The 245,074-nt window shown below is 41.2% G+C and overlaps 1 protein-coding gene across 1 annotated transcript; it reads left to right on the forward strand.

Moving 5' to 3' along the window:
• The first annotated feature begins 122,177 nt into the window (after positions 1-122,177).
• Positions 122,178-239,292, forward strand: LOC136886786 (uncharacterized). The gene is made up of 7 exons (XM_068230551.1): positions 122,178-122,234; positions 199,081-199,157; positions 213,907-214,084; positions 231,226-231,359; positions 232,565-232,609; positions 236,725-236,829; positions 238,223-239,292. The coding sequence occupies exons 1-7, from the start codon at positions 122,191-122,193 to the stop codon at positions 238,360-238,362; spliced, it is 723 nt and encodes a 240-aa protein (XP_068086652.1). The 5' UTR covers positions 122,178-122,190; the 3' UTR covers positions 238,363-239,292.
• The last annotated feature ends 5,782 nt before the right edge of the window (positions 239,293-245,074 follow it).

Here is a 245,074-nt window from a genome sequence, read left to right on the forward strand (position 1 = left end):
GGGGGAGGATGACCCTGCCAAGTATCCAGGAAGGATATCTCCGCTCTGCTACTTCAAGTCTTGTAAAACAGTACTTTTTTTTTTATAATTCCAACATCCGAAACCAATATCAAGCACCACCGGTAAAAGAAACGTCCACATTTTTAAGTTCTTGCTAATACTGTCGACTGTCATCAATAATGCATTGGAAATCAATCAGTCACCAGTGATCTGCACTTAGGGCGATCGCCCAGGTGGCAGATTCCCTATCTGTTGTTTACCACGTATTTACATTTATTTACAATTGTTAACCTAGCTTTCTTAAATATTTTCAATGAACCTGGACATTTGAACACTTTCCTTGATAATTTATTCCAATCTCTGACGCCTCATCGTATAAATTAATATTTGCCCCAATCTGTCCTCTTGAATTCCAACTTTATGTTCATATTATGATTATTCCCACTTTTAAAAGTCCACCCAAGTTCATTCTTCTATTTATGTCATTTCACGCCAACTCACCACTGGCAGCTCAAAACATACCACATAGTCGAACAGCTCGTCTCCTTATTTCCAGCGCAAATTTTGCAATATTTTAGTAACACTACTCATTTTGTCGGAAATCATCCAGAAGAAATCGAGCTGCTATCCTTTGAAATTTTTCCAGTTCTTGTATTAAGTAGTCCTGGTGAGGGTCTCATACACTGGAGCCATACTGTAACTGCGGTCTTACCAGAGACTTATACGCCCTCTCCTTTACATCCTTACTACAACACCTCGCATAACCATGTGAAGAGATCTGTAATTTTTCTTAACTACCTCGTTAATATGATTACCCCAAGAAAGAGCATTCCTTATATGAACACCTAGGTTCTTACATTGTACCCCATGTCCGAGGAAGCGATTTAAAGATGTAATTAAGGTTAACATGAAGATGTGCCACATGCGGCACACTACTTTTTAAAGGAAACCGCAGGCGAATAGCGAACGATAAGAGGCAACGAAGGAAGGAAAAAAAGAACCTGGGACAATCTGCCATCTCTACGAACAATTCTGTACAATCACATACGGACTCACAGATGAAGAGGAGTTCTCTTTGGAAGACCAAGCTACTCGTGTTTGCTATTGTATTTCATTGTATTGTAATGTGCTGACATTGTTCCCCATGAAGTACTCTCACCCCATCAACACAATAATTAAAACGTAGAGGACTTTTCCTCTTAGTGAAACTTACAACTTGATTTTTCATCCCATTTACGTTCATACCATTGTCTGCTGTCCATCTCACTACATTGTTTAAGTCCCCCTGCAGTTGTTCACAGTCCTGCAATTCATGTGATACTCCATACAGTATAACGTCATCTGCGAGTATCCTATCACTGGTTCCACATCTTTACTCATACCATTTATATATAAGGAAACATAAAGGTCCAATGATACTCCCCTGCGGGACCCCCTCCCCCTCTTGATCATTACAAGATCAGATAACACTTCAATACTGTAATTCTCTGAGTTCTATTTTCTAGAACTGTAGCCACCAATTCAACCACTCCTTTGTCTAGTCCATTTGCCCTCATTTTCGTCAAAAATCTGGAAAGTTTTCCGGTGGCGAACGAAATTTTTACATATTCATTTTTGTGCCAATATGAATATCAATACACAATATTATATTACGTTATTTTATACAAAATAATAGGAACTGGAATTATGTATTTATATGCGCGTACAGTATGTCAAGAGCATACGCATATTCCGCAGATATGCATTTATATGGAAAAATTAAACGTAAGCCAATGAATTTCAAATGGTTTTTTATGTGGCTGTACGTCGCACCGACAAGGAAATCGTATGGCAACGGTGGGATAGGAAAGGGTTAGAAGTGTCGTAGCGTTAATCAAATGGTATGAATTGCTTTTATTTCCCATGGGTACAACATATTGAAACAAACAAAACAGTAGCTTTAATTTCAAATTAAAATACTACTACCTAATAAACAATTAATAAATTAAGGTCACGGCTTCTCACTTCTAGCCCTTTCCTGTCCTATCATCGCCTTAAGACCTCTCTGTGTCGGTGCGACATAATGTAACTTCTAAACAAAATCACTTTTAAAATGTATATAGAAGCCTCAGACAGCGGAAAGCGGTCAGTCATCTTATAGTCCTCCAGAAAGAATGTAAACACGGGAAAGGAAAAAAAAAAACATTTCAGATCAAGCCTACTTCCGAAAACAAGGATGAAATGGTTCATTTTCCAATTTTAAGCTGGTGCATTCGACGCACCATAACAACAAAGTATTTTCTCGATGATATTCCACGTTTGAAAGCATTCAGCAATCATCTTTCAAACTACGGGAACTAAACCAAAACAAGGACGTTTAGGGAGTCTATTGCCTCTCAAATACTTGATATTTTATGAAGTGTTTGTTATAGATTTATACTTTATTCACCGAGAGCATTGTATCAAAAGCAAGAGGCTAAGAAGACTAGATTACATATGGGATAAGTTTTTAACAATTACTGTTAAAGTTTGCACAAGTTTGTGTGAAGAGTAAAACTCTTAAAACTATATTTTAATGTGTTTAATGTGATTCTTAATAACAGTTGTAGGCCAAAATCAAAAGTGTTTACAGTGTAAAAATGAAACCTAAAAAGTTAGAACTGTAAATGTATAATACATATCTTTTAACATTGATATCATTCATAATGCTGCATAGTTTTTAAGGTAGCTGAGGATGGTCTTAAGTAAAAGACCGAAACTAGTACTACTGTAAAAATGAGAAAGAATAAAATTATACATAAATTTTAAAAGACCGAGCTCGATAGCTGCAGTCGCTTAAGTGCGGCCAGTATCCAGTAATCGGGAGATAGTGGGTTCGAGCCCCACTGTTGGCAGCCCTGGAGATGGTTTTCCGTGGTTTCCCATTTTCGCACCAGGCAAATGCCAGGGCTGTACCTTAATTAAGGCCACGGCCGCTTCCTTCCATTTCCTAGGCCTTTCCTATCCCATCGTCGCCGTAAGACATATCTGTGTCGGTGCGACGTAAAGCAAATAGCAAAAAAAAAAATTGAAGTGTTGATTAGGTGGAAGTGTCCTAATTTAAAATTAAAGCTATTGAAACTTGGAAATCAATATGGGATTTATGAAGATCAGAAGATCATAAATTCTGACAAACAAAAGATACAAGTATGCCAAAATCCACCCTCTGGTGCTGACTCTATAGCCCTTGAACACGAACGTGCAGTCGACGGAGAGCTAATCCTAATCTATCAGCAAGCTTTCTCAACATGAATTTCATATGTGAGGCGTTATTTTGAAGATTGCGACAGTCATGAGTGTGACCTTTGCTGTCAGAAACTCTAAGATGATTGTTGTTGCAAAATTTTACCGGTATCCTTATACAGTAATGTATGATCCTTTTTTAATGCACAGTTTTCAATTGCGACAAGAACAGTGGCTGGTTTAATGGCCAATCTTCAAGCAATACTGTACTAAGTTTATGCCGTTTTGCATAATCCAATTTGACATTAATCTCCGTATCCCCAAACTTTCAGCACTGGAATAAGAGATGAGGAACATCACAGAGATTACACGTTGATGATCTGGTTAAAAAGTTTTGCCGAACACTTTCCTTCTTATTACTGGTTCTTTGAATTTGTCCTTCATTCCCTAGTTTATTAGCACTGACTAGCTCCAAAGTCTGACGACTACTTTCAAGGAATCAGCTTAGATATTTCAGCCTAGGATAAGGTTGTCCTGAGGTTTCTATCTCCCATTATTTTTTAAGACTAACACTAATTCGTTCTAAAATGCAATACGACATTATAATTTCATGCAAAACTGTTTGGATCTGCATTACTTCGATGGCACTTAAATTACTGCACGTTTGGTTTATTAGTGGCAGTTTCTTTGGACGATCAGATTTGTCAGAGGGCAACGATAACAACTGTCTAACATGCATCTCCAGAATCAACCTAAGATTGTTGTATCGGTTACAGATCAATTCCCATGCTAATTTGAAGCCATTCCGTGTACCCAATAAATTCACTATCAAATTATGTGGCCCATCTTATAAGCACGACAATAAGTAGTGGTACCTCTGAACATCTGTCAGGGCATCGGTATTAATCACTAAACCTTTAAACATGACATGAAAATACATGAACTGTGACAGTGGGCCATTCAATTTAGGAAGAGAAATGGCAAACAATTTCAGATCACTATTATTGTTATTACTTTCACCAACAGATGACAGCAGTTTACTTCTAATAACGTTTCCACTTTTGAATGCAACTCGAACTAGAATTCTTCGAATTTCTCTGGATCCAAAATTATCGATCAGCTAATCACCACTGACTGATCTGCATTTAGGACAGTCGCCCAGGTGGCAGATTCCCTATCCGATGTTTACCCAGAATTTTCTTAAATAAATGCAAAGAATTTGAAAATTTATTGAACATCCCCCTTCGTAAATTAATTCAATCTCTAATTCCTCTTCCTATAACTAAATATTTGCCCCAACTTATCCCCTTGAATTCCAACTTTACCTTCATACTGCTGCTTTTAAAAACACACTCAAACTTATTCGTCTACTAATGTCGTTCCACGCTACATCTCCACTGACAACTTGGAACATACCACTTAGTCGATCAGCTCGTCTCCTTTCGGCAAAGTCTTCCCAGCCTAAGCTTTGCAACATTTTTCGTAACGCTGCTCTTTTGTCGGAAATCACCCAGAAATAATCGAGCTGCTTTTCTTCGGACTTTCTTCAGTTCCTGAATCATGTAATCTTGGTGAGGGTCTCATACACTGGAACCATGCTCCAGTTAGGGTCTTACCAGACACTTATATGCCCTCTCCTTTACATTCTTACAAAGAACCCTAAATATTCTCATTACCATGTGCAGAGATTTGTGACCTGTATTTACAATCCCGTTTATGTGATTACACCAATGGACATCTTTTCTTATATTAAGACCTCAGTACTGACAGGGTCAGGAACGTTAAACATCATTGGTTAATTTCGCTGGCACGGGGGCTGGGTGTATGTGGCGTCTTCATCATCATTTCATCCTCATCGCGACGCGCCGGTCACCTATGGGCGTCAAATCAAAAGACCCTCACCTGGCGAGCCGAACATGTCCTTGGACACTCCCGCCACTAAATCCATTTCATCGCTGTGGTGCACAGAGCGGAGTGTGTACCGCAGGGTGTTGCCATGACAGTCTAAGCAAGAGGCAGTTGCGTTCATACAGTACTATAGTCTCTGTAGTGGAAGGTTGTTGAATGACAGCGGTGAAACTCGGCAACGGGAGAATTTCAAGTTCTCACAAAAATTATGCAAATCCGCTAGCGACACAAACGAGACTATCAAGTTTAAATTACCTGGATCACCACGACTAGGAAAAGATACGAAAAGACTATGTGATCCTTGAACTGTTTGCGCCAGTCCACGAACATACTGACATATGTACATAGATGTACACTGTGTTGCCTACACTGTAGGCGCCAGTCCACGAACGTACTGACCGTAGTATGTACGTGGGTATACACTGTGTTGCCTACACAGCAGGCGCCAGTCCATGAACATATTGACTCTAGTACGTACATAGATGTACAATGTGTTGCCTACACTGTAGGCGACAGTCACGAACGTACTGACTGTAGTACGTACATAGTTGTTCACTGTGTTGCCTACACTGTAGGCGTCAGTCACGAACATACTGACTGTAGTACGTACATAGATGTACACTGTTTTGCCTACACTTCAGGCGCCAGTCCACGAAGATATTGATTGTAGTACGTACATATGTGTACACTGTGTTGCCTACGCTGCAAGCGCCAGTCCAGGAACATATTGACTGTAGGAATATAATGGGGTAAATAACATGTTAATGATTATATAAATCTATCTCCCTATCTAGTACTGCCAGAACTCAGCTAGGGGCCCGTCCTTGCCAACTCACACTCCTAAGTTGAGAGACCTTAGCGCCTTTTACGACAGACAGAGGATGTAATCTACCTCCCGTACACCCAGGGTGATTGAACAATTTAATGAAGAACCGGACTAAATGCGTAAAAAAATTGTGAAATAATTTATAATTATGTGAATATTTCCGTAACATCTCAATGTATTCATTTAAATAATCTGCAAGAATGCCGTGAAGGAAAACAAGCAACAATAATGAGTCAAACTGAATTGAACCTGAAGTTAGACGTAAGAGAGATTATGTACAGTACCAGGCAAAATTTTATAAATAATGAAATGTCATCTAGAACCTAAAATTATGCCCCTATACCTCTGTAATATTTTCGGAACGCTTACATCTAATAAGATATATGTCGCCTGATTTCCCTGAGTTAGGGCTAATATTGTAGAAGATAAGCATTTTTAAATGTTGTAGGGTCACATAAAAATATAAATGTTTCTGGAAATATAACGTACTGAATACTCTAATTGGTTTATAACTATTACCACCAACAAGTTTTTGGAGACTTAGCAATACGTAGAGGTCATTTTTGAGCAAATATAAACATTCCGAAATAATATGGTAACCTTATTATTGCGTATATTTTTTAGAAATCAGCTCCAAAATGGCCAATATTTCCTTGTTCTTGTCATAGGTCTCAGGGTGAGCTATACGTGTCAGAAATGTATTATTGGATGCCATCTGTAGAATGAAAGTGAAGCTATCAGGGCAGATAGGTCAGACGCTAAACTAGGGGATGGCAGAAATCTATTCTATTGTTATTAGTAAGCAAAGGAAGGCCTTGCTTAGGAGCATATTGATATAGGAATTAGAATGATGTTTTCGTACACTTTCGTCTCGAATGTGGTATTGTACGGAATTGAAACATGGACAAGAACGAGCTCAGAATAAAATAGATTAGAAGCTTTTGAAATCTGGGGTTAAAGACGAATACTGAAGGCGAGGTGAGTAGATCGAATCACGAACGAAGAAATTATGAATCGCGTTGCTGGGAAGAACGATTTGGCTAAATCTGACCAGAGAATAGAGAGAATTACAGGACACATCTGAAGATACCCAGAACTCCTTCAGTTAGATTTTGAGCGATATATAGGGGGAAAGAATGGTAAGAATGGGCAGATAAGAGTAGATGTAGGATGGAGTCGTTATGTAGATCGCAGAGCTATCAGCTTGAATTCTGGAGATAGTGGGTTCGAAGAAGTACTGAAGATGGTTTTACATGTTTTCCCATTTTCACACTGTGCAAATGCTAGGACTGTAGTTTAATTAACGCCACGGCTGCTTCTTTTCTACTCTTAACCCATCGTCGCCATAAGACTTATCTGTATCCGTGCGACGTAAATAAGAGATATGTGGAAATAAAAGTTATCTCAGCACAGGGTGGTGTGGGGCGGTACATAAAACCAGACTGTGGACTGATGACCCAAATAACAAAAATCTATTGTTAATAATCTTATAACTTCGAAGGTATTTTACATCTAAGCCTTAGAGGTTGCCTGAAGATGTTCTCTGGCTGTTATTCTATGGATTTAAGCCAACCCTCCTCCTTTCTTCGCGCTTAGGACCGGTAACAGGAACTACTGAGCTACTCAATCCACTCATCAGATACTATACGCCTCAGAAACGTTGATCATTGGAAACAGATTACTTATTAAAAACATAGGGAAACAAGGGAGGAAAATATTGAGGAAAATTTTTGGTCCAGTCTACTCTGAGGGAATCTGAATGAAACGGAAGTCTGGGGAGCTTTATCAGCATTCTGAAGAAATCACCGAGTAGAAGAGGAAAAGGCAATTAAATTTCTATGGCCACATTCTCAAAATGAACAATGACAGGCTCAACCTTGCTCTCTCGATGAAATTCAAGAGCACCTGACTTAGTGAAATATAAAAGACCTTTAGGAAATTAGCATCCTAAAACAAGGAATTCAAAAAACCAGTCAACAACCATCCTTTTGCTGAGAAAATGAATACCAGGTCAAATAAATCATGGACTGAAGAAAGGAGGAAAATGTTCAGTGCCCAGATGAAGAGATTTTGGGAGAAGAAAAAATCAACATCAGCAAAATAAATTCTATGGCACTCCACAGATGGGCATAAATCTGTAAACAATGTTATATCGTTATTTACAATAATATTCACCTGAAAATTGACTTACGACTAGAAGTTCCATACAGCAAGTGTTAGTGTTGATTTTCGTGAATAGCGCTACAGATATGCATGAAATACGAGTTCCGATAAGACCTCCCACACAGTGGCCGGAAGTTCAGTTTGTTTTCAGCAAGCTTAACTTATTGTTTCGTTGAAGATCCATTCATTCTCTGAAATGACTGTACGTCAAGTGCTAACCAACTGGTCGTTAAGGAAAGGTAAATTCCTCTAAGTTGTAAAGTGCACACAAGAAACAATACGAAACATGCAATCACGACTCCCACTTATGATACTCTTAAAGGACACCCATTGTTTTCACCCGCCACTGTCACGGCCAGGGCTTGACAAGGTTCACGCGTTGCCATCTGCCTAACGTAGACCGCTCCTTTCATGCTGCCTCTCAATCTTCTCAAACGGTTATGACTAGAGCCCGGAACCTCACTTAATTAGAGTATGGTTCCAGTGTATGGGACCCAACTTGATTCAGATATATTGCATATATATTTGGGTGCCGGCCCATCATAACCCCTGAAATTTATGTTACTCCCGCTACATTACGGAAAAGCGAGTAGACTACAGTTCATAAACATATATACTTTATCCGTAAAACAGATCTGCAATGAGATTTGCATATATATTAGGGTCCCGGCCTATAGGAACCCCTGAAATTTATGTTACTCTCGCTACACTGCGGAAGAACGGTTAGACTACACTTCCTACCAGGTAAGTTGGTTTGCATTCTAACCTGCGTAAACATCCAGCCTTTAGTTATGACAGTATTCAGGGGTTGTAATAAGGATGTAAAAGAGACGGCATACAAATCACTGGCAAAACCTCAATTAATTAGGATATGGTTCCAGTGTATGGGACCCAATTTGATTCGTAAACTGGAAAAAATTTATATATGAAAGCAGCATAATTTGTTCTGGGCGATTTCCGACAAAAGAGTAGTGTTAATAGTATGTTAGTAACTTTGGTCACGGAAAACTTGGGAGTAAGAAGACGAGCTGCTAGACTACGTGGTTTGTTCCGAACTGTGAGTGGAGAGATAACTTAGAATGACATTAGTAGAAGTTAAAGGCTGAGTGGAGTTTTCAAATGCAGGAAAGCTCACTAAATGAAGATAAATTTGGAATTCAAAATGGCAAATTGAGGGGAAAATTGATTTACAGGAAGAGGAGTTAGGGATCAGAATAATTTACCAAGGGGGTGTTCAACAGATGATTCAGTTATTATGTAAGGAAGATGCTTTGACCGGAAAAACTGACAAACTGGGTTTTAGCCAGACTGTACGTGGCGTCAACAAGTAGTCAACACAACAATAGACAGTCGGGGCTGTTTTTGCTGAGATATTATGGAACACCACTGATCACCTTCATTTCAGTGAGAAAGTGACTGAAAATACGTAAAATTAGGCAATTCTCACCACCGCTCCTCATCTGCTGCTCACTTGTGCCGTCACCTGGCTCCGCCCACTGCGCTCTCATTGGTCGACGGTCATACACTGTATTCTCAAGAATTCAAATTTTCCCTCCAAAACGTTCGAACATTCAAAATGGCGCCAGTGCAGCAAGACTGAAAACTCATATAATGTGCCCCCTTGAACTATAGGTTATTCAGCAGTGTCCTATTTTTTTGAAAGTACAAAATATCTCTAGAACGGTGAGTCCTAGAGGAAAACGGAAAATTTTCGACCCCCCCTAAACGTAAAGCTCCCCATCTCCTCTCACCACCTAGAATACTATACCTTAACTCAAACACTCAAAATTCGAAAATATCAAAATTCGAAAAATTTCAGGGAGAAAAATGTAGGTTGGCACTCCTGAAAAATGCAACATCGTCATCTGAATATGGCAGGACCAGTCACGTGATCTGTACTCTTGTAATTGCGCTCTGGCTGGCCAGATCATTACCTCCGGCCTTTTTTCTCTACTACAATTACGTCATTGATCTGCAGAAAAACTCCTGTATAGTAAGCGTTTTACCATCGAACAAACGGTTCCTTATACTGTGGAAGAGTGGTTCCACCAGTGCCCATCATTCTGGAGGATATAAGGAAACATTTCATCAATGGGACAGCTACTTGAGTGGTGTGGGTAGATTCATTCAAACTAACATTAGCATGCTATTGTTTGTCCAAGTCTATATTTAACACCCTTCATATTATCTGTAAATACTCTTAAATAAGTGTCTAACCTAATCTATTAGTTCCTCAAAATCTGGTGTCTAAAAATCGTATTTGAAGGGGAGAAAATATAAAATCTGAGATTAGCTGATTATATCATGAGTCTGCAAAAGATCTGGGGAAGTGGCTGAATGGTTCGAAGGAGTACAAGATGAAAGTAAATTCAAATCCAAAGAAAAGTATTGGAGTGCAGTCGAACGAAGTCAGGAAATACAGGAAGACCTGTCTTAAGAAAAGAAATTAGCTCGAAATACAGGAATACCTGTCTTAAGAAAAGAAATTAGCTCACTTCTAATATTGATTTAGGAATTCGATTTTTTTGAAGAAGCGTGGCAACGTGTGGATGCAGTACATGGTCAATAAATAGTTCAGGAAACAAGAGCATAAAAGTTTTTGAAATGTCGTATTACAGAAGAATGCTGAAGATGAGATGGATAGATCGAATCACGAATGAAGAGATACTGAATCGAATTGGTGAGAAGGAAACGATTTTGCGAAATTTGACGACAAGAGGGATGGAAAGATATGACACATCTTAAGACACCCAGAACTTATACAGTTGTGTTTTGAGGAAAGCAAGAACAGTAATAAGTATAGAGACCGGATATTTAGGCAGTAATAGGTTAGAATGTAAACTTATTGAAGCGAGTAAGCAGTATATTCTAATCTGCTCAACGATTATGGTATGATTTGTGCATAAACATTAGAGATTCATTCCATTAGACTGTGCACAATATTTGAGAAAACTGCTGAACGTTATGTATACAGGCGTGTAGAGCAAACACTGGCACAATGCTATTGCGAGGAGGTCACATGACCAAGAGAGTTCGCAGTATGTCCATCCCTGACTGTAATATTTCCATTGATATGACAGTCTCGGACAAGATCTCTTTCTAAATGATCCGTTTCAAACATTTTTACTGTCGTTCTGGACCATTAAACAATCACGATTTAAGTACTACACAACATCCCAATAAAAAAAGTCCGCCAAACTTGCTTTATTGACAACACATAGTTGAACATTTCCTTCCCATGCGGCAATTCCAGTGTCGTTGTTTAAACCCCGGCAGCTCCACGTACGGCTGCCTCATACATCGCTGACTCGAGTCCTTCTGAACAGGTAAGAATGCCACATCGATCTAATTGGCTCAACATCAGAGGAGTTACGCAAGACTCTAACTTAAGTCCTATATTAATCATAGTTTACAAATATCCTTGACTGAAAGACATAGAATTGTGGCTTGTCACAAGGCGTTAGGACAGATAAGACTGGGAACGTAGTGTCTCTTGCCTCAATAAAGGAGCAGCACTGGTGTGAGATTGGAGTCATCTTCAGCATTGTCGACAGTGGGGTTGTAATCCACTGTCCACCGAAGGCAAGTTTACAACATCACTACCCTTACTGTGTATCCAGTTCAAGTGATGATAGTGTTGTAGGGGAGTGAAGTCAGCAGTTTAGTTTAAGACAGTGGCTTGGTTCTAATTTCAGACAGTGTTTAACATTTCTCATCTTGGGCGTGTATTGTGTGTACGAAGGGGAGTGTGTTGGATCAAAGACAAACACCCAGTCCCCAAGTCACAATAGTATGATGGTCTTCTTTATCTCCTCAACCTTACATGGTTTGTTGTCATCCTCACGATAGATGTATTCTCTCCAGTCCTAATTTCTTTACTGTTGTGTTTGATCGTCATAAATTATTTTCTTGGTCACCCTCTTCTTATTTTGGCCTCCATCCTTCCCTCCATCAGATTTGTGCACAGTTTCGTCTCAGCTGATGATCTATGAATCTTCTGCTTTCTTTCTTATCAGCTGGTATTTTACATTCAAACTTTTTCGTCACTTCTTCATTATTTATGCTACTGGTCCAGGGCAGTTTTAGCCAGCGCCAGCTCCACATTTCGAAGGCCTGCATTTTCTCTTTATTCCTCTCCATGATAGTCCATCTTTCTGACCCATAGAGTCCTGCGAACATCTATGCCAGTTGCCTTAGTTGTCAGCAATGATGTTTTCTTATACAAGGCTAAAAAAATAAGGTTGTAGCTTTCACCAAGAGGAAAGGTTCTCACAGTTTGAAATACGTGGCTTGGCCAATTATAGATCACTTAGAACCTGAGACTATGATACAGTATTTTCTTCCCAGAACTTCATGGGTCGGCTCTGTTCCTCCGATAACACTCTCCGAGGCTGACGTCGAATTTTCAAAAGCAAAAAATCCACAGAAGTGATCTGTTGTCGGAAGTCCAGCATGTTAGTTATGATATAATGTGTGACCTTCAATCTTTGTAGATCCCATCGTATCTCTTCCAGCTAGCAGAGGTGTGTGTTTTAATTTGGAGATGTAATAAACATTCTTCTCACTTAGCATGTCGTTCATTCTGTGAAGGTGACTATAAAATTGCAGTCTTCGTTTTTAATTGTGTCTGTATATTTTTCTATATCACGTTAGAGGACTTCATTCTTTCTTTTCATCTAAATATCTTTATTCTTTTGAGGTCCCAAATTTTTTCTAGTTATTTTCCTTTCTTTCTTTTTCAATTTCTCTTGCTCACCTCGTTAGATATTCTGATCCATAATACTTGACAAAGATCTTCACTGGGGTGATCACATTAATTAGGTTATGAGGGTAATTAGTGGTTGTAGAAAGGATATACAGGAGAGAGCATGGAAGTTACTGGCAAGACCCGAAAAGATAACCGTTTTTGCAAAACTCAACAACTACAAAATTTCTGAAAATGAGTTGTATATGAGGTCGTGTTGTTTCATAAGAGAGGAATCAATTGCACTCATCAGAATTTAGCCAAAGTGAACATATACCTCGGTAACAGAGCATCAAATGTTACGAGTTTTTGCAAAACTCCACATGTACGAGAATAAAACCTTATCGAAACTCAACATCTACATACGATTCCGTATTGTATTTATATTTACAAGGTATTTCATTCTTTTGGCAACCATGTAAATTTTTGACAATACTGTTAACAACTGAGAAAAGGGAAAACTATATCAGCCCCATCTCATATCACAAAATACTGAACCAGCACGAGCGATGTCTTGTTCTTCGGAAGTGTATGACTTGAAATCAGTAATTAGACAGGTTTTGAAACACACGTTACCCTTCAACACGACAGAAGTGCGGGTTACAACGTATGTGAAATCAAAAAATCGAGTTCAGTGCAAAGTTCAAACAAATTATTTTGGTATTGCTATTGTTGTTCAGGTTTGAAAAAGTGGTTCAGCTAACTTGAGAAGTATGGACAAGACATTGCCTATCAAATTATCATGTCACTTCAATGTTAAGAAACTTATTAAATATTTCGATTCATCTTTCGAGGAGACAAAATTGTTCTATTCTGCAGTGTTGCGAGGTCCCTCAGAGGGAAGTGAGTACACTAACGCTGCAGAGTATCCACACAAGCCAATCTAATAATTTTTATGAGTACTTCTACATAATATTTGAACTGTGACTGTTGAAAATAATTGTGTGAAGTTGAGATGTTGAGTTTTGCATAAATCGCATAATCGTCAACCCCATTTTTCTAAAGTTTTTAATAAGTAGTTTGAAAAGTGCGTTATAGTAATAAATTTTGTTTTAATGCTCTATTATAAGTGAAATTTTAGTTTAATATATTTGATTTTTCTTTTGGAAGATCATTATTGAAATGTGTTTCCTGAAAATGTTACTTTTTGCAGTTGCTGACTTTTGCAAAAGCGGTCTTTAATTAGAGTATGGTTCCAGCGTATGGCATCCACAACAAGACTAATAGATATGAGAACCAGAAAAGATCCAAAGTAAGCAGCACAGTTTGTCGTTGGTGATTTCCGACAAAAGAATAGTTTTACGAAAATATTGCAAACTTTGCACTGGGAAGACTTAGGAGGCGAGATGCTCCATTAGGGGAATGTTCTGAGCTGTCAGTCGAGAGATGACTAGGAATGATATTAGCAGATGAACAAGACCGAGAGGAAAGGTCGTGCTCAAGACAATACATTGGAACAAATATTCATTTATAAGTAAATAAATAAATAAATAAATTAATTAATTAATTAATTAATTAAATAGGAACAGGAGTGGAGGCGTTGGCATGTAGAAGACAGTCAGTCACAAAATATAGGATTTTCGTTTCTTAAAGAATAATAAACTGCCAAGCCTATATCACTGAACGAACATTAAGGTAATCGGCAGAATGCTTTAATGCCTCCCAACAGCCCCGATCTGAATCCCTCTGAACATTTGTGGTTGGACTTGTAGAAGCAGGTTCGTGCTACCCAGCAGTGTACGCCAGGTGGAGGACCTGCTATTGTGCTTGAAATACCAGATACCCCAGGATACATTCAGCCACTTCTGAGTCGACGCCTCGCCGACTGGCCACACGGTTCTTCGGGCAAAGTGGAGGCACGCATTTGCTGTCTGCGCATGCGCGCGCTTACAGCGGTATCTCAACGGCGTACCAGCCACTAGCGTCTTGGAGAGACGATCCCACTACTTCAGAGGAGTGAATATAGTCCGGATGTTCAGGCAGTAATACAAACCAACTCACCTGGTAGGAACTGTCGTCTACTCGCTCTTCCGTAATGTAGCGAGAGTAACATAAGTTTTAGGGGTTCTCATAGGTCGGGACCCTACAGTTTATGCAAATCCCATAGCAGAACTGTTGTCAGGGTTGAATATACTTGTTGTTTGCTTCAGTAAGTGTACTGTCTAACCTATTACAGCCTAAACATCCCGAGTCTATTCATGATTCTGGAAAGACAAAAGATACTTTAAAATTCGAAATCGGTAAAATTAAATTCCGATATCCTTCTGGGAACTTATTTAATTTCTGTTTCTTTTTCTTTCTGCAGACATGCGGACCATGAGGAGGCTTCAACTGCTCATCCTATACAGCACCATCTTTATAACGTCGTCGCTGTCATCACCGACTGACGGTCCAATCGACGACGATTACCAAGACATCGATCGTAAGTAACATCCGATTGGAACCTTTGATTTCAAAACCTGAAATAGAAATTAGTAGAATATTTTATATATAGTGAATCCGCTGATTATTATTATTACAGCGGTCCATATGGGGTTCGAACCAACTCTCTCCTGGTAGCCTCAAGATCCAATTGCTCAGTACAGCGAGTATTTTATATCAGAAGTAACATACATCCGGAAGGATATCGACGTAAACATTACGGGTGAAAACTTAGTGAGATTTGCATGTTCCAGAGCGACAATGATTAAAATAGAAAATTACATATGTTTTCATGGATTTGAATGCAGATCAAACAAATATTGACCTAATCTTATTCTTTACGCATCCTTTTCCCACATTACGTAGGGTCAGCATTGCTTTGGTGGATTTTTCTCTTCCATAAATGTCTATCCAATGCTTCTTCCCTTTTCCAACCTGTTTCTTCTAGATCCCCTTCTACCTTGTGTTTTCATCTCATTTCTGGTCTTCCTCTCTTTCAATTTCCAGGTTTCCACTTCTTTTTCCCACGTAGTACACACCTCTTCTCTGCATATGCCCATGCCATCTTAGCCTACTTCCTTGAACCTTCTTTCTTATGATTCCCATTTTCACTGGTCCTCTGATGTAATCATTTCTTGTTCTCTCCCTCCTTGTAGCTCCGTTCATCCATCTTATCATTCTCATTTCTTACATTTCCATATTTCTAAGCTTTTGTGATCTGCACTGCACTATAAAGCATCACAGGTCTCACCACAGATTTGTCATCCTGCAGCTGGTCTTCTTATCACACAGCACTCCACACAACTTCTTCCACTTCATCCATCCATTATTTATCCCGCAATGTATTTCAGCCTCCGGTCCTCCATCACTTTGTGCCTATCGACCCTGACGAATGGCAGTCTTCTTGCAGGTCAAGAAGTGGTACGACCGAAATATTTGATTTTTGGACCAAAAACAGATTTTTTTGTTTTATTAGTAAAATATACATAGTCCATTCCTTCTTCTATCAGATAACGGTATCAATCAAGTCGCTCCGCCATTTGTACAGCCCTTCGCGGATCATTTAAAAGGAAGGTGCTATGTATTTAAAGGCCTACGACACGCCCTGAAGCAGCACAATACGTTATGAACTTGTGGCTCAGGGAAGAAAGAGAAGCCGAGAAGAAGATATCAGCAGTGGCAGAAAATATCCAAGGAAGAAAGAATTAGGAGGTCCGAAGGGGAGACATGTTGCAGGGAAGTACTGAAATGAGTAGATAATCTTATTCTTTCTTCTCGTAACAAAATGTTCTTTGCGGTGCATTTCTTATCAGAATTTGTTTTAACTTGCTGAGATTGTTCTGAAAGGTCAAAGTATTTAAATTTGTAATGGGTTTTAAATTTCAATATTAATTTTGATGTTCAGTTTGGATTAATATTGGTCTTGTTTTGAATTTAGAAACAAACTTTTAAACATTTCTGAACAGAATAGTATTTCTATGATATTACAACCCATTACTATTTCTACATAACATGCATTAGATAAATTCCAACAAAATTTCAGCTTGATAAAATAAAAAATGTTACGCAAGGGACTTTTGTACGGGACTACTTTTTTAAGAATAAAAAATTGAAATAAAATTTGAACCAGTACAGCTACATACCTCTAACTTAGTGAAAAATGTGTTTAATTGTACCTAAATGCAACAAGTAAATTAGGTAAAAATCGGGTAAAAATGTAGAATTTTCAAAATTCAGCCCCAACTCCCCTTCGTACACATACATTCCGTTTTCACCCTGTTGATCCTCACTCCTCTTTCTTCCAGAGCTTTCCTCCGCTCTTCAAGTTTATCTTGTAGTTTCTCTCGGGACGGTTCGCAGAATACAACGTCGTCAACAAACATCATCCCCCCATTCATCTTTAACTAGCACATCCATTACTGGTCAGAGAGATATGGATTGAGAGCAGATCCCTGAGGTAGCCCTACTCTCACTGGAAATTCCTTCATTGTACCTGATAATAAGCAAATTTCCATTCCTTCTTCCTCTTGTGCTTCCTTGTTGTGCACACTGACTGAGGATAAGGTGTTCTGCATTCTTGCTCAAACCTCACGTCTTGCACTCATTTGTGACGTCTTGCGACCCCTGGTTTACACCGTATGTGCTCTGTTTCAGCGGATGCCTGCTACGATGAGGCACGCAACGTCATCATGAAGAAGGGCGAGGCCATGCCACGCGAGGGGAATTGCAGTATGCTCATCTGCACGGGGTCCACCATCAACGATGGAGTAGTGGTCTCGAATTTCGTCAACCAAGAGTGAGCACTCTAATAGCATACTATCTTCTCTTCACTTCCTGCTAAGGCCTGCTAGGGACTATATGCCAATTTCAGTTCCCCAGTCTTTGATGCTTCCTCTTCCTTTTTTCCCAGTACTCCTTAGCATGTTCATGGCCGATGACGACACACGTGCGTTACATTCCGCACCAAAAATGAAAGCACTTATTTCCGCCATTACCTATGTAAACAAACGGACGTCTCATCTGTGCATTGTTAATCTGCTGTTAAACATATGCTCCAACTGGGCGTCACTTTAATTGTTAGTTACTATCTCTGTAGTCGTTATAATTCACATACTTTTCTGCGATGTCAACAGAGAACGGTGAGGTTGCAGGGCCTGTTCAAGGAAGAAACACCGTTCCGTAGGCTCGCAAAATCTATCACACAGCCTACGGGAACACATTAAATGTGTGGCTAAGGAGAATGGCGTTGAGTGCGGAAGCCGTGAAGACAGTGTTACAAAGTAGGAGGCGGCGTAGCAATATTTCATTGAATTCCGCAAAAGACAGAAAATGACTACAAACTATGCCATTATCTGCGTATGCTGCAGCACATTGTTAGAGGGTAGCCTACTGCATTGAGTAGGTACGTGGTACAGCGATTATTCACACAACAATATCGCGGAGTTTACCACGGGGGACTTTTGTCACAAAATGTTCGAAACCGTATTTATCTGTCGTAAGAGAGTTACTGAACATCTGCGACCACGCAAAAGATTTTTGCCCGATTCGACTTCATTAGCTGTCATGATACACATGCTACGTCAAACGGCACTGTGCACGAAAAGTTCATCGGTAGTATCGTTGCCGCACTCTGTGCGTCATGGCTCAAATGCACAGAACACTATTGAAAAATTCAAATTATAATCTAAAATTGATGAGGGCACAGAACTCCGTTAAGCAAAATAAGGTATTACGGTAGCGTTGTAACGGTTACCGATATCGCTGAGGATGCACTAATCCTTTCGGTGTGGCTCCTCTTTTTTACCAAACAATTTTTAAAAATCCCTTTCAAATCGTGCTATCAGTTTTGCCTTAAAACTCGAAATACCGTATTTAAAGCGTGGCGTCGCGGCGTACATAGAGCAACCCCAGGTCCCTTTCTATCACAACATTGGGTTCAGCGCTTTCTCGGACTACCATTTCGATAATCGCGCTTGTAGTAGGCCTACGCTGTGCGTAAGAGGAGAAACAAGTTTTGAGGGAGTAACTTAACAGTCCACAGCAGTTTTAAAGCAAATATATTTCTTAAAACTTCCAATTGCATTTTTCTCATCATCTATTTTTGGCTCCAGCAAGCCGCGTGCGGCTATTTACGAGTCTCTTGCTGTCCATCCACAGCAGATGTTCTATTTTTTGCTGCCAATTTACATCACGTTTGGCAAGGTCTTTGAAAAAATTGATTATCCCAACTATCACGAAGCCTCCCTCTGGACCTCTTACCAACAACATTCCTTTCTTTTCTTGGGGTCCTAATTGGAGTCATCCTTCTCATATGTCCATACCATCGTAATCTGCTTAATTCTAAGGTTTCCAACAGGCTCCTTTCCAGCCCAAGACTCAAGACAGAGAGACCCTAGTTGCTATGGAGTGACAGTTGCCAATACATTATTTGTTATGGCTCTGAAGACGAACCTGGTCGCAGGATCGAAACGCGTCAGCAGATTATAAACATTACGTGACCTACTATCTTCAAATTAAGTATTATTATATTTTTTGTAAATCTGTTTTCATCTATCCAAAATACATGCCTAAAAATAAGTCTAAATTATTATTATTTCTACGTTAGGATCCTGTAGGGACCACGTGACAATTTCAATGCTTCATCCTTTGCCGTTCCTTCTTCTTCCACCAATACTCCATCTGCTCACTATTCTTCCTTTTTCTCTCCTCGGACCATTTTGAGCTTTTCTATTTCTCTTCCGACCTTGGAATCCTTCCATTTTAACACTTTCTTTCGAAAATCTCTCTCCCTGTTGCTTCTTCTCCTCCTCCTATATTGTTTCTTTCCAAATTTTCCTTGACTTCATGAATCCAGATTGTTGTTGACTTCTTGTTCCAAAGATATTTGAAGCTCTGATTGGTTAACCTGTTGTCATTCATTCCATATAAATGTCCAAAAAATATCAATCACCTCTTACGTATAGTCTCTGCTATGTTATCCACGATCCCGTATCTTTCATCATTACTTCTTGATTTCCAGAGTTCTGTAGTTCTTAGTGGCCGAATATTTTCCGTATAATTTTTCCTTCCGGTTCTTCTATTTATTCAGCTTGTAATTCAGTACTAGACATTCACTCCCGCACAGGCATTTCGATTTGACTACTGTCCTGCAGTGTTGTATTTTGAGACTTCTAGATAAACATTTTTTTGAAGATATTCCTAGTTATACCGTATGTTCTTTACATCTTGTGTATCCTTTGCAGACTTTCCTAAACCCTTTTCTTGAATTGTTTATCCCAAACATGTGAATGTCTTTAGTTTCCTTATTCGACCAATTTCTGTTATGGACCCTGTGTTCCCTGACCAGACACGTAACACCTGCTGAATGACACTCCTTCCTAGCGACAGATCTTGGGCCCCCTGTCCTCACCTTCCGTTGACATAATACTGATGCTGTATGATGGAACTTGTCGAGAACAGATACCATTGTTCAGCTATTTGGTGCCCTCTTATTAAATCACTGCTCGCACTGTTCTTTAACGTGAAGCAAACTCCGTATGAGCGGGAACAATGTTCCGCCTTGTCCTCGGTTATGAGAACCAGAATTGCACAAATCAATGCTGCGCTCAATTTTCAATATGTCAAACTGTTATAAGTTGAACATAAGTTTTATTGCTGAACATAACAGGCTTCCACCCAAATACATGTTCCCATTCCAAACCAAACAATAAATTAAAATGAAATAAAATAAAATAAAGTTCTAAATCTACTATGTGGACCCTCACAAGGACGGAAAGCCGTGCCCAATGTGAGCTCCACCCCTATAACTCTAAATATCTTAATCTTGTGACCACTCATACAGGCGGTAACCAATCCACATGTGAGGCGCCACACCTATAGCTACTGACCGGGCGTGCTGTTCCACCCTGGTGAGGAAAAATGAAACCACCTTCCCTGGAACAACACGTCCGTCCCCCATACAGTCGACAGAATTGGACCCTCACCATTCCGTTTGGCGGCAGGTCCTCTCTCTCTCTCCCCTTTCTCAACCTCTATCTATTAACACTTGTCAACCACACTAGGGATAGGGACCGCCCTATCCCTCCCTCTTATGACGTTCCCTCTCCCCTTCCTTTCTTACAAACAACAATACATTTTTAATAAATGCAAAAACAATATAATAAATAGATATATACTGAGTATTAAATGACACCTCACACCGGCGGATAACCAGACGCCATGTGAGGTGCAATCCGTATAAATCGTAAGAGTACAGTTAAGACAAAATATAGTAAAAGAGCAAGATGGCGCAACCATGTAAGACCTACTTCTGCATCCTACCCTGTCTGCACGCCGACGTTATCATAACATTTAAAGTGCTGAGTGCCAATCGCATACTGGCTACTCCTCTGTTTACATTCCAGGTTATTACATCATATACTACTCGCACTTTCCTTTGACATTGTTTTTTAACTGCGCTTAAGAACTTATTCAGGCCGCTATCGTTTCTCCAATAGTTCGCAATCCATACAGTAATTTTTTGCTCGTCTTTTTGTCTACACATTTTTCTGCTTCACATTTAGAGACTTTGCCCTTAGTTTCTCTGTCCCTATACAATCACAAAGTGAATGTATATCATCATACTTAACCTCACATAGGATGCACTGTGAGCTCTCTTTGCTCCTGATCCATCCCCTATTTCTATGCAACACCATCAACCACCATAATATCCCACCCTTTAATCTTCCATCTCGGAATCTTATACTTAAGTTTGAGATCTGGTATACTTTACAGAATAGGCTGAGCGAAGGTCTTTCTCTACTTTCTTCATAACAATTCTGTATCTGAATGTCCTTAATTCTCATTGTCAGGGCCCTCTGCATTCTGCCATTATTCCCTTTCCATCCCTCCCGCCAAATGTGTCCCATACCCAAATTCTCAACATAACTTTTAATTTTTGCTAGCCAACACTCGTCACACATTCCTTTCAGTTCAAATTATATGCTGCCTGCAGCAAAATCCCACGTCCACCCCTTCTTAGTCTAGACCAATAATTTAATGCCCTCTTAACACAATCTATTTCCGTAAACTCTCCGCTTAGAATTAATGCCACCACATTGGCTGTACATTGCGGTAATGTCATAATAGCCTTACCGAATTTATATATTATTTGGTTTAGGCTCGCCCCTTTCTTTTCTAATCCCCATAATTCAACCCCATATAAAACTCTGCTTAGGACCACAGTTTTAGCACTAGCCTCAGTATTTTATAGCTTTTTGTTGTTGTTGTTGTTGTTGTTGTTGTTGTTGTTGTTGTTGCTTGAGTCATCAGTCCATAGATTGGTTTGATGCAGCACCCATGCCACCCTATCCTGTGCTAACCTTTTCATTTCTACGTAACTATTGCATCCTACATCTGCTCTAATCTGCTTGTCGTATTCGTACCTTGGTCTACCCCTACCGTTTTTACCACCTACACTTCCTTCAAAAACCAACTGAACAAGTCCTGGGTATCTTAAGATGTGTCCTATCATTCTATCTATTCTTCTCCTCAAATTTAGCCAAATTGATCTCCTCTCACCAATTCGATTCAGTATCTCCTCATTCGTGATTCGATCTATCCATCTCACCTTCAGCATTCTTCTGCAACACCACATTTCAAAAGCTTCTATTCTCTTTCTTTCTGAGCTAGTTATCGTCCATGTTTCACTTCCATACAATGCCACGCTCCACACGAAAGTCTTCAAAAACATCTTTCTAATTCCGATATCAATGTTTGAGGTGAGCAAATTTATTTTCATAAGAAAGTTCTTCCTTGCTTGTGCTAGTCTGCATCGTATATCCTCCTGACTTCTGCCATCGGTAGTTATTTTACTACCCAAGTAACAATATTCATCTACTTCCTTTAAGACTTCATTTCCTAATCTAATATTTCCTACATCACCTGCCTTCGTTCGACTGCACTCCATTATTTTTGTTTTGGACTAATTTATATTCATATTGTACTCCTTACCCAAGACTTCATCCATACCATTCAGCAACTTCTGGAGATCTTCTGCAGTCTCAGATAAAATAACAATATCATCGGCAAATCTCAAGGTTTTGATTTCCTCTCCTTAGACTGTGATTCCCTTTCCCAATTTCTCTTTGATTTCCTTTACTGCCTACTCTATGTAAACACTAAAAAGGAGAGGGGACAAACTGCAGCCTTGCCTCACTCCTTTCTGCATTGCTGCTTCTTTTTCAAAGCCCTCGATTCTGATTTTTATTCAGATTGTAGATAATCCTTCGTTCTCGGTATCTGATCCCTATTATCTTCAGAATCATAAATAGCTTGGTCCAATCAACATTATCGAATGCCTTTTTTAGATCTACGAATGCCATGTACGTGGGCTTGTCCTTCTTGATTCGATCCTCTAATATCAGACGTAAAGTCAGGATTGCTTCACGTGTTCCTACATTTCTTCTAAAGCCAACTCAGCTTCAACTTGTTTTTCCATTCTTCTGTAAATAATACGTGTTAAAATTTTGCAGGCATCAGATGCCAAACTAATGGTGCAGTAGTTTTCACACCTGTCAGCATCGGCTTTCCTGGGAATAGGTATAACAATATTCTGCAGAAAATCGGATGGGACTTCCCCTGTCTCATACATCTTGCACACTAAATGAAATAACCTTGCCATGCTGGTTTCTCCTAAGGCAGTCAGTAATTCAGAGGGAATGTCATCAATTCCAGGTGCCTTGTTCCTATTTAGGTCACTCATAGCTCTGTCAAACTCTGACCTCAAAATTGGATCTCCCATTTCATCAGCATCAACAACCTCTTCATGTTACAGAACCAAATTATCTACATCTTTACCTTGACACAACTGTTGGATATGCTCCTGCCATCTTTCTGCTTTGTCTTCTTTCCCTAGAAGTGGCTTTCCACCTGAGCTCATAATATTTATACAACTAGATTTCCTTTCTCCAAAGGTTTCCTTGGTTTTCCTGTATGCAGCATCTAACTTTCCCAGGACCACACAGCCTTCGACATCCTTGCACTTCTCCTTCAGCCATTCTTCCTTAGCTACCTTGCACTTTCTATCCACTTAATTCTTTAATCTGCCCTCTTCATTTCTAGCATTCTTGTATTTTCGTCGTTCATCAATCAGGTCTAGTATCCGCTGAGTTATCCACTGATTCTTACTTGATCTTTTCTTCCTCCTAACATTTCTTCAGCAGCTCTACTGACTTCATTTTTTCATGACTCTCCACTCTTTCTCTATAGTGTTTCCTTCAGCCTTTTCATTTAGTCCTTTTGCAACATGTTCCTTGAAACAATCCCTCACACTCTTTTCTTTCAACTTGTCTAGATCCTATCTTTTTGCATTGTTTCCTTTCTTCAGTTTCTTCAGCTTCAGATGGCATTTCATGACCAACAAGTTGTGATCAGAGTCCACGTCGGCTCCTGGGAAAGTTTTGCAATCCAACACCTGGTTTCTGAATCTCTGCCTAATCATAATGAAGTCTATATGATACCTTCCAGTGTCTCCAGGTCTCGTCCACGTATACAGCCGTCGTTTGTGGTGTTTGAACCAAGTATTGGAAAGGACTAAATTATGATCAGTGCAGAATTCAACCAGCCGACTTCCTCTTTCGTTCCTTTGTCCCAATCCAAATTCTCCTACTATATTACCTTCTCTTCCTTGGACTACCACTGCATTCCAGTCTCCCATCACAATTAGATTCTCGTCACCTTTTACATATTGTATTAAATCTTCTATCTCCTCATATATTCTTTCGATTTCTTCATCATCCGCTGAACTAGTAGGCATATAGACCTGCACTATTGTGGTGGGCATTGGTTTGGTGTCTATCTTGACAACAATAATTCTTTCACTATGCTGGTCGTAGTAGCTTACCCGCCGCCCTATTTTCTTATTCATTATTAAATCAACTCCTGCATTTCCCCTGTTTGATTTTGTGTTGATAATTCGGTAGTCGCCTGACCAAAATCTTGTTCTTCCTGCCAACGTAATTCACTTATACCAACTACATCTAACTTTAGCCTATCCATCTCCCTTTTCAGATTCTCTAACCTACCACAACGATTCAAACTTCTAACATTCCACGCTCCGACTCGCAGAATGTCAGTATCCATCTTCCTGATGATCGCCCCCTCTCGTGTAGTCCCCACCCGGAGATCCGAATGGGGGACTAGTATACCTCCAGAATATTTTACCCGGGGAGAAGCCATCGCCTGTACATCATTCATACAGAAAGAGCTCCATGTCCTCGGGAGGTAGTTACGGCTGTAGTTTCCCATTGCTTTCAGCCGTGTAGCAGTATCAACACAGCTAAGCCGTGTTGAGTATTATTACAAGGCCGTATAAGTCAATCATCTAGACTGCTGCCCTTGCAACTACCGAAAGGCTGCTACCCCCCCCCCTTTCGATGAACCATTCGTTAGTCTGGTCTCTCAACAGATACCCATCCGATATGGTTGCACCTGCGGCTTGGCTATCTGCATCATTGGGACACGCAAGCCTCCCCACCGCGGCAAGGTCACATGGTTCGCAGAGGAGGATTTTATAGCTTACCCCTGGGTATTTGGCGACTAGAATTTTTATTGCAACGAGAGTTGCAACCCTTCTCAATTTGCATCTCTTGATGTGGTCATCCCATCCTCCTTTGCTATTTAGTATCACTCCTATATGTTCTAATCTATCTACTTCCTCTATTATTGCCCCCTGGATCCCCCATTCCCTTACTTTTTTACCCTCTTCCTCTTACTTATAATCATCACCCTCGATTTGTTCAGTTAATTTTCAGCCACCACTTAATAGTGTAATCTGCTAATTTATCCAGGCTTCTCTGCAATCCACCCCTAGTCAGCGTCATTAGCACAATATCATCAGCGAATATCAGGCCTGGAATCTCCATGTTGCCCACCGCCGGTACAGCGCAGGTAGCCCCTCCGTGCACGTCCAGTATATCATTTATAAATAGTACAAATAATATGGGCGATAATTTTCAGCAGCCTTGCTTAAGACCCAGCTTGAATTATATCGGTTTCCTTATTACATTATCTTCTAGTATGACACTACTATATACTCTCTGATACAGCGAATTATCGCACGTAACATTTTCCTACAGACTCCCAGCCTCCTTAATTTTTCTATTAACGCTCTCCTACTCAGGGTGTTCAACGCTTTCTCAAAACCGACCGCTGCCAAAAATATGCTACCTCTTTCCCACACCATGTATTTTCCGTTATCAATTTCACAATCATGATATTATCTATTGTTTGCCTCCCCTTCCTGAATCCTCCTTGAAATTTGGAGATTATACCGCTATTTTCAGCCCAATCCCTTAGTCTGTTAGCTAAGACTCCTATGTAAATTTTGCTCAATGAATCTAAAAGAGTTATACCTCGGTAGTTTTCAGGTAAATTTCTATTCCCTTTCTTTGTATATATGGGCATATTATCCCATATTCCCATTCCTTCGATACCTTCACCCCACTGAAAATCCTGTTGAATAGCTTTACAATTCCTTCTCCCATCTGGCTGTATTTACTTATTTGTTACCAGCATACATTACTGATACCATTCCTCCCCACCCCCCGCTGATTTTATCTTAAATTTCCCAATCATCCCCTGTACTTCTTCTAGCGTGATGTCCCTATCTAGTTCGTGTATACTTACTTCCACATTAGACCGGAAGACCTGCTTTCTTTCCTTATACTCCCAATCGTCTCTTCTTCCTAATAGCTCGCTAAAGTATGCCACCCACTACACATAATCAATACTCATTTTCTTCAGTCCCTTCCCTCGTTTATTCATCATATTTTTCTCTCCCATATTTTTCAGTTCGATTCATTCTGCATTCCCTGTTTATTAGCTCTGATTGGTCCTTTAACCACTGCTTCTTCCTCTCCTAAGTTTTGCATTTGTACTCTTTCCTCAGCCTGCAAAATACTTCACGATCTTTGCTCCCTTCTTTTGCTCTATACTCTTTTAATGCCCTTAACGCTGCCTTCCTGCTGATCTCACATTCCCTCTCATACCAACAATCACCTTCTACTTTTTCCTTCTGCTGTGCTCGACTGCCCGGGCTACTCCCCTTACAGGGTATTCTAATAACTCCAGCGCTCTATCTATATTATTTTCCTCCAGCGCCCTTTCCCAGCCAATTCTAATTATCTCTCTTTATCCATGAGTGCATCTAGCTCTCCTTTTGAGTTCTCTGTCCATGTATATTTAATAAAACCACTACCCCACTCTACCGGACTTTTTCTCTCTTCCACTTTGCCTTCCTCTCTCCTTCTCACCAATCTAACCCATAACGGAGCGTGGTGCGATTCGGTCCAGTCCTCCACCCCTATGCTTTTTATGTTATCTAGCAAGTCCTCTGAACTCATTACTATGTCAGTAACTCCCCCCCCCCCCAAATTGTTCAGTAATATAGGTCATTTTGCCTTCTCTGTTCCCCTCCCAATAGCCTTTCAGAATGAAGAAATTCCCGACTTCAAATCATTCTAAAAGTTTTCTAGCGTAGTTATTAATTACCTTATCATTACTACTTCTTCCTGACCCTAATATCAACTCTCCTTCTTTACTGTACCTCGGACTTCGCTCGCCTATTCTGGCATTCCAGTCTCCGAGCAACAGTATTCCGTCCTCCTCGTACCTCCCTCTAATGATACTAGTTTCTAATAATAACTCCTCAAAGAACTTATCATTCGCATATGGGGACTCCTTGGGGTGACAGCAGGCAAAAGCCAAGCACACATGTTTCTCCCTGCCTCTCCCCCCACGTTAAATCTTATCCAAATAACCCCTTCAATGTCACTCTTAATATGCTCTATACGTTCATTCAGCACTTCTTTAGCTAGCACCGCTACTCCTCCGGGCGAGCGGCCCATTTTGCTTAATCTTTTTCTTGACATGTGCCTCACCGTGAATCCCCCCAAGTTATCTCCCGGCCTACTTCTAGCCCTATTTCCAAGAGTGCTATAATACCAAAACTTTCTATTAAAATTTTCACTTTTATATTACCTATTTCACTCAGTACACCTTCAATATTAACAAAACCTATCTTCCAGTCTAGTTACAGTCTTTCCCTACCTTCCAAAATGCCATCTTTATTCTTACTTCTCGTCACCCTCTGTCTCTCAGCTTCTACCTCCCTTCCATCATTCTTTGACGCTTTATTGTCATCCTTCCTCTCTTTATCTTCTAAGCCTTTATTTCTTTTCCCCCACAGGTGCGTCAGCCTCTTGCTTCTCCCCTTGGTCGTAAGGTCTCTCACTTTCTTCCCCACCCAGGTCGGCAATCACTGTAACCGCTTTTCCTTTAGGAACACTATCTGTTTACACTTCCTGAACCTGCACACTTGATTTTTCACTCACACTATCTTGCACTGCACTGTTTTCTTGCCTCGTCACTTCAGCCATCGTTACCACATTTCCTACCTTCTCTTGAACGTTCTCCTATTTATCTCTTGACCGCTTCGACCGTTCCTCTTTCTGTTTTAGCTCTTCCTCCATGCCTTTCAGTTTTGTTACAGACCAAACACGCCAAAAGACACACCGTTTGACACCACCAAACTTTGATCCTTAATAAATGCTTTAAGACCTTGGTGTCTAGCTCTACCTAAATGTTTTCTTAAGATTTTTATATTGTCAATCCCTTCTGTTCCCAAGTCTTTGTTTACCCAAATCCTTTCACCTTGTAAGTTCCTTGCGTTTTAACACTATTTTCGCCATTATAGTTGACATCAACTTCACTTTCACTGGCCTCATGCCTTTGACTTTTCCTACTCTTTCGACACCGTCCATATCAACTTCACTGAAGTTAAGTTTCAGCTTGTTTTGGTGGATGTCCACCATTTTATATATAAGCTTCACTTTATCTTCTCTACGCTCTTCCTGTAACCCATGGATATATATGCATTTCTTCTTCATTTCTTGGTTAACGAGACCCAACTTATTCTTCAGAGACGCCACTTCCTTTTCCAGATTGTTCACCTACCCTTAACACTCCCGTTGCTCTCTAATTCTCCTCTATTATTTTTCCGTGACTCCCCACTGCTCCTTGAACCATGCCTTCATATCTTCAAAACCCTTAGGTTGTTCCTTTCTCATTTCCTCATGTCGTCTCCTTCTGCCTTTGCTGCCAGCTCCCGATCGCCGCTCGATATTGCTCAATGTCAAACATGTTACACCGCACTCACAACACATCCACTCTGGTTGCTTGCTCAAGTTGTACGGGTCAAACTAGTATACAGAGTGTATCAGAACTATAGCGACAAAAACAAGTCAGGGATACTCTTCGTGTTAAGAACGATGGTGAAATCGGATTGGCGGAAATATATTTCTTTCGAGAAAATGTGGTTACTTTGATTCTTTCTGACGGTGATTCAAACTGACGAACTCACCGTATTCGCTATCCTAGAGCACAAGCCGCTGCTGCGCTTCAGGGAAGAGAAGGGCAGGCAGTGGAAAAAGGTGTATGGTGGAGACAGAGATAATGCTCCGCGCGTATGCACAAGCTTCCTCGTTCGATTCGCACAGGATCGTCCTTGTCTCTTACAGCCGTAACTGCACACACAGTACAAGGTGGTGGTGGTGGTGGTGATTATTGTTTTAAGAGGAAGTACAACTGGGCAACCATCCTCTATATAACACTAATCAGGGTGAAAAAATGGAAGGGGTCCGACACTTCGAAAAATGAAGGTATCGGCCAAAGGAAGACAAGGGCCACGAAGGGCGTGAAAATGAAAGACTCCCTAGCCCTCGCAAACCTAATAGCGTCGGGGTCGGAAAAGAACAAGAGTTGACCAAGGGAGGTCAGATAGGAAAGATAAAAGTGAGGAGCCTGGCGCAAGTAAGTGGAAGCAATGCCAGGACCCAGCTTAGGGCCTCGTGGTCGCCAACCCACGCTCCAAAGTTCAGAGCCCCTCAGCCCCCTTTTAGTCGCCTCTTACGACGGGCGGGGGATTCCGTGGGTGTTATTCTACCGCCCCCACCCACAGGGGGACACAGTACAAAGACATACTCTAATTAAGACACACTTCCCAATAAAAGAATTCACCTGATCGTTTTTCCCACTCGTTTGTTGGTCGCAGTAACAGTCTTTATTATTTAACATGATCGAAGATGCAACGCTACCGCCACGCGATTGTGTATTATTTGACCCATAACATTGTAAATGGTATGAAATACTGAACGAAGGAAACAATACACCCAATGATTTGATTACGGTAGATGCTCAATTTTCATCCTCCTACTTTCATGCACACTTAACAACGACGTAGTAGTGGCCTTTGAATGTTTGGGTGTTGCGAACGACCTGGAAATCTGCCTGTATTCCTCGTAGAGGTACTTCATCTCTTTCTACGGGGTTCGCATAGTAGTCAATTTGTGCAGAACAAACTGGCACTGCCTACTGGGGATGCGAAATGAACGATAAAAGTGAGCATTCGCACAGAACATTACTTCTGTCTTCTCCATCCTCCCCTTCACTTCCCTCGTCGGACGCACAGTGGCCGGCTCTCTGATGTATCAAATACAGTGAGTTCGTAAATTTGAATCGCTCTCCCCGAAATAACAAATTGACCCCATTTTCTCGACCCGATCGCACCATCATTCTTAACATAACACGAAGAACATGCAATTTCTCTTACATCCTATATACAATAAATATCATATTAGACCTTTATTTCCTTCTACAACACCACAAATTTCTCCATCAATTACGTGGAGGAATATATAATAAAAATAGTTGCTTTACGTCGTACCGACACAGATAGGTCTTATTGCGACGATGGGACAGGAAAGGGCTACGAGTGGGAAGGAAGCGGCCGTGGCCTTAATTAATGTACAGCCCCAGCACTTGCCTGGTGTAAAAATGGGAAACCACGGAAAACCATTTTTAGGGCTGCCGATAGTGGGGTTCGAACCTACTATCTCCCGAATACTGGATACTGGCCGCACTTAGAGACTGCAGCTATCAAGCTCGGTTAAACAAAAATAAACATAAAAATATTATACTTGTGGAGTCTGACAAAGAACTTAGTCGATAGGATAAGAATTAGCAGCAACATGGACAGATCGGTGAGAAGTGGTTTTGTATGCTGGTTGTTGGGCTTATATAAGAATAAAGAGTGGATAAGAAATAAAGATACAGTGGTGTGTATTTCGTGTGGTGGAGTGAGGTCGGATTACCATCTGATATTTTAGTGTAAAGAGACAAGAGGAGTGAGAGAAAAGTTATTGGGTAAGAACCAGACAAACAAGTTAAGTCAGACTGGCAATGAACACAAAATTATTTTATTCTCGATGATGTCGAAATATAAATATTATATGCCAGTAAACCGAATCTTAATGAGGCTCACTACAGTTCACGTTCCATTATGATACAGGTTCTCCACCAATCAGAGTTCAGATTTTCATTATGATACAACTGTTTGACCAGTTAGGTAAGGATAGTATTGCCAAACATGTCGAACACACATATTAACATCAGTGCACCTTCTGCTTCCAACCACACGGCACAGCCCCTCAAATTCACTTCACCAACTGCACAATAAAGAATCTGTATTTTAAATAAAGCTACGTTATGATAACCTTGTATCAAAGCTTTGAAAACATATGACATTGTCAAGGTCTCTGATCCACTCACGGAAAATCAATAACCCAGCTCCGTTCAGTAAACTCAATTGAGAAGCGTCATCACGACGGAAATTTATGAATATTAAAAAATAGAGTTATAATTATCGTCGAGCATAAACAGTCGTGTGCAACTCGCCTTCACTCATTAATTATTGCCATTAGGCCGGCCGCAAAATGAGACGCAGGTCCGTGAGGTGAGGCAGGGTGACTCACGGTGAGTTTTTGCGAACCATAGAACTGACTAGACCCACGCATGTTACGGCGCAGGGTGACGTGACGCAGTTGCTGCCCGTGGTGACCCTGCGGGCCGCAGTTTCTCTTCCGCAGTTTCCTGCAAGACTCACGGTGTTTTGGGTTGTTCATATCGTGTTTTGTAGTTCGAAATGGAAGAAAAACTAACTGAAGTTGTGGTAGTTTCTCCTCAGTCTCGGTAGCGTTGCATCCCTCTCTGTCAATTTCATTCTTGATGAGATCATGCATTTCTTTGATCTGATCACGGTTTAACCTAAAATAATACGTAAAGTTTTCATCAGAAAATTCCTTAGTTAAAGAGAATTCCCCATAGCTTAGTCTTTTTTTCATGTATGCACTTCTTCCTGCTGTTTTTTGTCTCACCAGAGCACTGTAACATACCGTGTCGAAGACAAACTCGGTGTCGGAATCCGATTCTGAACTCAAATCTATTAACATAGCAGCAGTATTCGCCATCTCTGCAAGATCTGAAGTTCCGTGGTAAACTGCGTATTGAAACTGCGATCCAAATTGCGACGATTGTCGCCGTGACTCACTGTGCCGTGAAGATTTCGACGTGAGTCACCCTGCGTCACCTCACGGACCTGCGTCTCATTTTGCGGCCGGCCTTATAGGCTTGTTGCATAAAGTTCTATTGTGGCTTGTAAAAGAATGGAAATGTGCGGGTAGTGTATTTACATATTTAAGTGCAGTAAGGAAATTGTGTATTAAGAAATTAAGAGTAGGGAATATTTATAGGAGCGAAAGGCTTAACAGGGGCAACGAGTGATGGGGTCTTTTTATGTCTGCTTCTTATTGTGATGTTAGGTAATAGTAAATACTCGGAGGCTTGTTGAGATGTTTGAATATATGAGAGGCAGAAGGACGGGTTGTGAATGTGCTTCGCAATAAATAAATAAATAAATAAATAAATAAATAAATAAATACTTCGTCGTTGGAATCCTATCTATGTTGTGAATCCAGAAGTGGAAAAGTTCCTAGTACCTGGATCGAGAATGGTTGCCTAGTTGTACTTCCTCTTAAAACAATAATAATCACCATCTATTACTAGGAGCCATTCTGTGCTCGTCCCAGTGTACCATCGCCTAGTTACCTCACTGTGTGTTCCAGGTGCCCCAAAAGAATCAAGGAGGGCTGTAGGGAGGTTCCAGGGAACATGGCAGAGCAATTCCCCAAGTGCTGTCCGCAACTCATATGTCGGAAGGAAGGTAAGTACCTCACAAAGTGAAAAGAACTTCCATACTTCAGGGTCAAACCTCGTCTAGGGAGTGGGAAGTGCAAAAATGCAAAATATTCACTTATACATTTCTGTTCCACAAAATGATTAAGGAGGGATCTTAATGAGATTCGGACCAAATATGGCTTTAAAAATCGAAAATTAGAATTTGGTACTGATTGGCTCTCCAAACTTTGGAACATATAGTAGTTAATACGTTTTCTGCATGTGCAGTAGAGCTTGCAAATCTGTCCCTTTTTACCGTCCTATCTTCCCGTTTCAAGCACTACAGGCTTCCCAGCCTAATCTGTACTGAAACACGAGCAGTCCTTTCCGTCCTGCATATCTTTATGGTGTAGAAATGATCGGATTTACCCGTCTCCGGTGCTTTAACAAATTTTGACACCCCAAAACAGATACTCGGTATACGACTGTGTATCTAATTTTTATATGCCTGAATAAAGCATTCCTACTGAAGTAGTTGTACCAAATCTCAATCAGATCGGAGACTTACAGATTAAATGTTTGTAAAGTTTAGCGGTCAATGTACCTATAACATCACGCCAGTCTCTTTATACTGTTTTAAGTGAAGGTTATTTGAAAACAGATATATCCACAGTCGTTATGAGCAGTGCTCGTACTTTTAGGCAGCAAACCGACCGAGTTGGCCATGTGGTTGATGCGCGCAGCTGCGAGCTTGCAGAGACTCCATTTCCTGATCTAATATTTCCTTCATCAACTGACTTGGTTCCACTGCTGTCCATTACTATTATTTTGGACTTATTTATGCTCATTTTGGACTCCTACCCCAAGTATTCACCCACCCCATTCAGCAATTTCTTCAGATCTTCTGCTTTCTCAGATAAAATAACAATATTATCGGCATATCCCGGGATTTTGATTTCCTCTCTTTGGATTGTGACTCCTTTACAAGTTCCTCTTTGATTTACAATGATTTATGAGATAAAGTTCATTCTTTCCGTTAGTAGTATTCTCATATCAATTATGGCTGCCTGTCATTGAATAGATTTGTTTCTCTAAAAATCATCATGATGTTTTTCGATGAGTATCTTTGTTCAAGATGTCACTTACGCTATCATTCTGATTTAAGTCACACAATTGTCTTTGTTGATCGCAAAGATGGCATTCTAGTAGAGCGTGGTCAACAGTACTTTTTGACAGGTGTCACATATAGGTGGAGGTTTCTCAGAGAAGACATGTGCATGAGTCAATGTGCTGTGGCCTGTACATATTCTAGTAATGAGCACTTGTTCTCGACGCTGGAGGAATGAAAAATCAAATTTATCTCTAGAACCACGCCTGATATCATGGAGTCTTCTGGGTTGTTTCCGTGTCCAGTCAGTTAACCATCGTTTTCGGATCTTTGTAGTAAGAAAAGGAGCTACATCTGTGTGTGGAATTAGAAAGTTTGGATCAAGTACAGGAAGACGAGTTGCTTCTTTAGCTGATGTGTCAGCTTGTTCATTGCCTTTTATTCCGTTATGTGAGGGAATCCATATTATGGTAACTTGTCGTCCTTTATTTTTCACAGTAATGTAAGTCTGCAATACGTCTTGGACGAGTGTATTTGAGGATGATATATTTTGAATGAGTTTTACTGTTGATAAAGAAACACTAAGGATTAAAAAAAGGTTCCTTTGGGGGGGAACTCTTTATAGATTCCATAGCTTTTAGGATAGCATACAGTTCACAAGTGAATATGCAGCATGAAGCTGGTAATGCATACTTCATTGTGTGATCGGGGTGAACAACAGCACAGCCGCTACCATATTCGGTTTTAGAACCATCAGTGTATATAGGAGGGTGTCTGGGCAGACTTTCACACTTTTCAAATAGTATTTGCTTAAATACAGCACTGTATGCTGTTTCTTTATTGAATACACTTAAATCTCATATTATTGGTGGTGGTTCACTTTTCCATGGAGGGAATGTGATGTCGTTTTTAGTTCTTGAAGCAATCGGTGGAACTGAAGAATTAATTTCCTGTAAGTATTGCGTAAACCAAATATAGACGGGTATATGTCTTTTTTGTTACGGGGAATAGCGTTGAGGCTGATAGCGTGGGAAAACATAAACATGGGCTCTGGAGTGTTGAGAGGCCGCTATCTTTACTGCGTAGTTGATAGTCAGTCGTTTTCTGCGAGTCCAAAGCGGGGGTTCACTAGCTTCCATTAATGAACTTTACATCGGGCTAGTTTTGAATGCTCCCAAGGCAATCCTAAGAGTTGTGTTTTGAATCGGGTCAAGGATTTTCAGTGAGAATGCTGTAGCTGACTTATTTATGATAGAACCATAATCCAGTTTGTTGCGAATTATAGATTTGTAAGTTCACATTATGCCTTTGCCGGCAGGACCTAGTGTTTACAGTGCACTATGTCTTCTGGTATAGGCTAGAGCAATTTTGTTACTTTCATAGATCTGTCTCTGTCTTATCCTTGGCTTTGACAATATGAAAGTGACTGAGGTATGAGCGATGCTAGTAATGCCAATCCTTATGCAGCCAGTCCCTGCAATGAATGGTGTAAAAATGTTGCTCATAGGGTCAGTTAGTGTATGCATTTCAGTGGGCTTGGCAGACTGATATGTAATAGCAACTCTGGATCGGTGAGGAAAGCAACGGGAAACTACCTTACTCCTCATTTCCCTAGTACGCCTCTTCAGTGATGCCTAGGCCATCTATGACAGCTGATGGCAGAGCTGATGAGGATCCCACCAGCGGAATCGCTGACGGACTGAACATACAAGTGCACATTAATACATGAAGATCCTCTCCCCAGTTGTTAGCTGCCAATGATTTGAGTATATTAATTCGATGTAGGCAATATTTTTTACAGTTTTTAAATGAGAGTTCCATGTTAATTTTATGGCAAAGGTTATTCCTAGAATTTTTATTTCATTTATTATCTCAATTTTATTCCCTTGAAGTACAATTCTGGGCAGTTACTATCGCTTTTTGTTTGGAAAATAAGATGCATTTAGTTTTGGTTGAACAAAAGGAAAAGCCTGTATATTTTCCCCCATTTAGCAATATCTTCAAGAGAAGTTTGTATAATTTCTTGGGTAGTTGACAGGTTGCGATCTCTGCAAAAAAAAAAAAAAAGTCATGTCATCAGCAAAGAGGCAACCCTTCTCTGGAGGGTTAATGCATGACGTAATGCATGAATAGTTTTACACTCAGAACTGAGCCTTGTGGGACACCATTTTCTAAAATGACTCCCTTGGATAGGACACCATTTGCTCGAACTTGAATGCGTCGGTCTTGCAGGAAGTTATAGATAAAACTGATCATATTTCCCTTAATATTATATTGCAGTAGAGTTAACGTGAGTTTTCCACACCACATCATACGTTTTATGAATATCTAGGCAGACTGCAAGTATATGTTGTCCGTAATGAAAGGCATCCAGGATTTCTGACTCTAATACTACTAAAGTGTCAGCTGTTGAGTGAAACTGTCGAAAGCCACACTGTTCTGCATTGAGAAAATTCTGTTGTTTTAGAACCCATTTTAGTCTTTTATTTATTATATTATCCATTAGTTTGCACATAGTGCATGTTATAGCTATTGGTCGATAGTTATCTGGTAACATGTGGTCGCAGCCAGGCTTAGGTATTGGAATTACCTATAGCTTTTATCCAAGCGACTGAAAAGACTTTCTGCGACCAAATGAAATTAAATATTTCAATGAGGAATGCTAGGCCTTCAGGAAGAAGTTCTTTCAAGAAGACATATATAATATCGCCAGAACCTGGGCTTGTACTTCGACAGGTACTGGGTCCAAGTAGTACATTAGTAATACTGATATTATCGTTGTAACATTGGTCAGCACTTAGATGGATGTGTGATTGTAAATCAGGACAATCTTCACGAGAAAATAAAATTCTTGTTCATAGTTGGAATCACTTGAAATTTTTGCAAATTTCTCTGCTAATGTACGGTATTTTCAATATCGTGATGTGTAGTTGTAAATGATCCAGTCGTTTAATTGAGGGCTATGATACATGAGGGTTTTTTAAGCCCCCTTATTTTTCGTAGGTGTTCCCAAATTCTGTTTTGTGGGATCTGATGAGGAGGAGAGGACACATACATCAGCCAAGATGCTCGTTTACTCTCTTTTATGACTTTTCGGGCAAGAGCGCGACTTTTTTTAAACAGTAATTTGATTTATAAAGTGAGATGGCTTTTGTACTTGTAGAATGCTTGGTTTTTCTTTTTAATTGCGTCTTTACAGGAATCATTCCACCAAGGAACTGATTTTCTCTAGGTTGTATTGTTCGTCCTTGGAACGTACAGAATTTACTGCGGCTTTAAATATGATATTGGTGAATTCTCTTACGATATTCAATGTTGTAATTTTTGAAATGCGTAGGTGGTGGTAATATTTAATATTTAATATTTTCTATTTATTCTTGCCAATTGGCACGTATAGTATTCCATTTATTTGGGCTTGCATTTGGGTGAGGCTTGTTGTTTCCACTTATTATGATAGGAAAATGATCACTTCAGAAAAGGGTTTTGCTAGATGATGATGTATATATCGTTGCTGCATCTGGAGTGCTCAGACACAGATCTATAGTACTAAAATATCCATGCTGGATATCGTAGCGAGTAGGACCATTCTAGTCTAATAGGATCAAATTTTCAGAATCTATCAACGATTCAATTATTCTTCCTCTTGTGTTAGTGTACAGACAGTTCCAAATGATGTTGTGGGAGTTGGAACTTCCTAAGAGGAGGAATGGTTTAGGAATTCGATTGATCAGCTCTACTAATTCATTTAAAATCGTGTTCTGGCTGCTGGACAAATAAACATTACAGATGCATAGGGAAAATGTTAGGAAGACTGTAACTGCTACTGCTTCCAAACTGCAAACCCCCGCACTTGCATGGATGGGATTGTTGCGGTTTTTGTGATATGCTGTGAAATGCCCCATATTAACTACGTAGTTATCTCGAAAGTTAGTTTTTTGTAAGCAAAATATTCCGGGTTGAGTTCATTAATAAGTTGTTGTAGATATTCGTATTGAGGGTATTATCAGTTAATATTCCACTGCAGTATCCAAGAATTCATGGGGGCTTTTAAGAGATTTATTTACTGGATTTTATCCTTATCAGTTATTGGGATTGTATGACCTGGGGCAGGCCAATTGCTTTCTCCGTTTATGGCAGTGAGTAGTTTCTTTACAATTCTGTTACTCTAGTTTTTAATTTTTTGTCTTGATAGTAGGGGTATAGTTTATTCAGGGTCTCGATGAGATCTGCAACTTGGGAAGCATAAGATAATGTAATGGGTAAGATATTTGTTGCTAATGTCCCTTTAGTATTTTCAAATGAACTTTTCAGTTGTATGAAATTAAGAATAAAATTTGAGAGATTAGCTTCTGTTATTTCCTTAACAGGAAGAAGTTGTTCTTCAAGACTGAGGGGATTTAATACTATTAGTTTCTTCTTAAACTGTTTAATGTCTTGGGTTTTATGTGATTCCAGAACAGGAAATTCATCTTCCGTTTTATCATCTCCCGAGATAGAAGAATTATCTAAGAAGGAGTTATTATCAGCCTTGGAAGTGTTATTTGAAGAGTCACTTGAAGGCAAGGGTCGTTTTATTCCTTGAGGTTTAGTTATTTTTTATTTGCTTCATATATTGGGACTGAAGTGTTCAAGTTCGAGGAGACGTCCTGTTGAGGGGGGTTTCTAGAGAAAGATGATGTGTCATTAGAATGTTCAATAATTTGCTGAAGGTCAGTAGTTGGCTGAGGATTCATAGTTTCGTTTGCTGGGTTGGAGATGTCCTCCTTGAAGAAAACTGAATGCTGATTAGGTAGCTGGTTCTTTTATTCTAGAGTCTCAGGTAGTGAGGGACATACTCGGACCAGGTGGCCTTCTTCTTTGCAAATAAAACAGGTGGGAACATCTGAGGAAGTGTAGATCCAATAACTGGTTCCTTCAAAACATATTTGCAGTGCATTCGGTAGTTTATTGCCATCGTCAGGTTAGCATATAGTTGTCGGCAGAATCTAAGAATGTGTGTGAATCCCTGAATATTAATTCCAGCCTTTAGGCTGGATATGGTTGACATTGGTTTGATACCCAGTTGTTGTACGTGTTCTTCAATGACTGTGCTGGATAAAAGAAGACATACATTGGATAATATCACTCTCTTGTTTGCGGCAATTAAGGGTCTGAGAGCGAGACCAATATTATTGATTCTTATTACAGGGTGATTGAGTGACAATTCCTGAACATTTTTTGTATTCGATAAGAATATGCAAATTCTTGAGTTTGAAAACCGAGATATATAACGTATGTTAGCTGGATCTGTTATTTTTCCTATAGCAAGGACATAGTCTCTTATTGGGATTGCGTCGTGAGCATCAATAATAATAGCCTGTTCTTGTTTTGGTGTTAACTGCATTACAGAAGCATAACTTATCTGAGACTGCTTAGGTACATTATGGGTAGAACTGTCGGTAAGGTTATGTACGGACTGCTTTCTTTGGTAAGAAGCCATTTCTTTGAGGGTGGAAGGCTTTGAAGCCTCCCTGAATAACGATGTTCAACTGTTGGCTATTGATGTCCTAACGTTTTCTACACGTAGAATATAAAATAATAAAACAAAATTATGTCGAGTCCAGTCCTCGAAGTTTGTACTGAGTCGTAATACTCACATTTAGTCCAGTATTTGTGTTGGAAAAAGAGCCCGCCATGATCGTTAAGGCGCTGAAGTCTAAAACGGTCTGACATCGAGGTTAGCCGGTTCGAGTCCCGTTGGTCGAAAAAAATTTCACCATCAGAATGTTGCTCGGCAGGGTAGGGGAGGAGGTGGTGTACAATTTCTAATCACTAGATTGCGTATCAAAAGCCTGGATTAAATTCCAAATCTCTCCGCAGTGCTCATATGGAGTGAGGGCATATAACGCTGTAGATGGTGATTCGTCCGTCGGATGGGGACGTTAAGCCTTGAGCAGACCCTTTAGTGCTATTCGACAGGAGTAGGCTATGTGCCGGCACCGGGTTTCACCCTCTCCCTACTAGCATATATCACGTCATTCATTTCCTCTCATTAACTCCTCTGATGAGGTTGACGTCAGGAAGAGCATCCGGTCATAAAACCCGCCTCGACAGATTCATCTCACCTCATACCCGACCCCGTAGGAAAACGGTACAAGGGTTGGACAAACAACATTTGTGTTGGAAAAGGTCTTGAAGTGGGTTTATTAATATAAAAACTAGCACACATCAATAACACGTCTGTATTCATTCACTGCCACCTCGATTCTCCATAAACAGAATTGTGCACGTGGTTATGAGGATATTCAGGGATTTGTAATAAAGAATGTAAGGATATATAATTCTCTGGTAAGACCCCAACTAGAGTAGTGTTACAGTGTACGGGACCCCCACCAAGCTTACTGGATTCGAGAACTGGAAGAAATCAACAACAACAAAAACAGCTCGATTTCTTCTGGGTGACTTTCGCCAAAAGAGTGGTGTTGCAAAGATTAGGAGACGAGCTGCTCGACTAAGTTGTATGTTCCGAGCTGTCATAGGGAAGATGGCGTGGAATGATATTAGTAGACGAATAAGTTTGAGTGTTGTTTTCAAAGTAGGAAAGATCACAATATGAAGACAAAGTTGGAATTCAAGAGGACAAATTGGTGAAATATTCGTTTATAGCAGGGTGCATTGCGTGGCGCAAGGGGCAAAAGACGACTTCGCTAGGTTGACCAGAGTACAAACACCCACTCCTCGATTTTAAGCAATAGTGCTGTCTCTCCCTTCCCCACTTTCTCTGCAGCGCTCCGCCATCAGAAGAGATTTCAGCCGAGCCTAGCCGAACCATTCTGAGGCAAAATGCTGGTCCGGCCGAGTTGGACCGAGCCACAGTGCACAGAACCCCTGCGCCTCAGTTTGGGCGTTTGAGGAGGCCTGTTTCATAGAAAGGGGAGTTAGGGATTGGAATAATTTACCGAGGGAGATGTTCAATTAATTTTCATATTCTTTGCAATTATTTAAGAAACGACTAGGTAAGCAACAGACAGGGAATCTGCCAGTTTCGTGACAACTCTCGATGTAGATCAGCGGTGACTGAATAAGCTGAAGTGGGCTACATTTGTTTTATTGCTGCCATGTGGTTCAGCAGTTTAATTTGTTTTGGTAACCACGTGTGGTCTTGGTAACGCTTTTTTGGTGAGTTTATGTTGAATTAGAGGTGAAAAACAGCCTTACGGTTGTACCATACTTCGTTTTCCTTCCTATTGGCCTTATGCTAGTAACTTCCCAGTAGTCAACCATGTACTGTATGCTGTTTCAGCTCCGCCACTGACTGACAAGTGCCTCGACCCTGTAACTAACAAGGAGCTGAAGATAGGAGACAAGGTAAAAGCTCCAGGGGAGTGCGCTGTGTACGAATGCGTGGAAGCAAAACTTAACTCTACCTCCAGGATGAACAGCTCTCGTCTGTTCAAACACACGTGAGTACAACGCCCCTTTTACAGTGATATTCTGTGTCTGCAGTCGGGTGTCGATGCATTCTACATGGGGGTTAGCACAGTTTGTGCCGTAACATAACATTCAAATAGGCAGAATTCAGATATACTATTGACTTAGTACCATATTTTATAATAAAGAGAAAATAAGAAGAAGAAGAAGAACCAATAAGCAGAGTTCGGGAGGCATGTAAAAACCCAAAGGATTCAAAATTAGGATGTGAAAAGAATCGATAACAAGATCAATAAAAATGGTATTTTGAATAAGTAAATTACAAACCACAAGTAAGAGGACCGACATACTAGCGTAGCAGCAACAACCTCAATTAAGACTTGCGAAAATTGTAAAATATCAATAACTTGAACTGGCCACAAAACATTGATTACGATAAAGACATTTCAGATAAAATGAGATACCCAAGTACACAATATAACGCACCTAGAAAGAACAAGAACCATATACTGAAAAAAGAAAGTTATAACATACTGTGAGAGTCTTGTGTACTTGTTAGTTAGAATCCGTTTCTGTTCTGTTTTCAATTTGATCTTTAGAAATTTTCAATTCATCTAAATCCATTTGTATTTCTTTAAACCATGTGTTTTTTTTTTAAGAAATCAAATGTTGTTTGAGGAGTTAGTATTTGGTAAGCGGTATATTTTTCCAAAGAATGCACTCCTCCGTTTTCGCATCGTGTCAATGATCGATTCACTTTCCCGAATTGGCAAAAGTCTCCACTAGCCATCAATCTGGTGTTTTTATTAATAATTGTCCGAAGAATTCTTCTATCAACTTTCTGAAGTATGTCTAATGTTGATTGGGTATTCATTTTAAATAATATTTCACTTGCATATATTGCTTCTGGCTTAACGACGGAGTAATGAAGTCGAAATTTAGCATTAATCGAAAGAGACTCGGCCAGGTAATTTGTTGTACTCGTCTCAGTTTTTTGTTCTACTTTCTATGGATGCCGTTTCGTTAGCATCCCAAGATATTCAAATTTGTCTACAGCCTTTTTTTTGTGAGTATTATTTAACATAATATGTGAAGTATATACTGTATTGTAGAATATTGCAATGGACTCACTAATGGAGCAATGTTAACCAGTTAATGTACCTCTCATCCAGACAATACCAATATCAACTGTGTATTATAAACTGTAAACAACTAAAGTCCTCCTCTGTGGTGTAGAGGTTAGTGTGTTTAGCTGCCATCCCCGGAGGGCCGGGTTCGATTCCCGGCTCTGCCATGAAACTCGAAAAGTGGTACGAGGGATGGAACGGGGTCCACTCAGCCTCGGAAGGTCAACTGAGTAGAGCGGGGTTCGATTCCCTCCCTAGCCATCCTCGAAGTGCTTTTCCGTGTTTTCCCACTTCTCCTCCATGCAAATACCGGGATGGTACCTAACTTAAGGCCACGACCGCTTCCTTCCCTCTTCCTTGTCTATCCCTTCCCATCATCCCATCCCCCGACAAGGCCCCTGTTCAGCAATGCAAGTGAAGCCACCTGGGCGAGGTACCGGTCATTCTCCCCAGTTGTATCCTAGACTCAAAGTCTCACGCTCCAGGACACTGCCCTTGAGGCGGTAAAGGTGGGATCCCTCGCTGAATCCGAGGGAAAATCAAACCTGGAGGGTAAACAGATTAAGTCAGTAAGTAAGTAAGTAAACAACTAAAGGAAATAAATAAATAAATAAATAAATAAATAAATAAATAAATAAATAAATAAATAAATAAATAAATGAGAGATAAAAAGCCCCGTTTCCTCCTCTAGTAAGTCAAACACCACCCATCACCCTACTACCACAACCCACCAACCCCACCGAATCTCCCGGCCAGAGACAAGGGGGCACCTTCTAAGTCCCCCACCCCCACCGGAGAGGGGAATGAAAACCCCTCAGTTGGAATTGGAGGCGAGAAGCGCCTGATCCAGAAAGGTTCTGGGAAACAAATATTTCCAACAAATAACAAAATGTCTTTGCTCACAAAATATCTCCAAATAAAACGTTCTGGATGCAGGATGATGATAAGGCGTGACCAGCACGTAGCATAGCGAGATGTTGAGCCCTCCACACACACACACCACATTCAAGACTGGTCTGAGGAAGGGAGGGAAATTCTCACAAGGGGAGGTCACGATGTCCGCATCACCGATTTTGTTCAAACTTTGTAGGTTGGTAGTACTACATCACAGAAACACACTGGCAAAGTAGTAGTGTGTAACTCTCAAAACCTTTCGGAAAAAACTATTTTGAAAATGTCGAAAAATGTTACGAGAGGTTTAAGATGCCAGGTACCATCAAGCGAGAGACTGTGACGCGGTGGTCGAGAGGTTAAGAATCTCCACTTCAGTTATGAAGATGGCCAGTTCGAGTGATGGCATCAACGCGTATAAGATGCGAATGGCGTCCAGGGGTACAGCCATCCATGCTGCATTCACCTGGTTCCACAGTTCATCTTTGGTGGTTGGCATTGGATCACAGCGTCGCATCCGTCGTTTCACGATATCCTACTCATTTTTGATTGGCGACAAGTCCGGTGATCAGGCGGACCATGGCAACAGTCTGACATCCTGTGACAACAAGAAGGCGCGTGTTCGTGCATCAACATGTGGTCGCGCATTGTCCGGCTGAAATATGTTGTCTGGAGTATCATGCAGAAAGGGTATGGCTACGGGTCGCAGAATGTCATTCACGCAGGTCAAACTGGTCACAGTGTCCTGGACACGCACCAACTGTGATTTGTGGTTGTACCCAATAGCACCCTACACCATAAAACCTTGAGTTGGCGCTGTAAGTCTTGGGCAAATGCAGTCAATGTGATGCCTCTCCTCCTCTCCCCCTGTCTGGGGCGAACCAAAATGCGGTCATCATTTTCAAACAAAGAGAACCTGGATTCGTCCGAAAACACTATCTGCTGCCATTCCTATCCGCAGTGATGTCGTTCCATACGCCATTGCAGTCTAGCATATTTATGCACATTAGTCAAAGATAGGTGGAGAAGTGGACGATGCGCCGGTAACCTAGACCGTAAGAAACGGCGACGGACCGCCACTCCTGATAATGTACCTTCAATGCCATTTGGATGAGGAGTCTATGTTCTCGGGGGTGGTCTGTGTGATGCTATCAGACCGATCTCGTCATGTTCTACGGCCTTCTGTGAACCATTCTGTACCCCTCCCCCCTCCCCCCGCAACACTGCCGACACACTTTGTCCCACACGAGCAGCAATTTACCGGATGGATGTATCACGTTCTCTCATATCAATAATGCACCCTCTTTCAAACTCATTCATTTGCCGGTACGGTTCTCACATACGTCTGCGTCCACTATCTTCGGTTTATAGCGATAAAGAGAGCCGCAGACACATTTTACCAGTCGGTAGTGGTGCGCGGAGATATCGATATGGAGCTTGAACCTGAGGGCCGACATGTTTCAAATGCTAATTATTTCTTCAGAACATACTAATACCCATGGCATGTGAATATGAACTCCCTACCTCTAGTATTTCAAGGTTACTGGTTTTCATGAACATGAGTGTATAAAAGTGACTATATCTGAAAATACAAGCAAGAGATGAAATATCTCAACACAAAATAAATACAATGTAGTGTATTCACTTCACAGCACACGCAGAAGAACCTTCGGCAATAAATATTTCACTCAGATCTTCAGATCAGCCACATGTAAAAACTGGGCAAGTAAATGTTGGTATCAGATCTTCTTAGTAAACATATTACATTGATAGGAAAAGGGACATGAAATAAGGGCCTGTTTTTCATATAAAAGACTTCGTGTCTTTCGATATTTACTGCAGTCGAGAATGATGCGGTTAAGATCGGCAATTTCCACTTGGTTCTTGTCAGGCATAGGAGAATCCGCTATTCTAATTCGATGAAGATGATTTGGGTAGCAGCCATGATCGAGGCGGGTGCGTATGATGGACGTAAGATGGCGCCTACTAAGTCGTAATTTGTCAAACCAAAGTCGTGTTGGTATGTGAGGCTGATGAGCGACGTAGTGTCGTCCTTTAATCTCCTGCGTTATGATCCACTTATTCGACCAGACATTGTGAGATTTGCTGCGCAGTATTGGTATGAAATCCGTATATGGACTTATAGGTTCCATCCAAGATGCTCTGGTTTACTAGTTGATCAGCTATTTCATAGTGCTATGCGCCAGCGTGTCCTTTCGGCCAAAGGAAATTTATGTGGATGCCAATGATGTTTGCTCGGTATACCATTTGCAAAATGTCAAAAAGGTAGTGATTACATTTTACGCTCCATTGCGGGTGTCGTAGTCGCTGTAGAACACACTGGGCGTATGTAAGAATTAATATTCCCTGTGTAAGCTGTGAAAGTCCAAAGATGATTGCAGCACGAACAGCGAGCAGTTCTGACGTTAATATGGATATCTCCTGGGGTAGTGAGTGCTTTTCTGAAGTATTCATAGCAGGACAGTAACCCAACACAGTCGATAGGTTTTCATATGTATGAAGAAACTTGGGCGATATCGAATGAATGAATGAAAGAATGAATAAATGCCGGTATGCTATTGGTCCTTTTACTGGAGTGGCATAGGTAGTCTGGGAGGTAGAATACTGCAGGTCGAAAAAGAGATATTTCATACGGTAACGGAAGCCTAGAATAGATATATCGCTTAACACAATGGGTATGATATATTTCAATTCCTTGTAGCCTTTGATTAGGGCTGGAATTCACTGAATACATCCTCCTGGTCTTAAATCCAAAGTGCCCGCTGTTAGTTTCACATTCGGCAAGAGACAAAGATTCTTGAGTGTAGCTCGCCGAAGTAGGAATATATTTCATAATAATTGTCGGCTGAGTTTGTTTGCTTCGATCAGAAAAGCGGCTGTTGGTGGTGATATCATAGCACCGATGTAGAGATGCGGAGATTCTGAACGAGTGATTCATAATGAACAAGAACGATTGAATCATGATTCAGTGAACGAAATGAATCGACTCGTTTGTGAATCGAAAGCTGAATCGAGAGATGGCAGCCGCAACTCGTTCCTCGGTTCCTCGTTCCTAGTTCGTTCTGATTCATATCGCCAAATCGGGTATCCACCATTTTTAAATCAATTACAACATGTGAAGAACGACTCTGTTACTTTTCTTTTTTTTTAACCTGAACTAAAAGTCCGGTTCACAAGTCAAACATTCCTAACCTAACCTAACCTTACAGGAGTTTCTTTTTAAATAAGAAATTATCAAATCGTTTCACGTCACACACTTCACGGAACTGTAATATACACTCAACTTCCAGCTCGTTGCGAAATGTTAGGTTAAGTTTACATGGAGGTTCCCATTCCCGTTCTCGTGAACTACTGTGAACTACTGTGAACTAACGCGTGTAACATGAAACCCTCCTCGTTCTCCTTCTGAGCCCGTAGTAAAAATCGATATTTTTTTTAAATATTGTCATGTCATAAAGTGTATGTGCAAGTGGAAGTGAACTAGCTAATCATGATTTATTTTCAGTATATAGGCAATACAAGATTACTTATAGGATTTTCATCATGATGACGAAGGGACCGATTAAAGCAAGGAATAAATCCTCCAAGTGATAGATTAATGTGAATGTGATATGTACGTACATACGTACACCAGTTACTATCTGACACATAAAGTCAATTATTTCTGTTACCGGATTTTTTTTTTGTGGATCACAGAGAGGCGAAAGAAGGTACGGGCTTCAATGGGTCTAACTACAATATCAAAAACTATTTTAAAACTTTAAAGTAAAGGTTATATTTCTTTTCAGAAAATCAAACTTAACAATATTCTTCACTTAGTGAAAAACAACAACGTATCGGGTACAATGACAATGTCGATATAAGAATAGACACCCCCAGAATAGGGAATTTAACACATTTGGGCTTCAAGCTCCAAATTTACAAATTTACAATGTCGCCAAATGTAGCGTTTACTTCTACATACAGTTCCAGAGCACTTTGCTTCAACCGTTACAATTTATAGCAATCTCAGAAAAGAGCTTACAAGCTCTACTTTTAAGTTTACATAAAGGATAGATTTACATTACTCTGCCTCTCTAGGAACAACATACAATACCTTGACACAGGGGTATCTAATACCCATACTACTGGGCCTACGTGAAAAAGAAGAACAGGTTATTATTACTGGCCCAAACTCAAAATATATGGAGACGTACACTTGCGCTCCTAGAAAACTCAGTTTAAAACTCTACTTGGGCCTATGGCCCGATGATGCAGAGGCTAATCCCAAGCTTCTGAGGTGACTAGAAAGAAAGTTAATTAATGCTTTACAGAAAGAGAAACAGTTACAAAATCGTAGTCACCTCAAGATAAACTGAAGGGGAACTCAAGAGGGTAACGCACTCTCTATCCCCGATTTACAGTTAAAGACTTTATGAAATTTTACATGAAAAGGAAGAATTTTACATTTCAGAAATTAAACGGTTACATAGGAAAGGTTTAGAGCCTTCCCCTCGGATAAGTTTGCGGAGATAGCTACAGAGATAGAAAACTGTAGGCCATTACCTGGGCTGATGTTTTGCCTGCCGAAGAATGAGGCACACACTCTCTCAGAAACTCGGCGATCTATAAGACAAGGTAGCTTGAAAAAGCCGCAGCTTATATACCCGAGGGGAGGTTTCGAGAAGGTTCTGGACTAAATCCGGACACATCCTCTCATTTTATTGGCCGAATAAAAAGGTACAAGAAGCCTGTAATAGGCTGAAAAATAAATACGAAACTTTCCAATTGGCTAGATTCAAAAGCTGGCGGGATGAGAAGGAAAAGTTGCAAACGTTGAAATATCAAAATACATGAACGTTGATTTAGTTATGAAAACCTAGAAACACAAAACTTCTTTAAATCACAAATTCTTCCACCTTGCACCAGAGTGAATGACCTCACTTTTTGTAAGGACATCCATGGAGAAAATTCAGACTACTTGCTGTACACCAAAACAAATAAATCCAGTCAGTTTAGGAAACTTTAAAATAACACAATACTCTGTTATTTATGAGTGACATATTCTGATTAATGTCCCAACTACATGCAGTAGCTGCTTCAGGTTTTGTTTGATAGATAGAGTTCCTTTAATGTGCGGGGTTAAGGTGTACCTCCCGGTACAATTTCTTAAGCATTTTCGTAAATTGTTCCTTACTTCTCCCTTTGACTTTCGCCTCTCTGGTTTCTATGGTTACTCTGAGGAGCGGCAGTATGTTATGTAAGACAACGAGCGAGTGGTTCATGTACCTATCAGCTTGCACTCGGGAGATAGTGAGTTTTAACTCCATTGTCGGCATCCCTGCTTCCTTACTACTCCTAGCCCTTTCCTATCGCATTGTCTTATTGGCGGCAATTCACTATTAAATATTAATAATAATAATGTTATTGCCTTTACGTCCCACTAACTACTTTTTCGGTTACGGAGACGCCGAGGTGCCGAAATTTTGTCCCGCAGGAGTTCCTTTACGAGACCGCAAGTCTACCGACACGAGGCTGATTTATTTGAAGCCCTCCAAATTCCACCGGTCTGAGCAGGATCGGGCCTTCCAAGTTGGGGTCAGAAGGCCAGCGTCTCAACCGTCTGAGCCACTCAGCCTAGCATAGTCTTCCGGTATTTACTGTTTATGAACCATTAACCTTGCCAAATTGACCATGATGCATTTGAGGATGACATCACATCCATAGTCTTACAAGTGGGCACAGATTTATTTCATATTATTTCATTGTCTACTACAGAGAGTGAGTGACCTGCCGAAAGTTGCTATCTAGTGTGAGTAGCTTGTGAAGAAAATAAATCGTAAGGAATGTTGTTAAGAACAATCGAAGTTCAAAAACAGTAATGTAGCAGCTGCTTTGTACTGGTTGATTATTTCACAGTCGGACGATCACGTTTGCATTTGGTTTCATACATTTTTTAAATATTTCTTCAGTAAAAGACAATTAAAAGTAAAGAACTGATGGTAAGCTGCTGTCAATATTCACTTTTGAATTGCCACAAAAATGTTTATATCTACTATAAATTTAAAATTCAATTGTCGTATAATTTCGAATGGTAGCGTCTTAAGTTTGGAAAGGATTAGTCGGACAGTGGTGTAGCATTTTTCGACTGTAACCTCTAAAAAGGATATTACTCTAGTTAAAATGCTAGCAATTATACCTACAACATATCACTTCTTGAAACTTGTAAAGCAGTAGCAGTTATAAATAACATAACGGAATAGTCCATGGTTTCGCTTTCGGCTCTCCGTCACGTGGCAATCGGATGAACGAATCAAATGAACGAATCATTTTGCTGAATCGATTCAAATTAACCGGTTTCTCTAAATGAATCAGATTCCCCATCTCTACACCGATGCATAACCTAAATGTTCAGGACCGCATTACGTCTAACTTACGAAGAGTGGTTTGCGATACATTTGCTGTGGCGATTAGTTACTTTAAATTCCATACATGGTATATAATAATAATCATCACTGTCGATAGAAAACTGAATGTTTCAAAGGCAATAGTAATGATACGTCGCCGATCCCTCTAACAAAGATAAGCACACCAACATCTTATGCAAGCAAAATTTTGAAACGAGCAGAGTGACAGGAATCTAGACTGGGAGGGAAAAGAATAAGTCCGTGATAGGTACACAACAAAGAAAAGTGAAGAATCTTAAGGAAAATTTTAGGACCACAGAAAAATGCTGATGGGGAGTGGAGGAATAGGAAAAATGATGACCTCTACAAATACACCGAAAAAATCACTGTCACCATGCGAAAGTGAAGGCTAAAGTTCTATGGGCATCTAGAAAGAATGGATGAGAAACGGCTAACTAAGAGAATATTCAAGTACATCACTGGACTAAAAGCTTCGACGAAGGGGGTGGAAGAGGTAAAAAGAGATGCAATATAAAGTGGACTTACAGTGGATATGGTTCACAACAGAAAAGAATTTAGAAGTCGAGTGGACAGAATCAAAACATTCCAGGAGAAACCACCAAAATGTAGACCCAAACTGGTCATATCTGAGAAAGAAAGGAAGATCAGAAGTGAAAGGATGAAGAGGTTCTGGGAGGAGAAGAAGAAGAAAAAGCCTTAAGTTCAATGCGGTCCATAGGCGGCCAAATTCGGAAACAAGAAGAAAAGTGACCACCTTTTGATAACGAGGATTAACAACTATATTAGCTAAGTATAATGACTTTGCGCAGTATGCACACATATAAAGGATCTGATATATTAGAGATAAACATAGACGAAGTGCATTTCTTTTCCTACTTTCTCCTTTTTATGGGAACACGAGTTACAATATTCACCTTGAAGGTGGAAAAACAACAGAAAGGACAGTGACAGAACAACTACCCAATGTAACAATTTTCATTTGTGCATACATTATCGCGTCTATTATATTCCTTTTTGGCCACGTATAAAATACATCATCTCCAAGGTGTTTTATAAAAGCCTAACAACTGAGCTAAAAACATCAAAGTGAAAAAAGTGGGGAGTAAAGGATAAAAGTGATAGCTGGGGATATGATAGGAGAGTAAAAGTTCGAATCCACTGCGTAACTTAATAAAAGTTCATCCACCCCTTACCGTCATTATTAAATGCATTGAACAATTATATCCACGATGGTCACTCACGGTCCACATTAAAGCGTTTCAAAACTCAAGTCGTGAAAATATAAGTAAGCTGGAGAAGGTAAATAAGAAATTCCAATAATGGAAGAACTGTTAAAGCACAGATAAGGGCCTCAAACACTTGAGATTATGAACAGCATGCCTGAGGGAAAATTTAGAGTTCCAGAGAATTGTATGCAGATTTTTAGCTCACCCGGATCCAATGTAGACGATATTAGAGTTCCAGTTGGACGGAAAAGATCTCGCATCGCACGGGCAAGCCGCACGAAGTCAATAGCCCCTCCACTCACACACACTGACCAGACGAGCGAGGCTGTCCGTTGTATATGCGAGAGGAAGCACAGAGACTAGTAAGTTCCAGAAGTTTTGATGACGTAACAGACGACGTAGGTAGTACAAGGTAGATCGCAGAGGAACAGTCAGTATACGATAAGTTACAAGAGTGGACGGAAAGACGAGAGATAGGTGAGCACACAATGTTCAGTAAATAACATCAAGTAATTAATACGTAGAGGCATAGATGGCAGAAGGAGGTAAGCAATTTAACGTAGAAAGTAGATGATCATGTAGAAACGTAGATGCGAAGATTATGGCAGGAGCACGTAGAAACGTAGATACGAAGATTATGGCAGGAGCACGTAGAAACGTAGATACGAAGATTATGGCAGGAATACGTAGAAACGTAGATACGAAGAATATCGCAGGAACACGTAGAAACGTAGATACGAAGATTATGACAGGAGCACGTAGAAACGTAGGTACGAAGATTATGGCAGGAGCACGTTACAGTGCTAGGAAGATACAGCCGCAGTCTAAAATTGTTCGTATTAGAGCTTTATACATTATTAGTAGTAAGATTGGATCCGCTCCCCAACAAGTGCGTGTGATAGCCCGAAAAATATCCATTGCAAAACTGGTCTTCTCTATGACATCCTCAATGCGTTTATTCCATGTAAACTTGCTGTCCAAAAATAGCCCCAAATATTTATCAAGTGATTTTAACAAGAATGAATAGGAACCGAGGAGTATAGTTGGTGTGGTAAGAGTCCTGCGTTTCCTTGTGAAAATCACTACTGATGACTTAGTGTGAGTCCTGTTCCTACAGTCCAAGTTGCCAATGTATTTGCTGCATCAGTCAGTCGGGAATAAGTGTATATACAGACATCGTCTGCATATTGTAGAACTTTTATAGCAGGATTGAACATGGTGTCTAAGTCCATTGTGTAAATGCTCTACAAAATTGGGCTCAGTATGACACATTGAGGAAGTCCCATCGACACTGTACGAGGGCCATATGAACTTTTGTCATGGCGGCCAATGTATATGGTACGGCAGCTCAGTAATCCGTAAATTCCATGCGGATAGATTTCAGGTAGACCATGTACATGCAGTTAGCAGATGAGTATAGGTGCAATCACGTTGTCGTAAGGTAACTTTGTGTTCCATATGTTTGTTCAACACCCATCGTCAATATACTAAGATTATATAAGGTGCCTCGCGATTTTCTGAAGCCATGATAAGAAGCTGGAAGTAGATTATTGTGTTCTAGTCGTAATTTCATAAATCGTTCAAATGTCTTACAAGCACAGGATGATAATACGACTGGCCTGTATGAAGCTGCTTCATTTGGGTCCTTTCCAGGTTTTTAAAATTGGAACTACTATGTGCGTAGTCCAATCCGAAGGATATGTGTAGCTTCTCCAGAATTCCTAGATTAGTGCACGCAATATAATTTTGACTGGAATTGGAGTTGTATTTGTATTTGTATTTGAAGAACACTTTAATACAAAATCCAATTCCTGCAGAGAAAACTGTTCTAAAATAGCGTGAGGTGGTGAATTTATAGCTGCAGTTAACTGGGGGATTGTATCCGATACTGTTTGTGGAGCAATATAGTCCGTGCGAAATCTTCATTCCAACTCCTAAGTGCTTGACGAGGGATAACTTTATTCTTAAAGTTTCTAATCATTGACCAAACGTTAGATAGCGGAGTGTCTAAATAGTTTCTGGCAGCATGTTTTCTAGCTACTTCTTCTTCTTCTCCTTCTTTTCTTTTTTCTTTTTTTCTTTCTTTTTTTTTTTTTTTTTGCTTGAGAAACGTCTTTAATTCAGCATCCTTCCTCTTGTAAGCTGCAAAATTGTCCCATGTTGAAAATCGCTTATAATTATTAAGAGCTTGTCATTTCGCAGCTACCATTAAAGAACACACGGGTGTCCTCCAATAAATAGGAGAGCTTTTCCGAAGAGTAAAAGAGTAAAAGCGCCTTTTCGATTAAGTGATGTAGAAGTCACTAAATTGATCACCTTCACTAGTGCACCATATTTTTTCAATTGGTGTTCCTGCATCTAATATTACATGACATTCAGATTCCATTACTTTTTATACTTATCCCAGTTGGCTCCTTTAAGATCAATTTTGTTGAAGGGTAACTCTTGTTCCTGGGGTGTGGTTGGAGAGTAGATATTACTATGGGATAATTATCATATTTCATAGTGAAAGGTAACGTTTTCCATAGAAAAATCCGTTAAGGTATAAGATGAATATAAAGTTAACTCAACGGCTGAAGGTCGCTGTCCCCGGCGGTGAACCCGAGTGGGATAGCCATTGCTTAAAATAAAAAGATTAAACTCTTCCATAATTTTCAAAATAGCTTCTGCGTAAGAGTCATTAAATGCGCATCCCCACAAAATACTAAGTCCGTTAAAATCTCCACCGAATGGGAACGGTGGTTCCAGTTGTTTGGTGAGTGAGTGTCATTCTCTGAGTGAAATAATAGTCCTGGGTGGACAATATATCGAGACAGTGGTGATTTCGTGAACTGTTATACGAATTATATCTGCAATTGCCTGAAAACTTTCTATGTCGGAGTGGTCGATGATCTTCACTGTGAAATTTAATTCCGAACTGATAAGTAAATCTACTCCACCTCCTGCGTCGACGTCTCTATCCTCACGTAAGACATAAAAACCTCTGTAGTATATATTTGAGTTATCTCGTAGCCATGTCTCTGATATTGCTGCAATAGAGATATTCTGGGTATTTAATTCCCGCTGAAGGGTTTCCCTATTGGCATTTACTGATCGAACGTTCCACCGTAAAATTTTTATCATCATTACTGCACGTAAATACCTATTGACGGGGTCTTGATTTGATTAACTATGACTGGAGCCCGGATTTTTATGCACTGATAGGTTAGAATGCCAACTTACTGAAGCTAGTAGCAAATATAGTCTACCTTCACATCGACTGTGTTACGGTGTTTGCATAAAGATTAGGGGTACGGTCCATCAGAACCCCTATAATTTATGTTACTCTTGCTATATTATGGAAGAGCGGGTGGCCGACACTTCTTACTAACCAAATTAGTTTGCATTCTAACCTGTTAACGCATACATATCCGGGCTTTAACTATGACCATGACGAGGTTGAAAATTTGTTCAATCAGTTGTTGGTTATTACGAACCAGGGGTTGAGGGGATTATGGATTATGTGTAATAGATGTGACTAGGAAATGTTGTGGAAAGTAAGTATGCTGTGAAATGAAAGGTACTGTGACAGTGAAGTGGATGTATTTGGTGGTTTAGGAGTACGGCGGAATTGCTGCGCTGGAGTAGAATTGGCACGTGGAACGGTTGGGGGAGAATGATAAGATGGTTCAGGTGAAATGGGAACTAGCTGGTTGGAGCACTTTTTGGAATACTGGGTGTATTGGCATTGTGGGTTAAGGGAGAGACGGTTTCACTTGAGCAGTGAGAGTATTTACGCTGTTCGGAAAGGGCGACGAACTTGCACTGAGCAGAGGAGGAAATTCCTCGTATCAATCAATCACTACTGATCTGCAGTCGCCCAGGTGGCAGATTCCCTATCTCTTGATTTCCTAGCCAAGTATTTCACTGTGTTAGACTTAAACCAAGCCTATTATCAAATTCCTCTCGCGGAAGAATCGCGCCATTTGACCACCTTTGCCACCGATTGGAATTTATACGAATTTTGCCGCCTGCCTTTCGGAATTTCCACTGGAGCCGCTGTGCTCACGAGGCTCCTGGATAAGCTCTTTTCGGACATCAAGTTCAAGTACCTTTATCACTATTTGGATGATGTAGTTGTGTACTCTGAGACATTTGAAGACCATCTCCTACATCTACGCGAAGTCTTGACTCGTCTTCGCCACGCCGGGTTGACCGTCAAGCTGTCTAAGGTTTCTTTCGCGAAACCGCAGATGTCCTTCCTTGGGCATATTGTGTCGGCTGAGGGCGTGTCTGTGGATCTGTCTCGTACGCAGGCGATTCGTGAGTTCCGTCCTCCGAACGATGTGAAAGGAGTTGCTCGCTTTGTGGGCATGATCAATTTCTTTCGGAAGTTTATCCCGGATCTGGCTAAGCGTGCGGCTCCGCTTAATTTGTTGCGTCGTAAAGGGGTAAAATTTGAGTGGGGTCCGTCCCAACAAGCGGCTTTCGACGACCTCAAGTTAGCCATTTCGAATGCCCCGGTCTTGGCGATGCCAGACTTTTCTAAAACCTTTATCGTGCAAACTGATGCCTCTTCATCTGCGGTAGCGGCTGTATTGTTGCAAGAGTCAGAGTTTGGGAGACGTCCGATTGCTTATGCGCCTAGGACGCTTTCGCCCCTTGAGTCTAAGTACTCGATTTATGAGCTGGAAGGGTTGGCTGTATTATTCGCTCTTGAAAAATTCCGAATGTACTTGGAGCATGTAAAATTCGAGCTCGAGACGGATAACCAGGCATTGAGCTGGGTGTTAGGTAGGCCAAGGAAAACTTGTCGATTAGCTCGGTGGGCGATTCGAATTTCGGCGTTCCAATTTGACGTCCGTCATATTCGAGGCACCGAAAATGTCTTGGCTGACTCCCTGAGTCGTATGTTTGGTCATCCCGAGGTTCAAGAAGACGACTCGTCCCTTCCCCTGCTTAATGGTTCACCGACCCTTACGGGCGCGATTTTGTCTGACACCCCGCTTTTGTACCATGATGTTGCCAAGTTTCAAAGCGAAGATCCGGTGTTAGGTCCTATTGTGCGAGATTTGGAGAGTGGGAAACACCTCCCTCCATATGTTCTGAGAAATGGGGTCCTCTGTTGTCCCGCTAGGCACGACCAAAAGATGAAGGTGGTGGTACCTGCTATATTAGTACCGATGATATTTAAATATTATCATGAGACTCCTCTTGCGGGGCATCTGGGAGTGTTCAAAACGAGGGAGAGAATCAGGGAAAATTTCATTTGGAAGGGTCTAGATGGTGAAGTACGGGAGTTGGTTAAGGCTTGTAAGATCTGTAGAGTTAGTAAGCCAGCGTTGAATACAAAGGTAGGATTTCTCTCCTCTACTCAAGCTACGCCCCCCATGCAGCGTCTTTTCATCGATTTCGTGGGACCCTTACCTAATCTAAGGGAGATGAGAACAGGTTCGTTTTAGTTTGTGTTGACGGGTTTACTCGTTTTACGTGGCTGTCCCCAACTAAACTCGCTACCGCTGAAACCACGCTCTGCTACCAGATTTTGTACTGGGTTTATACCCGGTAGCTTTTATGGTAAGAAGCGGTGGGCCAAGGGAATGGGGCGTAAAGGCACGATAAGTTTGCCAAACAACAATTTATTATATAAATGGAAAGCTTTGCGTTACTTCGGTATACAATATTTAACAACACCAGGGACATGTCCCAATTTAAAGCACCATTCTAAAACAATTTAAATACATGTGACCAGCACAATTTACTAATTAGTATAATATTCGTTAGAAACCGGGGCCCAGCCCTGTAAACAATACATCGTTTACTTTACAAACACCCAACTTAGGGTCTCCTGGTATCCCAGACTCCTCAATAGTACCAAAAGGTTCTAGATCATACCAGTATAATCTTTAACTTAGAAAACTTACGCAAAAGCGTATACCACAAAAGTATCGTACATAACAGCAAGAATTTTAAACACATAATACTTGCTCAATTCATCGTAACCTTCTGGTACCCTCTCGTACTCAGTAATTACACTCATTTACCGAAAACTTCTGAGACCGAAATGGTTTACGCAAATACAAATTTAAAGACATTGTTTAAATGTGATCTATCCCATACATAAAAACAACATAGCTAAAAGAAACACAGGTCTTAAGACCCTAAAGTACCTCTGTCATACATACTATATTTTTGAGTGAAAACATGCCCGGGGCGAGAACCTATTAAAACCTTACGTAAACTAGAGCTTTAACATGAGATTCTTTAAGATTGCGATCCGCTTCCTCAACTTTCATAACGTGCTACACAAGGGGGTAACTCTCTAAGGTCTTACCTCCACGTCTGGTGAGTTACCCAGGAGCAGACATTTATTCTGACCATATATTAGTTGTAGCAGAGGTACTAATTAAATTGTAAATAGCGTGGAAAGGAAAGAAGAGAGAAGAAATTAATGTTGAGAAACTGAAAGACAAGTGTAGAGAACTAGAGGATGAGTATTGTAACAATAGGAAATGAAACAGAAAATGTAGAAAGGAGATGGGGAACTTTCAAAAATGGGATAAAAGGAGCAGCTAAGAAAAGGTTAAATACGCAGTGCCTCAGAGTAGGGATTGAATAGCTCAAACGCTATGATGAACCAGTGTGTTACATACCAGTAGTATCAGAAAATTTATGAACCAGAGGAATGGCATGCTAAAAAAGAAAGTTATCTAACTCTTCAGCTACATCCCGCCAATATTCAAGCAGGTTGTTACACTCGGTACGAGTTGGCCATGTGGATTTGAACCCCACTGTCGGTAGCTCTGAAGACGGTATTCCGTGGTTTCCCATTTTCACACCCAGGGCGCTTCCTTCACACTCCTAGCCCTTTTCTCTCCCATCGTCGCCATAAGACCTATCTATTCGGTGCGGCGTAAAGCACATTAAAAAATCTCGGTTCGCAGCAGTAATCCTATCTGTCGGAGATAAGTGGCAACAGAAGACACAAAGTACATCACAACAAACAATGGTCAATGTAATGGTATTGTTGATCAATTTTATGAGCTTTCTGTATTGTAGGCCTTCACATTTACTTTTCTTTTGACTCTGTGATATTAGGGCGTCTTATAAAATTATTTATAGTGTAGACTGTAGTTCCTTATTCTCCGACTTTACATACCGATTTTCGTAACAATAATCCGAATTCATGAATAACTATGTGATCATAGCCGGTTCGGAAACAATGCATAATCCATAAATGATCGAAAATTTAATACTATATAACTTTAGTTATGTAGTATTTATCGATACGACCACTAATAACACAAATATTTGAGAATTAAATTTTAGGCCTTCTCCTAAACTACCATTTCACTGAGCGTAAATACAATTATTTATGGCCTAGATTATATAAACTTATTACCCCGACTTCGCTTACCGATTTTTATTAAGATACGACCGCTAATAACTTACATATTTGAGAATTAAATTTTAGACCTTCCCCTAAACTACCGTTTCACTCAGCGTGAACAAAATTATTTTTGGCCTAGATTGTAGCGACATATTCCCCGACTTTGCATACCGAGTTTCGTTAAATTCTCTTAGCCGTTTTCTCGTGATGCGTGTACAGACAGACAGACAGACAGACAGACAGACAGACAGACAGACAGACAGACAAACAGACAGACAGACAGACAGACATACATTACGGAAAATTAAAAAGTGCATTTCCTTGTTACTGTGGGCACGACTGATACAGAGATACCATCCTTTTTTAAATTCTTAGCAGTGTACAAACTCTTATATGTATAGATGATATGAGTAAAGAAGTGGAATCAGAGGTAAGGCTTTTTGCGGATGATGTTATTCTGTACAGAGTAATAAATAAGTTACAAGACTGTGAGCAACTGCAACGTGACCTCGATAATGTTGCTAGATGGACAGCAGGCAATGGTAGTTGTTAAGCGGGGTTAAAAGTCAGGTTGTGAGTTTCACAAATAGGAAAAGTCCTCTCAGTTTTAATTACTGCGTTGATGGGGATCATTGTAAGTATCTAGGTATTAAATATTAGGAAAGATCTTCATTGGAGTAATCACATAAATGGGATTGTAAATAAAGGGTACAGATCTCCGCACATGGTTATCAGGGTGTATAGGAGTTGTAGTAAGGATGTCATGGAGAGGGCATATAAGTCTCTGGAAAGACTCCAACTAGAGTATGGTTCCAGTGTATGGGAACCCCACCAGGATTACCTGTTTCAAGAACTGGAAAAAATCCAAAGAAGAGCAGCTCGATGTGTTCAGGGTGATTTCCGACAAAAGAGTAGCGTTACAAAAATGTTGCAAAGTTTGGGCTGGGAAGACTTGGGAGAAAGGAGACGAGCCGCTCGACCAAGTGGTATGTTCCGAGCTGTCAGCGGAGAGATGGCGTGGAATGACGTTAGTAGACGAATAAATTTGAGTGGCGTGTTAAAAGTAGAAAAGATCACAATATGAAGATAATGTTGGAATTAAAGTGTACAAATTGGGGCAAATATTCATTTATAGGAAGGGAAGTTAGGGATTGGAATAACTTACCAATGGAGGTGTTTAAAAAAATTTCCAATTTCTTTGAAATCATTTAAGAAATTCTATGATAAAATCTTCTGACATTTTATTTTTACCAGAAATATATTTCCGATTGCGTCTTTTTATTTCATTTCTAACAACCTCTCGAAGCTGCAGGTCATCGTATAAATTTATCAGATTTCTTAATGGTATATTTCTAACTAATTTTGCTATCGACTCTTCCATTTATTAAAAACAAACTTATTAAAATCCTGCAATTTTTTACCTCTTAATCAATCAATATCAATATTGATATCATCAATTATCAATATAATTTTCAATTTATGATGATAAAAAGTTTCATATATAAATGGAAGCTGAACTGAACCGAAAGGGAGTCTGAATTACAAAACATTTGTAAACAAAAGAAATACAAAGGTTCTTCTAAGTTGAGAAAGGATGAATTAATTAATCTAATATTACAAAATCTAATCAAACAGAAGAAATCTTAAGTGAAGTAGTGGACCCACGTTTCGTCGCCTGTGACGATTCGCCGCAGAAACCCGTTGCTGTCTGCGGCATAGCGTTGCAAAATTGCCAGGGAGGATTGTTCCTTGTGCTCATCGGTGAGAAGACGTGGAACCCATCTTTGACATAGCTTACGATATACAAGGTCTTCGTGAACAATGGTGAACACACTGCCATACGACATGTTCAGCTGCGTGGCGATTTCTCTCAGTTTAATGCACCGGTTCTGTATAACGATCGCATTCACACTGTTGACCTTTGCACGGGTCCTGGACGTTGCGGGCCTGCCTTCGCGATGGTTGTCCGTGATATCCGTGCGTCCGTGCTTCGAATTGCTGACATCACTTTACGATACCTTGCCGGGAAATGGCCCGTTCCCCATACACAGCACTAATTTCAGGATGAATGTCCGTGCAATTCTTCCTTTTGGCCCATAGGAATCGGATTATCGCACGCATCTCATATTTGGAGTGAACGTCCAGTTGACGCGCCATTGCATTTGGCCGCTATTCACACAATACTAGACGAGACACCACAGCGACCTGCCTAACAGACGTCCCTTTCTCTGCTGCGGCGCGTTAGTGCAACTAACCTTTTGATCCACCTACGTAGTTGTTATGCACCAAAAGCAAATCCTCATAACAAATATAACTACAGACAGAAACGTTGCCATAAATACTTGTTAGAATTAATAGATAATCCTTATGATAGAATTAAAATTGAAGAAGTATTTTAAATTATGCTTATAGAAAAAAGTTTTAGCTTATAAGTTTTATTTCAAAGATAGCTGATTTATTAGATATTGAGCATAATATTAATGTTATTTACTTTCAAAGAAGTATTGATTTAAGGAATTAATTTTTAGAGATGAAACCTCTAGAGATAATGAAAAGAAAAACCATCTTCAGGGCTGCCGACAGTGGGGTTCGAACCCACTATCTCCCGATTACTGGATACTGGCCGCACTTGAGCGACTGCAGCTATCGAGCTCGGTGGTTCCCCATTTTCACGCCAGGCAAATGCTGGGGCTGTACCTTAATTAAGGCCACGGCCACTTCCTTCAAATTCCTAGGCCTTTCCTATCGCATCGTCGCCATAAAACCTATCTGTGTCGGTGCGACGTAAAGCGACTAGCAAAAAAAGAAGGAAAATGCAATCTATTTTTAAATAATCTACTGAAGGAAATTTGCTTGCGTTAGAGAGCTGTTCTTCACATATGGTAACAAAATTATTGGAGATATAACCGGCGGTTTCTTACGTAACGGGGCATTTATGAACAAAAATGTGTTTTCGAATAAATTAAGTTTACAATAAAAACTTCCCACCTAAACTCATTTTATGCAGAATAAACATTCTAAATTCCTCCTGGATGGTAGTTCTCTACCTTGTTGACCCAACACTGCTCTTTTTCTCTTATATTAAAGTGTTTTGGTCATTTCCAGCTTTGTACAATACTTTCGCACTCCCAATGCTAGTGGTACTCCAAGACCAGCAGTCTTGAAGTTTAACCATCGTTAAATGCCGGAACAGCATCAAAGACACTAAGTCTAATGCTAATATACCAACAAATACATTTTTTGGAACTCTCGACCACACAATGTTGTCGAAACATTCCTTGGGATTTTGCGTTTTCTCTTCAACCATTCTGGACGGGCAAGATCCCTAAACACGGGTTTCGTCTTGAGCGTGAACGCTTCTAAGGTATCTCCTTTCTCCGCCTTCAGATATTTAAACCAAGTCTTAGAAGAAAAACTTGCCGGTATGCCATCATAATCGCAACGCCCGCATGGTTTCGAAGGTTTCGTAGACTTATTTATCTATATATTCAAATAGCTGTGGCACATCCGTCCGTCCGTTCTACTGAAGCGATGAGCTCCATTTCTGTTTTACGCTCTCCTGTATCACCTGCCGGTGAATTGTGAGACATTGATAAGTCTCTAAGTTAAACCAACTTCCAGTAACCATAAAATGAAATCATTAAATGATCACTACAATAATTGCAGGGGAAGGCTTACCCCAACCCGCAATACATTCTATACTTAGCAGGTTGCTAAGCGACCAACACTTTCTTATACATGTGATTTTCATCCTTAGTAATGTCTATCGTGTAAGGTCTCTCAGCGGATTGTACGCTACTTTGGACATATAATGCGCCGAGATGGTAGTCTTCAAAAGCTGATTGTTGAGGGCAAAGTCCAGGGAACCAGACAACGAGGACGAATACCAGCGCGATAGATTGACATGGTGAACGGCCCCCTACAGTGTTCTCTCAGAGCAACCACACTGAAAGCTTTAGGTAGGGAAAAATGGCGGAGTATGGTTCATCGGCTAGACAGCTGAATATTATGATAGTCACGACGCCTCAGTCATGAGGCAAAACGAAGAAGAAGAAGAAGAAGAAGAAGAAGAATGTCACTGCATGCAGTCATGTTTGTTTACTACCTATCAAGCCAGAGAGTATACACTTCCTCTCATCACGCAATAACACTATTCCTTGCTAGATACTCTGATTCTCTAACATTTCCGAGCTTCCAAACATATTCAACAGATGGCAGAGCGCTCCTAATAACTTACATGCTGGAAAGATAAAAAGTCTACGTACAAACATATCCCATCCCTTAGATATTATCTGGGAACACCTATCGCAGGACACATAACTACACTAGAAAGAGTGAAGGCCATGTATCTTTAAAAAGTTCTCTGCCTGGAAAAAACGCTCCTTCGAGACTAACCTATAAGCTCACAAGACAACCGTTCTATACAGAAGAACTGCGATTTAAAATACCATTGCCTTCTACGACACTACACCACCAAGCTTTGTACTTCAGGAACTGCAGTATAAAAAAGAAAATATATGGACAGATTTTTTTCCGAACAGACGACATGATGAGGTCAGAATGGATCAAGTTTGACTACAAACTGTGGCATATCATAAGGCGCTCGTTATTAAATATTCCTAACCACCGAAAAGGGGACTGCGACAGGTAGAAGAGTAATCTGATCTGTGGAGCAGCACGGGGGTCCACTAGTTAGAAATGTATAAAAAATATTATGTGAATAATAAATTTTATTCAGTGGAAGGTGGTGCACTTGGAATGTGGGTGATAACTAGAGCTAGAAATTTTAGGTGCAAAAGTTCGGTTAAAATGGTCGGAAAAAGGTGTTTTAATTTAGTCGAAAAGGTGCAAAAGAAAGGTGCAAATTTTAAATGTAAACAATCGTACAAACAACACCAAAACCAATTTGATACCATCTATAAGAACAAAAAGTTCACTCATGTTATTGTGTATTAAAAATCTGCCCAAAACAAGTCCCAGAACACAACTTTATTAAAAATCACACGTCCAGAAAACTGTCAAAACAGATAACATTTCAAACTTATTTTCAGCGAGGTCAATACAAATACACTAGTGTCCAAGACTTAAGCATAAGTTACGAGTAAGCAGGGCAACGGGAAATAGACAGCCATTGCCTGCGCCCCATATACCCTTAGTCGTGTTTGCCCTGTTATAGTGTGCGGAGTGTAGCCTCGTGGTGAACGTGACAACATAATGGCACAGCGACGCCATTTGGACCCCGTTTTGCAGGGTAGAATACTCGGCCGCCTGGAAGCTAACCAGACACAGATCGAAGTCGCTGTGTCCTTGAATGTGCCACAAAGTATCATTTCCAGGCTTTGGGGACGATTTCGAGACACAGGAGATGTTAGTCGTAGGCCAGGACCAGGTCGACCAAGAGGAACCACCCCACAGCAGGACCGATACCTGGCCTTAAGCGCCCGACAAAATCGGAGTGCACCTGCAAGACAATTGTCGGCGGAGCTTGCAGTCGTCTGAGGGGTTGCCGTTTCCCGACAAACTGTGTTCCGGGGGTTCAGAACAACAGGGCTGTTTGCCCGACGTCCAGCGGTGTGCGTTCCGCTCACTCCAGCTCAGAGACGGGCCCGTTTACTGTGGAGCCGTCAACCTCGAAACTGGACCATGAATGAATGGAAGCATGTGCTCTTCACAGATGAATCCCGCTTCAGTTTGCAGAACGATTCCCGCCGCACATTAATCTGGAGAGAACCGCGTAGCTGATACAACCACAGCAACATCGTGGAACGGGACCCGTATGGTGGTGGTGGCGTCATGGTGTGGAGCGACATTATGTTAAATGGTCGTGCGGACCTGCACATCTTTATGAGTGGTCCGACGAATACTGTTAACGCTCGGAGATACAGGGATGAGGTACTGAGACCACATGTTCGACTCTTCAGAGGTGCGTTTGGTCCAGAATTCCTCTTAATGGACGATAATGCCAGACCGCACAGCGCTGCTCTGGTGGACGAATTTCTGGCTGGGGAAGACATTCATCGCATGGACTGGCCAGCGAGGTCTTCGGATCTGAATCCTATAGAACATGCCTGGGCGTTGGGGAAGCGAATTGGATCCCGTCAGCCTTCACCAAGGACCTTCCAATGGATCGACAGCCACAAGAGCTCTTGGACCATCTGACAGAGAGCACGCCACGTCGCTGCGAAGCATGTGTGGCCGTTAGGGGTAACCATACACCCTATTAACAGCAATTTTGTTGTGGAAGATTTTGCCAAGTTTTTTTAGTTGTTGTCAAAGGTGTACCTTAGCTATCAGAACCTTTCTGACATTTTTTTTCGGACAAGTTGTGTGACATATGTTGTGTGAGACAGCTTCCGTTTGTTCAGCAATCCGTCTTATATACCTATCAGGCGCTATGGCCTCGTTTAGTGATTATGCTTAACTTTTGGACACTAGTGTAGAAAATAAATGTTCTACATGAACAGATACAATTGGTGCCTATTTTTCTTGCAGTCGATATTAAATGCCTGTTTGTTACAACATTGTTTTAGAATCTGCTAGAAAGTGCTTCCTTCACATCCATCACAATAGCCCATTGCTCCATGGCTGAATGGCATTTATCCAAGGAGTTCCAGGTTAGATTCCCGATGGGACCGGTGATTTTAACTTTAATTAGTTAATTTCTATGGATCGGGGCTGGGTCCCATCCTCACTAACGCACAGGTCGCCCATATGGCGTTAACTCAAAAGACTTACAGCTTTACAGACGAAACGTTCAGCAAAGGAGGTAAAAAAGTATCAAACAAGTGGGAAAACATGCTAACATTACGAAAAGTTGCAAAAAGGTGCTTGAATTGAGGAAAGGTGCAAAGAAAGTGTAACTAAACCACAGTTAGGGGGGAGGTCATTTCACGTTTTCTTTGCAGACAAGATAATTTTGGCATTTTAATAGCATAAAATAATTAAAAGTGCAGCACCTAAGATTCCTAGCTCTGGTAATAACTCAGCGTAGTATGGATCAGTGATGTGAAAAATAAGAGACATAATTTTTAACCACGTCGATTGCGCAGGGAAGTGTACAGTCGCTCAGAAAGTGTTTGAGGTATGTGCGTTTACCTTGTGCTTGTTGTTTAAAGGGGCCTAACATCGAAGGTCATCGGCCCTGTGCGTTTACCAACAAGGCATCAGTCACGAAGCATCTGCCTAATGCCTTCATATCGTCGCCACAAGACCTATATGTGTCGGTGCGACGTAAAGCAAATAGCAAAAAATGCCTTCACATATAAAACCCTTTAATATATCCAATAAGCAGATCATTGAACTCATCGGTCTATTCTTAGTTATTTTATTTTGGGAAATATTCCTGTTGTGCTTTATGTGCCCTTTAACACAATTGAGGGGTCCAGTGGAAAAGATGCACATACCGCCAGAGTATGTTCTGTCAGGAAAAGGGAATTTTCTTTTTCCTTTTTTTTTTGTTTTGCTATTTTGCTTTACGTCGCAACGACACAGATATTGTCTTACGGCGACGATGGGATAGGAAAGGCCTAGGAATTGGAAGGAAGCGGCCGTGGCCTTAATTAACGTACAGCCCTGGCATTTGCCTGGTGTGAAAATGGGAAACCATTACTGGATCCTGGCCGCACTTGAGAAAGGAATTAAGGAAATCTGATTTCGGATAGTAATTTGAACTCCTGCTATTCTAATAACAGTTGTTACAGTAAGTTGATGGTGTTTTGCAAACACCATTAAATATTAGGCAATTTTAATACAATATTAAAGTAAATAATGAAAAGAAATCCTGGACATTCCATAACACTTCATACAGAGTCAAACTCTTCATCAATGTTTTCCAGTTCAATTAGATCGTCACTATCATCACTTATAAATGACTAATAAAAATTTGAATATGTTGGAGGCACACATTTCGGTAAGCTTTAGAGGTCCTTAAAATTCGCTGCCTTAATTTGACGTCCATTTGGATAATTAGGAACTAACTGCCAAAACCAAGCCGACCAATGGGAAGCATCGACTCATAAGACATAAGGAAAATAATGGCATGGGGCCTCTTTTTCACTGGGAATATGTCAGTCATGAATAATAGCAAACACATAATGCTCTCTTTCAAAGAATGGGCACATGCCATTGTGAAACAAGTTCCTACTGATGATGTTAGATGGCATCAGCTGTCTTCCTGTACCAAAATCACACCAGCACTTCATAGGTGACATGTGCCCCTTTTCCCCTGCCCCACTCAATTTAAGAATTTGAAATCTGAATGTCTGATGAGAAGATATCTTGGCTGAATAATCCGGTATATTGTTTCTTCTTTAGTGCGGGCGAGGTTTGAAACTGAGAGATAAAGTCTAAAACCCATTGCATCCTGTTATATGTTCCAGGTGCAAAACTTACAAGCTGAAGCCGTTCTGCTTCTTCGAGCCTGGGATACACGGTGCTCCCTACCCTTTCTGTTGCCCGCGGGAACTCTGTCTCTCTGGTAAGTCCCATACTGTGTAATTTCCATTCTTATAGTTGGGGACAAAACACAACGGCCTCAGTTCCTAGAAGCGAGCTTTAAGCCAGTAGTCAATCACACCCTGCACCCTGCTGAGTTAACGAGTTGTAAGTGATCCTTGTTTGCTTTGAAGAGGTTGCCAAACCACTTTCTTCCTCACTCTCTGCAGTATTTACCCTTTCTTCGTGTAGAGTGCAGTAGCCGATTTGGCAACTCTGGCTGCAGTAGAGGTAGTAAATCCTCTAAGTCGCTAATAGACACCGAGCTGCCGCTGGAAAGTAGTGGTGTGAGGCGAGGTCGTCATGATTTGTCCCCAACTATAACCAAAAACCTAGTATAACTTCTTGATTACAAGAGTTTCCAATTTGTAAGGGCTCGAGGGCCATATTGGAAACCTTAGTCATGTTCGCGAGTCGCACTTGAATATGTAATAGGCCAATTTTCGTACAATTCTGCAAATAGTACAGAAGTACCATTATGAAATAATGTGCTTAGTTCAACTGAAATGAAGATTTGATCATTTTAATTGCTTAAAACATTATTTTACAATTCCATAAAAGAGTGAAATTTGGAGCCGTGGTGAGTGGCTGAGATGGTAGAGGTGCTGGCCTTCTGACCACAACTTGGCAGGTTCGATCCTGGCTCAGTCCGGTGGTATTTGAATGTGCACAAATACGAGAGCTTCGTGCCGGTAGATTTACTGCACGTAACATAACTCCTGCGGGACAAAATTCCTGCACCTGGATGTCTCCGGAAAGCATCAAACGTAGACAGTGGGACGTAAAGCAACAGTATTATCTGAAATTTGGATTTTAAATTTCTTAAAGTCAAAAATAATCTGTTCAGATCAAGTGAATACTTAAAAACAGGAAATAATATTTCAGAATTAATTACTGCTGATTTGGGTCTATAATAGGTATAAAAATTAATATTTGTTTGAACGAGCTATGAAACAATTTATTTTAAATTCTCTTAACGTATTTCTTAAAACGCTCTCGCGGGCCGCAAAATATTGCTTCACGGACCACATGCAGCTCAAGGGCCGCCATTTAAAAACCCTGTTATAGGAGGAGGTCATGGGTCGGAATAATATTATAGAACAATTTAGCTCTTCTCAGAAGACCATAGATAGGGGAAATATCACAAAATAATATGTCTGTTCTCAGAAGGCCATGGATGGGAACAATATCACAGAACAATGTATCTCCACTCAGGAGTCTATGATGGCAATGCTAGAGACGGCAATACAGTGGTGTTTTAAACAGTTCTAATTCCTTACACAGTCGTAAAGAAGGGTGGACAACTTTCATATCTATCAGAAGCTAGTCTAGTTAGAACACCTCACAATTTAGGCAGCTCTCCCTATAAAGAGTTCCGACAATTCCAAAGAAATACCTAACACCATCATCTGCGTTCAACAATATGGCAGATGTTTCAGCACACAACATTCCCATGTCATGTCACAAGATAGCCCCCGACCTATCAAGATCTACATCCAACAAATGGTTGATGATTTACCAGACAATTTTATGGCCATAAACATTCGCAAGATAAGTATTATGAGAAAAATTCTTCTGCCATTGGCGACGTTACCGTATGTAAGGGCTTTTGCTGTGACCTACATGAAACGCCCATCAAAGACAGTGGAAACTCGTTTAAAACACGGCACCATTCGTACCTACTGTATATACGTAGAAGGTAGAGTTCTGTTCAATGTGCGCCGCAGCGTGCCAGAAAGCTTTTGATACTGTCTGGCACGATAATTTCATTGTTCAACTTACTGAGACATACAAGGTCCCAAAATACGTTGTCAATATTATCCAGTCATATTTGACAAACAGGAAATTCTATGTTTCCTCTGAGGGAGAGAAAGGCTCTCATTGCCAGAGCCCCGCTCACCCTTTAGGCCTATAAGGACTGGAGGTCCAGCAATGATATTGCCATTTACATCTCTAAGCGGGGAAATGATTATGCTGTCTTCGCGCTGCAACAATAAATGCTACAAGAAACACAGGCTAAGCGTCGGCCTAAATTTGGTCATCTTAGTGCCATTGTCTTGGCCAAACAAAATTAGATGTATCTCGCCTTTGTTCTGGAGACACAATACAACAAGCTACGGCACGAGTGGCTGCTGTGACACCTCAGCTATGGAGTAAACATATCTCTTCAAGAGAAATATTTACCTAGCATGTGTTAAACCCATCTTGCTGTATCGTTGTGAGGCCTGGGGCTATATACGTAAATCACCTCTTTCAAAATGACACGTTATCCAGAACAAACACTAAGAATAATGATTAATGCGCCTAGACTGAAATACACTGACTGACAGAGCAAATGCAACACCAAGAAGGAGTGGTTAGAAAGGGATGAAAGTTGGGGAAAAAACAGAGACGGCACGGACGAATAATTGATGTTTATTTCAAACCGATATCCAGGTTACACAATGCGCACGGCATCGACTCAGTAGGATGTAGGACCACCGCGAGCGGCGATGCACGCAGAAACACGTCGAGGTACAGAGTCAATAAGAGTGCGGATGGTGTCCTGAGGGATGGTTCTCCATTCTCTGTCAACCATTTGCCACAGTTGGTCGTCCGTACGAGGCTGGGGCAGAGTTTGCAAACGGCGTCCAATGAGATCCCACACGTGTTCGATTGGTGAGAGATCCGGAGAGTACGCTGGCCACAGAAGCATCTGTACACCTCGTAGAGCCTGTTGGGAGATGCGAGCAGTGTGTGGGCGGGCATTATCCTGCTGAAACAGAGCATTGGGCAGCCCCTGGAGGTACGGGAGTGCCACCGGCCGCAGCACATGCTGCACGTAGCGGTGGGCATTTAACGTGCCTTGAATACGCACTAGAGGTGACGTGGAATCATACGCAATAGCGCCCCAAACCATGATGCCGCGTTGTCTAGCGGTAGGGCGCTCCACAGTTACTGCCGGATTTGACCTTTCTCCACGCCGACGCCACACTCGTCTGCGGTGACTATCACTGACAGAACAGAAGCGTGACTCATCGGAGAACACGACGTTCCGCCATTCCCGCATCCAAGTCGCTCTAGCCCGGCACCATGCCAGGCGTGCACGTCTATGCTGTGGAGTCAATGGTAGTCTTCTGAGCGGATGCCGGGAGTGCAGGCCTCCTTCAACCAATCGACGGGAAATTGTTCTGGTCGATATTGGAACAGCCAGGGTGTCTTGCACATGCTGAAGAATGGCGGTTGACGTGGCGTGCGGGGCTGCCACCGCTTGGCGGCGGATGCGCCGATCCTCGCGTGCTGACGTCACTCGGGCTGCGCCTGGACCCCTCGCACGTGCCACATGTCCCTGCGCCAACCATCTTCGCCACAGGCGCTGCACCGTGGACACATCCCTATGGGTATCGGCTGCGATTTGACGAAGCGACCAACCTGCCCTTCTCAGCCCGATCACCATACCCCTCGTAAAGTCGTCTGTCTGCTGGAAATGCTTCCGTTGACGGCGGCCTGGCATTCTTAGCTATGCACGTGTCCTGTGGCACACGACAACACGTTCTACAATGACTGTCGGCTGAGAAATCATGGTACGAAGTGGGCCATTCGCCAACGCCGTGTCCCATTTATCGTTCGCTACGTGCGCAGCACAGCGGCGCATTTCACATCATGAGCATACCTCAGTGACGTCCGTCTACCCTGCAATTGGCATAAAGTTCTGACCACTCCTTCTTGAACCTACTATCTCCCGGATGCAAGCTCACAGCCGCGCGCCTCTACACGCACGGCCAACTCGCCCGGTATTCCGTCTATTATATCTCAGATTAACATAATAGTAAAGGTCACTACAGCCAGAATCCTACTAAGCCACTCAACCCACCCTGGCATCCAACTATTAAAACAGGTCCTAAGAACCAAGGAACGGAACACACGTTTTAAACACCGCGGTCCTTGGCTCACTTACGACCTGTTTTAATATGAAATCCAAATTCCAACCACTCTCACCAAATTCACTCAAAATTAAAGCCCTGAAAGGGGCCGTTGGTTACGAAGGCAGGCCTCCCCGCTACACCCACTAAACCTCTCCATCTCAAAATTTTACTACAATGCGTTAGCGGAGATTCTTCTCTGACGGGAGGCCAAATACCACCTCTCAATCCCGCGCCAGTGCAAAATGATATATTTTTCTGGCTCATCGGTAATTCTAGGAAACAGACAAGTAAAAATGGCATAGTTTTCAATCAATCACTACTGATCTGCATTTAGGGCAGTCGCCCAGGTGGCAGATTCCCTATCTGTTGTTTTCGCAGCCTTTTCTTAAATGATTGCAAAAAAATTGGAAAATTATTGAACGTCTCCCTTGGTAAGTTATTCCAATCCCTAACTCCCCTTCCTATAAACGAATATTTGCACCTATTTGCCCTCTTGAATTCCAACTTTATCTTCATAATGTGATCTTTCTTACTTTTAAAGACACCACTCAAACTTATTCGTCTACTGATGTCCTCCCACGCCATCTCCCCACTGACAGCTCGGAACATACCACTTAATCGAGCAGCTCATCTTCTTTCTCCCAAGTCTTCCCAGCCAAAATTTGCAACATTTTTGTAACGCTACTCTTTTGTCGGAAATCACCCAGAACAAATCGAGCTGCTTTTCTTTGGATTTCCTCCAGTTCTTGAATCAAGTAGTCCTGGTGAGGGTCCCATACACTGGAACCATACTCTAGTTGGGGTCTTCCCAGAGACTTATACGCCCTCTCCTTTACATCCTTACTACAACCCCTAAATACCCTCATAATCATGTGCACAGACCTGTACCCTTTATTAACAATCATATTTATGCGATTACCACAATGAAGGTCTTTTCTTACATTAACACCTAGGTACTTACAATGTTCCCCAAAACGAACTTTCACCCCCTCAACGCAGTAATTAAAACTGAGAGGACTTTTCCTATTTGTGAAACTCACAACCTGACTTTTATCCCCGGTTATCATCATACCATTGCCTACTGTCCATCTCACAACACTATCGAGGTCACCCTGCAGACGCTCACAATCGTGTAACTTATATATTACTCCGTACTGGGACACTCTCTTACTCGCACTGGGACTCTCATTTAAAAAAGGCACAAGGTAATATCGTGAGGAAGGACACTTAGCACAGTATCGGTTTTCTGTCCTAATTCTACATACAACCTAGCCCAAACACATATTCACGTTAAAATACATCCTAATATACAGGCCGTATATAAAATCTACAGACAGATTTTCAGAGGTTCTTCAGGGATAATTGCTGAGTGTTATAATATCAGGAACCTATTTCTCCAACGGTCTGCTTTACATCGCAATGACACAGATAGTATTGTGGCGGCGATGCGATAGGAAAGAATTAGAAATGAGAAGGAAGCGAGCACGGCCTTATTAAGACACCACCTCAGCATTCACTGGTGTAAACAGGATAACGACGGGCTACGTGACCCGAAAAGCACACTCACTTGTTCGAAAGTAAACCCCGAAATTAGTCCCGTAGATTGTCCCCAAAACGCTGCAACAGATGCGCAGGCGTCACCTCAGCATGTGTGCATTTTGCAATCTTAAGTTTCGCAACGTGTCCCCACGCAATGTTTCAGTACTTCCAACCTGCCTTCGTAACAGTCCCTACTGCATGCGCTCAGGCATTGTTGAGGAGATTAGGGCCTTTGACACCAACGCCATGACGTAAATTCATCGACTAGAGAGCTCTGTAGCACATTCCTGTCACGTAATTTAGCTCAAGGATTTTTCTTTACATCCTACACATCTTAAAAATACTCTGCATGCTTCTTACATTCCACAGCACCATACGATCCCATCTGTATATTTTCATTCGTCTGGTAGATCCCACATCCGTGCGAAAAGTAACAGTTGCCATGATTTACGTGCCAAACCTCCTGCATGGATTGTGTTAAAGTGCCCGGGCTTGCTCGGTCCGTGGACAGCTGTCGTCTTCACAGGCCAGTCCTTACAACGCTCTTTGTCCCACAACCTCGCTTATAATCATATTCTTGTTTCAGACACGGCTCGAAAGACCACCCACTCGATCTACCGCAGAAGTCCAAGGATCAAGGCGAAATTATCTGAGAAAGGGAAAAGTTCTTCATCGTCTTCTTCCTCCGCCCACGAGTCAGTGACTATCAACGACGGAGACGTCGTGGTGAGCAACAACCTTTCATCCTCCTCAGTAACATCCCCCGGAGGTGCCAACAAGACAGTAATGGCTATAAAAGCGGCCCGCAAGTACAAGAAATTATCAAAACCTGACCTTGGCGACCTGACTGCCTCCTTCGATTCATCCAGTTCAGCAGCGTCTTCCTTTACCCCGGACGGTGGCAAGATAGAGAGACAGAAATCACCATCCTCATCGTTTTCCCCCAGTTCAGTGACAGCTACTTCAGTTCAGAACAAAAACAAAGACAAGAGCGCAGTGAACTCTGCAAACAAACCCGCAAGCAATTCCATGTCCACTTCGAAGCAGGGGAAGATTAATAGTGCATCCAGCGAGTCAGCTTCACCGAATATGGCAATTGCAGTGCGGTCTGCCTTTTCATCAGCCAGTTCATTCAACGGTGGCGGGGCTGCATCAGCCGGTGCATTCAACGGTGGCGGAGCTGCATCAGCCGGTTCATTCAACGGTGGCGGGGCTGCATCAGCCAGTGCATTCAACGGTGGCGGGGCTGCATCAGCCGGTTCATTCAACGGTGGAGGGGCTGCATCAGCCGGTGCATTCAACGGTGGCGGGGCTGCATCAGCCGGTTCATTCAACGGTGGCGGAGCTGCATCAGCCGGTGCATTCAACGGTGGCGGAGCTGCATCAGCCGGTGCATTCAACGGTGGCGGGGCTGCATCAGCCGGTTCATTCAACGGTGGCGGGGCTGCATCAGCCGGTGCATTCAACGGTGGCGGGGCTGCATCAGCCGGTGCATTCAACGGTGGCGGGGCTGCATCAGCCGGTGCATTCAACGGTGGCGGGGCTGCATCAGCCGGTGCATTCAACGGTGGCGGGGCTGCATCAGCCGGTTCATTCAACGGTGGCGGGGCTGCATCAGCCGGCGCATTCAACGGTGGCGGGGCTGCATCAGCCGGTGCATTCAACGGTGGCGGGGCTGCATCAGCCGGTGCATTCAACGGTGGCGGAGCTGCATCAGCCGGTTCATTCTACGGTGGCGGGGCTGCATCAGCCGGTGCATTCAACGGTGGCGGGGCTGCATCAGCCGGTGCATTCAACGGTGGCGGGGCTGCATCAGCCGGTGCTTTCAATGGTGGCGGGGCTGCATCAGCCGGTGCATTCAACGGTGGCGGGGCTGCATCAGCCGGTTCATTCAACGGTGGCGGGGCTGCATCAGCCGGTGCATTCAACGGTGGCGGAGCTGCATCAGCCGGTGCATTCAACGGTGGCGGGGCTGCATCAGCCGGTGCATTCAACGGTGGCGGGGCAGCATCAGCCAGTTCACTGCACGGTGGCGGGTCAGCATCAGCCGGTGCATTCAACGGTGGCGGGGCTGCATCAGCCAGTTCACTGCACGGTGGCGGGTCTGCATCAGCCGGTGCATTCAACGGTGGAGGGGCTGCATCAGCCAGTTCACTGCACGGTGGCGGGGCTGCATCAGCCGGTGCATTCAACGGTGGCGGGGCTGCATCAGCCGGTGCATTCAACGGTGGAGGGGCTGCATCAGCCAGTTCACTGCACGGTGGCGGGTCTGCATCAGCCGGTGCATTCAACGGTGGCGGGTCTGCATCAGCTGGTGCATTCAACGGTGGAGGGGCTGCATCAGCCAGTTCACTGCACGGTGGCGGGGCTGCATCAGCCGGTTCATCGAGCAGTGCATCTTCTCTAGCAGAAACAAGCAAACATGATGCTTCATCTAAAAAATTTCTTTCTTATGGCAATTCACTGAACAGTGCCGCGTCTTCATCAGCCAATTCACTGAACGGTGGCGGGGCTGCATCAGCCAGTTCATTGCACGGTGGCGGGTCTGCATCAGCCGGTGCATTCAACGGTGGCGGGGCTGCATCAGCCAGTTCACTGCACGGTGGCGGGTCTGCATCAGCCGGTGCATTCAACGGTGGCGGGGCTGCATCAGCCAGTTCACTGCACGGTGGCGGGTCTGCGTCAGCCGGTGCATTCAACGGCGGAGGGGCTGCATCAGCCAGTTCACTGCACGGTGGCGGGTCTGCGTCAGCCGGTGCATTCAACGGTGGAGGGGCTGCATCAGCCAGTTCACTGCACGGTGGCGGGTCTGCGTCAGCCGGTGCATTCAACGGTGGAGGGGCTGCATCAGCCAGTTCACTGCACGGTGGCGGGTCTGCATCAGCCGGTGCATTCAACGGTGGCGGGGCTGCATCAGCCAGTTCCCTGCACGGTGGCGGGTCTGCATCAGCCGGTGCATTCAACGGTGGCGGGGCTGCATCAGCCAGTTCACTGCACGGTGGCGGGTCTGCATCAGCCGGTGCATTCAACGGTGGCGGGGCTGCATCAGCCAGTTCACTGCACGGTGGCGGGTCTGCATCAGCCGGTGCATTCAACGGTGGCGGGGCTGCATCAGCCAGTTCACTGCACGGTGGCGGTTCTGCATCAGCCGGTGCATTCAACGGTGGCGGGGCTGCATCAGCCAGTTCACTGCACGGTGGCGGGTCTGCTGCAGCCGGTGCATTCAACGGCGGCGGGGCTGCATCAGCCAGTGCATTCAACGGTGGCGGGGCTGCATCAGCCGGTGCATTCAACGGTGGCGGGGCTGCATCAGCCAGTTCAATGAACAGTGCCTTGTCTTCATCAGCCAGTTCTGATAGCTCCGCCTCGTCTTCGAACAACTCAGCATCGATGATGAGTGCTGATGGGAGTTTCATGAACCAATCTTCGTCAGCAGGGTCGGCCGCCCACAACTCAGCCGCGGCTTCTAAAAACGAGTCTTACATGGCGGGTGGTATGATGGTACAGAGCAGCCAGTCATCTTCCTCGTCTTCCCAGAAGTCGGAATCGTCGCACAGTAGCTTCACGTCGATGAGGGCGTAAGGCAAATTCCAAGAAATTGCCAGTTTCCTTCCTCGAGGAAAACTCGGGTAAAAACCAACAGCAAAGCGCCACGGTACCACAACAACGGAATTCTGCAGCATCGTCTGGCACAAACCAGCTACACGACGAGCGTGAAGAACCTACAAAACAGATGTTCAGTTAGGTTTCGTAAGTGCGTGTTACAAACTCTATACAATGTTATCAAAATATTACAGTGATAGATTCATCAATTTGGTTGAATTTTTGAAAAGTCCAATATTCTGAACAATCTGATCAAGAAACCGAGGAAATTTTCGAATAGTCCTTTGCTCAACGTTTTACTGTATATATAAAATTACGTGGCAGATCAATAAAGAACCATAATATCTTTGTCATTTCTTTAATTTACGCTCTCCTACGCCGTGCTCTCAATAGCATTAAATTTATTCCTATCGTACGTGGCCAGCAAATCCGTCCAGTGACCAGGAAATAATTCGCCTCAACGAGATCTGATCAGAAGTTTCGTTTACTATAGTGAAATTTGAGTTAAGTATCCTTTATTTCATTTACATATTAATTTACTTATTTCTTCGTAGTTTTAGTTTACTTCCGTCTTTCCTTCTTTCTTCTGTTCGAAATTGCCATTATTACTTCATTCGTTTACGCCTTTGCTCCTTTATTTATTTCTTGTTTTGTCAATCCGGTTTCTTTGTTCATTTCATTTTTCTTATTTATTTCCTCCTGGGTTCTTTGCTTGTTTTTCTATTTGTTGTTTATTTGTTTGACTGCTTGTTTTTATTTTTTCCATCTCCTTTACGTTGCACCGACACAGATTGGCCTTAGAGACATTGGGACAGGAGGGGCTAGGAGTGGGGAGAAAGCGACCGTGGCCTTAATTAAGCTATAGCCTGGTGTGAAGATGGGAAACCAAGGAGAACATCTTCAGGGCTGCCGATTGTGAGGTTCGAACCCACTATCTGCAGAATGCAAGCTGATTGCTGCGTGACCCTACACGCACAGCCACTAGCTTAACAGTAACCCTTACGGCAATCCCTGAAATGATTCCCCTAGATTGTTCACAAAACTTTGCCATCAACGCTGGACACGACGGAAACCAGTCACCTCACCATGCGTGCATTCTCAAGTTTCACAACATGGGCAAAATCCTATCGTGTCCTAAACCACTCCCCACGCAATGGTTATTTCACTTTGGGGATGAGTTAAAATTCGCACGGAGATAGGCCCAACAGCCAGAGCTGAAGTAGCCTTCGTACAGTCTCTGCTGCAAGCGCTCTGGCGTTGTCATGCAGAAGGATAGCGTTCTTGAGATCACCGCACTTGTCCGTAACGGCATGACGTTATTGCCTCTGCTGGAAAATCCTGTTCTACGTTGCTGGCACATTATGCATCGCAAAGCTTTCGTGGCTGATAGATCCCTCGCTTTATATCCTTCACCCCTTAAACCCACTGTGCGTTATCCATACATTGTACAACACCTTACATTCGAATGGTTTATCCCATATTCGTGCAAGCAAAAATAGTCGCCATCACTTACGTGCCAAACCTCGTATATGGAGTGTGTCAAAGTTCCGTTGTTCGTCCGCGGGCAGCTGTCGTCTTTACAGGCCAATCCCTTACCACGCCCTTTGTCCTACCTTCTCATTAAGGTTCGCTTATAGATCATAATCATGTTCCAGACACTGCCCCTAAGCCCTTCTACTCGGTCTACCGCAGGAGTCTTCTCAGCAACATCCTTCAAAGTTGCCAAGATGAAACTCATCGGAATAAATGACGTCCGCAATTACAGAACATCAGCGAAACCTGCCCTAGGCAACCATTCATCCAGTTCAGCAGCGTCTTCCTCTACCTCCTCCAAAGGTATGGTGGCGAACCCGAACGGCGGCAAGATAGAGAAAAATAAATCATCGTCATCGTTTGCCTCCAGTTCAGCTACATCTACTTAGGTCAAGGGGAAAGGCAAAGAAAGGGGCGTACTAAAGTCTGCGCACAGATTCGCAAGCACTACCACGTTCCTTTCGACGCAGGAGAAGATTACTGGTGACACAGGCAGAATTGCCATGAAGACGGACTCTTCCTTTGCATCCAGCGCGTCAGCTTCGACTACACCTCTTAGTCTGGACGTACCCTCCTCCTGCATGATCAACTCAACTACAACCGCTAGGCTGCCGCATCTAAGAGCACGTCAACTGAGGAGAAAGGCGACAGTTCCTCTACAGGTACTTCTAACTAATGGACATTGGCCCCGTCTTTATCAGGCATCATACTGGGCGGGGCGACGTATTTATTAGCCAGTTCAGTGCCCCTCGTCTTCATACGCCAGCCCGTCGAACACTTCCTCGTCTTCATCAGCCAGTTCATTGAACAATGCCTCGTCTTCATCAGAGAGTTCATCAAACAGTGTCCTGTCTTCATCAGGCAGTTCATTGAACAGTGCCTCGTTAACATCAGGCAGCTCATTGAACAGTGCCTCGTCTTCATCAGCCAGTTCATTGAACAATGCCTCGTCAACATCAGCCAGTTCACTGAACAGTGTCCCGTCTTCATCAGAGAGTTCATCGAACAGTGTCTTGTCTTCATCAGGCAGTTCATTGAAGAGTGCCTCTTTAACATCAGGCAGCTCATTGAACAGTGACTCGTCTTCATCAGACAGTTCATCGAACAGTGCCTCATCTCCATCAGCCATCTCATCGAACAGTGCCTCGTCTTCATCAGGCAGCTCATCGAACAGTGCCTCGTCAACATCAGCCAGTTCATTGAAAAGTGCCTCGACTTCAGCAGCCAGTTCATTGAACAGTGCCTCGTTTTCATCAGCCAGTTCATTGAACAGTGCCTCGTCTTCATCAGCCAGTTCATTGAACAGTGCCTCGTCTTCATCAGAGAGTTCATCGAACAGTGTCTTGTCTTCATCAGGCATTTCATTGAACAGTGCCTCGTTAACATCAGGCAGCTCATTGAACAGTGACTCGTCTTCATCAGACAGTTCATCGAACAGTGCCTCATCTCCATCACCCATCTCATCGAACAGTGCCTCGTCTTCCTTCACCAGGCAGCTCATTGAACAGTGCCTCCTCTTCATCAGGCAGCTCATCGAACACTGCCTCGTCTTCATCAGGCAGCTCATCGAACAGTGACTCGTCTTCATCAGGCAGCTCATCGAACAGTGCCTCGTCTTCATCAGCCAGTTCATTGAACAGTGCCTCGTCAACATCAGGCAGCTCATTGAACAGTGCCTCGCCTTCATCAGACTTTTCATCGAACAGTGCCTTGTCTTCAAGAGACAGTTCATTAAACAGTGCTTCGTCTTCATCAGAAAGGTCATCGAACAGTGCCTCGTCTTCGAAGAGCACATCAGTGATACTGACTACTGATTGGAGTTACTCGAACAGTACTTCGCGAGTAGCGTCGGCTGCCAGCAACGCAGCCTCGTCTTCTAAAAACGAGAATCTCATAGCGGGTGGTATGATTGTACAGAGCAGACCATCATTTTCCCAGTCTTCCCAGAGTCGGAAATGTCGTCGCACAGTAGCATCATATCGATGAGGGTGGAAGGCAAATCCTAAGACATTGTCAGTTCTCTTCTTCAAGGACAACTCTGGTAAAAACCAACAGCAAAGCACTACGGTACCTCAACAACACAATTCTCCAGCATCGTCTGGCACAAACCACCTACGCGACAAGCGTGAAGGATCTACAAAACAGATATTCAGTTGACTTTTGGAAAAAGTCTGAACGATCTGATCAAGGAATCAAGCAAATATCTGAATCGTCTTTTGTTCAACGTTTTGACTTTTGGAAAATTCTGAACGATCTGATCAAGAAACCGAGAAAATATTTGAATCGTCCTTGGTTCAGCGTTTTACTGTATATATGAAATTACGCGACAGATCAATAAAGAACCATAATAACTTTGTCATTTCTTTAATTTACGCTCTCCTACGCCGTGCTGTCAATAGCATTAAATTTATTTTTATCGTACGTGGCCAGCAAATCCGTCCAGGAAATAATACGCCTCAACGAGATCTGGTCAGAAGTTTGCTAAAACGTTTACTATAGTGAAATTTGAGTTAAGTATCCTTTATTTCATTTACATATTAATTTACTTATTTCTTCATAGTTTTAGTTTCCTTTCGTCTTTCCTTCTTTCTTCTGTTCGAAATTGCCATTATTACTTCATTCGTTTACGCCTTTGCGTCTTTATTTATTTCTTGTTTTGTCAATCCGGTTTCTTTGTTCATTTCATTTTTCTTATTTGTTTCCTCCTGGGTTCTTTGCTTGTTTTTCTATTTGTTGTTTATTTGTTTAACTGCTTGTTTTTATTTTTTTCCATCTCCTTTACGTTGCACCGACACAGATTGGCCTTAGAGACACTGGGACAGGAGGGGGCTAGGAGTGGGAAGAAAGCGACCGTGGCCTTAATTAAGCTATAGCCTGGTGTGAAGATGGAAAACCAAGGATAACATCTTCAGGGCTGCCGATTGTGGGGTTCGAACCTACTATCCGCAGAATGCAAGCTGATTGCTGCGTGACACTAAACGCACAGCCACTAGCTTAACAGTAACCCTTACGGCAATCCCTGAAATGATTCCCCTAGATTGTTCACAAAACTTTGCCATCAACCCTGGATACGACGGAAACCAGACACCTCACCATGTGTGCATTCTCATGTTTCACAACATGGGCAATGTAGTATCATGTCCTAAACCACTCCCCACGCAATGGTTATTTCACTTTGGGGATGAGTTAAAATTCGCACGGAGATAGCATGTCTGGCGTTTTAGTTCACCCAACAGCCAGAGCTGAAGCAGCCTTCGTACAGTCTCTGTTGCAAGCGATCTGGCATTGTTGAGAAGATCAGGGCGTTTTTCGCTAACAGCAGGACGTATTGGAAATTTCTGTAGGCCGTTGGTGTCACGTTACGTAACACAAGGAGTTCATGGCTGAGAGATCCCTCGCATTATTCGTACATTTCACAGCACCATACGATCCCATCTGTATATTTTCATTCGTCTGGTAGATCCCACATCCGTGCGAGAAATAACAATTGCCGTGATTAACGTGCCAAACCTCCTGCACAGATTGTGTCAAAATGCCCCTTTATGGACTGTACCGCTCCGCGCACAGTTGTCACCTTCATGGGCAAGTCCCTTACCACGTGTTTTGTCCTACAAGTTTGCTTATAGATCATATTCTTGTTCCAGACACGGCCAGAAATACCGCCCACTCGATCTACTACGGATCAAAGCGAAATTATCTGAGAAAGGAAAAATGTCTTCATCGTCTTCTTCCTCCATTCAGGAGTCGATGACTATCAAAGACGGAGACGTCGTGGTGAGCAACAACCTTTCAGTCTCCTCAGCAACATCCCCCGGAGATGCAAACAAGACATTAATAGCTATAAAAGCGGCCCGAAAGTACAGAAAATCACCGAGACATATCTTTTCTGACCTGATTGTCCCTTTCAATTTACCCACTTTGGCAGCGTTTTCTTCCACCTCCACCACAGGCGTGCGGGTCACAAAGGATGGCGATAATACAGCGAGAAAGAAATCAAAGTGATCGTATTTCTCCAGTGCAGTGACATCTAACTGGGTCAAGAAGAAAAGCAAAATAAAGAGCGCACTGAACTCAGCAAACATATCCGCAAGCACTTCCATATCCTCTTCGATGCAGAAATTGATTATTGGTGACGAAGGGAGAATTGCCATGAACACGAACTCTTCCGCTGCATCCAATGCGTCAGCTACACCCAATATGCCAATTGGCGTGCGGACGGTCGACGCCAGTTCATCGAATAGTGCCTCGCCTTCATCGGACAGTACCTCCTCTTCATCAGACAGTACATCTGACAAGGCCTCGTCTTCATCAGACAGTTCATTAAACAGTGCCTCGTCTTCATCAGACAGTTCATCGAACAGTGCACCTTCTGCAGTAGAAACTGGCAAAAAAGATGCTTCGACTTCAAAAGTTGATGCTCATGGCAACACCTCGTTTTCATTAGCCAGTTCTGGGGGCTCCGCCTCGTCTTCTGAAAACGAGACACAGCGGATAGAAAGACTGCACAGAGCAGCCAGTCATCTGCAGAGTCTTCCCAGAAGTTTTAAAAGTCATTGCAGAGTACCCCCATATCGACAAGGGTGGAAGGCGAATCTAAGGCATTGCCAGTTCTGTTCCTGAAGGAGTACTGTGGTAATAACCAACAGCAAAGCGCCACGGACCCACAACAACATCTTCTGGCACTAACCAGCTACACGAGTAGCGTAAAGGACGTACCAAAGAGACATTCACTTCAGTTTTGAAATGCGTGTTTCGTCTACATCATTATGAAAAACATTAACGGCATAGTTTGATCAACTTGGTTGACTTTTGGAGCAGTCCAATAATTCTGGACAATTTCACAAGAATCTCAGAAAATATTTGAATCGTCTTTTGTTTATGTTTTACTGTATGGGTGAAATGACGTGGCGGATCAATAAATAACCAGAATATCTTGGTCATTTCTTTAATTCACGCTCTCCTATTCAGTGCCTTCAGTTTTCTTCCTCTCAGCGTGGTAAGGTTACTGAGCCGAAAATAATGCACCTCAACGAGATTTGATCAGAAGTTTGCTGACACTTTCAATATAGAGATATTGGATTTAAGGTTCCTTTATTTTATATACATATAAATTTACTTGCTTATTTGTAGTTTCTGTTTCTTTCCGTCTTTCCTTCTTTCTTTCTTTCTTTCTTTCTTTCTTTCTTTCTTTCTTTCTTTCTTTCTTTCTTTCTTCCCTCTGTTCGAACTTACAAATATTATTTCCTTTTTCTCTATACATTTGCAAATTTATTTAATGCTCATCGTCCTTATTTCGTTGTTCTTGGTTTGTTTGCTGCTTTGTTCTATTTGTTGTTCATTTGTCTTATTGCTTCCTTTTATTTACAATTTGTTTTACGTCGCACCGGCACAGATTAGTGTTATGGCGGCGGTGGCACGGTCTACGGCTAGGAGTGGAAAGAAAGTGACCGTAGCTTTTGTCTGGTGTGAAAATGTGAATGCGGGGATGCCAACAACGGGGTTTGAACCCACTACCTCCCGAATACAAGCTGACTGCTATGTAACCCAAAACGCACTGTCACTTGTCAAATTATAACCCTTACGGTAAGCCCTGAAAGAAGCCCCTCGATTGTCCACAAAACGTTGCCACTAATGCTGGACACGACGGAAATCGGTCACCTCACCAATGTACATACTTCAGGCTCATGTTTCGCAACGTGGTCAATGTTCTATCGTGTCCCAAACCGCTACCCACGCGGTGGTTATTTCACTTTGGAGATGAAATAAAATTCGCACGGAGATAGGCCCCTGAGCACAGCTGACGTTTCATTTCACCCAACCCCAAGAGCTGAAGCTACATTCGCACAGTCCCTCCTGCATGAAGTCTGGCGTTGTCATGGAGAAGGATGGCATTGTCAGTAAATCAGGGGGTTTGACCGTAACGGCATGCCCTTATTTCCTCTGTTGTAAAATACTGTAGTACGTTCCTGTCACTTTGTGTAACGCAAATATTTCGGAGCTGACGAATCCTTCGCTTTATATCCTACACCACTTAAAACTATGCTGCATTCCTCATACGATCTACAGCACCTTATGCTCCCATCCGTTCGAGTGGTAGACCCCACATTCGTGCAAGCAAAAATAGTTGCCACGAATTACGCGCCAAACTTCGTATATGGAATTTAACAAAGTGTAAATGTATGGCCTTGCTCGGTCCGTGGACAGCTGTAGTCTTCATAGGCCAGTCCCTTACCACGCCCTTTCTCCTACAACTGTATTTGTCTTTCTCATTAAGGTTCGCTTATAGATCATATTCATGTTCCAGACTCTATCTACCGCAGGAGTCCAAGGATCAAGGCAAACTTACCTGAGAAAGTGAAACGTTCTTCCTCCAACCAAGAGGAGAAGATTACTGGTGTCAAGGGCAGAATCGCCAGGGACAACACGTTGCCTCCTCCACGTCCCCGTCGCATGATCAACTCAGCTATAAGCGCAAGTGCCTTATCTTCATCAGCCAGCTCATCGAGCAGTGCCTCGTATTCATCAAGCAGCTCATCGAACAGTGCCTCGTCTTCATCAAGCAGCTCATCGAACAGTGCCTCGTCTTCATCAATCAGCTCATCGAACATTGGCTTGACTTCGAATATTGGCTTATCTTCATCAGGCAGCTCATCGAACATTGGCTTGTCTTCGAACATTGCCTTGTCTTCATCAGGCAGCTCATCGAACATTGGATTGTCTTCGAACATTGGATTGTCTTCGAACATTGGCTTGTCTTCATCAGGCAGCTCATCGAACAGTGCCTCGTCTTCATCAGGCAGCTCATCGAGCAGTGCATCAACGGCAGCTAAAAGCGCCACGGGCACGTCATATAAGGAGGACGAGGAGAAGGATTACTACAGTTCGTCTTCATCAGGCAGCTCATCGAGCAGAGCATCTTCGGCAGCTATAAGCGCCACGGGCACGTCATATGAGGAGGAGGAGGAGGAGGATTACCACAGTTCGTCTTCATCAGGCAGCTCATCGAGCAGTGCATCTTCGGCAACTATAAGCGCCACGGGCACGTCATATGAGCAGGAGGAGGAGGAGGATTACCACAGTTCGCCTTCATCAGGCAGCTCATCAAGCAGTGCATCTTCGGCAGCTATAAGCGCCACGGGCACGTCATATGAGCAGGAGGAGGAGGAGGATTACCACAGTTCGCCTTCATCAGGCAGCTCATCAAGCAGTGCATCTTCGGCAGCTATAAGCGCCACGGGCACGTCATATGAGGAGGAGGAGGAGGAGGAGGATTATCACAGTTCGTCTTCATCAGGCAGCTCATCGAGCAGTGCATCTTCGGCAGCTATAAGCGCCACGGGCACGTCATATGAGGAGGAGGAGGATTACCACAGTTCGTCTCCATCAGGCAGCTCATCGAGCAGTGCATCTTCGGCAGCTACAAGCGCCACGGGCACGTCATATGAGCAGGAGGAGGAGGAGGATTATCACAGTTCGTCTTCATCAGGCAGCTCATCGAGCAGTGCATCTTCGGCAGCTATAAGCGCCACGGGCACGTCATATGAGGAGGAGGAGGATTACCACAGTTCGTCTCCATCAGGCAGCTCATCAAGTAGTGCATCTTCGGCAGCTACAAGCGCCACGGGCACGTCATATGAGGAGGAGGAGGATTACTACAGTTCGTCTTCATCAGGCAGCTCATCGAATATTGCCTCGTCTTCATCAGGCAGCTCATCGAACAGTGTCTCGTCTTCACCAGACAGCTCATCGAACATTGGCTGGTTTTCATCAGGCAGCTCATCGAACAGTGCCTCGTCTTCATCTGTCAGCACATGGAACAGTGCCTCGTCTTCATCTGCCAGCTCAGCGAACAGTGCCTCGTCTTCATTTGCCAGCTCAGCGAACAGTGCCTCGTCTTCATCTGCCAGCTCAGCGAACAGTGCCTCGTCTTCATCTGCCAGCTCAGCGAACAGTGCCTCGTCTTCATCTGCCAGCTCAGCGAACAGTGCCTCGTCTTCATCAAGCAGCTCATCGAGCAGTGCATCTTCGGCAGCTATAAGCGCCAGGTGTTTACCGTGCGAAATGGCTGGCTCGGGCACGTCATATGAGGAGGAGGATGATTACTACAGTTCGTCTTCAAAAGGTTCATCGAAACTTGTCCCGCTTGCAGCAGGCCTTGCATTGGGTGGTGCCACTTATTTATTATCCAAAGCAATCAAGAAAGGATCATCCTCATCAAACAGTGAAGCCCCTGTAGCAGAAACTGACAATAAAGATGCTTCATCTTCGAAACTGGATGGTCATGTCACTTCATCGAACATTGGCTTGTCTTCATCAGGCAGCTCATCGAACAATGCCTCGCCTTCGAACATTGGCATGTCTTCGAACAATGGCTTGTCTTCATCAGGCAGCTCATCGAACAATGCCTCGTCTTCGAACATTGGCATGTCTTCATCAGGCAGCTCATCGAACCTTGGCTTGTCTTCATCAGGCAGCTCATCGAATATTGCCTCGTCTTCGAACATTGGCTTGTCTTCATCAGGCAGCTCATCATCGAACATTGGCATGTCTTCATCAGGCAGCTCATCGAACATTGGTTTGTCTTCGAACAATGGCATGTCTTCAAACATTGGCTCGTCTTCATCTGGCAGCTCATCGAACCTTGGCTTGTCTTCAACAGGCAGCTCATCGAACATTGGCTTGTCTTCGAACAATGGCTTGTCTTCGAACATTGGCATGTCTTCGAACATTGGCTTGTCTTCGAACATTGGTTTGTCTTCATCAGGCAGCTCATCGAACAGTGCCTCGTCTTCATCAGGTAGCTCATCGAACATAGGCTTGTCTTCGAACAATGGCTCCTCTTCGAACATTGACTTGTCTTCCAACATTGGCTTGTCTTCATCAGGCAGCTCATCGAACTTTGGCTTGTCTTCATCAGGCAGCTCATCGAACAGTGCCTCGTCATCATCTGCCACCTCAGCGAACAGTGCCTCGTCTTCGAACATTGGCATGTCTTCGAACATTGGCATGTCTTCATCAGGCAGCTCATCGAACCTTGGCTTGTCCTCATCAGGCAGCTCATCGAACTTTGGCTTGTCTTCGAACAATGGCTTGTCTTCGAACATTGGCATGTCTTCATCAGGCAGCTCATCGAACCTTGGCTTGTCTTCATCAGGCAGCTCATCGAACTTTGGCTTGTCTTCGAACAATGGCTTGTCTTCGAACATTGGCATGTCTTCATCAGGCAGCTCATCGAACCTTGGCTTGTCGTCATCAGGCAGCTCATCGAACTTTGGCTTGTCTTCGAACAATGGCTTGTCTTCGAACATTGGCATGTCTTCATCAGGCAGCTCATCGAACCTTGGCTTGTCTTCATCAGGCAGCTCATCGAACTTTGGCTTGTCTTCGAACAATGGCTTGTCTTCGAACATTGGCATGTCTTCATCAGGCAGCTCATCGAACCTTGGCTTGTCTTCATCAGGCAGCTCATCGAACAGTGCCTCGTCTTCATCTGCCAACTCAGCGAACAGTGCCTCGTCTTCATCTGCCAGCTCAGCGAACAGTGCCTCGTCTTCATCTGCCAGCTCATCGAACAGTGCCTCGTCTTCATCAGGCAGCTCATCGAGCAGTGCATCTTCGGCAACTATAAGCGCCAGGTGTTTACCGTGCGAAATGGCTGGTTCGGGCACGTCATATGAGGAGGAGGATGATTATTACGGTTCGTCTTCAAAAGGTTCATCGAAACTTATCCCGCTTGCAGCAGGCCTTGCATTGGGTGGTGCCACTTATTTATTATCCAAAGCAATCAAGAAAGGATCATCTTCATCAAACAGTGAAGCCCCTGTAGCAGAAACTGGCAATAAAGATGCTTCATCTTCGAAACTGGATGGTCATATCACTTCATCGAACATTGGCTTGTCTTCATCAGGCAGCTCATCAAACATTGCCTCGTCTTCGAACATTGCCTCGTCTTCGAACATTGGCTTGTCTTCGAACATTGGCATGTCTTCATCAGGCAGCTCATCGAACCTTGGCTTGTCTTCATCAGGCAGCTCATCGAACTTTGGCTTGTCTTCGAACAATGGCTTGTCTTCGAACAATGGCTTGTCTTCGAACATTGGCATGTCTTCATCAGGCAGCTCATCGAACCTTGGCTTGTCTTCATCAGGCAGCTCATCGAACTTTGGCTTGTCATCGAACAATGGCTTGTCTTCGAACATTGGCATGTCTTCATCAGGCAGCTCATCGAACCTTGGCTTGTCTTCAACAGGCAGCTCATCGAACATTGGCTTGTCTTCGAACAATGGCTTGTCTTCGAACACTGGCATGTCTTCGAACATTGGCATGTCTTCATCAGGCAGCTCATCGAACTTTGGCTTGTCTTCGAACAATGGCTTGTCTTCGAACATTGGCATGTCTTCGAACATTGGCATGTCTTCGAACATTGGCATGTCTTCATCAGGCAGCTCATCGAACCTTGGCTTGTCTTCATCAGGCAGCTCATCGAACTTTGGCTTGTCTTCGAACAATGGCTTGTCTTCGAACATTGGCATGTCTTCATCAGGCAGCTCATCGAACCTTGGCTTGTCTTCATCAGGCAGCTCATCGAACTTTGGCTTGTCTTCGAACAATGGCTTGTCTTCGAACATTGGCATGTCTTCATCAGGCAGCTCATCGAACCTTGGCTTGTCTTCATCAGGCAGCTCATCGAACAGTGCCTCGTCTTCATCTGCCAGCTCAGCGAACAGTGCCTCGTCTTCATCTGCCAGCTCAGCGAACAGTGCCTCGTCTTCATCTGCCAGCTCATCGAACAGTGCCTCGTCTTCATCAGGCAGCTCATCGAGCAGTGCATCTTCGGCAACTATAAGCGCCAGGTGTTTACCGTGCGAAATGGCTGGTTCGGGCACGTCATATGAGGAGGAGGATGATTATTACGGTTCGTCTTCAAAAGGTTCATCGAAACTTATCCCGCTTGCAGCAGGCCTTGCATTGGGTGGTGCCACTTATTTATTATCCAAAGCAATCAAGAAAGGATCATCTTCATCAAACAGTGAAGCCCCTGTAGCAGAAACTGGCAATAAAGATGCTTCATCTTCGAAACTGGATGGTCATATCACTTCATCGAACATTGGCTTGTCTTCATCAGGCAGCTCATCAAACATTGCCCCGTCTTCGAACATTGCCTCGTCTTCGAACATTGGCTTGTCTTCGAACATTGGCATGTCTTCATCAGGCAGCTCATCGAACCTTGGCTTGTCTTCATCAGGCAGCTCATCGAACTTTGGCTTGTCTTCGAACAATGGCTTGTCTTCGAACAATGGCTTGTCTTCGAACATTGGCATGTCTTCATCAGGCAGCTCATCGAACCTTGGCTTGTCTTCATCAGGCAGCTCATCGAACTTTGGCTTGTCATCGAACAATGGCTTGTCTTCGAACATTGGCATGTCTTCGAACATTGGCATGTCTTCATCAGGCAGCTCATCGAACCTTGGCTTGTCTTCAACAGGCAGCTCATCGAACATTGGCTTGTCTTCGAACAATGGCTTGTCTTCGAACACTGGCATGTCTTCGAACATTGGCATGTCTTCATCAGGCAGCTCATCGAACTTTGGCTTGTCTTCGAACAATGGCTTGTCTTCGAACATTGGCATGTCTTCGAACATTGGCATGTCTTCGAACATTGGCATGTCTTCATCAGGCAGCTCATCGAACCTTGGCTTGTCTTCATCAGGCAGCTCATCGAACTTTGGCTTGTCTTCGAACAATGGCTTGTCTACGAACATTGGCATGTCTTCATCAGGCAGCTCATCGAACCTTGGCTTGTCTTCATCAGGCAGCTCATCGAACTTTGGCTTGTCTTCGAACAATGGCTTGTCTTCGAACATTGGCATGTCTTCATCAGGCAGCTCATCGAACCTTGGCTTGTCTTCATCAGGCAGCTCATCGAACAGTGCCTCGTCTTCATCTGCCAGCTCAGCGAACAGTGCCTCGTCCTTATCAGGCAGCTCATCGAACAGTGCCTCGTCTTCATCTGCCAGCTCAGCGAACAGTGCCTCGTCTTCATCTGCCAGCTCATCGAACAGTGCCTCGTCTTCATCAGGCAGCTCATCGAGCAGTGCATCTTCGGCAACTATAAGCGCCAGGTGTTTACCGTGCGAAATGGCTGGTTCGGGCACGTCATATGAGGAGGAGGATGATTATTACGGTTCGTCTTCAAAAGGTTCATCGAAACTTATCCCGCTTGCAGCAGGCCTTGCATTGGGTGGTGCCACTTATTTATTATCCAAAGCAATCAAGAAAGGATCATCTTCATCAAACAGTGAAGCCCCTGTAGCAGAAACTGGCAATAAAGATGCTTCATCTTCGAAACTGGATGGTCATATCACTTCATCGAACATTGGCTTGTCTTCATCAGGCAGCTCATCGAACATTGCCTCGTCTTCGAACATTGCCTCGTCTTCGAACATTGGCTTGTCTTCGAACATTGGCATGTCTTCATCAGGCAGCTCATCGAACCTTGGCTTGTCTTCATCAGGCAGCTCATCGAACTTTGGCTTGTCTTCGAACAATGGCTTGTCTTCGAACATTGGCATGTCTTCATCAGGCAGCTCATCAAACCTTGGCTTGTCTTCATCAGGCAGCTCATCGAACTTTGGCTTGTCATCGAACAATGGCTTGTCTTCGAACATTGGCATGTCTTCATCAGGCAGCTCATCGAACCTTGGCTTGTCTTCAACAGGCAGCTCATCGAACATTGGCTTGTCTTCGAACAATGGCTTGTCTTCGAACATTGGCATGTCTTCGAACATTGGCATGTCTTCATCAGGCAGCTCATCGAACTTTGGCTTGTCTTCGAACAATGGCTTGTCTTCGAACATTGGCATGTCTTCGAACATTGGCATGTCTTCGAACATTGGCATGTCTTCATCAGGCAGCTCATCGAACCTTGGCTTGTCTTCATCAGGCAGCTCATCGAACTTTGGCTTGTCTTCGAACAATGGCTTGTCTTCGAACATTGGCATGTCTTCATCAGGCAGCTCATCGAACCTTGGCTTGTCTTCATCAGGCAGCTCATCGGACTTTGGCTTGTCTTCGAACATTGGCATGTCTTCGAACATTGGCATGTCTTCATCAGGCAGCTCATCGAACAGTGCCTCGTCTTCATCTGCCAGCTCAGCGAACAGTGCCTCGTCTTCATCTGCCAGCTCAGCGAACAGTGCCTCGTCCTTATCAGGCAGCTCATCGAACAGTGCCTCGTCTTCATCAGGCAGCTCATCGAGCAGTGCATCTTCGCAGCTATAAGTGCCAGGTGTTTACCGTGCGAAATGGCTGGCTCGGGCACGTCATATGAGGAGGAGGATGATTACTACAGTTCGTCTTCAAATGGTTCATCGAAACTTATCCCGCTTGCAGCAGGTCTTGTATTGGGTGGTGCCACTTATTTATTATCCAAAGCAATCAAGAAAGGATCATCTTCATCAAACAGTGAAGCCCCTGTAGCAGAAACTGGCAATAAAGATGCTTCATCTTCGAAACTGGATGGTCATATCACTTCATCGAACATTGGCTTGTCTTCATCAGGCAGCTCATCGAACATTGCCTCGTCTTCGAACATTGCCTCGTCTTCGAACATTGGCTTGTCTTCGAACAATGGCTTGTCTTCATCAGGCAGTTAATCATCGAACATTGGCATGTCTTCATCAGGCAGCTCATCGAACATTGCCTCGTCTTCGAACATTGGCTTGTCTTCGAACATTGGCATGTCTTCATCAGGCAACTCATCATCGAACATTGGCATGTCTTCATCAGGCAGCTCGTCGAACATGGCCTCGTCTTCGAACATTGGCTTGTCTTCGAACATTGCCTCGTCTTCGAACATTGGCTTGTCATCGAACATTAGCTTGTCTTCATGAGGCAGCTCATCGAACAGTGCCTTATCTTCATCAGCCATCTCATCGAACAGTGCATCTTCGACAGCAGAAACTCTTAAACAGGATGCTTCGTCTTCAAACGTGGATGCTCATGGCACATTACTGAGAAATACCTCAGCCAGTTACTCGAGCAGTGCTTCGTCAGAAACGGCGGCCTCCAACAACGCAGCCTCGTCTTCAAAAATCGAGACGGTTGCTGCGGATGGTAAGACTGTACAGAGAAGCCACTCATCTTCTTCAGAGTCTTCCCAGTCTTCCCAGAAGTCGGAAATGTCATCGCAGAGTATCGTCATATCGACGAGGATGGAAGGCTAATCCTAAGACATTGTCAGTTCTGTTCCTCGAGAACTCTTGTAACAATCAACAGAATATTGCCACGGTACCACAACAAAGGAATCCTCCAGCATCTTCTGCCGCAATGGCCAGCCGCACGAGTAGAGTGGAGGACATACCGAACAGTTTTCCACTTCAGTTTTGAAAATGTGTGTTTCAAATTCTGTAGTTTACAACATTACCAAAAATATTGAAGTGATAGATTCAACATGGTTGACTTTTGGAGAAATCAGATAATTCTAAACAATCTCATGAAGAATCTGAGAAAATGTTTCAATCGTATTTTGTTCGCCGTTTTTACTGCATGGATAAAAATGACGTGGCAGATCAATAAATAACAAGTATATCTTTGTCATTTCTTTAATTTACGCTCTCCTACGCCGTGCCAGCAGTAGTATTATAATATAATAAGAGTGATCATGAAGCTGTTTTTGTGGTAGTTAAAAATAAATGTGATAGAAAGGAAGGTCTTAAGACTGTTAGGCAGTACCATATGGCTGATAAAGCAGGTATGAGGCAGTTTCTAAAAAGTAACTATGATCGGTGGAAAACGGTAAATAAAAATGTAAACAGACTCTGGGATGGGTTTAAAGAAATTGTTGAGGAATGCGAAAACAGGTTTGTACCTTTAAGGGTGGTAAGGAATGGTAAAGACCCACCTTATTATAATAGAGAAATAAAGAGACTAAGAAGGAAGTGCAGACTGGAAAGAAATAGAGTTAGAAATGGCTGTGGAAGTAAGGAGAAATTGAAGGAACTTACTAGAAAATTGAATCTAGCAAAGAAGGCAGCTAAGGATAACATGATGGCAAGCATAATTGGCAGTCATACAAATTTTAGTGAAAAATGGAAGGGTATGTATAGGTATTTTAAGGCAGAAACAGGTTCCAAGAAGGACATTCCAGGAATAATTAATGAACAAGGGGAGTGTGTATGTGAGGATCTTCAAAAGGCAGAAGTATTCAGTCAGCAGTATGTAAAGATTGTTGGTTACAAGGATAATGTCGAGATAGAGGAAGAGACTAAGGCCAAAGAAGTAATAAAATTTACAAATGATAACAATGACATTTACAATAAGATACAAAAGTTGAAAACTAGAAAAGCAGCTGGAATTGATCAGATTTCTGGGGATATACTAAAGACAATGGGTTGGGATATAGTACCATATCTGAAGTACTTATTTGATTATTGTTTGGCCGAAGGAGCTATACCAGATGAATGGAGAGTTGCTATAGTAGCCCCTGTGTATAAAGGAAAGGGTGATAGACATAAAGCTGAAAATTACAGGCCAGTAAGTTTGACATGCATTGTATGTAAGCTTTGGGAAGGCATTCTTTCTGATTATATTAGACATGTTTGTGAAATTAATAACTGGTTCGATAGAAGGCAATTCGGTTTTAGGAAAGGTTATTCCACTGAAGCTCAACTTGTAGGATTCCAGCAAGATATAGCAGATATCTTGGATTCTGGGGGTCAAATGGACTGTATCGCGATTGACATGTCTAAAGCATTTGATAGGGTGGATCATGGGAGACTACTGGCAAAAATGAGTGCAATTGGACTAGACAAAAGAGTGACTGAATGGGTTGCTATATTTCTAGAAAATAGATCTCAGAGAGTTAGAGTAGGTGAAGCTTTGTCTGACCCTGTAATAGTTGAGAGGGGAGTTCCTCAGGGCAGTGTTATCGGACCTTTATGTTTTCTTATATACATAAATGATATGAGTAAAGGAGTGGAATCGGATGTAAGGCTTTTTGCGGATGATGTTATTCTCTATAGAGTGATAAATAAGTTACAAGATTGTGAGCAACTGCAACGTGACCTCGAAAATATTGTGAGATGGACAGCAGGCAATGGTATGTTGATAAACGGGGCTAAAAGTCAGGTTGTGAGTTTCACAAATAGGAAAAGTCCTCTCAGTTTTACTTACTGCGTTGATGGGGTGAAAGTTCCTTTTGGGGATCATTGTAAGTATCTAGGTGTTAATATAAGGAAAGATCTTCACTGGGGTAACCACATAAATGGGATTGTAAAGAAAGGGTACCGATCTCTGCACATGGTTATGAGGGTGTTTAGGGGTTGTAGTAAGGATGTAAAGGAGAGTGCATATAAGTCTCTGGTAAGACCCCAACTAGAGTATGGTTCCAGTGTATGGGACCCTCACCAGGATTACCTGATTCAAGAACTGGAAAAAATCCAAAGAAAAGCAGCTCGATTTGTTCTGGGTGATTTCCGACAAAAGAGTAGCGTTACAACAATGTTGCAATGTTTGGGTTGGGAAGAATTGAGAGAAAGAAGAAGAGCTGCTCGACTAAGTGGTATGTTCCGAGCTGTCAGCGGAGAGATGGCGTGGAATGACATTAGTAGACGAATAGGTTTGAATGGCGTCTATAAAAGTAGGAAAGATCACAATATGAAGATAAAGTTGGAATTCAAGAGGACAAACTGGGGCAAATATTCATTTATAGGAAGGGGAGTTAGGGATTGGAATAACTTACCAAGGGAGATGTTCAATAAATTTCCAATATCTTTGAAATCATTTCGGAAAAGGCTAGGAAAGCAACAGATAGGGAATCTGCCACCTGGGCGACTGCCCTAAATGCAGATCAGTATTGATTGAGTTGATTGAGTATTGATTGATTGAGTATTCACAAACAGAACAATAATGGAGCTTGAACAAGTTTTATATAATATCGACAGGTAAACAAAAAATAGAACTTCATTTAAATAAATAAATATTTTGTAGGAATGTTTTATCTACGAAGCTATAAAAATAATCACAAGTAAAGAAGTATAACTTGCTTCGTAAATACGTTTGAATCGTGAATTGCTAAAAGGGCTTAAGTCCACATTTTCCCAGTTTTCACTTATATATATATAGGAATCTGTTCCTCAGGGTTATACCCATCCTTTCGTGTTAAAAGGCATTAAATACGGGACAATCTCGCGGTCGTCCTTTCTTTCATGGAGTGTTTAAGGGAGTAAGTCCTGGATGTGTTGTTGTTTCTGCCTACATTGGGAGTTTTTGAAATAGACATTTAAACTGAGTCCGCCAGGTGTAGGAGACATTACGCTTGTACATATTGTGCAGGATATTGTGCAGCTCCTAACACACATTCCGCAGGATAAGGAGCAAGACGATTTCATAAGGATATTCTGAATTGGAACAAAGTGGATGGTTCTTTGGATGAGGGTGATGAAGACTCATTTTACTATCCAGGGTTTTAATGGTCAATTTTAGGAGAATAGAAAGGGTGACACTAAAAAACATTCTGTATTGATATTAAGGGCGATTGGCTAAAGAAAATATTTCTTGATTTCTTTCTATCTCTTCTGGTGATATTTCAGTATGAGTATGTGATAATGTAAACACTTGTTGGCTTAGATAAACTTCACACTTTGAAACATGATTGTTTTTTTTTTTTAATTCTCAGAGATTGACTGTGTTCCTATTAATGTAAACGCATTATTTATTACAATTACCAATAAATACATAGTTTTTCTTTTTTCTAAGAACTAGGTTCAACGGACTCACACCCTTTCAACAATTCATGATTCATTTTCTGAATAAATTTACTCGTACGGCATATTATTCACTTCATGATACGAAATGTGAAAAGATCTACCACCAGATAAGGGCTAATTTTCTAATAAGAGCGCTTTCTAAATGCAATTTCAATAAGCAAAACTGAATGAATTGCTAAAAGGATTTGAGTCAATGCACTTTAAACATATCAAAATGTATTAAAAAATTGACTTTAGATTCAATTTTTGGAGTTGTATAGGTCGGTCAGAAGTAGCTACACTTATTACAAGAGGATTTTGTTTCCACAATGCAATAACGTAGGATATAAGCCCCTCTCTCTCAGAACTAGGTTCAACAATTCATGGTACATATCACTTCATGATACGAAATGTGATAAGCTGTACCACCGCATGAACTATCTCCATTGGGAAATGTAGTTCTCTGAAGGAAATCCCGCTTTCTAATCTCATTTCTTGATATAAAACCATTTACCACCTTCAGATTTAACGCCTTGCAGCCTCCGCAGACTAACAAACACCATATATATTTTTACTTTTTTTTGCTAGTTGCTTTACCTCGCACCGACACAGATAGGTCTTATGACAACGATGGGACAGGAAAGGCCTAGGAATGGGAAGGAAGTGGCCGTGGCCTTAATTAAGGTACAGCCCCAGCATTTGCCTGGTGCGGAAATGGGAAACCGCGGAAGAGCATCTTCAGGGCTACCGACAGTGGGGTTCGGACCCACTATCTCCTGGATGCGAGCTCAAAGCTGCGCGCTCCTAACCGCACGGCCAACTCGCCCGGTAACACCATATGTTAAGGTAAATAATAAAAATCGTATGGCCTCAGCTACCGTGTGCAGACATTTCAGTGTGACGCCATCTGGCTGTCTGCTCGTCAACTTCGACGTTCTCCTTTTCTCTAGGCCCACCACATGGCAGACCGAGTAAACCGAAACTCTCTTGAGCGTCTATGGGCTGAGATTTAATTAATTTTGTCAGGTAAACAACAAATTTGTCACCAGAGATCTTTTACACGCCAGCATTGTATAACATAGAGTGTCGAATGGACTTTTTTTTTCCACCCTTCAAATATCCTCCTACCTCTGTCGGGTTTGATCCCGCTATCATGGGATCCGGAGGCCGACACTCTGCCACTGATCTATATATATATATACGATAAGGTGATTTAACATTTACGACGAGACAATACAGCACTCGGCCCCCCCCAAGATCATTTTTGTGGGGCAGAAAACTTCTTGCCTTCCAGTGTCGGTGCGATACATTTGCGTTAATGTTTCTGTATTTTATTATATATGTTTTACAATGATCCTCATTTTACAAAAAGGGCTAGTAGATGTAATGTTACAACTTGGAAAAGAATGACTTCTGTATCTGTTTACCCCCCAGGGTCGGTTTTTCCCTCGGACTCAGCGAGGGATCCCACCTCTACCGCCTCAAGGGCAGTGTCCTGGAGCTTCAGACTCTGGGTCGGGGAATACAAGTGGGAAGGATGACGAGTACCTCGCCCAGGCGGGCTCGCGTGCTATGCTGAACAGGGGCCTTGCGTGGGGGATGGAAAGATGGGAAGGGATAGACAAGGAAGAGGGAAGGAAGAAGCCGTGGTCTTAAGTTAGGTACCATCCCGGCATTCGCCTGGAGCGGAAGTGCGAAACCACGGAAAACCACTTCCAGGATGGATGAGATGGCAATCGAACCCACCTCTACTCAGTTGACCTCCCGAGGCTGAGTGGACCCCGGTTACAGCCCTCGTACCAGTTTTCAAATTTCGTTGCAGAGCCGGAAATCGAACCCGGGCCTCCGGGATCGACAGCTAATCACACTAACCACTACACCACAGAGGCGGACAAAAATAATGACTACTGCCAAAAATGAGTGCAATTGGACTGGACGGGTTGCCATATTTCTAGAAAATACACCTCACAGAATTAAGATTAGGCGAGGCTTTATCTGACTCTGTAATAACTAAGAGGGAAATTACTCAAGGCTGTATTATTGGACCTTTATGATTTCTTATATGTATGAATGATAAGAGTAAAGAAGTGGAATCAGAGATAAGGCTTTTGCGGATGATGTTATTCTCTATAGAGTAATAAATAAGTTACAAGATTGTGAGCAACTGCAACGTGACCTCGATAATGTTGTGTGATGGACAGTAGGCAATGGTATGATGATAACCGGGGTTAAAAGTCAGGTTGTGAGTTTCACAAATAGGATAAGTCCTCTCAGTTTTAATTACTGCGTTGATGGGGTGAAAGTTCCTTATGGGGATCACTGTAAGTATCTAGGTGTTAATATAAGAAAAGATCTTCATTGGGCTAATCACATAAATATGATTGTAAATAAAGAGTACAGATCTCTGCACATGGTTATGAGGGTATTAAGGGGTTGTAAAAAAGATATACAAAAGAGGGCATATAAGTCTCTGGTAAGACCCCAACTAGAGTATGGTTCCAGTGTATGGGACCCTCACCAGGATTACTTGATTCGACAACTGGAAAAAATCCAAAGAAAAGCAGCTCGATTTGTTCCGGGTGATTTCCGAGAAATGAATAGCGTTACAAAAATGTTGCAAAGTTTGGGCTGGAAACACTTGGGGGAAAGAAGACGAACTGCTCATCTAAGTGGTATGTTCCGAGCTGTCAGCGGAGAGATGGCGTGAAATGACATTAGTAGACGAATAAGTTTAAGTGGTGTCTTTAGGAAAGATCACAATATGAAAATAAAATCTCTGGTAAGATCCCAACTATGTGGTTTGAGGTATAGGACCCTCATCAGGATTACTTGATTCGAGAACTGGAAAAAATCTAAAGAAAAGCAAGAGGACAAATTGGGAAAAATATTCGTTTATAGGAAGAAGGGTTAGGGATTGTGACAACATACCTCGGGCGATGTTCAAGAAATTTCCAATTCCTTTGAAATCATTTAAGAAAAGGCTAGGAAAACAACAGATAGGGAATCTGCCACCGGGGTGACTGTCCTAAATGCAGATCATGATTTGATAGATAGATAGATAGATAGATAGATAGATAGATAGATAGATAGATAGATAGATAGATAGATAGATAGATAGATAGATAGATAGATAGATAGATAGATAGATAGATAGATTGATTGATTGATTGATTGTTTGATTGATTAAAAATATTCGCGTGCACAAATCAAAAACGTCTTGGACTTAACGGAATGCCACACACTGATATGGGCTTATCACACAAAGTTGCAAAGATCAACAGTTATGAAACATAAAGGTGATGGTGCTTAACGAGCTTTGATAACACCTATTATGTTGTTGCTGAGTATATTTCTGAGGATACCTAACCCTTTCAATATATTCCGGGTGTATTTTGTAGTACCTCCCCTGCTACCAAAAAGCAATCCTTTAACTCACCAATGCTCAAATCGGATGTTGTAATAGCCGCTTAAATATGGAAGGCATGGTTCATAAATACCATTCTTTTCTCTGTCAACCTGAACCGCCTGCGGAATGTCTCTTTTAAAACGAATGGTGTGGTGCAATACTAAAGCGGTGTGCTTTCAGAGGGGTGGGGGTAGATGACACACAGTGAAGTTGGCACTTCATTACCCTTAATACTGAAGCTAGAGCTGTGCAGTGCTCCCTTGGGACAGATACCAAGCACTCGTGCTGCATCTTTCAGGGACTGTTCGAACCGCCGAGATGTCGGACGACATTCTGTGGGCGTTTGTCCACTCCGAAGACGATAAACCACTACGATTTTTCACCCAAAAGTTGGGTTTGGGTAGGTCAGCGTATACTCAGACGCCATTTCCTCTCAAGGAGTGAGAAGCCCATGTATGAAAGACTTTTCTTAATCGCCTGCCAGTCCAATTGTTGTTATCAGCTTTGTAGATATTTAAAATGCCAAAGACAGAATGTCTGACAGAGTGCAGCTGGGCATCTTTGACTCGAAGCAGACGGTGACAGACGTTGAAGTGTTGCAAGGACGACTCCCATTTAGCTTAAGCCCCAGTCCGCGATATCTTCTTGGAGTATATTATTTATTATTTTTAACAAATACATCGAAAATGGGAAATATCCCGGTGGTAACGGTCACTAAGAGTAGTGTAATAATAAAGTTACAATTATTAACCAACGAAGAAACAAACAAACGAACGAACAAAGTACAAGTGTACAACAAGCAATTCCATGGAAAGAAATTATTACAATAAACACTACTACTTTAACATTCTAAATCCAAGATCAACATATTCAAATTTACACACAACTTAAGTATTTCCAGTACTTAACAGTACGGCTTACAATATTATAGGTTGAGCTTACTACTAACTTAACACTACACGTGATAATAAAGTCAAGTTAAAAACATAGGTAATTACCAAACAACAACAACATGAGTACAACAAGCAATTCCCTGGAAAGATTATACCACAAGAAAAACGACTAGTTTTACAATCTAAACCAAGAAGAAAGTCACAAATTCAGTGTCCGTAATTTACAACTTTTACTATTCACTTTACATTAGCACTAATGGTTACCTTATATAACTTGATACCGGGAAGGAATCTATCAAAGACTGCTGCAGGTAATTTCTTCGAATCCCTTATGGTCTTGTTTACGAAGGTAAACTTGCTCACGTCCGTATCCTAGTTTCCGGCCCTAATTTTATGCTTATGATCATTTCTCGATAAGTATGAGGGAAATTCCAACCTATTCGTAATATTACTCCAGGCAGCCCTTCCCGTATAGATCTTTTTATTTCTATTGGCTTTATGTCGCACCGAAACAGATAGGTCTTATGGCGACGATGGGACAGGAAATGGCTAGGGCTGGGAAGGAAACCACGGAAAACCATCTTTGCCGACAGCGGGGTTCGAACCCACTATCTCCCGAATACTGAATACTGGCCGCACTTAAGCGACTGCAGCTATCGAGCTCTTATAAAGACCACACAGGCGACTTCTAGTTCTTCTAAATTCAAGACTTTCCCAGTTAATGGTATTCTTCCTATCCCCGGCTACGAAACGCATCGCTCTTCTTTGAACTTTTTCTAGGGAATTTATTAAACCCACGCTGTACGTATCCCAGCACGCAGATCCATATTTGAGAATCGGTCTTACCAAGGATTTATAATCTTTACTTTTGACATCAAAATTAACTTTCTTGAGATTCCGCATGATAAAATGTGAAGATCTCCAGGATTTCTTGACTACATTTTCTACTTGCTGTGACCAGTTTAAGTCTGTTCTAATAGTAACACCTAAGTACTTAAAACTATCAACTTCAACAATATTTACCCTTCCAATGTTGTAATCCCTCTTTCCTGTCATTTTCTTTTTACTGGAACACAATGGCTTGCTTTTTTCCGCTGCGGATTTTCATTCGATTTTCACGCACCCATGTTTTCAATCGTATCTACTGTAAATCCTGCTGAAGCAATAGTTCGTCCTCCTCCGTCTTTATCTCCCCATATATGACGCAAACATCGGCAAAGAGGTGAACTTCCGATTTTATCGAATCAGGCATATCATTCATGAAAAGTATGAAAAGAATTGGCCCAATAACGCTACCCTGAGCCACACCAGACGTAACACTTTCTCCCACGTGCACCCTTTGAGTTCTTCCATTGAGGAGTTCTCGTATCCATTTCGCAACTCTGATGTACGCGCTAACTTGCTCATCATTCCACGTGGACAGTCGTGAAGAAGCCGAATGATTTATTTCACAGCTCGTCTCAGTAACTTATCTACATCATCTAGAAAGCTATGTTTAATATTTACAAGCGGAGCACACTCCAGGGGATAGACGAGACTTGGCCAAATACACTGATTAATGATGGAGAGTTTCTGATCAGGTTTCAGCGAAGGTGAACTGCATAACTTGTTGATATTTATGTTCAGATCCTTTATGACCACTGCTTCATCAAAGACAATTTCATCACTAAAGTCAACGCCAAGATATATGATGCCTTCGTCAATATTTGTCAAAGAATGTACAATAGAACCGTCCGCAGTGATAGTTTTGGTTGGTAAAAGATTTCGAGACAAATTAATTCACTCTTTTCTGGGTTTGTTTTTCTAGGCCAATGGATGCCAAAGAGCTTTCCGCTACTTGAATTAGGTAGCTTATGCTGGTTTTATTATCTCATATCAGCGCTAGGTCATCCACAAAAACAAGACAAGATAGCTTGCTTAATCCACCTACTACTGAAAACCCAAAATACATCAGAATAGTCGCGGTCAGTAAGCTCCTTAATTATTCCGTTTATTGCTAGGTAGAAAAGTGTTACGGAAAGAAGACTGCCCTGCGTAACTCTCCTGTTTAATGGAATTACCTTTGTTTTGTTAGGACCTACCTGGATTTGCATACAGCTGAAGATTAGTAATTTCACAATTAAAATTCTTAAATTCTCAGGCATATCACAGGAAGCTAAAAATCTGCTAATATATTCGTGTCCTACTGAATCGAAAGCCACGCAATAGTCCTATTTCTTTGCCTTAGCCGTTCTGAGGCAACGATTAATCAGCGAAGTGTTTGTGTGTGTTCCTGGGGAAGGGATAAAATCGCGCTGATAGCAAGAAAAGTTTATGAGGCTGCGAAGCATCTTCTCTAACACACATTCAATTATTATTCTAATAAATGAGAAAATAGTTATAGGCCTCCAGTTTTTAGATCAAGTGGGTCACCACCTTTGAATATAAGAATAGTTCTTCCCACATTAAATTCTGTAGGAACCACTCCAAAACGGAACATCGCATACCCTAATAATGCAATGAATTTTCCTGCTTTCAAATGCTTTAAAACTCTCACTGAAATTTTAACAGGGCCGAGAGAACTGGCAATACGCATACCAAAAGGGGCTCTGTTAACATCCTCCTCCAATAACATCAGCGTATTAGCAACACTATTGTTTGTTAGAAGAGAGGAGTCCAAAGATGTCATATGATTAGTAGGCCCAAATAATTCTGATAAATATCCCTCAACATCATTTAAAGGGTTGGACAATTAGGACGTGACTCGTTATACATTATGCGTCGTACAACATTTTTCCTGTTATTGTAATAATTATCGTATGCATATTTCTGTATTTTCTTCTCTTTTGCTCTTTTAGACATTCATGAAGGATTAGAACTTTTATAGTGAGTGAAACTACGATTACCGATCCCTTTCTTCTCTCTCTCCCTTTCCTAGCGTTTATTCCAAAGTACGGGGTCCGCTGTTTTGCTCTATCACCTCCATTTCGTCCTATTGCTGACATCTTCAGGTTTTAAACCAACGTCGTGTATTTCGGCCTTGCGATATTGTCAGTCCGCCGCTTTAAAGGCCTTCCACGTGGTCGTATTCCTCCCGGATCAACTTGTAGAGCTGTTTTAGCAACTGAGCCGTCGTACCTTTTCACAATGTGACCGTACCAGAGGAGACGCACTGCCTTCACTTTCTCCACAACTGGAGCGAGGTCAAGCCTTTGTCAATCATCTGCATTTCTTATGTGGTCACTGGTCACATTACAGTCTAACTTATGCCAGCAAGGGGAACGGACGTGTCGTGTGGTGTGTGCCAGCTGTGTGGTGCGGAGAATGAGTGGGGGAGCGGTCGGGTCAAGTGGACTGTGAGGAGGTAGCTCGGATGATTATCAGTATTGAGCCGTTCAGGGTCACTAGAGGGAGATGGCAGGGAAGAATTAACAAGGGAACGAGTAGACCAAGGTCATTGACCACTGCCGTTAGCAGCTTCTCTACCTTCCCTTCCATCTCTAACTTACATTCTTTTTTTTATTACTCGTTCCAGTAGGGGAGCTGTGATAGTCCCAAATCCGGAAATGACGTCATCATTTTTCTGCTGACGTCAGCAAGGTCACTGACCCCGGTCAAGGTCGTTGACCCGGTCACGTGACCATGACGTCATCACCGGAAATGACGTCAGCATTTTTCTGGTGAGTCAGCACCCGAGGTCATTGACCCCGTGACGTCATCACCACGTACTCTTGTTTGTAAACAATGCCCCGTGCTTTTGACAGCTGTCATCCGCCATCTTGCATCGCTAACCTCAGTGCTGCCATCTTAACGGCACTAAACCTCCACAACAGATGATCGCTAACCTCAGTGCTGCTATCTTGACGGGGCTAAACCTCAACCTTTGGCACGTGGTGGCGGGCAATTCAAAATCCACTTGCTTTTTGACAGCTGTCATCCGCCATCTTGCATCGCTAACTTCAGTGCCAGCATCTTGACGGAGCAAAATCCTCATGGATGCCACCTTAGGCACTTGGGCGCGGGAAATTTGAAATTCCGCGGCTCTTATCTTAGGCTAACCTAGGTAAATGGTTATGCTTTATTGACTTCGGGGGAGTATAGGGGGAGTTTAAAGAGGTAGTCCTCTTTCCCCTATCTTCCCTTGCCAAAAATAAGGGACGGGTGAGTGAGAGATGGGCTCTCTCTTTCTTTCTCTCTCTCCCTAGAGGTCCACCGCCGTAGCGATGTCTCCTCTACAAAAAAGATTGCCCTGGGGGGGGGTAGGGCATGGCCGCCTCTTACCTTGCAAGCAAGGACGTATTGTCTTACATCCGTATTTATACCTACGTTAAGTGGGGTGGGAGAGAATGCTTAGATCAACATGTGCGTGCGCACCTCCCGCTATCTACTGAGGCGAGCAGTGGAGTCTTCTACTCCCAGAAATGAGTCAGAACTTTTTTGCAGTCAGCACCCGAGATCTTGTAGTGTAGCAATGCAGGTTTCCAAAGCATTGAACCCTAGTATAGTAGGTGAGCAATGTCGATTTGCGGATTTTGCATAAGAGAGCGAGCCTAACCTCACAGTCGCCATCTTGAAGGGCGTAACTTTACTTTAACGGCTAGGTGCCCTTCCCGACGCCTAAGAGAGCAAGCCTAATCTCACATCCGCCATCTTGAAGGGGATATCCTTAGTTTTACGGGAAGATGCCCTTCCCAACGCCAATTGCACAAGATGGCGGCTGTACACAGGCTTATATGGAGAAAGGTAGCTTAGAGGCTACTGCACAAGATGGCGGCTGCTCTTATGAGACGGCTTAAGGGCGCTTGCACAAGATGGATGCTATACATAGACCTTTGACACGTGGTAGCATGAAATTTGAAAAATTCCACGTGCCTTTTTGACAGCTGTCATCCGCCATCTTGCATCGCTAACCTCAGTGCTGCCATCTTCACGGCACTAAACCTCATGGATGCCACCTTTGGCATGTAGTGGCGGGCAATTTGAAAAATTCCACGTGCTCTTCAAAGCCACGTGCTTTTTTGACAGTGGCCATCTTTAATCAACAGAGCATCGTGCAGCCATCTTTAGCTACTAGCTTTGAAATGTGATGGCGGGCTCGTGCTCTTGTTTGTAAACAAAGCCACGTGCTTTTTGACAGCTGCCACCAGCCATCTTAAATCAACAGAGCATCGTGCTGCTATCTCTACGGCACTAAACCTCATCCTTATGCATGTGGTGGCGGGCAATTTGAAAAATTCCACGTGCTTTGACAGTTGTCAAGCTGACAGCTGCCATCTTTAAACAACAGACGATCGCAAACTTCAGTGCTGGCATCTTGACGGGGCTAAATCCACATGCCTACAACCTTACGCATGTAGTAGCGAGCAATTTGAAAAAATCCACGTCCCTTTTGACAGCTGTCAGCCGCTATCTTTAACTACATGCACATGGCTTACTGCTATCTTGACAGAAGTAAACTTTATAGCGCGGGACATAGCCACGCCGCAAGCAAGCACGCTTCCCTTCCTACGATCATAGTTATAAAGCAAGCTGCCCTTTTCAGCATACTTACCGAGCTGCCCTTCTCAACATGCTATTATCGTAGTTTTTAAACCAAGATGCTGTTAAAGATGCCGGCTATGGGCGATTGCACAAAATGGCGGGTATACATGAGCTCTAATGAGACGACATAGGGGGCGATTGCGCAAGATGGCGGCTATACACAGAATCTTATGGAGAAAGCTAGCTTAGAGGCTACTGCACATCAAGTCAGTCCAAGAGCCCATTGAAGCATCATCATTTCCATTGTATGATGAGTCTGCTCATGCTCTTTTTGTCATTGGAAGACATAACTGCTGGGCCACAATCTAGGTATTCGGTTTTCACGGTGTTGAGGCGCAGACCATTCTCAGCTAATTTGTCGCTCCAAGTTTGTGTCTGGCGTTGGAGTCCACGGCATGTTTGTTGGGCAAGTAGCACATCATCCGCATAAAGAAGGGTCCAGGGATGAGATGTCTGTATGTCAGCCGTTGCTGTATCCAAGCAGTGGATGAATAATAATGGTGATATAGCTGAGCCCTGATGTACACCCACGGTAATATCAAGAGGCGGGGAGATTCCAGCTGCACTCCGTACCACACTAGTTGTATTGCGATATAAAAGTTGTACCCAGCTCACAGAGGCTTCCGGGACTTTATGACTACGAAGAGCTCGCCAGATGAAGTCATGTGCTATTCGGCCGAATGCTTTTTCTAGGTGCAGATGTGCCATGTGTATACTCTTCTGTCTCTCTCTATGGTTTTCCGTCAATATACGTGTGGCATGGATGGCATCGATGGTGCTGCAGCCCTTAACAAATCCACACTGGTTGAATGTTACTGTGACAATGTTTCTGAGCCTGTTTTGAACAGTGGCTCACGTCTCCTTTGCCCTTCCAGATTGGAACTGTCGAGCTAGTTGTCCATTCACGGGGAAGTTTGTTCTCGATGATGATCTGGTTGAAGATTGTGGCAAGAAATTCTGCAGCGGGCTTGCCAAGCATTTTTCATATTTCTGCTGGTATGTCATCTGGCCAGTTGCTTTTCCACTCTTCATATTATTTATGCCAATCATTATATCCTCTGCCATAATCAAAGGCACGGGTCCATAGACGGGTTCAAAACTTGCAATCGGTGGATGATCAAATTATTTGTTGCTGATGTCTGCAAAATAGTCTGACCATCGTTGAAAGATAGCTTGTTGGTCTTGTAATAATTTGTTTTCAGCTCCCTTGATATACATGGCATATCCAATGTCCTAGGTTGAACGGTTACGGGACTTCGCGAGGCGATAAACGTTATTTTCTGTATGTCAAGCTGGTCGTACAGATCCTGGTAACGACAATCTGTTGCAGCACCCACTGCTATTTCACTGATGATTTCGGTACTTTATATCTCTGAAGTTGAGCATCCAGGCGTGTCTTCCACCAAGCCTTAAAAGCTACCTTTTTCTCCTTGATAGCTTGTTGGACTTCATCATCCCACCACCAAGTCTGTTTATCAATGTATTTCCGACCGGCTTTTTCTTTTTCAGAGATATTTCTGTTGCCTGACGTATCTCTTTTGCAGCATCTTCCCACATGTTCTCAACTGGCTGGTCAGGCTTCAATAAGAAGTTGGTTAAAGCTGTCTTCATTTCATTTCTGTTGACATTCATTTCCCACCACTTGATACGCTCAGGTCCAGTTTTAAGCGTCTTAGGACGTTTGAAAGTTTTCCGAATATCCAGAACAAGCAAGCTGTATTGGGGCGCAATGCTGTTATATGGGATCACTTTGGAGTCCGTTACCATTTTTAAAACTTGTTGTCGAACGATCCTGTAATCGATCTGAGTAGCATGACCTCCACTGGTGTATGTAGCTAGATGTGTTATACTTTTCTTGAAATATGTGTTGGTGACAACTAGGTCATGAGCCTCTGCACAATCAGGTATACGGCATCCCTCATCGTTTCGCGTGCCAAGACCATATCCTCCATGACATCACCCATACCCATCCCGTTAAGATCCGACGTGCCCACTGAAGTCTCCCTCAAGGAAAATGAACTCATCTGGAGGAACTGTTCCAAGATGGGCATCAAGACTGTTTCAGAACTCATCCTCCTCATCTGCCGTGCACCCAGTTTGAGATGCATAGCAAGATATGATATGGCAGTTATTGATGCTAAATCAATCTTGACCGACATGAGCCTACCCAACACTGATGACACTTGCGATGTTGTTACGGTAGCGTAGTCTAACCACGCCACGCCATTCGATGGTGTGCTCGTGCCATGATAGATGAGTTTGTAGCCATCTCCAATTTCTTCCGCTTTGGAACCTTACTCTTAATCGCTCTTGTCGGACTAACTTCTTTAATCTACCCCGTCAATGGGAAGGTAACCCTTGCACATTTCTCACGTCACTCGGGCGCAGGTGGCGCACGTCGTTTTGGGGGAACATCCTAGCATATTTCGAATTTCGAGAAGACATAGCTATAGATGCGACGAAGAATACCTGAACCGGCTGGTCGCTTAGCCTGTCGTTGAGGGCATTTTATACCTATTGCCAGGATTAAACGAGGCCGCCCCTAACCTGGGGTACAGACGTCTTCGACAGCCACCTCTAACATGAGGAACAGACGCTAAATAATAGAAAGTTGTACTCTTACTAATCCCTGTGTACAGGGCTGCCTCTTCCACCTTCCCCGCCGTACTGAAGGCCACCTTCTCCGCTGTAGATGCCGTTGAAGTCTTCACTCGGAACCGTGAGACGGGACTCTTAGCAGATGATACACACCAGGTCAGTGTGCTCTGGCAGGGGCAACACTCCATGGGCAGGGCTACCTCCGAAGAGGGTCCCTACCTGCTACCTACTACCGTTCCCTTTTTTACGTTGGTTAAAATATTGCGTTTCGGGTAATGCATTAATCGAAGTGCTAACGAATTAATAGAAGATCATCTTCCAGAGAAACAATTCGGGTACAGGAAAGGCAAAGGAACTCTACAAGCTGTCGCTAATTTACTAGATGAGGTGCAAGAAGCACTTAGGCATCAAAAAGGAAAATTTCATGCTGTATTCATTGACTTTAGTAAGGCCTGTGACCTGCTCAACAAATCGAAGGTAATTGAAAAATTAGACGGTATGATTGGAGCAGACAATGAACTTAAGATTGTAATAAATAATCTTCTGGCCTACAGTAGTGTGAAAATAGATGGTGGGGTATCACTCTCTTCTCCCATCACTCAAACAAACAGTGTGTTACAAGGAGACCCCATTAGCCCTACGCTTTTTAACGTAGCTACAACAGACATCGCAAGAATAACCGATAATCTATCAACAGTGCTCTCTGCCTATGCAGGCGACATGATAATAGGATCGAGAAACAGAGAAGACCCTCAGATCGCGGTGGATAGATTACAGGAATGGGCTGAAACAAAACGACTTCCAGGTTAACACAAAAGTGGTTTTCAGAAAAGGAGTAAGAATAGCAGCGAAGACAGAATTTCATATGCAGGGGTAGACTTGACTACAGTAAATAAGTTTCGGTTCCTCGGCATCACTCTACAAACGTCAGGATCTTCGTTCAAAATACATATGAGGGAAAGAGCAGCAGCAGCAATAAGAGGAATTTACGATATACAAGACCCGATCAAAATATCAATAGGCTCGGCAATGAAGCTTTTTCATGCAAAGATATTACCCATTCTGACATACGGCATAGATTTAATCTGGGACAAATTATCAACATCAGACCTAACTACCCTCGAAAAAGTGAAAGATACCTTTCTGAGGAGAATATTAGGTATTTCTAAGACATCTCCATCTGGACTAGCTCATGAATTAGCTCAGGAGTCTTTCCTTATCGAGGATCTTAGATATCTTTCTTTACCATCGACACCTCAAGCCATTGCTCACCTAAATCCGAGGTTAAGCAAAAGAGAAGAAATCTGGCCGGAGTTTTACGTGACGGATGCAATGACAAGTAGAGACTGGATGGGCCCAAATCAGAACATGCGCAGTGCTATCAACAGGCTGGCTCTACTCGGATTTCATCATAAGCTATGTGTAAAAGAGATATATTAGGAACCAAGCGACGAATGCGTGTGCAAATTATGTGGGAAAATATGTGAACGATACCACTTCAATAAGTATAGCAAAAAATAAAAGACCTTACGTGAATATGATAAAGAGTAGAACAATTTGTGTATGGCCATTGGCTGCAATAAAACTTTATTTATTAATCGAAGTGCGAAAAATATAGCAAACCTCCGAGAGAATATTATCTATTTGTTCTGATGTCTCTATTATTACATTATGCATTCCATCCCCCCATGGTTTCATTAAATCAACGGAATTAGTAGACCGCACGGCAGTAGTAGTAGTAGTAGTAGTAGTAGTTTATGTATTAATCTCTATATGGGAAAAGTCATCATTAGCAGTATCCTTAACTATATAACGTTTAACAACATGCAAGGTCTTAATAATTTAGTGATTCCACCTTTACAGTACAGAACAAAGTTTTTCCTTTCTATTTTATTCTAAAAAGGGACATGTTTCGTCTCTTCCTTGTGAGACATCTTCAGCCTAAAAATATTATTATAACAATAAACACATGATATTCTTAATAACACTAAAAACAATGGCTTATCCTTAAAATGTTTAAGTTCTTTGATCCATCTAATACTATTCTTACTTTTATCTTCCATAATTTTTCTATCTTTTTTCTACTTATTCTACTTTCTGGTGACCGTATTAGATGGCCTAAGAACGATATTCTTTTGTTTTTTATTGTGCTAGTCACAGGTTCTAATTCTTTATAAACTGTTTCATTGGAAGCCAGTCTCCAGACTCCATTTACTTGATAACTTTTATTTAAACTGGTTCTCACCATTCTCCTTTCTAACTTGAGTACTCTTGCATACGTAATTTGTGGCTGGGTGACTTATGTAGCGTTTCAATTTGGTTGCTATGAAGAGACGCGTTTTATTATACGTATTCTTGGTAACATGCTGTGCTGTAACCAGTTTATCTATTCTATTTTGCCATGTTGGTTTCTTGTTCAGGTTATATGCGATTATTTCACTTAAATATTTAAATTTCTCTACAATAATTTTTATTTCTTGGTCTCCCAGCTTAATTTTTTTTTTTTTTTTTTTTTTTTTTTGCAAACGGAAGGTATGTTAGCATAATGAAATTTGAAATTTTCAAACTAATATTTTGAGCTATTTCTTTATTTGTTGTTTTGTTTCTTGAATATCATTGGCCAGAAGAGCTAGATCATCAGCAAATCCTTAACAGTTCAAATGTATGTTATCCTTCCAGGTTCCAATGTTCATATTTTTCGAGTTGTTCTTGTACCATTCCCTCATAACATACTCTAGTGCACAGTTAAAAGGAAGAGGTGACAATATGTCACCCTGTATTAAACTAGTTCTTACCAAGAATGGTTCAGAAAGTTATCCTCTGAGCTTAATTTTAGAAACTGTAATTAGTTAGAGTAAGAAGTGCAAGTATACATCCAATATAAATCTTTTACATAACAATATTTAGCTTTTATAAATTTCATTTTTTAATTAGGTGGCTCAGAAATTAGAAAATGCATTGACACAATGGACGGCATAGAAGAATTGCAGCGCGTGACGCTGGCACATTCAACCTTCCCCACCAAACTCGCTGGGCACGTTGGACTGTTTAACTTCCTACCAACTAAATTAATGACCTCAGGCACATGTACAAGTTACCACCATATGCGGCATGGCTAACACACCCTCCTATTACAGAAAAAAGATACATTATTCATATTTCGGCACTTTCACCCTTTTTCATCTTTGATCCTCAATTTTTCAGGCCTAGATGTTTTATGAATATGAAGAGAACTTTTAGGGTGAAATAACAGCTACGGAGTTAAGCTGCGGTGGATTGTTTGCGGTTCTAATGTTTTGAAAGTACCGTCAATATGTACAATAATCCGTATTCTTCTTTGAACCGTCAGCCACTTTGTTTGATGCTTCCTGAGACTGATTTTCCCATTCTAAATTTGCTCAATATTTGTAAGAACTGCCTTGTTCCTTATGTAAATCTTCTTCTTCTTCTTCTTCGTTTGCTTACCCTCCGGGATTGATTTTTCCCTCTGGCTCGGTAAGGGATCCCACCTCTACCGCCCCCAGTGCCCTGGAGCGTGAAACGATGGGTCTGGGGATACAACTAGGGAGGAGGACCAGTGCCTCGCCATTCAGGTCGTCTTCCGATCAATACGTGACTTAAATTAATCATTTGTTGGCGATAGCGCTGTGCATTAACAGTTTCGCCGGGCTTCAAGAGCTCATAATACACAATACAATTCTGGTCCCATGAGACACAAAGCATGGTCTTAAATTGTCGAAACCATGTCTCACATATTCTATTCGATGGAGCGTGTTCACCGTATTATATTTCTACCAGCAAACAATGACATTCCGCAGCCCTTTTCTTTTGATTAAATAAGAAAAGCAATGCGTTCTTTTTCAGGCACGAACGTCGATATATTCGCTCAACAATACAACACAGACACTAGACTCAACGTGTTTGTGTTGGTAGGTTAATGTCAGACGAACAAACTAACGTATATGTGAAATTCATGCCCTGCGTACTGTTCGCTGGCGCCATCTCTTAGTGAAACCGGAAAAGACACCTGGTAATGTAAGCGACAGCAAAATAATCTCGATTGTATTAGACAGTGGCGTAGCCAAAATAAAACCCTGGTGTGAAAATGCCTTCAAATTTAACGCATAGAGGAAATTAGATTATTCTATTCGTGAAATAGGATTCGGGGAAGTGGGAGGGAACGTTATCGACTGGGTATGGGCGCGGCTAATGAGAACAATGAACAGAGCCTGCCAGGCGCGATAGTAAGATTTACTTTGAAACAGTATTTACCATACAGTCGTTAGGTGGACGTGAATGTCACAACACAATGTGCCCATGTTAAGCTTTATGGGGCGTGCAAAAGTCCTAAACAATAGTTCGTTTAGACTAGAAATGAAACCGGAGCAAAGTTGTTAATGTGCTGTGTTATCTCCAAGTAGTGCCCCACAGTTCTTCAATCTGGTAAACAGGTTTCGTCTCGAACAACTACCATCTTCAGGTTAGTGAACTCTTATAGCCATATACGTGGGTTGTTTAACGTCGGACTAACAAATCGAAGATTTTCTGCGACGGAGGGATGGGAAAGGGCTAGGAGTGGGAGGGTAGCGCCCGTAGCCCCAACATTTAACTGGTGTGAAAGTAGGAAACCACGGAAATACATCTTCACAGCTACCGGCCGTTGGACTCCAACCCACTATCTCCCGAGTGCAAGCTCACAGCTGCACGCCCCTAACCACACGGCCAACGCGCTCTGTTCTTTGCTTCTCTACAGTCAGTTATTTTCATTTAAAAGCAACCGGATTTTACGTCCGACGGACTGAGCTACGGTGACCTTGCTATTTCCATATTCTAAGCAACAATCCTGGTACTAGAAATGGCATTAAGTACGAAAGGAGCATACAGGCTCCTATGTAGGACAATGCAGTGACAGTGCACTAGGGTAAGTATGTGCCCCCACTTCAATAAATGCCTGCCTTTGGCTTCTTTTTTTTTGCTAGGGGCTTTACGTCGCACCGACACAGATAGGTCTTATGGCGACGATGCGATAGGAAAGGCCTAGGAGTTGGAAGGAAGCGGCCGTGGCCTTAATTAAGGTACAGCCCCAGCATTTGCCTGGTGTGAAAATCCTTTGGCTTTTAAATTCCCAGAAGGAAACTTCTTGTGGTGTTTCAACAGCGTATTAGCCACCAGTGTCTTGGAAAAATGTGACAATACAACTGACGATCCCACAGTTACACTGCGGCGAAACGCTGGTAATTTCACGAGTGGTGGTGCTTATTACTGTTTTAAGAGGAAGTACAACTAGGCAACTATCCTTTATATAACACTAATCAGAGAGAAAAAATGGAAGGGATCCTACACTTCGAAAAATGAAGGTAGCGGTCAAAGGCAGACAAGGGTAACAAAAAGCATAAAAATGAGACTCCCTAGGCCTTGAGTGCTCTAATATCGTCGGGGTTGGAAAAGAACAAGAGTTGACCAAGGGAAGTCGAATAGGATAGATGAAAGTGAGGAGCCTGGCATAAGTAAGTGGAAGCAATTCCAGGACCCAGCTAAGGACCCCGTGGTCGCCAACCCACGCTCCAAAGTTCAGAGCACCTGGGGCATCTATTAGTCGCCTCTTACGACAGGCAGGGAATACCGTGGGTGTTATTCTACTGCCCCCACCCACAGGAGGTGTAATTTCACGATTGGAAAGGCATAAATGGTTTCAATGGTTCTAAAATTTTCAATCGATTAAATTAAATTATGATTTCCCTCTGGGAACTTCTTTGGAGGACCTGGATAAGATCTTCAAGTGTTCACATGTATCTTTTCATAATGAAGTCAGATTGGTTAAGGCAGTAGTATTTCCCATAGCTGGATATGGTCGAGAAAGCCGTCATGAAAGCTGGACCATAAGAAAACGAGAGAGGAATTATATTGATGCATTTGAGTTCTGGTGTTGGAGAAGGATATTGTGTATTCAAACCCGATCTGTCCCTTGAGACATTTACAGCTGTCATATTTTGGACACATTATGAGACACTCTGATTCATCGGAAAAGACTGTTATGCTTGGGAAGGTAGAGCGGTCTCGGAGACGAGAACGGCCAACAATGAGAAGGAGAAACTCCATCCAATCCAACATGAACATGTCACTGGAGGATCTGAAGTATTTGGTTGAAGATGGAAACATCTGGAGGCAATCTAACAATCCAGTCGCCAGGAGACGACGTAGACTTGACGACACCTGATCATCATCATCATCATCATCTGGTAACCTGATTTTTGTATGAAAAGTTTTTTCTGTAAGTTTTTTCTGTGTTGGTCATTTCCAGATGTATGTATTTGTCATTATATCTAGCTGCTCTTCTTCTTCTTGCCGCGCCGTCTTCTATCGAAGGTTGGCGAATATCATGGCTATTTTAGGCTTTGAGTCTGCAATATGGAAAAGCCACATTGTGCTCATCTCGAACCAGACGCACAGGTTCTTCCTCGCCCAGGTCTCCGTTCTCCTCAGATCTTCGCCTGCATCACCATCCGTAAGATCCTGTACTGTACTTTTCATTCCGCAACACATGTTCTAAATATTCCAGTATTCGCTTAATGATAGAAGGAGTACTTCGGTCATCTAGTTTAGTCTTTCCATCCACAATACATATGACAGACCGACATTTCGAAGGCTTCCAGCTTCTTGCGCATAGCTTCTGGGTTAGAGTCCACCTTTCCATTCCAAGCACATAGCCCCTGACCATTCGCAGCTTCAGGTCTAGCGTGAGATTAAGGTTGCTGAGGAGCTTCTTCATTTGAACGAAGTTGTTTCTTCCATGCTCATCTCTTGGCTGAGCTCCCACTGCTCATTCATATGACATCCACGGTACTTTCAGTGTCGAAAACGGTCAATCTCCTCGGTACCAAGCATGAGTCTCGCCTGGAAGGACCTCCGCTTGCTCACGATCATGGACATCACCTTGAGCCCCCAGTTGTTGCAAGCAGTGTTGACTACCTCGAACAAGCCGCGTTGTCTGCCAGCAGCAGGGCATCATCTGCATGGCGAAAATATTGCTGACGCGCTCTCCGTTGATACAGATGCCTCCTGTGTTTCATCCTGTATTACCTCTGAGTAGGTGTTAGAAGGCAGGGTATTTTCTCCACGTACTTTCCTCCTCCCCACAATAATAAAACATAAACGAGTAGCTTTTAGTACATGAACCAGATGACCCAGTTTAGATGCAATATACCATTATAAACGTTTATGCCTTTCAGCATTCAGTCTGCAAAGCCTCTGTGAATTAACTAACCGCCGCCACAGTCCTCTATTTGCAACTAGCACTACGGCCTGGTTTAGGTCTATAATTTCCAACCTTAAATAATTAGAACCTGAGTGTAACCATCGTCGTCTTGGTCTCCCTATACTCTTCTTAATCTCCAAGATCGAGTTCATTATTCTTATAGGCAACCTATCTTCCTTCATTCTCCTCGCATGACCCGTCCACCGAAGCGGGTTAATGCGTACAGTCTCATCAATCGAGTTCATTCCTAACTCAGCCTTTATTTCTTCATTCCGAATACCCTCTTGTCATCGTTCCCATCTGTTTGTACCAGCGATTATTCTCGCTACATTTATGTCTGTTAGATCCACACTGGCGGAAAAAATATCCAAACACCAAGAAGGGATTGTGCTAGATTAACGAACGTTGGTAGGCGTGTTTATGCATCTGAAATATGACGCTGATTGAAATGTCCAGCAAATCCCATTAGCTTGGAGCTAGTGGCCTAGCGGCCCTATGACATTGCTTATCAGGTTTTCTTTAAATACGGGCTGTACTGTGCGAGAGCGTTAGTTACCTGTGAGAGTGGACGAAGTGTCTGTAACTGGCTCAAGAATCTCTTTACGACGACGAAGAGGCCAGTATCAACACCTCACTGCGGTTGAACAAGCCCGTATAATAGGGCTACGTGAAGGTGGATTTTCCTTTCGCGCTACTGCAGAACGACTTGGCAGGAATATGTCTACCATGCATGCGACCTGGCAGCAGTGGTCACGAGAAGGTACACTCCGGGCGTCTCCATGGCACCACCGAGAGGGATGACCGCCGTCTTCGGCGCATGGCTGTGGCGCAGCGGACTGCGTCTGCAGCAGCAATTCGAGCGGGAGTTGGTACCCCAGTGACGCAACGAACTGTTCGAAATCCGTTACTTGAAGGACAGCTCCGGGCCAGACGTGACCAGCGGCGTGCATTCCACTTACTCCAAACCACCGCTGTCTGCGACTTCAGTGGTGTCAAGCGAGAGCTCATTGGAGGATAGAGTGAAGGTCCGTTGTGTTTTTCGATGAAAGCCGGTTCTGCCTTAGTGCCAGTGATGGCCGTGTGTTGGTTAGGAGGAGGCAAGGTGAGCGCCTGCATTCCACCTGTCTGCGGCGTCGACACACTGGACCTACACCGGAAGTTCTGGTCTCGGGACCAATTTCCTACGACAGCAGGAACACTCTCGTGTTTATCCCACGTACCTTGACTGCATTTGTGTACGCTCGTCTGGTGACTCGAGCTGCTGTGCTGCCATTCATGAACAGTGTTCCCGGGGGTGTTTTCCAACAGGATAATGCACGCCCCCATCCCGCTGTTGTAACCCAACGTGCCCTACAAAGTGTCGACATGTTGCCTTGGCCTCCTCGATCCCCCGATCTCTCCCCAATCGAGGACGTCTGGGACATCACTGGATGATATATCCGGCGTCATCCACAGCCGTCATTAACCGTCCCTGTATTGACCGACCAAGTGCAATAAGCATGGAACTCCATCCCACAAGCTGAGATCCGGCCCCTGTACGACACAATGCATGAACGTTTGCATGCCTGCATTCAACGGTCAGGCTGTTCCACCGTTTATTAATGGACCAGCCTGCCACATTTGCGATGGTTTTTCTCGCGCGGATATTAACCTGTAGTCTTGTACCTTTAATCAATTAAATATGTTTCCAAAATGTCCGTATTCTACATTCCTTATTTTATGGTGTTTGGATATTTTTTCCGCCAGTGCAATTTACGAATAAGATATCCTGAGTCCACCGAGCTTTCACTCCCTTAAAGTAAACGTGGTCTGACAACAGACCGATGTAAAGATAGTTTCGTCCGGGAGCTAATTTCTTTCTTACAGAATACTGTTGATCGCAACTGCGAGCCCACTGCACCTTGATTCAGTCTCACTTACTAGACTACAATCTTGGGAGAATACACATCCCAAATGATCTGCCTTTTCCAGGTCTGTATTCGCAACATGACATTCAGTTCTCTTACAGCCATCACTGTAGTCTTGGAAAAGCTACTTTTTATATCATACTCATCGCACCTATTTTCAAGTTCCAAGATATTAGACTGCAGACTTTCAGTACAATCTGCCATTACGACCAAGTCGTCGGCATAAGCCAAGCTGCTGACTACATTTTCACCGAACTGAATCCCTCCCTCCCACTGTACAACAAAGGTGAAAGATTACAGCCTTGTCTAACCCCTGTAAGTACCTTGAACGAAGAACTCCTTCTACCATCAATTCTCACTGCAGCCGAATGTCAACGTAAATATACTTGATTGCTTTAAATAATCTACCCTTAATTCCAAAGCCCGCCCAGTACGCAAAATTAATCTAGAACGTCAGAGGTGAAATAAAAAGTAACAGATGTGCATTTGCAATTTATTTACACAGGAATAGAAATGCCCCTCATTGTAGGTAAGTGAGTTGAACAATAATCACTACCCCCACAACAAGAATCATCTCCAACCCTCGTAAACTGCGATAACCTGCCTTGACATAGACCACTTTGTCTTGCAGATGGCAATGGAGGCTCATCGGACTTCGCTGCTGCTGATATTCGTAGTCCTCGGCAGCGCCCAGACCGACGCTCAGCACGAATTGAGATACAAAGGTAAACTATTATTAGAAATAAGAGTTATTTCTAAGCCATTGAGATGGACATGTCACAGGGTGAAATTATGTCACCACTCCTTTTCTCATTATATAAGAACGACTTATCTGAGATGCTTAATAATTGTAAACATCACCTACATGCAGATGATATTCAGTTATACATTGACACACACCCTAGTGAGTTAAACAATGTAATCACTAAGTTAAACGAAGACCTAACAAGTATTAAAGATTCGACTAGCAGATACTGTCCAAAAGGAAATCGATCAAAATCACAAACCATCATGCTGAATCACATGCTGAACTAAAAAGCACATCTACGTCAGTTGTTATGTTTAGTGGAAAACCAATACCGTAACATTTATTGATCATCTAAAATCCTTGGAGTTTATTTATTTATTTATTTAGTAATTTATTTGATTTACGTGGCGATGGGATAGGAATAGGTAAGAGTGCGAAGGAAGCGGCCGTGGTCTTAGTTAAGATACAGCCCCAGCATTTGCCTGGTGTGAAAATGGGAAACCACGGAAACAATCTTCATCGCGTCTACATCACATAGGAGTTTTGGATTCACCACGCTGTCGATGTCAGTATGCGGAGGATGGCGATCTAAACCACATTTTGTTTAAGTGTGGCCTTTGTGATGCCTCTCGACGCCGCTTTCTATTAGAACTACAGTATGTCATCTACATGTGCCGTTCTCGACCAGCGCTGCATAGGTGTTGCAAGGTGAACACAATTCAGTTCTCAATATTGTGGTGGACGTTTTGAGGACCGCGGATATAGGAATTTGACTTTGTGTTCATCGCATTATTGCCAGTATCTTTTTTGCTCTCCCCTCTCCTCCTGTAAAAGAGATTCTTGATGATGATGATGATGATGATGATGATGATGATGATGATGATGATGATAATGATGATGATGATGATGATGATTGTTGTTTAAAGGGGCGTATCATCTAAGGTCATCGGCCGTAAAATAGATTCAATGTGGTTTTATGTGCCTGATTAATGTGGACGATTTGGTTTTTATTTCTTATAAGTACTTTGCGCTGATAATTCATATTTGTATGTGTGCTGTGAGTGTTCATTGTGTATGGAGGATGACCAGATGTTGTTACAACAAAGGACAATTAAATAAAAAATAGGGGAGACCCTACTGAGTTTTAATTTTTCTACAATTCTTATCTGATTTTCACCAAATTTTGGTAGTACATTGAGATAAGTAAATTTAAGCTAATTATAACACTTGAATGAATTTGAATGGATATTTTTCAATTTATAATAATTTTTTTGAAAAAAGTACATCATTTTCAAAATGTCCCATGCACAATATTTTTGAAAATATTTCCTTGAAACTTTCTTACAATAGTCACAACACAAGAGAAAGCCTTAAGTTCAATGCGGTCCATAGGCGGCCAAATTCGGAAACAAGAAGAAGAAGAAGAAGTCACAACACATATTTTAATAATAATTGGTATTCATTTCAAAAACAATCCATTGGTTATCCAATTATTTCCATTTTTCTCGCTACACCTCATAACCATGTTAAAACCTATGAAAATTTTGGATTTCACACCCAATATCTCTGAAAATTATAATTACATTTTAAAACGGATACTAAGTTTCATGAACCTTATAATGTAGAGTGTGTGGACACAGTTTGAAGGTAATCGTGTAAAAACTGTTGTGCAAGGAATGTTTTAAACATCTGAAATTGTTAGTTCTGAGAAAAAGATAGTTTTATAAATAAACATCTGTCAAGTAATAATACCTTCATCAGAACTTCCCAGCACCTATGTTTCTCCTTCCTTAGCCCTTTTTCTCTCTTCAGCAACTGATTTTGACAGCTTCTGCTTCTTGCTAACAGCTTTTTTGTCTTCTTTATTATTCATGGCACTTTTCTGCTTCCTGTCTCTGTCACGTTCATGACCCACTTTGTAAGTGGTTTCACTCAATTGTCTGCCATCAACTGCCATTTTGACCTTTTGACAGGCTACGGAACCCATATTGAACTCCCCCACAGCATTTACAACAGCCATGTCCACCCTAGCTTTGGAAACAAAGGTCTGTTCAGGGCATTTATGCCAAATAACAGATTGTAAACTCTCATTTGGATTTTGAGTTTTTTCCCTAATACACCTCTTCAACAAATCATCAAAAATAAGATAACAGATGGCAGCACTAGGCCATTCCTAAACATAATGCTCAAGAATCAAGTTGAAACACAAAAGAATCTTTGAGCTATGCCACTTTATCTGCAGGGAAGTGGGCGTGTCCATTCAAACTGAAGTGCACGTGTCATTTTAACGCCCCCTCAGAGCATTTAAAAATGTCCGTACAAGCAAAAAAATTATATCACAATGCGCGGCAAGGAATGAAATATCATCTGATGGAAAAATCTCATTTTCGGTTTCTGGACCATTTTTGACTGAAAAACTCAGTAGGGTCTCCCCTTTAAAAAGTATCCTGTGTTTCAACAACCGGCTCTGCTAGTCGAATAAGTACCTCGGCATATTCATAGGTCACCAGAAACGGATTCATTAGAGACCCGACAATTAGATTTGAAAGCGGAAAAAATCAGCCAGACGAAGCAAATGCTGAAAAGAACATACAGGAGCCAACTATTGGGTAATTCAAGGAAAAATATCATCTCAAACATCTAGAAGTAATAGGACTTCTAATAGGGTCTCCCGATGTTATTCCGAAATTATTTGAATCTTTTAGTAAGGAATTCGGATTATCTCATTATTTTTGAGAAAATTGTCACAGTGCTGCTGAAGAAATCGTGTCAAAATTTTGTCCATTACATACATAGATGAAAAAAATGTACATGATAGATTATTTACAAAATATAAAGGGAAGTGGAATTAAAACCGAACACTCACCATAACACACGTTCCGCGCGAATGGTGGCAACACGTATCGATACTGCCATCGATGTGGTAGGAGAACTGCGTAGTGACAACTCACACTTGTTGGGTTATGTCTTTGTTGGTGCGCGGGCTGGTCCAGTGTGTTCGTCCAGCTTTAGAAATGGGGGCAAGTAACGAAGTGTAGTTCGTTTTCTGGTGGCTGAGGACGCTGGATTACTCGAAACCCATCGTCGCACGTCTGCTGTGTATGACGAGTGTGCACGAGTGGAATAGGAGATTCCGAGAAGGGCACACGTCATTGCCCATCGAGCTATTGCTCCTGGTGTGGTATGGCGGATTGATGGTCTTATCCGGCAAAACCGACGAATCACATTCGTGGGCGTCGGTTTCATTCGGACGAGGAAGTGGGTGTGGTTGTGGATCCGTCAGCGACCTACCTCTTTCTACAAAACAGTAATTGATCGTCTCGTCTCCAAGTGGGATAAATGTGTTAACTCTTTTGGTGATTACTTTTGAATAAAACTATTCCATGGTCACCTTGTAGCGCGCGTTCGGTTTTCACTTGACTGCCCCTTATATTTTGAGAGTATACCGAGTCCAATGGGATACAATTGTCAAAATAAAATAATAACCTAGTCGTTATTCTTTGCGCAGTGATCCAGAACAAGTGTTATGATCCTGTGAGGGACCACTACTTGTCTAAGGGCGAGATGGTGCAGCCGCACCAGGGACAGTGTTCCGGCCAGTTCTGTGACGGCACCACCACGGACTTAGAGACTGGCCAACTGGTGTCCAAGTACTACAACCAGGGGTGAGTAGCCACAAGTGTCTAAATAAAGAAGTTTACGACCGGGCGAGTTGGCCGTGCAGCTGTGACATTTCATCCGGGAGATAGCTGGTTAGAGCCCCATTGTCGGCAGTCCTGAAGATGGTTTCCTGTGGCTTCCCATTTTCACACCAGGCAAATGCTCGGGCTGTACCTTAATTAAGGCCACGAACACTTCCTTCCCATTCCTAGGCCTTTCGTATCCCATCGTCGCCATAAAACCTATTTGTATCGGCGCGACGTAAAACAAATTGTAAATAAAAAGGAAGTTTACTGAAAAGGTTGACTACAGTGTATGGGATGTGTAGCCGTAATTTGGTAGACGGTTAGTTCGAACTAAAGATGCTTTCTTGAGAAGACGAAACGTTCAGTATTCAAAGTATGAAAGCTTTAGTAATAACGTTATTGTGTTTACGTCCCACTAACTACGTTTTGATGGTCTTCGGACCCGCCGAGGTCCCGGAATGTAGTCCCGCAGGAGTTTTTTTTACTTGCCAATAAATCTACCGGACTGAGCGCACCTGCCAAGTTGGGGTCAGAAGACCTACAGTGGCGTAGACACGACTCTTCCTTAGAGGGGGATATGAATAATAATAATAATAATAATAATAATAATAATAATAATAATAATAATAAACACATTTTAAATGGATGTTTTCATTATTGCCGGGCCCAGTGGCTCAGACGTTTAAGGCACTGGCTTTCTAAGCCCAAATGGTAAATTATTCCAATCCCTAACTTATTTTTCTATAAAAGAATATTTGCCCCAATTTGTGCTCGTGAAACTAATCTATACAATCAAAAGAAGAAGGTGTGCGTTCGCAGATGCAAGGAGAGAACGCGACCTGCCAACGCGGCGTGCGAGTTGAAGCCAGGGAACGCCAGCGCCCCGTACCCACAGTGCTGTCCGAGTTACGAGTGTGTTCCTGCGGAAGACAAGTGTTACCACATGGACCAGAACAAGTGTGTGCTGCTCAACTGCGTGGAGAGGATGAGCCGCAAGACTCGCAAGTCCCTCAACCTCATCCTACTCAGGTACAGTTAGCTCTTATTACACAACTCCGGAGGTTTTAATGTTAAATGAAGGATAGTGTGTTACTGTACTCAATCAGTCACTACTGATTTGCATTTAGTGCAGTCGCCCAGAAGGCAGATTCCCTATCTGTTTTTTCCTAACCTTTTCTTAAATGATTGTAAAGAAATTGGAAATTTATTGAACATCTCCCTTGGTAAAGTTTTCCAATCCCTAACTCCCCTTACAATTTGCCCCAGTTTTTCTTCTTAAATTCTAACTTTATCTTCATATTGTGATCTTCCCTACTTTTAAAAACACCACTCAAATATATTCGTCTGCTAATGTCATTCCATGCCATCTGTCCACTGACAGCTCGGAACATACCACTTAATCGAGCAGCTCATCTCCTTTCTCCCAAGTCTTCCCAACCCAAACTTTGCAACATTTTTGGAACGCTACTCTTTTGGCGGAAATCACCCAGAACAAATCGATTAGCTTTTTTAAAAAAATTAAGTAATGCTGGTGAGGGTTCCACACGCTGGAATCAAACTCTACTAGGGGTCTTACCAGAGACTTATATGCTGTCTCCTTCATATCCTTACTACAATCCCTGAATACCCCCATAACCATGTACAGAGATCTGTACCCGTTATTTACAATCCCATTTATGTGATTACCCCAATGAAGATCTTTCCTTATGTTAACACCTAGGTACTTACAATGATCCCCACCAATGCAATAATGAAAACTGAGAGGAGTTTTCCTAATAGTAGACTCACCTGACCTTTAACCCCGTTTATCATAATACCATTGACTACTGTCCATCTCACAACAGTGTTTGAAAGGTTATATTGTCAAGTTTTTTTTTTTTTTTTTTTTTTTTTTTACAATTTAGTGTAGTTCAATATGTGCTCCATTTGTGGCTTGGCATACACCCATCCTACCTGGCGACTTTTGTTTGAAAACATGTACAATTTCTTGAAGGACACACGGTAGAGTTGGGAGTAAGACAAAGCACAACATGACTTTTTTATGATCTCGCTTTATTCCAACCCTATTAAACATAGGACAATCAAATTTTACGCATGCACTAAATAGTTCTTCTTTAACCCAAAACAAAAAATATGGCATGATTTAAGCATTCAATTCAAAAAAAGAAGACTTTTAATTTCATGTGTTAAATGTTATATTTTAATGTGTTTTTTTTTCTAAAGTTACATTTTTCTCAGAAACCGTTCAACTAATTTAAGTAATATTTGTTGAGGGTATCCACATGGATTGCAGCCTATATAACATAACAGATGTCTTGAAAATAAAATATTGATCACAAAAAATATTCATCATCATCATCTGCTAAAGGCAATTCCTTGTCGCTGTAGCTACATCTGACGATCTTTTGCTAGCCTCTTGATGTTGCTGTATGAACCACACGCCAGTTCCTGATGTATGACATCCTAGGTCGTCCTCCGGGTCTCTTTCCCAGTACATTACCTCAATGATGGTTTGGGGAAGAGAGTCATGTCTCAGACCGTATCCAAGGAACTTAGTTTCCTGTTCTTTTTCGTATTTAATAAACATCGATCCTTTTTTACGTTGTTTAAAACAAGGACATTCTTTTCTTGTATCCGTCTGTGGCGGCCTCTAGTATCAATATGTGTGTATAAACTCATATATGTGTTATAAACTCCTTGAACTTTGTTAGGGTTTCGAAGACTTTTATATATTGATGTTCTGTGCTTTTAATATTATCTTTATTCTCTCTGATTATTATTCATGTTTTTACCTTCGTTCCCCACGATAGTTGGAGTGTTAATTAAACACATTAATACACCATCTCTGTTCTATTATTCAAGTACATAATCATCATCAATAACTACATTGGTGACTCCCGACGTGATATTAAAATACGGCGCGGAACACATTTTGTGGTTAGTCAAGTGTGAAAATGACCGATGCCAGCAACGAAACAAATCCACCGCCAACAACAGTATGGAACGAAGCGGGTATTGCTCGCATTTCAGTGAAGATTCCACCCATCTGGAAGAAAAACATAAAGGTATGGTTTCTTCAAGTTGAAACACAGTTTACTATGTTGGGTATCACTAACGAAACCACGAAATTTAATCATGTTGTTGCGTCATTAGAAGCGGATATTGTAGAATTAATTTCCGACTTTTTATCTCGACCACTATCTACCACTCCGTTCACAGAGCTTAAAGCACGACTAATTCAGGAATTTGAAGAGTCAGAGAATAGGAAAGTGACGAAATTATTAACAGAATTAGAATTAGGTGATGAGAAGCCAACTCAACTCTTGCGTGAGATGCGAACTTTAGCCGGTACGCAAGTCAAGGACGATTTCTTGAAAACCATATTTATTCAGCGGCTTCCTGTTACCGCACGTTCTATATTAGCTACGAGTAAAGATGATCTGGACACCATAGCCACTATGGCTGACAAAATTGTTGAAATTTCACAACCGGGATTAAATGTTTGTGCTCAAACCGCGCAGGCACCATCCACCATTGCAGTCGATAAAATAAATGATGTCAGTAACGATCGTATCTCAAGACTATAAATGCAGATCACTGAATTAACACTGAAAATCAATGAATTGAAAACGTTGTCACGTTCTTCAAGAAGTACCTAGCTCACGATCATCTCGTTCCTCACCAAGAAGGTCACGAGACAGTTCCCGATCAGCCCACTCTTTTAATCCTAATGGAGCACTATGTTGGTATCACTTGAAATATCGCAGCAGGGCAAAGAAATGTCAGAGCCCATGCTCATATCAACCACCTTCCGCTCAGAATTCTAACATGCAGTCAAACTCAAACGCTCCACACTAGCGGCGGCAGGTGATCGGAGTCATTTTTCACGCCGCCTATTTCTCACAGATAGAAGTAGCGGAAGTCTTTTCCTAGTCGATACCGGAGCTGACATTTCTGTGATTCCGCCTTCGGATAGTGATCGCCCAAAAAAGACAGATCGTAAACTTTATGCAGCAAACGGCACTGGTATTAACATTTACGGAGAGCGTCTACTAGTACTCAGTTTGGGTTTACGGCGCAATTTCACATGGAAATTCGTAATTGCAGATGTGCAATCACCGATTATTGGAGCCGACTTCATTCACCATTACAACCTTATCGTAGATCTAAAGAACAGGCGACTCATTGACCCATTAACATCAGCAGAGACACCTGGCACATTGATTAAAGTCTCGGGCATAGAAACAGTTTATCTAATGCCACCAGATCAAAAACGTGCTGACATTCTAAAGAAATTTCCCAACTTGCTCCATGAAAACGTCCATTTCGACATCCCAGATACCTCTGTTTATCATACCATTGTCACAGAAGGACATCCTGTAGCAGCAAAGGCACGACGACTACCACCAGATAAACTCAAAGCAGCTTAAGCAGAGTTCCAACAAATGATCGATATGAAAATCTGCCAGCCATCAAAGAGCGCCTGGGCAAGTCCCCTCCACTTAGTTCGCAAGAAAGACGGATCCTGGAGACCTTGCGGAGACTACCATGCTCTCAACAACATCACCAAGCCTGACAGGTATCCTATTCCTAACCTTCAAGATTTTAACAGCCAATACATAGAAAATGAATATTTTCAAAAATAGATCTGATCAGAGCTTATCATCACATCCCTGTACATCCGGACGATGTACCTAAGACAGCAGTGATAACTCCATTTGGTTTGTTCGAATTTTTTCGCACCCCGTTTGGACTCCGTAATGCGGCTCAAACTTTTCAAAGATATATCGACAGTATACTCAGAGACCTCGATTTCGTGTACTGTTATATAGATGACATCCTAGTGGCATCACAAGGTGAAGAAGAGCACAAGAAGCATCTTCAAATGCTTTTCAAACGACTCAGTAAGTTCAACATCAGAATCAATCTGAACAAGTGCATTTTCAGTTCAACAGAAGTACCTTTCCTGGGATATGTGATATCTGCAGAAGGAATCAGACCACTACCAGAGCGAGTGCAAACCATTGTTGACTATCCGCTACCCACAACAGTAAAAGAACTGCGCCGGTTTCTTGGCCTCATTAACTTTTACCGAAGAGCACTGCCAAATTCAGCCAGTAAACAAGCAGAGCTTTTTAACCTTCTCCACGGGACTAAGAAAAATGACAACAGAAAAATTAATTGGACAGAACATCTTCGACAAGCCTTTAATGATCTAAAAAGTAGCTTGGCCGATTCAGCACTTCTAGCTCATCCATCTTCAAATTTACCTCTAATTTTAATGGTAGATGCCTCAGATTATGCTATTGGCGCATCATTGCAACAAATCAAAGACAATAATCTGCAACCATTAGCATTCTTCTCCAAGAAACTGACAAATGCAGAGAGGAATTACTCAACCTACGACAGAGAACTCCTCGCTGCCTACTCAGCTGTGAAGCACTTTCAGTACATGCTTGAAGGACGTGAGTTTCCTATTTACACCGATCACAAGCCACTCACTTTTATGTTCAAGCAACGTTCAGACAAAGCTTCTCCACGTCAGATACGACACATTAGTTTCATCGGACAGTTCACCACAGACATACGTTACACTAGTGGAAAGGAGAACATCGCAGCTGATGTTTGTTCACGAATTGCTTCAATCACTATACCTCCAACTGTTACCATGGAAGAAATAGCAGAAAGCCAACAATGTGACGAAGAACTTCCACACATTAAGAATACGTCACTTGCACTTCGAACAATAATGTTGCCCAATGGTAAAGAACTCGTTTGCGACATGACTGAAGATATGATTCGCCCATATGTACCTCGACAACTACGACAGGCAATTTTCAACTCGCTACACAATCTAGCTCACCCTGGTGTTCAAGCAACCATTAATTTAGTAAAAAAGCACTTCATTTGGCCATCACTAAAAAAGGACGTAAAGACCTGGACATCAGCATGTGTTCCTTGCCAACGAAGTAAAGTCTGGAGACACACCGACAGTGCAGTGGGACAGTATCCTCCAACGGCAGCAAGATTCAGTCACATTAACGTGGACATAGTTGGACCACTACCTCCATCACAAGGATATCGCTATTTACTAACAATTATTGATCGTTTCTCCCGATGGCCAGAAGCAGTTCCATTAGCTGACATCACAGCAGAAGCAGTTTCATTTGCCATAGTCTCAACATGGATATCTCGTTTTGGCGTGCCTCATATCATAACTACTGACCGCGGAAGGCAGTATGAATGTCAACTTTTCAAATGCCTCACAAGCACACTGGGCATCGTCCACATTAAAACGACAGCATATCATCCGGCAGCAAATGGAAAAATTGAACGATGGCACCGTCAATTAAAATCTGCTTTGAAGGCACAGATGTCTGATGATTGGGTTTCGAAGCTTCCCTTGGTCTTGTTAGGACTTCGTTCCTACATAATTCCGCAAGTCAACACCTCGCCAGTGGAAATGACTTACGGATCAACAATTAGGCTACCAGGAGTATTTCTCAACGAACAGAAACTAGTAACTGACATCCCAACCTTCGTTTTCAAATTGAAGGAACAGTTGAGGAACCTAAGACCAGTCCTAACAGAACATCACGACCGCGAAAAGATCTTCATTCACCCACGGCTGATGACGAGCAAGTTCGTTTTCGTTCGACACGATGCGGTCAGAACACCTCTTAAATCACCATATGACGGGCCATATCCAGTCCTGTCTCGCAGTGACAAACACTTCGAGGTGGAGATGCCAACAGGGAAACAAACTATTAGCATTGACAGATTGAAACCTGCCTTCCTTCTGGCAGACCAATCATCGGACAACAAGGAAGACACATCTGGAGAAACTACTCTGGACATTCCGTCGAGTTCCATTCCAAAGACTGTCAACTTTCAGAAAAAGACAGGCAGCACTCAATCCAATCCACCCGCACCACGGATCACCAGATCAGGTCGAAGGGTCACCTTCCCTCGAAAATACATGGACGCTGTCACTGCGGAGGGAGTGTGTGGCGGCCTCTAGTATCAATATGTGTGTATAAACTCATATATGTGTTATAAACTCCTTGAACTTTGTTAGGGTTTCGAAGACTTTTATATATTGATGTTCTGTGCTTTTAATATTATCTTTATTCTCTCTTATTATTATTCAAGCTTTTACCTTCGTTCCCCACGATAGTTGGAGTGTTAATTAAACACATTAATACACCATCTCTGTTCTATTATTCAAGTACATAATCATCATCAATAACTACACCTCCAATTGTGTTTTTTTATTCTTCTCCAAAACTACATTTCTGCAGCCTCAAATTTTGTTTCTTTCTGTTTCCCTAATGTCCAGATTTCGCACCCATACAGTAGCACACCCCAAACAAAGGTCTTGAGAAATGATTTTCTGGTCTCCAAACTAAGATGGGTGTTCATCGATAAGTTTTCCTATATCGGAAGGCTTGTTTCGCTACCACTAGTCCTCCCAAAAGGGATCTATTATCAGAGATTATTACACTACCCAAATAGGAGAATTCTGTGAGTTCAAAAATATTGAATACTGCAAAAAGAAAATCAAAATACGGTGGTTCCAATTTAATATTTTGTATGACCAAATCATAGGTATGAAGTTTGGGTTGGTCTCTGGGCCACATTCTGCGAAAAATGCACCTTTAGAGAAAAATGCATTTAAATTATTTTACACATGTTTTTTTGGAAATGAATGCATAAATTATGGCACTATTTTTGTTAAAGAAGAACTATATAGTGCATGTGCAAAATGTGAGTGTTCTATGCTTAATAGGAATGGAATGCTTAGTTCTAATCCCAACTCTATTGTGTGTCCTCAAAAGCAAAAAGCCATTGACGAATGGTTTTGTTCGTAGGCGCATCAGCAGCATACTGGCGTCAAAAGTTCCGCTGTACAGTAACAACTGAGCCATATGAAACACTGAGCCACCATTGCACTGCTCTGCACTCACGGCGTCACTTCAAGGTCAACGCTTCGCAGCGCTCACATCGTGCATAAAACCTTTATGATCTAATCTGAGTTAACTAATACGACTTGCTCGCCATGATCGCATACAGTAGAGACAATACGCGACACTTCCGGATTTAGCCTTGTTAAAATGGAAGACAATTCGCAAGTGGCACTCCTAGTGGCGTGACCTGAAAATTCGCGCTAAATTCAATATCAATGGAAATGTATATACGGAAATGGATAAATAAATTACGTCTAGAAAGAAAGTGTTGCTAAATTTTAAGTTCAAAGTTGCTAAAGCAATTCTGGATACATGATTGAAGAATTATTTAACAGGTTATTATTTAAAGACTGAAATTAGACATATATCAAGATGTGAAATGAACTGCTGTGAAAGGGCTTGATCTTTCATTTATGCATTACTTTTTTAGCTTTAGCATACCTGCCTGAACTTTCACGGATAGATTTGTCTTTTTTTTCTCATTTAAAAGCATTGTATATCACATTAGCACACGTGTCAATAAAAATATCGACACATTCCTTACACACATGATTTAATGAATTTACATTCAAGAGCTGGACAATTTTCCTTTTAACTTGAAGCCTATTAACAGAAAGAAAATCTATAAATTTAGCCGCAAAAACATTCAAAATTTTTCTATAAGCAATACTTGCCATTACATTAGGGTAAAGCAAATTTGCATCATCATCATCATCACATTTCTTAATCACCCATATTTTCTTCAGTGCTTGACAACGCATTACGGCATTCCAAATGGGGTAACTTGGAACACAATCAGCCACACACATATGCATTTCCTGAATTAAATAAAAACCCACAGATCACACCTACAACAACACATCGGTACTGAAGGTTAACTGCTGCGCTATTACAATAAAATAAGCTTATTATATTTTAAGCCAGTTAAAATATGGATCGCGCAGGTAAGAATTTTAGGAAGTAGCCCTTCTATAAAGATATCTTTGTAACTGGAAGAATATATATGCAAACACAGTATTTACTTTCATTTTCTTGTCACGAGGGAAACGGAAGAAAGACCGCGAATCCTTCTGCACTTCATAGTTATTGCAGCCAAACGCACCAAATATCTTTCCACTCATATTGACAGGAGATATAAAGGAATGACACACGCTACTATTTACTTATGTCAACTTAATGCAAACGCATAAATAACCCCAAAAACTTCACAAACAAATACACATGCTCTTATGACAGAATTAGTAACTCTCAGGTCACTCCGCTAGACAGAGCTCTAATCGCTGTCCCTCGATATCTCGCAGAGTGTCGCGTATTGTCTCTACTGTATTTGCTATGATCAACCCTCCTGTGGCAACCGTCAGCAAGAGGTCGATTATCGTTCGGATGTATGCCGTGCCACAAATGCCACACATATTGAACTTCACTCAACTGTAAAAGAAACTTGATAAGATTATCTTTCAAACCATGTACATTATCCTTAATTTTTGATTTCATTAAAATATTTACCTTCAAACCGTAGAGTTCTTTCATGGATACCCTGTATAATTTAAAACCCATTAGCGCCTACAGCTGCCATACAGACATAGTACACATGTAATTTTTCAAACACATCCAGAAGAACCAAATTAAGAGTCAGAGATGTGGGAAAAGGCATAATCGCTGTGTAAATATTGTAGTGTACAAATTAATCCGAACAAAGTCATTTCTAAGGGTTGTGGTGGTGGTGGTGGTGGTGGTGGTGGTAGTAGTTATTTTTTTAAGAAGAAGTACAACTAAACAACCATCCTCTCTAGGGCCTATAACACTAATCAGAGAGAAAAATGGAAGGGATCCGACACATCGAAAAATGAAGATATCGGCCAAAGAAAGACAATGGGAACAAAGGGCGTGAAATTGAAAGACACCTAGCCCTCGGAAACCTAATAGCGTCGGGATCGGAAAAGAACAAGAGTTGACCAAGGGAGGTCGGATAGGATAGATGAAAGTTAGGAGTCTGACACAAGTAACTGGAAGCAGGGCCAGGACCCAGCTGAGGGCCCCTTTTAGTCGCCTCTTACGACAGGCAAGGGATGCCGTGGGTGTTATTCTCCCGCCCCCACCCACAAGCGGGCATGTTTCTGGAATCAATCCCAGCTGAAATTAGAGGCATAAGCAATTCGAGGCTTTTTAAAAGGAAATGTTTAACGTGCTACTCAAACCTGTAGAAAGCAGATCTCAGTAACGTAACAAAACTAATATTTAGTTCTTAATTATCAATAAGTTAAAAAGGTTAAATAAATTCATTTTGGTGATATTTAGAAATATGATGTTCAACGATTGGCGTCAAATCGCAAGACCTGCACTACGCCTCTCCGGAGGCCATACGCCATATACAGTCACTCACATAATTATTCGGACAATTAGTAATTATAGCCTTTGCTACACACTGTCCCTATATCTCAGAGAAAATATTATACACGCAAACTAGTTTCTGACAGAACCTAGTTTGACAGATTCAACACGGTGTTGAAATGTGTACTTTTAGTTAACAGGAGAGAACCAGTGACCCTGGAACCTCAGAACTCAGTTAACGTGCTTCAACAAAATTATTCGGACACAAGTCAGTTGCCATGCAGAGGTCGTGTACAGAAGAGCCATGGATAGTATAAACGTAAACATTCAGTGAGTTAGAGTACTGTGTACAACTGAAGAGAAAATGGGCGGCAGAGGAAGAGAGAGCACAATCGAACAGCGGCAGCTAGCAATTTTTCCACCACGTTAAAGGTAAAAGTTGTCGTCAAATTGCTGAAATGTTACAAATGAAGAAAATGCAGTCTCTGATATTATCACAAGATTCCGGAAGGAAGATTGAACATCTACCGCATACGAGACGTCCAAGAACTTTCTCTGTGAGAGAAGAGAGTTATATCACCAGAAAGACAAAAAAGGAACGCAAGTCAAATGCTCCAAACCTCGTTACGCAGATTTCCGCAGACAATGGACAGAAAGTGCATCCCTAAACAATACGAAGAGTGCAAAGAAGAGGTAACTTTCACGGTCGTATTGCAAGAAGGAAGCCTTTCATAAATCAAATAAATCGAAGAAGGAGAATGCTGTTTGCCAAAGAGCATGTTAGAGAGGACAATGAGTGGTGGAATGACGTTATATTTGCAGATGAGAGTAGATTTAACATATTTCAGTCTTATGAGAGGATAACAGTTTGGCGGCGTCCTAATACTGAGCTTTAAGAGAAAAATCTGAAAGCATCTGTGAAGGATGGCGGTGGGTATGTAATAGTGTGGAGGTGCATGTCAACGAATGGAGTTGGTGAACTGATTTTTATTGAAGGCAAAATTGACCACTTTCAATACCTTAGAATACAGAGGGACAATATGAAAAAGAGTGCCGGAAAGATGGGGATTGGTGAACATTTTAAGTTTTATCAAGATAACGACCCAAAGCATATGACCTGGAATGTAAAGATGCGGTTATTGTTTCATTGCCGAGAGGTGCTTCATCCTCTTCCTTAATTACCAGACTTGAATGTGATTGAGAACCTTTGGGACAAACCTGATAAATAAATAAGAAAAACTACAATCATATCTAGAGAACAGCTGAAAAACCGCCTTCAAGAAGAGTGGCAGAAGTTATCTCCCGACTACACTCGGAAATTAGTGGAGAGCATGCCAAATCGACACAGGGACGTAATTAAAATGAAAGGAAAGACAACCAGGCGCTGAACCTTTAGCATCATACGTAAAAAGGAAAGTGTCCGAATAATTTTGTGCAATATTGGTTTTGGTTTTATTTTGTTTTTTAATTATTATATTTTCATTGACAGTGTTCATTAGAAGAACGATGGACGTTTAGTTTTTATATTTCTTACAGAAACTTGTATTCAATTTATATCAGTGATTTATTATTACTGAAATCACTAATACAAAGGAAAATGTAATAAATCATGCCTGTTCGAATAATTATGCGAGTCACTGTAGCTGCCTCTGTGGATCAGTGGCATTTGGTGTTTACCCGACAAAATTGATTAAATCTCAGCCACAGACACCCAAGACAGATTCGCTTTACTCTGTCTGCCTTCTAGTGGGCCTGAATAAAACGGAACATCGAAATTAACGAACAGACAGCCAGATATTGTCAAATTGAAATACCTGAGACCATGTTATTTTTATTATTATTATTATTGTTATTATTATTATTATTATTATTATTATTATTATTGTTATTATTATTATTATTATTATTATTATTATTATTATTATTACTTATACATGTATACCATTCATATTAGTCTATAAATTGTATAACGGTATTGTATAATATGGTTTGACATAAATAGCAGGCTTCATAACTTGGTCCCTGCCATACAAGAAAGGCTAAAATACTAAGCTATAATATGACTAAACAGAAAATACGGACAGATAAAACGGATTCCACACTTCAAATACCTTAATGAAATAGTAGAACGAACAGGGTTAGAAAAGGAAGCACAGAAAGTTGGCCTGCAGAAACTCAAGAGAGCATGCGACATGTACAACGCACTGTGACCAAACCTCAAGCCGTATACGCGAGCGAAACGCTGCTACTCAGTATTAAAAGGGATCTAGAGAACATTCCGAAAGAAGAAGGAAAGATGATGGGAAAATTCTTGGTCCATAAAAAACTGAAGACGGATACAGACTGAAGTCCTGTAAAGCAACACGGGACCTGGCAGCAGATATTAGAAAACGAAGATAGAAATTTTATGGACACGTTCAAAGACTCCCAACAACAAAGTCATTACATACAGCAAAACATTGAAGAAGCGACCCTGGATCCAAGAAGTCAAAAAGGACCTGAAGAAAGCCCACATAGATATATCAGAAATATTAAATAGAAACTTTTTCCGTAAAAAAAAGCAAACGTATGGGTAGTACAGTCATGTTCCAAGGAGACCAGAAACCCAAGTGTACTGCAAAAAGGAAGAGAGCCCGCGGAGAAAAAATGAATGACATTTGGAAGACCAGAAAGACGAATCATAAATGCGCTACGTCACCCAACGGGAGAAAATTGCCTAGATCTTGCACTAGGCTTTAGTATCAACGACATTAAAGATATATAGACTGCTAAACATACTCGTTACAGCGCCCCTGGTTGAAGCACAGCGAACTAACTTTTGCCTACAACTGTCATGGCGGCTGCTACTTCTTAGTCTTGACAGTTAGCCCTTATCAGTTCAATGAATTGATGAAATTATACGTTATTGCAAATTAAAGATATATTTAAGAATAAACACGACATTTTCAAACATGCTTAATGTTGCATTGATGTTATAATGAAATAAGCGCAGTGAATATGGTGAGCATTTGCTTGGTTAAAACGAGAAGTACGTATGTAGAAGAATGGATAATTCGGCGTCATGCACTAACAATTAAGTCATTCACTACAGAAAGACATGTTATGCGTGCAGCAGTTCATTGAGGAATTCACACGCGTAGAGAAAGATACCCTGCCATTTCATGACATACCTTCAGTGTCATTCTGGTATAATTTTTGAATTTTGCTTCTTTGTCTGGTTTGTTACGTTTTATGCTTTTTGCTACTTATGGCTACTTTCTAAGAACTGCTGTGCAACATGCAGCACATACGTCCGTTGGTTGCGGTGTACAATATATCTACGGCATCCTCTGCCTGTCGTAAGGGGCCACTAAATGAGGTAACCCCAGATTCTAAAGTTGAGAACACCTGACCCCCGGTTGAGTGTAGCATTCCTTCCACATATGGTATCCTACCAGGTTTACCACTTTAATATTTCTACCGGACCTCTCTTGGTCAAACCTCGCCTGACTTCATTCTACTGAATTCATAGCCTACATTTATTTATGTATTTATTTATTTATTTTAACCGTGCACACCTTCTCAAAGACCGTACTCCAACACACAACAACTTCTGCAGAGCCTTTTCTATGGCAGATTCAGAGGAAATAACCATATGTTTTGCCTACAAGTGTCATGGCTGCCAGTGGTTCAAGTAGATTCAAAGATGGCCATCAGATTAGCAGTCTATATTTTTAATGTCGTTGTTAGGTATCCTCTAAATTCTCGGCATCACCAACAAGGGCACAAAAAGAGATCATAAACAATGGTAGATAATGGATGATAGAAGGGCGCCATTTTGGTGGACTGAATTATGCAGTCACAGTAGCGCTGCAAAGAAAGTAACTATGCCATTATGAGAAAATAAAATAGAACCTGCTAGTGTTCCAGGGCGCATGATTTTATGTCCAAGAAATAATTTTCTCTTCCTTCCAGAATTGTAATTAATGTTTTCCCGTTGACATCATTCGCCACTGCTTTGTGAACAGCCTCTCTTTATAGGCCTAATACGTCCACCAAAATGACGTCGTTCTAAACATCCATATGACGTACACTCGTTGCTTGGTTACGAGGGTGTTTCTGCTTACACTATTTCTAGATAGAGTGGTGATGATGAATATTAACGAACAAGTACAACTAGGTAACCATCCTCTATATAACACTAATCAGAAAGGAAAACCCACACTTCTAGTCCTTCAGGCGAGCAACTCAATGTTCAAAACATTCTAGGGATTTAAGCTACGAATTTTAGATGAATAAAATATAATAAGAAGAAGAAATTGCACAAAAATGTGTGATTCATTTTAGAATAATTCAATAAGAAAATTGTTCTTTTACAGCATTCACTAAAATGGTATCGATCACATCGTTTGTTACATAACACATACACACGCACTGCACAGATGGGTCAAGAACACCAGGTCGTGAGCACAATTTGTGATGGAAACAATTAATGGCCAGTCTGTTCAGAACACTCCTTCGATTAATCGTTGCGTCCGTCCTGTAGAATATAATAATATAGAATAAAATATAACAAAGTATGATAATATATTCTTTATTTATTCCTAAAAATTACAATCCATTTCTTACTCATCGTTATCCGGTCGATTAGATAAGCAGTTTGCTTTTTTTTTCTACCACTCCGAGCGCTAATGTGAGTCAATGCATTGTTTCACTTAAGCACCACTACGAGCGCTAATGTGAGTCAATGCAGAGTTTCACTTAAGCACCACTACGAGCGCTAATGTGAGTCAATGCAGAGTTTCAATTAAGCAGCACTACGAGCGCTAATGTGAGTCAATGCATTGTTTCACTTAAGCACCACTACGAGCGCTAATGTGAGTCAATGCAGAGTTTCACTTAAGCACCACTACGAGCGCTAATGTGAGTCAATGCAGAGTTTCAATTAAGCAGCACTACGAGCGCTAATGTGAGTCAATGCATTGTTTCACTTCAGCACCACTACGAGCGCTAGTGTGAGTCAATGCATTGTTTCACTTAAGCACCACTACGAGCGCTAATGTGAGTCAATGCATTGTTTCACTTAAGCACCACTACGAGCGCTAATGTGAGTCAATACATTGTTTCACTTAAGCACCACTACGAGCGCTAATGTGAGTCAATGCATTGTTTCACTTAAGCACCACTACGAGCGCTAATGTGAGTCAATACATTGTTTCACTTAAGCACCACTACGAGCGCTAATGTGAGTCAATACATTGTTTCACTTAAGCACCACTACGAGCGCTAATAAGAGTCAATGCATTGTTTCACTTAAGCACCACTACGAGCGCTAATGTGAGTCAATGCAGAGTTTCAATTAAGCACCACTACGAGCGCTAATGCGAGTCAATGCATTGTTTTACTTAAGCACCACTACGAGCGCTAATGTGAGTCAATGTATCGTTTCAATTAAGCACCACTACGAGCGCTAATGTGAGTCAATGCAGAGTTTCACTTAAGCACCACTACGAGCGCTAATGTGAGTCAATGCATTGTTTCACTTAAGCACCACTACGAGAGCTAATGCGAGTCAATGCATTGTTTCACTTAAGCACCACTACGAGAGCTAATGTGAGTCAATGCATTGTTTCACTTAAGCACCACTACGAGAGCTAATGTGAGTCAATGCATTGTTTCACTTAAGCACCACTACGAGCGCTAATGTGAGTCAATGCAGAGTTTCACTTAAGCTCTTATAACTACATTCGGTATGGACATTTTTCAAAAATCAAAAAACATCTAAGAGCATTGAACCAAGGAACACGTTACAGAAAGTAGTTAATTTGGCTAGGATTTGATAAAAAAAGAAAACAAGTAAGGGAACAAGCGATTTTAGATTGTGTTTCCGGAACTGCATTTAGGCTGGAAGTGAGTTTCGAAATTTGTTTTCTTATTTTGTCAGAGCTATCCAAGACTCAAATTTGAAACTTTTCCGGGCCCTTTATCACTTCAACTTTCTGCACATATGAGCAAACTGCTTAATTTTACGTTTTTCGTAGTTCGGCGACCCCTATTTAGTCTGCTAAGAAATGATTTCAACATTAAAAATTGAAGGGATCCGACACTTGGAAAATGAAGGTATCGGCCAAAGAAAGACAAGGGCCACGAAGGGCGTGAAAATAAATGGCACCCAAGACCTCGAGTACTCTAATACCGTCGGAGTCGGAAAAAAACAAGAGTTGACCAAGGGAGGTCCGACAGGATAGATGAAAGCGAAGAGCCTAGCACCAGTAAGTGGAGGCAATATCAGCACTCAGCTGAGGGCCCCATGGTCGCCAACCCAAGTTAAGATCCTGAACCCAAAAACATATCCACGTTAGTAATAATAATAATAATAATAATAATAATAATAATAATAATAATACAGTGAAGCACCTCAGTTTGGACACTCCTATATCCTAAACACCCTTCTTGATTGGACATATATTAAATGCACCGTTTAATTCCCTATACTTTTACATGCTAAAAATGCTCTATATATTGGACACCCCTCAACTCTGGACATTGGACAACCCTTGAGTGGCAGTTAGTACTGGTTTAATGTAAACAAATTTAACATTGTCGTTGGAAATGCTGCCTGCCCAAGAACATTAAAAACAGTTCCAAGAGTATTTTAAAACAGTGATGTTAAGACAGACAGACTTCCTGTATTTTGGTGTCACAACAGAAAAGACTAGATGACAGGTGATATTTTCGGTGACTGGTTAATAGAAATCAATGTAAAAATGAAAAGGGATAAGCATAAAATGCTGTTGTTAGTCGATAATGCTACAAGCCACGTGGACATCTATCAAATGTCACAGTAAAATTTCTGCCCCACCCGCTAAACATAAACTAGTTAAGTGCAATCACTAAACAAAGGGATAATTCAAGATATAAAATTACTGTTGATATAAAATTAATGCTGACCCTCGCCAGTGCATCAGATAAGTGTATGAATGCAATCGAATTTTCATGGAGTGTGACAATTCGCTGGCTCCATGCTGCTTGGAAGGACGTGTCTAATTCCCACGTGCGGAATGTGTGCCCCAATCAATTGAAGAGGAAGAACCATCTCGCAGAGGGAATGAGGTGTCTCCCAGAAATCCTTCATAGTAAATTGTTAGACGTTGGTGTTTTTAGTGATTTTGATCATGTGTTGGAAGTCCACGATGATGTTCCTGGAAAAATTGATAGAGTGCTTAAAAAAGTGATCTTCTTCTTCCGTCTCCATCAGTTGTTCCAGGGACATCATCGTGGACTTCCAACACATTATCGAAAACACTAAAAACACCAACGTCTCACAATTCATTGGGAATGTTACAAAAAGTGAAATTGAAGAAGTAGCAGCAGATGTTGTACCCATGGAGCCACCGACTCATCCCTTAATTATATACAGTGCTTAATATTACAGCTTACAATACTACAAGATTACAATGCATTAATGAGTTGGAATGTTTTGTGTTTGTGTATAACCGGCCAGAAATAATTGTGATCCTCTTTCGATTACGTCGGAAAATTTAATTAGAATGGACACGTTCAAAACTCGAAAAATCAAAAGAAAGTCTTGTGATGATGATGATGATTATTATTATTATTATTATTATTATTATTATTATTATTATTATTATTATTATTATTATTATTATTATTATTATTATTATTATTATTATTATTATCGTATGGCATTTACAAGCATAATGTGCAAAAATATACAATTAACATACAAATTAAAATATAGAGGTAATTAAACTAGAATGTCGAGCTTCGACAACCAGTCCACTGCAGTTGGTGTCAGTCAGTCTTGTGACTGATTGTTCGCTAAACAGTAACGGGTGAGTACTGTACAGTACAATATGCAAAATAAGACAACACTGTAGAGCGTCTTTAAAGTTTGATTACGCATCAAATTCAGTGTACTGTACTGTACTGTATATAAATTCAAAGAACCAGAGTTTATATTATGTATAAAGGTTGTATCAGAACAATACCAATAAAAAAAACGTCAAAGGCACTCTTTGTGTTGTGTTCAGAACGATGGTGCAATCGGAGTGGCGGGGAATTTTTTTTCCTTTCAAGAAAACGAGGTTTCTTTGTTACTTCGGGCGCGCGATTCCAATTGACGAACGAATTTGCCGTATTTGCTATACCAGAGAGCCAGGGAAGGGAGGGGAGGTGGGAAGTGGGAGACGGAGGTAATATTATGCACAAGTTTCTCGCTCGTTTCGCAGTTCTGCACAAATTGACTACTATGCGAACCCCGTAGAAACAGAAGATGAACTTGTACCAAGAACACAGGCATCTTTCCAGTTCGTTCGCGACACACCACACATCCAGAACAGAGTCCAAAAGTCAATACTACGCCGTCTTGAACTGTGCATCGAAGTACCGGGGGGCATATTGAACATCTACTGTATAAGTCAATCAATCAATCAATCACTACTGATCTGCAATTAGGGCAGTCGCCCAGGTGGCAGATTCCCTATCTGTTGTTTTCCTAGACTTTTCTTAAACGATCGCAAAGAAATTAGAAAATTATTGAACATTTCCCTTGGATTCCAATCCCTAACTCCCCTTCCTATAAACGAATATTTGCCCCAATTTGTCCTCTTGAATTCCAACTTTATCTTCATATTGTGATCTTTCCTACTTTTAAAGACACCGCTCAAAATTATTCGTCTACTGATGTCCTCCCATGCCATCTCTCCTCTGACAGCTCGGAACATACCATTTAATCGAGCAGCTCGTCTCCTTTCTCCCAAATTTTCCCAGCCCAAACTTTGCAACATTTTTGTAACGATACTCTTTTGTCGGAAATCACCCAGAACAAATCGAGCTGCTTTTCTTTGGATTTTTCCAGTTCTTGAATCAAGTAATCCTGGTGAGGGTCCCATACACTGGAACCATGCTCTAGTTGGGGTCTTACCAGAGACTTATATGTCCTCTCCTTTACATCCTTACTACAACCCCTAAATACCCTCATAACCATGTGCAGAGATCTGTACCCTTTATTAACAATCATATTTATGTGATTACCCCAATGAAGGTATTTTCTTATATTAACACCTAGGTACTTCCCCAAAAGGAACTTTCACCCCATCAACGCAGTAATTAAAACTGAAAGGACTTTTCCTATTTGTGAAACTCACAGCCTGGCTTTTAACCCCGTTTATCATCGTACCACTGTCCACCGTCCATCTCACAACACTACCGAGGTGACCCTGCAACCGCTCACAATCTTGTAACTTATTTATTACTCAGTACAGAATAACATCAGCTGCAAACAGCTTTATCTCTGATTCCACTTCTTTACACATATCATTGATATATATAAGAAAACATACAGGTCCAATAATACTGCCTTGAGGAATTCCCCTCTTAATTATTACAGGGTCAGATAAAGCTTCGCCTACTCTAATTCTCTGAGTTCTATTTTCTAGAAATATAGCCACTGTAATCAAACCACTGGACGTATTGTTTCCTTTGTTCAGTATTTCATTCCATTTCCAATGTTGTGAGTCAAGGAATAGACAATCGTGGGCCGGCATCGTTGCATCTTCGAGCATGTTTAAATAATAATGAACGTTAGTGCGACCAACAAAAGAGAGGAGAAACGATCTGGTGCATTCCTTGATTGACAAGTGTGTCTTAATTACAGAGCGTCCTTGTGCAGTTACGTCTGTTTAATAAACGAACTGTAGATGTTGCCTGTAAGAGACGAGGACAATCCTGTGCGAATCGAACGAGGAATCTTGTGCATATGCGCAGAGCATTATCTCTGCCTCCATCATACACCTCACTTCACCCTTCTCTTACCTGAAGCACGGCAGTGGCTTGTGCTCTAGCATAGCAGATATGGCAAGTTCGTCAATTTGAATCGCACGCCCGTAAGTGACTTCATCTTTCTCCGCCGATCCGATTGCACTATCATTCTTAACATAACGCGAAGAGCATTCCTGATTATTTGTGTCGGTGTAGTTCTGATACATACAGTGCATATTAGCTCAGAGTTTTCACTTTCCTGCACTGTTAGTGTACCCACCCTACAGACTGTGGACACCCCACTGCAGTGGACACAGTTTTAACGAACCGTACGTGTCCAACTTAGAGGGGTTTCACTCTAATAAATCCCACGCTGCCAACTCTGCGATGAATACGCTTCAGAGATTTCGGTGGGAAACTCTTCAACTAACTCCCTACAGTCTAGACCTCTCTGCATACAATTTTCAAACCTCTGGGGAACTGAAGAGAGACATTCGTGGACACCGGTTTTAATTGGGTGACGTCACGTGTGACTGTGTACAGATGTGGTTCCGTCGACAGCCCACCAGCTTTTCAAGAGTGGGATTGACCGTCTCATCACCCAGTAGATACGAAATGTTCTGCCGCACTTTCTGGCAGGTTACTCGTTTTCTATCCATCCACACAAATTTTTATTCCGTCACTGAAGGGTATCGCCGTCTCTCAGGTCAGAAATTTGTGCGGTGAAGGAGATGATCGGAGAAGGTGAGGGAGTTGGCGGCCGTGGTCTTTACTGTACTACGAACAGTCCCAGGAGAATGGAAAACCATTCTCAGGACATCCCCTCTCCGTCTCCCGAACGCAGAGCTGTAGAGCCACGATAGAGCCGCAGCCAGTTGCTCGGTCGCAGTGCAGAGCTGACGGACCACAGACTTGTCGTGGCCTCGTGTAAGCCCAAGGGTACTCTGCAGCCACCGACGACCTATTCTGCACGACTGTCCCTTACATGACATCGTATAATGAAGACAGGAACTGGTAGCCTTTTATTTCTAAGATTTATTAATTAGTTACTGTAGTCCTGTGCGACAGTAAAATGCCATTGTATCTAAAATCTACGCAGTGATTACACCAGTAGCCCTTTATGGAGCTGAATGCTGGCCCATAACATCGAAGAATGAACAGGCACTTCATGCAGTGGAAATGAAGATGCTGCGGTGGTCCAAAGGCTTGACTCGACCAGACCATATCAGGAACGATGCTGTGCGGAAGAAGTTCAAGGTTGCCCAATCACAGAGAAAATGGGTGAATCATGCCTGCGATAGTATGGACAACTATTCCGTAGCAGCGAAACCTCAGCTGCAAAGACTGTCCTTCACCTGAACGTGGAGAGTCGTAAAGGGACCTCAAACACGCTGACAGGACAGGTCACCAAACTCAGCCCTCGGAACGTTATGGATCGATTGAAGTGGAGGAAATAATGTAAGAAGGCAAACTAAGACTACACATTAACACAAACACACACACACACACACACAGGCACCGAGATCACAGCTTACCCTCATCGTTCAGGACACACAATTACATAGTCCGCGCTCTCTCTCAGTTGTTGCTGTTCATTCGCTCTCATACACACAGTCCGCGCTCACTAATACTACAATCACACAGTTACTCTCGTTGCCGCTGTCACGGTCCACAGTTCACAGCCTACACACGTCAGTCTCGCAGTTCGGGATGGCGTCTCCTGTCCACACACTCCGGTAGAACTCCGTTCACAGACCCAAGCCGAAATTCCAGTGTCCTCTCCCACGCGGCAACAGCCACACGACTCCCGCTCACAGCAGCTGGCCTCAGACGACAGACTGTACACTCAGCTCAGGCTGTAACTCACTCGTACTGAACCCGTGAGTGTAGCTCTCCTTCGCTCATTGCCTGAGATCACACTGAGGTGAACTCCGCTTTTGTTTCTTCTTGTTTTGTTCTCGGGGGCCATACGCCATTTCATTTCATGGCACTGCATGTTCCGTGTGCCTCCCTTATATCATCATTTCGAGTCTTGTTGACTTCCAAAAGCTTTGAAGCTGTTCTAGTTACGGACTAACTTATCTGCCACTGAACGAGGAAAACTATGTGTTGTAGCATATTCGAATTTTATACACGTTTGTGTTAAATGACATCAGAAAATGTCACGGCCTGTGTCATATCTTCGTGTCTCTCTAGGTGCAGCTCAGGTAAACTGAAGCCCTCCGACAGGAACTGTTGGTTGCAGCGAGGAAATCCAAAAACCCCGTACCCGGCCTGCTGTGATCAGGTCGTGTGTTCCGTGGAGCACGAATGACGTGCCACAAGAAATCCCATCACTAGAGCCCGAATGTTTAGGCATTTATAGGTTAGAATGCATCCCCGACAACAGTTGTGCTTTAAGACTTGCATAACCATTTTGGGGCCAGCCTATTAGAACCCCTAGAAGTTATGTTACTCTCGCTACATTACAGAAGAGAGGGCTGGACGACACTTCGAGCCTGTTGCTGACTAAATATCCGGACTCTAGGATATTGAACTAAACATGTTGGAAATATGTGCCTAAAATACTTAAATATGACTGAGAATGTGTATGAAATTCCCGGAACAAGTTTTATCGGAAGTTTAATTTTTTTAACGATGTAACGATGTAAAATCATTACTACAAAGTACTAGAAATTTAAGATTAAAATTATGACAGGTTACATATGGATAACCTAGGCACAACTCAAGATACGATTTTTAATACATCCCTCTTCTCTTCTCTTCTCTTCTCTTCTCTTCTCTTCTCTTCTCTTCTCTTCTCTTCTCTTCTTCTTTCGTTTCACCCTCTTTGGGGTACGTTGAATCAATCGTTTCCCTGTGCGTTATTATCTTCATAGTGCCCAGTATTTCTTCATTCTTTCCAACCTTCGTTTCCTCTCATCTTCCGAGATAATAGGTTTGGTTTTTAATATAGATTTGTCTTGGATTGTGTTTTCGTCTTTAATTATTAGTTTAACTGTTCGATAGAATAGTGAATTTTCTGTAATTTTTAATTCTACCACGTCTTCTTGAGTTTCTTTAAACCAGTTGCGTTTTATTTTTGCGGTTACGGAACAAGTCAAATATTTGTTTGTCAGTATATTAAAGTTCATTCTAAGAAGATGACCGGAAAAATGCACCCTTTACCACATAGTATCTGAGAGTTTTTCAATTTTCTTGTAGAGTGTTTCATTCTACATTATCCTCAAATTTTAGTCCTCTGATCTTTCTTAAAATTGTTCCTTCTTTTAGCTCGAGTTTCTCCATCTGGCCTTCGAAATTCATGTTTAGTTTCTGCTGGGTATGGTGCTTCTGGTTTAATCACTTTTCATCTCTCTTCATTATGTATATAAGACTTTCGTTGTTATGTGATATTCATCTCAATTATTTATTTTTAAACGATCCTGTTAAAGTAATCAGAGCACACCTGTGAACATACCCCTAAATTATTTGTAATTATTATTGTACGTATTATTATTCCAACGTTCAGTAAAAGCGACCTTTACCTTCCGCATTGAGTTCCCTCCATATCCCGTAATGTTTAAGAACAACCTTTATAGCCCTCAAGAGTAAGCGTTCTTCACGGATCGTAACCTTATCTCTGTATCTCAAGTGAAGCACAGCACTCGACATTCCATGGCTTTTATCAGTAAAGTCACATTCCGTCACAGTTTTAACCCTCTTAAATTTACCTCAGGATTATGTTCAAGCAATGAATCGCACGCAAGAGACATCCATATTATATGAGTGGTCTGGTTACAAACGAGGCCAAGACATTAACTTCTTTTTCAAAATATCAGATTAGAACTTTTCCTTATAGATTTTTAGCAGTTATCCATGGACACCGCCAGGAATGAATCATGTTCATTTTATGTCCCTACAGATTCATTTCTGATTGTGTTTGAGTAAAAATAATATAATCATATGCTTCCTTAAGGTTTAAGACGCCAATAATAATAATAGCAATGGCCTAGCTATCATCACTAAGAACAAGAAGGAACGTAGGCATGCTATCGAGACATTACACAGGCATCAGAGGCAGACCTTCAGATATCACTCGAAAAAAATAAGTATAGACTATGTAAAATTTTCAGAAAAAGTGCAAGAAAGATAAATATTGAAACGCCATATGGGACAATTTCATAGGTATCTTTTCTTACATACCTAGGATAAATACGTCTTACAGGGCGAGTTGGCCGAGTGGTTAGGAGCGCGCAGCTGTGAGCTTGCATCCGGGAGATAGCCGGATCGAATCCCACTGTCGGCAGCCCTGAAGACGGTTTCCCGTGGTTTCCTATTTTCACACCGGTCAAATGCTGGAGCTGTACCTTAATTAAGGCCACGGCCGCTTCCTTCCCATTCCTAGGCCTTCCCTGTCCCATCGTCGCCATAAGACCTACGTGTGTCAGTGCGACGTAAAGCAACTAGCAAAAAATATTTCTTCCTTCTGGATTAGACAGTTTGGCCAATATAGAAAGGACCTCAAAACTTCAGAGGGCATTTAGACCAACATGGAATCACTACAATAAAGGAGTAATAATAATAATAATAATAATAATAATAATAATAATAATAATAATAATAATAATAATCGTATGGCCTCAGCTACCGTATGCAGACATTTCAATTTGTCACCATTTCGTCAATTAAGACGTTCCGTTTAACTCTGGGCCTACTAGATGGCAGACAGTAAACCGAATCTCTCTTGGGCGTCTGTGGCTGAGATTTAATTAATTTTGTCGGGTAAACACCAAATGTGTCACCAGAGATCCTTTCGCATGCCGACATCGTACGCCATGGAGTGTCGAATGGACTGTTTTCCGCCCTTCAAAATTCCGACTACCTCTGCCTGGTTCGAACCCGCTATCTTGGGATCCGGAGGCAAACTCTCTACCACTGATCCACAAAGGCAGCTAATAAAGGAGTAATGTCACGTAGTGATAAATTTAAACATTACAAACCGGGTATCCTACCGGAATCTCTATCTGTGTCAGAAACCTTAACATAAGGTCATTCTAAAATTGTAGATATTGAAAAGCAAGACATAAATTCTTGTAAAAAGTTTCGGACCCCTCAAGAAAATTGAATCTGGAACTGCAGACTTCTTTTAGTCACATAGATTATTCCATTAATCCTGTACGGAAGAGACATTTGAAACCTTTTGGACACATTTTTGCTAGTGGCTTTACGTTGCTCCGACACAGATAGGTCTTATGGCGACGATGGGATATGAAAGGCCTAGGAGTTGGAAGGAAGCGGCCGTGGCCTTAATTAAGGTGTGAAAATGGGAAACCACGGAAAACCATCTTCAGGGATGCCGACAGTGGGATTCGAACCCACTATCTCCCGGATGCAAGCTCACAGCTGCCCGCCCTTAACCGCACGTCCAACTCACGCGGTGGACACTTTTTTAGGATGGATAACAAATAAACTCACAAGAAGAGTATTCCGTGTAATAAATTCCCAAAACAGGAGAATAAACTGGCACCTGTTAAGTCTTCAGGACCTCAGTAAATAAACACACATTTACTATCAAGAGGACTGGTACAAAGTGGTCAGAAGAACGGAAGAGCCAACACGGTGAGTTCATGAAGAGATATTGGAAGAATAGGTCAAGGCAATGAACAAGTTCCAACGTGCTTTGTGAATTGGCGTAACGAAAGAAGAACATCACCTCACTTGCCAAATACAACTTTCCTGAACGGACCCAACCTGGATGATGTCAATTTCGTCGTTCTATTTTAGGGTGACCAGACGTCCCGTTTTTAACAAAACTGTCACTTTTTTTACTGTCGTCCCGTTGTTCCCATGAAACTCAAACGAAACTTAATGTTAAAGACGCGGAAGGCTCTGCGAATGGTGCGTTAAGTAGCTGTCATATTCCGAGATCGAATATCTGTACACAGAGTGATATAATACTACAACAGGAACTGGATTTTCCGGATCAATTGGAACTAAGAGGCGTAAAAAACGAATAATCTAACTACACGAATATTCTAATTCAGTGGCAGACCTGAAGATGGTTTTCCGTAGTTTCCCATTTTCACGCCAGGAAAATGCTGGGGATGTACTTTACTTGAGGCCATGACCGTTTTCTTCCCACTTCTAGACTTTTCCTATGCCAACGTCGCCTACGATCTGTGCTCAGCCTGGGGCAAACTATCCCATTTTAGGTGAAGATCGATAGTAGTGTAATGTTGTCCAGTAAAAGCTTCAGCTACTTATTACGTCTCAAGTAAAATGCGTATTTTCCATTTTCACCGAGCCAGAATTGTGGCATTGATTCAGGATGGACGTACACAAACAACAGTATCACGCATCGTACAGATTACCCAAAGTTCAGTGCGTGGAAGGTGTACCATGAGACCAATTATGTGACTAAGAGACTGAGGGAAGGTCGACCGAGAGTGTCTGCTGTGTTATCAGGACGTGGACCCTATCGAGCATACATTCAAGAAGGCTGTTTATGGACGTCTATGCAAGATCTACGCCTAAATCATCAGTGATGAGTCGTACAATTTGGATCAGCATTATTTTGATGAATTAGTGGACAGTATGCCACGAAGAATTCACGCATGCATCAGCAGTATTTTAAAACTCTCATTTGTTGTTTTGGTGGACAATAAATAACCCTGATAAGGTACCTATGTATGTATTTTATAGAGTCAGGAACGCTTTGGTGCGAGGTGATGTAAAACATTTTATGATATGTGTATACCGAAACCTAATTGCAAGACCTTTTTATCTCACACATATTTTTTAGAAACGCGAGTTATCACAAACGGAAATATTCCTAGTGCTTTCACTTCAAAAGTTCTTCATGCATTGTTTGCGAAATATAAATCCTCATAATCTGAGAGATCCTGTAGAAAATTTATATCCGTATCAAACAAACAGTTCAAAAGGAGTTCGCTTACCGCTCACAAATAAACTGTAAAATGGTATTCTATTTCTTCAATTGCTGGAAGGAATGAATGACGTTAATTAGTCAGTTTACTACACTACATGTCGAACATGGGCACGCTCTGCACGTTAGGGCAAGCGCGTGGAGAACCGCAAGGAGCCGAATTTGGGCCACTGTTGCATCAGCAGTTCCTTGACAATGGCCTACTTAACAGGAGATCTACGACTTCTTTTGTGTAAACTACATTGCTTAGGAGGTAAGTACGCATTTTATAGTTGAGATAAGTATTGTACACGGTTCAGAAATAAACAACGCTGTCAAGTGCCCATGTCTCAGGTTATCTCTCTCTGTACGTCACTGGGGATAGCTGAGGGTTCATTATGGGTCGAGCTGTTGAGTGTGAGGAGTTCCTTACTAGCACATTAGAAGACATAATTAAGCTATTATTAGTACAAGGTCCATTTTGTACAATCATGTAGTCAATTACAATTACTGAACCGTTTAATATCTGATCATACAATGCAACACAATTAATCATGACTTCTCACAGAGGATTATTTTAAACGTATTTAAATGTTCCATCTAATTTCAACATTTACTTTGAAATGTTTCAATTAGACAGTGAATTGGCTTCGCAACTATATTAAGACCACAAGGGTAAAAACACGATAAGCGCCATTTTCCTTGATTATTCATGAGAGCAACTTTAAACATTAAAACACCCTCAAACAAACCCATATATAAAAGTTCATTTTGTAATTTGGTGATAGTACTAAGTATGGGATGTTGAAATCATCTCTGGTCGCAATATGAGCTAGTCTTTAGTTTTTATGGCAAGGTTTCGTGGACTTATCATATTTTTCCCTTGTACATTATCAGTATGTGAACTATTGACCTTCGATATCATGTTAACACCTTTATTTCGCCTGTTTTCAATCACACTCATATACACTGCTCCGCAAAACGTAAGGACGAGATAGATAATGCAACATAACATATTGACTACTCGGTGGGAAAGAATGAAACTGCGGTATCACGTTGCCAGATATCTCCCACACTTGCACAGAAACCTGGAGTGAGGTCAACGCGACTATAGCGCCAACTGGATCTGGACCTACAAAACGAGGCCGTTGAAGAAAGGAGACAAGACAGTGTGAGTCAATCAGCGAGCTGTTACTGTGCACTGTGGTGGTGTTGGTTATTACAACATGGCTCGGAGACAACATTTGGATGACTTCACACGGAGAAGAATCATCGGGAAACTGGAAGAAGAACGAAATGTGACGAATGTAGTCCAGGAGTTTGGTATTGCTCACAGCATTGTTTAACGTGCATGGATAGCATTCCAAGCACAGGCACCGCTACCCGAAGGAGAGGAAGAGGAGGGAGTCGACCACGGTCAACTACAGTGGCAGGTGACCGCTACTTTGTGCAACAGGCAAGAAGAGACTCACGTCAAACAGCGGGTGCAATTGCAACCACATTTAACAGGACTGCAAGGCACCCAGTCTGACGCTTCACAGTGGCACGGTGACTGCATGAGGGCGGTCTGTTTGCCTGACGACCATTACGTTGTGTTCCGTTGACACCCCCACATCGACGGCACCGTTTGCGATGGTGCCAAGAGCATCAGGTCTGGATCGATGAGTAGTGAGGTCGCGTGCTCTTCTCAGATCAGAACAGATTCAGTCTGAGTAGTGATTCTAGACATACCCTCATCTGCCAAGAAGTGGAAACACGTAATGCACCCAGGAACATAGTCGAACGTGATCATTTTGGTGGTCCAAGTGTTATGGTGTGGGGAGGCATAATGTTGCATGGGAGTACCGACCTACAAATCTTTGAACGGGGTCAACGGTCAACGTTATTGTGACAGTGTACCCCTTCCCCGTGTCCGTCTTTTCAGAGGTGCATTCGGCTTTGACTTCATTTTTGTGGATGACAGTGCACGACCGCATCGAACAGCGCAGGTAGAAGAGCTCTTGGAATGAGAGGATATTCGGCGAATGGACTGGCTTATCCGTTCCCCAACCTTAAATCCCATCGAACACGTGTGGGACATGTTGGCCAGACGTATTGCAGCACATCCACATGCACCACCGACCATCCAGCAATTGCCAATCGCGCTTATGCAGAATGGAACGCCCTACCACAAGAATTCCTTACCAATCTTGTAAACACCTAGGTAGCACTGCGTACAGTGATCCCCGAAAATTATTGCCATCCCATCAACACAGTAACTAAAACTGAATGGACTCCTCTTGTTTGTGAAACTTACAACTTGACTTTATACCGTGGACTGTAACTCACGTTATTTAAGTTACATAATTGATTCTCTTGGTCAATGGACAAGGAATGAATCAAGGTATTCTTTGCTACTTGCTTTTACGTCGCACCGACACAGATAGGTCTTATGGCGACGATAGGACAGGAAGAGGCTAGGAGTGGGAAGGAAGCGGCCGTGGCCTTAATTAAAGTACAGCCCCAGCATTTGCCTGGTGTGAAAATGGGAAACCACGGAAAACCATTTTCAGGGCTGCCGACAGTGGGGTTCGAACCTACTATCTACCGAATACTGGATACTGGCCGCACTTAAGCGACTGCAGCTATCGAGCTCGGTGGTATTCTTTGAAGACATATTTCACAACTTAAGTGGATGGCTCACTTGAAATTTTCTAGAAATCTTCAGGTAAATCTAATCTTGATAATGAACCAAAAGGATATCATATAATTTACCCGACAGGGACATGAACCAAGGACTAGGTATCAAGTGTACGCGCACTTCTTTGTCTGGGAGCGATTTCGCGGGATCTCGAAGTGTGGAATACCAAGCACTAGGCTAGGAAGTATTTTCCCCAAGCAGAGCTAGGGAACGCCTGGATGGAAAGAAGGGAGAAGTTATCCCCACCAAAAGTCATTGGTGAGTGGGAGAGGGAAACATTTTAGCATCGTAATCTTGGAACCATATTTGAAACAGCTTGGCCAACTTCGTTTTCTATATTAAAGGAATTAACTATTTTTATAATACTGCACTGTACAACGATTCATAAAAGCTGTTCGTGATTTATGAATTTATTTAGAGTCTTTTATGGTGATAATCACCTGTTGAAAGAAGGAATATATGATTATGTAACAGTGGAAAGTTACAGAGACCATGTGTTAAATGTTTGACGCCCACTTGACAGGGAGAATCCCGTGAGTGAGCTGGATACTGAGGACAGTTTTTTATTCATTACTGTGGATTCTGCGGTCAGATTTCATCCGGGCGAATCTTAACCATATTATAAGATCACTGATCACCTCATTATCGCACTATTACGCCTCTAATACACCGAAAATAGGGTGTGTGGGAATTTTGAGAGGGAAAATTTCGCAGATGATATAAGGTCTGGAAAGCGTCACCCCTAGGCAGTCTGCGGTTTTGTCTCATGAGAAACACATGTGTGACCGTCTTGAGCAACAGTCCCCCTTTGTAATTGAACTTTTATTTTAAGCAATACTGGTAATCTCAAGGAACAATTGGTGTATGATAAGAAATTATATCGGTGATATATGAGAGTGCGCGTTCGGGTTATTTGGTCGTAATTCGGAGCATGAATTTGAACTGAGATTATTATTATTATTATTATTATTATTATTATTATTATTATTATTATTATTATTATTATTATTATTATTATCACTTAAAACAAAGAAGGGACGATTGGAGCCCTTATAATAACAGTTATAGTGAGCATAGGCACAGGGTTTGACACCAAGAGGTGTCCCTACTAAATTAAATCTGGGCGTTTAATAAATAACCCAGTATTTATATTTTTTATACCGGGACCTTGGATCAAAAATCAGGCCATAAAGCACGCTTTTGAAGCAGGCCTAACTGTATGTGTTGTGTGCCGTAGATTAAGGAGATTCCAATGCCAAGGATAATGGAGTTTCATCGTAGGAGTTCCAGTTCGGACCTGGCCATCAAAGCAGTCTACATGGAAGCTATGAAGCAGTAAATCGACCAATGGACGTCCCGTAGTTATCCGACGTGTCCTGAGGATGAGGCTGAGTATAGTTATTTTACTAGCATGATCGTATCGTAAAGGAATGTCCATTTAAATTTGTAAATAATAATTGGTATGGTTTCTTTCCCTTAAAATGTAATGTGCTAATTAAGGGCACGATGTTCAATTAGTAACAAGTCTGAGTGAATTAAAGTTTGTAAATCCAGTATATTTGATTTTTATTTTATTTTAGTCTTCATTTTTCATTCGGGAATTTTCTCGAGTTGTTTTTACATAGTTTGACTTTGTGTAGAATGGTTAGTGGTGCCAGTATTGTCCATTGGAATGTTCTTTCAAGTCGGTTGGTACTCAACCAGTTATAGTCTATTATCATGCATGCGAGTATTATTTTGATGTAGTTTAGTCAACACGGATGGAAGCCAGAATGACTCGCCAGAAATCCGAACCGTCGTCCTCCATTGGATAATAGCTACGCTTTATTTATTTGGATTTTAATGGTGGCCACACATTTGTGTGCTGTTTTAAATTAATATTTGATTCCTTATTTGTGTTGAATTAATTGTAAAGATTGGAATGGGTTATATCGTAAGAGTAATACCATCATGGCTGACAATGTAATGTTACAGGCCGCTTTTAAATAACGAATATCATTATGGGATGTGCTATTATTTATTTTGTTTCTCTCTGGGGTTACAAGAGAGTTGAAGAGAAAGTACTATCTCGTCAGCTGGAAATCAATTCGTTCATGACGGCAGAAGGCATTGAAGCCGAGACTCCAGGTAGAAATATAAACCCATGGGATGGGCCTTGATATTTATGGCCTTATTAATGAGATTAAATGATTGATACCACGTTGAAATGAGTGAGCGAATTGATTAATGAATTATGTGAGGCCACAATTGAAATAAGTGAACCTATTGAGTTGTGTGAAATAAGTCTTGACAGTGCCGCTTCAGAAGTAAAGACACGACGTGCTTTTAGAAAGTGAGCGGTTAAACTCCCCTAAGGAGCTGTGTTTTATGGGGCTAGTAACACCTCTCGTGACCCATGCTTTTTTTTTTTTTTTTTTTTTTTTTTTTGTGCGTTTGCTTCGTAGAAGGAACGGAGGCTGATGTGAGTCTGCCATATGGCGAGACCATTGGGTCATTTATTGAGTAACACTGCGGCCCTTTAGAATTGTTTCGTTATGAATATAAACGACACATCTATTTCAGCTGAAGTTAATTACCGACAGAGACCAGTAAACCTTTTCAGAAATGCATTTTATTATTATTATTATTATTATTATTATTATTATTATTATTATTATTATTATTATTATTATTATTATTATTACGGGGTTACCCGTGGACCAGCAGAGGTGAAAGAAGGTGCCGGTGTGAATGGGTCTAAGTACTATGTCAAGAAAGAATTTAAACTGAAATGGAAGGTTCTATTTTCAAAAAACAACAAGTTAACAAATTCTCACTTAGTGAGATAACAATGACATAGCAATTTAGAAACAAGACTTAGAAAAATCCAAGATTTCAAAACTTTAACACACTTGGGCTACAAGCCCCTAGTTTTACAATTTTGGAGCTCCCATCTCAAAATTACAAAAGAGTACAAATTTATACCAGGGCAGAAATCCCTCAATACATGGAGCGCTGGCTCCCAACTCGCAATATCAAGCCTTCAAAAGGCATTCAGTAATCTTACTTTGAAAAAGAGCTAACAGGCTCTCAGTTTTCCAAGCATATTCAAGGCGATATCAGAAAATTACAATCATTCGCCATCAAGGCACAACTTACAAATTTGAAACAGGGGTATCTATTACCCAACCTATTGGGCCGTAGCGGAAAAGAACAGGTTACGTAAATGGCCCAAAACACAAATTGAACAGAGGCGTGTACTTGCACTCCTACATATGCATTCTTAAATCCTAAGGGGCACTAGGCCGATGAAACAGGGGCTATTCCCAAACTATGGAGGTGACTCTCATAAGAATTAAGACATTACGGAAAGGAAGAAAACCAAATGTAGTCACCTCAAACCAAAATGAAAGGGAGCTCGAGAGGGTATATCACTCTCTATCCCCGATTTACAGTTAAAGATTTTATGAATTTTTTACATAAGCCGGCAGAAATTTACATTTGTAGAAAAGTAGGTTACATGGTTAACGTTTCGGACCCTTCCCTCAGGTTAAACTGCGGAGCTAGCAAGAAATAAAGATGTTAACTGGCCATTACCTTGCTGAAGAACTGCTGCCTGTTGAAAGAAGCGCCTCCCGCCTCCTGCTTCACACACACACACTTAGTTAGATGTTGATCAAATGACCAAGAGACGTGAAAATTCGCAGTTTATAAACCCTCGGGGAAAGTTCGAGACCTTTCATGAATAAACCAGCCACACCCTTTCACTTTATTGGTTAACATCAAAAGTGACACTCAAAATCGAGGAAGAAGCCTGTAATAGGCTGAAAATTAATTACAGAAATTCATGATTTGGCTAAATTCAAAACTGGTGGAAAGAAAAATCAATGTTGCCAACCCAAAAGTGAATTAACATAATTTAGTAAACAAATAACTTATGAACACAAAACTTCTTCAATAAAGGTTCTTCCACTTCGCACCAGGGTCCATGATCATAGTTTATTAGCAGTGACATCTGTCGAAAAAAGTCCCAACTTCTTGATAAAAGGTAAACAAAACACGTAGAATTTCATACAGAACATGAAACTTCAAAATAACAAAATTTCGTTAGATTTCTGTAGTGACATCTTCTGGGTAACCGTTTAAGTAGGAGTAGTTTCAAGTTCACTATTTCTCCAGAAGAGGAGTTCTTTTAGGCGCGAGATTTAAATGTGCGGCGTAGAGGTGTACCTCCCGATACAATTATTATTATTATTATTATTATTATTATTATTATTATTATTATTATTATTATTATTATTATTAGGTGTAGTAAAGAATTCTAGTCCCATCTTCAATCGTTGCAGGAAGTGAGTTCGGATCTCGTTGGCATCTGCCAAGAGTATGTGGAGTATTCGCACGGCAACCAGATATCTTATTTGTATATGAGCTGTGTCGTGTGTTTTATTTGTTGATTGTGTTCCGGAATGACGTTGGTTTTGCCCCAACGCTCAGTTTATATTATGGGTTCACAGCCTTGGATTTTGTTTTGACTCGTGGCATTCTGATGATGATGTTTGTTCTTTTATGACAGTGTATATTATTGTTCCGTAGGGTAACAAGTTAGATCTACGTTAGGCTTCACTCAGATTTGTGTGCAAGTTATGTAAATATACCGCAGTGTTAATGGGGATAGTTTGAGTGATTTTATTTGTTTGTTATTCCGTATATGCGAAATCATGATAAAGATTTATTTTACAATGGTACTTAGTCTCGTCCTCAATCTAAATTGGAACAATCTTCAACATGTTAGTTGCGAAATTTGCAATTATTCATGTATATTCAATATAGTTATTTTGCATCAGTTTCCACAATCACCAGGGAGATAATAAACCCTTCGATTTTAATATTTTTAAAAAGTGTTCCCATTCGTTTTTAATGACATGGCACTCGTATTCCCCTACCCCTTATAAATAAATACATATATAATGATGAATTATACAGGAACATAGAAAATATAACAGAAACCATAAGAAAAAGGAGATTACAATTTTTCGGACATATTTACAGAATGGATCATTCCAGATTAACAAAAAGGAGTTTCAAGTACCTTTGGGACAAAAAGGCCACAACTAGCTGGATTCGAGAAGTAAAGAAAGATTTAGAAACAAATAATAGAAGGGAAGAAGAAACAATGCACAGAGAATTTTTTAGAAAGAGGTTGTAAGTATGGAAGGATTCCAATGAAGATTGAACAAGAAGCCTGGTGAGAAGTGGTCCGAGGACAGAAGGGAACAGCATAGTGAAAGGATGGAAGAATATTGGAAGTAGCGGAAGAGAAAACAACAAAGTATGGAGAACTGAATTGAAATTGGCACGTGGTCCTTAGCAGGCCTCATCGGAAAGAAGAAGAAATAGATAAATAAACAAAGATTTTATTGCAGCCAATGGCCATTGAAGTATGTTTACATGACCAATTACATTAAACAAATGTGGTTAGTCCGATCTGCCTTTTAGTACACGTCACAACATGATATAAATCGCAAGTCTTCTCGCACATATACATATATATTTCTTTCTCGGGGTGTGAAAGGTTTTGTTAGTACACACGCGGTGATGAAAAGCGTGTGTTGCTAATCTAGTCACTATGTGCCTATGGTCATAGTCTGCCTTCATCCTACTCGTACTAGTCATAGCCTCTGTGGTGTAAAATGTCTCCCATATATCTCCCATCTTGGTTTGCAGCTCTGTTTGTAACTGGTTGAATGCAGCTGTACATGGCAATATTAGTTCTTCTGTATAGAACTCTTGTCAGCTTGTAACATAGTCTTGAAGGAGTGAATTTGGACAAACATAATAATCTTTTATGTAGATTGCTTTTACACTTTCAATGTCTCGAATATTTCTTTTGGTGAGGTGTTCCCGTATCAATTCTATATAGTCCGTACGCCATTTTCGGGGATATTTTTGCTTAGAACAATTTCATAGAGACTTCAACTGAAAGTTTGTGTAAGATCCAGATATCACTCATTTCTATTATGGCCGCAGACACACTATCCTTGATGCGTCTGGTTTAAGTGGTTCCTGATGTACGTAATGTAATGCCCAAATTTTGGAAGTTGTTTAAGATTGGCATAGTTTCTCCTCCGTTCTCATTGTAAATTTTCTCTGTTAATGCTGTTCTGCCTCCCTTGCGGAAGATCATCTGTACCGTCTTCTGTCGATTAATTCTGAATTTATTGTCCTCTGCCCAAATGTTCAGCTTGTTGAAAGCAGCCTTTAGTTTTTCGGGGTTTTTTGAATACAAGTCCCATGTCATCTGCATACATGTATATATGTACCTCGTCGTCTTCGACCTTTATAGTGAGTATTAGGTCTGAGATCGCTATATTGAAGAGTACGGGGCTCATTGGAGCGCCCTGTAGTACTCCGTTCATCTGCGTTATGGGATTCGAGATAGAGACGTTATCGTTTACAGTGATGTAATTATAAGCAAGAATGGTCCCTATGATGTTCGTTTAAAGGATTCCTATTATGTCCTATTATGTCCTATTATGTTTCCCAGTTTTTCAATAGCTTTTCCCTGTCCACTAGGTCGAACACTTTGTATTAGTCTACGAAGATCGCGTAAAGTTTCCCTTTTGGATGTCTGACGGCATCCGCTATGTCGTCAATCAGATTCTTTATCGCATTCATTGTAGATTTCCCTCGTCGAAAGCCGAATTGCTCTTTCGGTAAGGTGTGGTCGACCTCATCTATCAGTCTCGTTGTTAGTAACCTGGTAAAGAGTTTAAAGATATTGCTTTCTAAGGCAGTTCCACGGTATGAATCTAGACAAGTCGTGTTTTCCTTTCCTTTATATAAGATCTTCATTAGTGTGTGTTGCCAGGTGTCAGGTATTTCGTTTATTTCCACGGACTTACTGAAGAGTGATGTCCACGTTGTTAGTAGTACGTGGTTTGTATATGCTCGTTGAAAATGCCATCAATTCCTGCAGCTTTCTTACCCGTCAAGTCCCTTATGGATTTTTTTACTTCCTCTTCGGTGAAGTCCTGAAAGATTTTTTGTTCTCCATGTACGATATTATCTCCTGTAGTTACAGATAAGTTGTCCTTGTTCAGCACTTCCATAAAATGTTCTTCCCAGTCTTCTATGGCAATATCATGAGGAAAATACGGCTTTCTTGGTTTTAGAACTATAATTGGATTTAATTTTGCCACTTCGATGAGTTTCTCTCCTTCTTCATCTATATGTTTTCTCTTTTTCTTCTTTCAATAAAGCCTTATATATTCTTCTCTTCATCGCATAGATATGTAATTCGGTTTCTTTGCGTGAACGCCTTGCCTTTGGAGAACTATAAGAGTATACTTCCTAAGATTATTGCATTCTTGATCAAACCATGATCTTGCTTCCCTCGTCCTGTCCTTAATCTTTACCATTCCCATTCGTATTACCTGCTCTATCTCCTGGGCTGCCTTATTTATGTTGCCTTTGGTTGTACCGTTTTGAATAATTTCCAACGTTGGAGTGATTTCCTGGAAGGCTGCTAGATTGATTACTCTTTTGTATTTCGTCTTCAGCTGTTGGCTTTTCGGTTCAAAGTGTTTCATTGTTGCGGATACCTTGATAGGTAGATGTTTTCTGATAAGGGTCATTGGTGAATCATCTATTACTTCGAGAGATTTTACGGTGATTTGATGGTTTACGAAGACAAGATCTATGATACTGTGCCCGTTGTGACAGATGTACGTCGATTCTGTTGGCTTGTTTACTGGCATAAGACCTTCATATTCTAGTTATTCTATCACCAGTTGTGTTTTCTAATTTGGCACGTCTATGCGACAGTTTAGATCACCTGCTATGACGAGGAGTTCATTCTTTCCCATAATGTTCACTGCTTCTTTAAGTGAGTCTATTAAGGTGTCTTCTTAGGTATCTGGCTGAAAGTATGCACATATTACTGATGTAAACGCGGTTTTGACCAGCAAGATATTCTTCCACTGGGTCGTCTTTTTGCCCCTTGCAATGCCAGACTGTGTGTTGTGTAGTATCCTTGTATCAATAATGAATCTGTTAAGGACGTCTCTACTAGTATTACCATGTCCGTCTCTATAATATTCATTGGCATTAGGTTTAGGGCGCTTCTTAGTCCCTCTACATTCCATAATATTAAGCTTATGGGGACCTCTAAGGCGTCGTTTGGGCTATTTTTGGAGTATAGCTCCTGTGTCCCTATTACATAGGGCACTGTCGTCAACCCTTCTGCATTCCCTGTTAAAGAGCTTTATTGTATCACTCTTATCCTTTGCGTTATGCTGTACTTCCTTCCCCTCTCCATTTCCGAAAAATATAACGTCTTACTTTGATACGCTTTGGCCAAGCATCGGACTTTTTATCAACTCTTTCTTGTCAAAAGGGATATCAATTCTGTATGCTTTGTTGAAGCTCGCTGATTCGAGTTACTCACATTCTATTTTCCTTGTGATACCACATTGATTTATGTGGGCTATCAGGTCTTCCCTCTTCACGCGCCCTACATACAGCCAGGCTCTTCGTTCTCCCGCTCGAAGACTGTTTGTCTCCAGTAATGATCTCGCTGTTCCTGCGTTTTCTTCGGTATGTAACGTGGGTAAAAGGTCTCCGTTCATCCTCTCTTGTGCTAATGGTAACGTGTATCTCCCCTTCTTCTGTTGGATACTTCATCTTGGGCTTTATCTTTTATTCTTGAGATAAGGATACTTTCTCATATCCATTTATGGGCTTCTTGTCAATTTGAGGTTCTCCCTTATTTAAGGCACCTGTATTAATATTATCCTTGATTCCCGATACTAACTCTGGAAGTTTAGGAGCTTTCGTTTTGGCCTTGAGGATGCCTCTTCATTTCCTGACAAATTGTATTCTTGATCTCGTCTCTCAGCATACCCTCAATATGGAATTTTATTCCGGTTAGCAGCGTTTCCATGTGGGTCTTCAACTTTTCCACCAGTTTCATTTCTATATCTGACGTTTTTAGTTCCTACTTTCAGCTTGCAATCTGGGCACAACCATGTCAGTTGATAATTTTTCCTCTTGACAATGTCAAATTCTCCTCTAGTCAGCTCACTACATTCTGCGCGCTGCCATTTGTCGCAATTTTCACACTGTATGAAATTTTCATTTTAATGTACAATCTTCCTGCAGATGTCGAACATTTGCGCATCGTCGTTGTCTGCCATGTTCCCTGTCCTATCTTAGTTACCTCTATGGTCTTCAAAACGTGTGGAATTTAATGTAAAGTTCCACTGATGTATAATCTCAATGCTGTAACTGATCTGATAAGTGTATTTACGAAGGAAAGATCAAGTAAGAATCAATGGATAACTCAAAGGATCCTAGACCTGATTGATGAACGACGAAAATACAAGAATGCAAGAAATGAAGAGGACAGAACAGAACACAGGCGATTAAAGAATAAAGTGATACAAAGTACAAGATAGCTAAGGAAGAATGGTTCAATGATAAGTGTTAGGATGTTGAAGGTTGTGTGGTTGTAGGAAAGGTAGATGCTGCATACAGCAAAATCAAGGAGACCTTTGGAGAAAGGAAATCTAGGTGCATAAATTTTAAGAGTTCAGAGGGAAAGAAGACAAAGCAGAAAGATGGCAGGAACATGTCCAGCAGTTGTATCAAGGTAAAAACGTATATGATTTGGTTCTGGGACAAGAGGCTGTTGATGTTGATGAAATGGGAGACCCAGTTTTGAGGTCAGAGTTCGACAAAGCTGTGAGAGACCTAAATAGGAACAAGACACCTGGAATTGATGACGTTCCCTCTGAATTACTGGCTGCCTTAGGAGAAACAAGCATGGCAAGGTTATTCCGACTAGTGTGTAAGATGTTCGACAAAATGTTGTTATACCTATTTCCCAAGAAAGCCGGTGCTGACAAGTGCAAAAACTACCACACCATTAGTTTAGTATCTCTGGTCGCCATAAGCCCTATCTGTGTCAGTGCGACGTAAAGCTAAAATGGAAAGAAAAAAGTTTAGTATCTCATGCCTGCAAACTTTTAACACGTATTATTTACAGAAGAATGGAAAGACAAGTTGAAGCTGAGATGGGAGAAGATCAATTTCCATGGCTAAATGATTAACGTGATGGCCTTTGGTCACAGGAGTCCCGGGTTCGATTCCCGGCAGGGTCGGGAATTTTAACCATCATTGGTTAATTTCGCTGGCACTGGGGCTGGGTGTATGTGTCGCCTTTATCATCATTTCATCCTCATCACGACGCGCAGATCACCTACGGGTGTCAAACCAAAAGACCTGCACTTGGCGAGCCGAACATGTCTTCGGACACTCCCGGCACTAAATGCCATACACCATTTCATTTGGCTTCAGAAGAAATGTAGGAACACGAGAAGCAATCCTGACTTAACGTCTGATCTTAGAGGATAGAATTAAGAAGGACAAGCCCACGTACATAGCGTTCGTAGATCTAGTAAAGGCATTCGATAATGTTGGACTAAGCTATTTGAGATTCTGAAGGTGATTGTGATCAAATACCGAGAACGAAGAAATGTGTATAAACATCAGTCTGCAGTGATAAGAATCGAGGGCTTTGAAAAAGAAGCAACAATCCAGAAAGAAGTGAGGCAAGGCTGCAGTTTGTTCAATGTTTACATAGGCAGTAAAGGAAATCAAAGAGGAATTTGGAAAGGGAATCACAGTCCAAGCAGAGGAAATCAAAACCCTGAGATTTGCCGATGATATTGTTGTTTTGTCTGAGACTGCAGAATATCTAGAAAATTTGCTGAATGGTATGGACAGAGTCTTGGATAAGGAGTCCAAGATGAAAATAAATAAGTCCAAAACAAAAGTAATGGATGTAGCCGAACGAAGGCAGGTGATGCAGGTTAGGTTAGGAAATGAAGTCTTAAAAGAAGTACATGAATATTGTTATTTGGGTAGTAAAGTAACTAACGATGGCAGAAGTAAGGAGGACATAAAATGCAGACTAGCACAAGCAAGGAAGAGCTTTCTTAAGAAAAGAAATTTGCTCACTTCGAATATTGAGATATGAATAAGAAAGATGTTTTTGAAGACTTTCGTCTGGAGCGTGGCATGGTATGTAAGTGAAACATGGACGATAACTAGCTCAGAAAGAAATAGAATTGAAGCTTTTGAAATGTGGTGTTACAGAAGAATACTGAAGGTGAGGTGGATATATCGAATCACGAATGAAGAGATACTCGATCGAATTGGCGAGAGGAGATAGAGGAGATCGATTTGGCTAAATTTGACGAGAAGAAGAGATAGAATGATAGGACACATCTTAAGACACCCAGGACTTGTTCAGTTGGTTCTTGAAGGAAGTGTAGGTGGTAAGAACGGTAGGGGTAGACCAAGGTATGAATATGACAAGCAGATTAGAGCAGATGTAGGATGCAGTAGATACGTAGAAATGAAAAGTTTAGCACATGATAGGATGGCATGGAGGGCTGCATCAAACCATTCTATGGACTGATGACTGAATCAACAACAACGACACTAGATTTATCGCCGGAGACTCCATGGGTAGGGGGCGGGTGCAATAAATAAAAACTGATGAATTGCAAACCACCAACCAACATAACAGCATAACTTTCCAAAAATGAAAATCTAAATTTGTCTACAATCTAAATAAACGTACCTGTTAATGGCATGATGGTGGTTCATCCTCTACAAGAAATTTTCTTCTTTTAAGAGTAGTGACATGATTGGTGATTTTGCTTTACTTTTGTGGTTATGTTTTTCGAAAACTGAGCGAGCAAAAAATTTTAGAGAGCTTGTTAATAAATAATCATTTTTAAAGAACCTGTTAATAATTAGTCATATGAAAGAAATATTTTACACAGTACGTAACAGTCAGTAATACTGTATGTGTGGGCCAAATTTCAACAAAATCCCTCAAATCCTTTCAGAGATATTGAATATTTTCTGAAATGTATATCCGCTAGTGTATAAAATGTATTAATGATAGCAATATAATAGTGTGGTCTCAACTGCTGGTAATACGTCAGTTCACACCCCCTCCCCCGCGGGCGTGGGGCGACACGACGCTTGCGATGCGCCGTCTGAGCGCGCGCTTAGTTCCGTTTGACTCGCTGTTGCTAGCTAATGTGTTATTTCTTTGATTTGTTTCAAATAACACTTCAAACCTGAATAGAAACAAACTCCACAGGAGTTTTACTCGTGACAATACTGTGTTACTAATTCCACGCGAAATTCGAATCTTGAAGCCAAAAGTTACCGTCATGGCCTGCGAGTCCGTTCCTATTGATATGTCGAACACAGACCTCATCAAGCCAAACATAATGATAGAAGAATCATCGAGATATCTCCATCCATTCAGAAGATTTGCACCCATAAGATGATCATAGTACGTCCGACGCTGACATGAGGCCACCAGCGCACATTGTGGTGCGACCGAGGCATTCAGAGCGAACATTGCGTTTCATTTAATTAATTGCGTGACTTACGAATACGTTTGTTACATTCGATACATGCATTTGTCTTCATTAGACTCGGCACTTGCGGGTGTCGTAAACATAGCCTACGCGATTTTTTTGAGATGCAAAATCGCCTAAAAATAAGTCACCCGAGATCAGTTAAAATGTCCATCAAAATGAGAAGGAAAATATGAACAAACGATCTCTTGAACGATGAGGGGAAAAGTATTAATAAATGGGGAGCAGGTGAGAAAGAAAACCTCCCTCGATCAAGGATGTGCTAATATCGCAAGCGAGCATATCACCTCCGCTACGCGGCGTTACAACTGTAATACTACAGAAACGAAACCGCTTACTGCAGGTACAAGACAGTGGACAAAGAAAGGAGATGTTGTGGGCTCTACTAGTCTTTTCGTGTCGGCTACTTGACCATTCATGGCTGAAGAATCTCTCGAACAGACAACAGCGAACTTTGCAGATTGCAGAATCTGAGAAACCACTGACAGCTAACGTTCAATTAAGAGTCAATTCTACTACCCATTATCTATGCTGTTTAAGAAGCTCGTTAAGTGCTCTTACCATGCAGTTAAAAACATTCAAGTGTCTTAAGACCTCGTAAAGTGTTCTAATATCCGGAAGGCGATATCTCAATCATATTCCGTGTGATTGATGGCGTATGTAGGCTACGATGATTGGCTACAAGTCCCACCTATCACAGATCGGGCCTCAGGAAGACAGGCAGAGGAATTCTATCCTTTGGAAGCTGTCGTTTGGAATGTCAAGGTTAACAGTATAATCTTACGTTTGGTTTTTATTGCAGTTCGCTTCAATTTCTGTTATCCCTGACAAAGTACCAAGTATATTCGTTCCCTACCAGTTTAATATAATAAATATCATAAATATAATAAATGTTTTTGACAGACTTGACTCCCTTCAGTTTTGTTCTATGTCCCCTTTCAGAACAAAGGGCTGCAATAAAGTTCATCAACTGATGTCCTCTACTGGCTAGTGTCTGCAGGTCTGCTAAGGATTTGTTAGTCTCCCTCATCTCTTCCTCCACGATTCTTCTCCTACTCAAAACAGTGCCCTATCAAGCTCCACTTTATGCGTTTTATCTGTAGATAGATTTTCCTCAGTCCTTTTCTTCTGTATCCAAAGCCTTCAGAACTCTGTAAGGGGCCATTCACCACACCGTTCTCGTCGTCTGGTTCCTTAGACTTCGCCCTCGACAATCAACTTTTGAACACTACCTTCTTGGCACATTATCTTACTGAAGTAACGTATGATCCGCACGACAATCGGAGTTCTTTTACGTGCCAACACGAAGCTCACGTATTCACGGAGCCAGGTTCGGATCTGCCAACTTGGCCAGCGCTCTACTATCCTACTTCTTCTTGTCCGTATCCGTTCCGGGTGTCGGCAACCATCTTCACTGTGCGTTCTCTGTTGTGAGCTGTGTGGAATAACTCTGCCGATGAATCGAGAGTCCAGTTTCTGAGATTTTACAGCCAGGATATTCGTTTCCTGCCAATACTTTTCCTTCCCGGCATATTTCCTTGCTTCTGTTTCTCATGCTGTGACCGAGGTATTGACGCTTTCTCGTTTCTACAGTGGTCAGTATGGTACTTCCCTCGAAGATCTATTCGTGGCACTGTTATTACGTCCTTCGCTAGAGCCACATCTCCAAGGCCTCTAATTTTGACATATACCCATCTTATGGCTGGGAGTCATCTGAAAATTTGCCTGACGTGACGCGACAAAATGTGTGACGGAAGTGGCGTCACAAAATGTTACCTAGGAACAGTGACCTTGAGAAGTGCACGGGCTGTAGATTTGTATAAATAGAAGGCACTAGTTTAAGATACGTGATGTAGTACCACGGCCAACTAGATCTACCCAGCATCAAGTCGGCACCTCTCAGTGTCACTGTTACCAAGTGAAACATCAACGGCTCCTAATTTCAGATGACCGCCATCCACAAGACAGCCTACACAGGAGGCTGTGAATTTACATATTAGTTCCACAGTGTGTACCATAAGAGGGAAGTGGTGGTGGTGGTGATTATTGTTTTAAGAGGAAGTACAACTAGGCAACCATCCTCTATATAACACTAATCAGACGGAAAAATAGAAGGGATCCGACACTTCGAAAAATGAAGGTATCGGCCAAAGGAAGACAAGGGCCACGAAGGGCGTGAAAATGAAAGACTCCCTAGCCCTCGCAAGCCTAATAGCGTCGGGGTCAGAAAAGAACAAGAGTTGACCAAGAGAGGTCGGATAGGATAGATGAAAGTGAGGAGCCTGGCACAAGTAAGTGAAAGCAATGCCAGGACTCAGCTAAGGGCCCCGTGGTCGCCAACCCACGCTTCAAAGTTCAGAGCCCCTGAGGCCCCTTTTAGTCGCCTCTTACGACAGGCAGGGGATACCGTGGGTGTTAAGAGGGAAGACATTGATTTCAATGTTTGTATAAAAAGTGTGTTGAAATAGAAGACGCATTAAGGCCAGGGCCGCTTCCTTCCTATGCCTAGCCGTGCCGTGTCCTACCGTCACCATAAGACCTATATGTATCGGTGCTACGTAAAGCCAATTGTAAATATAAATAATAATAATAATAATAATAATAATAATAATAATAATAATAATAATAATAATAATAACAGAAAGCACTAGGGAATGGATAGTATCTAACACGTCCAAAAAAGAATCCTTTGCATCACGCATCAATAAAATTGAAACGGCTTACCATCTGACTAAAAATGTCTATAGCAAAAGATCTATAACTCTGAATGCAAAAATCAAACACTATTGCACTGCCATCCGGCCAGAGGCTCTATATACAGTGGAATGTCTCGCCATGAACACACAAAAAAGGCATGATGGAGAAATTGGAAGCTAAGGAAATAATAATAATAATAATAATAATAATAATAATAATAATAATAATAATAATAATAATGTTATTTGCTTTACATCCCACGAACTACTCTTTTACGGTTTTCGGAGAGGCCAAGGTGCCGGAATTTAGTCCCGCAGGAGTTCTTTTACGTGCCAGCAAATCTACCGACTCGAGGCTGGCGTATTTGAGCACCTTCAAATAGCACCGGACTGAGCCAGGATCGAACCTGCCAAGTTGGGGTCAGAAGGCCAGCGCCTTAACCGTCTGAGCCACTCAGCCCGGCGGAAGCTAAGGAAAGGAAGATTTTGAGGAAAACCTTAGAGACGGCACAGCCAGGAGTTGTACTCGCATGTGGAGAAAATAACCAGCGTGATGCGGAAAAGGAGGATTATGTTTTTATTGACACATGGCCCCTGTGAAGTCAACACTGTTAACCAACCGTGTTTTCAATTTCCTCCAAGTGGAAAAGGCAAAGGAGGCTTGATTCAGTGAGGTACAGAAAGATCTACCCCCCCCCCATGGCACTACAGCCCTTGAAGTGCCTTGGCCTACCAAGCGACCGCCGCTCAGCCCGAAGGCCTGCAGATTACGAGGTTTCGTATGGTCAGCACGGCGAATCCTCTCGGCCGTTATTCTTGGCTTTCTAGACCGGGGCCGCTATCTCACCGTCAGACAGCTCCTCAATTCTAATCACGTAGGCTGAGTGAACCTCGAACCAGCACTCAGGTCCAGGTAAAAATCCCTGACCTGGCCGGGAATCGAACCCGCGGCCTTCGGGTAAGAGGCAGGCACAGAAAGATCTACAGGGGATTGCAATTTCATTTGAAGATATCCAGAAGCGTGACCCACTTAAGGAAAAAAACTCCAAGAACATCCGAGTTTCCAACCAAAGCCGAAGTTGAAAACTGGAAAGGCGTGGACGAAAGAGTGAAAGGAGCAGCACCGTCTAAGAATGAAGGAATACTCGACAAAGCTCAAAGGAAACAGTTGAAATGACGTGGTCCTTAGTTGGCTGAAACGAAACCAGAAGAAGAAGGCACTAGTACAAAACAAACTGTGTGATTTGAAACCGACGTTATGATTATATTTCTGACACGATTAAATAAATAAATGTGAAATTAGCAGCCGTTGATGGACGAAAAGACATATTCATAATCATTTGATTTTTGAGAAGACAAAAGTGTTTGGGGTTTTTTTTTTTTTTTTTCATTAACGGGATTCGAGCCGGATAACCACGGTATTAGACTTGACGCCTTAATGATGATAGCCACCAGGCGGTATGTTACCTCAGGTTTGTCAATGATATGATCTTCTTGCGTTTTATCCCGCAAGTGTAAATGTATCGATGACTCGTACAAATTAACTGCAAATAATCCAGAGAGAGATGTTTAAATATCTGTCTCCTTGTGCTGGCTTCACAGACATCTCAAAATGTTTAGTAGAGCATTCTGTTTATATTTTTATTGAGCGCTGAGACACTGAGCTCGGCTATATTATTCTGAGGCAGCAGTTGACAGCTGTAGATGTTTCAGTTGGAGCATTATACGGGATACGATGACATGTTTGACAATGGCGTAGAATTTTGACAGCGAATGTCACCCTGAAAGGCGTTTCCATTCGAAGAGGCTACTCTTTTGCAGTCTTGCTTACTATACAACCATTCCAACATCCTCTAGATCAGTGGTATTCAAACTTTTTGGTTGGCGTACCCCCAGAATCCAAATGTTTTACCTTCGTATTCCCCAAGTGCGAGTATATTGAAATTATGCCACAAATAACAAATGATTGTTGCTCGATGCCAAATAATATTAAATACAATCATCACCATCATCATCCGCAGCTTATCCCGCTTGCTTACAGTCCCTCCACGCAGTGAGACATGGAAGATGATGATGATGACTGTTGCTTAAAGGGGCCTAACATCTAGGTCATCGGCCCCTATTGGTACGAAATGAGACGAAATGTAAAGACAATTTAAAAGTCCAAACTCATCCACTGACCAGAATTCAAAACATGAAGACGAAGGATGAATGGATGGATATGAATTTGAAACAATCAGTAAATCCAACCCGCAGTATCCAACATTCCCAGAAACTAGAATTAAACAATAGTATTACGGAGCAAGGGACTGCTTGTAAAGCAAAATCCTGAATCGATAATGCTTGTTGTCTAAAAGGGTCCAAAATACAGGTCATCGGTTCCTCATAATGATACATTTCGATAGGAAAGTAGAACCATGGTACTTGTCATGTTGGGTACTTGTAATCAAAAGTAGCGAACACTCGCGGTATTCCACACATTATGGTACTACACACAAATAATGTAATGCGTACATGTAACACAGACCTATGGTGTTTCGCACATTGCGGCGCCATTTAGAGGCAACGCAAACATATGGTTGTTCCTCACATAGGTGTACTAATCACAGGTACTGTAAATCCCACCCTGATTCACACTGTGTTGCTAATAATAAGCAGTACTACGCGCAAGTAAAAGCGACCCATGGTCTTCCCTGCATGATGGTACTAATTACAAGTAGTCTCATGGTTATAATTCGATCATCCCTTGGTCGCACCTTTTAGTCGCCTCTTACGACAGGCAGAGGTGGTGTATTCTTCGTCTGCGCCCCCACCCACAAGGGGTTGTGTGTTTGGTCCGCGAGAGCTATTTAATTTCGCTCAAGTCCGCCGGCAAGCCGGTTAGCACCCCCCCTATCCGCCACTAGAGATATCACGAACATTTCTTTCATATACAATTAATAGTTTTCCAAAATATAATTTTGGAAATGTTTAATTCCATTTTTTCATGAAATTTAATTAACATGTTAATGTCAAATCGTAATTAGGTAGATAATACTTCTTTTAAAAGCACTACGTATCGATTTTTCTGTACATAATTTATATAAGGAGATATATCGTACCAAAGTTTGTGTAATTTTTACGTTCTATTATTTTGGACTTAAAAATCCTTACTACTTGAAAAAATTCTGCAATCAAAAATTCCATTCGCAGGTTTCTTAATATAGCAGTGATACATATACCATACACATTTTGTTACATTTAACAGAATATCATGAGAGAAAATGGGATTTAAATGTAACATATACCATACACATTTTGTTACATTTAACAGAATATCATGAGAGAAAATGGGATTTAAATGTAACATATACCATACACATTTTGTTACATTTATCAGAATATCATGGGAGAAAATGGGATTTAAATGTAACATATACCATACACATTTTGTTACATTTATCAGAATATCATGGGAGAAAATGGGATTTAAATGTAACATATACCATACACATTTTGTTACTTTTATCAGAATATCATGGGAGAAAATGGGATTTAAATGTAACATATACCATACACATTTTGTTACATTTATCAGAATATCATGGGAGAAAATGGGATTTAAATGTAACATATACCATACACATTTTGTTACATTTATCAGAATATCATGGGAGAAAATGGGATTTAAATGTAACATATACCATACACATTTTGTTACATTTATCAGAATATCATGGGAGAAAATGGGATTTAAATGTAACATATACCATACACATTTTGTTACATTTAACAGAATATCATGGGAGAAAATGCGATTTAAATGTAAAATTACATGGTCGCCCGCAGGATCTTTTCCAGGGGGGGGGCACATTAACAATTTTCTTGAATATAAAAGCCAAAATAACGTCAGCAACATTAAATTGTTTACAGAAACTTCCAGTTATAACATATGCTAGATGACTGTCAGTAATTTCAGTTTATGAAATAATCTGGTATGATATTAAACAATTGAACATCAACATCTTTAGAATTCTAGGGGGGGGGGCAAGTGCCCCCCTTGCCCCCCCCCCCTCCTTGCGGGCGCCCATGTAAAATTACAATTGGCAAACAAAGCATTGTTACAGTGATAAATTGTTTGAATTCAGCGGAATAACTTCGTGACAAGAAGAAAGAAACCCAATCCTTTCAATTCCAAAATGACGAAAATATCGATTTTTATTTCCGAAGTGTCGCCTTACTGTAAATGGCGCATGTTGAAAAGGGTTCAAAGAGGAGATTACTTAATGCAATTATAAATAAATAGGTCTAGAAAGCCAAGAATAACGGCCGAGAGGATTCGTCGTGCTGGCCACACGACACCTCGTAATCTATAGGCCTTCGGGCTGAGCAGCGGTCGCTTGGTAGGCCAAGCCATTCGGGGCTGTTACACCATGGAGTTTGGTTGTATAAACAAATAATTGTTTGGCGATTAGCATGTGGAAAAGCAGATAAAACCTTTATGAAATTTCTCCCAAGAACCATAAGTTCCCCACCAGAAGGAATTGAATGTCGCTACCTATGATATATTTTGGAAGACGATTCACACACGGTAATTAATTATTATTTGCCATTGGGGCTTTATTTCATATTGCACCGTACTAATCAAACATCGCCAGCTGCTTTGGAAATTAATTTTAAACCAGGCACCGAATTCGCATTTAAATTTAGAAGTACGTGCACTGTTCAACAGCTGGACAGTAAAACAGCGATTTTCCACGTCCACGAAGCACCAGGTGACCAGTAAGACACTGACTGTGCATGCGTGCCTACTCCCCTACTACCTCCCCTATCGTGCCTGCTGCTTAGCACTCTCGAGGATCAGGCGAGCTTGGGCTCGCCAGTAGGCGAGCGCATTAGCCAATCAGAATGCTATATTTTTCTATAATAATTTAAAAAATCTGTCTTTCTTTATTTCTTAATATGTTTACCCTCAAGGGTTGGTTTTTCCCTCGGACTCAGCGAGGGTTCCCACCTCTACCGCCTCAAGGGCAGCGTCCTGGAACATGAGACTTTCGTTCGGGGATACAACTGGGAAGGACAACCAGTACCTTGCCCAGGTAGCCTCACCTCCTATGCTTTACAGGGGCCTTGTGGGGCGATGGGAAGATTAGAAAGGATAGACAAGGAAGAGGGAAGGAAGCGGCCGTGGCCTTCAGTTAAGTACCATCCCGGCATTTACCTGGAGGAGAAGTGGGAAACGACGGAAAACCACTTCGAGGATGACTGAAGTGGGAATCGAACCCACGTGTACCCAGTTGACTTCCCGAGGCTGAGGGGAGCCCGTTCCAGCCCTCCTACCACTTTTCAAATTTCGTGGCAGAGCCGAGAATCGAACCCGGGCCTCCAGGGGTGGCAGGTAATCGCGCTAACCACTACACCGCAGAGGCGGACAATTTAAAAATATACGGCAAGAAAGTGTTATGCTTTTAAAGACACTCTGCAAATCTACAAACCAAGAGCTTTCATCACAGTACTTTACGATGTGTATCGGTTCAGCCATTCTCACAAAATCGATGTAACAAAATTCAGCCTAGTGTTTTGAACATAAAGATATCTAGTTTCGTTTCAACCACCTATGGGTTGCGATTACACAACTTCCATCATTTTCTCTTTCCTCTTTACTACTTCATCCGTTGTCTTACCCGTGCTCGTTCTTCTGCCGAGAACACTCTGTTCTTCTTCGTTTTCTCGTCACCTCCGTAACCTTTCTTCTCAAAACTTACCTGTTTCTGATTCCACATTTTTCTAGTTCCCCATGAACTTCTTTCACCCACGGGACGTGCGCTACCCTGTTGTTCTGGGAAGTGAGAATTATTACTCCACTTTCCCTACACGCTAATGCGACCCTGTTTTACGGTCAAATGCTCTTTCTGATGCTAACGCAATGTGATAGGTAATAGGTAGCGAGCTGTGCTGTGCTGTACTGAGCCGAACACAAACGCCCAGTCACCGAGTCAGGGGAATTAGGTAAACAATATTAAAATACCCAACCCTGCCGGGAATAATACATAGAAACCCATGAAGCAAAGGCCTCAGAGGTGACCATTCCTCCGCCTAAGTCGTGTTTCACTGTCCACAGAACACAGCTGACCTGTCTCAACTTATTCACACCCATCTTCACCACGGGGAGCACTACAGACACGAAGGATGGTACGTATCACGGCGACACAGAATCTCTAAGACATGCCTTCAGAGAATATTGCTGATATGGGCGTTTACATTACTTCAGCAAGATAATCGATAGGATATTCAATGAATTATTTGTGATGTATTGCTTCTGATACGAATAAATAAATAAATAAGCCTCAGTTAGTTGTAAAAATAATATAAAGTTGGGTTTGCTTTCTATTTCTTAATTATTTCTTTAATTTGCTTTACCCGCACCAATGCAGATAGATCTAATGGCGACGATGGGACAGGAAAGGGCTAGGAGTGGTAAGGAAGCGGCCGTGGCCTTAATTAAGGTACAGCCCTAGAATTTTCCTGGAGTGACAACAGCAAACCACGGAAAACCATCTTCAGGGCTGCCAACGAAAGGATTCGAACACACCATCTCCCGAAAGCAAGCTCACAGCTACGCGACCCTAACCGCACGGCTAACTCGCTCGATAGTTCTGTATAGTGAGCGAAATTGAATTAACAAGCAGCAAGCTAATGCACTTATGGTCGAAGGTATTCTGCAACGTAGAAATGAGCTCACAGACGAAGGTATCTTTCAGACCAACTTTGCTTTACGGGAGTGAAAGCTGGGTGCACTCAGGTTATCTTATTCATAAGCTAGAAGTGACAGACATGAAAGTAGCGAGAATGATTGCTGGTACACACAGGTGGGAACAATGACAGGAGGGTATTCGGAATGAGGAGATAAAGGCTAAGTTAGGAATGAACTCTATGGATGAAGTTGTTCGCATAAACCGACTTCAGAGGCAGGCTCAAGTGAGGCGAATGGTCCCCGTGTGGGTGGGAGCGGTAGAATAACACCCACGGTATCCCCTGCCTGTCGTAAGAGGCGACTATAAGGGACCCCAGGGGCTCAGAACTTGGGAGCCTGGTTTGGCGACCACCGGGCCCTTAGCCGAGTCCTGGCACTGCTTCCACTTACTTGTGCCAGACTCCTCACTTTCATCTATTATTATCGACCTCCCTTGGTCAACTCTTGTTCTTTTCCGACCCCGACGGTATTACGTATGGAGACCTAGAGAGTATTTCATTTTCACGCCCACGCCCTTCGTGGCCCTTGTCTTCCTTTGGTCGATATCTTCATTTTTCGAAGTGTCGGATCTCTTCCATTTCTTCCCTCCGATTAGTGTTATATAGAGGACGGTTGCCTAGATGTACTTCCTCTTAAAACAATAATCACCACCACCACCAACACCACCTGAGGCAAATGGTGGAGTATAGGTTACCAAGGAGAATAATGGATTCGGTCATGGAGGGTAAGAGAAGTAGAGGGAGAACCAGACGAGGATGGTTAGACTCTTTCAACGATTTAAGGAGGAGGGGTATGGAACATAACGAAGCCACAGAGCTTATTACGAATAGAGAATTTGTGGAGCCGTTTAGTTAATTCACGCTGAAAAGCGTGTCTATAATGAAGATGTATGATGTGCTTTTATGATTCATTTCGCCTACTAGAGACCACGGGGCTCGTCTTAATTTCTAGCTATGGTCTTCTTCTTTTTTTCTTAGCCCATTACGCTTTCATTTTCTAGCTATGGGCCGGCTTCCTACCATCCGTGCACTTAGATCTGGTGTTCCCTGCACTCTTATTGTTTGTGAGGGGCAGTGGGAAGACTCCCTGCAGGATGATCTGTCGGTACTGAGATCGGCTCTCTGTGGTCTCTAATGGGATCTGTAATTCCTTCAGGTATGATTTTACTGAGGTGATCTATTTGGTCTTGGTTATTATTATTATTATTATTATTATTATTATTATTATTATTATTATTATTATTATTATTATTATTATTATTATTATTATTATTATTATTATTGCACCTAATCCACATTTCTTGGACCGACATCACTTTCCCTCTGTTGAAAGGTTCCGTACTTTTGCCCGCAGAAAACGGATCCCTGTAGCAGCCTCCACCCACCACCGCTCATACAGTAACATGGCAATTTTACTGCCGTCGCTGAGCTACGGTTCCAGGTTCACCGACTTGTGCAACTGTGCGTATTCTGTTGGTGTGAATAGGAACTATCGGATGCATGAGTTGGAGTTCTTATGTTTCTGAGTAATAAAGCGGGAAAAGTCATTCTCGTAAAGCTAAGGAGAACGGCGATCTAACTTTCTCCTCACGTAACACTGTCAATGTCAACTGTGTACTCATACATTAGCTTTGGTACTTCGAGTTCGATTTATGGTCATCCTACGGAGCACACGCTTGAAAAGATTTTAATGTAACAGCCTGATCAGTTCCAGACATAGACGCACAGCGGCATGGCTTCATGGTCTTCTGAAATTCATTCCACGCTACGGCCACTAAAACTTAACATGGTACTTCAGAGCAGCAAACTGAGAAATTATAAGTTTATTTCACGAGTATCAGCTGAAGCATTCTCGAGAGTAATATCCCGTAAACTTTCCTTCGCTGCACCATCTTATTATGAATGAATGAAGAAATGAACACTCTCCTCTCCTAGTCATGGATAACCACCAAACTATTGTATGGAGTTCGTTTTTGATCGAGGCATCGACTCTACAAGGTGTTGGAATCGTTCTGGAGGGATCTGGACCCACGCATCTTGCACTGCTGCCCACAATTGGTCTGGTGTAGTTGGTGCGGGGTTCACGGAGCGTGCACCAGCATCGACAGCATCCCATAAATGCATTAAGATGGGGGATCTGAAGTGCCAATCCATGGTCGTAACTTCAAAGGACTGCTCCTCCAACCACCTGCGTGCCTCAACAGAGCGGTGATATTTGTCCTGTTGAAAGATGGCACCTCCATCAGGGTACTCCAGGGCCAGAAAGGGATGCAGATGGTCTGAAGGAATATCCACATAACATGCATCTGTCAGTGCTCCCTGCTGCCGGAAAATGGGGCCAAATTGCGACCATGAGAATGCCCCCCACACCAAAACTCAGCCACCTCCCGCCTTGACACAACATTGACACGCAGGATCCGTAGCTTCATGGGGCATACGCGATACTCTCGCTCGATACAACAGGAACCGGGATTCATTGGACCATACCACACGCCGCCACTGTTCCATGGTCCATTGCCGATGTTCGCGGGACCATGCACGTCGTTGAGCTCTGTGTCGAGGTGTCAACAAAAGGACACGAGTTGGTCGTCCGCTGGTGAAGCCTACGCGGTGCAGTTGCCTCCTTACAGTTCTGGTAGAAATGGGTTCCTGACTCCCAGCATTCAACTGGGCGGTGATCTGACTCACAGTAGGCCGTCGAGCGCCCAGTATGGTTCTTCGGAGGCGACGTGATGTCCGTTCTTTAAACACCTGTGGTCTACACGTTATTAAAGATTCACCCTCGACACTGTTGACCTCGGAAACCCGATTTTATTTTTTTTATTTTTTTATTTTTTTTTGCTTTACGTCGCACCGACACAGATAGGTCTTATGGCGACAATGGGAAAGGAGAGTTGGTGGTGATAATTATTGTTTTAAGAGGAAGTACAACTAGGCAACCATCCTCTATATAACACTAATCAGAGAGAAAATATGGAAGGGATCCGACATTTCGAAAAATGAAGGTATCGGCCAAAGGAAGACAAGGGCCACGAAGGGCGTGAAAATGAAAGACTCCCTAGCCCTCGCAAACCTAATAGCGTCGGGGTCGTAAAAGAACAAGAGTTGACCAAGAGAGGTCGGATAGGATAGATGAAAGTGAGGAGCCTGGCACAAGTAAGTAGAAGCAATGCCAGGACTCAGCTGAGGGCCCCGTGGTCGCCAACCCACGCTCCAAAGTTCAGAGACTTTTAGCCACTCAGTGTATATGATACGTGCCCAATAAATATTAGACAACCTTAGCCTTCTTAGTTATTTCCTAGGCCTTAACCACGTTATAGAGCCTAGGATACATCCTCCTGCGTATTCTTGCTACATATGGATGGACGCAGACAATGAACAGAATCCCCCTTCCACCGAGTCATGGATGACCACCAACTGAGGCAAAGAACATCCGCCCACCACAATCATCGCAATCAAAAACAACTAGTGTTGTTAATGTTAGAAAATTCCAAATTTATTCCAACTAACAAACTGTGACAACACCTGATATTGAAGTGATTAATGTGTAAAGAGACGCTTGGACTTAGAGGGAATATGTCGTGTGTGAGAAGGTTGTATTAGTGCAGTGATGGAATTATGTATAATAGTAGTAGTGTGTAGGGTGCTTGTCATGTTTTGTTCTGTATTGTTGCTCGGTATTTAGGGTTCCGGGTAAATAAGGTATTATTAAGACAGATAGGGCACTGATGCTCAGCAAGCATAAGGGAGGGAGGTGAGTTGAATCAGCGAAAGGTCTTACATAACGACAGTGACCTGCTCATGTTAGTGAGCCAGGTCAGGGTAAGGAGCGTTTCTTTACAGTCCTTGAGCAAATGTGCTACTTCTATATGTGTATTACATAAAATACATTTATTTATTTATTTATTTATTTATTTATTTATTTATTTATTTATTTATTTATTTATTTATTTATTTATTTATTTTATTTTATTTTATTTTTCTCTTAAAGCTTTATTTTGGAAACTCCCATCAAACACCAAATCATTCATCTATTTTCCCTTTTCTTTTGTTTTTTGTTAACATTTTCGTCCTTATTGCCTATTTCATTTATTTTGCAAAATTCTATTCTTGCTGTTATATTTTATCCTTATCGTTTGCCTTTCTATGTCCTTCACTCTTTGGACTACCTCTACACACAACCTTGTCATCCCTAGATGGATTTCTTTCCCAATAGCACCTCATCTCCACCATCTTATTAGTATACATAGTTCTAATTAGCGAAGACAACAATGCTCTAACGAAGGCACGCCCTTGCCCCAATGTTGCGAGTAAATTACTGATTGGTTTATTGAACCAATTTTAGTACACACACACACACACACACGCATACACAAACAAACAATTATACTCGGCAATGAATGATAACACTTCACTAATTACAGACTATTTACAAAAGGATCTTGTTCTCTCAGTGGGTCTGGCAGTCTTTGCGTGGAACGGGTGACCCTCCATTTAATCTTGATCGACAGGTTTCAACTTTAATTTCGCTTCGCACGCACTACACTCACTTTACACAACACTTGTAATGTTGTCGGGTTCGAACACATGAGTGTTGGTTATCACAACGCACGACTGCTCTAGATTTGGCTCAACTCCAGACAAGACCGATAACTCACTCACGTGACTGCTCCACACACACTTAGCTTTCGGCTCAAGACTCGTAAATTGACTACTCAACACTCAGCGCGGCACAACACCAACTCTTGTAGGCGACTCTGCTTTTACAGTATATATACCTGGTGATGAAGTTCTAGTATCTTCAAGGTACGGCCACAATCCGAGTGTTCTAGTTTCGCCTTCCTGAAAATTGACCCGATGAAACGGACAATAGAAGACGAGGTCGTCATGTGTCTGCAGACCGACAGGTAGCTACCCACTCCAACTCATTCCAACATTCCAGGAAATACTAAGGGGTGCTTCAAGAGGGCTAACAGTTGCATTATCACGTAACATCAGGATGAGCGGAGAAATTCCCCCTAAATATCAGAAAGCAGAATTTAATGATAACCCTATAATTTAAAGGATAATTTAACAATAATTTGATTTCGTGCAGCCAGTTATTTCGGGGTGTATAATTCATTTCGCAGTGCGTGATTCTCAGAATCCGTACCTCACTACCACAGTACAGGAATGGTCAGGCCAACACGCAAAATAGGTAGTGTACTTTTATAAAAGGGATGGCAAACTTATGCCATCGTGTGAGTGGGGGCGGTAGAATTAATCCACGGTATCCCCTCCCTGTTGTAAGAGGCGACTAAACAGGGGACCATGGACTCTCAACTTGGGAGCGTGGTTCCCTTAGATGAGTTTGGCACTTCTTCCAGTTACTTGTGCCAAGCTCCTCACTTTCATCTACCCTATCCGACCAACCTTGGTCAACTCTTGTTCTCTTCAAACCCCAATGGATTTTCGAAGCCTAGGGAGTGTTTCATTTTCAGGCCGTTCGTGACCCTTCCCTTCATTCTATCCATGAAATGAAATGGCGTATGGCTTTCAGTGCCGGGAGTGCCCGAGGACAAGTTCGGCTCGCCAGATGCAGGTCTTTTGATTTGACACCCGTAGGCGACCTGCGCGTCGTGATGAGGATGAAATGATGATGAAGACAACACATACACCCAGCCCCCGAACCAGTGAAACCGACCCTGCCGGGAATCGAACCCGGGACCCCTGTGACCAAAGGCCAGCACGCTAACCATTTAGCCATGGAGCCGGACATTCTATCGATAATTCCATTTTTCGAAGTGTTGGATCTCTTCCAATTTACCCTCTGATTATTGTTAATAGCGGATGGCTGCCAAGTTGTGCTTCTTCTTAAAACAGTAATCACCGCCACTTTCCATTCACAGAGGGTCGACTTAAAAGGAAAACCCCATTTCTCAATGTTGGTCTAGAATCTACTACAGCGCAACCTACTTAGACACTTTCAATGTGGTACAAGTCTCATCCTGGCCTGCTGGGAGATTTTCAGATGGATCCCAGCAAGGTGAGGGTTTCTGGGCTGGACTAGGAAGCCAAGAATACTGGCCGAGATGGTTCGTCGCGCTGAGCACGCATCACTTCGCAATCTGCAGGCCTTTGCGTTGAGCAGTAGTCACTTGGTAGGCCATGATCCGTCACGGCTGTAGTTCCATGGAGTTTGGAGTGGAGAGGGTGATTATAACAAACCACTCCCGCGAAGTCCCATTCTTGTTATATCCCCGGACGAAGGTTAACACATTTTCACGCTTCAATGCTGTCCAAAAAAAAAAAGAAAGTAATGGTATTTAAAGGCGGTTATTAAATGTAATGAGACAGGGTCAGCCATATCTTAATTAGTCATAAAGTGGGTAATGAGTGGTGGAACGAAATGCCGTAGATTTATGAGCAGTGTGTGACAGCTGTATTTCAATACCCCATTGTAACGTGATCTAGTGAGTACTCCGCCATGCTCTACTGTGTAGCAGCTGATTCTAAATACACATTGAGATAAACAGATTTTCTATAGCAGTGCATGGAATGGGAAGATACTTGTTGAAAGAATTCTCAAGAGCCTGTGAGGTTGAAACTGACTTTTTGGAGACTGACAAAATTAGAAGAAACTGTTGCCAAAATATGGAACTTGCTTAGACTTAGTTCCTCCTGTACCTAGTACCATATCAGGCAACGAGATTCTTCGAGTGAGTCCTATGATCAGCTATCCCAGCCAGCATACATTATTTCAAGATCCTTCCCTGACCAGTGGCGTATACTGAGGGCTACCAAGGTTATTGGTGAAGCCCAAACCTCAAACGAGAACGACGGAAATCTAAAGCACATTGTAATGCAAGCATTTGGCACTTCATTCAATTTACAAAAGTTGAAAGCAATGAGAGACAACGTCGCACGTATTTCTCAGAGCAAGACATCGGAGACTGATATTACAGTCCAAGAGGTGCGTCTCTTTCCTCTCGCCTCACCTCGCGCGGGTTGCTGCTGAATGTCCGCTAGGTATGGGGACCGGGGGGATAGCTGTGCTAGGCTTCGCTCCGTCAGATCGCCACTGCTAACGAACAACCATGCGTTCCTCGTCATATACAACCTGTGACAATAAATTTCGGTGAATAGTCCTGTACTATCAACATAGATGAACAATGCACGACAATGACCTTACTGTCCTTCCAAATAGTCCCCTCCCATAACTATGCACTGCTGAGATCAGCGATACATGTTCTGGAAACTTTGCAAGAAGGCTTCCTTTGGGATGGCGTTGAAAAGCCTCGTCAGATTCGTTGGATGTCAGGAACATCGTCAAATCTCTTTCGTTTCAAAGCGAGTTTGATGCGTGACTTTTCGGCTCTGACCTTTTTCCGACGAGGGGATCCCGGAGAACGCTATTCCATGCTTTGCCGTTTCGTTTCAGCGTCGTACTGAGACACCAAGTTTCATCCTCAGTGACAATACATTTCAAGAAATTTGGTGTCGCATCCGCCGTTTCGACAAAATCCTGTGAAGCCTCTAAACGTGCCTGCTTCTGATCGTCAGTCAAGTGATGTGGCACAAGACGAGAACACGTTTTCTCTTCCCTAACTTCTGGGTAACGATTTGTCGCACGGATTCACGGTTAATATACAGTTCAACCGCTATCATGCGCACGGTTAATCGCCGATTTTCGTGATTAATGTCCTCACCTTCTCAATGTTTTCGTAACTGACGGCGGTCGCCGGTCTTCCACTGCGGGGGTTGTCAGAAACACTTCCCCGGCCTCCTCGAAAACTGGCGAACCACTCGTACACACACTTCAAGGACAGTGCTTGATCTTCATAAACACGTACCAGCATCGCATGCGTTTCTTTCGGTGTCTTCCCGAGCTTAAAACAAAACTGTACATTGATCTTTTGGTGGTTCATGTTCCTGTTCGCAGTTCAGAACCAACGGACTAAACACGCACTGTTTCAAAAAACAGGTCGTACACGGCACACATACCATGCTCAACTGAACAACGTTGGGAGCAGGTGGTCAAAACCTGCTGCTACGCAGGTGCAGCGTTGCGTGTCGCCAGTGTTGCCAGATCGACCGTTCTGACTTCATTCACCGAACTTTATTGTCACAAGTTGTATACTTCCTCACCTCATACTTCTGACTTCATTATATAGATAACAACGTGCTGGTATTTCACTCCCGGTTACTTCCTTGTAGGAAGACACTGCACGGCTGCTGTTATAGGAGTAATACAGTTTTCTTTTTATACGTAGATGTGCTAAAGTGAAATGCAATCTTTCAGGTTTAGTGTTCTCTCGTTATGGTTGGAATAGAACCCGTAATCGTGGGTAGGACACCATCACTGATCTCCCGAGGAAGCTAATAAATCAGTGAATGATGAGTATGCCCGCTGGTAATCCTGTAAAATTCAACAACTTTAACTGAATGATGATAATAATAATAATAATAATAATAATAATAATAATAATAATAATAATAATAATAATAATAATAATAATAATATTGCATGGCATCTGTATAGGCTTGGTGGCGACCTAATGAGGATGAAATGGATGGGGAAGAAGTCATAAATAAGCAGCAATTCGCGCGAGGTGAGTTCAGGGGAGAGGGTCGCAGAGCCGGGGCTGCAAGATCACTCTCCTATGCCTTGCTCTCAGAAATATGTGCGACGTTTTTGAATCATTGTTTTCAAGTTTAGTAAATAAAACAACAAGGCCGTCTCTTTTCTTTAAATAAACTGGCTTTCTTTTCTTATCTATATGCTTCTGATAACCTTTCAAACAAAGGTGTGACGTGAAGGACGTTACGGCTGATTACTCCTAGAATATCAATTCTGATGTGTTGTCGCTTTCTCGACAGTAGAGAAGATTCCCGTGCAAATTACTGTGAAAGTTGAGCATCGTAGAGCGATATAACAGGTAACTGCGCTTTTTTATCTCAACAACGTGACGACCATTTCAGTACTGGGCTTCTTCATTTTAACTGCAAGCCTATACACCTCATTAATAACGGCGATGAAATACGGCGTAATAAATAATCCGTAATTCGGCCATGGGAAGAGGCTTAGAAAGTCCTGGAGAAGTATGATATGGACACAGCCTTAGTGAAGGAACAACAGATGAAAAATAAAAATAATGGAATGCGATCGAATTAAGTCAATTAAGCAAGAAATATCAAATGTATTTAATTAATCCGTTTACCCTCCAGGGTTGGTTTTACCCCCCGGACTCAGCGAAGGATCCCACCTCTACCACCTCAAGAGCAGTGTCCTGGAGCGTGGAGACATTTGGTCAGAGATACAACAGAGAATGAGGACCAGTACCTCACCCAGGCGGCCTCACCTTCTATGCTGAACCGGATCCTTGTGGGGGATGGGAAGATTGGAATGAACAGGCAAGGAAGAGGGAAGGAAGTTAGGTACCATTCCGGCATTTGCCTGGAGGAAAAGTGCAATCAACTTCGAGGATGGCTGAGGTGGGAATGGAACCCACCAGTACTTTGAGGCTGAGTGGACCCCGTTCCGATCCTCGTACCTACCACTTTTCAAATTTCGTGGCAGGGCCGGAAATCGAACCTGGGCCTCCAAGGGTGGCAGCTATTCACACTAACCCCTACACCAGAGAGGCGGACGGAAATATGAAATAACCAGCTAACGTACCTGTTCTTCGCACGGATTTATGAGAAACGATTAGAAAGGTTAAATTAAGGTAGCCCCCACAACTACGTATATGTATGTGCCTTGCAACACGTCTCTGTAGACGTAGACAATATTTACGAACTTCTCATCGGGTACATAAATATATAGGATATGCCCATTCGACACGCGGGAGGATTACAGTAGTAGAGTAAGTGGCACCAAATGCCGGACTCAGCTCATGGCCTGACCATCGGACTGATGCATCTGTGCTGGAAGAACTAGGCATCCAGAATAGAAAGATGATGATGTTTGTTGATTAAAGGGACCTAACAGCTAGGTCACCGGCTCCTCATAATGGCACTAATCACTAGTAAAGCAGAACCAGGCTGTTCCTCCTACAGTTGTACTAATCACAGGAAACGCAGACTCATGGTGTGTCTCGCATGGTGGTAGTAATCACAGGTAATGTAGACCCATGGTATGTCACACTCAATGGCACCAATGTAGACCCACGGTGTATGACACATTATGGTAACGCTCACAGGAAACAAAAACCCATGGTGTTCTTCACATAATGGAAGTACTCTCAAGGTAACGCAGTCCCATGGCTTTCCGCACATAGTGGTACTACTCTCAAGGTAACGCAGATCCATGGTTTTCCGCACATAGTGGTACTACTCTCAAGGTAACGCAGACCCATGGCTTTCCGCACATAGTGGTACTACTCTCAAGGTAACGCAGACCCATGGCTTTCCGCACATAGTGGTACTACTATCAAGGTAACGCAGTCCCATGGTTTTCCGCACATAGTGGTACTACTCTCAAGGTAACGCAGACCCATGGTTTTCCCCACATAGTGGTACTAATCACAGGTAACGCAGACCCATGGTTTTCCGCGCATAGTGGTACTAATCACAGGTAACGCAGACCCATGGTTTTCCGCACATAGTGGTACTACTCTCAAGGTAAAGCAGATCCATGGTTTTCCGCACATAGTGGTACTCATCACAGGTAACGCAGACCTATGGCTTTCCATACATAGTGGTACTACTATCAAGGTAACGCAGTCCCATGGTTTTCTGCACATAGTGGTACTAATCACAGGTAACGCATACCCATGGTTTTCCGCACATAGTGGTACTGATTTCAGGTAACGCAGACCTATGGCTTTTCGCACATAGTGGTACTACTATCAAGGTAACGCAGTCCCATGGTTTTCCGCACATAGTGGTACTAATCCCAGGCAACGCAGACCCATGGTTTTCCGCACATGGTGGTACTAATCACAGGCAACGTAAACCGACGAAGTTTGGTAGTTGCTGTTCCGCAAGTTCAGGCACCTCTTGATGCTGGTTTTCTTGAACGCAGTCGATTAGTATTTGCATCACCGATAGCATCGTGGATTTTATTGAATACTCTTAGGAGAACATCTTTACGTCTGAGATCTGGAGGAGGAATATGACTTAATACTCGTAATCACTGTAAGGGAGTAGATTTGATCGTGCCAGTGATGAGACGCATTGTGATGTTCAGTTGAGTATCTATGATATTTGTGTAGCCACTATTTAGCCAGACAGTAGCATAGTATTTGGCAATCGAGTACACTAACCCTAGTGCTGAGCATCGCACAGTTGAAGCTGTTGATCCCCAAGTTGTTCCACAATGTTCGAGGAAAATAGTAGGGAAGGAGGAGGGTAAGGAGAAGGTGGTAGTTTCTCATGTTAGTACAAAGGTAATCCCAAAAATAAGGTCTCCTAATTTTTTTATAAATACATAGACCTGTTTATTTCTACAATGATTTACATAATTTTACAGCCTGAACATTTAGCTATATTTCCACATAATCATCATTTCGGTCGATGCATTATGTAGATGCTGTGACAGTTTTTGTATGCCCATGTCTCCGCCATGCTGTTCAGGAAGTTGTGAACCTCATCTTTCACCTCGTCGTCGGTGCTGGCACCCATCTTGCGCACAACTTCCGGTATTTCAATTTTTCCGTTAAAATTCTGTGAGCGGCGCTTCGCGAAACCTCAGGAACCAAAGTGCAGAGATAATCCAGGGTGATCCGCCGATCTTCAAGCATTATTTGCTCAACCTTCATGACTGTCTCGACGGAAATTGACGGTCTCCCGCTCCTTTGTTCGTCGTGAATTTCAGTCCGACCGGCCGCAAACTCTCTACACCACTTACGAACATTGTTGACATCCATGCACTTGGCGGTAACATCCAACGGGAGCTCCATTCTCAACGGCTGCCAAGCCAAGACTGAGTGCCTCAGCGCGGAGCGCGCATGTTTTTATGCGTGCGTGGGAAACACGCTTCATAATATTGTGACCAACAGCCACACGAACAGAGTTCTGTATTTATAATTTTTTTAAAATAGGAGACCTTATTTTTGGGATTACCCTCGTACCAACAATATAAGCCAAGCAGAAACAGATACCACCGTGAGATTCGGTTGTGACAGCACGGGAGAAGTTTAAGGGAGCGTAGATTGTTATCATTGGGATACTGTGAAGTACGGATACCAACTGGAAGGTGAGTGGGTACATGGGGAAACGAGGAGTGAGATTTTCAGATCCTAATAGGCAGGAATCTGCCCTCAGATGGTCTTCACTTGAACCGTTGGGAGTATGTACAAATTAGGAAGTCTATTTAGAAAAAATATAGAGGGGAAACGGGATGGACTAGGGAGCGGTGTTGATAGAACAGAGAGCCGGAAGTCGTGTAAGAATGACAAAGTTGTTAGTGTTAAACTGTAGAAATGCTGTAAATAGACTTAAGTAATATAATACAGTATATATTTTGTTACCATATAGTGTAATAGGAGTTTAATCATGGTAAGAAGGGATTTTATGGATGCAGAAATTTTCTCCAAGGACTTCAGAATCGTAGAGACAGGATAGATTCCACAAGAGGGGGAGTATTCATACTAGTGCAAGAAGAATTCATAAGAGCTATGAAAAAATTAAAGATGGACAACATGAAATTGTAGGTGTGAGGCTCATCTCTAAAGATAATAGGCAACTTGATGTGTTTAGGGTGTACAGACCTGAGGGTTGACCCTGACGCGGAGTTCTTTTTTTTTCAAGCTGCTTTACGTCGCGCCGACACAGATAGGTCTTATGGCGATGATGGTACAGGAAAGGGCTAGGGATGGGAAGGAAGCGGTCGTGGCCTTAATTAAGGTACAGCCCCAGCATTTGCCTGGTGTAAAAATGGGAAACCACGGAAAACCATCTTCAGGGCTGCCGACAATGGGGCTCGAACCCACTATCTCCCGAATACAGGATACTGGCCTCACTTAAGCGACTGCAGCTATCGAACTCGGTCGGAGTTATGTTATAAGATAATCAACCTTATGGGGAAAGACACATAAAGTAATGTTATTGTACCCAGTGATTTAATAATAATAATAATAATAATAATAATAATAATAATAATAATAATAATAATAGTAATAATAATGTTATTTGTTCTTACATCCCACTAACTACAGTACTTCTACGGTTTTCAGAGACGCCGATTTACCGCCATTCAGACCTACAGGCGTTCTTTTACGTGCGAGTAAATCTACCGACAAGAGACTGGCGTATATGAGCACCTTCAAATACCACCGGACTGAGCCAGGATCGAACCTACCAAGTTGGGATCAGAAGGCCAGCGCCTCAACCGTCTGAGCCACGCAGCCCGGCCGAATGATTTCAGTTTACCAAAAGTTAACTGAGATTGTAACGCGAATGCCAGAAAGCAAGACCAACAATATTGGTAAGTTTAGCTGAATCAGAAAGTGATGAAACCAACTAGAAGCAAGAATAATCTGCACGTAGCACTGATAAAACCAAATCAAAAGAAGCTGAATTGATATAAGTGCTCACGAGGCTATTTCAGTCGCAATTAAAAATTAATGAAAAAGAAAATCTACACATATAAAATAGGAGTTTTGTCTGCACATTGCTCAAAATTTAAAAATAATGGTATGTCTGTATCGGACGAGTCCACAGTAACAAGGAAATGCACTTTTTTAATTTTCCGTCATGTATGTCTGCCTGCCTGCCTGTCTTCTGTCTGTCTGTCTGTCTGTCTGTATGTATGTATGTATGCGCATCACGAGAAAACGCCTGAAGGGAATTTAATGAATATCGGTGTGTAAAGTCGGAGAATAAGTCACTACAGTCTAGGCTATAAATCATTTTATTCACGCTGAGTGAAATGGTAGTTTACGGGAAGGCCTAAAATGTAATTCTCAAATATTTATATTATTAGTGGTACTATCGATAAATACCACAGAACTAAAGTTATACAGAATTGAACTTCCAATCATTTATGTCTTATACTCTTTTACCGTACCGGCTATGATATATTATCAATTTGTATTTTTGTTGCTATGTCCATATCAACGCTCAGCCACGAACAAATGGGTCAACAGAATTTAATGAAAATCGGTATGCGGAGTCGGGGAATAAGAAACTACAGCCTAGGCTATAAATAATTTTATTCACCCTGGATTAAATGGTAGTTTAGGGGAAGGTGCCTAAAATTTAATTTTTAAATACCTATGTTATTGGTTCTATCGAAAAGCACTACATAACAGAAGTTATAGAGAAGACAATATCCGATCATTTATGTTTTATTTAGTTTTACTGTACCGACTATGGTAAGAGTGGTATTTCAGAGCTGGAAGAAAACTAAATGTGAAGGTCTACAATGTAAGAAGCATATAAAATTTTTCAACAATACCATTACACTGACCATTGTTAGTTGGGATGTTCTTTGTCTCTTATGTTGCCACTCATCTCCGATAGATGGCATTAATGCTGCATATCGAATATAACAGCCTGCCTGAATATTGGCAGAAAAGAGGCGGAGCTTTGGATAGCTTTGTTCTTTAGCATATTTTTCCTCTGGTTCATAAATTTTTTGATAATACGAAACACACTGGTTCATCATAGTATTCGGCAATTTGATCCCTACTCTGACGCGCTGATTTAAATGAGCAGGAGCAGGAATGTTCACAGCTGCCTGTGGCCTGGTCATTCCAGCTCTGGAACTTTGGACTATTAGATCGGCAGCAAAATACTGTTTGTTAAAAGCGTGGAAATCTATGGTTTTTCATTTGATCGAGTATTTTATATGATAGCATTGCATTTAAGTGCAACAACTGACGTCATTATAATCAACTCTGTTGATTCCATTTGGGAAAACCACTAAGACAGTCTTTCTGAGGATGTAGAAAGGCAGGTGAAGAGTGTCTGCCATTATAATGAAAATTCCCCAACTTGATTGTAACTGATGATAGGCAAGAGGGACTACAACTACAATGAAAATTTGCTAACCTAGTCTTTACATGAGAAAAGACATTTGGTGACATTCCCCATCACGTTACTGGGGTAACAGTAAGAGGTATGCAATTTAATACAATCTTACCCACAACGCGTACACCACCTAACATAGAAGTCTGTAGCGAAGCACGGGTACATCAGCTAGTAAGGTCATAAAAGTAGGACTATTAAGCAGTACCATAGGGTTGATAACAGAGGCATGAAAAAAAATGATGGGGTAGAAAATGGTAAATAATAACGTAAACAGCCTATGGGATGAATTTAAAGCAATTCTTGAGCAGTATGAAATCAGATATATACCTTCAAAAGTGGTAAGGGATGCATGTTTAGGAAGGAGACAATCATGCATGAAATGATATTTTAACTAGCAGAGGTGTGAAGACCTTTCCTTATGCTTGCCAGGGACTCACGAAGCCACTCCTGAAAGTATTTCTACTTATATAGAAAAATTAAATCAATCACAACACTACTTGTTTATATTTTTCGATTATGATAACAGTTTAAGTCAAAACTGAAACAGGATAGTGCAAAAAAAAATTACATTTAAATGGTGATGTGATGCAAAAACAGAGGTTGTTACTTCAAACAATCGCACTCACCGTGTTAGTCTCAAACAATGACTGAAATCTGCAACTGGATGGGAAAGGAGTTGTTTTAACCATGTGCCCAGCCTGACAGGTCAAGTCTCTCCTCTACTGCAAAAAAAAAAGTAGTGATAAGGAAGTTAAAGAAAAGATATACAGACCAGTTGTCTGCTATTTTTGTACTATAACTATGTGCTTCAAAGACAGCAATTGCGAATCCAGGTCTATGTCTTATGATGCTACACCAACTATTCGCAGTCACTGCAGTTGCGACAGGAGGGCACTATAAAGTAAGCTGCAGCAATTGAGAACTAGAAGTGGGAGGAGTGTTGACAAAAATTTATAGACAGCAAAATGTACCAAAGGTCTGGGGGATATAGTGGGAGGAAGGAGGGGAAGAGTTTGACAACAAAATTGCAAAAAGAAAAAAACCAGCTACCCAATGGTAAGATGCTCTGAGTGATTTTTGACAGAGAAGTAAAGGTTTACAGTTTACCAACATAACTGTAGAAATAATAGGATTCTTTTCGATTTTGATTCAGTACTATACAATCAGTCAATCACCACTGACCTGCATTTAGGGCAGTTGCCCAGGTGGCACATTTCCTATCTGTTGCTTACCTAGTCTTTTCTTAAATAATAGCAAAGAATTTGGAAATTTGTTTAACATCTTCCTTGTTAAATTATTAAAATCTCTAACTCTTCCTATAAAAGAATATTGGCCCTTATTTGTTCTCTTGAATTCCAACTTTATTTTCATATTGTGATCTTTCCTACTTTTAAAAACACCACTCAAACTTATTCCTCTACTAATGTCATTCCATGCCATGTCTCCACTGACAGCTCAGAACATACCACTTAGTCGAGCAGCTCGTCTCCTTTCTCCCAAGTCTTCCCAGCCCAAACTTTGCAACATTTTTGTTACACTGCTCTTTTGTCGGAAATCACCCAGAACAAACTGAGCTGCTTTCCTTTGGATTTTTTCCAGTTCTTGAACCAAGTAATCCTAGTGAGGGTCCCAAACACTGGAACCATACTCTAGTTAGGGTCTTACCAGAGACCTATACGCCCTCTCCTTTACATCCTTACTACAGCCCCTAAATACCCTCATAACCATGTGCAGAGATCTGTGCCCTTTATTTACAATCCCATTTATGTGATTATCCCAATGAAGATCTTTCCTGATATTAACATCAAAGTACTTCCAGTGATCCCCAAATGCAACTTTCACCCCATTAACATAGTAATTAAAACTGAGAGGACTTTTCCTATTAGTTAAACTTATAACCTGACTTTTAACCCCACTGCCTGCTGTCCATCTCACCACTTTCACCAGAGGAAAGAGTAATACATGTGCATTACAATTAAATAGAAGTAGAGCATGATTATACAATTAAAAAAAGCAATTTAGTACTTAACTACAGACACTAGATAGAACTACACCTACACATCAACTGAGTAAGACTGCCATATTGATGAAAGCATGGAGCAGGAGGGTGAGTAATACCTCAATGTCCATGATCTTAAAAAAAAAAAAAAACTGCCTCCTTTCTTCACATGCTAGAAGTGCGTTTACTATCTGTGTAAAGCCCCGACCTTGGAGAGGAAGGTAGTGGAGCTATTGGAAGCAAAACAAAGCCTTGCCACATTAATGTAGTCACCAGGAGTCGATGTGAACAATCCAGTAGCAACTAGCGAAGTGGACGTTCCTCCCTTCCCACTCATGCAGCAGCACATGGACTTGTCATTTAGTCCGCAACCAAGGTTTTGTGCCAACAGATACCAACCACGCTTTTACACGCAACCACGCAAGTCTCCCCTACTTGTTGTGGTGCTGTACGGATTTCTTAGCTATGTTGAATGACATTTTGTCCATATTTCTGCTAAGTATTTTTTTTATATATCTAAAGAAATAAAAGGAAGTAACGAGGTGATAAGACAATAAGTTTTGCATAATTATTTTTTATAATTCCCAGTTTTAGGTGGCTAAAATGGAATTAAATTTTTCTTTTTCTTCACAAAGTGGAGGGGCAAATGCACCCACCCCTCTCTCACACCCTCTAATCACCATCAGTGAGCTGCGGAGACAAGCGCGTACAGCACAGTGGATACCACTGCAGTAGTATGAGGGAACTGAATAAGTTGTGAAGTGACAGTGTACAGAAACATGTTGCAAATATAGCCCAGTTCCTGGGGACTTTAGAATACTGGGACACCCTCTCTCTAGGGGTCATAAATATGGAGGGCCCTTGCCCTGGGTTACGGGTGAAGACCTCAACGGCATCTATGGCAGAGAAGATGGACTTCGGTACGGTGGAGATGGTGGAAGAGGCAACCCATCCTTCTAGGGGTGTACAGATAGAACCTACTGCCTTGTAGGATGAGGAAGGCATCCTCAAAGGCTAAGGGAGTAAACCCTGAAAGAAAAATCCTCTTATGCGTTAGGCATAGCAAGTCAGCAGGAGAGTATTGAGTACAGTCGCTTTCAATAAGAAAAAGAGCCTCGGAAAGAAAATTATACACCGGACTGACAAGTCCTCTAAGACAATTGTAAAGTATGATGACCGTAAGGCTGATGATATACAATGTTCTGAAAGAAACCCAAAATAAGTAAGAGATTCAAATACCAATTGGAACTATGAAAATTCTATCATTAACTGGAAATGTAGAAGAACTCCTAGACATGATGGACAGAAGAAAGATATCAATATTGGGATTAAGTGAGACCAAATGGAAAGGGATTGGAAGTAAGACACTTTGTGAAGGATACAAATTATACTGGAGTGGACAGGAGGAGGTAGCGAAAAATGGTGTTGGATTCTTACTTAATGAAGGGACTGATGCTACAGCTGAAGTTATCTGCAAAAGTGATAGAATCATTAAAATGTTCATGAAACTGGAGAACACTTAGTACACTGTCATACAAGTGTATGCCCCACAGACAGGCTGCAGTGAGGAAGACAAAGAGAAACTTTGCCAAGACCTGGAAGATACAGTTAATGAGGAAAACGTTGTTATTATTATTGGAGATCTAAACGTGCAAGTTGGGGTAGACAAATAGGGGTACGAGAACATCATTGGTCCACATGAATTTGAACCCTAAAGGAGAACAACTATTACATCTGTGCAGAAGGAATTATCTTATAATCAAAAATACATTCTTTAAAAAAAAGAGACAGTCACAGAGTAACAAGGTACAGTTGGGATGGCCAGTATAGAACATTGATTGACTATGTAATCATGAATAAAGATGGTGGCAGGTACATCACAGATGTAAAGGTCATCCCTAGTGAAAGCATGGACAGTGACCACAGATTGCTGGTAGTAGACTTCAAACATAAGACTAATGAAATGCAGAAAATTATTATGAAAAAACCAAAACTTGGAAGTTACAAGAAGTCCAAATACAGGAAGAATACAAACTGAGGATTCAACAAAGTCTGCCAAAGGGTGAAGTAACCAATGTTAATGAAGAGTGGAAGGCTTTCAAAGACACCTCTGTGGGAGGAGCCAAAATCCTATGTGAAGTTACAAGTTCCATCAAAAGAAAAAAGGAGACACTATGGTGGAATGATAGAGTGAAAACAGCGGTGAAAGAAGGAAACCAAATAAAGAAGGCACTGGACAAGAAAAAACAAAAACAGGGACAAGAACGCAATGAACAAGAAACACAAAGACTCCAAGACAGGAACAAGAAACTTGCTGTAAAGAACATTGTAAGGGAAGAAAAAGAGGAGAAATGGAATGAGTTTGCAGACAAACTGGAAGAGGACAGTAGAGGAAATATGAAATTGCTATACAAAGTAGTGAAAAACAAGCGAAGGGATCAAAAGACCATAAGAGTAATTGAACGTGATGATGGAACTCTGGCACAAGAAGAGGAAGAAATTAAACAGGAACTCAAGATCTATTTCAAAAAGTTGCTGAATGGAGATACAGAAAACATAACAACGGATAGAGGAGAGCCAAGTCAAAGAACCACAACTGAACCACCAATTACATGGCTTGAGGTTGAAAAGCATGAAGAAAGGAAAGGCAGTGGGCAGAGACGAACTAAGTGCAGATATGCTGAAAGCGGCCGGAATTCCAGGAATCCAGTGACTCTACAGACTGCTCAACAAGATATGGGAGGAAAATACTATTCCTGAGGACTGGAAGATGGGCATCATTTTACCTCTGTTCAAGAAAGGAAACCAACAAAAATGTACTAATTATCATGGTATTACACTACTGTCTCATGTCCTGAAAATATTGGGAAAAAATAATAGACACCAGAATCAGAGATATTGTTGTTGAACCAATTTTGGAAGAGGAGCAGTATGGTTTCAGACTAGGAAGGTCAACTACAGACCTTATATTTGCAATTAGGATGCTAATGGAAAAATACTGGGAGAAGAACAAGCCTTTATTTCTAATATTTTGGACACTGAGAAAGCCTATGACAGTGTATCAAGGGAAAGAATTTGGCAATGCATGAAAGAACTGCCAGTGTGAGACAGCCTCATAGACAAAGTGAAAATGTTGTATAGTGGGAATAGAAGTTGTATTCAAGTAGGACGTGGTTTGTTGCACTGGTTTAAAACAAAGAGAGGAGTGCAGCAGGGCAGCTCATTGTCACCACTTCTATTTATTATTGTGATGGATGTATTAATGAAATCTATTAAAAGGAAAGAACATGGAGATATCAAAGCCTTCACATTTGCAGATGATGCTGCAATCTGGAGTGACTCAGAAGAGGAAATGAGAGAGAGAATGCAAAGCTGGAATGAGAAGTTTAAGAAATATGGTTTAAAAATCAGTAAGACGGTGGTGATGAAAGTGTATGGGGAAGGAGCAGAATCAATAGTCATATTAAATGAAGCCCAACTGGACAGTGTTCCAGTTTTCAAATACTTGGGTAACGTTCTATCAAATGACAACCTAGAAAAACATGAGGTGAACAATCGAATCAATAAGGCAACAATATTTTACCACCTGGTAAGACACCTGCTGTGGGATGAGCAAATACCCATGAAAACAAAAATGACATTGTACAAGTCCTATTATACACCAATTCTCACATGCAGTCTCGAAACCACAACACTGACCAATAGAGATAATTCCAAACTCCAGGCAGCTGAAATGAAATTCCTACGCACTATGATCCAGAAAACCAGGAAAGACAAGATTAGGAGTGAGAAAAATAGAGAAGAAGTAGGAATAGATGATTCTCTCCTCAATAAGATTCAGATATCAAGACTGAAGTGGTTTGGTCACATGAAGACGATGCCAGTTAACAGAACTGCAAGGAAGGAATTTGACAGAAACGTAGAAGGAAGACGATCTGTGAGAAGGCCACAAAGGAAATGGACAGATTTAGTTAAGAACAATGTACTGCTGAGAGGTCATGATTGGAACAAGTTGGTGGAGGAGGAATGGTACAAGGACAGGATGAGATGGAGGAGGTTCATATACCACACCCAGGAAACTGGAGATGGTTTAGGATGGTGATGATTATGATGTAGCAAATGGTAGAGAAAAACGAACAATTCCTACAACATTTATATCTGTGTGGGAAGACTTATTCTTATTTATGGATTCAAAATTCTAACCCCATTGAAATTCATTTATAATACTAACAATACTAATTACTAGTTGCAGATGATATTGTGGTCTGGGGAACTAACAGTAAAGAAGAAAGAAGTAGAGGAATAACTTGATGCACTGAACTTGAAAACTGAAAAGTACAGTGTGAAAATCAGTACAGAGAAAAGCAAGACCATGGTGATATCAATAGAAGAAAGACATTGAAATTGTGGATAGTTTCAAATACCTAGGACATGAATTAATTCAGAATACAAGGCTGAACATGGAGATTAACAGGAGGGTGCAGCAGGGCAATGAATTCTACCAAAGTTTTAGGAATCTTGTCTGGAATAAGGAAGTGTAAAGAGAAAATGTACAAAAAGTATTACGTTACACATCCTCATTTATGCGGCTGAGACCTGGACAATGACAGGCAGGGAGGAGAGTAGATTTTAGACCAGCGAAATGAAATGCCTAAGAAGTATGATAGGAAAGACAAGGAAAGATGGAGTGAGGATTGAAAATGTTAGAAAGGAAGTCAGAATATAAAACCTAAAATGAGAGAATTGATAGGAATAAATTAAGATGGTTTCAAATGTGCCTCATGTAAGAGGGTCTACATTGGAAAAGGCAAGAAACAGCATCACAGCAATTGCTCAAACTTACTTCCGTCAACACACTTGAGGTAACACTACAACGTACATTCTCCACCAAATTTAGTAAACTGTAATTAACAAACATTGGAAGTGTATTGAACCACATCCTCCTTATCACTCCAATCCCCTCCAATCACCATGGACTGATTTAATACCATGGACTACATTTAGTTGCAGGTGGCCATCATTTCTTCACAGTTACAAGATGGCAAGAAGGTCTGTAATACGTGTTGAGCTCTCCCAGTTGGCGATCGCACTGACTTCATCGTATGCCCGACCAACAGAACTGTATGTACACTGCGTTGTTATAACCTATGGCTTTATTGGGAAGTAATTCAATACAAAACTGACATCTCTAGACAACAGTAATATACAAATAATGTAAATAATTTACAGAGGTATTAGGGAACAGAGTCTTGTTTCATCTTGTTTCTGACTGTCCAGTATAGTGCTGGTAAAATGCCTTTTTTTTTGTTGAGTCCTGTGCACAGAAGTATGTGTTTCGATTCCATCACTGTTCCAGTAATTTTGCCAATGGTACACTTTTCAGTTAGGTATATTTTGATTCTAGCTAGATGTGCAGCTAAGCAGTCATGTCTTGTTTCCAATCTGAAGATCGCCACTGCTTCTTTCGTTGGCTTGCTTTTATTTCTGTCCAATAGACTTTTTTTTTTTTTTTTTTTATTGTAGTGAGTTGGGTAGTCTCTTTCTTCCATTTTTCAAGGGTTTTATTTGTGATTATCTTCTTCACTGAGATAGCTGCCAGAGGTTTGGTTCTCATGTAGGTACTAGTGCCTTTTATTTTGCTAGTTTATCTGCCAGTTAGTTGTCTTCTACTCTACATGTACAAGGATCCATTGTAGATGTTTCTCTTTAAAATTTTTAATTTTTTTAGTAGATGTCTAATGTCATAAATTCTTAATGAATGGGGTTTGGAACTTGACGATACTGCTTGTATGGCAGCTAGTGAATGTGTGAATAGGGCTGTTTTTTCAAATGAATTTACACTATAAATGATATTTTGTAGGGCAAGATAGATGGCTTCTATTTCTCCATCAAACTTGTTATGATATCTACCTACTGGAGCATACTGTTCACAATAAAATTGTATAGCTGCTTTGTATGGAAGCTCCAGATAATATCTGTCCTAGTATTATTTCACAAATAATCATCCATTCACATATTAGTCCTAGAGGCCTGTAAGGCATTCTCTTGCCAACATTTCACTGGATTGATCTTGTTCCTTTAGGGGTACCTGAGAATCTAACAGGGAAATCTTCTTATATCCATTTTTCAAACATGACTTTTCCAACTTTCTTGATAATCATTTTAGTAGTACATCCCATTGTTCTTCTCATGAATTTCATCTCACTGGTGTCTTACTCGTTGGCGTACTGGCCTACGGTTCACCGGGGTCTCGGGTTCAATTCCCAGCCGCGTCGGGGATTTTAACCTTCATTGGTTAATTCCAGTGGCCCAGGGGCTGGGTGTTGGTGCTGTCCCCAAAATCCCTGCAACTCAAACACGACTCATAACACTATCCTCCACCATAATAACACACCACATGGCAGATGCCGCCCACCCTCATCGGAGGGTCCAGTAGAATGGAGACTAGAATGCTGAGGTTAGAAAACAGTTTGTTTTCTGCTATTACCAGACAAGACAATAGTCAGGGCTGCGAAAAAAATGTTTCACTCAACAATGAGCCCGCCACTGTTCTTTGGACTACCGAGTGTTGATAGAGCATTCTATTGTATGTGCATTTTAGTTGTTGCAAGTGGTTCATATTTTTCATTATAGTAGGCAGGAGAAAATAAGTGTTACTATTCGTCAGTGGCCGAAGTTACCCCACTTTACGGTACCCTTCTTCCGCTTGCACAGACAGCAAACTGGCAGCATTTTTGTATTATGTCGCACATTTCTCACCAATGAGTTGAGAAAGGCCTGGGAGGGTCAGGTATTCTTTAGTTAGTCATGTTGTCACTAGCCGGAGTTCATTTTCATCCCGTCCACCACTCCCTATCATCTCAGTTCAGTCCGAAAGCTGACGGTGATGGCCAAGCTGCCGTCATGCGAGCGGAAGTGATAATTATTTTTCCATCCCTAAACAGAAGATGTAAGTAATTATTTACTTATTTTTTATAGTATTTCAGAATTATGTTCATCTTTGGGCAAACTAGTGTGATATAAAGTTGTTCCTGTTAATTTTCTCATTGAAATACAGCTTCTTCTTCTTTTGACAGAAAATATTAACGATGAGTTTACCAACCTAGTTACCTACTCTTTTGTTCAGGGCTCAATGAAACCTATTTTTTGGGTTGGGTGAAATAGTAAAGAAAATATAAACTTGAAGGACTGAAAATGTGGTATTTTACTAACCATAAGTTAAGAAGAAATAAATTTATTTTGAAGATTTTCGCAGTGTACGTAATAAATATTTCTGTGAATTATTTAATAAATATTTTTGCTCAAAACTGTGCTTGTGAAGTTCTGTCAGAATTGCAATCCTGATTATTTTGAAGTGTTTGCAGGTTAAGTGGAGAAAATTTAATGAAAATGATCAAAAACGTGTGGGCGCCCAAGTGGCCATCCACTCAAACGTGAATGTGACACCAGGCCATGCATGCAGATAAAGGTTAACAGCAGCTAACAGGGCCTGTTTAGCTCTAACAAGACTTGTCTCCTCAAGGCTCTTGACTCAAACCACCAATTGAATAATCTACAAAACACTTATAAGAACCGTGCTTACATATGCCTTGGAAACTTGGCCATACACAGAAAGATATCAGAATGCTGCCTGCCTTCGAAAGAAAGATACTTCAAATCTGTGAAAGAGGAAAATGGAGGAGAAGATGCAGTCTTGAGCTACACACCACTTATAAATATCCACTTCTTAGAAGAATAGCCAATGGCCGTAGCTGTGTTGAAACACCGGATCCCGTGAGATCTCCGAAGTTAAGCAACATAGGGCGTGGTCAGGAGTTGGATGGGTTGCCACGCGCTGTTGGTGGGGGGGTAAGGGAATGGAGGAGCGGAAAGGAACTGGCCACCCTACTGCACGTAAACTCCGGCTCAGGAACACCTCTGCGGAGGTTCGGACCTGCCTTTGGGCAGAATAACCCTTACCTCTTAGAAGAATAGTGAGGTGGGCCAGGTACATAACATGGATGAGTGATACGGAGGTACCTACAAAGACTAAGTGATATGTTCCGAGCTGTCAGTGGAGAGATGGCGTGGAATGACATTAGTAGACAAATAAGTCTGAGTGGTATCTTTAAAAGTAGGAAAGATCACAATATGAAGATTAAGTTGGAATTCAAGAGCACAAATTGGGGCAAATATTTGTTTATAGGAAGGGGATTTAGGGATTGGAATAACTTACCAGGCAAGATGTTCAATAAATTTTCAGTTTCTTTGCAATCATTTAAGAAAAGGCTAGAAAAACAACAGATAGGGAATCTGCCACCTGGGCGACTGCCCTAAATGCAGATCAGTAGTGATTGATAAATATATTACATGGAAATCCAGGGGGACAGAGAGGGCGTGGTCAACTCAGAATCTTTTTCTTGCTAGTTGCTGTACATCACACCAACACAGATAGGTTTACGGCGACAATGGGATAGGAAAGGCCTAGGAGTTGGAAGGAAGCAGCCATGGCCTTAATTAAGGTACAACCCCAGCATTTGCCTGATGTGAAAATGGGAAACCATGGAAAACCATCTTCAGGGCTGCCAACAGTGGGATTCGAACCCACTATCTCCCGGATGCAAGCTCACAGTCGCGTGCCCCTGACTGCACGGCCAACTCGCCTGCTCGACTCAGAATCAGATGGATGGAAGAAGTCATTGAAGACCTTTGGGAAATGGGCTATAGAAACCAGGAAGTTCTAGCATCAGATTGATATAACTGGCAGACAATTCTTTAAGAGGCCAGGGTTCACCATGAAATATAGAGCTACATAAGAAGAAAAAGATATAGTTTCAAACTACTGAGGTGTTAAGCTGACAAACTTTTCACATTGAACTGTCAGCAGCCATACTGGTACTGACCATCTCTCAGAAGTAATTGCTGCAAGGTATGTGTATTAAAAGTGAAGGCACCATTACATCATAAACGTTCTACCACAGGATACTTCACATGTTAATCAGAAATGCAATAAAGCTGTATATGGTTTAACTACAGGCAATGAAAGGCAGGTGCCAAGGAGCATCTCTAGTTCCACAGCTCATAACAAACCACAAACAGAGACCTCTGTGCACTAAAACACGGGCATAAAATGATCACATTTTACAATTGAATATGGTTGAATGTACCGTACATGTGACAGGTATAAAATGTGCATGTGACAGGTATAAAAATTATAATCCCACAGAAGTGTCCATTAAAAATATGATGAGCTTTAATAAAGGAGTCGTAAAAGCAAGGCCGAGTTTTCAAAAGGACTGTGAGCCATAACATGGTGTGAAGGGATGTGTTTGAGCTCCATGCGAGGTGGGAAACAGTCGAGTCAGTGTTATTGTAAGTTTCACAACACAAGATAGTAGCAATTATTGTCTCTCCATGCCCACAGGATGTTCCAGCTGAGTTTCCTCAGCCTTCTGCTTCACTACTGGCTCATCAGCAGTACCTGCGCTGGACTGCAGAAAAGTAAGTACCCGTGAAAACTATTTACAGTCCCGCACAAATTAAGCGGAGCATTTAAAGTTCTTATTCATTTACAACTGTGACGTTCTTCAGTCCATCAAAACAAATTCAGTATAACATGAACTAATAAAATTTCTGGAAAAGAAAACATGCATTAGCAGAGTATACCTGAAAAGATACCATTAATTAAACATAACAAAATGTTTCATTTTCAAAACATCATCAGATTATATCAAATCACACTTTAAATTTTTTTTAATGTTTTGAATTAATGAAAATTAATTAGAAACTTTTATGTCTTCTGTTGAAGCACTTATTAAAATAAATTCTAACTTTGAAGCAAGGGAAGTGTATGAACAGAGGGGTCTAGAATTAAAACTGGCAATGTCCAATAAACCCAATTTTATAGGAGAGACTGATTTATTAGAACTCTGTAACTAGAGGATGTAAATACATGATTTATTTTTACAGAATATAACCCCTTAACTCTTAAATATTTTAAAAAATGCAGTACAACCTAATATCTACGATTTATTTATTTATTTATTTATTTATTTATTTATTTATTTATTTATTTTCCATGTCCAGATACACTGCTAAATAATGTTTGTTTTTCAATATTTGGCTACAAGGACAGCTTTATCATTGACCTGCAAAATGTCTTCCTTTGTGCACGGTGATGTTAAATGCTGACAAACCAGAAGGTGTTCTTCATCTTGTAGTAGTCCACAATCACAAGACATGTATCCCCACTCAATAAGGTTAGACTTGAACTTTGAAACACCTGTCTGCAGTTGATTAAGGGTCTTCCAGACAGGATACGGAAGGAAAAAACCTGCAGAAGCTTCATCCTTTAAACTCAGGGGTGGATCACATACTTATTGTTGCCACAGTTCACGCCTTCATTCTTCCGGCGTATCAACAAGTGGTACGGTTGTTCTTCAAAACCTCTTCCTTGACCTGAGTCAAACAGGCTGCATTTGATGTCCATAAAGGGAGTGTCATGGATTAGTTGATTGCATTCAATGTTCAACTTTCGCTGCTACTTCCCTTCTTATGTGAGGTGGGGCAATTCCTGCGAGAGGATAGATATTTTCTGTTCAAAGCAATATCTACTTGCTTAGCATGGGCAAAGTTTCTCCATATGAGTGATGCATATTCTGCAGCTGATAGACAGAGGGCCAGGGTTGATGTGCGTAGGACATGAGGGTATGCAACCCAAGATGTGTCTGTTAGTCTTCTAATGATATTATTCCTAGCACACCCCTTTTGTTTGGTATTCTGACGGTGTTGTCTGTAAAGAAAACTTTGAGCACTGACGTTATTAAAATGGAGATCAACAAGTTTGCAAGTAACAGGTAGAAATTTCCACTTCTGCATCTAACATTATTAGGAGACTGCTATAAATACAAGTGAAATGACACAAAATCATAATCAAATAAGAGTTCAGTGTACATTAACTGTAATCACATAAATAGAACATCTAAACCGTCAAATAACCTGTTTCTACAAAAAAATCCTTTCTCTCAATGACTTCTCCCCCAATGTCTGTCACATCATTCCCCATTGTTTCCAGCAAATTTGTGTTACACTGGAGGCTGTCAAATTTTTTTCTACTGATTATCGTAATGTTTAGTGAACCATTTGCCAACATCTTGCCACTTGAAAGCATTCACTTTAAAACGTCTTTCAGTTTCCAGTGGAATTAATCATTCTTATCTTTTTGCCAGTTTTACAAACTCTTTTAGCCACCCCTATGTCACTTCAATGATGAGACTCTCCTCGCACTAGCACAATGTTCATTGGACTTGTTTTAGCACTTGTTAGAACAAAACGCTCGATAACATTAAATTTGAATTGGTGTCGTTAACAATCAATCACGTGATATGAAGCTCACTTGTGATTGGTCAACATGCAGAGTACAATTTCTGCAACTCAAAGCTACAAGGAGATTGCCAATTTTGCAACTAACCACAATGTTTAACATTTTTTTTTCTTTACATAGCACTGACACAGATAGGTCTTATGGCGACGAAACATTATATTTGAGGAGGATTTTTTCGGTTATGTAACTCAACAATTCTGTCACAGATAGCATTTACCTCGCAGAATGCTATCCATACTTCAACTCATTTCCACCAAAATGTGGAGATTGCCAGTTTTGCTTCTAGACCCCTCACTTATGTGCACTTGCGGGCAGAAAATCTTCCATAAGATTTCCACATTTAGCTCACTAGTACTTGACTCCTGACACCCCTTACTCTGTATAAATGGCTTGAAGTAAGTCCCAAGAAAAAGAATATACCAATGAACAATGTTATGGCCTGGTGTGAAATAAAGAGGAGTTGGGGTTAGAAGGGGGACAGAAATAGTTTGCCTTAACAGTTGTGAGTTTCACTAATAGGAGAAGTTCTCTCAGTTTTAATTACTGCATTGATGGGTTAAGAGTTCCTTATGGGGATCACTAGAAGTGCCTAGCTGTTAATATAAGGAAAGATCTTCATTGGATAATCACATAAATGGGATTGTAAATAAAGGGTACAGATCTCTGCCCATGGTTATGAGGGTATTTATGAGTTGTAGCAAGGATGTAAAGGAGAAGGCATATAAGTCTCTGGTAAGACCCAAATTTCAGTGTATGGGACCCCTCATCAGGATTACTTGATTCAAGAACTAGGAAAAAAATCCAAAGAAAAGCAGCTTGATTTGTTTTGGGTGACTTCCAACAAAAGAGCAGAGTTACAAAGTATGAGCTTGGAAGATTTGGGAGAGAGGAGATAAGCAGCTCGACTAAGTGGTAGGCAAAGCTTTATCTGACCCTGTAATAATTAAGAGGGGAATTCCTCAAGGCAGTATTATTGGACTTTTATGTTTTCTTATATATATAAATGATATGAGTAAAGGAGTGGAATCGGAGGTAAGGCTTTTTGCGGATGATGTTATTCTCTATAGAGTGATAAATAAGTTACAAGATTGTGAGCAACTGCAACGTGACCTAGAAAATGTTGTGAGATGGACAGCAGGCAATGGTATGTTGATAAACGGGGTTAAAAGTCAGGTTGTGAGTTTCACAAATAGGAAAAGTCCTATCACTTTTAATTACTGCGTTGATGGGGTGAAAGTTCCTTTTGGGGATCATTGTAAGTATCTAGGTGTTAATATAAGGAAAGATCTTCATTGGGGTAATCACATAAATGAGATTGTAAATAAAGGGTACAGATCTCTGCACATGGTTATGAGGGTGTTTAGGGGTTGTAGTAAGGATGTAAAGGAGAGTGCATATAAGTCTCTGGTAAGACCCCAACTAGAGTATGGCTCCAGTGTATGGGACCCTCACCAGGATTACCTGATTCAAGAACTGGAAAAAATCCAAAGAAAAGCAGCTCGATTTGTTCTGGGTGATTTCCGACAAAAGAGTAGCGTTACAAAAATGTTGCAATGTTTGGGTTGGGAAGAATTGAGAGAAAGAAGAAGAGCTGCTCGACTAAGTGGTATGTTCCGAGCTGTCAGCGGAGAGATGGCGTGGAATGACATTAGTAGACGAATAAGTTTGAATGGCGTTTATAAAAGCAGGAAAGATCACAATATGAAGATAAAGTTGGAATTCAAGAGAACAAACTGGGGCAAATATTCATTTATAGGAAGGGGAGTTAGGGATTGGAATAACTTACCAAGGGAGATGTTCAATAAATTTCCAATTTCTTTGAAATCATTTAGGAAAAGGCTAGGAAAGCAACAGATAGGAAATCTGCCACCTGGGCGACTGCCCTAAATGCAGATCAGTATTGATTGATTGATATTGTGGTATGTCAAAAACATATAAGATGTAAGGCTTTTTAGGCGTTTGCTCTATTAACCAGCGTTTCGTCTTAGGTCTGACACTAGACTCATCAGAGTGGGATGTGTCAGACCCTACCCACTGACGCTGGGGTGTATGCAGGTGAACTTACCAGAAGCCCTTATAAGAGGCACAGTCTGATAACAGCATATGGGAGACAAATCTCCACAATGGAATTATTGCCCGCCTAGCAATTCCGAATGGAAAATTGTAAATTCCCATGGAGGGAATTAGATATTTTTCACAATAGAGCATGTCAAAAATGTCAAAAACATATCAGATTTAAGGCTTTTCAGGCGTTTGCTCTATTAACCAGCGTTTCGTCTTAGTTCTGACACTAGACTCATCAGAGTGGGATGTGTCAGACCCTACCCACTGACGCTGGGGTGTATGCAGGTGAACTTATCAGAAGTCCTTATAAGAGGCACAGTATGATAAATGGTATGTTCCAAGCTGTCAGTGGAGAGATGGCGTGGAATGACATTAGTAGATGAATAAGTTCAAGTGGTATTTTTAAAAGTAGTAAAGATCACAATATGAAGATAAATTTGGAATTCAAGAGGACAAATTCGGGCAAATATTTGTTTATAGATAGGGGAGTTAAGGATTGGAATAATTTACCAAGGGGGATGTTCAATAAATTTTTAAATTCTTTGCAAGTAGTTAAGAAAAGACTAGGAAAACAAGAGATAAGGAATCTGCCACCTGGACTACTGCCCTAAATGCAGATCAGTGGTAATTGATTGATTTGCTATGACTGGAGTCAGTACGGAAAGGTGGACCAGCACAATGTAATATCATTACAGACTCAACATTGTAAAGGAAGAAGTTTGAGTTACTCATCCACTGGTTGATGCTGGAGAGAGCGGGTCAGTTAGACATTTCATTACCTATAAGGGCCAGATTTCCCTGTCACTCCCCCAGTCCATCTGGGTCATTGGCACTGCCAATTAACATTCATTCGTTCATTTATTTAGCTTCCATAGACTGTACAATTATATATTTTGTTATATGCCAACCGTATAGGAATTTCTTACAAAATTGTACAAATTTATTTTAATCCTCCTAGTCAATACCATATATTTTACTTCCAATTAAGATGAAACTTCACACATAAATAGACATGTTTTGACCCGGCATTGTGTCATCCAATATAATGGTCCGTTATTGGACATTATAAATTTTCCAGCTAACTCATTCTTGGTTGCATGTGTTTCGCCCTCGTGTGCTAAGTTGTTCTCGTCAGTTGGGACTTAGCACACCTCCCAAGACGCAAGGCTAGTGCATACCGTGGAGGCCACTGCATAGGCTACTTGAAGCCACCAGCAGTGCCAATGCACCATGGCCAGGCAGGCATCAATTTTTGGAAATGAGACATAGCTCTCATAGCATATTCAAATATTTTTGAAATAACAGTAAGTATTGATATTGGTCTGTCATTACGTAAATCATGTAAGTTTCCAATTTTAAAGACTGGGATAACTTTAGCTATTTTTAAGAGATTATTAAACTGACCACTAGAAAATGATTCATTGATGAGATAAGTTAAAGGCTGTACCAGATAAGGAGCACATTTATTAACGAGTTTTGTGGGAATTTCAACTACACCTGTGGAAGTTTTATTCTTCAAAGATTGTATGCTTTTAAGAACTTCTATTTTTTTTAATTGGCTTTATGTCGCTCCAACACAGATAGGTCTTATGGCGATGATGGGATAGGAAAGGGCTAGGAGTGGGAAGGAAGAAGTCGTGACCTTAAGTAAAGTACAGCCCCAGCATTTGCCTGGTGTGAAAATAGGAAACAATGGAAAAGCATCTTCAGGGCTGCCGACAGTGGAGTTCCAACCCATTATCTGCTGGATCCAAGCTCATAGCTGCGCGGCCTTAACCACATGGGCAACTCAGCTGGTGAACTTCCAATTCTGTTACTGGAGTTAATGACATAGAGTTTTGCTCAAAGGTTGGGAGTTCTGCCTCTTCATGAATATAGACCTAACAGTGCATACCAAGCTCATGGTGTACCATGATGTTGTCATCTCTGTGCTACTTAATGGCTGTGAAACTTGGACCATTTATTGTTGGGACATCAAATTTCTAAGCATTTCCATCAGCAGAAACTTAGATCCAATTTGAGGACTTTATCAACAACCTCACAGTTCTCGCGAATATACACACCAATAACATAGAATTCTCCATCGTTGGCCATCAGCTTAAATAGCAAATACATGTCAGCCGTACAAGTGATACTAGATTTCCTAGCAAAATCCCTTCGACTGAACTCCGCTCTGTCACAAAAATCTCACAGAGCCTCTTTCAAGCAATATAAAGTCCAGCTGGCCAATGTGAAGTCAGACTGAATTAAGTGCCACAAAGTTATTTTTGAGAAAAATGAAGTTGAAATGTACTGTACTTATTGTCATTATTTATTCTTCAGCAAACATTTGAGGTTGCCAACCTTTCAAAGAATATCATACAATACAAATTCAGTAATCTACATACAATTCAGAATAAAAGATGTACAATAATTCTAATGATAATATGACAAAGGTGCTGTCATATATAGGAGAAGCAAGATAAAATGTAAAAAAAAAAAATGATTTAATTAAGAGGGTGGTTCATAGAGGCGATGTTTCAAGATCAATATCGAGGCTTCCAATGTATGAATGCCCCAGTTCACAATCGTCTTGTTTGGCACACCAAAGTATTATAAGTAAGTAACCAACAACTCTAAGGATGCTGCAGTTGCTGTTCAACTACACTAGACAGAGGCAAAGAAAGGCTACAAATATCATCTATGGAAAGCTTGGAAAAGTCAATCGATTCCAGTGTCTCTGTCAAGGGGTCCACCGCAATGGTAGAGATGGAACCTCCATTTTAGACAGATGTGCCAAACTTAACACAGCATACCATCTGTCAAAAAACCATTACAACAAGAAGTGAATTTCAAAGAATGACAAAATATGCCATTACAAAACTGTTGCCAGACCCCAGTTCTTATATGTTGCAGAGAGGAAAGGCACCATGATTGACCTGGAAAAAAGTGAAAGACATATGTATCTTCCAGAATATTTGTGACCCAAGAGTGCTCCCTAATGGAACCAACCGAGTGAAAGCGAACTCTGAACTGTACCAACAGTTGAAAACGGCTAACCTCAGCATGAATATAGACGGCTGAAATTTTACGGGCACCTGAGAACGGACAATGGCAGGCTTACAAAGAAGATCTTCTCACTCATCAAAAGCTACAAGACTGGAAGCATGTGGCTCAATGAAGTTGGAAGAGACTTACCTTCTGCTGGGATTTCTGATATGATGCCTCAGATCGCCCCAAATTTTGTAAAATGGTAAACTCGTAGTCTCCTCTACCAAAGGTTGTTAAATCTCACAAACCTCTTTCACAGGAAAGAAAAGGACTCAAGAGGTACTGGGAACAAAATCGAGCATCCAAAAAAGAACTAGTCATAAGCACTCCCTAGCGGGCTTATTTATCATCATCATCATCATCATCATCATCATCATCATCATCATCATCATCATCATCATCATCTTCTTCTTCTTCTTCTTCTTCTTCTTCTTCTTCTTCTTCTTCTTATTTTCTCACACCTATGGGGTCACAGGTGCGAAGTGTGTTGCACATGTGTATTTTGCCCTCTTTTACATCTGGATGCCCTTCCTGACACCAACCCTACTACCGTGTGTTTCTGTGGTGGTTAATAGTGTGGTGTGTTGTCTGAATATGGAGATGAGAGTGTTGGAACAAACACAAACTCCCAGTCCCCAAGCCAGAAGAATTCATCATACAAGATTAAAATCCCCGACCCAGCCGGAAATTGAAGCCAGGACCCTCTGAACCAAAAGTCTCAACTTAATCTTTCAGCCAATGAGTCAGACAGGCTTAAACAAATAATCATTATTTCATAACTGTATATTTTCCAGTATCTATTCATACATAATGCAGGTGTTATAAATGAAATTGATATACAAGTAAGAAATAAGGGATAAATAATGTTTAATTAACCAAAATGCTACATGCTTGTGGTTCATTATGAATGAATATTTTTTTTATAAAAGTGAATGATTTTAGTAGGATAGAATAAAAGTTCATTATGATGTAATACCATTTTTAAGAAAGTGGCTTTAGGATATCAGTATATATTTCTATCTGTAACCAATTAGAAGAAACTTGAACAGCATTAGCCCATTCAGCTACTTTTTAAGTGGCTACATCACAGTGGCATATACTGAGGGTTACCAAGGCTATCAATGTAGCCCAAATCTCAACTGAGAATAATGGAAGTCTAAAACACATTATAATGTAAGCATATGAAACATTGTTCCATTTACAAAACTTGAAAGCAGTGAGAAAAAACATCGCACATATTTCTGAGAGCAAGGCATAGGAGACTGATACTGCAGTCCAGGCTCCCGCCCCTCTCCCCTCGACTCGCCACACGTGGCTTGTTGCTGGATATCGGATAGGAGCGAGGACTGGCGGAGGATAGGTGTGCTAGGCTTCGGTCCGTCAGATCGCCACTGCTAACTATCAACCATGCGTTACTCATCGTATATACTTCCTCACCTCACACTTCTGACTTAATGATATATATAAGAGAGTGTGGGAATTCCTCACTCCCGTTTACTTCTACATCCTTGTAAAAAGAGACTGCAGGGCTAGTGTTAGAGGAGCAATGAGCAATATAGTTTTATTTTTATTGGTAGATCTGCTAAAATGAAATGCCATCAATCAGGTTTAGTGTTTTGTTTTGTTGGATGGAATCGAACCCCGTAATCATGGCTCGGACACCACCACTGATCTCCCGAGGAAGCTAAATAACCAGTGAATGATGGGTACAATCACTGTAAAATAACAATAACAATAACAATAATAATAATAATAATAATAATAATGGGGCATAGCATCTATATAGGTTTGGTGTTGACCTAAGAGGATAAAATGAATGGCGAAGACGTCATAAACACCCAGTACCCAAGCCAGGGGAATTAACAGTATGAGGGGGTTTATTCTGAAAACTGAACCAGGGCCATCGGACCAAAGGCAAACGTTCTATCCACTTAGCCACAAAGCCGGACTTTCATTTGCTAAACCTTAGGCTACCATCTCCACTGATCAGGGGTTGAGCATTGGCAGTAGCAGAGGCCGGAGCAGTAGCCTGTAAAAGAGCCTTGACAACACAGCAGGCTTCTCCATTGGCTACTGGCTGCAGCTCAAAATGCTGAAGGCTTGACGTTCACTAAACCAACCATCAAAAAGAGGTAACCTAAGTCTAGTGGTAGCCCATGTTTTAATCCCAGCATACGCCACTGCTACATCATTCCGAACATCACCACCAGGAGCTTGTAAAATGTATACTGAATCGGAGGAACATCCATACTTAACAGCCAGAAATTCACGGTAGGTACATATATGTCCCAGAAGATGACAAGTGGAATTTTGCTATGAATGGAGTAAATATAGAGAGGTGGGCAAGTTATCACTTAATTCTTCTTTATGAGGAAAAGGACTGGAAAGTACTTTACTTCCTGCCAAATTCATTCGTAACTCAGTAGAGGGGTGTTTATGGAACTCAAAATACATAGCACTTAAAGGACTTTTTTCTTTTTTTCTTTTTTTTTTTTTCTCTCACAGTCGCTTTACTCCTCACCGAGACAGATATGTCTTACAGCAACAATGGGATAGGAAAGGACTAGGAGTGTGAAGGAAGCAGCTGTGGCACAGCACCAGCATTTGCCTGGTGTGAAAATGGAAAACCACAGAAAACCATCTTCAGGGCTGCCAACAGTGGGGTAGTTAGAACACGCATAGTATGCGAACCTTTCCTTGATACCTGAGCTCCTTAGTGCTGAATGGGAACTTGGTATCAAGAAAAGGTTTACGTAGATAGATAGATAGATAGATAGATAGATAGATAGATAGATAGATAGATAGATAGATAGATACATAGATAGATAGATAGATAGATAGATAGATAGATAGATAGATAGATAGATAGATAGATAGATAGATAGATAATGCCTTTATTGGTGGCAAAGTTAGGGCTCAAGGCCCACTCTTACACTTAACCACTAGATGAGTATACATTTACATAACTTATAATTTTGAATACAAATCAAATCAAATCAAATAATATTAATAGCAATAATAATAATGAAAGAATCCTTAATTTTAAAATACACAAACTAGCATACACTTAAATGATGTAACTGCAGTAATCCATTCATTCATCTTATTCATTCCTTCATTCACTCAACAATTATCCAGCAAGTCAGCGGGATCCACCCAACAAATGCTCGCGGCAAGCCACTTTAAACTTGCGATGAGAAGGATTGTCTCTAATGTTTGCAGGTAGCCTATTCCATGACCTAGACACAGAGATTATGAAGGAGCGGTTGTACACAGCAGTGCGGTTTACAGGTATGGCAAGAGGGGAGCCAAATCTTGTATTGTGTTCATGATAGGACAAGAGGTAAGAAAAAGATGAAGACAGATAGTCGGGAGTATTAGTGGAAAGTAATTTGTGCAGAAGTGATAGCATGTGAAGTTCACGGCGCTGGTGCAACTCGAAGCCACGACAGCTCCTTATAATAAGGTGATATATGAGCATCATATCGCAGATTAAAGATATATCTTATGCAGCTGTTCAGGATCCAGTCCAGTTTCTTGTTACTGTCGCAAGTTATTTCAGTCAACACAGTGTCACAATAGTCAAATACAGGTAGTATAAGAAAGCGAATTATTTGTACTTTAAGTCGAACAGAGAATACATTAGTGAAGCGTTTCAGGGGATATAAGCATTTATGTACTTTATTACATGTGCTTATCACCTGTTGAGTCCAGTTTACGGTCTCAGTCATGATAAGTCCTAAGTTGGTCAATGAAGAAGAGTAGGGTATGATTTTATTGTTTAAAATTATTGGGGAGATGTTCTGTTGCTTGAGGGAATATAGGTTTTTACTGGTACCGATAATAATAACAACTTGAGTCTTCATGTAAATAAAACAGATTTTCAGCTCATATGATGGACTCAAACCATAAATTCATGAATATTGATCAAGATCTAAAAATCTCTGCTCAATACCTTTGAAAATGGTTTCACCTACCTGGATCAATTCTTTAATACCAATTTCAACCCCCCAAACCCCATGGCACTACAGCCCTTGAAGGGCCTTGGCCTACCAAGCGACCGCTGCTCAGCCCGCAGGCCTGCAGATTACGAGGTGTCGTGTGATCAGCACAACGAATCCTCTCAGCCGTTATTCTTGGCTTTCGAGATCGTGGGCGCTATCTCACCATCAGATAGCTCCTCAATTCTAATCATGCAGGCTGAGTGGACCTCGAACCAGCCCTCAGGTCCAGATAAAAATCCCTGACCTGGCCAGGAATCGAACTTGGGGCCTCCGGGTAAGAGGCAGGTGCACTACCCCTACACCACAGGGCCAGTCAATTTCAACCTTAATGAAATATCTGAAAAACCAAACCCGTTATTTGATCTATTAATTCCTATTTTCAATAAAAAGAAATTAAGTACTCTAAACTCCCTTCACCCACCAATCCACATCCCTCAGCCCCACCTCAGGCTACACTCTACCCCCACCCCATATACAACTCAGCTCTATTCTATTCCTTTGCTTTTGCTCTTTCAACTTTTTCAATGATCCATACTGGAAACAAATGAACATCTCAACACTTTCCCATCTACATCATTCTGTTCACACTTGTTTCAGCTGAACTGACTTCAGGAAGACTCTTCAAGTGCTAGTATTTTAAGTGTTTCACCTGGTCTTCTGTGAAGTGCATTCTTCAAATTGAAAGAAAACTTTGAGAACTTACACAAGACGTGTGAGTGTTTAACATACAAATCTTTACTTGTCTTGCACCGAATATCAACAACACACACTTGCTTCATACATTTTTTCTATCTATAATTCATGTCTTGTCTTAACTTAAGTGATCTTGACTGGTGATGGTCTCTAGCAAATATATGTAACTTTTTTAGGTTATAATAAATAGTATTGAATAGGTGAAAACCTCTTAGCTTTTATTTTACACCTAAAACTATGAATTATACAAAAACTTAGCTGAAATACCTACAAAATGTCATTCAATGCAGCTAACCAATTTGTTCAGCATCACAAGTACTGTATCTGATGGGGCACTAAATGAGTTTTGTATGAGGAGAAATCCATGTGTTACAACGGATCTATAACTTCGCTAGTTGCTACCGAAGTGTTCACGTCAGCTCCTGGCGACTATGTTAGTGTGACAAGGCTTCATTTTGCTCCTAGTAGATCAGCACTACCATCCTTCCCCTACATTCCCCTTGAAGTAGAGTTTGAGGGATGTTCCACCATTCAACACATTGCAAAAAAATATTCAATTATAAGAAGACCAGTTTCGACTTCCTTGGAGTCAATCAATCAATCAATCAATCAATCAATCAATCAATCAATCAATCAATCAATCAATACTGATCTGCATTTAGGGCAGTCGCCCAGGTGGCAGATTCCCTATCTGTTGTTTTCCTAGCCTTTTCCTAAATGATTTCAAAAAAATTGGAAATTTATTGAACATCTCCCATGGTAAGTTATTCCAATCCCTAACTCCCCTTCCTATAAATGAATATTTGCCCCAGTTTGTCCTCTTGAATTCCAACTTTATCTTCATATTGTGATCTTTCCTACTTTTATAAATGCCACTCAAACTTATTCGTCTACTAATATATGTATATTAGTTAGGTATGTATATTAGTCATCATCAGTTCTTGGTGAAAATTAAATTAAGGGGAATCTGATAACAAACATCATAACGAAAAACCATGTACCTATAGGTGATTGCATGGAAGATCATAACTTACGATTCCCTTTGAAGTTCAGGGCTTCACGCAGGTTTGTATCATCACATAATAATCGCACTCCTAGCATGTGCTGTTAGGAAGGGAAACAGTGGTATATTGTTGCCAAGGCCATGGACAATGAGATACAATTTGCCCACTTGCTGCACACAATGGTCAGTCTGAGTCAGTTCCTATGTCTGTGTAGTTCTATCTAGTGTCTGTTGCTTTGTCAGTGCATAGTAAAATACTAAATGGCTTTTCTATTGTATAATCACGCCATATTTTTATTTTATTGTGATGCATGGCTAACTATTTCTTTGGTGGATGTTTATTGTAGGCTATAGTACTCACTACCATCAAGAGAAGGAAACTAGAATACTTTGGTCATATGATGCAGAACTCTAAATACCACCTTCTGCAAGTAATGCTACAAGGGAAAATTGATGGAAAACGTGGTCCGGGGAGAAGTAGGACATCATGGCTCGGCAACTTGAGCCAGTGGTTTGGGGTGACAAAGCTTACTCTGTTCAGAACAGCTATGAACAAACAACGCCAACGTTCTGCGAGGACATGGCACATGAAGAAGAAGATAGTACTGAATCAAAATCTCAAAATGCTATTATTACCACAGTTAAGTTGGGAAACTGTCAACATTTACTTCTCTGTCAAAATTTGCTCAGAGAGCATCAAAAACTTACCATATTGTAGCAATATTTTCAATTTTTTTTAGTCTATACAGCCCCCCCCCCCCCCTCTACTACATCCCTAGAACTCCAGTACTTTTTGTTGTCTATAAAAAATGTTGTCTCCCCACCACCACTTCTAATACACAATCACCGCTACTGCCCTCGCCAGGTGGCACATTCCCTATCAATTGCTTATCAAGCTTTTTCTTACATGATTTCAAAAAACTTGGAAATTTATTACATACTTGATAAATTATTTCAATCCCTAATTCCTCTTCACATAAACGAATATTTGCCTCAATTTGTCCTCTTGAATTCCAACTTTACCTTCATATTATGATCTTTCCTACTTTCAAAAGCTCTGCTCAAGATTATTCATCTACCATTGTCACTACCATTCTGTCAGAAATCATCAGGACAAATCAAGCTGTTTTCCTTTGGATCTCTTCCAGTTCTCACATCAAGTAGTCCTGGTGAGGGTCCGACCCAATGGAACCAGCAGTTAGATCGGTACCAGGAAGATCTCAGAACGATTCCCTTTGAAGGCGCTGCCTCAAGGAGATTGAAACTCTTGTGCATGTTCTGGGATCTTGTCCTCATGGTGAACTTTTAAGGAATACGCGTCATCATAACATCCGCTCGTTAATTGCGGCAACGCTAAAAGAGCATGGTTTCCAGGTATTTGAAGAGGTTCATGGCTTAGCGAACAATGGAAGCCACAGAAGGATTGACATCATTGCTTTCAAGAATAAGAAGAGAGGTTACATCATCGACCCCACAATTCGCTTTGAAAGCCATAAGTCACAGCCCTCAGATGTTAACCTAGAGAAGAGGAATATATACTTTCCAACAATTCCTTACTACAGGGAGAAATACCAGTTAGAGGAAATCGACACATTAGGTCTGATGATTGGAGCAAGGGGAATGATTCCCGCTTTTGCCGCTAATTTCTGGAAACAGATGTCTCTCACTGATAATTCTAAGAAATCACTGTTACAATTAGGTTACCTTCAACATTTCTCAAGTACAGAATATCTATTTCTCTTCTAAATATAAATGTAAAAGTATACTTTGTCGCAAGGCAGCCTCTGCATGAGAGGAAGTATTTCATAAAATAAAATAACCTTTATTATGTTAATAAGAGACACATGACTTCATCTGTACCTATACCAGAAGTTAGAGGAAAGAGCTGAGTATAGAAGTCCAATGAAGTAACTTGTTTAACACAGAAACTATAATGATCATGTCATTGTCATTCATTGTCAAATATAAAAATCTTGGCAGAGTAATCAGCATAAGGGTGTGTAACCATAAGAGATTTCATTTCTACAAATAGAGTGCTCCAACCACTGGTATAGTCAGTTTCTCTGTCTGTAGAGCCAGCCGAAAAGCACCCGGTGGTGGCTGGGAAATGTTATGATCCCCTACAACAGCGCTACCTGGAACCTGGAGATGTGTTACTACCAGAACCTGGTGACTGCTCCGAGACAGTGTGTACTGGGACGGTGAGAGACCCTCAGAGTGGACGCTTGCTGAGCCAGCTTCGCACCTTCTAGTGAGTACTAGTTCCTACTGATCAATATCAACATCACTATTGTCATTTACCCCTGAACAGCTTGTGCTGCATTTAGAAGTTGCCTCCATTTCTGCTCAGCTAGTACTTCTCTCTTCCAATCTCCCTTAATACCCAGGTCTTTAATGTTAATATTATGCATAGATACCCAAAACCTTAAGACCATCATCGCATATAGGAGCCACAGGGGACATCCCTGAGTAGCCATTATGAAGGATTTCCAAAAGACATATGAATCAATAGAAAGAACCTCTTCTCTATCCTGCAGGAACTAGGTCAAGATGAGAAGACCACCAGACTGGTCCAAGCTACCTTGATGAACACCACCTCCAAAGTTAAGTTCAGGGGTGAGCTCTCTGAGAGCTTTCCCATCCAGATAGGAGTCAGACAGGGAGATGGCCTCTCCTGTATCCTTTTCAACTGTGTACTAGAGAAGACTGAATGTCATCAGAAGCAGGACTGAAGCTTGGGTACAAGAAAGATAACCTCAGTGTACCCTGTCTAACCTTTGCTGATGATCTCTCCCTACTGACCAACAGCATGGAGAAGGCTACTCACCAACTACAGAGCCTCTACAGTATTGCTGCTTGAGGGTTAACCTACAGAAGATGGAGTAGAGACCCTCCTTGGAGGCAGCTCTACCCAGGGAGTGGCGCCCCTGCCTATGTGAGTCCCAGAGCATGCTGACCCGGTGTGTAGTATCTGGTAAGGGTCCCAGCTCAGGGTTACGAGTGAAGACCTCAACGACATCAACGGCGGAGAGGGTAACCTTCGGTACGGCGGAGATGTTGGAAGAGGCAGCCCTGTACTTGGGGATTAATACGAGTACAATACACAAAGGGCACAACAGTTCCACATGTTAGTGGCGGTACCCCGACAGCGTCTGTTCCCCATGTTAGGGGCGGCTGAAGCACAACTCACCAACACGTCTGGCAAGCGTGGTGTTTTATTGCCGAACACCTTCCATAAACTCCTATGACTTTGAATTTTCAAACGAAACTACCCCAGGTGAGTAGAGTGAAAGACTCAGAATCTCACACTGACAATACGTCAGTCTACCTCAAGGATTCTGGGGAAGGCAAAAATTCGAAAAGAACGACTAAAAAAGTAAGAATAGCCACATACAACATAAGAACTATGAGACTAGCTGAAGACCTGGAAAGGCTAGAACAAGAACTGCATGACATAAAATGGGATATTCTGGGTATTTGTGAGACTCGCCTTCAAGGAGAAAAAGCTGAGACCCTTCCATCAGGGCATGTCATCTTACGTAATAATGGGAATGCTTCTACACATGGGGTTGCTATCCTTGTCAATAAAAATATCAAAGAATTCATACACAAGATGATTTGTGTCTCTTTCAGAGTGATATATATCGTCCTCAAATTGAATAGTAAATTCTCCATACAAGTCATACATGTCTATGCTCCAACCAGTACTTCTGACGAAGAGGCAGTGGAACAGCTGTATGAAGATATCACCAAAGCGAAAAATTCAGAAAAGACACAACTCTGTATCATCATTGGAGACTTCAATGCAAAAGTGGGTCAAAAGGAAATTGGAGACCCAGAGAACATTGGTACATATGGACTAGGCGATCGAAACGAAAGAGGAGAAAGATTGCTAGAATATCTCACAGCCGAAAATCTCTATTGCATGAATACTTTCTTTAAAAAACCCATCCAACGAAAATGGACATGGAAGAGCCCCAATGGACAAACCAAGAATGAGATAGATTTTATCCTGACCAACAAGAAGAAATATTGTACAGATGTTACTGTTCTCAACAGATTTGATACAGGAAGCGACCATAGGCTAGTTCGAGCAACCTTCGCATTTGACCTCAAACTTGAACGGTCCAAAATGACAAGGGGGTACACTTTTCCAAGAGTAGAGGACTTAGAAAAACATCAATCATCATTTCAACAAGCTCTTACCAAAAACCTTAACCCAACAGAAGATTTGAAATACTTGGACGTGAACGAACTTAATGAGAAAATTACAGTCAGTATTCAAAATGCAGCAAAGGAGATCCCATTGAAGAAAACTAATAAGAGGAGCCGACTTTCACTTAATACCATGCAGCTCATTAAAGACAGGAAGACAATGGACAGGGATACAGCAGAATACAAAAATCTTAACAAGACCATTCGCAAGGAAATAAGGAAAGATCTAAGGAAATTTAATAATAACATGATCATGCAAACAATTGAAGAAAATAAAAACATGAAGATTTTAAAGAACAACATGTCTACAGGAAGACCAAAAATTACAAAACTTAAGAACCAAAATGGAGAAATAGTCACAGATAGGCAAAACATTACTGAAGTTATTACAGATTTCTACTACAAGCTGTATACATCAACCATTAATAAACCATCCAGCAATGAACAACTAGCCCAGAATTATACACATGAAGTAACACCGGAAGTAACCACTGCTGAGATTGAAAATGCACTTAAACAACTAAGGAATAAAAAATCCCCTGGGGAGGATAAAATAACGAATGAAATGCTGAAATTAGGTGGAAGAGATCTGTTAGAAGCCATGAGAATACTCATCAACAAGTGTATTAACTCTGCAAGAATACCAGAAAATTGGAAAAATGCTGAAGTGATACTTCTCTTCAAGAAAGGTGATAAGGAAAATTTAGAGAACTATCGTCCTGTAAGTTTGTTATCACACCTTTACAAGCTCCTGACTAAAATTGTAACCAACCGCCTCACAAGAGAACTGGATTTTTATCAACCTGCCAAGCAAGCGGGATTTCGTAAAGGTTTCTCAACTGTTGAACACATCCAGACTATTCGTCTTCTTCTTGAGAAAACCACTGAGTACAACATCAAGATTCATCTGGCCTTCATTGATTATAAAAAAGCTTTTGACTCAGTGGAGATTTGGGCAATCATGAAGGCACTTCAAAATGCCATGATAAACTCAAGGTATATAAAGCTTCTGGAAAACATTTATGATCAAGCAACAATGGTAGTCAGAGTGGACGAAGACCTCATCACCAATAAAATCTCAGTTGGCAAAGGAGTTCGACAAGGTGACACAATTTCTCCAAAGCTGTTTACCCTTGCCTTGGAAGATGTATTCAAAACCCTTCATTGGGATAATAAAGGAATAAAAATCAACGGAGTATATTTGAACCACCTGCGTTTTGCCGATGACATTGTGCTCATAAGTGAAAATATAGATGAGCTAGAAAGCATGATCCAAGAATTAAAAACTGCTTCTGCTAAGATTGGTTTGGAAATGAACATTAATAAAACAAAAATACTAAGCCCAGAGAGTCGACCACTTAAAATGGGAAACCAATATATAGAAGCTGTCGATGAGTACATCTATCTTGGACACAAGATAAAACTTGGAAAAGACAACCAACGTGCAGAAATTCTCGCAGAATAGGTATGAGTTGGACTGCATTCCGAAAACTAAGATTCATCCTCACCAACAAGGATGTTCCAATTAACCTGAAGACCAAGGTTTATAATACGTGCGTGCTGCCAGTTACAACTTACGGTCTGGAAACGATGACTCTGACGAAGGAAAGCGCTCGCAAGCTTCAGCGAACACAACGAGCTATGGAGCGACAGATGCTAGGGATCAGCCTTAGGGATAAGATCCGTTCAGAGGACATCAGGAGAAGAACTAATGTAACAGACATCCTAGAGAGAGTAGCAAGACTAAAATGGCAATGGGTAGGACACGTAGCTCGACAAGACTACAACAGGTGGACCTCTAGGATTGTTCACTGGAGACCATGGGGACACAAGAGAGGCATTGGAAGACCCCAGAAGAGATGGCTCGACGACGTAAAGCTGTTGGCTGGAACACGCTGGTTCCAAGTGGCTCAAGACCGAAGACGATGGAAACATATAGAAGAGGCCTATATCCAGCAGTGGATTGAAATAGGCTAGAAAAGAAGAAGAAGAAGATAAAGCAAGCTCCTTCTACAATCCCACTAGGAAACAACACCATAAGTAAAGTTCCTGCAGTCACATACTTAGGAGAATGGATCTCAGCAAGCGACAGCAAAATTTTGGCCATAGACACTAGGTGTACCAAGTTGCAGAGGGCCTATGATTCCTGTAAAAGCATCTACACCTCCAAGTACCTCTCTAAGAACCTAAAGCTGAAGCACTACAACTCAGTAGTAGGACCCTCTGTACTCTACACCTCTGAGTGCCTCTTGATGAATCGAAAGAGCCCACTCAGGAAACTGGAACTTAAAGAGAGGAAAATCTTGAGGAGGATAACTAGGACCCATAAGAGAGGAGAATGGCACCTATAGGATCAGACACAACAATGAGCTCTACGAACATCAGGAAGATGTAGTCACATGTATGAGGATAGGGCGACCAACCTATGGTCATATGAGCTGCCTGTGACCCTGCAGGCTCACAACAGAATCCTCACAGTGACAAGTAGGGGAAAGGCTTCCATCATGTCAGTAAAGTCAGACCTAGAGGAACTGCAGATCCCATTAGAGGCCACAGAGAACCGATCTCAGTACCGACAGGCCATCCTACACGAAGTCTTCCCACTGTCCCTCACAAGCAAAAAGAGTACAGGGACCTAAGTGGACAGATGGGAGGAAGCAGGCACACAACCGGAAAATGAAAGCGTACTGGGCTGAGAAAATACAGAGGACGATAGTCAAGGTTGAAGATGAGCCCCATGGTCCCTAGTAGGCCAAAACAAACCCAAAAAAATATATATATCCTCCTCCCCCCTCTGCTCCTAATTCTAAAAACCTTAATATTCTGTTGTTTATTGCCATATCAGATTATTTCAAAAATTTGTGTTACTGGATAGTCTATTAACAACCATTATATCCAGAAATGTCTAGTAAACAATTTAATACTACTGGCATAATATTTATTATTGGCATTCAAGAATAAATTATTGTAATACACTAGGCCAGCAATGGAAAAATTTCTCCAATCTGCAATATAATTATGTCTAGTGTTGGGTATGTTTCACTAACACTATCATGAGTGGAAACTACCAACTTCTGCCACCCACTGTTACCTAAGGTTTTTGCCTTTGGCATTGACGATGAGGGAAAACACATTCTAAATTTTTTACATTACAAATCCAACTAGAAGCTTTAAATGACAATACTGAGAAATATGGTGTAAAAATCAGTGTAGAGAAGAGCAAAACAGTGCTGATGACAAGAGGAGAAAGAGAAAGAAAAGCAATCATTAGTATCATGGGACAAAACCTTGAGGTTGTTGAAAGCTTAAAATATTCGGGAAGTGAAATATTGCAAGATGCGAGATTGGAAAAGGAGATCAGCAGAAGGGTAAAAATGGGAACTACGTTCTACTAAAATGTAATGAACTTGGTGTGGAACAGAGAAGTTCCTATGAAATGTAAAGAGATAATGTACAACATGTACTTTACCCCTATATTAACGCATGCATCAGAGACTTGTATTTTGACAGCAAGAAATGAGAGTAAAATTCAGGCCAGAGAGATGAAGTTCCCGAGGAGTATAATAGGGAAGACAAGAAGACACAGAGTAAGAAATATTGAGGTCAGAAATTAAACAGGGGTAGAAAAAGAGAGCGGTAGAATACAGAAGAATAAATTGAGATGGTTTGGAAATATTATGAGGGCAGAGGAGGTAAGGATACCAAAACAGGTGTTGGAGGTTACAATAGAGGGAAAGAGGGCAAAAGAGAGACCCAGAGTAAGATGCATAGACTCTGTCAAGAACAGTATAAGGAAAAGAAGACTGGACTGCAATTACAATTCCTGAAGAGGAGTGGTGGGAGGAGAGGCAACGGTGGAGAAGTGCCATCAACACCCCAACCTGGCAGGAGTTGGACACATGGACATGAAAATGATGATAACAATGACGACGACAAATACCTCAAGCGGATCGTAACTGCTAAACCAAGGTTGTCTTTGCTAACTGGTAAGACCCAGTCCTGTGAGGTTGATGCTTTTTTTGCAAGTTGCTTTACGTCGCACCGACGCAGACAGGTCTTATGGCGATGATGGGACAGGAAGGAGTGGGAAGGAAGTGGCCGTGGCCTTAATTAGGTACAGCCCCAGCATTTGCCTGGTGTGAAAATGGGAAACCACGGAAAACCATCTTCAGGGCTGCCGACAGTGGGGCTCGAACCCACTATCTCCCGAATACTGGACACTGGCCGCAATTAAGCGACTGCAGCTATCAAGCTCGGTAAGGTCGAAGTTACAAAGCAAATTATTTATTGTGCTCTCGCCTTATTTTAGACTGTTTCATCTTACCACAATCATTATTGGTGGTGCAAAATACTGCATATCATTATTTCTAAGGCATGCTATATTACGGTGAAAAAAGTCATCAAAGCCATTGCTGTTGTAGTGTTACATCATCTACAATCTACATGGTCATTTTACTATTTTTAACTGTCTTACGAAGTGAGCCTATTGATGATGAATCACATAAGAGGAAAAGCAATCTTCTACAGTCGAATACTCCAAAATAATGATGAAACATCCACCCATTCTTTCCATAAAGCAGGCAATGGTTTTAAAGCAGTGAAATGCTGCATTTAATGAAGCAAGTAAGAAATAAAACAAAAAAATTAGGAGGAAGGAGGAGGGTAGTGCATCTCATCATCATTCACTCTATCTGACTCGTTGGCTGAATGGTCAGCAGAATGGTCGGTTCAGAGGGTCCCGGGTTCAATCCCTGGCCGGGTCGGGGAAATGAACCTTAATTGGTTAATTCCAATTGCTCAGGGGCTGGGTGTGTGTGGCGTATTCAGCATTAGAAAATCATCCTAGGTAGGGCCCTCATCTTCACTCACATGCAGGTCGCCTAATAGGCAGTCTACGAGATAAAGACTCGCATCAGGCCTCTCCGGAGGCCATACGCCATTTATTTATCATCCTCTCTTGGGTATGTTTCCCCAACACTATGACAAGAGGCAACTACCTAATTTTGCCACTCCCTTACCTCTTAGAAATCGATCTCTTCTCTAGAGAAAGAAAGTTTATTTGGACAAGTGTTATTGTTCCCCCCACCCACCAAAGTAGAAAAGTTCCTATAAACATTGGTCGTAAACCTACTAGCGTGTTCTGTTATGTTACTTTGTAGGAGGGGCATATCTTGCACAAGAACGCATGTACAATGCCTGTGATGCAATCCAGCAACAGCCAGGTGCGTTGCATCGTTCCATGCAACGTACAGTGGAAGGCTGCTTTGCAATGGATGGCGGTCACATGTTGTGGAGAGTAGATCAAAGCTCTGATAGTAGAGGTAGCAGACCATAACTCCGAAGATACTGTGTTTGCGACCAATGTTTATAGGAACATTTTTCCTTTGTTTGTTGAGTGATGCCTCCTTTGTAAATACTGGAACATTTTTCAAGGACACTGTAGACTGTGATGACTTTTAGTGACCAGTCTGCAAGCCTCTGTCAATTAAGTAAATACTTCCACAATCCTCTATTTCAAACTAACTCTCTGGCCTCATTTACTCTCACAACCCTTATACTTAAATCATTAGAAACCAAGTCTAACCATTGTCATCTCGGTCTCCCTTTACTTCTCTTGCCCTAGGTAGCCTATAAAAATGCTAAAATTAATATGGTAAAAGAATGGAAAGAGAAGCAAGAAGAGAAAAGAAAATAAAGAGAAAAGAGATGAAATTTATTTATTTATTTATTTATTATTCTTTCATTTATTTATTTATTTATTTATTTATTTATTTATTTATTTATGTATTTATTTATGTATTTATTTATGTATTTATGTATTTATTTATTTATTTATTTATTTATTTATTTATTTATTTATTTATTTATTTATTTATTTATTTATTTATTTATTTATTTATTTATTTATTTATTTATTTATTTATTTATTTATTTATTTATTTATTTATTTATTTATTTATTTATTTATTTATTTATTTATTTATTTATTTATTTATTTATTTATTTATTTATTTATTTATTTATTTATTTATTTATTTATTTATTTATTTATTTATTTATTTATTTATTTATTTATTTATTTATTTATTTATTTATTTATTTATTTATTTATTTATTTATTTATTTATTTATTTATTTATTTATTTATTTATTTATTTATTTATTTATTTATTTATTTATTTATTTATTTATTTATTTATTTATTTATTTATTTATTTATTTATTTATTTATTTATTTATTTATTTATTTATTTATTTATTTATTTATTTATTTATTTATATTTCTTATTTTTTTGCATCCAGATACACTGCTAAATAATGCTTTTCCAATATTCAGCTACAAGGACAGCTTTATCATTCACCTGCAAAACATCTTCCTTTGTGCACATTGATGGTAAATGCTGACAAACTAGAAGGTGTTCTTCATCCTGTAGTAGTCCACAACCACAGGTCGTGTCTCCTGCTTCATAGCCCCACTTAACTAGATTAGACTTGCACTTTGAAACACCTGTCCACAGTCAATTCAGGGTCTTCCAGATGGGATACGGAAGTCAAAGACACAGAAGGAGCCTTCTCAAAGATTGCGATAAACAATCGGGCACACCCTGGACAACATTGGAAAAAACCCAGCGGCTGATCCTTCTATAACCAAACCACTGTGATATAGTAAGGCAGTGAGACCTGTCCATGCTTGATTCAGCTTGATCAACAACCATGATCTTCATCTGATCTTCATTGAACCAAACCACTTTCTCCAGGCCAGTGGTGTATAAAATTGTGTCTGTCAATTTACTAGCAGATAAAATAACAGATACGGTACCTTGGATGTTTTCTAAATTTTCAGTGGGATTTCTCACAAGAAGTCCGTGCTAGAATTGAGCAAGCTCAGAAGACCTTCAACAACTGAAGAAGTTATTGACCAATTAAGACCTCATCATTGGGTTCAGGCTTTGCATGTTGCAGTGTTATGTGTTTTTCAACACTCTTCTTTGGTATGGAAGGATGATCATTCACTTTAGACTTGTACAAACAATTAGAGCATTTGAAATATGGACCTGTCAACATACCCGATGGATGGAAAAGTTTACAAACACTGAAGATTTGAAGTGTGTGAGTACACAGATAGAAGTTTTGCTGACAATTAAGAAGCAGAAGTTGGAATACTTTGGACACATCATGCATGGCATGGTGTGTAGACTTGGGGAAATTTGTTCTTGATGGCACATGCAAACGTTGGTAACAACAAGATATATACTCTCTCTTTCAAGCAGCAAATGACAAATCCATAATTGCCAGAATGACTGCCAACCTTCCTTGCATGGAGAAGGCATCAGAAGAAGAAGTTTCCAGCACTTCAAGATCTCAAATTTGGAATTACATTACTGGAGCTGAGCTACCACATCATCTTATAAAATGATTTAGCAAACCAATGCAGTACTGGGCATGCAACAATATACAATATTAAGAAGGAGCTGGGAGAAAATCAAGATTTCTGTAGATGCTGGAACAGGTGGAAGGCACAGTATGAAAACAGATATAACCCAAAAGTTTTTTTTTTACAATTTGCTTTACGTCACACCGACACAGATAGGTCTTATGGCGACGATGGGATAGGAAAGGCCTAGGAGTAGGAAGGAAGCAGCCGTAGCCTTAATTAAACAGCCCCAGCATTCGCCTGGTGTGAAAATGGGAAACCACAGAAAACCATCTTCAGGATTGCTGACAGTGGGGCTCGAACCCACTATCTCCCGGATGCAAGCTCACAGCTGCGCACCCCTAACCACACGGCTAACTCACCCGGTAACCCAAAAGTTGATGAACTACTCTATGTGTGTATTTTTATTTTATTTTTTTTTTTTTTTTTTCAGAAATGCAACTAAAATGCACTCAATAATGGGAGACATTCCTAAAGCAAAAGTTAAGTTTTTCCACAACATTTTCTCCTTCCTAGTAGTATTCCCACAACACTACTTTGCACACCATTCTCCATTTGGTCCTGTTAAGGTCATCATCAAGTCTGACGCGCATGACCTTCATGTCTTCCTTCAGACTATCAAGCCACCGTTTCTTGGAACAGCCGCATGGTCGATTTCATCCAGGTCATACTGGACAGCTGTCTTAGTAACCGATCAATTAACTCTTCTCATGACATGTCCATACCACGGGAGAGCACTTAGGTGGGGGGAGAGGAGCTCCTGCCAGTACACTACTAATCAGTACTAAAAACATTGATCCGTTTACTTTCTGCCACAAATAAAAGTTTTCAATTGTATCTTTTATCACCTGACAATCAAAGTCATCTATTTCTACTTTCAAGGACTCAAGTCATGGCTGTTTCTTGCCCAACCTGGACAAGATACCACCCTCAGCTGTATTACTAAGTTCATTTCTTATACACCATGTTGTTCACTCTAAAACATTACAGTGCTTTGCAACTGTAAGTGTAGGGTTAGTTATAGGCTCAGAGAGACATTTATATGACCTTCATCATCACAGAAGTTTATAATTCCTTAAGTTTCTAGCCTCCCTATGAATTGTTTTACTCGTCGCTCTCTTTGCCGCCATATGGTGGGTATATTAGGTCTAGTTCGCTATGGCCTATAATAACAACTAAAAGCTATATATGATATAAAAAGCACCAACCTATTCCCACTCACATGTCAGCCCATAAGAGCTACAGAACACCTGGGTCGAACGTTTGCTCATTAGAAGCAATGTCGGACGTTATACGCATGCCACTCCCCGCCCAGGTGCTTGCTTGGCCATCTCTTTGTGCACCCATAGTAGCATATAAGGCCTGCTTCTTGCATCTTGTCTAAAACTGGTGCAACTCCTATCCATTGTCTCGCATGGCCATTTCTGACGTGGTTGAGTTTCATAAGTCCTAACGATCAACAGAGCAGTTTTGTCTCCATTTTGTGGAAGGTTTGCTCATGTCTTATTGAGGCTGGCCAACATTCTGAACCACAGAGTGCAACTGCTTGAGACAATTGGGTATTTTCTTGTCGCAGAGAACACTGGTGACTTGCTGCCGTTTCAACCAGGCTGAGTTTACCCGTGCTCAAGCATCAAGAAGCGTTTTGCCAACTGAGCTGATGTAGGAACCGAGGTATTTAAATTGGCAAGATACTGACCGTTAACCTTCATGGTGCCATCCGTTTGTGGATGACATTCAAGGAAGTCAGTTTTCTTAATATTGAGCTGCATACCATTTTCACTCATGTAATCATTTCAGCTCTGTATCCTTTCTTCTAAGCTCTGATGGGATTTATACACAAGAAATATGTCATCAGCATGTAATATTGTCCATAGATGAGGTGTTTGGATGCCTGATGTTACTGTTATAATCATCATAAAATATCAAAGCCATTATGATAAAACAGTGCTCATGATTGTTTTATTATTATTATTATTATTATTATTATTATTATTATTATTATTATTATTATTATTATTATTATTATTATTATTATTATTATGCCGGCCCCGTGGTGTAGGGGTAGCGTGCCTGCCTCTTACCCGGAGGCCCCAGGTTCGATTCCCGGCCAGGTCAGGGATTTTTACATGGACCTGAGGGCTGGTTCGAGGTCCGCTCAGCCTATGTGATTAGAATTGAGGAGCTATCTGACGGTGAGATAGCAGCCCCGGTCTAGGAAGCAAGAATAATGGCCAAGAGGATTCGTCGTGCTGACCACACGACACCTCGTAATCTGCAGGCCTTCGTGCTGAGCAGCGGTCGCTTGGTAGGCCAAGGCCCTTCAAGGGCTGTAGTGCCATGGGGTTTGGTTTTGGTTTTATTATTATTATTATTATTATTATTATTATTATTATTATTATTATTATTATTATTATTATTATTATTATTATTATTATTATTATTATTATTATTATTATTATTATTATTATTAAAATCAGTCATATCAGCACACAAGTATTCAGTTCATAACTGGTTTTCGGACACTAAGGTCCATCATTGGTGATTAAATATTTAGTTAAAATATCATGCCAATCCACATGGGTGTGTCATCAAAATAAAATGGAGCCCAGATTAAATAACTCAGCAATATAAAGAATATTATAAGGCTATAAAATACAACAGATAGTCAGCTTTTACAGAACATGTTTATAATAATAATAATTGTCAAAGCATTGAAAAAGACATGCAATTAATTTTTAAAGGTCTCCCCATATCTCACAAGTATAACTTACACACAGAAGGAAATTCCTTTCAGTCTGAGACATGCAGTGGTAGGGGGGTGTCTGTCTGGTGCTGTCGCACTAAAATATCTGAGGTATGTGCAGTAAGCTTCTACTACCAGTGTGCTCACAAAACGAATTAACTGTTTTATTTTCTTTAAATGTCAATGTATTTCTTACTTACTTCAGTGTTAACTGAATCTTGATTGTAAGATGTCTGTCGATTATAAGGACAAACCACTTCCTAAGCAACCTGGGGCAAGATGATGGGGGCAAGTTGACGAATACGTCATCTTACCCCAGGCCAGCTATGGGCTACATGTAGTCACCCGTTCCCTTACGCTAATTACAGAAATGCCTAGAAATTATCAGCGGAAGACAGACAGACCTATCACAACGAGGAAAAAGAGCTAGGAGATCAGCATCCATCATAACCAGCACACCCATGAAGGACATGCTTCAACAAAAATAAATGCTGAGGAAAGAGTAGGAATGTAAAACCCAGAGAAGAAAAGTAGCCAGGCAGCTGGGCTTCATATCCGAATCTGACAATAATCGGCTGCAAGAAAATTCTGCATGTCCTGTGTGTGAAGAAAAGTATGTTCATCCTCCAAATGAAGACTGGATTCAGTGTAATAACTGTAAAATGTGGTGGCATGAAGACTGCTCAAGTTATGAAGGCAGTGGACAGTTTCTCTGTGATATGTGTGGAGTATATTCTTCTTCTTCTTAATCTGTTTACCCTCCAGGTTCGGTTTTTCCCTCGGACTCAGCGAGGGATCCCACCTCTACCGCCTCCCTCAAGGGAAGTGTCCTGGAGCTTCAGACTTTGGGGCGGGGATACAATTGGGGAGAATGACCAGTACCTCGCCCAGGCGGCCTCACCTGCTATGCGGAACAGGGGCCTTGTAGAGGGATGGGAAGATTGGATAGGACAGGCAAGGAAGAGGGAAGGAAGCGGCCGTGGCCTTACGTTAGGTACCATCCCGGCATTTGCCTGGAGGAGAAGTGGGAAACCATGGAAAACCACTTCTAGGATGGCTGAGGTGGGAATCGAACCCACCTCTACTCAGTTGACCTCCCGAGGCTGAATGGACCCCGTTCCAGCCCTCGTACCACTTTTCAAATTTCGTGGCAGAGCCAGGAATCAAACCCGGACCTCCGGGGGTGGCAGCTAATCACACTAACCACTACACCACAGAGGTGGACGCGGAGTATATTCCAGTTTAAAACTATTTTCTTCAGAGTTCTTGTATTCAGCGTAGTAATTTTAACAGGAACTTCTAAAAATAATTTTTAATTTACTTTAAATTTTTTTACATTTTTCAAATAATAGTTCTTTAGAAATGTATGTCCTTGTGTACTACATAATTAAAATCAAGTTACTTCAAGTTTTCATGGAGTGTTTTACAAATTTCAGTGAAATTTTATGTTGAAGCAGTTGAGAAGAATGCTCGTCATCTTACCCCAATAGGTTCGTCAACTTACCCCAGGCACGGGGCAAGATGACAAATTTATATAAAATTGAACTTTACTACTTTATGAAAAAGCTATTAAAACTAGAACTTTGAAAATTGCAGAACTGTTGCATAAAAAGATAGGCAGTAATACACATGTCATTACAGGCGTAAAACACGCCATGTTCTGGCGGAATGTTGAAACGAACCTTATCATCTTCAACTTGCCCCGGTCTCCCCTAATTACAGTGCAGAAAGCAGCAGCACGCCAGCCTCTCACCTCTGGGTTCCGTGGTTCAAATCTTGGTGACCCCATGCGAGATTTGTGCTGGATAAAGTGGAGGCGGGACAGGCTTTTCTCCAGGTATTCCAGTTTTCCCTGCCATTTTTCATTACAGAAACACTCCCCAATATCATTTCATTTCATCTGTCAGTCATTAATCATTGCCCCAGAGGAGTGCGACAGGCTTCAGCAGCCAGCACAATTCCTATCCTCGCCACTAGATGGTGTTTCATTCATTCCATTCCTCACCCCGGTCGAATGACTGGAAACAGGCTGAGGACTTTTTTCTATTACGGAGTAGAGTTAAATACACATGAAAATATTGAATAATTTTGGCACACACAAAAGAACCTAATAAGATTTTAAGTCGAACCGCTACTAGCAACATATTGTTTACAACCTTGAGATGGCGCAATGTGTTGTGCTATTAGCACACTCAATGATCGAAGCCTGAACAGAATGTCCAGCCTACCCTTCTAATGGTATGTTATACCACAGAACAACATCCTCTAAGGTCTAGCATTTAGGTTCATACACTCTGTCATTCATTTCTTCTTCTTTATTTTTACAGTTTATTTCATCTGGGCTCCATTTTATTTTGGCAACACACCCATCTGGATTAGCATACTTAAATAATTTTTAAACACTGATGAAAAAATGAAATGTCGTATGGCTTTTAGTGCCGGGATATCCCAGTACGGGTTCGGCTCGCCAGGTGCAGGTCTTTCTATTTGACTCCCGTAGGCGACCTGCGCGTCATGATGAGGATGAAATGACGATGAAGACTTCGCATACACCCAGCCCCCGTGCCGTTGGAATTAACCAATTAAGGTTAAAATCCCCGACCCGGCCAGGAATCGAACCTGGAAGCATCTGAACCGAAGGCCAGTACGCTGACCGTTCAGCCAATGAGTCGGACTTTAAACACTGATGATGGACCAAAAACTGGTTATGAACTAAACACTTGTGTGTTGATATGACAGTTTGATTTTAATAATAATAATATTTTTTATTTTTTTATTTTCAAAATCTTCCTCCATTCTGAGACTGCCAAAGACAAAGAATATACAAACATATTCATTCAAAAATGAAAAAATGAAAAAATGAAAAAAAAATAAGTAAATTATGTCTCAGTCCGGTGAATATAAGTGGTGTCTGACTATCAAAAAAGAACCCCTGAGCACTTTCAGCCCCCAGTCAATGAACTCCTTGGTACTGATGTTGAAGACCTTCATCAGCTCTATCGTCTTCTTAGGGACTGTCCCTCTCGCACCGATCATGAGACCCCTCACTTCTATGTCGTCCAGTTTTTATTTAGTCTTATAATACGGCGCTCTAAGCAGGTAGATAGACTTCTTTTCTCGGTCCACTTTGTCTGGTTGGTCGAAGTGTGTTTCCAATCTTACTGTGGGGTCTAATATATATCCTTTCTTCCCCTTAATTGCGATCATATCTATCCTTCTCATGCTGCCATTTACTCCAATGCCATGGACTTCCTCATGCACTTGAAGTCCTTTCTCATGGAGCGTCTGTGCTATGGATGATGACCTGATGTTGTGATGTCCAGTGTTTCGAAGAGCTTCACCGAAGGCACAGGAACCCAAGACGTGAGGTAATGTTTCAGTCTCATTCATGCATAGGATGAACAGCAGAGGAAAAAGTGCAAATCCTTGGCAGACACCAACACAAAAATATTATGGACAAATATTACTTGTGTGGTAGTGATGGATGCCTCAGCGAGTTGAAAAAGGCTCTTTGAAAATGTACTGTATATTTTTTCTTTGAAACCAGAAGTTATAGCCTGTAAATCCTAGTATTCTAGCTTTTCCAGTAATCTGACACCCCACTGCAGTCCTGAGGGGGACAGATAACTGAGACTGTACTGTATTTTAATCTTCAGAACACTGTGAACTGATTTCAGTCTCTACATTTCATTTTAATTTTCATTTGACGAGGTCAGGGACACAATGAATGAAGCCCCATCTAGTGGTAAGGACAGAAATTATGCTGGCTGGCTGAGAGCACCATTTCCCATTTAAATCTCCCGCTGGCACTAGCACGTTGCCCAATACACTTAATTTCGCTCAGCGCATTTAACTGGAAAACAATTCGTATATTTGGTCATTTTTATGAAACTAAAACTACAGTGATTGTGAATCTTTCCTCTATACACACAGAAAGTATATTATTACATCAGCATTTATAGTTTCGTGTCAAAACTTTATTTTTCTTCCTTTTTTTTTTTAGGTTTGTTGTTAGAAAATGCCAACAGTAAGTTAAAAATTTCTGTTCGGACTGTACAGTCTACGCAGCCAGACACTGAAAGAAACCCATACAAAGTTTAATGTCAGCAATATCATTAGATATGCTGGCTAGCTCTCGTCACAAATTACAAGTGCAAGCTGATGCTGTCTGATGCATTTACTTATCCTGTTTTAAAGGTACAGACCTATACATAGAGCATAATATTATACAAATAATATGCCTAGAATATTTAAGTCGGATCACTATCACTCATAACTATGACTTAAACAAATCAAGGCAAGTCTACAGGATCGCAACATTTAGTGAGTGTTAGTGGCATGGAAATTTATACTTATTTTGTTGAAGATGTACAAGACAATGACAGTGATAATGATTTCAGCTTTGCTGACAGGCCAAAAGAGAGGCATTACATCTCCAAGATTCCATCCACAGACAATAAAAAACATTCTAGCCAGCAATTTGTGTTATGTCAGAAAATAGGTGTTAGGAAAGATGTAAGAACAATGTGCACTGCCTGTGGAAATGTGCCCCTGAGCTTCAACCCCTGTTTTGAGTCATACCATACTAAACTCAACATGTAAAGGTAAGATACAAATGCATTTTGTTAATATTTCAAGAAAAGTTAGTTTTCCAAAGCATTCAGTAAAATACAAGGCAAGTTTCATCAAAATAATTTGTGATAAATCTATGTTCAAGATGTGCAGCGAGCATTTTTTACTCAACAACAATTTATCATCCATAATGTCCTGAGAGATGAAATTAAATTATATTGGAGAGCGTTGCTGGAATGAAAGATGACAGAAAAAACTGGAGTACCCAGAAAAAACCTGTCCAGCACAAATCTCACATGGGGTGATCAGGATTTGAACCACGAACCCAGTGGTGAGAAGCAGGCGCACTGCTGCCTGAGCCACAGAGGCTCTTTTCAGTCTCCACATATAGTTTTTTTAATGTGCTTCACTGTTTATTTTGTAGCTGTCCAGATGTGGAAGAGAATCCCAACTGTCCTCGCGATAAGACAGCGCCGTACCCCATGTGCTGCCCAGGAGGACCTTGCGGGACAGAGAAACTAGTGAATGTCACTCACCTCGGGGACAACAGCACTGCAGGTAAAGTACCATCACGTATTAACATCCTAGAGTTAATAGCACAGAAGCCATGGCACAAGTTAAGAGATATGTCAGCAGTCGTGTATATTTACTGAAGTTCAGGATCTAATACTGAGGGCAGAAAATAGTACATCACATGCACTTTAAAATGTTAATAGATGACACTTGAAAAGAAGTGCTGTGAGAGAAATAAACACTTTTCCCTTTGTGAAAATCAAGTGATCATAAATATGTCTTCTGATCATGATCATCCATCAACAACTGCCAATTTCAGACGGCAACCTGCCATAAGACCATAGCTGCATGGTTCCTAGGTAACACTGCCTACATGGTTGCTATGGTTACACTTTCGTCACACATTTTGTTGCATCACGTTACACAAATTTTCAGATGAACCCCAGTCATAAGATGTATTTATATGAAAATCAATTAACAGAGTAGTCACTTCACTTTGTAATGACACACAACTCGGAATGTCAATCAAATGTCATTTCTTTACTATATGTATTGGCCTCTTACTTGGCCACATTCAGGGAGTCTACATATCGATTTCAACATTCGGTTTTTCTCTTACTAGATGACACGGAACCTGTAATTCTATTGGATAAAGTATTGTAAAATGTAGTTTCTAGAGTCTCCATCAGGCACTGCTGGTTGCTACTGTTATTAGGTCCTGACAGCTGTTTAATGGAAGCATTCTCAGCAACAAGGAATGTGTGTTGTGTGTGACCATTAAAAGGAAATTGATTCTGCATAAAGGAATCAGTATCTCTCTTCTTATGACTGAATTTTGTATGTTAATAACGTGTTATTCCTTCACTATATTATGAATACTATTGCAAGCTGTTAACAATGATGCTTTCACAGCCCGTACTTGTAGACATGATGTGAGCTTTTGGGCTTACACCATGTCAAGAAAACAAGGTGGAACTCTTTACCTTTCACAAAGAACTTTGCTCCACATCTTCAATTTTCAATTATGGTGTACTCCCTCTCCCTTCCCTGCAGGCTATATCCTTCAAACCTGGGTACATCGTTGTTGAGCTGATTTCCCATTATAAGAGACTGAATAATAGATGCCATATAGAATGCTTTATATCAGTAGATATGACATGAAAGATTAATAAAGGTTTACTTTTAAAGTAGTTTCTTCAGCTAATTGAATGTGAAGACGACAGTTTTGAATCTTGTTTCCTTGTTCACAGAAGACCATGATCAACTTATCGTTACAATTTTGCGTCATCAGGAAGGTGAGTTATATAATTTTAATGTATTCAAAAACCTATATTAGGTGTAGTTTACACAGTAAATCTAGGTTTCACAATTAAAATTCATAACTGACTTTATGTGTGACACTAACAGCTTTCGTCTTGACTTGTTCACAATCCAATGTGATTATGGGATTTTAACAATCATCATCATTTTCATTGTCCCTTGTCCAGCTCCTACCAGACTGGGGTGTTGATGGTACTTCTGTGCCGTTACCTCTCCTTCCACCACTCCTCTTCAGTAATTGTATTCCAGGCTTCTTTTTCTTTCATATTCTGTTACTGTTGTTGACAGAGTCTATCCATCTTGCTCTGGGCCTCCCTCTTTCCCTCTATCTTAGCCTCCAACACTTGTTTGGTGTCCTTCCCTCCTCCATCCTCATAACATGTCCAAACCATCTCAATTTATTCTTCTCCATTCTATCACTCAGTTTTTCTGCCCCTATTTCTTTTCTGCTCTCAATATTTCTTACTCTATCTCTTCTTGTCTTCCCTACCACACTCCTCAGGAACTTTATCTCAAGGGGCTGATGACCTTTGTTGTTAGGCCCCTTTAAACAACAAGCATCATCGTCATCATCATCATCATCATCATCAACTTCATCTCACTGGCCTGAATTTTAATCTCATCCCTTGGTGTCAATGTCTAAGTCTCTGATGCATACATTAATAAAGGGTACATCTTGTACATTTCATAGGAACTTCTTTGTTCCACAGCAGGTTCCTTACATTCTGGTAGAACGTTTTTCTAGCTTGTACCCTTCTGCTAATCTCCTTATCCAGCCTTGCATCTTGCATTATTTCACTCCCCAAATATTTGAAGCATTCAACAACCTCAAGGTTTTGTCCCTCTAATACTAATGATTCCTTTTCCTTCTCTTTCTCCTCTTATCATCACCACTGCTTTGCTCTCCTCATTTTAACAGATTAATAATTGAGGGGTGTAGATGCAAAACTCACATTCTCCAGTTTTTTTGAGGTATTGAGTTATGCGTATCACCGTGTTTGTCTTGTAAAGGCGCATCTAACTGTGATGGTAGTTTGAACCAAAACGCACATTATAAGACTGCAAAAAAAAAAAGAAAAAAAAGAAGAAAAAAAACTGAAAATGGAGCTTTGAAACATAAGTCACATTATCCAACAGATGTTTTGCAGCAAAATTCACTCTCTCTATTCCAACCAATCTGAGAGCATGTGGTGCCCGCAGGGCATCTTGGGATTGTCTTCACTCTGTTGATGTTTTGTTCACCTCACTCTTAGCATTAACCTCTCAGTTTATGCAGCAAGTTTTTTATTAATTAATATTTTATTATTATGGCTAGGGGCCTGCTGGAGGATTGTTCTGACAAGAACTAAAGTGAAGGGCATACTTGTTAGGGGAGAGTACACATTTAAGTCAGACCTTGGAGCATCCAAATCTCTAACCAAGCCAGGGAAACTGCTTTTTAACATGAGTCCTAATGTTATTCCTGTGTCAAACACAACAAAAGAAACCACAAAGGTTGATGTCAACAACTTGTTGACGAAACATTACGGGGACCACTGGAGAGATAATGAGGAGTTGCTATTTTATAAAAACATTATTGATGGGGCTGATAACACTGAAGAAGAGGAACCAGTTTGTGAGCCGATTGAAGAAGTCATTGTCATTATTGTGTAAAACCTGTAGTCTACTATAAAGTTTCTAACATTTTAGATATTAAAATTTGTTCTTTTCTTAATGCTTTTTGTTTCTTTTTTGCTAACCCAACCTATAACAGCATACCAACCCACGATATTTTCCTTGGTCCGTTTTCAAAGTTACACCGTTTTGCTTCATAACTAACATTATCCATGAAAGTTTATTGCAAAACTCACAGCTGACCACAGTTTTGTTCAAAACTCACATTGTCTGAATTTGCCTTTAAAATTATAAAAGAGCCCTCATTAAACAAAGCTTTGCAGTGTAGGCAAACAGTTCATATTGAAACAAACTTGTAACAAAAAAACAAAAACAAAAGTACGATACCATGGCCTTCAACATTAACCAGTTTTTCACCTTTTTCCAAAAGTTAGGAAAAGTGGAGAATGTAAGTTTTGCATCTATACCCCTCAACTGTAACCATGTAAATTTAAAAAATAATGTCAAACACACTAATGCATTTGAATCTATTTTGAAATGAATTAATATTGACGGACTGACAGTAGATGAACTCAAAAACAAAAACCATTCTCTGGTAGTGGGATGGAAGACATTAATAAAGTGAGAATTAGTTCTTTCCTAAGAGAAATAGTTTCTAAAAGAAGTTAGTGAAATCTGGCAAGTATGATTTATTGATGTTCAGAGAATATCACATTAAAATTCTGAATTAGAGTTTCTTTTCAGATTATTACATGTTTAAAATGCACAAGATATCATGAAATTATTGTATTCACTAGTGGCTCGAGGTAAACAACCATCTGTGTAATTACTTTCATAAAATCAGTTTCAAGAAATTAGTTGCAAAACTTACTGATGACCTGCAGTTAGTTTGTACTTGGTGCGACAGTTAGGTTTACAAAGAGCAAGACCAACTATGGTGATATCCTTTATTCATTTGCAATTTGCTTTACGTTGCACCGACACAGATAGATCTTATGGCGACAGTGGGATAGGAAATGGCTAGGATTGGGAAGAAAGCGGCCATGGCCTTAATTAAGGTACAGCCCCTAGCTTTTGCCTGGTGTGAAAATGGGAAACCACGGAAAATCATCTTCAGGCCAGCTGACAGTGAGGTTCGAACCCACTATCTCCCGAATACTGGACATGGCCGCACAAAGCGACTCAGCTACCGAGCTCAGTTATGGTGATATCAGTTTCCTGATTTTAAGTATTTAGGTGCCATTACACAGGCATATCTGACTGAAGGAATTTGTGTGCTGTATCAGCTGATGTATTGTTGGACGTAGATCATGAGAAGTGGGGCTATCTTGTGACATGACATGGGAATGTTGTATGCTGGATCAGCTGCCAGATTGCTGGATGTAGTTATTGACAGGTGGAGCTATCCTGTGACATGACATGGGAATGTTGTGTGCTGGATCAGCTGCCATATTGTTGGATGTAGTTATTGATAGGTGGAGCTATCTTGTGACATGACATGGGAATGTTGTGTGCTGGATCAGCTGCCATATTGTTGGACGTAGATTATGATGCTACATATTTCTTTTGATTTATCAGAACTCTACCTCGCCCTGCAAGTAGAATCAAAGGATGCAATATCTGTACCACCCTTTATGTCGTAAGAGGCTACTAAGAGGGGAACAGCCAAAGAATCTGTACTCACTCTCTCATGGTATAAGCCAAAAAACATATCCACTATTCTATGCTCCCCCATGCAGCGCAGAAATTTTTGTATTTCTTTTTTTACATGGAGTTACATGAAAAACTGTGCATATGGTACATTCCTTTTATGTCATGTAATTTACTAGAACTGCAACAAAGGATTGCGCATCATTGGCATCGACTGAAGGATGTTGGGACGTATGTGGCAGCCACTGGAATACATGACTGATGTCTGTCATGTCACCATAATGAACATCTGTTAGGTACATAATAAACTTGAAGAGTTTCTATATCTCTTGATATGAGTCATAGTTATAGTGCTATCTATGTTTCAAATCCTGGATGGACCCTGTATACTGTTGAAAGATTATCTGATAATTTTTTCAAAATATAAATCTGGAATACTTAGCTCTAAGAGTATTTAGATGTTAAGGTTTGTGTTTTCTTGTAAATTATAGGGTGAAAAAAAAAAAAAAGGAAAAACATATTTATAGATGTGTGTAATAATGTTTTAATATCTCCACTTTCCTTCAGTGCCAAAAATACTCTTATCAATTTATTTTTCAGACTATTGGTAAATTATTTTACCAGTGATCATTCAACAAGAACAACTTACTGTTCAGCTAAGTTCAAACCTTGCTATTTTACTAAACCATAAGTTTATCATTCTGTGGATAACAATAAACCAGAAAATTTCCCTTGTTTGCTGAGAAGTTGATTTTGTTTAAACAGAAATGTTAGAGGAATGGTATGCTAGAGAAGAAAGCTCTTAATGAATCCTGTCATGTTCCAGAACTTGGCCATCTATTGAGAGCAGACCCATCACAGGACCTACATGATCTGCCCTTCATGAAGAAAGGGACCATCGACAAGAAGATAAAATTCTCGGAAAGTGACAGTGAGTACACTACATTCTTAGCCACCTTAACTAAGAAAAGGCTCTTTTCAGGGTTGAATTTTGAGTTATTTAGTGAACTGTGGTGCTATAATTTGGAATAAGCAGAAATGTAATTCTAGACCAGGTCATAAGTGAGTTTCTGCCATTATTTATTTATTTATTAGTCCAGTCAGCGCATCAGAGTAGGGATCGAATAGCTGGATTACTATGATGAACCAGCATGTGACAGAAAATGTATGAACTAGAGGAATGGTATGCTAGAGAAGAAAGTTATCTAACTCCCCTGCCATTTCCCATCAATATTCAGGCAGGCTGTTATACTCAGTACGCAGCGGCAATCCCATCTATTGGAGATGAGGGGCAGCATAAGAGACAAATAACATAACAACAAACAATACGGTAGTCAATGTAATGTTATTGTTGATCAATTTTATGAGCTTTCGATATTGTAAGCCTTCACATTTAGTTTTCTTCTGACTCTCAAATACCACTCTTATAATAGTCACTATGGTAAAACCGTATAAAACATAAATGATCAGAAGTTGTATTCTCTATAAATTTTATTATGTATTACTTTTTGATAGGAGCAATAACATAGGTATTTAGTAATTAAATTTTAGGCACCTTCCCCTAAACTACCATTTCATGCAGGGTGAAGAAAATTGTTTATAGCTTAGACTATAGCTTCTTATTCCCCGGCTCTATATACTGATTTTCATTAAATTCTGTTTACCCATGTTCTCGTGGCTCAGCGTTGATATGGACTTAGCAACAAAAATACAAATTCATAAATGATCGGAAATTTAATTCTATATAACTTTAGCAATGCAGTATTTATCGATAAGACCACTAATAACATAAATATTTGAGAATTAAATTTTAGGCCTTTCCCTACAATTTCACTCAGTGTGAATAGAATGATTTGTAGTCTTAGCACACTGGGTCAAAACGCTGGCAACCAGGAACAAGTTTGCTGGAAAATTTATAATGTCCAATAACGGACCATTTATATTGGTATTATAAATTTACTCATTCGGGGCAAATATTTCAGGTTCCCTGTGGGAATCAACATCTATATCAAGGAAAATGTTCTCCGCCAATCCGATTGCACCATCGTTCTTGACATAACACAACATCCCTGATTCTTTGTTGGTATAGTTATGATACAGCCTGTATATTAATTGATTTCAAACTTGTCTGTTCCTTTCAATTTTTTGTATTTATCAGTTTTCAGTTGTATAAAGGATTTTCCTCTCACTGTTGTTGACTATCAGGTCCTTCTAGAATTATTGATTCTAATTGGAATGTAAACCAAACAGAAGTTTGTTTCTAAGTAAATAAACTTTTATATTCTGTGTCCATGCACTGTTATGATTATTTGGTAAATCAACAGGTCCTCACTATGCCAGAATTGATCAAGGCCGCGTGTCCGTCATCTTAGAACGGCTCCGCCAGCCTGGAACGAGAAAGAAGACGAAGGAGAAAGATGACGAGGCACTGAGTAGTGAAGCCTCGAATGTCCTGCACAATTAGAGTGATAACAGATTATGGTGTTGTTTCCTTTAAGTATATGTACTGTTGATACATTTAGAAAGACCTTATCTTAGTTAGGTAGAGTATAATGAAGACATCCACATGTATTTTCATTGATTGTACATCATTAAAGAATATGAGGTTACTATAATAATGTCACATATCACACATCAGTGTCAAAAGCCTCCTTTGAAACACTGTAATTGGAACACTCTTGCATCATTTCTATCTATCTAGGAACCCATTTTAATGAACTATTGTTTTCTACTAACTCATATTATTTAAACACTTGGGCAATTTCAAATTCACTAGAAATTCCTTCAAATATTAACTGAAATGCTTTAATTTTGTAGTCAGTGCATTAAGCATCCTAACAGCATTATAAGAAGGTACTAAACACATTTATACTTCAACGAAACAACACCATAACTTTGATAACTACGAAATTAATCAATCAAGATCAGAGGAATTGTTCAGCCAATTAACAAGACATTTTACAACTGGTAAAATAATGACATTGATCCCTTCTGCTTGTAGTATGCCATTTCTCAACATAAATCTGTTGTGACTCAAGGTGAACTGAACACTAAACACTGACAAAATGATTGTATCTTGATCTTTTCCATAGGGAAAGAGTTTTGAAACCCTCCCAAGTGATCACTATTCTCGTGATAACGAAAATTATTGAATACACAACTCATAAATTAGTCAAATACTATAAGTAATAGCTGACATGACAGTAATTGATAATGTATGAGGTAAGTATATGGTTTCTCATACAGAAATTGAAAATCATTCAGTGATTCTAAAGTTCAGCATATATAAATTTGCAATCTTATATCAGTTATGAATGTTACTTTCATTTACTAATTTTGACAAACTAATGTGTTTTTCATAGTTTAATCCACTGTGTTTACATTTCTACTTTTGCATGTGAATTGTTTCCCGTGGCTTAGTTGCAAACATTAAAAATGGAACGTGATATTATTACCACACATTGTCATCAGTGTACGTGAACTTTTGCACCTTGTATTATTCTGACAAATGACACCGCTCCACATTTTTGCCAGATGGAGGAAAATTTACCCAGTTGTAAGGAAAAAATAATTAAAAATTGAAGTAAGGGAAATTTTCTTTAAATTGTTTTAAATGTAAGGAAATGTTGTTTATATATGTTTAAAATTCCAAACAACAAAATATATCCTGCAGAGGCTACTTTATTTTTAAAAAAGACAGAATTTCAGAGTTCAGTTGTTGATTTACATTTGCAGTTCTTGTCATATATATGTTCAGGAAAAGTGCAGCATTAGTAGTAGTCTTAATACTAGCTATAATAAATATTAGCATTGGGAATTTCCTGGAGGAAAAAGGAAATTGTTTTCATGTAGCAGGGGACACTGGTAACACTGCTGTTCTTTGATGTAGTCACTCGTTAGTAATAAAAATGCTACAGGTCGCACCAATGAAATTATCACTGGATATAATTGTGTTCTTTTCATACGTTTACAGTGAGACAGTTTTCCCCGGAGTGGAGTTTCTTTGATCGGTGGCAACGCCCACTCGCTACGAGTTCCTAGGGGTCAGATGTCCCTTTTCTTGTAGTGTGCCATTTCACATAATAAAGCTACCCTGACTTAAAGTGATGGGAACACTAAAACCTCATAAAATAATTATACTGTATCTCAATCCCTTATCCTTGAAGTGTATCTTTTATAGGATAACCATTACTCGGAGGTTGAAAACAAGGACCCTTAATGGTTGCATTCCAGGCCTGTTCATCTATCAGTCAACTTCCCATAGAAAATATTTAACTCCTACCAGGATGTCCAGGCTGTTTGATTGTATTATTTAGGTTTAAAACAAACATAATACAGAAATGGAGGTGCCAATTATTATGGATTATCCATAATTATTATGGATTTCCCCTCATGATTATGGCATTACGGTCAAAGGGGAAATTATTACAGAAAAATGCCATTATCATGAAAAAAAGTAATTTCTACGGGAAAAAAAAAAGGAAAGAAGGAAGAATGGATTGTTTCGAGCATTACTGGTCAACCCTCCTTGTTTCAATCCATGTGAGCTGGCAGTGATATTTCAGTCGTCACTTCCTTTTGCTACCCGTGAGCATTATGAAATTCATTGTGATATAATGTTGTATTATTGCAGTATTAAGTGTGCCTGACAGTATCTCTCCCACAGGAAGAATTTTCATTGTAAACAGGAAAAAGCAGGACTTCAGGCCTACTTAAGCACATCTACACTGGAATCGCTTATTGTTCAGTACTACTTGTGCAATTCTTGATCATACATTCCACCTTTACAATACAAATTGCCTCTCTTTATTAAGACAACATTAAAATTCAATATGTTTTGTCCTTTATCAGGACATCCTCAGCTGAAAAATAAATGTACAGACCTTAAAATTGTAACAAGGATATTGAACATGTTAAGTATAAAAATGTCCGCCTCTGTGGTGTAGTAGTTAGCGTAATTAGCTGCCACCCCTGGAGGCCCAGGTTCGACTTCCAGCTCTGCCACGAAATTTGAAAAGTGGTACGAGGGCTGGGACGGGGTCCACTCAAAATCGGGAAGTCAACTGAGTAGAAGTGGGTTCGATTCCCATCTCAGCCAAACACGAAGTGGTTTTCCCTGGTTTCCCATTTCTCCTGCAGGCAAATGCCAGGACAGTACCTAACTTGGCAACGGCCACTTCCTTCCCTCTTCCTTGTCTATCCCTTCCGATCTCCCCCCCCCCCCCCCCCCCCTCACGAGCCCCTATTCAGCATAGCAGGTGAGGCCACCTGGGCGAGGTACTGGTCCGACTCTCCAGTTATATCGTCGACCCGAAGTTTGACGCTCCAGGACACTGCCCTTGAGGAGGTAGAAGTGGGATCCCTCACTGAGTCCAAGGGAAAAACCAACCCTGCAGGGTAAACAGATTAAGAAAGAAAGAAAGAAAGAAAGAAAGAAAGAAAGTATAAAAATTCAATGACGATTGCATTCAACTAAAATGCGATGTATGAAACGTCATGTCATAACAATATTAAAATATCAGAATTTAAAATAGCATAGAAATGACAAGCTTAGGTGAGCCTGCTTGTGTGATGAATGAATACTTGATGCATTCATTGTTGACTGCTGTGTAATTGCCTGTAATGTGCACAGCCTTGGTTGCTTTGTAAGCAAATTTGCAAGGAGGTGGAATATTTAATTTGAATTCCATAAGTCACTTTGAGATCCTCCGTGGCTCAGACGGCAGCGCGTCGGCCTCTCGCCACTGGATACCGTGGTTCAAATCCTGGTCACTCCATGTGAGATTTGTTCTGGACAAAGTGGAGGCGGGACAGGTTTTTCTCTGGGTACTCCGGTTTTCCCTGTCATCTTTCATTCCAGCAACACTCTCCATTCTCATTTCATAGCATCTATCAGTCATTAATAAATCACTTTGGGAGTGGCGACCCCATCGTACTAATAGTCTATATCTGCTTCATTCATTCCATTCCTGACCCGGTTAATGACTGGAAAACTGGTTGAAGGTTTTCATTTTCAAGTCACTTCGAGTGTTGTGCCACACTAATAAAGTTGGCGTCCTGCCCTGTCCAAATCAGCCAGGCTCACCTTGAGTTCCAGCGCTTTACGATAAAGTTCAGAGGACGAAAATGTCATCACAAAGGAAAGGATGCTTCAAGAAACCCCACACTGATAAGCAACTGCTGGGTGTGAAACAAGCTTCAAAGAATGTTATTAACTGGTAATGTGCAAATTTTATTGTGCAATAAAATATATTGCAGAACAGATTGGCTGCCGGGAAGAGATTGAGGTGGGAAGAGGATGATTTGTATTTGATTTTACTCTTTTCTGAGGAGAGGGGGCCACTTCAAAGGTTAACACCTCTGCAAAAACATACAATATTTGACCATTTATTTCAGGTTATTATTAATCAGTACTGACATTGGTTTCACTCTGACATATTTCATCATTACAGTTTCCATCTTTTTTCGATACCAAGAGTAGAACATATTTCTACATCAACGTTTTATTACAGTTTGAATATTTGTACTTGTATTGCACACTTACATAATTGACATTCTACTTTTAAACTGTTTCTCTTTTGTCCACTGGAAAATAACTAAAGAAAACAGTCTTTCCAATTTGTAACTGTAACTGAATGCTCTTTCTGTTGCTTGTGGCTTGTCGATATACAGTATTGATGGTGGAGGCAACTCTCATAGTTTAAACCTAAACAATTTTCTCCCGATCCCCCCACTGCCTAAAAACAAAAAGGACATACTGGGACACTGAAATATCCAAACACCTGAGCTGATTTCTTCCGACCAATTAAGAAAGATGTTTCCTAGCCATTTCTCATGATAAAACTGTTTTGATTTAAGGGCAGCTGGAATAATAAAAACCTTAATTTTCACGTACTTATATTTTAATCCTGCAAACAAATTTACAGTATTCTGGTTAACACCTTCAACACTATGCGAACTGCTTTCCTGGTTGTGGACCACACCCGTGATTTTCGTGCTGCACGTAACCCATACAATTCCCGTCCCTTGCTTGGGGGAAGTAGTTTATCTAGTGTCCGCCAGAAAGCAGCAGTTATCAGGAAGTCCAAATCGAAATGATAAAAAGGGTAGCTCCTCCTTGCCGTGACCCCTACCGAGGCGCTCAATGTGCTGGGTGATGAGTGCACCAGATCTGTCGCGATGTCAGCTGTGCATCCTCATGCCGGCTCAATGATATCTTAGATATTATATCGGGAGAAGAGGGTTCAGAAATAGATGACAGTGAAGAAGATTCTTCTCACGAACCAGATAACATATCAAGTGATAGTTCGAGCAAGTTGTTTTGTTTTTTTTGTTATGTCATTTTTGAATGAAAGTCTTTAGCTGCATTATTTTGAAGATTGATGATTATGATTGTTGTTTAAAGGAGCCTAACTGCTAGGTCATCGGCCCTGCATTATTTTACTCCAAATACAAATGATAGAAATACTATACCTCTCCAGAAATGAGATGCGGGCTGATGATTCACCTGTACGGCGAAAATAAAGTAGATGGTGGTGCAAGGAGTGCAAGGCCCAATGTTTTCAGGGCTTCTATACCAAAACAAACTATTCCTAAATAGGTAAATTTTGTATTTCAAATTTAATTGTGTTTATTTGCGGCATTAGTAGCCATGGTAAATGATTCATTTTTATTGTTTGAGCAGGCTTATGGATATAACTTCAATGTAAAAGGTTTCTTTTTCATACAGTTTCTTATGCTTTTCATAAGACTAATATAATTAATGAATATTGAATTTTCACGACCACACAACGGGCAACTTAAACGCACTCTACAGTGTGCTAGCAGCAGTGCCAGACCTGTTGCTCAGATCCTTTCAAACAGAACAAAGATGGCCTAGGCCACCATAGCTCAATTGGTAGAGCAACCGACGCGAAATTGGGAGGTTGTGGGTTCGGATCCGACTGGTGTCCGGCTGGCCATTTTTGTTCTGTACTTAACATCTCTTCAACACGTACTACATGTACGTAACACGACCTAATACGTTGAAAGTCTGTTTCGATTACAATGCGGTCATGAAAATTCAATATTCATTGACATGCCCCACAACGGGCGATTTAAACGCACTCTACAGTGTGCTAGCAGCAGTGCCAGACCTGTAGCTCAGATCCTTTCAAACAGAACAAAGATGGCCTAGGCCACCATAGCTCAATTGGTAGAGCAACTGACGCGAAATTGGGAGGTTGTGGGTTCGGATCCCACTGGTGTCCGGCTGGCCATTTTTGTTCTGTACTTAACGTCTCTTCAACACGTACTACATGTACATAACACGACCTAATACGTTGAAAGTCTGTTTCGATAATTAAATTACATTACGTACGTACTTTCTGACTTAACATTTTCATTTTGGATGGCTGACACCTTCATATGATACAAAAACCAGGAATGCTCTATGTTTTGCTGTTGTGTAATAATGTATTAAAATTCAGGGAAAAACCCAGTTCACTGCCAGAGTCCACGTAAATATATGCAGCGCTAAAAGTGTTGAATTTGTGACTCATTTACTAGCCAGAAGTAAGTTTTTTTTAATGTTTTGTAAGTTATAGTCAACACATTGAGTCCTAGGTGGTAAGAATTAAGTACAACACCAATTGCTACATTTATATGAAGAATTGTCAAATTATATTAAGAAAAATATTTTCATAATATGCTTTCAAATGGTTGTTAACCTTTTTGTGGTACAGTCCAAAGCAGCAGACAAGTAGACAGTATTTGTATTATGAATAAATACAGGCAAATGGTAGGACAGCATATCCTCTTGTGTGTAGGTGATGAGACTAGAACGCCTAACTTGACTCGTATGGAATCAGAGCAGTTTTTGGTTCCTAAATATTTCTCTCTCCATTTTCTGTTTTATCCATATTCTCCCACATTTCAAGTGCTGCATACTGTCCAAGATCTTCTTTGCCATTATGGGTGAAACAACCACACTCTCACTGGACGCTTACCACTTCTCTTCCCCAGTTGCCGAACCTCATCTATATCGGCTTCATTGTTACTGATCTTCGGACTTCCATTTGACATCCTCCGGTAACTCGTACATAAAGATGTTTTTCTTATAGGTTTCCTACTGATGCTTTCTCTCTTGCCACCACAGTTCCCTTTTCTCTGTTTCCATTTTCTTCACCTTGTCTTTC

This window comes from Anabrus simplex, chromosome X (genome assembly GCF_040414725.1).
Source record: "Anabrus simplex isolate iqAnaSimp1 chromosome X, ASM4041472v1, whole genome shotgun sequence".
Classification (NCBI taxonomy): Eukaryota; Metazoa; Arthropoda; class Insecta; order Orthoptera; family Tettigoniidae; genus Anabrus; species Anabrus simplex.

What these genes read in the sequence shown, in the direction of transcription:
- LOC136886786 (XM_068230551.1), top strand. Translation starts at nt 122,191, where the DNA reads ATGAGCCGCAAGACTCGCAAGTCCCTCAACCTCATCCTACTCAG. An exon ending in CTCAACCTCATCCTACTCAG is followed by an intron (nt 122,235 to 199,080) that starts GTACAGTTAGCT and finishes CCATGCCCACAG; the next exon opens with GATGTTCCAGCTGAGTTTCC. An exon ending in AAAATTCTCGGAAAGTGACA is followed by an intron (nt 236,830 to 238,222) that starts GTGAGTACACTA and finishes GTAAATCAACAG; the next exon opens with GTCCTCACTATGCCAGAATT.